This window comes from Oreochromis niloticus, linkage group LG2, assembly GCF_001858045.2.
Source record: "Oreochromis niloticus isolate F11D_XX linkage group LG2, O_niloticus_UMD_NMBU, whole genome shotgun sequence".
NCBI classification, from domain to species: domain Eukaryota; kingdom Metazoa; phylum Chordata; class Actinopteri; order Cichliformes; family Cichlidae; genus Oreochromis; species Oreochromis niloticus.
In genome coordinates, this window is record NC_031966.2 from 11,868,925 (window position 1) to 12,157,282 (window position 288,358).

A 288,358-nucleotide genomic window follows, 5' to 3' on the forward strand; every position below is an offset into this window, starting at 1 on the left:
GACACTGTTAGGTATTCAGAAAGTACCTAAGGTCACAGCTGCAAAGTGTTTTCATGTATAGACACGCTTTCTTCGGAGGCTCCTGCTCTCTCTGCAGACACAAGTCCACACTGATTCATTGCAAAAATGACTGGAAAGTTGATGCCCCACATCTCTGTGGGTATTTATTCATCCAAAGAGAAAATTACATTTGCTTTTCAATGCAGCTATACTATTGCTTTACAATGAATCTGCTGTTTCTTTACAACTTTGGATAGATTCCACAGCTCAACAGAAATGCCAGTGCAAAATAAGAAAATAGCACTATCCATATAACATTACTCCAACCAGAATAAAAATACATACATACAGTACGATGAATTGCAAATGAGAGAATTTAACATATTTAACATCCAATGATTTGAAGGGTTTTGATACAAAGAGCCTATGTGACAGTCATTCAATTATGTTTAGGTGTAGCATTATAAATTATAAATAGCAGTGCTGGCTGTTAGTGACAGGCCAGTAATTTGAGATAAATCACCTTATTTTAAGCATTTTACTTTTAAGTTTATGAAAGGATGATGTAATCTAATCTAGGAAAAAGTCTAGTTAAAGTTGGTAAACCAAAATATCCTTAAATTTAGTATACCAGACGGAGGGAAACAGGTACCCATGTGCAATGTAAACGATACACATACTTTGTGTATGGCAGATCTTTGAAGTCTAAAGTCTTTCCTGTAATCACTGTCACTGCCAGTGCCTGACTATCATAAATCAGGCATGCTCCATACTAGATGATCATCTCTACTGCAGGACGACGCTGTAAATAATAGCGAGGTGGTATTGCTCTTTCCACTGTGTGGTGTGGCTGTACAACTTAATTGTCAGTTATTTCTGTGAAATCTTTGCTCTGAGTCACATTATTTTAAAATGCAGTGTATGCATGCATATTGAGCCTTTATATTATGCTTAGAAAAATGATAGTCTAGTGTATACACATCATGCCTGTATTTAGTAAATCACATTAGTTATTATGATTTTTTTTAATTGCTTCATTTTTAAAGAAGTAATCATAATTTATGAGTCATTTTTGAAACAACAACAATAACAAAACATATGTTTAACAACTAAAAATATGTAACTCCAGCTACATGTACATTTTTTATACTGAACTGTGTCTAAATTGACTGTTTATTCGTCTATATCATGAATAATGTTGTAATTTAGCATATCCCGTGCAGCCAGATGGATGGTGATGTTTGTTTGGTCTAGAATGACCACAACAGCACACACTCATCAGTCTAACTTCACACTAACAGTGCCATTTTATGGCATTTATTTTAATTCCCTTCAGTTCTTTGTTATCTTGGCTCCACTGAGCCTAAAGCTTCTAAACTAAAAGCTCACTTGCACACATACAAAGGCATTCATATAAGCTTATAAGCCTGACTCACATACACACTGTGCCAGACCTCCTTTGTGTCAATAGTGCTGAAGTGTGTTTTGAATATTTTCAGCTTGACCAAGCCTTACATCACCTCAGCCAATCAGGAGTGGCTGCAGGCAGTCACACCACCTGTGAGCCCACACTTTCCAGGGTTCACTTACTGGGGAAAGATTTGGCTTTATATCCATTCACGTATGATGAAATTAATAGCAGGAACAGACCAATGTTAACATGTGTTTGGATTTTGTTAGAGGCCACCTGATAAAAACATCTTACTAGCTGTTTTCACATACTCATTTGTGCTAATTGGCGTCACTAAACATGTCTTTTTTAAATGGTGCTGGGGCTTTTAGAAGCATTTAAATGTAATGATATGACAAATAATCTGGCTTGGATTTCTTTTAACACAAAGTCTGAAATGAGGTTGTGTCAGTGAGTGAAATTCTAGTTCATAAAGATAAAACTTGCTAGCCAAGTTTTTTGTTAATAGCTGCTAACTTACTACTTCTGTTTCCAAATATCGTCACTTCTGGCATCATAAAGACAATATGTTGATGTGTACAAGGGTAAACTGAAGGCCCTAAAATTGTAGTCCACAAACCAATTGGTGACATCATGGAGGAAACATTTGTCTGATAATTATTTCTGTGTATTTGTGACTGCTTTCAAAATGAATTTCCGTGTTTAACTCACTGGAAATGAGGAGATCATTAGTGCAGCTTTAACAATGCCATTAAATACATGACTTATTGACTGTAAACAAAATAATGAATGCAGAGACCTACATAAATTTTTAAAGCTATGATGAGCTCATAAAGATAACGTTAAAATAAAATAGTACAAACAAATAAATCAATAATAAACAATAAAATTATATTTACAAGACATAATATGAAAACACATTGTCTTTAGCCCTATTCCTCGAAAATGCTCATCTTCATTTCCTGTAATCATTCCACCTGCACCACAGATACATAACTGAGATGCATGATGTGCTTCTGAAATAACACTGGCAAGAGGAATCACAGTGAAGAAAACATACCAAAAAATACATAAATAAATCAGTCGCGTTTATCCGAAGCTTTTATGCAAAGTGTGCCACAGCATCACAATAAATTGTGACCCCTGTTTGTTCACTGGCAGAGCTATAGAGATCAGTCCTGGAAAGCAATTCATTTGGTCTTTTCTTTGGATGCTTCACTATAAAGCAGAACTAGAACATGTGGCAGTTATGTGCTTTCTGAAAAGGGTCTGGGTTAAAGCAGACACATTGTTGGTCAGGAAAAAATAACTGCATATTGGAGTATAAAACAACTTAAGAGTAATTTTTGCAGCATTAGTCCCAGTATTATTTTTCATGGCTTGATTGCATTTAGAATGACAGTTGATGTCCATGTAAGACCCATTTCATTAGCTTTAAATACTGCATTTGGACTTTTTAAATCCAATTATTTCTTTGCAAAGCTGGCAGAAGAATACCTCTTAATTTAAAGTACCATTCTTCTGGCATTTTATTATTTTTAATAGAAACTGTTTAATTGAGCATCCATATTTCAAGCTGCTCAGCAGAATTTCAGTCTTGTTTTCAGCAGCTGTTGTTTTAAAGTCCTTCAAGGAAAGCTACTTCTTATATGTCTGTATTCACTACATTCCAGCAGTGACTTTGTGGCTGCTGTATAATTTATTTTTTTCTGCAGCCACACTGTTTTGGCCTGTCTGATCCACCAGCAACAGATTTCCTGCTAAGCTCAGAATGCAACCTGCTGAGAGTCTGAACTTGATGGATTTAACCTGTGGGCAAACCATTACGTTTCAGCAGGAGATGAAGACTAAGTGATCACAAAAGGCAGAGTCATTCCACTGTCTAAAATGGCAACATGTCTTCCAGCTCTGGCTGAAGAATGTTCTTTCTGGCTTTCACAGAACTGTGTATGATTGGAAAATATTAACAATGGAACTTTTGGGAATAGATTTATCTGGGATTCCTAGAACATAAACAGTCAGTGTGTATCTTTACAGAACTATTCCCCTTAAGTTTTATTTACTTTCTCCTAGTTTGTTGTTCATGGATTCTCAGTACCACTTTTTTCTGTCTTCTCTATGACATCACCTCCCAACCAAGTGTAGCAGATGGCTCCCTGTCCCTGAGCTTGGCCCAGCTGGAGGTTCATTACCACTTCCCACTGTCACCAAGTGCTTTCTCACACAGAACTATCAGGTCATCTGATTTTTCTCTAATATAGCAGAGGCTTTATCTTCCAGTGTGAAAAAGTTTTAGGTGATATATAAAATTATAATAAAATCAAGTTGGTTAAATTCAAACTGACGACCTGTCCAGGGTGTACCCTGTCTCTCACCCTCTGGCAGCTGGGATAGGCGCGATCAACTACAGTTTCCTTGTAGTACAACTTTAATTGTTCTGCAAGTTTTTATTTTAATAATTTTAACTGGTAACCTCTCCATTATCAAGTAAATCTTGACAGAAAAAGAAAGTAAATCAAATTACCCAGGAATGTACTTCATTAGTTAGTTTATACAGCTCATTAATACAGTAATATTAGAAATATTAGCTCATATTCCAGTACAGCTTTTCCGAAGCAAATAGTAAGATTTTTACAGTATGTACCAGTACGGTATGCAAACTTAATTCAAGCTAATGTAATTTCACAGAAATGATTATGAAAGTATGCGAACTTCTACTGATCATAAGTGCCAAAAATAATGCTAAAGTCTTCAGTTTAACCTGCAAAATATTATTTCTGTTTTATTTTGTCCATTTAGATACTGGTATCCCTTGATTATGCAAGATGAACAAATGAGGTTTCACACAGTGATTGTGGCTTCACAGGCCTCTCGTTGCCAAGGTATGCAGGCTGAGGTTTTCTAGAAATCACACTCCCTCTGGCTTAAATTGCTATGTCAATACCAGACATTCTCAAACATTTAACCTCCCATGAAAAGCCTACAGGCAAGACTGTGCACATTTGGGAGAGACAGAAAATGGGTTTGACATTATTTTACAGAGTATTTTTTTATTTAAGTAGGCATTTTATATTGAGAAGGAGAGGTAATTTCAATATGGCTATAATAGAAAAAAAATACCCAAGTGAAATTACAAGTTACAGGAAAAGAAATGAAAATCGAGAAACTAATATTCTACATTTTATCTCTGTCTCAATAGGCTTGAACGCTTACACAAGTTTCTCCAAAAGCGATAGAGCAAAAACTGTTCATTCAGTATGTTTTTGTTGAGTAGTAAGCATCTATATGAAGAATCTATGGGACAAGTATTTACTGTATGTGACTGCAGAAAATCTGAACTAATTCCAGTTTTTCTGTATCAGCAATCATAATCCTGCACCATAGTAAATAGAAATGTGCAAACACTTGACCAGGGGTTGTTGCAGAACTCCTCTGCTCTCTTCCTGTTATCAGCTTGACAGGATTTGACAGCTTTGACTGGAGAAGTTGGGGTATACAGTGGAGAAGTCTTCACCCTCTGTGTTACATTCAGTCTGAAATGAGCCTCTCTGGCAGCTCTTCTGCACATACCTGCCCTGACAAAAGCACTGCTGTCCTGGCAGAGACTGTTTAGCTTCTTCAGCTCCCTACCGATCTGCTTCCAGTAAAGTTTAACATTTGAGGCATACTCAGGACAAGCAGTTGGTCTGGCAGTATACTCGCAGCTGAAGCTCCTGTCCTCCTTTTTGCACGCGATGCTGAGAATGACGATATCGTCACCTGTTGCAACCCAGGCACATTCTAACTTGTCTCTGGTGACCACTTTGCCTCTCATGAGCTGTGCAGAGGCAGACTTTGTTTGGCGGCCCACTTTTGCTCCTGACCTATCCTTGTGCTGTCCTTTGTCCATGCCTCGTCCCCTCCGTCCACCGCTCTTCTGGCAGCTACCCAACATCACCTGATGGGAAATACAAGCCAGGACCAGGATGATAGTGACGTTTGTGAGGAGAGCCATGAAATCAGTAGAACACAACCTGCCAAAGGATTAAATCAGATTTAGATATTTGACCTTAAAACCCTTTCATTTCCCTTTGGAGAAAGACACATATTAATCCCCCGTTAAACCAACATTTCAAGTGGAAACTGAATGTTGTGGGAATAGTTTTGGATTTAGACAGCACACAACAGCATTTTTTGTACAGTACATTCAAGACAATTTCAAGTCAAAGAGGTATTTGGAAGGAAAAAAAAAAAGAGAAAAATGCAAAGATGCAATCTAAAAATTATTCCATAAACGAAATTTTGAAAAAACATGGAGCACATGCAACTTTTAATTTGACTATAAGAAAGGAAGAGGTTTAAAAATGGTTAAAAAGAGGCACAGATTTAAATACTGATTAAAAAATAAAAATGTAAATATTACAATTGTGATGGTGCAATTATCCCTTAATTATGCAGTTATGCAACTATATCACCTACAGTATAACTACAACAGTTATAAACAGAATACAGCCTAGTAAATATTGGAAATAGAGCTGAAGACAATGTGTTTAACAGGTATTTTATAAATATTGAACCTAGCCACAAGGATTTCACAGAATGCATTTTACAAAAACTTAACTGTGAGCACATTACATATATACTACACTGATGTAAGTAGCACACCCCAAATATTATTGCCAGATTAGGGTGCAGCTTAAGTTGTGGTGCTTTTCCTTACCTGAAGTTTTTAGAGAAACTTCGGTTTGCAGTCCTCACACATGAGAGTGTTGCCCTTACTTGCAGATTGCAATATGCTGCCACATAATCAGCCCTCCCCTTCAAATATATACACTTGCACTCACACGCTCACACTCACACACCCTCACACACACACAGCATGACTGAAGAGCTTATAAAGTTTATTGAGTTCTAGAATAGATTAGGGATACTTTGAACCTGGTACCTGTGTCATCAAACTAAACTGTGTGAGGGGGAAAAAGACGTTTAAAATTACATGGCTGATAGAAAATGAAATTACCCTCATACATAATAAAAACTTTTTATAAACACTGTCAATTTAGAACCAAAACTTCATCAACCCACAACTGATATAATTGTTAAACTTGTTTGCAGCTTCTATGGACCTGAATAATCATGAGCACTTGCAAGGCTTATGTTAAGCTCTCAAAACTAAAAGTTATCTGTTGTTCCAGATTTTCTGCTTCAAGTTCCACCTGCTTTAGAATGATCTAAGTTCATAATTTAAACAAATGCAAATAACCTTGAGTCTTAAAAGACCTTCACAAGGCCATCTGTAAGTACACCGTGCCAGAGATGAAATGGCTTTGAATATCTTGAAAGGAACCAGATGTTTCTGCAGGAGAAAACTGCTGATTGATTGAACTTGGTCTCAAAGCACCAAACACCTAATGGCCATATACGGAACAGCAGGCGAGTCTTATGGCTTAAAAATATTCAACTGCACACTACGATACCCTAGACAACCCAATAACCCAAATACTTCTGCTTGCAGTTTTATTATCTAATATTTTTAATCAGGAATGTTAATGAAATGAAATTAATCAGCACAAAGAGATTGAAAATGTTTATTTAATAAAACATTTTCACATTCGTTATACATTTTTTTGGGACAAATACACCAGCATGGAAAACCAGAGCAAAATAAGACTATCCCCGAACAATTCTGAAGGTAATATCGAGTGATGCAAACAGATAATATACAAGTAATAAACATAATAAACATACATTACATGTTAAAGCAGTATCATTCAGTACAGGCTGTTCATGCAAAACATTTGTAATTACATAGTCAAGTGAGACCTTTAAGTTCTTCCAGCTTGGCTCTTAATGGAGGCTGATAAATGTTGGTTTGAGTGAGAGAAGTACTTGAAAGTCACTGTAATACCACAGCTTGCCCTGAAGAGGGTGTTATAGTTCTACAACAGGCTAACAAACTCCTCGTTTGGAATTTTCCTCCAAGGGCTGCTTGAGCCAGACGTCAAGTTATCTTCATTAGAAGTTAAAAGCTGTGAATATAACACATAAGAACGTGCAAGGTGGAATATATATAAGCAATATAATAAAGAGTAGCAAAAAAAAAAAGAAAAAAGAAAAAAAAGAAAATGCTGTAATCTAACTTAATTTAATAGCCTCATTCTAGATTAGTTATAAATGAATATAAAAAAAAGTTTTTCATGTTAACAAACAGGCCCAATACTGCTGCTCACCTTTCTGGTTAATTACGAAACAAACCAATGAAGAACGAGCAGATGCCCTGCAGCGACCTCCAGCAATTCTGCCGAGCCATTCTTTTAGCGTTGCTCTCAACAGGTGTTGTTGTTGGTGGTGGTTGAGTACTAGTTTCCTGAGTGGTCTTTTCTTGTTGTGGCTCTTGAATGGATTTTGCGTCAGCTTGTCTTGTTGGTCTAGGCCGACGTTGAGGTCTTGCTACTTTCCTAGAAGAAGCCTCTGCTCGTGACTGGGAGAATGGCGATGATGAGAAGACCATCTGAGAGTCATCAGTTGCCTTCCTGCACATGTGAGGTTTAATCTGTTTTGGTGCCTGGCAGGCATTGTCCAGCTTTCTCAGGTTCCACATCATCTGCACGAAATAGTGTCGAGGATTTTTGTTGTAAGGGGTGCAGGTCTGAGGCTTGCCCATGTAGTCACACCAGTAAGAGCGCTTGTTCCTCTGGCATGCCAGTCTCAGCCTCGTGAATTCCCCTTGACCGGTGACAATCATGGTGCATGAGTCTTTAGCCTTGGTGTTGAATTTGATAGGTGGATCCCAGATGCTTTGACCCCTTTTAGTCTGAGCTTCAGCTGGCCAGAAGCAGCAGGCGAGCAGCAGAGCAGCGGTCTGGGCCCACATGGTTTCCAATGGGTGCTAAATGTGAAACTACTGGAAATGAGCGTCCCTCCTGCTTTTTATTGGCCAAGCAAAGAAGGAATTTGGGTTCCAAAAAAACCTCCAGTAGACTAAAAGAGGCCAGCTCCATGGGAGGAGGAGAGTGGCCTTACCAGTTACAGCTGCCAGAAAAAGGAAAGCGCTACGTGCAAAACGAGGTTGACACACGTAGGTGTTATGTTAAAAAAACAGTACATCCTCTCATGCATGTAACCACTTCTCAGTCATGTTAAATTTACCTCATGGAAAAACATCTTAGTTTCACTTGTTCTTATTAGTTCTTTGCAGAATGCAGACTTAAAATGTCTTGCTTGCTGTAGAAAACCGTAAGAGCTCTTAATGATGTAGTGGAACCTATTATTTCCCTAAAAGATCTAAAGTATAAAGAGAAATATGAGAAGCCACTCAAATATTGGTCATAAAGTGTATTATGAGTGACTTTAACAGGCTTTATTTTCAGGGTCCATCTGTATCTGCATTGAGAGTTTTGTCAGTGATAGAAGAACGAGACATGGTACTCAAAGAATCTATACAGGCAGTATAACTTCCAGGGTTTTAGTGTTTTGGGGCTAAGAAACAATATATCATTGATTTGCCTTTAGACCACAATTTTAGAATAGCTAAAAATTGTATTCAGTTGTGAATTTTCCATCAGTAATTTGTCTCAGTTTCTAGATGCACAATGAGTTGAAGCTCTTCAGCCTGCAGTGCCGGTTGGTGCCAAAGACAATATTAGCAGAGTTTCTTCTTAAAATATTCACTACCCTTCCCTGTGAATGTTTCCATTTCCCTGAAATATTACACACTTGTAAAAGCATAATATGTGGGCTGCCCACTGTGCATAATGAAAGTGATCAGAGCTCAATTTTGTCCTCTAAAGGCTAAAGTATGGTGGCCAGGGAGCTCACTACACTGTAAGAAAAAGGAAACATCATTATTTTTTTTCATTAATTGTGCAAAAAAACCAAAACATAACCAAATAAACAAAATCTATTTATTTAGGAAATGGAGTAACACCTGCAAATTACATGTGGCAGAGCGATACTCGTCAGTGGTGCTGCAAACAATGAAAAAATGCCTTTTGTGTTTCCTGAAAAATTTTCCATTGTGTTCTTTATAGTTGCGCTGTGTATATTTTAACACAATGTCTGAAGTATTCTGCCCGGCACAGCGTTTGATCTGATGTAAACACATTGAAGAGGGTTTCTCTGAGCTGCTGCTTCTGTTTTTATGTTGTTTTGTGCTCATCTCTCTCTACACAAGCCTTTTTAGAAGTAGGGCTGCTATGCGGTTGTAGTGGCGGTGGTTATTCATATACCGAACTATTTGATGTCTCAGAAAACCTCCAACCAGAGGAACAAACAAATGCTTATGGAAGATGATAACCTCCTATAGAAATAGCTGACCAGTAACATAACAGTGGCAGCACCACATAAGAATGTGCACTCCTGCGTTAAACTGTTTTCCTTTTTAAGTTTTTTTCTTTGTTTGTTAGAAAACCAAATAAAGAAAAAAAATGAAATTGTTGTGAACTATATTTGCCCATTTAAAACATGTTAAACCAAACTGTATGGCTCATTCAAAACACAGACCATAAAAGAAAAATGTCACTGAAATGCAAACTTTGGATTTTAAAACTTTATTCACAATTTATACACTTTCTTTCCATCACATCATATAAACCTACTCTTCAGTGGCTCCATCAGTGCCCAACTTTGGAGCATCACAGTTCAAACCAGTTACCGCTGTATCTGATCCATCCAGGGTTAGCATACAGGATATCTAGCGTAAGCACTTAGTAAATTCAAACATTTTTCTCTCACATCCAAACTTTCGCAGAAACCCAATGATAGTCCTGTGAGCACACGGATACTTCAAAAATGTCCATTTTAACAAGAAATGTGTCTCAAAATAAAAAAGAATATCAGTGACTCAGTAGAAGCCAGTCTGTGTTTAAAGTTCAATATAATTCAGAAACTTCATCTTGATGCTGGGAGTTTCCTACACTGCAAATATTCTATTACTACATCATAATTTAGGTTTATCTATACAGAGTATTTCTTTTCTCATCATCACTTAGCCCTGGTTTACAATGACAGAGCTATGGAAATAAAAATATTGAAATAAGATAAATAAACTGGATATTTCATTCCTATTTCTGACGCTAAATCATTGATGCCAATGTTAGAGACAAATATACTTATCATAATAACTTTTATTTACCCCTAAATTAGTGATTGTGTGGTACTTTAAAGAACAACTGTGCTATGTTAACAAAAATATATGTTTCAGTGTTAAGATGGACATTTTTTCCGCAGTGTGCATCAACACCATGCTGTGCAAAACATGAAGCATGCTTATTTTTCTACTCTTGATTGATAGCACTCACTATTCCCAATCATGGATTGTCTAATTTTTTTCGCCATCATTACTCTGCTAACAGCAGCTGCAAATCTAACCTGTAAACATAAGGGCAAAGAGAGTGGGACAACTGGATGTGTTTGCCCGTTGCGTTACACATAGATTTCAGCATATTTCTCAACTTCCATATCAAGCAATGTGAAATAAAAAGAAAATAGCTCTTGAATACATTCACTTTTTTCATAGCTTTTAAATGTATCCATAGCTACTGTGGGTTTATATAAAGCAGAGGAACAAAATAAGCACATAGTTGATAGACCCCTAAAGACCTGAGAGCTACAGTTTTTAAAAAAAAAGAAAGAAAGAAAGATTTGGCTTGAGAATTATTCTCCACTGTAAAAGTATCACCACTATGAAAAAACAAATCATAATAAAAATATTATGTTAGTGAACTCAACAAACCTTGTGACAAGGACTCAATCTGTCACACAGGGAACCTAAAAGCCAGACATTTGTCTGTTTGCGTTTTGAATTTAGTATATGATTTAAAGGGAAAATCCACCTAAAAAAAGCTTACACTGTTGAAAAAACTGGTGTGGTTTTGTTTTGTGGTGTTACAGGTCTGTCCACATCAGTAGCATGCTATTTGGGGGTGAGACTTCCTCAAGGTTCTTGTATACCTGAGATATCCAGAAATGATTATCAAAACAAGGGCTGAGGAGGTGGGGGGTTAGCCCCAACATTTCTGCCCCCATAGTACCATTAAAAACCAGCTTACCTAATCTATGAGGTTTCATTGACACATCAGGAAACATTTAAAACCTAAAAGATTAAAAATTGGAATCTAATAGTTTAAAATGTATTCAGAATTTGAACTGGAGCAATCTTATTCCCAGGGCATCAAATACAGTCATTTTGTGTGAGATGCACATTTTGAATGTAGGACGTTAGTACTGAGACGCACCGGCTAATAGTGAGACAAGTGTTGCTATATGGACTCTTAATTACAAGAGTTCAATTAATATCATTTTTCAAGTTGCAGCGTTGTTGAGGGGAATATTTGAATCAAAACAGCCATCTTTTCCTAAAAATAACCAGCTAGTTCTCGTGCATAAACCCGACCAAGCACCCAGTGAAGGTGAACGTAAAATGACAACAAAATGGACATGAAACACAAACACTGAAAAACCTGTACTTTACATCATCACCACCTTGCCTCCCACATAAGATTAATATCTTTGTCTCTCACTGTCAAATATTACAGTCAGTGCATCTCCATATTAACACCACAGAACACCTCGCACGGATCAAAGGGGCCAGCAGCCACAGACAGAATGTCTGTGTTTGACACCCTGGGATGATAATGCATGAGCAAAACATACTACGGACATCATCGTCACAGTAGAAAGCATTACAGAATCAATTTGTTACATTTCATTTCATCTCTTTGAAATAAAGTAATTTTACATCCCTACTGGATACAAATGACTTGTTTAAAAGGCATTCTGGAAAAATGTAGAGAATTGCCACCTGTAGATGTGGATGACACAGGGTAAGGGAAGATAGGTATTCTAGGAAAAAGAGCACAGTTTGGATCTTTACCACAAAAATAACTCCCAGATTGTTGATTTTCAGCAGTGTAAGATTAGCTGATGGCAGATTTCCTCTTTTAAAAAGTAGCAGCTCTCAAACTCCATACAAAGGCAACCAGTCTTTTGTAATGCGCATCAAACCAGCGAAGATAAACGTTCCTGTGATATTGTAAACATTTTAAAGAGACTATTTTTTTTGTAGAATACCCCCTAACCTCTATTTTACCACTTTACTCAAATTCTCAATCATGAAGATAACACAGATCCACCACTTCACACATGCTGCACTTAAAAAAGTATGTGTACTATTCAACACTTTTTAACAGGCTGTTGTGGTTAATTTGCATTCATCTCAGATGTAATGACACACTGCCACTAGTTTGAGTTGAAAGTGTCACATCCCTTTTTAAATGCAGGAAGCAGGAGAAGGAAAAATAAAGAGTCCTCTGCTTGCAGTTACCTTCGTCTGACCTTCCAGCTTTTGTTTTCGTAAGCACAAAGAAGCACATTAAAATGAACAAGCATCACAGTTAATGTCATGTCCTGTCACTGAATGTTTTTCTGCTTTGTTTCATATCTGAACAAATGTAAACGCAGACAAAGCAGTCCTTTACAAAAAATGCAGAACAAGCCTGGCTCAGATTGATGCTGAGGGGAGAAGAGTTTGATATCCTGCAGGCTGTAACCGTACTGAAGGCCGAGCAGGTTCGGTTCATCGCTGAAGATAACGCCTGCAGGACATGGGTTCTTTTGTTGTGAGGAAACCAGCTTTCACTGAGCCTCATCTGGTCCAAGGATTTAGGAAATTAAAAGCTTAAAAACAGAGGAGAAAAGAACATGCTCTAGTTAGTCAACCCCAAAAAACACCTGGTGGATGTGACGCTTGATAAAGTTAGTTCACAAAGCATGTAGACACAATCACGTTTTGCACATGTTACTATAATGTACTTTACTGTACTGAAACATGTTTAAGAAAGTATTTCAAAAGGTATTCAGACATACAGACACAGATCAGATCACAGGTATAAGCCTATTTTTAAATCTTTAAGTAGGGTTAAGATATATGCCCAAACTGTGTGAAAGAACAAGCAGTTCTCTGGTCAAGGAGATGACTGAAAATCACTCTAACAGAGCTTCAGTTGTCCTCTGCACAGATGGACGACACCTCAGATAAAAGTACAACCTCTTTTATTTATCAGGTTTTTATGGTAGGGCAGGTGTAAGAAAACTCCTTTGAGAGTGAGATCCTGGATTATCTGGGCAGAACTCCAAGGATGATATTAGTTGTAGGTGTCAGGGTCAAGGAGTTGACTGTTTGGTCAGAGTGGACTAGAAACTAATCAATACAATGTCAAAGAAGCTGCCAAATGCAACTTGCCTAACAACAAATTCTAAGAATATTGTGAGTACTGTAGTAGTGAGTACTGGCATTTGTCCAGATTTGGAGCTGAGCAAAGTGCTACCTTACAGAAAAACAGATCTGATGCAATATAGATTTTGTTCACATAATTCTGCAGAAACACCAAATTGGGTCTTTGTCTTTATCATTAAACGTCCATCCTCATTTATGTAGCCTAATGAGCAGGGTGGCTATCAACCTGCAGCTTTAGCGTCATTGTCAGGGTTTCCTTTAGAACAATTTGCAATCCCAGCAGTAGTAGTGCAATCTGATCAGACTGCTACCACTGCATTGCCAGCTCATTTTTGCTGCTTTCAAGACATCAACTTCAAGTACTAATAGTTCAGTTGATACCTAATATATCCCACCTTTTGACAGATGCCACTGTGATGATAAGTGGTTTAAATCTTACGGATGATTGGTGCACATTCTTCTCAACCACTGTCCTTTTTAAAATGATAATTCTTTTTAAAGTGTAAAGAAGCTACACAGATTCATTGCACCACATAGCACAAATCAACATTTTAAAAATAAATAAATAAATGAGATGTAAAAATTACCCAGGCCCAAAAGAATTTGTTATCTTGATAGTGGTGAGCTGCCAAGTTGCTATAACTACTCATTTTGCAAACTTTCCCACTTCCTTTGGGGAAGATTGGATTTGCAGAGTGTAAGCTGCTTGTTAAATTGTCACTTTAACAGCAACAGTACTGAACTATTTTATTACCAACTATTGATCCGGGAATCGAAACTCATTCTGCTGATAAAGCCGCTGTGGATTCAATTTAAAATGTAAAAAATGGTAAAAAGGCAAACCTACTATGACGTATTTCAGTTCCAGTTTTCGAGGGCACTGGGAAGACAAATGTTAGAGAAAAAAAATTAAGATTTTGGGGTTTTTTTTTAAAAAATGAAGTAAATTATTTAAAACATACTTCATTTCTTGAATGAGATTTATGGAGCTTTGGCTGCTTTGTGAAGCAAAAGACATAAGAAAACAGTCTGTCATACTCCTGAGAATATTTTTAAAGACTACACCGTGCCTTTTGTGGATACAATACTTGCATGAAACCTGCTTTCCACTGAGATTAAAGCATTTTCCCTGTTGTTGAATTTAGAATGATTCTGGAGAAAATTTGATATTTAATGAATTGCAACTAAACTGCAAGATATCATGATCATGCACCAAATTTAAAATGAGAATAAAAGCAGGTCCTTTTTAGTTCTGCAACTGTGAGAATAATATTTAAAAAAATAGGAATATTTATTTCAAAATAAAAAAAGCCTGCAACTGTTGAAAAAAAAGGTTTTTCTCAGAAATAAAATAAAACTGAATAAATTAAGAAAATAACAATTAATTGTGCAATTCATTACATCTAGGACTTTAACTGCCACAGTCTTACCAGCAGCTTATGGTCATGTTAGCCATTACCCAGCTGGCAGTTTACATCACTGTAAAAACTGCATCAGCTAGTTTTCAACTATTACAGCTTTTCTCTGTATTTGTTCTGCTTTTCCATGACACAAGTACTCAATTAGGACCAATTCAGTACAATACAGTCCAAAAAAACAACACTGCCATTACAAAGTGTGTAGATGTAACACTGTAAAAAAGTGCAGCTTGCAGCAGTGTGAGGTGATGATGGCATAGTAGAATGCACAGAATTTAAAAGTGCTCTTATTATTTTGTAAGTCCCATTAAGAAACCCAAGGAGACTAAAATATTTGGAGAAAAGCACATTATATCCACTAAAAACGCAACCTCTTTATCAGAGAAGTGCAGGTGTTACCACTGCTTTGTTGTATTCAAGCGTCTCAGTTTCAGGAACTTAAAAGCTAAGTGACTGAATTCACGGTTTGTAATTGTGACACATTTAACATTTTCTCTGAAATAGGCGTAAATGCAGCATTTGTCAAAAACAAAAAAGAATTTAGAAGCGACAGAGAACAAACACAGCACACTGACTAAGCAAGCAGTCACACTGAATAAAGACGTTAATGATTCCAAAATTAGTCATTCTCACCATGATGGTTCTTCAGTGAGCAGAAATGCACTAAAACAAGCTGTAAAGAGGTGTTACAGTAAGAGAATTAGGTCAGGGTACAAATACAAAAACATAAGACCAAAAACTGAGGAGAGAGCACGATGGCACAGTTACTGCAGACAGAACGTCAGGATAAGATGGCAGCTGTGAGAAGGAAAGATGTAAGACTGAAAAGAAGGAGGATTAATTAAAATCATGTTAGAGAAACAGATGTCTGATTCATTAGCTTTGCAGTACCTTTCAGGAGCCAGAACAAGAGGCGGCTCTGTCACCAGTCGATGTGCCTCGGAGGAGCCGAGGCCCGCGGGAACCTGTTCATAGTATCATAGGTAGGGATGCTACCAGCACAAGAACACACAACATGCACAAAAGGAGACAACGTTAACAGCTAAAATTCAACAAGTCCATCGTCGTTTTGTAAAGCCGCCGGTTTCTTCTCTTCATTTATTTGAAATGGAAGAGGAGAAAAGACGAGCGGCTCACGAGGCAGAGAGCAAAACAGCTGCATCGATATCCATTCAGTTAAACTGTACGGCCAATTAAAGAGGCATTAAGTACATTTATGACTGCCAATAAGAAATATAGTAGTATTTCATGAGGCTGTTGCCATTCACAGCAGAGAAAGGTCATCACAGGTTGTAGATTACTTACTGCCCCTTTATTTTTTAGAGAACTTTGGCTAGGTCTTGGACTTCTAACTGGATACATAAAGGAAAATGCAGGTTTCATTCCATCTCATATTTGTATTTAAAAGAAATATGAAACGCATCTCATATGAAATGTAGGACAGTGAGGAAAACTGCACAAGCAAAGACCATCTTGAGACTGGACTCATCTGTAATTTAGCTGTTTTGCTCTCTGCCTATAGCTCCTGTTAAGGTCGGCTGCTTGGCCAAACTCATCCCCGTCCAAATGCAACTTAAAAATACATAACATGCAATTAGATGTTTTGTTAGTTTAAGGGAAAACAAATAAAAGGAGCATTTCCAGCATCACACAAAAGCTTGACATGCTTGCCTCTCTCTGAACATAATGATCAGGTGTACATTCATCGGACTTTGGCTGACTCTAAACGAGAGGAAAGAGGAAGATTCTTCACTCCACAAGAACGTCCCAGTGTGCACAGAGAGCATGCCTAGTTAGTAACATATTCCTCAAAAAACACAAAGTAAAAAACTGGCAAAATGAGAAAGTGAAAAGCAATCGCAGCAGTTCCTAACTAAACATGTAACTAAAAACATTAAAGGTGGAGGAAGAAGAAAAACTACATCAACCAACCACAACACTTTAGTATCTTAATAAATAATACTATGTAAAGCACTTGAATACTCCTCCACCTCCACCTCTGGTTGTTTTGCATAATAGGTGAGCATTAGAGGTCCTGGTAATTTGATTTTTTTCACCTTACACAAAACCAGGCTATACATTTTCCTTTACTTCCAGCCTTTAAGGTAAACTAGTACCTCTTGCATTGCTCAGTGCTTGCACAGAAGTCATGGTGCTACCATCCTGGTCTCCTCTAATCCTACAGAATCTAGATACTGCAATAAATCACACAATTTGCTGATAATACTCTGCTGGCCTTTTTAAGTTTTTAAGTTTTTTGCCGCCATTACTTTTCAGCTTTCATATTATTTTAATTTTATGACCTCCAGATATTCAATATGTCTACACATGTACATGCAATGAATCAGCTCCCCTGCAGTCTTGCACTATGCCAGGCCAAGCTCCTCAGGCATGCTTCCACCTCCACCATCACATGCAGTTAACAGGATTAATGTAATGTTTACCTTGTCATCACAGGATTAGGAATACCTTGTAAGCGCTCACTATGATAACCATTATTACCAATTTCCATACTGAAAACAAAATATTGTAAAAACAAAACAAAAACAAAAAAAGAGCAATGAAAAATGTAATGTAATACGGCATGCTGTAATGCTTGCATACAAATGCTTTTTTTTTTTGAGAAGCTAAACTTTTCAAGGATGTTAGGAAGTACACATATTTGGAGTAGAAACCATGTTGTTGTTATTTACACCATAACTTACAAAAACAGGTGGACTTGTAAGGTAATGATTGCAAGAGCCCTTCATGAAAGGTAAGGGGCACTTTTAAAAAGGTAGCACACGACAAGAAGCCACACCATCCACCCATAAGAGCAATTCCAAGCTTAGAAATGCAAACCAGCACCAAGAATTTAGTAAACAGTTCTATGTACAAGAATCAGAGAAAAGCACAGAGTGAGAGACGTTGAAAAGGAGAGGGAGGTGGATAAAATGTCTTACGTTTTCATGGGAATTGTCTCAGTGCTATAAAGATACACACAAAAGAAAAAAAAAACAGCAGCATAACGTCATTAAGTTGGTAAAGGAAATGCACCAGATAGTTTCTTGTAATCAGTCAGATTGCAAGGTAAGAGACGCCATTGATCATCCGAGATGTTATAGAAAAAACTACTGTATGACTGCAGAGTCAAAGAACGTTAAAAAAAATGTGTGTAAAGAAGAAAAATAAACAAACAGATGTGCCAATGCTTCTTTTTAAAGTGCCAAGTGCTTGATAGAGAGTGATGGGAAAAAAATGAAAGTTTAAATAAGGGATGTGGGAAATGGAAATAGTAGAAATGGTTATCACAAAGTGAAATGCCAAGTCCCAGAAACAGAGGAACTACAGAGAGGAGAAAAGGGAGGAAAAGAAAATCAACTGTAAACTTGTAGAGCCAACGTGACAAACAAGACCCATAAAAAGTTCATTTGACTGCAACAAACCCCCAAAATTCAGCTAAAATATTAATATAAAAAATAAAAACTTGATTCCTTCATATGATTTGCAGCTCAACATGCACAAAGCAGACAGAAAAGACAGAATAGAAGTAACAGAAGGATGTCCTGCAACCATTATCAGAATGTGACATATCTCCTACAAAGATTATAAACTGTCTTACAGTATGTGGACATTCACAGGGCAGTGTATATGTTACTTAACTTTACAGTGACTAGATGTTTAATATGAAAACTATAAATACATTTAAGGAAAAAGTAGAAGAGCATGTACAAATACTCACTCATCGTAAACATCCTCTGTGTCCATCCTGCGGTAGTACTTGGCCAGTTTTACTGCTAGAATAATGCTCGGGAGCAGGAGGAGAGTGCTGCAGCCCAGGCCCATCCAGAAAGTGTTCTGTTGGAAAGGCAAGTACTTAGGGTGGAAATGATAACCCATCAGGATATGAATTCATAATTATTTTAGCCTTCTGTTATTATTGAGGAAAAATTTCATGCAAAAGTTCAGGCTATGCAAGTAATATAAAATATGTCTTGCCTCAGGACATTATATAAATCAAATGAATAATAGATTAAGCTAGACAGTAGTCGTTCCAGTTAGAGCCATTTAAAACTGTCACACTTTTGCTATGCCCATAAATTTCATATTTTATCATCATTTACTCCATCACAACAGTACTGGATGTGACTTTTACAGTGGGAGTCAAGGTTCTTTACCCAGTTATAAAGGTTTTTTTAACCCAAATAAAATCTGTTACAAGTCTGTTTAAACAGGGTCTGTCTTCCTGTATTTCTAATATTATTACCATAGAGTCAACCACGAAACTGCAAGCCATGATTTCTGCCGTGTCCACCACGTTGCTGAAGGGCTTGCACGGTGCAACCTCCATGGCCAGCTACAGAGGATATAAACAGGAAATGTCAACGCATAACAGATTCAGTAACACTGTACAATTACTCCGCACGTTAAAGTCTGTCCTGGAGATGTAAACGATTGCACAACGTCTCCCTGCAGTGTTCTTGGCAAACAAAAAGAGACTTCTGAGATCAACAGAAAAGCTTCATGATTCAAGCATCTTGTTTTTTTACTCTCATCTGAATTCCTTTAGTTAACTAAAGCAGAAACCAACATGCCACAGAGCAAATTCCTCAAATTTATAGAGGTCGTAACTGTTATATTTGACTTCTCTGTATACACTCCAAAACCTTTATGCAACATGCAAAGTTTTGCAATGCAATGCAACATTCGCTTCAGGCTAAATTAACACTGTGAAAAACAGAGCCACACTTTCAAAGTGTTAACAAATTATGATTCAGGGAGACAGAATGTTCACATTCCAGCAAGTGAAGTATGGTGTTATTGAGAATTATTCTTTAATTCCTTCTGAATTTTATTCTTTGTAGTTTGAAACATTTCACTGGAAGACTTGGAATCGATTCCTATAGAATCAATGTGAGTCGACAATATAAAGTCTAGATGATTCAAGTAAAAGTCAGATTTAAATCCGATTGGACTACTATAGAGTCTGAGACCTAGAATGTCCTGTGTGTCCAGCTCTCTAGTGTCGTAGTATTGAACTTTGCCTGGGAAAACCAAGATTTAACCTGAGCTTTACATCATTCCTGAAGCCAGACACAGAATGAGCCATGTATTAAATATCAGATATGATAAATTTGATAAATATCATATCCGTTGATGGACGTTTTCATTGTTTGTGGAACTGCCCCCATGTCCAGTAGTTTTGGATTTTTGAAGTGCAATCCAAATCTTGGTGCAGGGACTAAATGATGAGTAACAGGTTGATATTCGCTAAAAAACACAAACAAGCTTTTTTGCACATTTTGTGGCACAGTTAGAAATGTATCTTGGTCTGGTGGGTCACTGATAAAGCTCCTATTTAATCAGCAAGTCATTCAGTTTGAAGCCTTTTTCTATAGCTTCAAAGATAAACTCCATATTCTGCTAGATTCTTGATCAATTGGGCATCACTCAGTCTGATGGGCTTATGGATCTGGCCTATAAAGGATGCGGAGCCATAGCTTGATATCTCTACCTAAAATATGTGTTATGCTGTCTTCCTGGACTAATATAATTATTTTTTCATTTTATTTGCTTACTTTTTATTTACCTACCCCCCCCCCCAAAAAAAACCAGACCCAGTCAGGTTCATTTATTTTTTTTGTACTCTGTTGTTATTGCTGTGTTTTGTGTGGAAAATGTAATTTTGTTTCCCCTTCTTAGAAAAAACAACAAATTAGCACACCAACACTTACAGATGTTTTCACCCATTCAATGTATTGATGAAAGTAGCCAATAATGGTGGCGGTGTATTTTCTGGATTCCTGAGGAAGATTAGGACACAATGTAAGTACAACATTTTATACAAATCATGTATAAAAGCAAAGAAAAATAATTCAGCAGTTACCCGATTTATCAAATGCGTAGCGTTCTGCGAGATGAGGAACTGCGCAGCTTTGATGGCATCAAGAACAGCTAAGATTTTGTTCTACGGAGAAGAAACAATGGCTTTTGTTTAGATGATGATGATTAAATTATTTCTGACCTAAACTCAAGGACTATTTTACTTACAGGAAGATCAGAGGCTGTTCTCTCCAGGAACCTCATACTCTGGTTCAGCGCACTCTGTAGACCAAAAAAGTATAAAGGTCAAAGTTCAGAGGTTAATGATATCCGTTCAAAAATATGCCAGTGAAACAGAAATGGAGACCAGAATCGACTGACACTTGATGAATAACATCTTTGCATGCTAAAGAGTTCTGTTCCAAATAAATATCCACAATGAAAAGAAAAACATGATTCAGCTAGCTTCAAAGTCAAATTAATTGTAACATATGCAACAACTAACCAGTCTTTCCTTTGCTTCCACTAGTGTCTAAGTAGATAGAGTTGCTACACAACATTTCTTTTCTTTAAGTGGATATTTCTGACATTTTAGCACAAAACTCTTCACGTACAACACCAGAGCATAATGTAAATTTAATAAAAACACACAATGCAGCCTAAAATTGGAATATTTCCCCTCTTTTTAAAAAACAAAACAAAATCCCTCTAAATGATGTCAGTGTTTGTTAACGTTCCACATAACGAATGGGGACACTTATTACACAAGATGAACGCATTTCTGCTTACCCTTGCTCTAACATACTTCTTGAAGTTGAAAGAGGAAAAAGAACAACATAAAAAAAGCAGCTGTAAAAATCTGTGTTGAAGAATATCACTGCTCGTCTGAACTGCTTGTAGCTGTAAATAATTGCTGTTATTCAGAAGAATGGCATCGGCTTTGACAGGGGAAATAAAACTGAATATTTAATTTGTTTTTCACAGTCATGATGTCTTAGATGACACATGCCTGAGGTCAGAATTCCCCATTTAAATTATATTAAATGAATCATATAAATGTCTTATCTCTGTCAAGGTTTATGTAATTCTCTGAAATATATATTTGCAAATGTTAACAGAAAATACTCCTACTTGGTAGCTTTGAGTTTGGGACATCTAGCTGACATCTAGCACATATAATGATATTGTCATTTATAATAAAACAAATCCACAGGGCTCATGTCTTTTAGCTCTGTTGTGGTCTCTTCCAAATAAAATATGTGGCTTAACCAGCCACTAGTTGCTTATGTCTCTGTATTTGGCACCAGGCAAAGTGTTATGTTAGGCCTCAGTAACACAGGCCTAGAGACCAGTTGGCGATCCCCAGTTGGACTGAGTGGTCGTGGAGGTTACTGTATGAAATGGGTTGTAAAAAGGGTGCTGCAACAAAATCCTCCCTGTAAAAGGACTGATTCTTATATAGTGCTTTTCTACTCTCCTGGAGTACTCAAAGCGCTCTATACAACATTCACCCAATCACTGTCTTCTAAGTTTCTTAGTGCAAACATATCGGAGAGCAATTTGGGGTTAGTATCTTGCCCAAGGATACTTGGCATGCAGACTGGAGGAGCCAGGGATCGAACCACTAACCTTCTGATCAGTAGATGACCTGCTCTACCTCAGTGATAGGTTGTGATAGGTTTCATCACTAGCAGTCCATGGTACTTTGCATGGAGGACACTAAATGGTCCGCAGACACTCATGAGGCTAACCACTAAAAGGTAATGAAACTTGAAAAAGTGTGGCACAAATTGTAAATGTTGACTGTCTGCCTATCTTCGAAACCAAAATGTTTCAAAAGGCACGACTTTTACTTTGAAAGCAAATGGTCCCTGCTACCACTTTGCATGGCACTCTTCAGTTTCACTACTGCTTGGCAACTAGTTGATGAGTGTTTGCAGACAAGTTGGCATCTTCAATGAAAACTACTGGTGACTGTGGTAATATGCCAGTGACCAAGCCTATCACAAAGACCGTTTTGGTGCAGCACCATATACCTCTTCGTGACCCATTTCACCAAGCGACTGCCAGCGAACTCCAGCAACAATTCACCAACTGGCTGGGAAATCGACATTTTTTCTTACCGACCAGTAGTTACCAACCAGTATACAGTTGGTTGGGAACTACTAGGGCCTCAGGTTTAAAAAGCCTAAAATCAACTACCCGCTGAGGTGGGAAAAGTAAAGACAGTGGACCAAAAGATTTTGAATATTCTTTAGAGCTTAAGAGAACTGAATTTTTTGTTTATAATCATAAACTGTACATATCTATCTATCTATCTATCTATCTATCTATCTATCTATCTGTAAAGGATGTTGCCACCATAATGACACCCAGTTTTTTGTCAAGTCCCAATTTGAAACCTTGAGTTGAGCGTTTTTGCAGTTCCCTCATATGTTACCAACTTGCAAATCATAAGCCAGCTAAACATACAAATTGACCATTTTTGCTCTAAATGTGACCTGAAATATTAAAATGATGCAAAAATGTTTTATTTAGATCCAAAATTAAGTGAAAAGTAGTAATTTCCTCATGTTTTATTCAATAATTATTTTATAAAATATATTCTAGATTTTCTTTCTAAATCTGTCAAATCGGTCAAAGCTTAGATTCAGGAAATTCTAGCATCAAATAAAATCTTCAGAGTAGATGCCAGTGACCCTCAAAAAAGAAAACCCCAGTCTTGAACTCATTTTTTGTTGATTTTTAAAAAAAATATATCTTATTCCGCTTCTTTTCCCATCCTCTTAATTAATTCATTTTTCTTCATTTGTTTTAAGTTTGGCCACTGCTTAGTTAAAATGAAGATTAGCGTGTAATATTTACTAACTAAAACTAACTTAAATAAACACACACAAATAAATGCATCTAATACATACTTTTATCACTTCTATAATTCACCTGAAAGTCATATTAATCCCTGTCTGAAGGGAGGGGGAGACAAACAACCATGACAACTGAATACACCAAATTAATGCAAATTAAATCAGCCACCACTGGCACATAGTTTTGAAATGATGTAGGAAGAATCTTTCCTCAAAGAGAATAACTAAATGAATCTAACCTAAGCAGAAAACAGAAATAGCTATCTCAATAGTAAACAGAGAAACACAGTAGGGCATTACCATGGATTGCTCCATTGGGACGATCTGTTGCCTGTGGATCTGCCGCAGAGTGCCAACGTGGCCTTTCAGAGCAGACTGCAGACGACTTTTGGGCTGAAATGCACAAACAACCACACAATTTTGAAATATATTAAGATAAATATATCAAAGCACATATATTATACATTCTTAATTTTTTCCTTGCCTTTTATATAACAATACATTACAATATAGTTCTCTATCCCTTTCATCCAGTAGACAGTGGTGTCAGGAGAGGAATCAAATTATTGAATTTACGGAACAGCTGGGTTTACTTCAGAACAACAAACTTATGGGACCTTTAGATTAAAATCTCTTTAAAAGCCCCTTTCTCTAAAATCAACTAACTACAAACTCCATCTTTCTACAGGACCCTAATGGACTTAGAAATTGAAAGTGAATGAGCATGTTGTGCTGCCCTAAATGCAATGGACGGCAGTCACACATCATTGAGAGCTTTTATTTGTTCAGGCAGAGCCGTTGAGAGAGCGCTTAGAGAGCAAGAACACCCATATTTTCTTTTCATTTTTTGACATCAAGTGCTCCTGTGGCATTGTAAGTACATAAGCAAATTAAATCAGTGTGCACATAAGAGAAAACACTTTATACAACCACTACTGGGTGCTTGTATAAAAGCCAGAATCTTACCATCAGGTCTGTCTGGGCCTCCAGTTCTCTGGCAAATGAGAGTAGATCCACTACAGTGACCCCCTTATTCACCTAAAGATATCAAAGTAAAAGGGAACAAAATATAATAAAAAGTAAGGCTGTTGTCCTTTACAGTAGCAAAGTTAAATTTAAGATGTGTTTTTTTTGTTCACTCTTTTTATTTTTACTAAAAAGTAACATTTTTAAAGCTACATTTTCTCCTTCATACTGTAGTTTCTTCTGTAGCAGCTTTTCAACTGCACAGATTCCAGTCAATTAGACCACTAGAAAGCTATTTAATATAACTTTTTGTCACTTATATTATTTCCAACAGACAGCAGAGAGACATGCTGCACATAAAAATGTGTCATCTTGACTGCAGGGTGTGTGCGTTGAGTATCACTCAATCTTTAAAGCTTTTTTTTTTTATTTTCAGTCACTCTGGGGAAATAATTCTAAGTGAACCTGACGGGTTGTGTTAGACAAGACAGGAAATGCCAAGTCCCTGCCTGTTCCTACATCCTCTTTGCCTTGGCAGGATCACCTTTGGATAATTGAGCTGCAGTGGTCCTCGACGAAACCCACTGTTCTGTATCACACTGAAGCTCTTATCAGGCGAAGCATGGCTGCCTGTTGTATGTTAACTGACAGCAGTGGAGGTGCCTCTTAGACTGCGCCCACAGAAGTGAGCTATTTCTGGTAGCATACCATTAAAGCACAGCTGAAATATGTTTGTATGTAATTATGTAAGAATTCATGACAATTCATTATTATTTGACTCCCCACTCTTTCTCAGATAAACCGGTCCATCTACTGAACAATTCACAGTCTAGTTAATCACAAAGAAATACCTTGGTTGTGTAGCTGTTTTACACAAATATTGTGTGTGTCTCTCTTTCTGTGTATTGCTTCTTGTCTTTGTTGTGTATGCTGGCCTGTCCCTTGCAGGCACACAAAACCACGCTACTTCCTGCGTGGTTTTGTGTGCCTGATTATCCAATTATGCCCTTCCCCATTCATTCATGCATATTTTAAGGGATTTATTTGTGTTGCACTTTTTTTTTTCTTTCCCGCTGATGTGTTTGCTCATTCCAGTATGCTTGTGCTGATGTGTCACCTCCTCCAGGTAGTCGGCGTAGTTGATCTCTGACAGCCCTGCTTCAGAGAAATCCAGCAGGTTCTGCCTTCCCTCTGCCTCCAACAGGATTATGCTTCTCAGGTCGATCTTAAGACTGTCCAGCTGACTGACCACATCCTTTGTGAACTGTTAACACAAAGATATAAAATACTTTTTTAGTTTAGTTGTTCTAGAATGTATATATTAAATGTTGTTCATGCATATTTTATGTGTATACTCCAATGTTCTTGACATAACATCAGAAAAAAAGACAATCTGGTAATCTTGGGACTTTGAGTAAATTTCCAGTGTTGTGACTGTATAGACATGAAAATAATGAAAGGCTTCCAAAAACACAAAACAAATGCTGGCACACGAGCGACCCAAAATCTTAAAGATGTGGTTTGGATGGAAGTCTACATATGCCAGTGATGTTTTCTCTTGATTTTCTTTGTTTTACAGTCCCCAGTCATACATTTCTCTACATAATCCTTTCATTTAATAATAAATATCAAGAGTACCTTTGCTTGCACTGGACTGTATGCTTTAAGGACTGTTGTCCCAAAAAGCAAAGCCATAGCCGTACCGAGACATATCTTGGCAAGTGTGATTTTCATGAAGGATGTCGTGAATAGAAATATGTAATTTCACAACCAAAAAAGAAGTTGTTGTTTTGTGGCACTTTAAAGACAACCAAACCAAAAGTGCTGACAATAAAAGCTGTTCTCAGATGACATGGTTGTATGTTTATGTGTTTCCAATAACACTAGAAATGTCCTGCATGTGATGGGTTGCACAACTTTGATTTAATAAAGAAAATTCTACAAAGAGATGAGCTGCGCAACACTGCATACACTGATCCACTGACAGTATATACACACCCATTTATTGCCTGAAAATTTGTTTTAACCTTTTTTGTAATAAATTGTGAAATGTGAATACTTATGATCAATTCAAAGGTATATATCATAGACTATATAAATATAATAATATTTCATGTCACCGTTTGGTGTTAAAGTTGGCTAATGCACCCATGCTGCATACAACCTAGAGCCATGTGAGAAACTGTTGTGCATTTATACAGTGAGATAAATTAGCGTTACCATGGTGATAACAAGCATGTTAGCTTAAAAGAGGGAAGTTCTTTTGAGAATAGATGTATATTCACAATAAGGGGGGGAAACTTTTTAGATTTGCTGCTTATAGCTTGTATGATTGGTAAATTAACAGAATAAAAAGTGTCAGACTTTTAGAAAATTTTCAGGCTTTAATGAAGACAAATGAACAATATCCAGGAGCCGCATGGCACATATCATCTGCTGGCGACAATGAGTCAGGGCAATTGTGCCAACTGGCAGGAAAGTGCTGAATGTAGAAGTAGCTGGCTTACAGTCACAGGGAAATAGAAACTTAAATCAATATAATGTCACACAGGCATACACTGACTTAAGGGCTAAAGCATGCTGAAATTATCAGCTGTCAGCATCCCTTTTAGTTTGGGACCTAAGAACTTATAAGGTAATGCAAATGAAGCACTGCAGCCTTGACTGCAGATGTCTGGGACCTTACTCCCTGTAGAGCTACATATTCAAACTGCATATTGCGAGTGGGAGGAAAGAGAGAAAATGTTATACATGGATAAAGATTACCCTGACTTTACCCTGATATGTGAGCAAAATCAGAGTTATTCTTTTTCAGCTGATTAAAATTTGTCCTATTAAAGGTTAATATCATGTATCTTTATATGAACGGGTAATGTAAAGTGTATAACACTTTCGGAGAAAAAAGTAGTTATTTTAGTTACTTTTAGCTATTATAAGACAGCATCCTATCATAATAATAACTACAACAGAGTACGTAAAGGTTACTAACCACTGTGGTGTTCAGGTAAGAGGAGATATTGAAGACTTTGTCCAGACGCATGGCAGAGTAGATGCCTTGGTTCTTTTTGCAAGTACTAATGAAGACAAGTACATGAAAACAAATACACACAGAAACATTAGAAAGGGGAAAAAAGAAAGACAGAGAGAGAAATATCAATATATAACTTTCTGTCATAATAAAAATATTTGCTGCCACCAAGTGAAATTGACTGGAAGTACATGACTAATATGTCCATTTATGAGAGACAGTGTATTATTCACGAAAAGCTTAAAATGTTTGGAAATATATTAAAGCTAAAAATGCCTTGAAAACATTTAGGTAGCCACATACTTTAGACTTGCTTTATAGTGTGTGAAAACTTGAAAGCACATTCTGTTTGGAAATGGTGACGATGAATCTGCCATCCCAGTATACTGAGAATGTGCAGGAAGATGATGAAAGCTCGTGTAATCACTAAGAAAGAGGCTGCAGAAAAGCAGTGCAGATAGCGTGGAAAAAAACTATCCTAATTAGCCACGCCAGGTTTAATAGTAACCCTCTCCTTCTTTCTCATTTGCATCTCCATCAATGGAAACAAGATACTCAGTCACATGCTTGATGTCTGACCCTAAGCCAAATGAAAATCAGCATCATCCATTAATTCTGCAGACTACACCTAGATAAATGGGTTGTCTTGCTGAAAAAATCTTTCATATTGTTGTAAACTAGTGTATGCATGAAATATAGAGAAGACAGGTGGAGAAGGGTGTGAGAATAATGGCATGACACTGTCATCTAAATACACAAAAAATCATTTTCTTTGCCTGTATAAGCTCTCTGTTGTCAACTCCAGCTCAGAGTCGTTGTACATGTAGCCAGGGATGAAGTTCTTCCACTCTGGGTTGATCATATATGGAGTATCCACAACCTGGTGAATTAGAGAGCAGGAAACAGGATGTATGATCAATAAGTCCTATGGAGAAGCAAAATGAATCCATCAGTAAATTCATTAAAGTAAATTCAAATTAGAAATAAATGCACATCATCATCCACGATGCAGTTCGTCCTCACTGAGGCGGAAAGAAAGTTGAGAAGAGCAATCATGGAGGCACAGAAGAAAATGCTGAAAATGAATTTCATTTGCAGAAACTTCTATAAATTACTTAAGAGACCCTGCTCCAAATCTGACAAACTTCATTCTCTTTCATGAGTGCCGATGCACCATAAATTAAGAAAAATGGCAGAATATTCCAGCCTTTTTTTGCCCATTTCTTTATTTGTTTTTTAAACTTGAGGCAAAATTAGATCTTCTGAATTATGGATGGGTTGAGTGCAGATGCATTCAGACTTAATACACACAACAGCTTGCCCCTGACAACTGGCAGCAAATGCTATTCCAATGAGCCCACCTAAGGGACACCAAGTTTTATGTAGTGTGCTTATACTAACAATTATCTGTGCCAGTGGTTCCCAGACTGTGGGATCTCAGAATTATAACTCGGGGTGGAGTGAAGCTGAATGAAAATGACACATTGGTTCTGCACTGCTAACAATGCATGGACACGTTTTTGAAAGGATTGCCCAGTAAAGCTAAAGCAGATTAATCTACACCAAATGTCACAACCACCAAAACAAAAACTAAACACTATGACGAAGCACATGCCGGCCTCAGCTTCACCACAGTGGGTAATGAAGAGAGATCACAGTGTGCTGTGTCTGAAAATATTCACTTCTGAATGTATGAAGCTGAAGTGAGACTGTCACTTTGTTCACTATTTACTTTTTTAGTTGTATCACACACAGATACACACGTTGGATTTCTTTATGAATTACAGTCAGTTTTCAAAGAAAAGTATATAGAATGTTTCTTTTACTCTTCAAGTAGGACTTTTATTTAATAATATATATTAATCTTTAAAAGCAGGGCCCTTTGTATGCTTTATGTATGGGATCCACTTTTACACAATCAAAAAATACCCTGTTTACATTTTATCTCCCTTATCATTGCATGACTTGCCTTGAAAAGCTCTTTGGTGTGGAATGGTTCGCACACAAGTTTCTCCATGTTCCCTCCAGCCAGGAAGATGATGGTCACCACTCCCATCAGTACCCAGGAGAAGAGGAAGCTAAATCCAACTCCACTGTGGAGAAGAACAAATAGTCCCTGTGGTACAGCTGATGTGTACAATTCTAACACAGTGAACTGTAGCTTTATAGTGAAACAAGCTGTCTGTCATAGTACAGTTTTAATAACTGTAAAAACTACTAGAACTTGTACAGTTATACTACAGTTGTACTTGTAGGCGTTAAAATAGCATCATAAACCTGAGTTGTGGCAGCTTTTTACACTTTAGATCTTGAAACTAAATGAGCTTATCATGTGCATACTGGACTTACGCCATAAGCATCGTTCCTCCTGTATTGGAGATGCATCCCCGTGTTGTAGGTGAGGCATGTTTGTCATAGCCCAGCGTGCCGCACAGCAGGCCCAGGTAGTTGAAGGCCAGGACCAGGACCACCATGCAACAAAGAGCAATGCAGCCAATCCACCTGAAGGCAGCAGGCAAAGCCAAACTATTAGAGATCTCACAGAAGGTGGTTTACCAAAATATAAATAAGCACAGTTCCCACTGTGGTTTATATCAACAAACTGTCAAAGCATTCTCAAGAAAGAGAGCTTTGCTTCACTTGCTTATCCAGAAAAAAAGCACATAAGCATAAAAACTAGGGTGGGTACAATGAAAATAGAACACAAAGCTTACTAAAAAGGAAAAGAAAAAAAAACATACAGGAAGATAAATGTCAAACATCAGGCATATTGCATTAATACAGTTACCTTGTTTCAGCACATTTACATGATAGTTTCTATTTAACAAAAATATTTTTTTACTTTTACCCTTAGAGGTTTTCCTTTTATGCAAAGCACTTATAAATACACAGGTATGCTTTGTGAAGTGAAGAAGAATACCTGTAGAAGTCCATTTTGTCAATTTCTGGGTAGTAGTCTTCAATCCTGGCGTGCACATGGTTAACAAAGATGGTGAAGTTGGACAGGCAGCTCTGCACTGGCAATGCCTTGGAAAAGCTGCTGATGTTATTGCCAATGCTATCCACCAAATTTGTTACACCTGAGAGAAATTATTTTTTCAAAAAAGAAAAAAGATACTTGAAAAATAAATAAATCCATCAGTTTTACCATTTTTTAGAAAAATATTAACTCGGATGGAAATTTAACATTTAATTAGACTACTACATCAAGAAATGTTTACAGTAAAATCTGTGCAATTCAAACTTAAAGGCCCAATTCTTGCTACAAGAAACAAACTTACATAACAAATGAAACATAAAGAGAAACAGAGAGCGCAAGGAGAACACAAAAATCCATTCATTTATATAAGCACTTATTGTAATAACATATATCAAGAGTTATTAACGTTTGTGTTTGATTTCAGAAAAACATTGGTTCAAAAGCCACTTACTCTCAACAACACTTCTGGTCTGTTCAATCACCATATGCGGCGTGTCGTTTAAAGAGGAGAAGCCCTGTGAAAGAAGAAAAACAAGAAGGAACACCAAGTTGTTTGTCCATTTTGTGGTTTTGGTTGTATTTGAAAAAAAATAATCAGGAACTTAAGATGAACAAGTAAACAAGAAAACTGATAAATTACATCAGAAAATAGACTAGAAGACAAAAAAAACCAACCCAATCCATCTCATGTGTTTCATGCTCACCCTCTGAACGACAGCGCTGAGGTCTGTTTTCAATACATCGTTCATCTTTTCCAGCTGTGCATTCACATCGGGTAGCTAACAAGTGAAAAACACAGCTTTGATAAGTATTTGCAATAAGAAATTATCAAAATTTAACAATTCCTGATTGCTATTCAGAAATTCCTTTTTTCACTAGTTCCAAAAAATCCTTAAAAAATAACCTCAACCTTTCCATTGATGTATTTCATTGTGCAGCACACTGCATGAGAAAAAAAATTCAACAATAGGACAAAAGACTAATTTCTAATGCCTAATCTTTAGGGTCAATACAGAAAGGTAGATGATTACTTTAAGACAGACACAGAAAACGTTGAAGTTATCCATTAACTAAAAGTACCATACAGTACCATACAGTACCATACAGTATAAAACTTTGTATCGGAGTTTGCTTCACTCAGTTTTGTACCCGTGTGAAATTTGAGCTGATCTGCAGCTGGGACAGCGACTGGCGAATGTTGCGGCATAGCTGGGCTGTGGTAGCATCCGAGTCTTCATCATGGCAGCCAGGGTCATTTAGGGTGCGGTTGATGCTGGTCCGGACTTGGCCCAGGTTTAGGCTCAGTTTCCCTGTTCCATCCTGAAGCACCTCCAGAGATGCATTAACGCTCTCCAAGGCCTCCTTGGTTTCCCGCATGGCTGAAATAAATGAGACCACAAGCGACATGGCAAGTGAACTGGGTTTAATATAGGAGGGAAAAACCAATAAAGGAGAAATGCCCAAAGCAAAGTATCTAAAAAGTAAAAATGAAGAACAGTGGTTTTTGGGACTGTTCTCACTGCAGTCACATGTTCTTCCAAAATGTAAATAAAGTCAGCTGGATTGTCTTATATCCTCAGGAAATTAAAAATGAAGGTGTTTTTTTCACTAGTCATCTTGTATTTTGAGGCAAAATTTTAAAATAAAGGAGTTGTCATGTAGGGGTTTTCCATAAACTCTATTCCCATTGGATACTACTATGTGGTTTGGCTACAGATGACTCAAAGGATCATGAATACTTTATATGAATCTTTCAGTTCTCTTCTGGGAAATACTGTAACAGTAAATGTGTGATATTAGACAGCCTTTTATTTCACCAGTGAAGAGTAAGTACGGAGCTGTTTTTTTTTTTTCTTAAACAGTGTATTGGTAACACAAATCGGGTAACCAGAACAAAGCAGTGGAGGCCAGAGGAAATCAGAATGGTTGACCAGAAATAGCAGAAATACAGCTTAGAAACAGATATAGCATGATTTTTCATGCTTGTGTGCAACCCTGAACCCTGTTATGGATAGCATTATGCTTAAAGTGGGACTACATAGGAAAAGAAAATTGTTTCATATTAAATAACTGTTTTGCAAAATGGTAAAGGAACTATTTAGACCCTTTACCTAATTAAAATCACAATCCTACAATGTCAAAAGAACCCATTATACTACTTGAATCGTTGGATCATAATTATTGAACCATTAATGCGTATTTCATTTTAATGTTTCAGCTGGAGGTTATTTAAATTGCTTATATAATATTGGTATCTTTAGCTGTATTAATAAAGCATTATATATTAGTGACTTTATATAGTTAACATCTGCAAAATCTTAAGCATTTCAAGTGTTATGGTATGGTACAGAGTACAATGTACAATGTTTGCTTTGAAAATAAAATGTAGCTGAAGTAAAAGTCAGCAACAATGAAACATTTAAATAAAGCACAATTATATTAAAACTGTACTTTGTTTCCCTGGCACATACTAAGAAATCATTACTATCAGCCCAAACTCCACAATCGGTGTATCCCTAGTAAAGCCCAGGCCTGAGCCAAGTATATCTTTTGAGTTTCTCATCCAAGCTAATGGGGTTTGACATTTGGAGTGTGTCTGCAGTGTTCTCATATACTAGTGTGAATCTCTAGCATCTAAAATTACACTGTTAACTGCACTGCGTGCAACAGAATCGCTTTTGGCGAACATTAAGCAAACAGGAATGCTATGAATAATATGAGCCAGTATTAAAGATGTCGCTGTTCAGTAAATGATGCTTTTCCATGCATTTGGGTTCATCGTAAGACAGCAGCCAGTGTTAGTATAGAGTCTGTGAGCAGCCTGCAGAGGATGCTTAAAATTAAACAGGATAAAGAAAACAAAAACATTCACATCTTTGAACAGAGACATAAAAGGTGAATGAGGGGAAACGGTAAATGCACTCTCACATAGTGGCACGATTAGCAACACTGTGAAGCCATAGATGGACGCTTAAGCACCATCTTTAATTGTAGTGGTATATATCTCTTGGTTTAGTGTTCCTTTTTTATTTCTTGTTCGACCGTGCATTCTCAGTGAACAATAAAAAGCTTTGACGACTTGGCTCAACACCAACAGAAACCCAAAAGGATATGAATATTAAAAACACAAATTACAGTATAATTACTACCATGTCGATGGCCAGACATTTTACCAACTTTACTTTTTTCATGCTTACTGACAGATCTTTCATCTTTTGTTGCTGATGTGGTGCAAGCCTATATATTTGGGTCAAACATCCACACAGCATCTAGTTGTAATTCAGAATTTAAAAAACAAGGGAAAAAGAAAACCAGGTACTCTCATAGTTACATATTCAAATCTAAAAACATAATAATAAAAATAACATGGTTGGTTACACAAACACATTTTTTATGCTCACATCACACTGGGGTAACACAGTTACAGTAGAAAGGGTTTGGGGATTTTGTCAAAACACCATGAACTTCAAACTGCACTAGGCTGGATTTTTATGGAAGGAGAATCATATCCATTTATATTCATAAATGGAAAGAAAATTAAGAGATTTTCTTTATTTATTTGCCCATAAAGACAATTTACCTGGTGACAACAGAAGCAGACATTCATATAAAGGAATAAAGCATGAATCTAAAGTATGGATGCCCTAAGAAAGACAGTAAAAGGTGCTCTAAAGCTTTTTACTTTCTTCACTCTGTGGTCACCAAAGTAAGATATAGCATAGTGCAGTTTTTATATATTGACTGTTTATTGTTCATTAAAAACTCAAGAACTGTAACTCGGGGCTCAGGTAGGCATCACGGAAGAAAACAAAGGGGACGAATCACAGGAGCAACACTGGTGTCAAAATTCACAAAGTCAAGGGTCAAAGGACTGTGGGTCAGTTACTAAGTTATCATTACCTTTAATGGCCCTCTCGATTTTCACTTCATAAAAAAAGCATAAAATACAAAGATTAAGGATTAATGAAACTATTATTATATGGTGGAGGACTTATTACTTAGAGGAAAATGCTGAAACAAGACCTAAACCTGTATTTGCACCAAAAAAAGGTTATTCACACTTGCTTTAAATCCCACTATTAAGGGAAAAAACATTTTATTCATGACACAACTGGCAGTACTGCAGTGTTTGCAGTGAAGCTGTAGCTGGCATTTAGTAGCTTAGAACCTGCAATTTTGATCTTAGCTAGAGGAGGAAATTAAAAGTGAGCAGCTGTACCTCCAGCCATATTGAGGACTTGGTCCAAGGCAGGACGGACCTCCTTATCCAACTGATCATGTATTCTTCCACCCAATAATGGACCTATGTCTGTAGAAAACATCAGCAGAGACACGTTAGTCCAAATCACTCTTGTTCCCAATTTTGTTCTCTAGTAAACCATCTAAACTTGTGTTCTAATGGTTTGAGTATACAAGACATAACTTCTTCCTTTTTTTGTTTTTAATTTAAAAGTTCAAAATCCTGGCTCTGTTTTTGCAGGTCACAACTTCTAGGAAAGAACTGCCTCCAGAGGAAAGTAGCAGGAATACTCAAGAGATGTTCTTTAAAAGTTGCTACTTTGCCTATGGAGCTAGTTAAGTCACAGTTGTGAAAACAAGTAAAGCAGACACATTAAATACACATAATAAGCATGCTACACAACTGAGTGTATAAACTTAGTGACTTGTTTGTGTCTACCTAATTTACTATCGGAGAAAGAGAGAAGAGCTACTTACTATCTAGGTCATAGATGACTTTGTTCTTGGCTGTGGCATACTGGGATATTAGGTAATCAATTTGCTGCATAGAGGAAACACAGAGACAAGCAGAGATTTAGAAATAGCTGCACAAAAGTACTTTATTGGTCTAGACGCCAACAAACACTCTGTAGTAAATAACAACTTCAGTGCTACACCATTTCATTAAGCCACTTGAGAATCTGGTTGGAGTTTTCTTCAGCAAATACCACCCACAAGAGTGAGACTGATTGTTGGAGAAATTTCACTGTATGAGAACAATCTTTTCAAAAGCAACTTTGCAGGTGTTGCGTGCACAAAAGGTGAGAAAATTCTCTTTTCCCGTGTGAAAGGATTACACAAAGTCAGCATGACAAGAAACCCTAGTTTCAACAAAGGAAAAAGAAATGATATGCACACTGATTCACAAGTGTACCCTCAAGTCTGCCACCCTGAAATGTAAGGAAAATTCATAACTGAACCATCTATAATGCTTCACCCCAATTCTTTATGTAACATCGTGTTTCAAATGGAAACTTTCTGCCTCACCATCTGTGTGTCGTTAGCGAAAGTGTGCAGATCCCTCATGTTGCTGTTGACCAGTCTCCGTACGTTCTTCACCTGAGAGCTCAGGTTCTGGTTGGCGGCATACGCACACAGCACTCCAATCCTAATAAAACAGTTGAAACAAGAACACAAACATGTAATCTGCCTGCTATTGGACATGTCTGAGTGACCCTGCTGCCTCTGTGTCAGTCAAGAGTAAGGCAGGGGCGAGTCATGCAGAGCAGGGTGATGACAAGTCATCAGCAGTAGGGGTCAGTGTGCACCACCACATTCACTTTACCTTGTTTTTTCGACTTCCACTGAGTGCACCTGTAGAGTGTCATTCTTTGAAAGCCAGACTATTACATTGGACTATTCTTGTAATCAAGAAAATAAATTTACCTTAAACCCATTTTAATTAACTGTTACAAACAATTTCCATTAATTTAGTTTAAATGTTGACATGAAAACACAATTTCCTGTTCATCAACAATGTTTTTAATAGACTAGAATAAGGTAACATAACAGGCACAGAGGTCTTGTGTAAATGCATCTTTACAATACTGTATGTGTGTGTCATATACTGACATGTTCTGCAGTCTCAAGATCTAAACAACTATTATTTCCCCAAGTAATTTAGAAATAGACTCATAGCTAGAAATCCAGGTGTCTTATCTTTATAATCTAAGGTCCCTGGGTTGTAAGCATATTCAAATTGAATGTGAAAACACAGAATTGCATAGAGTAGACCATTAAAGTGAATCTCTTGCATACTTCAAACAGACCTGAGTAGCTTACTACAAGGCTTAATTAGCTTGAACAACATCAAGGGAAAGACAGCCCATAATATTAAGCGGTTTCCATGACTCACTCTCATCCCAGCTGAATTTTCTCCTTAGCACCTCACAGCTACTGCAGCACTAGAGTGTGTGCACGTATGTTCTTATTGCTACTGATGTGTGTAAGTGAGGTTTGCGCGTGAGCAGCTTAAGGAAAGACGGTCAAAAAGGAAAAAAAAAGCTTCTCTACAATTGACTCTAAGGATCAAAAACTCCTAAAGTAGAGTTGTATGACACAGTGAATCCCCCTTCATGGAAATGCTTCAGTGGAATAAGCAGCTTTATGAATGATGTAAGATGACTGGCAGAGAGGAGTAACAAAAGAACTGACTCAAAAGCTTCTGGGAAGGTTTAGATCAATGGTGCAGAATCGGGGTGCTGTGACTGACTCTATAAAAGAGGCAGGGGTCTTTATGTGTCACATACGTACAACCTGTTGTACGTATGTGACCACAGTGCACCCAGAGATGGGGTTTCTATTGTCTTACTGCTAATGCATGAAGACATTGCTGGGCGCCATTCTTCTTTACAGAGCAGTAAAGTGCAGCCACTGCTGTAGTCACAGTTTCCCTTTGTGGATATAATCTAATTTCTATCCTGGATTAAGCTGTGGACATTTTGCAACATTAAGCATTGCAGTGTGTTTGCACACTTAGTGTATGCATAAAATGTTTTCTACTTTCAAGAAATGCAGCGCATTGGAGCACATTTCCTTCCACTTTGTTAAACGTATGTATTTTTCTTAATTTCTGGCATGGAAATGCAGGGGAAAAAATGTCTTCAAATATTGTTACACTTTATTCTGTATGCAGACACATGCTTAAGTTTAAGCAGTCTAAGTCAGTACTTGTCAGATATCACAGCGTGTAGCCAGCTAAGAGTCAGCATGTTTATGATTTTCTTTGGAGTTTAAGTCGGAGGACTGAAGAGTCTTTCCAGAACTTTGCAGCTTGTGTTTCTTCATGTAGATCAGAGCGGATTGCTTTGTCTCCTTTGGATACCTGTCCTGTTGTAGAAGTCAGTCACTTTTCAGTTTCCAGAATTTGATGAATTTCCTTTTATTTGTGTTAGGTTTCCTGTATACTTTACTGCCTTCCAACCTCACAGCAGAGTAATCCCCATCCTTAGCAGCTGGCAAGGTCTTCTTGTCAAATGCTTTTCATCTTCAAATAGATCTCAGGTTATTGTAGCCAATTGCTCAATTTTAACTCCATTTGTTGATATATGCTGCTTTACATACTGATGAGGCTGCAGGTAAGGTTGACTTTTTTTTCCTGTTAGTGCATTAGTGATGCACAGTGGGACAGTCTGGGCGAACTAAACTTTCCTGCATGTCATACAAGGTCTTGCTTCGCCATTCTGCCTACGAGATATTCAGTTTTATCTGAAAAATTTCTTGGTCTTCCAGTGCTTGTCCTGTTCCCCTTACTTCTTAACGACATTTCAGAGGAAGCGCTTTGATATCTTCCCTTGCTTTTAGGCATCAGTTCATTTTCAGATCTTCAGTCAGCAGCTTAGAGGAGCCCATGGTTGTTTTGTAAAGAGTTAATGATTCAATAACAACCTAGTAAATTTTGAATATTTATAAGCAGGAGGGGCAGTTTTGCAAATGCCACAGATACTTTGAGTGGGCAAGTCAAACACCTTGGTTATTTTCTTTTTTAGACAGTTAGCTGTAGATTTGCTGGTGTTCTTGGCCCAAGAACACCTTTAGCTGTGGTTGAGACTGACTCTAAAATACTTTGGTATACACAGGAGTTCACGGTCAACTCAGTGAATGCAACAAGAGGAACCCAAATCATTATGTGGTATGAGGTATTTGTGCTGATATAATGTGCTTGGTTTTTGCCCAGCATGGCACTGTGTATTACATTCTTGTCAAAGTCTTGCCATTTGTTCAGATGCAACTTTGCAATCCTTTGCAATCCTCAAACTTGCTACCCTGTTCGCTTTAGAGAATAAAGGCTTTTACCTGACAATCCTTTTAAACAGCATTCCCTCGACATATATTTGGTTTGTTTCTAAATTAAAATGAATGTAAATATTCACTTGCTGGCATCTGAAAAAAATTCATAATGAACATCTTTCAAGATTAAAAAAAGAGCCTTCTAACAGCATTGTCATGGTCTTTAAAGAACAAATGTGTTATAGGATGTGCTGCCCTCGGGAGAGAAATTCGCTGATCTGCATGGCATCAAGCTGCACCATCTCTAGTGGATGTGTGATAATGTTTGCCATAAATAGTGAGTGTGCCAACAGAGTAAACACTGTCATCGTACAAGTGGCGACTTAATGAGAAACTAGGCCAAACAAGTAGGCTGGGACACAGTGAAGTGGAGCCATCCGTAACCAGGGGAAGATTCAAAATGGCCACTTTCACAACAAAAGCCTTTTGTCAAACACTTTCTCTGCCCTCCCTCTGTATCTTTCTCACTCACACTTCATACATTTGCTTTCCTCTTTCATACACAAATTCACAATCCCGCACTTTTCTTTTCTAAGCTTGCTTTTGGTTGTCTGCTTGTCTTTATTACTTATGAAGCCTGTATTTCACACCCTCGCTAAACTATTTCTTTCTCTACACCAGTATTTCTCCATATATCTCCCTTAATGAGGTATTTTTGTTTGACTATCCTTTCTTACTATATCCCAAAGTGATACGTAACTATCATTTTCCTACTCCACCCTTTCTCTTCTTTAATCTCCTCCTCGGTCTCCTATTTTGCCCTCAGTTACCTCTCTCTTTTCCCTCTTTCTCCCTCTCTCTCTCCCACTTCCCACCTCCTGTCCTTTCCTTTGTCTCTCACTCACTCCCTCTTGTAGCTGAACAAAGACTCTTTGAGGAAACAGCCTGGTGCTTTGCAACAAGCTGTGTTGTCTATGACTGTCCACCTTATTTTATGAGAATCATGTTTGAGTTTAGTTTGAGTTTGCTCACGTTCCAGTTTGGGTCTGTTATTTAAAAAGTGATTAAATTAAATGAGGGTCTAAAGCTGCAAGAAGACAAAAAGGCATACACACATTTGTATTTGAATACAAAATGATCAAACAACCATCAAACTTAAAATGACAAGCAAGGCTTGCTAACCCGCTTTCTCGCTTGCAGCGTCTGTATCCAGGAAACATGCCACTAAGGACTCAATCCCCCTGCAGTGTCATCTTCATTTCACCTTCTATTTAATGGTGTCTATTATATCACATGTGACAGAGAAATATTCCATGGCATTCAGCTGAAAAGGTTTTCATAAGCCAAACTATAAAATTCACTTATGAAAAAAAGATGTGAGCTTTGCATGACAACAAAGAGAAGACCTGAAATTCAAAGCAGATCAAACAGGCATCAGTTCATTATATATATCCCCGATTGAGCTTCTAGCATTTCTTCCTATCCTTTAGTCTGTTATCTAAAGTTTTTGTCCATATAAAAGGTTTTCAAAGTTATAAATGCCAGAGTCCTCTCTTATGTTACTTATCTACATCATCATATAAAAAGCCCTCAAACCAAGAATAAGCATTTGCCTCCGGGAGGAGCCACCAGCCTTTACCCAGAGCTGCTTTATTGCTGGTCAGTACAATTTTTGGTTTTGATGACCATGTCCTGTTTGCAAATCAGTTATAAGAACATGTGCCTGACATGGTTTAAAACGTTTACAGTTTCTCAGGAATCCTGGATTGATGTGAATGTTTAGTGTTAGCACTATGTTCACCTAATGCAAATAGACTGGCACTTATATAGCTACTTATATATATGTATGCTAACTGAGCACTCAAAGCCCTTTTTTTTCTACAAGCCCCTAATCACACACATGTACTTTATCTAAACACCTTTGATAACATTCGCACTAACACTCAATTCAGGGTTCAGTATCTTGCCCACACAGACTGGATGACTGTCCACAGCCACCCCAAGACATAGACTACTGTTCCATCTCTTTGCCTTTCTCCTAAGCTCAGTATTTTCATGCAGCCAAATTCAGAAAAAATAACTCCAAATTACAGTTTTTCCACTTCTTTTTTTTAGTCAACAGAACAAGTACGAAAGAATAGCAATAATGAAACTTATTCAAACTAATGTAAACTAGCTCTCACTTTGAAGACAGTCGTTGATTTGTTGCACTGCTAAAATCCTGATGAAATTCATCTTTCAAATCCACGATCTACTAATGTACCACCAACTGTTTTCTGTAAAGTACTTGGTGACTCCTGTCTATAAAAAGCATCAATATTGTTTTGAAATAGGAATATAACTATTGATTGCTTATTTGCATATGGAAACTTTAAAAACCTTTAAAAACTGTCTGGCTTGTAGCAGACTAGTATGACGGCTTTAAAATTGACACCCTGATAAAAAGAAATGTTGCATTTCAATGAAGCAGGTGGCCTTTAAAAATACCATTTGTCAACTCATCTGTGCACTTCAGCCATTGATCTTTTGTGCAGCATCATCACATTTCACTGCTATCAGCAACGTCTGAACTGCACAACCAACTCCAGCCATCAACTGTATGGCTGCTTTTTGACTACAGGGGACAATTCAAACACAGCAGGAGGCAGATTTACCTCTAACAAGCTTGAAAAAGGCATTTAATTCCTGCTTGAGCAAAAGCCAAATGACACACGAAACTCATCCTGGATGCCCTGCGACAGCAGACGAAGAAGAGCAACAAACTAGTGCAGTGCCCCAGAATCTAGGGCACTACTGGGGGCTGGGCAGCGAGTGTTCCATGGTCTGGTGGTTCCATAGCTTTTACAAACTTCAACAATGGCCCGCATTCAGTGTAACTGTAGTTGGGAGGCTGGGACAGCCCCCTTACAGCCCCTCCCTCCTTTAACACTGCCGAAAATGTCTCTTTATTGTCCGCCCTCAGTAACAAAATTATCATTCTAGTCACTGTAATAACTACAGTGATCATTTTAGTTCACACACATCGATAGACAATGGCAGCGTTATCAGCACATGTGCATAATTAAATATTCTGAGTGCAATATAAAACAGCTACTGTAACTGTCAATCAAAGCCTTATCCAGAATAATCACTATAAGAATAATAATTAATACAAATAATTTTTAAATTAAATAATTATTAAATCTTTATTTTTGTGCCAGTCTGACCTGAATGCAAACGCTAACGAGAAGTGATGCATTTTGGTGCATGTGGGACAACAGAGGTGTTGACTGAAAAAGCAGTTTGTCCTGTCATATACTGTAGGTTATGTAGCAAATCTTATGTAATCTGAAATAATTCATTAGACATTTTATTGTGCCAACAGGTCACTGCCACAGCCAGCAACTGCAACTTTTTCTCATTTTAGCCACTGCGTGATCTCATTACTCCACTTATATAAATGTATATAAATGTAATAACTGACTATTGCATTCATTTTAGCAACCATGTAAAGCCTTTGGTTTGCCTGTTTTCATTCCATTAAACTGCCCTTTCTCCTTCAAGTGGCTATTGTTATGTATTTGTATTTGCTGTGTTATTACTGTCCTAAGAGCTTGCCAAGTCACACTCTGAGCCCAACTTCCTATTGGAGCATTGTGTCCTGTGAAGAATTTAATCAGGCAATGAATGCTTAAGCTTCCTGGCTTCAAGGCCTTTGCTCCGAGCATGACAACCCAGTAAAGACAGTGCTATTAGTTCTCAGTTCTTTTTCCTACTCATAAGGATGCTGTGCAAGCTGCTGTCAGTTCCATGTGAGGACTGTCTGGACTAGGTTGATGGGAGACAACAGACCATTAATTTCACAGTAAACAGTCCAGGAATGATATGAATACCAAACTCTGAGCCAAACAGCCTCACGGGGTTGTGTAAATAACACAGAAGGTCACTGCAGCACAATAGGATTTTTTTGGAAAACTGTAGAAGGGCCAAAAGACAAAAAAAAAAACAATCTTCTGCAGTGCATGCATTTTTCTGATTAAATTGTCAAACAGTGTAACAATTGATTAATCATATTTCCGTCATAAAGCATAGCTTATACTAATATTTTTTTCCTTCAGTGACGGAGTTTGCTCAAATACGATGCAAATAACACATTGTTAAGGACACTACCTGATTACCTGGGCAAGGACTCTGGTTATCTGGATATCTTTGCTTTTAAAAGTTAAACAGTAAAGTTCTCTCAGAAGCAGACTTTCTATAATTTGTCTTCTTAAGGACATCCAAAACGCTTTAATACTCAAAGACATCTGTGTTGCTCAGTAAACCATCCCTGGATAGGCCAAGCTTAATTAACCCCCTTCAAGCAAACATTAGTGGTTTGATTTAAAAACAAATATCAGCTGTCCATAACTAAATAACTTGTGATAGCTAATGAAAAAATGATGAAATTCAAAGAGCAGATTATTTAATCAGCAAATGCTAATTTCATAACACATGAATGCACTTTATGAAGCATTAACCAGTCAAACCTAACCGTAATCAACTATTATTTGCATATAATTACTCCGCTTTGGAGAAGAAGATGAAGTTTAAAACTTTTACACCTTTTCAGAGGTCCTGGTTTTCTCTGAAGTTAGAGGTCAGCTGAAGCACACTGATCTGCCTTTATAGTGCCGTCCTCAGGTATTGAGTGAGTTCATCCCTGGTCAAATACTGTTAGTTTCAGAATCAGAATCAGAATACTTTATTGATCCTAGGGGAAATTATTTTGGTTACAGTGCTCCAGTATAAACATTAACAAAGACAGACAATACACTAAGTAAGAAATAGACACAATATATACAATATATACATGACTTATATACATATAAGTCACTTGTTGATAAATAGCTGAATAAGAGGAAGAGCGTGTGCAGAGCGTTTGAGGTTTAGTTTTAGTTTGAGGTTTAGCGTCCACTGAGTCTGAAAAGAATTCAAAGTCATTCAGTGTTTTCACACAAAATCATCATTAATCCTCTTTCAGATGAACTGCAGTGCAGTTTGTAAGAATTGGCAAAGAAATTTAAAGTATTGACAAACAAAATTACAACTCTAGTGTGTAAGCTTGAATACATTTTACTATTTGTACCTACTATCATATTTTGGCCAATATCAAATACAGGTGCAGGTAATTGTGTGGATATTATTGCTTTCATGCTACTGTTCTAATGCAACCACTCAGTGGCTCAGTGCTTAACAAAGCACACAGGTCTTGGTTTGAATCTGCGGCCAGTCGGGCCCTTCAGTGTGAAGTTTGTGTGTTCTCCTTCCATCTGTGTGGATTCTGGCTTCCTCTCACACTCCAATGATATGCATGCTAGGTTAACTGGTCAGTCTAACTTGGCTGGAGGTGTGCATGTGAGTGTGAATGTTTGTTTTTCCCTGTGTGTTAGCAACGGCATGACTCTTTTCCTATCCAGGCGGTGCTTAACCACTGGGATGAGCTCCAGCATTAAGGGATGGGATGAGTCTGTGCACTGCTAGTAAAGATGGCCGCTCGTACATATCCTGTCTTATCCTGTGAGTTTTTGTCTGTTTAAAAAAAATCAAAAATCAAATGGTTAATGTCCTGCTTATTACATTGATGACCTTTTGCTTGTTTTTCCTCCCAAGCTTCCAGTAATTTGACATTGTTAATATTGTTAAGCTGCTATCAGCAGAACCCTTGTTTCTGCACAGAAGGAAATTACAAAAAAACTACTAAAAAGCAGTTTATTCTATTTGCACTGTTTCTTCCTCACTCACCTTTCTTCACTTTCTATTATGAATCACTTTACATTTAATTATTAGTTACTATTAATAGGGGTCGTCTGATTGTTGGCATTTTCAATATATTATTGTAGGGTCTTTATCTTACAATATAGATGGCCTGGAGGTGACTGTTGTTGTGGTTTGATGCTATCAAAATAAAATAACATTGAATTGAATTGAAATATATCTGAGTAACACTCCTAATATAGCCCCCAAAATACTATTTGTTCTTTTATAACCACAAAGCTCTCATACAATGGCTCATTACTAGTAAGCCTGGTTAGTATAAAGTTGCTTGCCTTCATTTTGCTGGGGTACATGCTGATGACCACAAAGTGACACAAAGACATGAAAGACAGATCCATCTCCCAGAAATGCTGATATTTCTGGGTTATACCTCCTACTTGTAAAACAATCACAGAGCCCTGCAGCTTTGCCTTCTCCTATCTTTTCTCTCCTGTGTAACAATGTGCCATATCATCACTACTGTAACATAAATGTCTCCTATAAATTTGCAAGAAAACCCGGCCTAGCTAGGAAAGTCAGTTAGCTTCACAATATTGAATTCTTGTAAATCGTGTGTTGATTTGTAAGGTGCACACTACAAGAATCCACGACCATTAAGATCCCAGGGTGAGAGGAAAAAATGCAATTATTACAAAAATAAAGCGGATTTCAGCTATAAATGCAAAATGAGAGAAAATTAGAATGATTAGTATGAATGAGATCTCTCCAGGAGATGTGATAAATTATGGGATGCACTGCAAATTCTGAGAACAACCTCTCCAGTTAATTAGCTTGGCAGTGGCATGTATAAAGCTGCCATTGTTTGGTGCCTGTGTGCTGTGAACAAGAGATGAGAACTTTAGTTTATTAATAAAAAAAAACTTTAAAAAGTTACAATTCAAGAGAAAAAAAGGATAAGGCTTAAGGCCCAATCAATGTAAAAGAAGAGTGCAGATACATATTTATGAATCAGACACATAATTCTCAGTTGCAGCCTGAGAAATTACACAGACTGAAAAGCTGTATATACAAAAATAGCCAGAGGTAAGTGGTTAAAAGGTTTTTGATAACACAGTGATTTTTAATGGGTAGAGTTCAATGAAAATTAAAGCATTAGATGTCCAAAACAAATCAATTATTTACTTTTTTATTCATTTATTTACTTTTTTTTTTGATAAGTAACTGTTACACACTGCAATGTGTTAAAGTGAGATGTTTCACGCTGTTCACTTATGCACATTTTCCCCAACACATTAGGTAACCCACATTTCCATGAGTTATGTGTGATACCATTATAAGATGCAAAAATAAAAAAATGAAGAAAAAAAAATCAATGGAGACAGTTGGATAATGCACATAATGCATGTTAGTAAAGAGTAGAAATCCTATGCAGATCTCACTGATTACCTGCAAGCTTTTGTTCTCTTTCTAGTCTGTAGATCAGAGGGGTGTCCAACTCCAGTCCTCGAGAGCTACTGTCCTGCAGGTTTTAGATGCATCCCTACTCCAACACAGCTGAATCAAATGGTTGGATTACCTCTTCAGCATGCCATCAAGTTTGGCAAAGGCCTGATAACAAGCCATTAATTTGATTCAGGTGTGCTGGAACAACAATGCGTCTAAAAGCTGCAGGACAGTAGGTATGTCCCAATTCATAGGCCGCATCCTTCAGAGGCCGCAATTGAAAGCCGGTTACGTCACAGCCAGGCGACGAAGGCTGCTCCAAATGCGTCCTTCATTTCATTCAGCTCTCAAGGGCTGGAGCTGGACACACCTGCTGTAGATTATGACATGCCCACAGATTGCACTGAAGTTCACACGTCAGGTACATTTTTGTTCTCGTTGATGGTTTTAAATTCTCAGGATGTCTACCTTATTTTATTATCATTTTAGATTTTAGATTTTTGTTCGACTCAACACTAAATATAGAATGAAGTACAAGAAAAAGAACTGGAAGTCTAGCAAAAACCACCTGTAGGGCAGTTTTTCATCATTATCATCAACAACAAAACGACAGTGACAACTACTAATACTACTGCCTAATGTATAATACTATATGCTTTATACTGTAACTATACTCTCCAATATATATACAATAATAATCATGGCTATTGCTGGACAAAAACGGAGCATCAGGATAGGTTAGTTTCTTCATTCTGTGCATATAATCTCAGTCAATCATACTGAAATAATTACTTTGCTTTACTGTACTTTTCATTTTATTTTTAACATCAAAATGTGTTTTTTAAGATCTCCTTTCACACTAGAATCCTGTTACTACCCCAAATCCCCTACAGGCTTTTAAGTAAAATTTAATTTTATATTTTGCTGGCTGTAACCGCTCCGTAATGCCGCTCTGCACTGAAAATAAATTACCTCCCAGTAGCCTGACATTTAGTGAACAAGTGACATCTTCATAGTTGTAGCTTCTTTCATGACAGAGTTAATGCTCATCACACTATTAATGAGCCCCTAAAAATAGTCCTGCATGTGATTTCTCCCCAGGGAGGCTGTTAACTGAGCAATGTGTGGGTTACAGAAGGCGCAGGATGGAGGTAAAAGTGTACTTGGCGACTTGTGTTTATACGTGGCTAATTGTGTGCTTGTTTTTGTACGTGACAGAATGCAAGAATATGTTTGATGTGTTAGCAGCAAGTGAGTGATTTATAATAAATTCAATGAAAATACTTTTTGCAGGTAGATAGATGGATGGATACTGTTTTTTCTGTTTGATCAAAAGGACCTTATACAAGAACTCTTTACAACCATGTGCAATTATTTTGTACAGAACACAGCACATCTGTGAGAGAAACTTCAGGAGCTTTTGAAAATCTCACAATTTACCAAACCTCTCAAAGAAAAAACCCTGACAAATTCATTTTAATTTGTTGTGTTTATTTCTAGTATGTATATTGATCAATTTTTATTTTGTTTGCTATCCTATAGAGCTATTTTGCCTCATTTTATGAAGCCACTTTACCTTATTAAGCTATTTTGTTTTGTTATTGAATTTTTTTTTTTTAGCAATTTCTCATTATTGTAGTAAGCATTTACCTCTCAATATAAACCACATTGAGGTAACTATATATATAAAAACTGAATTCAATTCAATTAAACATTAGAATTCTCCAGTTTTTGGGATGAAAGTCACATCTCACAGATTCAATCAGTGATGGAACTTGGGGTCATTGGGTATTTCAGGCCCAGCAGGAACTGTTCATGGATCCATACTCTGGATCCAAAGCCACCCAGTAGCTTTCTCTGTGACTTCAGATGCTCCATTGCTAAATGATTGCCCTGCAAATCCTGTTCTCTTCTCATTGCAATTTTAATTTCAACATGATCAATTAGTTGGTGGATTTGAATACGATGATCATATCTGGCTGCATGATGGTGTTATTTGGGCTGTAAAATTCAGCTGCTTGCCAAGGGACCCATCCATATGCCAGCTGCTGGAGGCAGTGAGGAGGGCAGCTTTTGTTCAGCTTGTGGGTCAGGTTTCTCTCCAGCGCTAACCATGGCAATGGTCTTTGCCTGACGGTGGCCTCTGATGCCTTTAAAGGCCACGGTCCTCGATAAGGACTTAGTTATAGTGTCAGTGATAGAGCCCATGTCCAAAGGTTTTTGGGTAGTTATATCGGTCTATTTACTTGTAATGTAAAATTACAGTCAAGAAGGAGTAAAGAAGCGTTCTACAAAACAGGTTACATGTGTCAAAACAAATTAACTTACACAAAATGGACTGTGATTGCCAATGGTCAGTCTTTTAAATTTGTGCATTATATTATATTATATTATTATTTCACAAAACATCAGCCTTGTAGAAATGTTTAGCTGATTAAAACGTCGAAATTAGACTGCCATCTTCAGTTTTGTCTTTCAGCTGGTGTAGAAATGGATATAAACAAAGTAGTCATTGTGCACAACACTGTCAAAGATTGTATATGTATTAAAAGATGGATCACTCTGTAACAACACTGTAATAAACAGTTTCTGCAGGCCTTGAAAATGCACAAAAATTTTCTTACTGATCCAATCATGTCTGCAGTTAATCTCTCATTTAAACTTTCATTCACTTTTTTTTTTAATAAATAAAACTTTACAAAAGATCATCTTTAAGCTCCAATTCAGTACTTTCAGTACTCCGATCAAGTTACACATTGTTAGAAGATAAAATGTGCTAAAGGAAGCATACGCAATAAATTTCCATTCCATTTTAATGAGCTGTAAGAATTTCAGTGGGAGGAATTATATTTTACAAATAAATAAAGGAATATGCTGGTATACTGACAAGTTTTTACTTTTATTTCACACACTTTCCCCTCATTACGTGAGAGGAGATAATACTACGGTTGAAGTCTTTTGCTAGGACTGTCAAGGGTTTTAAGGGTTTAAAGCTCCGAAGTCAAAAAGTTAATCTTATGAGTTGCATTTCTAGATTAATGTATGTAGTATTGTAGAAGTAATTATTTTGACTGTGGCTGCTGAGCTCCTGGTGCTGTCCCTTCTGTGTGTTGTGCTCCAACAACTTAAGAATTAATTGGGTCACTTTATTAATAATTCAGCAGGATTCAGTGCTAATAACTCACACACAACATAAACAGAAGTGGAACTCGTATTCACTTTGTTTTAAACTAAACTAAACTGACCCATTAAAATAATAGTATCTACTTTTTGTGTTTAGCCTTGGTTATCAAAAAATAATCACTAGAACAGAGCCAAGCCAAACACAGAGACCAGTCTTTGCATTCCTTCTTTCCTACTTTTGGCAGAAAACTGTCTGACACACTGGAACTTGTATGAGCTTTGCTTTTTTTGTTTATGATTGCGGCGTGTATTATCATTCTGTGACACAACTAATCCATCTACCACTTAACAGGCAAAGCTGCAACAGTGAGAACAACAACATTCTGTTATATGGAAAAAGTAACAGAATCTGCACAAGCTTGGCCAGTAGCATAGCTGTCTGTGGACAAGCATGTGCTCAGAAATTTAAGTTTACTTACATGCATATATTTAGATGCATTTTGAGGAGAAAAGACTGCGCACTGAACACAGCCTAAACGCATTTAGACATCTGGTCCAACTTAAAGGCAGAAAGTCTTAGCCTGGTTAAAAAAAATAAAAATCAAATTTGAATTTGTGGAAAGGTGCACAATAAAAAAAAATGTTTTTCTTGTATTACTATAACGCAGCACCTAAAAATGTGTTGATCTGCTTCTTCCCTTTTTTGCCTTATGACTAAAATCATGAAATCCTAACTTAATTTGCGTACTGAATTGTGCAGTAGTTGGTTTTCATTCAAGCAGTGATTTCCCATGATATCCGAATATTTTACTCAGCACATCTAACATGGTTTTGCAAGGTCATTCGCTGACCTTTTCTTCCCTCATGACTGTAAAATGATGCACAAAAAGATTACCAGCCAAAACTGAGTCAGTACAAGATATATTGTAGATCACTTGGGAAGCATCAGATAGCTCATTTACAGACAAACCCTTCAAATCTAATCTGGGTGCCTGAGATTTAAAGTTCAGCTTGCTGAATGCTCAGTTCACTGTCGCCTGTATTATCATTAGACCCCATATAATAAGAGCCCATATAATGAGCATGGAGTACTAAGTCCATAATATTAGGACTTTTTGTGTTAATAGTACTGGACACCCAGCAACTGAAATAGACTGCTGAAGCCCATACTGGATAACAGCATGGAGCAAGGGTCTTCCACTTGGCCAGAACAGAAGGAAAGATCTTATGACTGTCATTTTCGTATTATAAATTCACGCGGGTGTTGTGCAGAATTAGAGCCGATTAGTAGAAACTGAAATAACTCCTGCTGTTCTTTTAATAATACAGAGTGGGAATATACAATTGCTGGCAGACATAACAAAACGTGCTGTTTAGCATACAGTACACATGTGAGCTACGATATATTAATGGCACAGTGCTGAATGGCTAATGTGCTGCAAAATTACCCCAGCAGTGGAAATCACATTCACAAAAGAAGCATGAGGACACAAACATTGGCAATTAGTCCTTTTCATTTAAGTAGGAGTTAAAGACTCATCTTACCAATTTGCTACTCACATGATAAAATCTCTCTTTATTTTAGGTTAGAGATATTATAAAATAAACACTAACCATAAAGAAGCAAACTCAAAGAGCCCAGATATCCCCAAAGGATAATAATCCAATCAAAATTAGAAAATATTCATCAAAAACACCACATACACAAAGGAATTATGTAATATAATCTCACAGTGATGCTAATTCAAACTCTGTAACACACCCTGATATTATTAAACAACTGATGTCCTTCCTTCCCCAAGTAAGTCTCCATTAAGGCATCCTTCCACTAAGATGACATTGCACCTTGACTGCAGGTTATTAAAAGAGGAAAGGTGAAATTTGTCCGCCCTTGGTTCACCCCAGATTGCCCTGAGCCCCAAGCAGTTGTGTATATATTCACAAGCTGATGGGGTGACTACATTAAAAAAAAATAATGATAATAATAATAACCAATTATCCAGACCTGCAAGTTTCCCAAAACCTTGCCAGGTAGAAATTTTGGACAGATGGACAAAAACCTGAATGATCAAACATAATATCTGTGTCAAAGGTATTAATGCATATTCATTTTTTCTACATGTTTAATCTCACTGTAAACTGAGTTGGATTCTAACATACTCACAGTGAGTTTTCCATGTTTCTTTTGTTTGCCTTGCTCGTGTCTTTTCCTGCTATGTACCCAGATTTAAAGTTCTGAGAAATCAGTTTAACGTGCTTACACGCCACAGTAATTGTCAATTTATTAAGGCCTGTTTAATACATCATTTTATGCTTAGTTAGATTTCAATATTCCTTCACCTAAATTAACCTGGTGAACATGTTAATAGTTCAGCTCCACTAATTGGCAAATTGCTGTAATATGTTTCTGATTAAATTATGAGTACACCCATAAATGTAATTAATCATTCTCATCATGTTTGTTCCCACAAAGCTGTTCCAATGTCTCTGCCTGTAAGATACAACATTAAAAGTCAATGATGAACATCTGCTTTGTGTTTGGCAGAGTTCAGCACACAATGACAACAAGGCTGCCTGCTTTTACTTGGGCAGTACATTTGTAGCCGGAGCAGAAGTGCATGCATTTTCAGCATGACTGGCATCCGTGTGAATCAAACCCCATAGCCCTACAGCGCTACTCTAACCCAGTGAACATTACTCATTCACGTTTACAACTGCAGCTCATTGGCAGCTCCTCTGGGATTTGACCCTACCACCTTCACAGTAGGAGGATGATATAAGAGTGAAATTTTCTCATCAGCTTTCTTGTTACAGATTTTTTTCCTCCCATTTCTACCTGGTTCACCGATTTGCTTTGTTTGTTTTGCTTTCTTTTTTGCCTCCTTTATTTGCCACAGTGGATCCAGGAATGCTCAGAGTCTGTCACACATATGCCAGAAACCTTGGGTCATTCAAATGGCTCCATATATACAATGCATTCATTCAGTAGGAAGTCTTCACCACACACTTCACTGGATACAACTGTTAAACTGCTTACTAACCCTCATCAGGCAACCATAGGAAAGTAAGCCAATGCATTTAGGGATGTACACATGGTGAGGTTCACACTGAAGATTAAACTGAGTATGGGAATGGGAAGAAAGGTGATTTAAGTGACTCTGAATGTGGCATGTTTGTTGGCGCCAGATGGCCAGGTCTGTTTTTTTCACAAACTGTTGATCTACTGGGATTTTCCCCATACAACCATCGCTGCCCTCCAAACGCCCTCCACAGACACCAGGTCTCTCTCTAATAGAGCACTTCTGAGAAGTGGTGAAACAGCACATTCAGTTCATGGATGGGCAGGGAACAAATCTCCAGCAACTGCAAAATGCCAAAAGCATTCAGATTCCTATTAATGTTTTTGGCATCTTGTGGAACTTGTGTTCTGCAACTGAACAATGTTCCAACAAGGAACACCTCATGAAGAGGCTGGTGTATGTATATATTGCACACCAATCACAATTACAAGTTAAAATATAGCACTTGTAGCTGATTTTATACCCAAAACCATAACTAGCTTTGCATGTCTACAGGTTGCCATAGTGATCTAGCCAGGTAAAATTAGAGCCGCCTGGCTTTTATCAGCCACCTGTTAATGTTTTCTTACTGCTCCCTTAGATGACTGTTGTTTCTTTTTAATGTATTCTTTTGTATAATTTTACTCCCAGGTTTTTATTTTATTCATTTTTGATAGTTTTTTTATATTATTATTATTAAATTTTTGCTTTCCTTTTCAGTGCATTCATGTTTCATGTGGGTTTTGTATTTATATTTTTAGGGACTTGAACTGTTAATATGTTTGCCTCAGCTGGAAAGCACTTCAGGGCAACTCCTGTTGTTTTTACATGTGCTAGATAAATAACAGTGACTTGACCTGACTACAGAGGCCCCACTGCACAACCTACAGGACCGAAATAATCAGCTGCCAACGTCCCAGTGCCAGACACCACAGGACACCCTTCTGTGTTTAGGCAGGTGGTGTACAATAGCAAAAACCTGACAGATACCAAATTCTCCTGACTCACTTTTTTACCATTCTGTTTTTATCTCTTAATTAAGGATGCCTTCACATTTGGCACGGCCATTATTTAGAGGCAACTATGACTGCTTTCCACTCTGCAATTAGGATAAGGGTATGGGATTTACCTTTTCACTAAGGGCAGGGTACATGTTATCTAAACTCAGGAAAGTGTAGTGTCTTCAGGCAACAGTCACAGGCTTGTTTGACATTTCCGGCAGAGTTGATAAGCCCTTAAGCCTATATGGCAAGCTGGATTGTGACAATGTTATCTGTGTGCTTGGGTGTATCTCCAGTAACAGCAGCTTGGTAGCCATCCCGACACTGAAATCCACTTTGCATCACTCGGATTTTATAAATAAAGATACAATCCTTCATAAGATCTTGTACAGGGAGTGCAGAATTATTAGGCAAGTTGTATTTTTGAGGAATAATTTTATTATTGAACAACAACCATGTTCTCAATGAACCCAAAAAACTCATTAATATCAAAGCTGAATGTTTTTGGAAGTAGTTTTTAGTTTGTTTTTAGTTTTAGCTATTTTAGGGGGATATCTGTGTGTGCAGGTGACTATTACTGTGCATAATTATTAGGCAACTTGACAAAAAACAAATATATACCCATTTCAATTATTTATTTTTACCAGTGAAACCAATATAACATCTCCACATTCACAAATATACATTTCTGACATTCAAAAACAAAACAAAAACAAATCAGCGACCAATATAGCCACCTTTCTTTGCAAGGACACTCAAAAGCCTGCCATCCATGGATTCTGTCAGTGTTTTGATCTGTTCACCATCAACATTGCGTGCAGCAGCAACCACAGCCTCCCAGACACTGTTCAGAGAGGTGTACTGTTTTCCCTCCTTGTAAATCTCACATTTGATGATGGACCACAGGTTCTCAATGGGGTTCAGATCAGGTGAACAAGGAGGCCATGTCATTAGTTTTTCTTCTTTTATACCCTTTCTTGCCAGCCACGCTGTGGAGTACTTGGACGCGTGTGATGGAGCATTGTCCTACATGAAAATCATGTTTTTCTTGAAGGATGCAGACTTCTTCCTGTACCACTGCTTGAAGAAGGTGTCTTCCAGAAACTGGCAGTAGGACTGGGAGTTGAGCTTGACTCCATCCTCAACCCGAAAAGGCCCCACAAGCTCATCTTTGATGATACCAGCCCAAACCAGTACTCCACCTCCACCTTGCTGGCGTCTGAGTCGGACTGGAGCTCTCTGCCCTTTACCAATCCAGCCACGGGCCCATCCATCTGGCCCATCAAGACTCACTCTCATTTCATCAGTCCATAAAACCTTAGAAAAATCAGTCTTGAGATATTTCTTGGCCCAGTCTTGACGTTTCAGCTTGTGTGTCTTGTTCAGTGGTGGTCGTCTTTCAGCCTTTCTTACCTTGGCCATGTCTCTGAGTATTGCACACCTTGTGCTTTTGGGCACTCCAGTGATGTTGCAGCTCTGAAATATGGCCAAACTGGTGGCAAGTGGCATCTTGGCAGCCGCACGCTTGACTTTTCTCAGTTCATGGGCAGTTATTTTGCGCCTTGGTTTTTCCACACGCTTCTTGCGACCCTGTTGACTATTTTGAATGAAACGCTTGATTGTTCGATGATCACGCTTCAGAAGCTTTGCAATTTTAAGACTGCTGCATCCCTCTGCAAGATATCTCACTATTTTTGACTTTTCTGAGCCTGTCAAGTCCTTCTTTTGACCCATTTTGCCAAAGGAAAGGAGGTTGCCTAATAATTATGCACACCTGATATAGGGTGTTGATGTCATTAGACCACACCCCTTCTCATTACAGAGATGCACATCACCTAATATGCTTAATTGGTAGTAGGCTTTCAAGCCTATACAGCTTGGAGTAAGACAACATGCATGAAGAGGATGATGTGGACAAAATACTCATTTGCCTAATAATTCTGCACTCCCTGTATATTAAGAGATCGAAACCCTGTTGAGTTAACTGACAGCAAAGCAAGGTAGTAACAGAATACATCTCTGTCTATACTACTTAGGTATGAAGGGATGACTGGAAAGTACTGTCAAAACTCCCCTACAATGACTGCTTAGCATCAAATATGAGTTGACATAATGCATAATAAAGAGTTACTTGCACTATATTATCTCACAGTGCAACAGAAGGTGATGCCCAGGTTTTGTAGCCATTGTTTAGCTGTGTTTATGTCTCATTTGTGGTCATTTCGATGTTCTCACCCTTACCTGGGAGTCTTTCCCCTCTCTTAATCCGATTTTAACACTTCTTGGAAAATAAATGTCACCCCTGCCACTTTTCTGTGCCTGGCTGTCAGCTTTTTAGTGGCAGTAAAAAGCAGTCCTGGCCTGGGCTTGGAACTCATCCCTCTCCAGCCTGTAATTGCTTCATTAGAGCCTCTGCTGCATCTCTGCCTGGTAGCTGGGGAGATTTAATAAGAGCTGCGAGGATGCTCTCAGACTCTTCTGTCTGTGCTGCTGGGATGTTGCTGGGGAATTTCATATAACTAGGCTTCGTTCCAATGAAGACTGAAAGTCGAGGAACATCAAACTAAGTACACTCCTGGATGCCTTCAGTCTAGCTCAACTGTTGTTTTCCCACATCTTTTGTAGTGTTGCTATATCCCCAGTGGCTATGCTTCGTGTGCTGCTGAGACTGTAAACCAGAGTGGAAGGAAGATTAGGTTTCTTGTGGTCCATTTTCTGACAGATGAGACTCATCAAGTTACAGGACAGGCTGATGGGCTCATAAAGAAGAAGTACAGGATGAATGTAAAGCTTTATTTCATTCCATTTTCAACTGAAGGCAGCCGAAAAGACTTTGTATTCCCCCTCATGCCATAGGTCTGAATGAGAGCATGAACTGTTGTCCGCCTCTGTGTTAACCCGGGAAAAGATTGCTGACCTGTCCAGTGTGTATCCTGCCTCTCGCCCTATGGACAGGCTCCAGCTTTCCTGGATTAGATATGCGGAAGAAAATGGATAGATGGAAATCTATATTTTTGCCAAAAATGTACCTGGTTACATTTTAATCAGTAGTGATTGGTGATGTCCATCAGTCACTGACTGAAAATGATTTTCATCCACATATTAAAAACAATCCCCACATTTAAAATTATACTAGCTTGTCTAGTTATGTTTTTAGCCTCTATAAAATAGGGTACTATGTAAATTGAAATACTTATAGACCTAACTGAATGTCCCACTTTATCTAACATGATTTTCATGTCAGGATTATGCTATTAATACACATAGAAAATGCTAGCTTACGACGAGGTTACTATCCTGCATGTACGCTTGGTGTAAGTACGACAACACAAAAGACAAAGAAAAACTGGAAAACAACAGCAGATAGCTACACTGGCAGATTACTGGCTATCAGATTAGTATTAGCACGATGAAGCAGCCAGATACACTCACATCCTATCATATATTTGTAAAAGCATGTGTTTACATTGAAATGCATGCTTATGTGGCATAACAAGCAGAACAATCACAGGTGCGATCAGCATTGCAGTAATGTGCAGTTCCATTTCCAGAGATTTGCACGTCACGTTGCAGTTGAAGCTAATGAGACTGTCAAAGAAAGGGCTATACTGTATATCTGAGGCCGATTGGTCAGTTTGGTTATGGGAAAAAAACGGAAAGTGCCGCTAAAGAGAACAGCTCATTCCAAATGAAAAACTAACACTTTAAACTTAGAAAAGTGAAAGAACTCATTAAATAACATCTTAAAGTTTTGTCACTTGAATTCGTTAAAGTTGAGCTAACAAATCCAATCTAACATTATCAAACTTGACACACTTTTAAAGCAGCAAACTAACTCATGTTAACCAAGAGTTCGACTTTAACCTATAGCTACCTTTTTTATACACTTCTTATATAAAACTTACATTTTCTATCACACCACAGCAAAAAGGGTCAGACTTCAGACAAACAGATGTGTTTCTGTGTGTGAATATGCAGGATCTGTGGGCAAAAAGGCAAGTTTTTTTGTTTTTGTTTTTTAAAATTGACCGGTCAAAGCAAGTGAACAATGGGGAAAGGAAAACAAAATATATTTTCTGAACTGAAATCTTGAAAATATCTGATGTTGTCTGATTTGAGTTATTGTTGTAATCTAGACATTAAGTCTGCTTCTAAACTCACCGCAGTCCTACTCGAGAAAGCCACAGCTTAAAATGTGCATATAAAAGACAAACAATGACGACTGTGCAGTAATGTGAAAAAAAACTTAAAGGTATTATATTCATTACAATGAATACCAAGGATTACAGGTCTAGGTGAAATTGTGTGTATTGTCAAAAGGTCAGAAGTGTTTACCAGAATTATTGCGGTCAAATTCCAAAGCATATTGTGGTTTTATCTTCGATTTGTAGTATTTTAGATGTGCACTGAGACATTGCCACAAGAGTAAATGAAAGCTTTCAGTCTGGATCCCCGGAAGGTTATAGTGACCAGAGCTTAGAATGAATAAAAGAATGAAGGGTGCTGCCACATGCAATCTACAGTAGGACTCAACTATATATAGCAAACAGCATGGGGGAGGAGGAAAACTGATGAGTGTGTGTGTGTGTGTGTGTGTGTGTGTGTGACTAACATGTGTACACATGTGAATGAGAGTATCGCCGTAAAAGACAGACATGAATCTTGTATATAACCCCAGTGTATGCATACATTCATGTCTGCATGCAGAATGTGCACGTCTGCTTCCGAGCTGATTTCCGCATATTTCACTTATGCGTGTCATTTGTGCATGTGTCATACTCACGTGATGACCAGTGAGGTGGAGAAGAGCAGCGTTCCCAGGAGGCCACGCCGGCAGTCTGCATTCTTCCTCTGCCGTTGGTGCATCTCACCACCACAGTTGTCACAGCAGCGGCACATGCAGAAGAAGAGCCCGACTATTGGCATCAGAATGGTAAAGAGCAGGCCCACTGCTGCACATACTAGGAAGCCTATCTCATAGTAGATGGCCTGGGGTCGGGGGGGAGGAGTGAAAGGGAAAAAAAGAATGAGACGCAGAATGATGGACAAATTATTTATGTATAATAACAACAAAGGGAGGTGGTTCATGTAAATGAAGAGATGAGGATTGGTTTGGTAGAAGAAGGAGGGGTGAATGTTTAGGAGTGAGGGAGAGAATGAGGAGAAAAGGATAAATTAATAGCAGAAAACACAAGAAGACGGAAGAATGCACACAAGGAATACAAGGATAAAATGATGAACAAATCTAAAAATATCTGGTAGAATCCCACCGCTGCGAGTTCTCTCTAGTTGTCCAAACAGGATTTGCAGATGAACAAAGACATTGCGTAACACTACTCACTGCAGGAGAATCCTCTCTTTGTTAAATACAGCAAGCTAATTCAATAATTCAACTTCCTGACTGCACAAATGCCAAGACTAAAAAAAAAAATGAGTAGGATGAAGGTTTTTGTCCCTGCACAGTACAGTGCAAACTGAAAGTGAAAGGGGAAAATGTGTTGAGACTGTTGCAGAAAGCAATTGTTGGAAATCGTTTTTTGCAAACATTTTAACCCAACAGCAAAATGCACTGGCAGGATAGTAACACATGAAGTATGATGGGAAAATACTGAAAGGAGCTTCCCCTGTACAGTAGCCCTGTGGTACAGTTCTTCCCACTATAACGAAGCAAAAAGACAGCATTTCTGATGAAAAACCTGCTTCAATAGGAATGGATTGCAACACAGTTAACACACTAAAGGGCTTCTTAGGAACGCCTTACTAATTTTTCTTCTTTCAAGAAAAATCACGCCCCAGAGTGAGATCATTATACCTGTTTCAGTGGAGCTCTGCATTCAATGAAAATAAGGTATATGTCTAAGACCGTTATAATTGATTTAAGTTGAGGGAGTCAAACCACGAAGCAGGTGAAATAATTTGTTGGCAGTGGATGATTTGTCTAACTTTTAGGATTCAGGAGAGGATTTTATTAAGTAATGGTGAGGTGAAGTTCTAAAACAAATAAAAAAAATAAAAAAAAACTTTAGTGGCTGAAACTAAAATTTTATTGTGAAAATTTGTAGCCAGTAATCAGAAAATGTAACCATTTTCTCCGCCTAGCTAAAACTTACAAATGTAATGTCTTGATGCATGCTCAATCATTCAGGTTAGTAAATCCCAAAAGGTTGATTCTGTTCATCTGAAAGTTGCGTTTTCAGTGGGAGAAACGATTTGTCACTCATCCAAGTGACTTCTTCAGTCTCATAAAACAACCTTACATCCAAACTTCATGAAGATTCTAACAAATGTGTCCATCTTTATCAGAATACTCCTCTTATGTTAACTTCATTAACTTCTTAGCATAAGACAAAACAACAAGTTTTAAGTTCTGCACCTAAAACACCTTAAATTTGTCTCTGCATTGCTCTGTTTGTGGTTCTCCTGCTACATTTGAATTGCTCCCAGGAAGTTCTGTTCTGACCACTTGCAGGTGCACATTTGAAATTTTATACCACAGAGGTCAAACTTGAGCTCTGTGGCAAAGCCTGTGGCCTCCAAGCACAACAAAGACATGTTTCATCAGTAGCATCATATCAAGAGTGCAAGCAGGAGCATGCAGATACTTTTTAAATATATTTTTAATATATTTATGGGTCTATATGTGGTGAATTCATCCCCTAGGGTCAGACTGTCAAAACTGTGAGAAGGCACATTCTCCTTCACCACTCAATATTTTCCCAAGTTCAGTTCCTGCAACTTTAAATGAAATGCATGTTAAAGGATCACTGTTGTGACACAGTGGAGGAGATTTTGCATTCGCTGTAGATGTGCACCTCCACAGCACAAGGGCAAGCCTGGAGACGGTGCTTTCTATTACTGTATTTACTGGAATTAGAATCTCTCAACATCACCTATGAAATCTGCACATCATTTGTCAATGACGGCCTAAATAATCCTTAACTTTCAATATTCAAGATGACAAGCTTTAGCAAATTCCTTCTGATATACTGAGAGAGTTAAAATGCTGCTGTTGGCAGCTTCTCACTTGCTCTTCTTGTCATGTGCCACAGTGCTCCTACTTAATCTGCCCCTACCTAAACTGCATGCAGCATAGGCTCTGGATATTGTCAAAATTAAATAGGGGATTGGTAATTCCCACACCATATGTAACTTGTCACAATGATGTTCAATAGCTTCTCGTTATGAAAGGATCAAAGCAGCACTGCTATCACTGCTTTGAATAGAGGAACTGCTCTCCCAGCTGATTTGTACTAATCTTAATCGCCCTCACAAGTCAGTGACCTGCCTCCTTCAGGGACTCCTTCTTTGGCTTTTGGTTAAAAGGTAGGGTAAAAAATAGATTCTGAATAAGACTGAAAGGAATAGTCCTCTGGTTCATTTTTAAATCTTTATGCAAACATGGAAAACTCGAGTAGAGATAATAACCCACAGTCCTGTCGCTAATGTTTGGAGGAGTGAAGGCTCCAGCTGCGTGACTACATTAATTTCTAAGAAATCAAAAAAGTCTCTTAATCACCTTCTTTCTGACCTTAAAAATATGGACTGCAGAGTCCAAAGAGAAAAAGGGAAATCAGAGATTCTGAAAATGCTGTGAGGCAAAAACTAAAGGAAAGGCTGTGTGTGTGCACATATGTGTATGTGTATCATCTAAAGGCACCAATGTCAGCACAGTTGTTGAGGACACTGTGCAAACTGTAGTGCTTGCATTGTCATTCTCCTTCTGGGCTCTGCTTGTTATTGGGTGAATCTTCAGCAAAAAAAAAAAAAAGGTCAAAAATGTGCTGTTTTTTTTTCCACCGCCACTCTTAAAGGGCCTCCAGCTCTTACTATTTTGGGACTATAGCTTTGTCTTGGCAAGTGCCCAAAAGAAGAAGGTGACCTTCCAATAAGAACAAACCGGATGATGGGTTGGCAGCATGTCTGAAGAGTGAAGATGGGAATTTCTTTAACATTAAACAGATTTAATGCCAGCAGTAGCCATGAGGCATGCTGAAGCGTCCTCAAGCAAGAAGCTGTTACCTTAATTCATTAACAGTTAACTTAATGCCTGATAAAAGCTCAGCCTTCTTCTCTGCTCTGATTTTTTGGGATTCCGTATGTTTATTATGAGAGTGGATAGATCTAATATGTCCATGTCAGGCCATATGAAGCCCCACTCACCTATTCAAATCAACACAAAGTTTAAGAAGAGCAGCCTATTATAAGAAAGCTTTGTTTAATAGAGGGGAACTGAAACATGTAAATACACACGCTCTCAAACACACGGTTGGACTATTTAAATCCACCGTAAGCAGACTTTGGTTAAAACTAAGATTACCGTACACACTGCCAGCTGTGATTTTGCATTAAATAGTCTTTTAAAGCCTGATGATTGATTTGCTTTGCATTTATCTGTTACATTCAGAGTGCTATGAAAAGTTGTTCTTAAAAAAATAAATATTAAAAAACAAAACAAAAACTGCAATGCATTGGGCCTGATGTGATAAGCAATTTCTCCAATGGATTTATTTGACAAAATGTTGAAGGTAGCAGGCATGACACTGGATGATATCATGGTGGGACAGAGTCTATTCTGCTTTGATTTTCCAATAAAAGTTTGAAATCACCACCTTTTAGAGGCAGGCTACAAGCACAAATTTAACCATTTAAAAGCTCTGCTGTAGAATCACAGTAAAAATCACTGTTACAGTTTGTTGACCTGTGAGGTAGTCTGGCCTGTTTATGCTAATATAGAAAAGATTCTCCCTTTTTAAATCAGGGGAAATGCTGCACTTAATGCATACTACAAGTCCAGGTCCAGGTAGCGTTTGAGGATGTGTAACAGTAGCACGAGTTCTGCCAGCATCAGGAGCCCGAACATAATGTATGTGTCTGTTTTACATGCTGTTGTTTTAAGTGGATGTCAAAGTAAATACAGCTGAGATGCAAACTGTCTGACTAGTAAATACAGAGCTATTCACCATGAACACTGTTTATGCACTGATATAATGAACATAAGCCTAATATCTTCGTTAATCATTATAATAATAAAAACTAAAGGAGGAGACTACTTTGCAGTTCAAAAAAGTCAAATTTGAGTGACGATGCTTGGATTGATATGGCAGTAAGTGTCCTGTTTTGTGCTACATATTAGCCTCACAGCAGGTCCTCACTGTAACACGACCCTGTAACACAAAGCTCAAACTAGAGGAAATTCAAAGTAGAACTCTGTGACACTTAGTGTTTTAAAGCATTTTTTCTATGTTTCTTTATCCAGTTATCGCTGTCACTTCCAAGAAGCTGAAAAAACTCTGCATGAGGACGTGCTTCAAAAAGAAAGAGGAGCTACGGTTAAGGCCAAGCTAAAGGGAAGGTTTCAAGGTGGTTGTGAGGTTGATGGGATGGCTGGGAGAAAGTTACAAGGCTGCAAGACTAATCCTGTATATTCCAATTATATGACAAAATAAACAAAATGTAGCTAACCAGTGTGGAATATATACAAGATTGTGCAGCCTTGATGATTTTCACAGTGGAGAATTATGGGAAGGGGGGGATCGGTTAGACTTTAAGTCCAGTGTGCAGACTTTACCTGAAGGGTCAGCACTATGTTCTCTGGCTGAAGGTGGCCAGATCAGATGAAGAGGGCATGCAGAAGACAAAGGCAATGCAGCATCAAAAAAAGAGCAAAGCCACAAAGCGAACACATGTGATGAAAGAGAACAACAAAAAGAGAAATTAAAGTCATGCATTTCCATACATAGCACACAAATAAGACCGCAAATTGCACTCTTTATTTAGCTCTCGGGCACAGTCAAAGAGCCTAAAAAAGCCTTTGGTTGTCATACCTGTTTGCTCCGATGAGCTCAAATGATTTATCTCTCTAAATTCATAGGTTGTGCCAGAAGCAATAACCATTTTTTTTCCCCGGTAAAAAGATGGCATTGCCTTGGCTAATGAAAGCTATTGACACCTTGTTTTAGAGAAGTCACAGACTACTGCGTTTCTCAGAGCTACATTTCTAACGTAATGTATTTCATGAGTTGCCGTTTCCAATCAGTAAAAACATGCAGCAAGGAGGATGAAAGGCACAGAAAAGCAATCATTTCACCACACACAAACAAGCACACACTCAGTTACCTTTTGATATTCCGTCTGAATGGCTCCAAACTTGTCCTTTGCCAGTTTGACAATAAGATCTGCAGCAGCATAAAGAAAGCAAACACATGAAGAGAACTTTGGTGTTTTTCTGTAATAAAAAAATGACATGCATGGAGGATTCTTTTATCCAGGAGATTATATCGCACTCTCATTAAATTGTATGAATTTCTAGCATCCGTGGCAGTTTTTAAATAGATCTGCCTCTGTTGTTACGATGTAGACATTTGATATTACCTACAGGATACTACACAAAAACGTAACATGTCCCAAATTAGTCCCAAATAAATACAAAAAGTGCTCCATACTCCATACTAGTCTTAATTGTTTTTTTCAGAGTGGTACACACACTTCTTTATAGCTCATGCGCTATATTACTCTTCAGCATATTGATTGACAGCTTGTTTATAACAGTCTTAGTATTGACACTTTACTTAGGTCGGAACTGGAGCAAACTGTAAACTCTGCACATTTTGAGAAATAATTTATGCCAGGCTGAAGAAGGAAGTTGACATTTTTGACAAGAATGTCAGGAAATCCAGAGCCACACTGTGACACTGCAGCCTCATCCCCAACTCTTGTGCTGACAGTGTGAGGAACTTGTATTTTATTTAGTTGTGGTCTGTCTGTATGTTTGGACTCTATTGTAGCTATTTGTATCCTAAATACTTAAAAAACTCTACCCGGTGTACCAGTATCACGATTTTGTTAATCAGCACCAAAATCAAAAACATGTCACATTCTTGATGTTAAATCAAGAGACATTTGGAATCAATCAAATTAAATGGGTTTTTTTTTTTCAACTAATTCTTAGCTAAAAATATGAGTGTGCAACACCTAGCTCACTTTCTATAATACTGCGTCTTTAAAAATGAACTATGTTAGCTATTGCTTTCGCACATGGAGCAGTGGAAACGGCAATAACATTCACAATATACAAGAATTAGACATGTGGATGATATAAAGTTAACTGAAATGGACTCATCTTTACCTCTGCTTTTAAGGTACAGCAGAGGTAAATATGAGTTTTCCTTTTACCTTTCCCCAAATAATCTGACTAACAAAATATCTCTGTACACAAATACTCGTGAGATGATCTTTTTGCTTGTTTGTTTTTTCTCTACTCAATGGGGAATTACAATGGTTTGTCACAAAACCATTGTAGTACCTACATAACTATAGTTCTATGGAAAGAAATGCTTCTTGGCAAGAAATCTATATTATTTCTTTATACATAGTGCCACATTTATAAGGGAAATATATCTGAGTTGTGCAGCATAGTTGAGTCAGTAGACAGTGCCCATGGAAAACTTGCTAAACCTTCTGTTTAAGTTACCTCTTTTATTTACAGTCTAATTCTGATGATTTTTGGTAAAAGCTTTAACTAAAGCTGTCCATATGTATATAGAGCAATATGAGCCATTTAGATTTTGGTAAGGTTTCTTAACAACATAATTAAATGGCCTGTATTTGTATAGCGCTTTACTTAGTCCCTAAGGACCCCATAGCGCTTTACACATTCAGTCATCCACCTATTCACACACTGGTGATGGCAAGCTACATTGTAGCCACAGCCACCCTGGGGCGCACTGATAGAGGCTGCCGGACACTGCTGCCACCGGGCCCTCTGACCACCACCAGTAGGCAACGGGTGAAGTGTCTTGCCCAAGGACACAACAACCGAGACTGTCGGAGCCGGGGCTCGAACCGGCAACCTTCCGATTACAAGGCGAACTGCCAACTCTTGAGCCACGATCGCCCCTAATTAGTTAGTATAGTGTGTATTATGTGTAATGTTTTGGGGGGGTTTTACACTTCAACTAATGAAAACAGAGACTGTAACAAGAAATTTACAAATTCATAACAGATACAACATGGAAATATATTCAGGACCAGAATTTCTGACCTCACTTTGCTCTGTTATACCTCTTTAAAGTTGTGATAGCAGTGTAAGTATGTACACATTTGTTTGTGTTTTTGTGTGTGTTTCTGTGTGTGGTACTGTTTATTTAGTTGGTAACTGCTCTGCTAGGCATTCGGTGAAGCCTAACAACTTACAGTCAGACAGAAATTAAACATGAAATCATCAAAGAGATGTAAAGAAGAACATGCTGTCCACCTACAGATTCTTAAAATTCTGAGGAAGGATATTTGTTATCTTCCAAAAGTAGCCAGGAAAGGAAATGAAAAGGCACAGTTTGTTACAAGAATGGAGATGGGGAGTTTCCCGATACAGCTGAGTAGCTAAGATAATTAGGTGTTTTCCCAGCAACAGTGATGCATCAGCATTAGTTTCAAGGTAGACAGATCACATAGCTCACTGTGTAAATGTTGACTAATCATTAACATTGCACCCTTCTTGGAAGAGTAAGAGTAGTAAAAAGCATATGCAGGGGGAAAACAAAACAAATTGCTTTGCATTTTGCCTCAGGCCCTTTCCACGCAAGATTTGTCTTTGCTGTCATCTGAAGAATAGCAGCTTGTGACACGCATCTAAAGATTCATGTCTTTAGATGTTGTTTTTGAGTTTTGCTCTTAAGAATCTTGAAGTCGCAAAATTAAACAATGGTAGACCTGTGCTGACCTTACCAAGTGATAAAATTTTCCTCGAGTGACCCTTTCCACTGTGGATGAAGCCAATTAAATACAGTACAGTTGTATTCAGTGTTAGAAAATGAATTTCATGGGTACATCCTAAACAATTATATCTCCTGTCAAACAGTGCATCTTGGTGTTATCTTTGTTATCTACACCTGGAGCTGGCTGTGACTCATCATGCAATGATGACAGAGACAGCAAGGGTTCTTGGAGGCAAAGGGTTTCCAAAAATAATGATGTCAAAGTCACAGCTTGAGTTTTCTTCTGCAATGCAGTGAATATAAAAAAAAAATCTTATGGAATTGTTGAGAATAATTATTTTTTATTCTAACAACAGATTGTTAGACGACATATGCTTGTGTCTTGTTCACAGCCAGATTGGTATTAATGGGAAGCTGCTTTAGAATAATCTTTAAACCATATATTATGGCTGTTAAGGAACAGGTTCTGTCCAATTGTTCAATTTACAATTAATTATGATGAACATGAATTTGACTAAGAGGCTTCCATGGGCTTCTTTTTCCACATTCATCTGTCTGGTATACCTACAGGCATCTGCTGGCTTTTGTATTTGATGCCTTGCAGCAGCAATTACTGTAACTACTGTAATTGATGAGCTGAGCTTTGTGATATACTTTGTCTGAATTTTTTTCCACCACATTTAAGAAACAAATTCTCCATTATAGGTGATCATGTCAGTGTTTCCAGCTTCCAGGGTAGTTCCTACACCCCTGAATGGCTGTTGCCAGTCACTATTGTGCGTTTTGAGCCGAGGTGTAAAATAATCCAGCCTTCTGGAGGAAAACAAGTACAGTGAGCCAAGCCCAGCTATTATCTTTCCTTGTGGTTATGCACATTTGAAAGAAGCTACTGACCTTTTTATAAGGCGTGTTCCCTTTTATTCAGAGAGGATGAAATATGTAACACTATCATTTCAGTTAATAAAAGATCTCCAAAACAAGTTTTGTGAGGCCAGTACAGTATGGTAAAATGTAACAGCACAAGAAGCGAAACTTCACTTGTGTTGACTTCAGTCAAAAAGTTGAAATTAAGAAAAAAAGTGTAAATTATAACAGCAATATTTCATTTTGACTTACATTTTATATCTTAGCATTTGTAAACAGTTAAACAGTTATTCAACTTAACAGCTGGAGACGGTCTTCTGATTAAATTAGGACTGCTACTACAGCCATAAATGTTTTTAGTTTCCTATTAAAAAGCGACAAAAAAAAAATATATTTAGTTCACAAGATTATCATCATGCTGCATTTGACAAGGCAAGAAACTATAAAATGAGTGTATACTCATCAGGAAAATATTTTCGGCAACTGTAGAGCAGATTTCAAATAGTTATCACAGTTGTTTAGTGTAGTATGATCATCTTTAACACTGAATACTGAAAAATACAATGAATAATACTGATCATCTCATTACAATGCAATATTCTGATGGCATTCAGGTGCACCATGCACCATCCACCTAAACATTGTTCTAAACCAATCCCTACTCACCAAAGGAAATGCTCAAGAAACACAACAAAAGAGGCAATGATCTATGCTTCAAAATCCTTTCCAATCTGACATTCACATGCTCAAGTCCCACCCCGCTACTCACAAGACTCAAAGGGCGTGCTGTATAAATCCAAGTGCCTGACATCACAGGACACACTTTAAGCTCCAGTGTTTTTACCCCTTTGGGTCAGAGCTGTTTAGGAAGCGTGAGGGAGACCTCCACAAGATTAGACAGATGTTGTGGCTGATTGGTGTATGAGTGTGACGAGCAAAATAAATGAATGAAAAGCAGATTCTGTTATTACTATTGCCAATAAATGAATTGATGACTGAAAATGCGAGCGATTTTCAACCATAAGGAGTAAAAGAATGTCTGGAGACTAGAGGAATAGAACACAAAGGAAGGAGAAAGATCAAAGACGGCAGGATCACAAAGGAGAGAAATAAGAGGTGAAAGAAAGAAAAGCAACAGGGAGAGAGCGCTGGACTGAATCCATCTTCGGCAGTGAGAGGCATCTAATCCTCCTCTGTGAACGAAAACCTCACTTCGTTCTAGTTTCAACTCACGTTCCCTCTCCTCTCAACCCTCCTGCTGGTACTTGTCATTTATTGAACACATACATATATTAGCCAGGATTCTTTGGCCTTTAACCCCACTAACCTCCTTGTCATACAAACTATAGCTTCAGCAATTTAAATGAATTGTTCATGGATTTTGAACTGCTTACCCTACAAAAATGTGTTACAGTAATGAATGCTATTAAAAAAAAGGTTATTCATGTGAAAGTAAATGCCAGCAGTTGAAGCTCCGTCAGTATCTTCTGAACTGAAAACAAAACTCAAAGTAGAGTTTTTCCAAAAGATGTAATGAGGCTTTGCAGGGAGCTCACGATAAGCAGAACCTGGCAAGATAAATTTTTCATCACTTTGACTAGAAGTGAGTCACCCGCCCAGAGGACTCCAGCAGGTCTCTATCTTGGTTCCTCTGCTCAGTCTTGAAATGGGAGAGGAAGAAGATTTCTGGACAGCAATGAACAGTGGGGTTTTTCAACCTACTGTGCTTGCTTGGACCGGAATTTTAATCTCACTAGGGTGGAAAAGTTAATTATTCAGCCAAAGTATATCCTCTGGCTTTCTGGCATCATATTATAAAATTGTTTTAAAGAGTATTCTTACCTTGTGAAGCATGGATATGTTTATTGAACAGCTCTCTGTGAGCTTGACAACAGGGAGTCAAAACAAATCTGATCGCAGCACATCTAACCTTAGTTCTTCTGGTCTTTAAGCCAGCATGAAATGCATAAAAAAAGGGTTCAGTGTTACCAGCTCAGATCCGCTTTACTTCAATTTGACATGTTTTATAATTTGCTTTTTTGTGCTTTATCATTTATCAACATGCTGCTCTTTGAACTAACTTAAAATAAAAATTCATCCATCCATCCATCATTTTAAAGGGTCAAAACAGACAATAAAACATCTTAAAATACACCATCCATCTGTTATTGGCCTACACTGTCAATAGTTTTGCCACAAAATTAAATGTTTGTTTTCAGAATTTGTGTTTTTTACAGTTGCATACATTTTACCACCAAAATGTACTGATTTAATCAATAAAAATAGGCTGGTTAATACATAATGAAAAGAGTGTTGTGACAGATGCCAAGCACAATACTTCCAACTGTAAACAATGCATCATTCATTGCTCTTTACTATAAGAGCTTGCATTTCATTGGTTAATTAGAGTAATACACAAGAAAAGCAAATTAGATGTGTGACTGGTAATCCTCTTAGGAACCTCTCCAGAGTTCCTGAGAAAAAAACAACAAGAAAAAAAAACCAAAAAGGCGATTAGACCCATGGATTAAATGATCTGACAGGAGTGTTCAAACCTACCTACACATTTAGTGACTGAATATAATAAACCCCAAGTTCTGCTGTGCATCAATTGTTTGTAGGGATTTAGGGCAGTTTCAGATTTAAGGCTCCAGCGTTGGTGAAAGGTTGGCGAATGGTATTAAGGCACACTCGTATTTTCACCACATGGTGCATTCCAGTTATGTAATAAAAAACACAAAAAGCAGTTATAAATGACTTGGGTTTAATTTAAAAACAGCTGAGCTTACAACACACACACACACACACACACACACACACACACACACACACACACACAGTTGCAAGAAGCCATTGAACACTTGGAACGCATTCCCTCAAGTTGCATTTCATGCCATCCAGAGGGCACATATGTACATTTAATAAAATAAGTACATTTAAATCTCTCCCTATGTATACAATGTCTGTGTGTGGTGAGAAGGTGGAATTCCTTGTACACTACGGAGCCACTCTGTGTTATGCTCTCACCCTCCCTGAAATTCCAGCCAACAGAGATAAAGAGATAATTTCACCATTCCCCTGTCCTGTATTGACGGACATAGTTGTGGGCAGGAGGGATTCCAGGTTTACTCTAAAACTTTGGGTGATTTTTCTACGATTTTACGATTCTCAATGATTATTCTATGATTTGTGTGACTAAAAATTCATGTACAGATATTAAAACTCTACAGGTGGTACAGATAAGCTTTGATAAGTGAAGTTCACTGAACAGAAAGTAAAATGCTGATTGATGATGGTTGATATGTTTTCAAAATGGCTAGATGTTTTCCCTTGTAGTAAAGGAGATACAGGTGCAGTAGCCAGAGTATTGCTGGAAGAAATCATCCCAAGGGTGGAACTTCCAGACTGAGATCTGATTAGAAATCTTCAGAGACTCAGCAGGAAGCAGGGACCATTGCTGGCATAGCTGACAGCCCAGGCAGTGGTTAAGATTGAGAGTCGTGCCATTTGGGGTCCTGCTGGTCATCACGAGAAGATTCCACAGCCACAGCAATAACCACAAAGGTTAAGAAAGATCCCTACGTTAGACGCTGAGGAAGACAACAAGGGTGTACGACATGCTCTGCCCTTTCATCCTATAGCTGCGTTGGAACGAGAGAGTGAGGGGTGAAAAAGCGCCCTCCTCCAACAAGGGTGTGCCAAGCTCCAACTTAGTGACGTGCAGAGTGAGACTGAGAGGAGGAGGGTGGGACCCCAGGGGACGCAAAAACACACACACACACACACACACACACAAAAATGTTGTAGCTGTCCTTCTTTGCCACAGTGATTAAAGTAGGGTGCCTGTATACACCACAAAAAGTCTGTTGTCTAAATCTTAACTAATGTCGTTATCCTTCTTCCAATTTGTTATCTGTGCAAGTTAAAATTGGGTGTTTTTGTGGCGGATTTATCCTATGAGGTCCATCATCAGTGATGACCCCAACCCTTCTTCTAACGTCAAGGTCAGGGGTGTCAAACTCCAGTCCTCGAGGGCCAGCATCCTGCTTGTTTTTGAGATATCCCTGCCCTACCTGCTGCTGATTACCTGGATCAGGTGTGCTTTGCCAATAAGAAGCTACAAAGGCAGGTTATTTGGAAAACAAGCAGGACAGCGGCCCTCGAGGCCTAGAGTTCGACACCTGTGGTCTAGGTAATCAGATTACTGTTCATTATTATATTATTATCTCAATTCTTGACAAACCTGGAATAAAAAAAATAATAATTGTAACTGAAACACAAGGGAAAAGAAAAGTTTACTTTTTACTTTTCTTCAGAATATGCAGTTAGCATAAATTAATGTTACACTTACCATTTATGATGGCTTGGACCTCAGAGGGTTAACTGTTGATACCAGGACAGTAAAATATCATACCATCCATGATAACATGGTATAAATTGATACATGATTAAAGAAAATGTTATCTTGCAGTATCAATGGTATGATGACACCACAAAATTTACAACCCTAGCACACAACACAACATCTGGTAATGATTTAGTGTCTAAATATTGCTGCTGTACTATAATATTGCTGCTGCTGGCACCTTTTGGCAATAGATTTACACTTCGAATTATGTAGTCTGTTAGCAATGATAGCAGCTAATTGGATAACAACATGGAAAATACCCTTCATTTCCTTACAGTCACAAATGCTGCTATTTGATCGAGATTCCCAAATATGAATTTATAAAATCTTTGTGTTTAGAATAAAAATCATATTCTTTGAAGGTCGCTTTATCTTCCTTCCAGCCTCCTATCAAATAAAATCTGCATTTATTAATTCAAGCTTCCTGTGAAACTTCATTTTCTATGTTGGTTGTGTCATGTGATGACAAACATTAAAAAACAAACAAACATTTATTTAACAAACAATAACTGTTTCATATAGGAGTATACATATTAATGGATATATGTCAGTGTTTTTTCCACCGACAGTAGTTTTTACAGTGTTATGGGAACAACCAGCCTTTCTGTTACGAGACTGTCTGTGTAACCAATAGGACATCCTGTGCCTGTTATTGAAGCAGAGCTGTTGAAATGACTGACCTTTGTAAACGCTGCGCTGAGGCTCAAACAGCATCAGCTATTCAGGACTATCATTTAACACAGTCTTTGAAAAACCCATAACCTTTTTCCTGTGGGGAACTGGAGCCTTTTTCCTCAAATAAAAGACACAAAACAGAGGTCCAATTGACCATGAAGCTGCCGGTTGGGGGTAGAGGCTATACAGGACTTTCCCGCTATAAAAATGAAAAGAAAATTCTGAATCCAGACTCGGTGTAAAATTTCACTAATTCAGTGCTAAATCATCACTCATTCATCAACTATGGCAATTCTGTTGTTTATTAATGATATAACCTTGTCAGTGTTGTAAATCTCAATCTGACGTCTTGTACTATGCACAAATCTTTAGTTACCGTTCATTTCTTTATTTCTTTATATTTTTTTAAATACATTTTTAAGTGATCTCGAATGATGATTCTTCAGCCTTTCTAAAAGTTTTTCAAAGTTTTGGTTTGGACTACTTTTTCACTCAGTGTCAGTTCAGTCCTTGGACCTGACCATTTTCAGAAGAGTCGTTTTTTTGCTAAGCCACTTAACACTGATCTATGAATCATTCAAGCATAAAAAGAGATCTAACATTTTAAGGCACTTAAGAGATAAACCAATGTTGTGTCTACATGTAACAGACAAAAAAGCAATTCTAAATTATATCATTAGGGACTTTGGTGTCTAATGGTAACTGTATGATAAATGATGACATTTTTGTAGTTTATTTCCCAATTATATATACTAAGAAATAATGAAAAAGGTTTTTCACAGATTTATCTGTCTAGAAATTGAAATCAAATGCAGAAACTGGACTTTAAATGGAGCAAATCTCAACAAATAAGACAAAAACCCTGGCACACACACATGTTCACTGCCTGTTCAATGCTGTTAATGCAGCTGGGTTTCAGAATTTAAGCTGATTTTACGTACTGACTTATTTTAAGTGGTTATGCAAAAGAGCATAAGCTGAACTGCTAAAATGCAAAAGCTGAAAGTGTGAAAGAAGAAGAGAAAGACATCTAAGTGTAACAAAAGGATCTGAAACAAACCAAGACAGATGGACAAAGAAAAACAGCAGAGCAAGAGAGTCAGAGGCAAGCAGAGAGAATACTAAAAGGAGCGGTGATGTAGCCGGATGAACATATCATGGAGAGATGGTAAAAATGCACGAGGTGGTAAGATGGGAAGAATTATAGTTTATCTAGATTGTAAAGTGTTACTGCGCTTGTCACTGCATATACAACAGAGTACAGAGTATTTACTGTTGGCGCAAAAGATGGCAGTATTTTTATAAACTACACACAAAAAAGGAAAAAAGAAAATTCCAATCAACTTGCTCCAAAAGCCACTAGCCGAATCAACAAAACTCTAATATTTCGCCCTGCTAAGCCCCGACAGTCGTGTGTGACAACATCCGTTGCTAACAGGCTTATTATAAAAAATAAATAAATAAATAAGTAAGCCTGGCCATGAGATACACTTCCACACCACAAAACTCCATTTAGCCCTGCTCTGCTTGTGAGGCGAAAGGAGCAACAAAAGCAGACAGCCAGTTGGGGATTTTTCCTGAACAGAGGGACGCTGTTGGCAACTACTTGGATTCATCCTCACAAAGTTATCTGAGGCCACATACATAAACAGGGAAGAGATTTGTGGTAAGGAATACATTCAACAGGAGTTGTAACACTTATGCAGAATGGAAACTGCATGGACCTCATTTTTTCCCCTCCTGCATAATAACTTCTGATATCTATCTACATACAAATAGAAGTATGTAAAGCTGCTATAATCAATACTTTTTGGATCAAGTGACAATGAGCATGTGCAAAAGGTCACATGAATGGATAAGTTATCACCTGACTGCAGTTTCCTCTCATCTTTAAGGGGATTTTATGGTTTGGGTTTTGCCACCTGAAACCTTTCATTGTATGGCTAATTCTGACAAAGTTTCATTTGGGGTTTATTTGGAACCAAGAAAGAGTCTAAGGGCTCTAATCTGTACAACTGTTATGTTGAAGTACCACAAAGCCAATTGAAATTCATGGAAATTTGACAGGAAGGAAAAGGCTGATGACTGCAGCCTTGACAGGAGTTGATTATAAGTTGATTCAAGAACTTGCCAGAGCTTCACAAGGAGCGGACTGAAACCTGTGTCAGCACATCAAGAGCCACCACACACACATACACATCTTCAGGAAAGCGGTACTACTGTTACATTCATATCAAGCCACTCCTGAACTCACTCCATTTGGAAATCAAGGTCCTAAAATTAAAAGAAAGAGTGCAAAAGCACAGAATCAAATGTGAAGTTTCATCAGTCTGTGATAATTCTGCCCCAAAGTCCCAAAGTGTTTAGCAGCAGGTCTTAGAGCAGTTCAGGGTTTATAAAGATGCTTATTTCATTTTAAAGCAGGGCGTTCCAAGACAACTACCAAATGGTTTGCTCACCATGTTAATACTGTACTAGGCTGGCCAACTTGCCTGAAGTGGACCCCATAGAGAATCTGTGGGATGTGGACAAGAAAAAGAAGAAAATTCCAGACCCAAAAACAAGCTGAACACTGCTATGAAAGTAGTCTGGGTGTCAGTAAAGCTGATCACCTCCATTCCATGTTGTACTCATTCATTGTAAAGGAGTGTATATAATGAGCATACCTTTTAATAAGTTGGACGTATCTACTTTTTTATAGTTGACATTTCTGTATTGTGAATCCTTTTTTGATTGATCTTAGGAAATGTTCTAATACTTTGAGATGCTGGACCCTACAACATATCTGAACAGATTTTCCTGCTTCAGATACAGAATTATCGACAATATAATATACGAAATATTTCTTAATCGTCATACCATTGTATTTTACATAATATGTTATGGTAGTATTGTATCATTAATTCTGATTCCCATCCTTAGAAGCAAGCCACATTTTTACAGCAACACCAAGTTATTGCTACAGGAAGGTCTATATATAATTTTGAGTATTGCCTTTAGAGCTTCTGCTAGAATTCATAGGATATCCAATTTGACAGCAAGAGTTGAGTTTCTACATAAGACCTGGCATCACACGTCTTCTCCATTTTTTTGTTTGTTTTCATGGGTCTAGTTGCACCCACTCATGACGCCAGTGGCATCATGAGTGGGTGCAGGCATCTGGTACTTCCTGTGAATCAATATTTTAGGTTCCAAACTGATCCGTTTTGAAATTCTGTGTTTGTGGTGTTGGGGCGTGAACTTTAAACCACAGAAAAACCACTTGAGTACATCTACTCACTTCATGATAAATGTACATTTCACTAGGTAAAATGTATACAAACCCATGTAAATATGAAACATTTGGACTGTACTAAAAATTATCAGCTAGAAACTAGAAACTTTAAAGTCAGATAGTTTATACAAAATGGGAGAGAACAGAACAGGACATATGATCTCATCAGGTGGACAGAAGAATAACTCTAATATCGACTTAGATACACTTGTTTATAGCTTGATTCTTCAGCCTACAAGTGAACAAAAAAAATATAAAAAATAATTTAAAAAAATCAGTCAGGTGAATAAATATAAGCCTCCATGGTTTACCTCTTCAATAACGTCATGTGTCTTTCAAATAGGTTTTCTCTACTGAGGCATGCTGCCACCCTCTCACACTTTCTGGAGGTGTCAGAACCTGACACTATAATCAGACATGAGGCTTTTCTCTGTTACGGAAAAATTCTAGTTTATCCTCACAGCTTCGGCACGGCTGAGTTAAGGGCCGGGGCGTGGACTGTCGCGCACGCTCCAAGGGTGGCCAAGGAGAGAACTCAATCTTTGACTCTATGGTGAAAACATATGGATTACAATGCATTAAATATGTTACTAAATGGCAGAAAGAAAATGGTTTTCCCGAAAAGGCATCTTTGAGTGTCAATCAGTTAAAGAAGGTTGAGGAACAGCTGAGGCAGAAGGTGCAATCAAGGTCAAAAGCCACCTGAAAACGGACAAAACACAGACCAAGACATATGTTTCACCTGTGGCCAGAATGGACACTGGAGAAAGGACTGCCCCCCAATCGGGGTCAGAACCAGGTCAGAACCAGGTTGGACAGTGCAGTGACCAGCAGCAGAGGTGGCTGCAAGCAGACAGAGGAGGAGGGTGGGACCCCAGGGGACGCAAAAACACACACACACACACACACACACACACACACACATACTGACTCAGTACGAAGTAATGCACACACAAACACAAACCTACACACACACACACACACACACACGCTGATACAGTGAGGAGTGATACAAGAGCCACACACAAACACGGACGTATACACACATGCTGACGCAATGAAGAATGCTTTGCTAACAAGTGCTCATGCTGATACAAAAAAGTGACACACACACACACACACACACACACACAGTTGCAAGAAGCCATTGAACACTTGGAACGCATTCCCTCAAGTTGCATTTCATGCCATCCAGAGGGCACATATGTACATTTAATAAAATAAGTACATTTAAATCTCTCCCTATGTATACAATGTCTGTGTGTGGTGAGAAGGTGGAATTCCTTGTACACTACGGAGCCACTCTGTGCTATGCTCTCACCCTCCCTGAAATTCCAGCCAACAGAGATAAAGAGATCATTTCACCATTCCCCTGTCCTGTATTGATGGACATAGTTGTGGGCAGGAGGGATTCCAGGTTTACTCTAAAACTTTGGGTGATTTTTCTACGATTTTACGATTCTCAATGATTATTCTATGATTTGTGTGACTAAAAATTCATGTACAGATATTAAAACTCTACAGGTGGTACAGATAAGCTTTGATAAGTGAAGTTCACTGAACAGAAAGTAAAATGCTGATTGATGATGGTTGATATGTTTTCAAAATGGCTAGATGTTTTCCCTTGTAGTAAAGGAGATACAGGTGCAGTAGCCAGAGTATTGCTGGAAGAAATCATCCCAAGGGTGGAACTTCCAGACTGAGATCTGATTAGAAATCTTCAGAGACTCAGCGGGAAGCAGGGACCATTGCTGGCATAGCTGACAGCCCAGGCAGTGGTTAAGATTGAGAGTCGTGCCATTTGGGGTCCTGCTGGTCATCACGAGAAGATTCCACAGCCACAGCAATAACCACAAAGGTTAAGAAAGATCCCTACGTTAGACGCTGAGGAAGACAACAAGGGTGTACGACATGCTCTACCCTTTCATCCTATAGCTGCGTTGGAACGAGAGAGTGAGGGGTGAAAAAGCGCCCTCCTCCAACAAGGGTGTGCCAAGCTCCAACTTAGTGACGTGCAGAGTGAGACTGTGTAAAAACAGTCAGACAGTTTTGCCTGAGAATTTCAGTGTGTTTTTTAGTTAAGGTGGTCATTGGTGTGACTTTTCTAATTGTTTCACAAATTGTGAAAGTTTGCATGGTTCTCCAAACATCACAAACACAGCAAAACTGTGTATTGCTGAGTTTCAAACTTTTCTCTAGTCTTGATCTGATTAAAAGTAACTAGTGTAACTAGAGTATGCAAACTTCTCAGCCATTTGGCTAACAATTCCTTGTGCACACTCTGCATGGCAGAAATACTGCTTGGTAGGGTGATGCCAGTTCCTGACATGTAAGAAAGCTGTGCATTAGATCCTAACTAACACGGTAAATATATCAACAACCGTTTTTTAAACAGTAAGCTCCTTTGACATGTCTAATTAGTCCTGAAATCGTCTAAATACGATTTTGGGGGTCATTATACTTTATTAAGGGATTTTACTAGGCCTGAAACATGCTTTGAGCATGAAGAGAATGGACTTGTTCTTTCAGAGCTAAATGTGACTGATTGTTTTGTTTTCCCCAATGGCATCACTGATGTGGGGACAGTAAAGATGATTAAAACATCCTAAAGGGATTTACAAACTGTTCTAAACAAACTGATTACCTTACAACAAAGATCCAAAGCACTGAATAGATAGAAAATGCTTATTTGATTTTTATTTAAATTATTGGATAAAGCTGCTTTGTTATATACACAATGCAAATGTGCTCATAATCGAGTTGGCGCTCTGTATTTTGAGAGTTAAGAGCTTCATTCAGCGTTGCTGACTAGATTGATATATTGCAGGATGACGTAGAGTGCAGAGGGTTGTTGTTTTTTTTTTGCAGCATGCTTACACGTACACATGATAATGGGTAGAGTAGACTCTGGGTCAAAAAGTCCAAACGACATGTCATGAACTAGCAGTAGGATAATACTACTGGGCTGTGTGGAAACACATGGCTACTCGTGGTGTTAGCTTAGACTGACTTTGATCACTGATATCAGTTAGATGTTCTTTGTATTTATCAACAGGTTGAATGGTATTCATTGTCCTTGATGGCAAACATCTGGACATGGCAAAATAGAACTGCACAATGGAGTGTGTGTGATGTTTGGTGATGCGTGTGCATCTTCATCTCCAATACTGATGATAATGATTCTTTTACAGAAACAATCACTAAATGGGAAACATTGCATGATGGGTTTTATGATGAGGTTTGATAAACATGTTTCACACCGAATGACTTATTTATCTTATAAACAGCTTCTTATGGACGAACAAATTGATTTAACTAAATTGTCAAAGCTCTCCTTTAGCGGACTCAGATGAAGAAGAGAGGATGGTGAGAGTAAGGATGACCACTAAGTGTAAAATTTCACCTCTAACACTGTGGAATGATGCACATAGCGAACCTTTCTGAGTATGCAATGCTGTTGATGCTGAATGGTGTAGAATTGGAAATTGTTCTTTTGGTGATTTTGTTTATGATTTTAGAAAATAATCAAAGGGTGGGATTTTATGGAAAAATTCTAGTTTATCCTCACATTTAGATTTATGTGTTTAGAATCTTACCGTATGATTTTTGTATAACCTTTCCCTGCTTAAGATGAAGCAAGTGTGTGTCAGTATGACCTGGTAAAGAACTGCTTAGCTAGGCCTAACGATGTTTCACTATGTTATCTGCTAACTGTTAGGGTGTGGAAGGATGAAACTCCCAAGATGACCGGTGCCAGACGCTTCCTGGGAAAAGATAGTGAGGGTTGCTCTCTGCCCAGCCATAGCCCGTGGAACAGAAACCTGTTGCAAGATACACAGGAGTTGTGTGTGGGGAGGAGGTATAGAAGAGGAGCGGAGACTTTCCAAGGGCAGAGCTGGCATGCCTGTGAACTGTAATGTTTCATGTGGGTGTTGGCTCTCCTGCACAGTAATAAATAGCTTGATCACAGCTCTTTCCATGTTGCAGACTTTATTTACAAAATTCCACGGCATCTCCAAGTGTTTCTGTAGATGGCTTGAGTAACACAAGGTGCTAAAAGCATACAAAGAGCATTTCGTCATCCTTCAACCTGTTGCTATGCAACAAAAATGTTTTTCAGCACTTTTAGAAAACGGCTTTCTCCTTTTTGTGTTTACTATCTAGTTCAAAGTGAAGGCAGACAAGATAGACTGAGAGAGAGAGAGGTCCCTAATTTCCCTCGGGATTAATAAAGTATATTGATTGATTGATTGATTGAAAGTTGGCCAGTGTAACCATCCTGCCACCAAAGAAAACCTCGAACTTCTGACAGTGTCATATTTTAGGATGATCCTCTTAAAATATCACCAGAGACGTTATAAAATCAAGGTGTGGCATTCAATAAGCCTAAACTGGAAATCTAAGTGAGAACACCAAAGAAAAGGGTTATTTCACACTGAATCTGGAAGATATTAGCCAATCCTATTACTGCCTTGACGTATGTCGAGATTACAGGTTTACTAAAGTTTCTGCTGTTGTTTTCCTTTATTAGTTATTGTTTTTATTTATTTTTTTAAAGACTTTCTTTGCTTATAGGTCTGGGTTTATAATGGATGAGCAGAAAAATGAATCGTATCAACACTGGATATTTGTGAGGAAAAAACCCTTTTTAAACCTTTTATTCTGGGTGAGAAACAGCATGAATTTCAAATCTGTTTTTTTGTTGTCGTTTCTCTACATGCAGTTTTTATGTCAAGGTGACCACAGAAATTAATGTTGAGGCTCTCTCATTATTCATTTAAAAAGAGGCTTCAAAACAGAACTAGTGGGCAATGGTAAATGCACTTTTCTACTCAATCTGAGCACTCAAACCGCTCAAAGAATCTTGTACGAATCCTGTGTAGCAGAATGCTCAATGACACATTTAAAAAGAAAAAAGAAAACAAACCTAAGAGAATAAAACCCACACCATGCTCCCCATAACCATCCCACACTGTGGCCTGAAGTAAACTCATTAGATTGCAAAGAATTTCACAGTTTGCGAGCATTTACCTGTCAGGTTTGCAAAATTCATTATTCAAAATTTTCATCTCCGAGCCTGGGTACACCTATTCAGTTCATCATCTATCTGAAACAAGTATTATAGCTCCTTTTCCTCTTGCAACTAGTGGTTGTGACATCTGTATGGTGGCCCTGAGAGGTCAAAAGGTGTTAAATTTGGCATACAACAGAAATCCTGACTTGCTTTTTCCCTTCACAGTCTCAAAACACTCCACGAGGTGTCACTTTTTGGTTGATCTGCTTACAACTAATACAATATATTGACTTAATGAGAAAACGATTTCACATGACATCACGTTGAAGCCGTGTGGTCATAAGGGTGCTACACACATGCATGATAACAAATTACCAATCTATAGAAAGGAGGCAGATGTAATACTTGGTTTGGGTTATTCTTCCAACACATTCTGTTTGGCATTAAAAACTTTGCTGACATTTAACTGAAAAGCTCCCAGTAAGGTAGAACAGGTGTATGTGTTTGTGAGTGTGTCCTGGGGGCTGACTGTTAGCATCAGAGCTGACTTCCCATGAGCTTCATGTTAAAAACACCGGATAAACACACTGTTACCATAGAACCTGTAACTATGGAGAGACAATCTGGCTTAACTTTACACAACTAAAAGGACGACAGTGGAGAAAACACACAGACACACTCATATGAGGTGGAGAGGCATTTAATTTAAAACTGCTAATCTTTTACTTCAATGCAACAATGTTACCACCCGTGACATATGGAGAATTAAAGTGATTGAGAGGTTGAGAGTGTGCGTCTTTTCTTATATGTAACTAATAAAAAAGGTATTAGTTGAGAATGATGACTTAACCTGCCATGAGAAAGTCATCTCACATTTCAATTAAACACAGAATACTCCACAGCCTTACGTTAGATCTTGATGTTAGTGCATGAAACACGATGGGGATGGATTTTTCTGTCTAGATACATAAAGTGAGTGTGTGGAGGACAGTTCTATGTGAACAGCTGAGGCTATTGGCTACATATACAGCTGGACTCCTACAGTTCTTATAATTGTACTCACCTCACACAGGGGCCAGATGAACCCATGACTAAAACATGTTAATACTAAAAATGTCTGTGAACCCATCAGCTACTCTGATGGTTTAGCCTTTGGGGTCAAAGAACACCTTTTTGGGGCTTCTCAAGTATCCAGAAGATACCTGGATCAAGATTTTTGCATTTTTGTCCACTGGATATGGTTTAGATTGTGGTAAAGATATATAGATTAAAACAAACATTTTTTCCTGTCATTTATGGCTATTTGACAAACAAAAATGTCTATTTATTTTAGCCTTCATTTCTTCAACAGGGCAGAATGGATGGCAGAGAGAGTAGCAGAAATGGCACGCAGGAAACAGAAACTCAACAGTGGCCCTTCTGCACATGGGTTGCACACTCACCCCAGCGAGCTATACCTATGCCCTAACATCACTTTGCTTCTTCTCTGAACTTCCCCAGGTAAAAACCCTGCTGTCTGAGATGTTTCAGTTGCCATTGAGTTAAGGAAGACACGCTTATAAGTTATTAGGAAGCCCACGAACAAGCATGATCATTTATTTCATGTGATAAAAAGAAAACTGTGATTTAAAACAATTTTTGGTTAGACAGCGTATTTCTTTTACTGCACCATGGTTTAAAGAGTCCTATACATTTGTGAAATCAACCAGTTAGTCTTACTCTCTTCTCATGTAAAACTGACAAATAGCATTTAAAAAGCCTCTGATACATTAAAATGTAAAGTTTGCTCAAGTTTCTTTCCATGGCTGAAAATGGCAAATTTTTCTCCTTGTCACTGTTCACATAGTAGTGCTAGCCCAGTAAACCAGACTGAAAGAGAAAATTTATATTTGGGTTCAGCTCAAGCTTTGAGTTTGAGCTGGTTTAGCAAATATAGACTTCTATTATGAGACCAGACCAGAGCACTTCCACCTCACCAGGACCATGTCCAGCAGTGGATGAGAGCATTTGCTGAATTAAATCTCAAAACAATGCTAAAATGCTAAAGTGTTGCAAAGCTATCTATTAAATAACTATTAAATAACTCACCACAGAAAGATTTATTTTTTAAATTGCTGCTTATGCATTAAAAAGACACAATATCACCGTATAAACTCACTCTTTAAATGCTAGTACTGCCCATGTTTTTAAAGTACATTATTCTGGAATTCAGATGTAAGAGAAAACAATCATAAGACTGTAAGGTTGAAATTAACTGCACTATATTATATTACTGCACTATATCAACCACTCTATATAAGTAAAAGCAAAAGTGTCCTAATGATGCATCTCCTCTGTTATCACAGAAATATGGATGAAAACATTCAGTCACACCAGAGAAAAAATAGAATGGGAACCTCGTTACGTTGGATGGCTGGATAGGTAGAGTTGTTGTGGTGACCAACTGGTCACCCACAGGTTGATAGTGCAACACTCTCAATCTCTGGATGACAACTTTTGATTGGAAGATGACTACACAGGTTGCGCAACCTGTGTAGTTCATTGCACATGGTTTCAATACTTTTTTCAATACTTTTGCCTCCAACCAGTGTTTTCCCTAGTTTGACATTAGCATTACCCAATCTGAGTGGGAGACTGACGCAGGCTACGAGCAGTAACTGTTAAGTGAGTGCCAACAGCAGCAGAGCCAAAGGATTGCATTATTATTTAAATCAGTAATGATAAGTACTGATTGAAATGGAATTTATGTGTAACAGCTCAGATAATTGGCCAGGCTTTTAAAATGTTGACTAATACTTAGACCAGCGTTGTCCAGATTTCAATCACAATCCAACCAGGTGACTCTCTTTGTTTCCTTCCCCTCTTTCGTTCTGTGTGCAGAGGTAGCAGACCAGATTTAAATCAAATGAACACAAAAGATGGTGAAATTGGCTGGTAGCTGTGTTAGTCTTTAAAAGAATTTAAAATCTTCTCTCAAGCTCTCTGTTTTCATTCTACACACAGCCGCCTCAGCCTCTTTATGAGGATAAACCTTATTGGATTGTCACAAATGCTTGAAGAAGGAACGTTGAAAAGGTGTGCACCATTATTCCCATTTGTAACATTCATTTTCATGACACTTAATACAAAGAGACTCATAAGATAAAAGAGCAAAAAGGTCAGAAAGGCAGTGTGATGCAGCCGGGAGAAGGTTATAATCATAAGCTTTTAGCTCTGATACTGTGTGACTTTTATATCTGACCACATATAAAATCTGCCTTTAGATGTAGTCAAAATTTCTACTTTCTTAAAAGCCCCATGTCTGAGCCAGTTTTTGTGGACATTTTGTATTGTAAAAGCAAATTACTATAGCACAATGTTACATGAATTAAAACTGTAACAGAAGTGATTTTGAGAGGAGAAAGAACCTCAGCTCTGTATATACTCACATATACACAGTGAGTCAGAATTAAGGTCTTCAGGCCATGAGCCTACTATTCTAACCTTTAGCCTAAGTAGTTAATTGAAAGTACCAAGGGACATGTAGTCTGTAGTGGAGTCTGGTCAGCATGTCTGCTGCCTGACAGCCAAGAGGATTGTCTCTGCAGTCTGGCCCAGGTAAACAACGACCCAGATTACCATCAGCTAATCAACGCTGAAGCAGTGCTGCAAAGGTGACAATGACAGACAGGACCAATGACCTGCAAAAGGTGAAGACTGACCAATCACAGGAGACAATCTAATGGCTGCCTGGTGACAGATAACAGGAGAAAGCACACCCACACACACGTACACACACAAACTTTCATTCTCATTCCAGTTGATGTAATTTTTCTGGACATTTTGCGCCGTTTGTCAGATATAAGCTCAGGTTCTTTATTTTTCTTTTTTTTTTCCTTTTTTTCTAATGCTTGATCCATTCCTGCTGATGGACACGCTTTTAAATTATGCCTACCGTCTGTCAGTTTCCCCACACGTAACCATAACTACACTTTGCACCTAATTTTTGTTGTGGATGTATTTAAATTCTGTCACGTTCTCTCTAGAGAAATAGCCACAGTGCTCCGAGTGCACTCTACTTGCCAACCTTATTATTGTCAACCCACATCACAAACAAAGCACGGTATTTGCAGCACATAAAATTATTTTATCCTATCTATTTTATAGAAAATTAAACAGTAAAGTCAACAAGCATGAGCAATACGGTTCTCGTTACAATGTCATAAAGTTCTCATTGTGATACAATTTTCACGCTTTGATAAGAGAGGAAGCCCTCAAGCTGTCACTGAATGTGCCTGCTGTTATAAAGTAATATACTGATATCATATTCCCAAAGGTTTGGAAAACATACAAACACAGTTAGCCTATCATTTCTAGATGATAGGGCATGTTGATTGTTGAGTTGTGATATACAAATTAAGTGCTTCCCACAAATTTGGATTCTATTTGTGGAAGATGAAGGAGGCATGTGCGCAGTGAAAAGCAGCACACAAACACACTTTCAGAAAGTGAGTTATTAAATAAGTCCCTTCAAAAGTTTCTGCTGTAAAAATATATTTGCTAAGTGCTTTGTGACAAATAAATGAGCAATAAATTAGTTTTGCATCTCATCCTGTGGATAGGCTCCAATGCCAGTAACTTGGACAGCAGTTGGCATTGGTAGTTTTTGTTCTACAGCCTCTTTCAGCTTGGTGTAGCTGCACATGAACCAAATCTCCACTTGCAGCAGTTTATGGTTTGAGTAGCAGCCAGCTTGGAGCAGCTCTCCAGAAAATACTAGGACTACTGTAGAGTGAGGTTTGAGATTCTATCTGGGGAAGCAGTTAAATGATACACTGTAGACTACCACAACAATGACCTAGCCAGCAAGCAAGCCGATCATTAAGATGGAGACAGGAAGGTCTTGGTGGTGCCAGTAAACTAGGGGTTTGTCGACTACTAAATCTGCGACAGATAGCGTCTTTCACTCAAATGAGGAAAAATAACCGTTATGCACTTAGGCGCCGTTAACTGGACAACAGAATACTGGAAAAACCTTTACGAGTCCGATGAGTCTGGCTTTATTCTGCAATTTTCAAATGTTAGGATCAGAATTTGATGTGAACAACGTGAAAGCAAGGATCAACCCTGGCTGATATCATCTACCTAGTTGCTGGCTGCTGGTGGTGGTAGTCTAACGATGTGGTTTATATACCCTGGAAAAATGTCAGGTGGGAAACACTGCAAAGTGCTGCTTAATCAGCTTACACTTGACTTTTTGCCATCCTTTATTGTAAATAGTAGCTGCATCGACATGGTGTTAATTAGTTTGGAGCCAACTCAAGCTCCAAGCTTTACTTTCAGTAAACATTTTATATAAACAAGTTGGACTCAGCAGTCCCCATACGGTAAGTTTGGAGCAAAGGAAAACACACACTTCAGCTGCACACCAAAAGTCTCTGAGTGTGGCATAGTCGTCTTACTGTGACACATCCCACTCAGTGAAACAGTCTCTGGAACGCTGAGTGAAGGGTGCAAGGATATTGTGAAGCGCTGTGACGAGCAGCGGCTAAACAAGGAAGAGCACCATTTAGAGTAGTCATCCTTGGAGTTGGCAGGTTGACCCTCTTTCGCCACACATCTGCAATTACAACTCACCATGTCCCCAGAGTCGACTCGTAGCAGGCCCCGTTGCACCCACCAATGAAGCGGAACAAAGGGACAGAGAATGCATGACTTGCCATCCATTCAGCAGGACTGAGCCGCTTGCTTCGTCTCGCCTCTCCTGCTTGGCTACCCAGGCCTGACCCAAATATGACGTTCCCGAATGTAACAGGGCTTTAGCAGCAGCTGGGGAACCGACAGCTCTTTCACCAGCAAACTCCCTGCATTTATTTCCTTTCAATTTTGCTTCTTTCTTTAAATAAGCCCATATCTCCACAGCCTTTCTTGCTACAACGATCTTTAGATTTTCTACCTGTGCTGTCCCCATGTCTGGCTTTGCCACATTTCTCACCTGCACTCTGTCAGATAGCTGGGAGCTTAAGCTGATGGTGGCATTATAATATTACCCTGAAATGTCTCAACTTATCTTAATGCCACAGCTCTTATCTCCCCTTACTTCATCTGCTAATATGCCAGCCGTTAGTGAAGCAAGCCTTCTAAATGAGATGCATCACTTTTCTCTCATAAACTCGCTGCCTGTTCAGTCTATTGAAGTACGCATTTCCCTTTAAACCGGATAGAAATCTTTCAACACTGAGACTGAAAGGTATACTGAATGGCTTTTCATTTCAAAAGGTACAAACCAACACTGTGATGTGCGGTGCTGCCAGAGTCCAACAGTTTCTTCGGTATTGGACAAAATGAACGAGTGCTGTTTCAGTGCTGCAGCTCTAATTATAAAAGCATTTGTTTGACGAGCTAGTAGTTCGAATGGTCTTAAAAGCAACAACTCATAACGATTCTCCTGTGTTGGAGTTACCACCAATAATGAGAACATATTGATGGAATTTGTTAGGCAATTTAAAGAATGTAAAGATCCTCATCTCTCTCTGCCCTCATTTTCTGTCTAATAAAGCCATGTAATTTTAATGATAATTATCCTTACTCAGGAAAACAATTTACAATTTTCCAATTATTGTTAGTTTTAACAAAATTGTCATTAGGAAATAGGAATACATTTACTCTTAATTCAAGGCAATTCATTGGGGGGTAAACACTGAATGACTGCACTAGCAGGCTGGTGGAAAGCCGAAAGCAAACTTGTCAGTCATGGTTCACACATTTAGTCCCGAAAATAGAAAAGTGTCAGTCAAAAAATCCCTCACATATTTTTCCCAAGCGAGACATCAGACTCTGTATCCACCAGCTGATGCTCTGACCTCAAGTAAGAGCAGGGTGAAGGTTAAAGATTGTTGCTAATGTAGACTCGCTGTAACGATCTCACCTCTGACAGTATGATTGCCTCAATATTAATCTAGCTACGTCTCATCATTTTACTCAAGTCAATTTATTAGAGCATAAAAAACTAACAATTCATCTCCCTTTAGTAGTAAAATTAATAATATCATGCCCATTTTATTTATTAAATGATTTTTCGCAGTCCCTCGGGTAAGCTTGGATTTGTTGGTGTTTAATAATTTGCTGTTAAAACATGTCTTGTCCTTTTTAAATGGCTGTATAATATATTTAGCATTGAGGCAATTCATTTAGAGCTGGCTACCTCACCTGCCTCGCTGAGCCTTCAGAAAGACTAATCCCAGATTTGTGGATCCATTTCAAGTGTAACAACACGTAGCTAAAGGCTATTTTGATATCTATTCACAGGGCGAGAGCTGCAGGCAGGGAATTAAAGTGCTTTACAATATTACTTTTTTGTTCTCATTATGCAGTGTGATCTTTTCTTACAAAGCTGGGGCAGCAGCAGCTTAAATGGAAGACATCCTGTTGTGTGACAAGAGCATTAGCAGTTTGTATACTCTACCTACTAGACATGTTTAAGATGGGAAGAAAAAGCATGTTTCTTTCATTGATCCTATCAACCTATCAGAATACTAAATACCACAACAAACACAGGATAAAGATATGTTCCTTCGGCATTAGGAGAAAAATCTTAGGTGACAGAAAACATAATTTATTGATTAAATTAAATAGTTAATTTATTACATATTCAAGAATGTCTTGATGTTTATAATAATATTGCTATACATGGCAAGCATTGTTGTCTATGCAATGACATTGATGCAACCTTGAAAATGTTAAATCCTGAAAAACTTTAATCTTGGGAATCCTGAGATACACCTATTCAGCTTTTCATGTCTAATCAGCCAATCAAATGACAGCAACACAGTGCATTTAGACATTAGACATGGCGAGGATGACCGGTGGCCAATCTGTTGGATGCTATCTTGACAGCACACACCAAAATCTCTGAGGAATGTTTCCAGCATTAAAATGAAAGCAGTTCTGAAGGCAAAAGCTGATTCAGCCTGGTCCTAGTAACATTTGCCAAACAAACTATACAGTGAACGTATATTACCCCACTCACAAGCTCCATTTTGAAGCCAATTTTAATATTACCTACAGCAGCTCTAATATGCTTTTGTTCTCAACCAACCATCTGGAGTGAAATTTCAGGAAATTCGATTACATTGTCCTGGTTCCAAATGTAAAGTATCAAAAATTGAGACTGGCATCAACTCTGCCGACTGCACCAAGTATACATAGAATAAAAGTAAGTCTGTGTAACCCATGACGAAATATCTGAAACAAGGAGATCTGTGTGGCCGAGTGTACATTTTCACCTGTGATAGCCTCTTTAGCACTGTGCTGCACACAGTGACACATCGCCTGTGGCAATCAGCTGCCATTATGCTACAGGCGACTAAGGCTGTCCCTGTTTGTGTCCTCAAGCATCCCAGCACTAACGACCATCACTGTCAGTGCAATGACACAACTGTGTGTGACAGCACAAAACCACAGCAGAAGAACCATACACATCACTTTCTGTCATCCAGATGCTCCAAGAGTATGACTGGGCCAGGGAATCATGCAGTGATGCTAAATTACACAGCAGTTTATTTATAGCCTGGCAGTTTAGTAAGATTGTTAAAAATGAACCAGATTTTGCAAACAAAAATGTATCTTTCTGTTACATTAAAGATTTGTGAAACATACAGATCAGTTGAATAGATGGTTAGATAATGAGATGATAATAAATCCACACACAGTCGTATCAGATCTTGTTTAGTAACAGATGGAAGCTATGAAAAGTTTAAAATACTGGAGGACATGAAAGTGTTCCTCACATGTTTGCATCGTGGGCCTCAGGGCAGTGGTTCTACAAAATAATGAAAAAGGCAGCAACGTGACCCTATTTCCTCTACATATGTGTTACCGAGACCTCGATAAACATGATGCAGTTGCCACAAATCTGTGTTTTTATAATATTTTAAACACTCTAGACACAGTAATTAAATATAAACTGAATACTGCACACATATCAGCTAATGTTGTACTATTTTAGCCTGTCTGCAGACAAAAACACAAAAATTCTTAGCAGATGATAAACCAAAAATGTAAGGAGGAACTGTAACCAAAATATGTAACACAAGGACTGCTAAGAAATTATCTCAGTGTTTTAATCAGACCATTTATGGCTTAAAATATGTTTATGAAGGATCTTTAAAGTAGACTCAATCTGCTATTTTTCCCTGCATGCATGATTCATAAGCTTTTTGGGGTTCTCCAAAATATTATGCAGTAGGGTTAATTTAATTAATACTGCAAAATGTTGATATTAATATCAACATGCCAAATAATATTTGCATTAAAATCTGCAATCACTCTAAAAAGATTCTCCCCCACATAAAAATGACCAGAGATTTGACACTTGAAATCCCAGTAGGATGTGCCGAAAACACCTCACCCAGGAGGTGTCCAGGAAGCAACCTAGCCAGATACCCAAACCATCTCAGCTGGCTCCTTTTGCTGAGGAGGAGCAGAAGCTGTACTCTGAGCCCCTCCAGAATGAGCTTTTATGTGCAATCTATTCTTTTGGTCACTATCCAGAGCTTGTAACCATAGGTGAGGGTAAGACCATATGTCGACAAGTACCACAGAAGACCAGTACGGCATCCACATCACTGCAGACATTGACAGAAGGATTGGCGCAATCTCCCACTCTGCTCTCACCTCTTGTGAGCAAGAGTTTAAGACATATACTTAAACTTCTTGACTTGGGACAACAACTCACCCCTAATCTGGAGTGAGCACTCCAGCTCACTTCAGATTTTCCAGCTGAGAACAACAGCTTCAGACTTAGAAGTGCTGATTTTTTTCCCAGCTGCTTCACAATCAGCTGAAAACTGTCCTTGTACATGCTGGAGGCCACTGTTTAATGAGGAGGAACCAGATAACAACATCATCTGCAAAGAGCAGAGACGTAATTTGGAGACCACCAAAGCCGAAGGTTTCTGTCACTTGGCTGCACCTAGAAATGTTATCCATAAAAGTTTTAAATAGTATCAGTGACAATCTGCCCGGGCAGAATCCAAATCTCGCTGGGAAGAGGTCCAACTTACTACCAGCAAAGGAACAAGCAGTAAGTTTAAGTCCCTATGCAATTGTACAGGGACTTAATTGCCAAAAACAGTTCCTCTATACTCCCAAAGCATTCCCCACAGATTGCTCCAAGGTACGCAGTCGAATAGCATCTCCAAGTCCCCAAAACACTCAATGCCAATTTCCATAAAACCAAACAAAAGAACAACTTTCCCATTCAGTCTATGCACAAATCACCATTATTCATAATTCTCTCTGTTGGCAGATAAAAGATTTATGAGGGAATTGGTATTCCTTTCTTGACTTTGTAAAACAGAAATAAAATATTTTGGGGGGGAATATTTTTTTTTACAATAAAGTGTACTTTTTTTTTTATTCCTGGAATAAACAGTCTCTTTCCTCTACACTCTCCATGCCTATGTTGTGCTCACAGATGCACAGCAGGTAGCAGCAGCTGCTTTCTTATTCTTATTACACATATGCTTAACAGTAGTATAACAATAGTAACAAAATTACCAATAACAATAGTAATAATGATTAACGAATTCTAACTCAAATATGTCTGAAGAATTTCATTCGTCTTTGTGACCACAAAAGTAAACTTTCTTAAAAGCCCCGGTAATGTTAGCATACCATCCAACCATTCACCCATACCACCCACTGGTGATCACTCACTCTTTGCGATTAAGGACCCACTTACCTCACACCAAGTCTCTCTCCCTACTGTTGGATAGACTCTGTTTGAACTACAGCTGGTAACAGAAGTTCATGTTCTTGCTCTTGAGATCTGCTACAAGCTCTAAGTAGAACATAAGGAGGTGGAGAGCTGGTGCTGCTACACAGAGCAGAACATGGACTACCATCTGCTGGTGCACTACCATCTTCGTCTCACAGCAAGAGGGGCCTGGGTTCCAATCCAGCAGCCAGATGGGGTCTTTCTGTGTGGAATTTGCACTGTCTCCTTGTGTCTGCTTGGGTTCGTTTTTTTGTAATTTTGTATTTTTCCCCAGAAAACAGTTCAGTTTCCCCAAGTTTAACATTGTATTTGTGAACAGGAGGTCGGCAGATTTTTTAAAAAGCTAATTAATGAATATTACCACTTAACTTTGTGACAATTTAACAGAGCAACAATCACTGCCTGTCCAGTAAGTTCTTTATTCTGTGGATGGCCTTGCATATCCCTGTTTTGGACTACAGCTGCAGATGGCAGTCCTTGTTCTAGTCTGTGTAGCAGCACCAGCTCTCCAAGTATGCTCTACTTGGAGCTTGAAGCAGATCTCGAGGGCAGAACAAGAACTTCTGTTACAAGCTGTAGTTCAAACAGAGCAATTAGAGCCTGTCCAACAGTAGGGAGAGAGACTTGATATAACTGAATGATACTGAGGACACTGAACAACCTGACCAGCCTGTCCCCAGGGAAACACTAGATAGTTAAGACCAGAGCTAGCTGGTTACCAGCAACTGAACTTAGACAATAAAACAGAGACTACTAAATCAAACACGTGAAAAACTGAATATAAAAAGCAGCTGTTTGTCAAAATGTGTCGTATCTACTGGACCTGCCAGTAATCATCAACAAGCTATCCTGAAACTGAGATCTGCACAGCAAAATTTAAGTACGGGTTGCATACATAGTTTATATTGGTTTCAGTCTAAACTTTTTACCAGGTACACCCTACTCAGCAAGACGTGTACACAGTAAAGATTTGAAATACTTGTTGAAATTGGTCTGGCAAGTAAGCCTTAGACATGTTAATTTATTTCACTGGATCTTTGTGTCTCGCAACAAAACTTGCAAAATAGGACACCAGCCCATCATTTTGGCACACATTGTTCTGGAAGTCATCTGTTTATCCGCTGACTTGTATTATGAATAGAGAACTGATTCAGATCTGCCAAACATCGTGATTGTAAATTTAAGCCCCTTTGAGCGAATCATCACAGCATCTAATAGTAATCTCCACAGATGTGCCTGCTGCTGAGAAAATCTCTAATTAGGAAAATGTTTAACTGGCTGGAAAAATGTTGAAAAAAATAACGATTCATGACTTAGTTTCCCATATTTTCTTCGTTACTGTGATCCCCCCAGTCACCCTCCTCAACAGAGACGATGGGGTCAGTAGCAGATACACTCAGTATCTTGCTCAAGGACACTTCAGCAAAACAGATGCTGGCTGTCAAGGGGCTCAAGCCACGACCTTCCAAATGAAGGACGCTCTCTTTAATCACTTTAGCGCTAGACTGTTGTCTGACAAGGCCTTTGGCATCACCCAGTCATTCTCATGTGCTATGAATGGCCCATGGGCATGTGCAATTCAATATCCAACACTGGCTTTTTGGTTGAGTCAAATTAAACCCTGAAGAGTGGACAGCCTCAGCTGCATTCAAGGACAAACATCAGAACTAACCTAAACCCTGCCAACCTCTCTCATCTGCATATGTCATCTTTTTCCCTTCATTTTTTTAATGTATCAAACAACCTCCGAAAGGCACACAGATTCCAAATATTACTTTAGTAAAGCCAGATATATTGGAGAGTAATGAGGATGTAGTGCCATAGTCAATTTCATGAGCAAATCAGTGTTTCGTCAGCAAATTCTCAGTATTTTTAAACCTAATAAAACATTCAGCTAAAAACACATAATGCCAAAAGGGTGTGTGTCTGCAGTCTAATCTAACTGCAATAATCTGTTATTCCTATCATTTTACCTTTTTTCATAAGCTATAATAATGTTAATCAGCTTCTGCAAAAAATTCAAGGCAAGAAATAATGTTCACATTAGTAGAACTCTCTTAATGTGACCAATAATAACTAGCTGCCTTGGTTTTTTAAAACGGCATATTTGCTGCTATGGTAAGAGAAAGTTACAAAAAACTATATGCGTTTACCAGCAGATCAATTCTTATGTCATAAGAAACCATGTTTGAATAAACAATTATTCAAACAGTATAAATACCCATCTTCTATCAGTCTAGTTCATTATACGCAGCAACAATCATGGCAAGACTGCTGATGTGACAGTTGTCCAGATGACCATAATCAACACCCTCTGCAATGAGGATAAGATACAGGAGGTCATTGCTGAAAAGGCTGGGTGGTCACAGAGTGCTGTGTGGAAGCATATAAATGGAGAGCTGAGTGAAAGAGAGAACTGTGATAGGAAAAGGCGAACAAGCAATAGGGATGACATGGACATGAGATGATTGTCAAGGTGATTCAAGATTGTGAGAATGTTTCACAAAGAGTGGAATGATACTGGTGTCAGTGTATCAAGAGACACCACACACGGATGTCTTCAGGAAAGGAGCGGCAACTGTCAGACTCCTAATATCAAGCAATCCCTGAACAAGAGACATCACGAGTGTCTTACCTGGACTAAGGAGAAAAAGAACAAGACCACTGCTCAGTGGTCCAGAGTCCTATTTTCAGATGAAAGTAAAAGTTTTGCATTTCATTTGGAAATCAAAGTCCTGGAGCCTGGAGTAAGAATGGAGAGGCACATAATCCAAGGTGTTTGAAACCCAGTGTGAAATGTCTGCAGTCTTTAGAATGTCATCTGCTGGTGTTGCAGGTGGTGGTCCACTGTGTTTTATCAGGTCCAAAATCAATACAGCAGTTTACCAGGAGATATTATGTTGACAAGCAATATGGAGATCCTGTGTTCCTTTTCCATCAGCACCTGTCCACAGTGCAAACTACTACCAAATGGTTTACTCACCATATTATTACTGTACTTGACTGGTCAGCCAACTTGCCTGACCAGAACCCCAAAGACAATAGCCCATTCTCTACGGGGTATTGTCTAGAGGAAGGTGAAAAACACTGGAGCCAAAAATACAGAGAACCTGAAGGCTGTAATCAGAGCTCAAGAATCACAAAATCTCAGCAGTGCCAATGATGCACTGATGTAGTAATTCATTGTAAAGGAGCCCCAACAAAGTAGTGAGTGTACAAATTAGCATTAGATATATACAAATCCAACAGAGAGGGATCTAAATCAGCCACTCAAGTAATCCGCGGTGGGGCAACCACAAGAAAGCTTGTAACAGTAAACATAATGGGACACTTAAATAACCCTCACCAAGGTAAACATATAATTTAAAGAAGATTAAAAAAAGTGGCTAAAGTTGAAGCTATTCGGAGTTCAGAGTGAGCCACTAGCCAGCAGCCACAATATGAGCAAAGCATCAAAGCAGTTAGACAAATGAGGAGATAAGTGAAAAACAGAACAAGGTTGCTATCCTGTTATCTGCTGAAACAAATGTAAGTAAATCACATTTGTTCTGTTATACCAGTCTTCTATGCCTGATTTTGGTTGGTAAACTAAAATGCATCAGGTAAAGGTGGGTGTACGTCAACAAATTTTCTGTTAATTATTTGTACCAGTATGAGAGCGCAATTTTCAGTTGTTTTTTTTATACACTTTTCCCCCAGAGTTTTAGTGTGTCCATTTTATTTCTGTAAACCAATGTGTTTTCATATCTAGTTTTAGTTTTTAGTTTAGATTTCGTTAACTATAAAAACCTTGATGTTACTGTAAGTCCCAGCAAATCTTGTAGCGCTCAAGAAAAGAGAGAGAACACTAACATCTTCTGAGTAAATCCTAGTTATTCCAACCTTTTACTTTCATTTAGCTGCTTAATTGAGATTTCTCATCATTTACCTTTAAACAAACTCTGCTATATTAAGATTTCTTCCAAAGAACATGAAAGAAAGAAAAAACACCTCAGAAATGCAGCTCACGATGCACTTCCTTGTCTTTGTCCTTGGTTAGAAATCTTTTGAAGTCTTCCTCTTCAGTTTCTTTCATGTCTACCTGTCCCTCACTGAACACTAAAGTCGCTTCATGCCTCTTTGCTGGAGAAAAAAAAACAAAAAAACACCCTGGGTTCCCTTCGAATGGGTGTTAAATAACAAACATTAGGTAAGACCATATACCCTGAGCTGCATAAATCTACATAACCCCACAGTACTTTTCATGAGCATGATGATGCAGTAAGATACACAAGCCAGCGAGGTGAAGCAAATCACACAGGCCATGATCACTGGTGATGGGTTTCCCTGGCAACTGTTAGGTTCTTTGAAAAACGGCCTCTGTGGTCTGAATTCCACCTAAACATGGTTTCTTTAGAAGAGGAAACACTAATGAGGAAACACTTTCCAACAGGGATCTGCTGCACGATAATGGCTGGCACTGGCTTCCCAGCTGCGCTCACCCACAGGCATGAAATGGTACATTTCAAAACCGCAGACGCAACTTAATGCACAGCTATTCTCAAGCGATGGCTGACTTACACCAGGATTAATTAGCAGACATGAAAACCTAAATAGATGCAACTATTATGTCACGTTTACATTTTTACTAATTCGGGAAGAGGGATTGATTGAATGCTTTCTGATACTGTTGATATCAATATTGTCAACCTACATTCATGTTTTCTACTGAAATGCTTTTGAGCAAAGCATGTCAGTGCTACTTAATCACTCCTGACAGGCAAACTGGATGAGAGTAAAAGGAAAAAGAAAAAGGCAAAGTTTCTAAATTAGCTTGCAATATTAGGATGAGTGCGGGCACTATGAGGACACTATCTGAAATCTACTAGAGTACTGGCTCTTATTTTGAAAGTTCAGACACTGCCTAGAAGAAAGCACAGTCCTTTCCTTTTCCTTGCGATTTCCCTACCAGCTGGCTTTTAAGCCAGTTTGCTGCATTGGTCTTGAGATCATTCACCTTTGCTTTAACAAACACAGATGATTCAGTGTCCTGCTCAAGCACCCTTGTGCATTTGAGGGAGTAGGGCTCAAACCTCTAACACTGCAAACTTTTCAATTCACAACAGTGATACTACTCCTTCCCCTGCATCTGGTGTCAGAGTTTACACAGGACCCTGGGCTCTTTCGGAAAGTATCCATTCACATTTGATGAAACAAAGTCAACATCCTAATGAAAAGAATTCATCACAAAGCCAGGACTGCTGTGAAATTGCTGTGTAAAAAGGGTTTGTGATCCTGTACATCAGCTTGAGTATTGGATTGTAGCATCTGTGTGTCGGTGAAAGTGGGGGTAAGTGTGAGGGAGGTGTCAACAGCTCCTGGAGGCTTCCACACTGCAGCTGTTGGAAACAAAAAAGTTAGAGAATATGTCGCTGTTTGTTCGATTTGTGTGGGTGCTGATGAAAGACATTTGTTGCTTCTTTTCTAATCAAACCTCCTACGAGCTCGGAGCCGCATGCCGCACATACAACGTGATGAACACATCAGCTGACTAAATCGAGCATTCATGAGATTATAAAGACATTGCACAATGTAATGTGCTATGCACTGATAGTAGGAGATGTGATGATGGAGCGTCGCTAATTACTCATCAACACAATGTTCATCTCACACTTGTTTATAGGGTTAGCCTAACTGGCTGTTGACTGTATTGGATAAAAATCCACAGGGGTCGAACAAGTCTCTGGGCTACAGCACATGTATGAAACCTTTGATATTGGAGCTATAATTTAAAAAAAGAAAACAGTTTCATTAACTGACAACTAACATGAAACACAAGCACTGTGCTGTCTATTCAAAATTCTGAAAATATGACGATAATTGTGTTTTCTGTGCTACCCAAAGCAATGTTCAGGTAGATGTTGTAGGTACTGAATAAATGAGAAAAGTAAGACCTATATACCCAAATGCCTGCATGTTAATGTAAAGCAGGGGTGGGGAACTCCAGGCCTCAAGGGCCAGTATCCTGCAGGTTTTAGATATCACCCTGGGTCAACACAACTAATCCAATGATTTGTTCATTACCACGTCTCTGGAGAACTTCAAGACATGTTGAGGAGGTAATTTAGCCATTTAACTTAGCTGTGTTGGATCAAGGACACATCTAAAATCTGCAGGACACCAGCCCTTGAGGCCTGGAGGTCCCCACCCCTGATTTAAAGGATGGTATGCTATCCTTTTCTGTAGCTCAACCTTCTCCTTTTTCCATCAACAAAAGTACTGCACCAACTACACATTACTCCTGCAGTGCTCATCCATGGAAACCAATGCCATGATGCTCATGACACATAGTTTCGGTGCTGATGTTATTGCCAGAGGAGGTTTGGAATTCTGCATTTATTCAGTCAGCAGAACGTTGTTGACTTTTACCATTTGCACTGTGCACCTCAGCACTCAGTGACCCTGTTCTGTAACTTTTTATGGTGTGTCGTGGTCTAGAATAAAGGGCTATTCTATTCTATTCTAGATGGGAAGAAATATCATGAACTGACTTGCTGCAATGGTGGCTTTCTATTACAGTACCTCACTCAAATTCAGTAAGGCCATTCTTTTACAATTGTCTTTAAAGGCAGACTACAAGGAAAGGTGCTTGATTTTATAGACCTGAATTCAAAGGTTAAAGGTGTGGCCCGATACTTTTACCCATATAGTGCTTGTCAATCAACTGTAAATTAATTACAAAAATATTCAAAATGACTCATTCTCTGCTAATGTTCTGAGTATGGTTTTGCTTTAAATTATGGGTTTGAGAAACCCTTGAAACAAACACCTGGTCCAGATGTTGGGGAAGGAATGAGTGGCTGACGCTGCTCATCTGCATTGGGATATGAATAACAAGATTTGTCATGGTCTAAATGTATCCACAAAAATAAATACATAATTGAAGTCACATCCACAGAAGTAGTGTGTGTGTTTGTGTGTATATATAGCAAGATGTTCATTTTCACATTTTCTAATATTTACATTTTCTAACAGAAAATAAAAAAATAATAAAAGATTTATTGTAGCCATCATCATCTCAAACAAATGTCCAACAAATGAATGGTAGTTAGTTGTGAGATCTTATGTCACTCCAAAAGAGAAGATGTTGTTTTGTTAGGGAGTGAACTGTCCTTTTAAAAATGATGTGATTAGGAAACAGATGAACAGAATTTAAGAGCCTTTTTTGTTACAGGATTCAGTGATTCATTCTTTAAAAGCCTGCTGTAACAACGTTAACACTGTATCTTATCACAGGCTGAAGAGAAAAGACACCCAGGTCGACCCAGCCTAAACAGTGCTCCACTCTGACATCTGCGCCACTTCAAGTCACAAACCACTGGAGTGGAAACCGAGTGCAGATCTTTCTTCTGGCTCATCTTATAGATTTTAACATAACTCCAAGTTATGTAATGGCACAGTGCAAGAGATGTAGTTGACAAGCCGTGAAAGGCCAGTGGTTTCCTGCAAACCAGCTTGTAGCCTTATAATCAAAGCGGCCCTGACAGAATTGGATTTAAATATGCAAACATGCACAGGTTCTATTAATAACCAATGACCTTTATTTACAAAATTTTCTTTCATGCCCCCCCCCAACAAAAAAAAAAACCTCTGCGTGAACTTTCTAATCAAAGAAATTAAACATATATGTCTCTGGACTGTCGTTTATCATCCTATCCCACTGTTTCCACATGACTTCCACCCTCTCCCTTGGATTATTTAGTGTGTGCACCCATGAATGAACTAACAGCTTCACTGCGCAGTGGTCTGTCTGCTCCATAGGATTAGGCCATGAGCCCCCAACTGCCGGTGACAAACTGAAAACTAAAAACGCCAACAGCATATGGCGCAGGGACTTATGGGATTACTCAATTAACAAGGTGACTCAGAGAGCTACTAATCTGCAAAATGTTTCTTCGACTGTGATGCATGCAGTGGAGTAGCATCTTTTGAGCACCCAATACCCAATTAAACACGCACAGAGACACCTCCGTGTGTGGGGGTGTGGTTAAGCAGTCAGGTATAATTGTATTAAATGTAAAGCCATTCGCGTTCAAGCTCTCCGGGTGCTCATACCAACAAACTACCCAACGACGTTCATTCACAGAGGCAAAAACAGCGTGCACCGCTGTTGTCAGCGGGAGGCTCATTAATTGTAATTATCCTGACACAAAGTGCGCCGCAGGCAGAAACACCACCTTCAAGTGCGTGCTGTGAGCGCTAAACGGGGCGCATGACGCACAACTGGACCAATCCGCAAGTGGACACCTTTTTCACGCAGTGACACTGAAGAAGCGCTATAAAATTCAAAGTTTTGATTCATAACCCAATATCCACAAAACTAGAATAAATATTTATGTGCCTAATTCATAAAAACGTTTAGAAAAGTCCATTTGTAATCCAGTATAATAACCTACAGTTTCTCTCTTGTTCGTGTCCCTGTTGGCGTCCCACAGGACAACCAAGCGGGAACAACACTCATAGATTCTCATAACTTATTCCCCCATGACTTCCATATAAATTTCAGACACGTTAAACAGGGATCGGTCTGCATTTGTTGTGCTGTAGCCACCGTGAGCTCGATTGGGGATGCTTACCGTGTGGAAAAGCGTTGGGTTGCACCGCATACAGGAAAGCATGGACCATGTGGAACAGAATCCCTATCGGTCCAGGTTCGTAATGGGCCAGCGTCTCGTAAACTCCCGCTGGCACATAGCCGAAATTCAACTTTCCTGGGGGTGGGAGTCTCCGCGGCTCCGTCTCTTGCTGGAGTTCGCCGGATGCCAGCCACAGCAACAGCAGGAGGAGGGTTCCCGACTTCCACATCGTGTCCAAACGAAACACCGACCTGTCCTGAAACTGGCTCTAAATTCTCAGAGATCGAGAAAACTGGACGGCGACTGCCCGGAATCTTGATTATTGTCGGAGTGGGGGATAAGGAAAGGGGAAAGAGAGAGTAAAGATAAAAGTGTTCCGCAGCTTTTTAAGTCCTGCTTCCCACCGAGCGACTTGCTCCGAGCATCGTTCCCCGCGGTCTGGAGCTCTTAGACGGACGCAAACCGGACGATCTTCTCCCACGTCCCCTGTGTTCGATGCGTTTGGATGAGCGCGCCTGTCGCTTCCACTCCGGCATCTGTGCAGCACGGGGATGCGCTGCGTCACGGGAGCGGGCGATGGTGCGCGCCGCCGTTTGCACAGAGAGGACGGGTCCACGGGGAGGTGCTCCTCCTGCCGGGGAGAGGAAGTAGAATCTTAAAGATCTAACCTACTAACGTTTTGATTGGAGAGATTAGTTTGGGGCAGAACAAGTTAAAACCACCTTTAGACAGTTTACATATATTGAAGTGCCGTTTTGAGGCACTTTTCCCTCGGGTCTGCTGGAAATCATTTGATTTTATATTAGAAAATCATGCTTATCCAGCAATATTTGTCTTTAGTATCACTTAAACAGGTTTAAAATTAATTCCTCACCTTCTGATAGCATTGTATTGTGTTTATAAGATCCATCTACACAATCTACATTAAGCTTGACATACAAGTTATTTTTAAAAAATGCTGAGATGTGAGCTTGAAAAAAGACAAAGAATGTGTTTTTTCACAACAGGAAATCTAGTTGTGATAATAATCACATCTTAGCTATAATAAATATGCAGTGTTGCTGACACAAATAGGCTTACCGAGTAATTAGATTTTTTTTTCCTTTCTTTTTTTTTTCTCATTTTCAGTTTGTTGTTTGATTCTTGGTTAAATATTGAGAGGCACAGAAGACTCGGTCACACAAAAAACACTGATGTTTGCAGTAGGCCTGTAAAAATCAATCAAAGAAAGCTGAGTAATTTTCAAATAAATACTTTAAACAGTTACAACTTTCACTTTCTTATATGACATTTGCAGCTAGCTTTCACCCACTGGTTAGTTTTAAGGACTAAAAACAATTTTTTAGGGGGACACGATTGTGGCTGTGGGTTAAAATACACTGCTCCACAGAGGTAACCCTTCAAGTTGAAACATGCCAAGTTGGGAGGAAAAGTGATGTCTAATGCCAACTTTATGGTTTATGCACTAGGACACCTTGTTCCCTATAGGACAATAGATTTGTTAAAATCAGATTATTTTATTCCTCGGAAATGAAAATGACCGATTACATGTACATTTTCAGACCAGGTATGGTAATTAAGCAGTATAAAGTCCATGTCGAATGTAATATGTGGTGCTCCAGTGGGTCAGGCAGAAGGCTTTTATCTGGGAGAGTGGGGTTAGGGTCCTGTGTGAAGCCAAAAGCAGCACCGAATTACATTTGCCAAGTATCAAACACCTGAGTATCCATGCACTGAAGGAAAAAGAGGAAAATGGCTTTTTTTCTCACCTTTTCTGCTCACTGCAGCTTTAAATTGTCAGTTGTGGGGGGATATTATCATTATATCCACCACAGAAGTATAATTACTCTTATTTAAGTTAGAATCAAAGTTAATGAGCTGATTACAGCCTTAGATGCTCATGTGGGGCCACTCTGGCTGTTCCCAGGCTGAGGTTTAAATCTGAAGGTTGTTGTGTTTTCGCCATCTTAGATTCTGACTCCGGAACAACCTTCCTGAGGAGATGAGGTTTGTGGAATGACTGACTTCCTTTAAATATCTTTTCAAAGCAGAGTTTTATTTACTTGCCTTTTTTTCATTTCAGAAATTAGAAATGTAATTGTTATGCTCTTCAACATGTTCTTGAAATGTGAAAAATACAATATCTTACATAATTTTTAATGTAAAAATGTTTTCTTGTATCAGCTATTCCCTAGTCAGCTTTCTCTTCTTCCCACTATCAGGCTCTTCACCTTCCTGACCTTTGACCTTTTTCCCCAGAGGGCAGACAGAGGATACCTGCGTGCAGCTCATAGGATTGATTTCGTTGGCAGAGAAGCAAACAGGTGGGTTTTGCTTCTGTCTCTTTACACAGTAACATCCTTGTCCTCTTTCTGGAGTGCATGGGGCCCCAGCTCCTGGTGACAGAGGGGCCTCCTGTTTGGAAACCTTTGATCGCTGATTGTGAGCACATTTCTTCAGTGACAACACACACTCATTAGACCTGCAGAGGACCAGATGAGACTTTCAGTTTTACAGACACATGATATGCTAGACCGAGGCAGTAGAATTAATTAGTAGATTCATTAAGAACAGTTTTTAGTGTATCTACAACTAAATGATCTCATTAAAAATATAAATGCAAGATTACATTCTGTCCTCCTTTTTCATACTGCTCTAGAAAGACGATAAATTTAACACTTCCTGCATCATGACTAGATTATTTTTCTCTTCTTTCAGCTGCTGATAGTCTTCCCTATATTGGTTTTAATAATCTTATCAAGTAAGATGTTTCAGAAATTGGAATTTAAATGACCACCATATCTTGCGTGTGGATGTGGACTTTGTCCAAGTATCACTATCATTCCCGTCAACCTTTCTCAAGACAAATTCCTGGTAGATCTGACAGAGCTGAAGCTCGTCTCAGTTCTCAGCAGTGTAAGGAGCTTAGCCCTCTAAGAATGTCTGTTGCAGATTTACTCTGCCTGTCCTTCACTTCTGAACAGGTACTCAGGTAATGTGCAGCCCAGTATCAGGTCAGGCCGGGTTCATGGATAAAGCTTACAGGAAGTTTGACGGGGGGGAAAAGAAGCACCTCGATGCTTCCTGTCATCAACAAAAACGAAATCCTAATCTGACTTTGTACTCTGAAAGCTAAAGCCACTGATGACTGGTTCCTTAAATGCCTAAATTAAAAACATTCACTCAGCCACATCAGTTTTTCTTCTCCACTAAACATATTTCTGGAAGCACTGTAGGCCTGCATCTTTCTGGAGCCTGCATCCTTATCACACCACTGGTATCCGTCAGCAAAAAGTTTGCTCAACTGTCCTGCAAGCAAAGCAGTTTCTATGATTTCCTTCATAGAGCTGTAAGAACCTTTTACCGATTAATGTTCAGTCTTGACCTTATGTCAATGGAAAATTGTACTTAGTAGTCAGTATAAGCTTTTAATGATATATGTTTGCATATGATAGAATACTGTATGTTGACCTTTTGATGACTTAGACTGTTGTCCACTACAAGACTGTTTTATAAATTCTTTCTCACAGCGATAATAGCTGAACAAGCAGGAAGAGGACAGCTGGATACTTTTATCTGCGCTCCCTAACAAGAAGAAGGGCTGCGTCCTTCTGAATCTCACAACACACACACATACACCTCAACCACTCTTATCTTCACTCCCTACGCACTAACATTCCGGAACGGAATGTTCCAGTAAGATAGCCACATACTGTTATATAGTCATTTTTCTGAGAAGAGCAAAAATACGCCGCCCTGTTGTGTGGGCACCAGTGACTATAAATGCACGAATAAAGAAGTACACTGTGTGACTCTCTCTCGAGACGTTCACCCATGTACATGTGATTTATTACGCTGTCTCATTGTGTTCTGTTTATATTTGCAGTTTGCCATTTGGGATTTTCCCTTAACACCTTACAAAAATCCCAACTCAAGATCCAGTTCCCAATGTTCATCCAGAGTTCGAGTGTATCACAGAGAGCGAGTGATACAGGTCACAATCATCTGCAATGATGGATCATTAGATAACAAGCATTATCATATAATTTAATACAAAACTTTTGGTAAGATGCTGGATTTGGGTAAGTAAAACAAGCTTGCGCATACTCACAGTGAACTTTAAAACATAGTTTCAGACTTGAAGTTGAATAATTCTGATTCTCAGTCATGAACTTGAGTTAAACAACAAATAATTTGAGGTTTGAAAGTGAACTTTTTCCAAATAAATTTGACTTTGAAATCATAAATATGAGAATACCCTCAAAAACAACCCAGAATGCTTTAGCTCTGCATGTAGTTACAATAAAACAGCACACATAAGAAACAAACTTTATTACTCAAAATGGGCAAGTTCATACAATATCAAGGTAGGAATTAAATATGGAACCAAACTGAGGAAACAAAGCAGGCAGTGTACTGGACCATCGCAGCTTGCATAAGAGCACTTCTACAGTGCTTCTATATCCATTAACCCAGTTAAGCTCAGGTGTGCTTAGCTGGGCCTAGTTGAGGTTCGGTCAGATCTCCACTGCACACCTGGAACATCAGCACCAACTCAGTGTACAGTGAAGACTGAACCAGCTCCATCAGGCAGCTCCAAAAATAGATCGTCCTTATTACAATAAAGAAATGTTTCTCCAAAATACAATCAAACAGATGCTGATACATGTAAACACTATATACACCTTCTGTTTAAAAAAAAAGGAAAAAAAAAGATTTCTTTGCCAAAATAACATTAAATATATCACTGTTAAGTATTTTACAACCAAAAAAGTACTTGTTTTTACATCCCCAAATAAAAGAAGTGATGGGCAGAGTGCGTCAGAAAGTGGAACGTGAACACAAGTGACCTGAGTTTTTAATCTGATGATTATAAAATAATTAGTGTGAGTGAAGGGTTTGTCTAACTCTGCCATTTTTGATTAGCTGCTGTGAAATACCTCAATCAAAATGCTAAGATCAACTTTGTAAACATGGAGGAAACAAGAAAGTGCTCAGTGATATATCGCCGTAATTTTACAATTCAGATCAGATGAAACAAAAGTGACTGAAAGATTTGGCACGAATTTGAATCATAAACTTCTAATAAAGTTACAAAAATTGTATTATGTTTAAAGTAAATTACACAAATGGGTGTCAAATGAAAACTTGATGACATTCCTGGTCTCTTTAAGGTGTTTCTCCTTTTAGATTATTCACACAATTTACAAAAAAAAAAAAAAAAAAAAAAAGAATCATAGCGAACAACTCTGCAAGGTCAGTCAACAAAATACGTCTTAAAACACACATGCAAAAAAGGCATTTTGTTGTGTAAATATTGCTTCTATTATCCTAAGATGTAAACATTAGAGCATCACTAGAGTTGAATGAGAAACATGACCGTATTTAAAGGGAATACGGCCCATCAGTGCATTCAAAAGTAACTAAAGATTAAATACCATTCATCAAAAAAAGTATGCTCTAATTTGAGGCGCCCCACCAAATGATAACTCTTCCCATTGATTATGTCCATTTAACAGATAGCTGCATGTAAACTGGATTAAACTAAGTGATTGGAAAATCAAGATTATAATGGGCTATGACATACAAATGCACTTTTTCCATAATTTTAAATGGACTTCTGCTCTATGACTGGCTATGTAAGTAGGTGGTAGATGCAGCAGATTTAGAGTCAGCAGTCATTAACTGCTTTGGCTAATACTGTATGCTGACTGGGTCATTTAATGAAAGGCTGTTGAGTTGGCAAAGGCGCAAATGAATTTTTTAAGGCTCTAATCTAAAAAAATAATCACTGTTTTTAGTTGTGTTTGTAACACCTGTAATTCATACTGGATTGAAAAATTTGAACCAGCTTCACTGAGGTATGGACTTTAATCAACAGATCTCCAATATCAACAGTGTGTGACCATTCAGAGCCATGTTTCCTAACCTTAAATCAAAACAATGTCTGATTAAAAACCCTTCATTATTCAGTTTTGACTACAGTTTTTTCTGCTCTGCTTTTTAAATTCATCTGAATATTTTCTAGACAACCACAATGTAAAAAAGAGATAAGAATTTTGCGATCTTTGGGTTGCAAACTGCCACATAATAACAGAGCTACATTTCTTAGCTCAGATGTTTTAAATAACCTCTGTTTTTGTTTTCTTGCAAAATTTTATATGCTGAATGTTTAGTACTTAGTACTTAAAATAAACCCCAACACTTGTTTTCTGGTGGAAAAAAGCAAATTCTCATCATTCAAGTGTCACTTTTGATGTCAGAGTTTGGAAGTTTTTTCTGGCTGCTGAGCGAACTGAGAAACTTCTCTCCTTCTGGTCCCACTGCTGCTCATACAGGAAGTGCTAGAGTGCCTTCACACTTACACATATGCTCACTCGCACACACTCTCGCACCCCAACCCTGATCCTAAATCACGCGCACACACGCGCTCTGACATATGCCAGTTCATCCTGACGACTCGGCTGCAACACTCTCACTTTCTGTCTCCTTCTGTTTTATCAGCCAGGTGAAGTTTTCCCTGTGAAACTTCTCGACTTCAGCTTTCAACAACAGCAGGATTGTCTGACTTTTTTTTTTTTTTTTTTTTTTTTTTTTACAATAATTTACTGTAACGTCACTGACTTTTATAAGTACTCAGCTTTCTGCTGCTGTTGGCCAGGAGAGCCAGGCTGGGAGGCCATTGGTCTCTGTCTTTCCTGAGTGATTAGTCGCTACATCAGTGGCTGCTTGGAGGCTGATCAGTCAATGCGGTTTCCACAGATTGTGAATCGGTCAATCTCAAGGAGGTCTTTTTTGGAGGTCTTGTGCTTTGTTTCAGAGGGCAGCTGTGCCTCCTCCTCCTCTTCCTCATCCTCGTCATCTTCCTTTAAGAGCATGGATGGAAGTTGTTCAGCATCAGCATCAGCATCAGGTGGTGGACTAGGTGGACGGCTAGCTGGTTTAGCAGGTGAGGCATAGGTAAATGGTGGAGGAAACAAATCAGTCCTAGGGACAGGCTGAGTGGTCACAGATGAGATGGGAGAGGATGTTGGGCTGCAGGGAGTGGCAGGGATCTGCACCACCTTAGATTCACCTGTGGGGAACAAATTTAAAAACACATTTAATGACAAAACAATCACCATGTAGATGGGTTCATTTTATGCATAGGTAATTTGCCACTAAGTCTGGCTTTAACAAAGAGCCGACCCAGCAGCTTCAATCCCATATCCATGTCTGTGTGAGAGCTCAGGAACAGTGCTCTGTGCAGTCCAATCACTGTAGGAAGTTGAGTAAAACACAAGTAAACAAGTTTTCACACCCACAGTGCAGGCAAAATGCAAGCTGTACAGAATAGACAGCTAGATTTACTCAAGCATGTCCCTTTCATCAAACAAGTGTGAGGCAATTGAAAACTGACCAATGTCTGTGTAGACAAGCTTAACATTTATAAGACGTAATTCGACTGGCTTGTCCATTTATTAAGATTAATCCCACCGTCATATCCGTGCAGATGCAGTCAACCTCCACCCGCCTACCAGTTCAGTTTCAGAATCACAATACTTTATTAATTCTGATTCTAAAATTGAACAGGTAGGAGGGTGGAGGTTGACTGCATCTGCACAGACCTGACGGTGGGATTAATCTTAACAACTGGACAAACCAGTTTCAACACAGCGGGAGAGAAAACATCCAGAAAAAGATGCTGATGTAAAACATACACCAGCACAGCTGGACCTCATCACAATTCACTTCATTATGTTTAGAGAAACACTGCAAAGGCTTTTCACTTTGAGAGCAGAGCACAGTTACTTTAGGAAAATCAATTAAACAGAATAATTCATCATATCAGAGAGAATTGAGCAAGAAGACTGTCCACAGAGACGACTGCCTCGCCCCGGGCTATCTGACTACAGCAAACTTTCAGTTCTTTCTGTAGACAGAGATGAATAGACATTTAACTGGAGAGAAAACTACAACACACTGAGCAAATGGACTGTGTACACTACATGTGTGTGTCTGAGCTATGAAAGAAAAAAAAAAATCAACCATGATAGAAGCCATGAGAAAAAAAAAAACCCCCAAAACAAAACAAAAGACAGCAAATGTTTTAGGCAAACAGAATATAGGAAAATTCCACATTCGGTTCTACCTAAATAATTTAGCATTAAATCAGTGAAGAATATAAAATGAGGCATACCTGTCAATGCTGTGCACACCCTTTCTAACCTTCACCATTTCATTTATTCTGATGGGGTCAGGCTTCACAGTACTGCTGTTTTGTTAGGTGGTGAATATCACATATTTGAGAGTCTTAAATTCTTCCCATGACAGAAAAGGTGGACTCTGACCAATCAAAGCTCCTCATTTTCACAACTTATCTATTGTGTGGCAGTTCAAATTTTTTTAAAAAGAAAAAAGAAGTCATTTTCTACTGAGACCTGACAGCATCAATGATATTTTTTGATTTGAACTGAGGAAAAAAAATTATATATTTAAACTGTAATGAATGAAACAGTCAGCATTTGTATAATCACAGCTGTTATAAGAGAAACATGACACTCAAAGAATCCTGAACTGAAACCTAGGAAAAGCAAAGCAAACTATTTTATCAGACAGGCAATAAAAACTATAAATGTATAAAAAAAGGCCAACTGATTGTTCAAATGGATTACTTTTAGAAGCATTTTCTTATTAGCAAAATATTTATAAACCGATCAGGCAGAGTCTTCTACCTCAAAACATGATGTAGTGAATGCTCTGCTGCTATAGTTGTACACTCAGTTATTCTTGTTTTCCTCATTAACACAAAACTTGCCAATGATGCTGAGGAAATATGTAAAAGCAGTTTAGATTCTACACTGAAGATGGAAAAATCGAAACTATCAGTTACCCTGATGCCAAAAATCACTCAGTAGCAATAGCAAAGTACAGCATCAGTTGATAGCCATCCTCCCATCTCTTTAACCACTTCACTTATCCAACTTATGGTCACAGGTGGGCTGGGGTTTATAATAGAAACTGGTTGATAGGAGGCTACAGTCTGGACAGGTCATCAGTCACACTAATAGCCTCAACTCCTTATAATCAATGGCACAGAGCAGGAACAAAATCATAGCATGCTAGCCTTAAGCGGTCTTCCACTATAAAGCACCCAGGCCAGATGCTCATGTCAATTTTGTCAATGTCATTTAGCTGCTAAGGAACCAGATATCTGTTTCACTAGCTTTTACATTACAAGGATATGTAACAAAAAAAATCAAGCGCTAAATTAGCGCTTCTCGTGAATTGTGTACAGACAGACAGATCATGTCTGTTGTTATTAAATATCCCATTATCTAATTTTTATATTAACTTCCTAACTAATTTTTCCAGGTATAGTCAAAGGGGCTACATTCCCTTCAACCCTAGAAAAAAATATATATATCTATAGATCTGTTATTTGAGTCACACATTGCAGCTTTCTCCACTTCTCTGGAGATATGTGAGCTTTAATAAAAGTTAACCACCATCTGGCTTGAAATGGCTACTGTGAAACCGCTCATTACACATTTCTCCCCTTTGGACAAAAACATGCAGTATAGACAGATGGCAGATCTTTGTATTATTTGAAGGCAGAGCATTGCAAAGACAAAGACATGGAAATGAACAGAAGTGCAGTGAATCCAGTTGAGCAGCAGGTAAAGCTTGAGGCGCACACCAAAGTAGTTTAATGTCAGAAAAGTGAGCATGGTATTTACGGTCGAAGGTTCAAATCCCAAAAGCTAAATATGAAGAAAGCATAAAGAGACTTGCATTAGCTTCCCACAACCTCAAAGCATTTATTATTATACTCTACATGCTGGAGCGTGAAGCTGTAAGCCATGTTGCTGGAGCTCTGTGAGAAACCAGATTCATTTGAAACATGAGCGCTTTTGATGTTCGATGACATGATGCACCATCAGGATCTTTGTCATTTTAAAGCTCCTGCCTCGGCACAGCAGGCGGGTCTGAGGCACACACGGGAGAAAAGATCTGCAGGGATTTGGATGAGGATGACAGGGAGATAGTGTCACCTCCAAATCTGTTTCATCAAACGTAGGTGCGGGAAACTCTGTCAGGCTATGAACTAAACTGTTTTGAGGAAATTCATGTGTAAATATCAGAATACAGAGAAGGGTTTGTTGTGTATTTTTTTGTTGAGTAGTCCTTTTCTTAGAATATGACATAAGATGAAGATCCAGTACAAAGTGCTATGACAGAACACTGCAACGTTGTAAGTTTTACTACATCAAGTGTAGTGCTGGATCTACAAACTACTTTTACTGTCACTTAGTATGTCTGTATAATTTACCAGAGAATACTGTGCCCACCTATGTCCATTCTATCAAATATAGAAGACAAATGAAGAATTTGTTCAATAACAAAACACATTTGATAAATTTATGTTTTTGAGCGCAGACAAATTAAATTCATCACCTAATCAAAAGGTCAAAGTTCTATACTGTAACAAATCAAATGTTGCATTAGTAGTTATTAATTGCTTGACAAAAACATCTCCAGGCATAACAGATTCATTTTGTAATTAACAGCATAAAGTACCAGGTTACACAATAACCAATATCCATTCATTGCAGCCCTGGAAATAAGCATCAAGGAAAGAAAAGGAAGTAGATAAAACATTATGTATACTGTTTGATGCTTCGTTATGCCCCGCAAAATAGTTTAGGGATCACAGAGTTGGTTTTTTTGTGTTTTTTTTTTTTTAAACTACTGAGGGAATTAATCAAGGGCTAACCTGTAATCTTGAAAAGACTTACCTGACCCAAAAAAATCAAATCAAATCATAGGTTTCAAGGATCCCCACTTTCTGCATGTTTCCATTAAATGCCTGAAGCTGAGCTGAGGCTTTACCTGTTGCCACATTTGTCTGGACCTAAATGTCAGCTAAATGTCCAACATTTCCATTTAAGTGCCAACTAGATACCTAAAAAGATCAACGTAACATGATTCTTCTGTTAGGTGGGGGGCCCATTTGGTAAGACTTTAGAAATTGCATGAGACTGAAAGCAATATCTAGCATCACTTCAACAAATATGTAAATTGCTATTCTGAATGGTAGTCTGAGACATAAAGAGTAATAAAACATTGTTTTCTTTTGAAAATTGTTTTTTAAGATGATTATAGGTTACTATTGCTAGAAAGAAAGAAAGAAAGAAAGAAAGAAAGGAAGGAAGAAAGAAAGAAAGAAAGAAAGAGAACAACTGTGTAGGAGAAAAAGCAATACGAAACATTCATCAACAAAATTAAATCCCAGGACGTCTCATTTACAAGATATCTATTCCTGCCAGCCAAACAACACCCTCTCAGGTCGCAGCATTTTTCATATCTCTAAAATAAGATTCAGACTTCAAAATACCACAAAAGTTTCAACCAAAAGTTTTTTGTTCAAAGGTGGTGTGTATGTAATTCCAAATAAATACTTATGATATATTTGTACCGTAGCTATTTAGATATTAATAATTTATCTCAGTGCTTCATTTTCTGCATGTACTTGACTGTTGGAGACCTGATAGATACAGTGTGATTCGTATAACTGAGTATAATCAAGCTGAGGTGAATGTATAATTATGTAAAATGACTGGTAGCACTGACCATTAGACAAGGTCAAACTCTGGTTTTCTTTGCTCTGAATGTTTGATTATAATTTATTACGGACTGGTTAAGCTACTGGTGACATGCTCTACGCTTGAGGTCACAGCTGATGTCATCTTGTTTAGTAAGCATCGCATCTATAGATATAAAATGTAATTGCTTTTATGTGTAATTTACGATTAACTATTAAATTCATCTTTAAAAAGAACCACTCACACAAAAACAGTTTTCTGTTTGACTTTTCACATTTCTCTGGCATGCAAATGTTTCATGAGTCATGCTGAATCCCTTCAAGAGATAATTAGTGTTGTAGTCATGAATGCCATGGGGACTGAAACCTATGGATCCTTGTGGGTGTAAATAATAGCATTTACAAAATATTAATCCATAACATATCTGGGATTTTTATTATAACCAAGGTTTTTTTCTCATGTTAATCTTTTGAGGGGGTTCTTTTTTCTTTACCTGAAGGTGAGCGGCACCTGGCTGGGTCAGCTTTGCTAGGGCTCTTGGCAGAGGAGGATGGTGCAGTCGAGGGCCTCTCAAACAGTTTGTCCTCCATTTTGGCTCTCTTGACATAGACACATGATTTCCCCAGGAGTACAATACTGTTCAACACTTTCAGTGTTACCAGTCTACAAAGGGAAAGGGGAGGGAAAGGGGATATTTGATTAGAAAAAGACTACATTTTTTTCCTGTTCTTCAGGTTTAAATGTACCATCCAGCTAGTCTGGACAGATGAAAGTCTATTTAAAAAAGACTTACTCTAACTTAAAGTGATGCCATAATTTAAAATCAGCTTTAATTTCAAACATTTTTCAGCTTTGTAGTTTTTTCCAGTCTGCGGGCTAAATTAAATAATAAATACATTAGGTGTCTAAATTTTGATCAAAACACAGCCTTCTAATGCAAATTACCATTCATATAATAGCTTTTTGAATCTTTCTTTGTTTTATTTAGTGCTGAAATTTTATCACAGTGCTATCTTGAACTAGGGCACAGCTATAATGAATCTCTTACCATCTGGCTTCAATCGCCAGTGTTCACATCTCACCACTTATGCCAGGATGTTAGTGTGCACTGTCTTTCTGTGTTTGTGGGCTTTGCTATAAGGCCGAGAGTCTGATACTGTGATGAGTGAGAGACAGACACATTTGGGTCTGTGGACCACTGCTTGCTGTGACAGGGTGTTTCAGATGGAGAGCGTGTCAGCGCAGCTGAATCTTTGCCAAGGCACAGCGGTCTGTTCAAGCTAGGGCTATTTTTAAATCGGAGGATAGGGGAGGCCAGAGATGGCACTAGAGATGACAACATTGTATTCTTCACCCTAAGGGAAACTCTTCAATGGTACATGCCCCGATGGGATCCGGCAAATGAGAATGAGCAAGACTATCAGCAACTCAGCACAGGGTGGATGTGAGAGCACAATGTTAATGCTTATGTAACTGTGTGTGTCTCTGAATATGAATGTGTGTTTATGACAGTGCCTGCATGGGTGAGTGTGCATCCATGAGACAACGCAACCATGTTTTTACCTTCACCATGTGATGATGTTTGTGAGGTTCTCTGTATATATAGCACACTATAAGTACATTAAAGTATCCCAATATTTTAGTGTTTACTGACTTTAAAAAAATGTCATGTTAAGTGGGTTAAGCATGTAGTTTACTAAACAGAAGGGGGTATCACAAAGACCAGTTTCAGTCATCAATCTTTCCTAAAGATGCTTTTCATGGTCAGATTAAATTACAGTCGAGCCCTGGTATTCGCAGGGGTTAGGGACCACAACAGCCTGCGAATAGCTCAAATCTGCGAAAACTTGAGACCCCATCTAATGCTTATAACTGCCTATATTTTAATTTTCCGGAAGTTTTGTATTTGAAATTTGCATACTGTTTGGAGAACGTTTTTTTAAGAAAACAAATACATTTGATTGATATTTTGCTGTGTTTACGCCTACAGAAAAAGGTGAATAGGTGAAACCATGATTACTGAACTGTGAATAGCTGGGGTTCAACTGTACTTGGATGTATTTAAAAAAAAAAAAAAAAAAAAAGATCTTCAGTGAGGTTAAATGGCATAATAAGGATTAAAAGCTCACTCATTTTGCTGGATGTATTAAAAAAAAAAAAATCAATACAGCACAACTCTAAAAACTTACCCAAGATAAAAGAGGAGTACACAGGTGTATGATAGTGCTCCCTGCAACCTCACTGAACTCATCACCACTCTGATGAGCTGTTAAAAAAAACAAAAAAAACACCAGTATTAATGGATTTATTTATTCATTTTGAAAACAAAATGGAAACATTTCATTTTAGCAATAATAAGAACCATTAAACACATTTAGAACTTTGTGGAGTTTTGAAACTTCTGTCTCATGCTTGTGTGCCAACGACCAACTCTATTCTGGTATTTAGTTCCTGAATAGCAACAACAGACTGCATTCTCTCTTACCAGAACAGCCAATGGCAGGGGGATGAAGCCCATCCTCCGGGCCACTGAGTCACTGTAGTCAGTACAAGCCTACACAGTGACAGACGAGCATAAATTACAGCACTTGACAAAACTGAATTGATTAGCTGCGTGGGCTCCACGCTGTTTATGTAAGTATAATGATGGCAATGTGAAAAAACGAGGCAGTTGCTTACATTCTTCTGCCGACTGCTGACGAGATCAAAAGCCAAACTGGCTCTATATTCACTGTACACCTAGAAAATGGACAAGAAAATAATACAGTACAGGAAAAGGAAAAAGGCAAGGTATCCCATATAGTATCATACATGTTCTCATGCAAAGTCATGGTGATGACTGAAAGAAAGAACAGCAGGTTTCGTTCTTACATCTGCAGTGATGTCATTGAATTTTGTGATAAAGGCATGTTTGATGACATCAACTGCAACTTCAGAGGTGACAACCATAAAAACGTCAGGGAACAACACCCAAAGGTGATCTGAGAGGGGAAAAAAAAAGTTAATTATTTTAGCCAAAATTTTTGGAAGAATCAAATAATCCGTCAATATTTGTATATGTATACATTTCTCCTTGTTTTGGTTGTGTTTTATTATTTTCTATGTTAATACGCTACACCATTAGCCAAATTATTTAAGTCATCTTCTAATTGTATCTGTTTCTCTAGTGGCTGCCCAAAGAAAATTTACAGTAGTGCAAACCTTCACTGAATATACTGGACTTGCAGCACTGCAAGTTTTCTTTGGGCAGCCAATGGAGCAACTACAAAAATAAGTTAATTAATTCAGTTAATGGTATAGGGTATAGGGTGTTAAACAGAAAATACTAAAACATAACCAAAACAAAAGGAACATTTTCCACTGTGTTTGATTCATATTGATACAAAAATACCAAAACAGCAAATCCTCATATTAAATAAGATGATGTCCACCTTAATATTTTTACTGTTTCACTAAACCACATTAGTTTTGCATCATCAACAGGTCAAAATAATCTTTGTCTTATACTCATAGTCAGTCTGTCCTAAACAAGGCATTCTAACAACTCCGTTTTTAAGACCAGACTCTTCCTTTAAGGCAACTTGCTCTGTTTGACACTCCCATATAAACACAACGAAGCAGGAAAAACAAGGGAAGCAAGTGTGAAACTGAGTATTTAAAGCAATATTAAGCCTGAGCTTGTCACTCAAAGAGAAAAGCATAAAGGATTTAAGAAACTTGAATCAATAAGATTAGTCATTTTTCACTATTACAATTTTGTAAACCAGTTTATTACATTACATAACCACACACTTTATATGCACACATACATAAAAAGATGTAAGAGACTGTGCTCTACTTACTTTTAGAATTTATGCAAGTAGAAACATTAATGATTTTTTAAAGGTGTTCACTTAATGACATTTCCATTTAATGTACAAAACAGCTAAGCTTTATCCATTAGGGCTCAGTAAATATTGTGCTGTTGTACTGAGAAAAGCTCAGCTCATTCTGAGCCAAACCTGACAAATTATATGTTGTTTGAAAGTTTTTGTGATTTATATACCTCTTTAGCAACAGTAGCTCTGCTGGTATTAGTAAATCAGTGTTATGATTTCAGCTGACAAGCCACATCTGTCATCTACTGTGTGTCTGACTTTGAGACTGGCAGGAGGAGCTGACTATTCAGAGAGCTGTCATAGAGAAATATCCCAGCCCTCACTCCTCACTTTGCTCCGTCTCATTGACTGAGGTTTACTGGAGAAAACTCCCCAAGGTGCTGCAATGGATCAGCTGAAACAGCAAGAAAGGAGCTGCTCAGGATTTTTGTAAACATTTTTACCATGGCAAGCACTGACCCCAGTCTGTTTTTTTCCTGTTGTTGTTGGGTTTTTTTTGTTTCTGTTTTTTAACTTTTAAAGACATTTATGATAAAAAAAAAAAACAACAACTTACTTTTCTAGTAATATAAAAATGCGCATAAAAGTATAGTTTAAAGGAGGGAAACATGATTACCGGGGTTCCAGGAGAACTGCTCCATATTCCTGAGACAAACGATGAGTAGAAGGACATAGCTGGTGAACCGTTCTTTGATATCTGTGGGATAAAATTGTTATTATAGTCTCCCATCTATGGAGAAACCTGTGTAAGAATATTAGATAGATAAGCATCTCCATTTTAGCTGAACACATGGTCTTCAGTCTACTGTAGTTCAATATCTAAACAGTTTGAGTCAACAAGACAGATCTGTGAATTTTGAAAAAGCATTTCACGTTAGAGTGGATTTTGCTACAGCATTACATCCTATAAGCATCACTGTATTATAATTTTAATAATGTGGCTACAAAGGTTTGGCTATTATCCATACAAATGATCTCATGGTAACAAGAGCCCAGCTCCATGACCAGCCATTGTACTGGGATGGAGTAACCAGAGAGGCAAATGGCAGATGATTAAGGGTTGTTGTGTTCCCCTCTCATCTGATTACAATAAGAATGATCAAGATAAAAAACACAGTGCCTTTGGGAATACAAAAAGAGAACCAAAGTTTTTAATCAAATACACGGGCTGTACTGTTCTTTCAAAATGCAAAATGAATTAACTTTCCCAATGAAGCAAGATTAATTAAATTCTGTAACTTAAATCCATCCATCAGTTTTTTAAAGATATCCAATAGAAATGTCATGAATCTAGCCATCAAACTACAGTATTTTTTTAAGAGAAAAAAATGTTATTGTCGTGATTTTGCTGTGAACAATAACCTTTATTATCAGCTAAAGTCTGTCTGTCTGTCTGTCTGTTTCCACCATTCTGACTTTGGTACAAGTATTTCCAAGGGATAATTCAGTTTTAAAGAAGCTTCAGAGAACTCCGAAGTATATAATTTAGTGTGGATTCTAAACTTTTCCTGTTACTACGAACAAATCATTCTTACCGGTGATTATTTTTGTAGTGTAATTGTTGACAGTGACAAAGCGGATGTGAAATTCAATAAAATACATGTTTTATGTATTTTTAGACCAGTACTTTTCTAAAATAGTACTAATAATGTACTGCATTTTTGATAAGGTGTTGGATAGCTCACCACTGTTGGACATTTGGAATAAATTGTTCTTCTCAAATTTCTTGAACACACTTCCTTTGATTTCCACAAACTATGTTTGAGAGAAAAGAAAAAAAAGACTGTAGTCAGCACTTTTATGACAAAAAATAAAAACAAAAGACAAAGTATAACGGTCATGTTGCAGGTACAACATTTCATCACTAATATACCAGCTTTAATGTTTCTGGATACACCATCATGCAAATACTTTTTTTCTGTTTGTATAAGTGTTTCATTGCAATTCAAAAGAAACACTTCAGGTGTACACTATTGTGTTTTATACAACACTCTATGTGTGTGTGTGTGTGTGTGTGTGTGTGTGTGTGTGTGTGTATGTGTGTGTGGTGTGTGTGTACTAACATTGTTGGACATCATGATGGTGAGCAGGGACTTGTTGTGAGAATTAAAAGCGACATTCAGGGTAGAGGCTTGGACCATGATGAGGATAGCATGAAGGACTGAGGAAATGATAATCAGGAAAACAACATCGGAATCAACCTAAACCAAACAATATGATCACTGAACTCAGTCACATTAAAAATGAATTAAAAGCAATGTAAGCTAGTGCTTCAACAGACCAACCCTGAACTGAAACAAGACATTCAACACTTAACTCGGCATCTTGCAACTATAACTAGCAGTCATTCTTTTGAGATATTCTTGAACAGCATTACGTCAAGTCCTTTCACTGAAGGCTATTTAGTAAATAATAAATACAAATCTCAGCATATGAAAACTTACATCAAGCAACAGATGTATTAAATGTAACAGTTATAAACTTAAGGAAACTATAGCTAAAATTATATTATGCTAAGGCTTTGTCTACACCCTTGCTTCAGTCTTCCTTTAGACTACAGCTAAAATTAATCTTTGTTGCCTTTCAGTACCAGTCTGTCATTCAAGCCAAAAGAAACTCAAAACAAAATTTCACTCTAGTGGCTGTCAGCTAAATCATGCAGCACTTGGACATGAAGAGTTCACAATGAAAAATAAAAACTACAAGTATTATGTGAGACTATAACTGCATATCATCTGTCAAAAATAAAACTGAAGCTAAAAAAAGAGACTAGAAGATGCCGCCCTTAAAATCCAATTTGGTGTACTTTACTGATTACTTTAAAACTTGCCTCAAAACTCTCATAACGCTGCTATGAAGCTTTAACAGGAAGGATACAGACATAAAAGACGGCCATGAAAAAGTGAGGGATGACTCCAATATTATCTCTTTTCCGTTCTTTGGGTTCTGTGGCTGTCCAGTACAGAGCATCCAGGATGTCTTGCCCAAAAGAAGAGAAGAGACGGTCTGCAACCTAACAGTGGAGGGAAGGATGAAATCACAAGTTAACTTAATATAACAATAGTTACATTAGTAATGTCTAATATAATATATCAATATCTTATCTGTATGAACAGGTATTGTTTATGTATTGGCCTAATGATTTTAGCAACAATTTCACTGACGTAACACAATATCTTATATTAAAACTTTAGGATTAAAGCTGTTAGAGGAGTTTTTCAATCAGAATAATTACACTTCCCCCAAAAAGTAGAACATTGTAATATAACAGATACACAAATTCATCAGATGTTCACTATGACACAAATCAGATCAACATTTTTGCAGTTCTGTCCTTATGCTTCATATGGTTGTCTGTCATTACCATCATTAAAATATTTTTTGGTCTAGTATGGTCTTATAAAACCACATAAAGCTCATGATCCACAGAGAAGTGCTAAGCTTTATTATGTATGCCGGTGTTTCCCTGAGGTTGACAAGCAGTCAACCTCAGGGAAACACTGTGCTAAAATGAAATGAGGGCACACAAATTAAGTAAAAAATAACAATTTTGTTTTAATGTTTTTATGTATTTATATCCCCTTTGGCTTCTTTTTGGGGTAGAGGGTTATTTTGTAGGGGGATGGGCTGCCCTTAAATTAAAATGGTAACACTGGATATCATAAGAAGTAGACCACCACTTGCTGTACACACTGTTTAAGTTCTAACAATGAGTAATAAAATGTATCACGTAACATGACCATCACTCTTTAGTGTAGTAATCCTTGGGTACTTCCCTAAACTGGCAGTGTGTTAATACACAGGCTGCATAAACAAACTGACTATTCGTATAAAACAGAGGGAAAGTAAAATTTGTTGTAAGGAGGGCAAAACAAGGAAAGTAGAAGTAAGATGTAAACAAAGACAAAATATGTCTATACAGTTTGTATTTAATAAGTAAATGTTTTAATAATTGAAACATGTATTCACACTAAACTATAAAAACTAACTTTAAAATTCTATTTTGTCTCAGATGTAATGTCTTTGCAGGAGCAACAGCTGCATCCTTGCATATAAGCATGTGATCAAAGTATAAATTGACATCAGTTTTTAGACAGCAGTGTGTGAAGTGTGGGTTACCTCGAGCATGTTGTAGATGATGTAGAGTTTGATGACGGACTGTCCTCTGATCAGGTGGTACATCATGGAGTAATCCACATAATGCATCATGGAGAAGCAGAGCACCAGGATCAGGCCTCTCAGCATGTCACACACCTGCGCTGGCTGCAGAAGCCGCGACCCACTGACCACACCCACACACACACACACACACACACACACACACACACAGACACAAAGTATTGGCATTAATACTGAGAGACAAGAGTGCACTGCTTTGACCATTCCTGTGTATGTAAATGCACTGTGGCATGCTAAGATAATATCAACATGCACACATGAAAAAGGTTAAATGTGTTATTACACCTTATAACACCATGCCAAAAGGTACAAATGCTTACAAATACAAACACATTTTTACCAGGGGAAAAGTGTGAACATGAAGACATACAAGCATTTAAAGCATCAACACATAAAAACACCCTTTTGTAATCTTGCCATCAGTAAGAGCTTTTCTAGCAAATAGCATGGTCAAAGAAGCTGAGTGAAGACCAAGTACACAGACAGCTGATTTAATCCACTACCAGGACGAGCTCTTTTTTCTTTCTTTTTTAAAAAAAATCTCACACGAGGAAACATTAGAACAACACAGGCAGGGAACAAGAATTCATTTCTGTTCAAAATGAGATAAACCTTACAAAGGAAAAGGAAAGCGGGAGTGATAACACACAGAGTACATGATGAAATATTAAAGATAGTATCTCCTTTATACTAAAGTTATCTTATTCATAAGATTTATCTCTTTTTAATATGGTTCTGTTTTTGTTCAGTCTTGTCTTTGAAGATCTGTCTTTATGGACAAATTAGTGCAGCATTTTGAACAGAAATGTTTAAAATAGTGAACAAGTAAATGAAAGGTGAAAAAAAACAAAACACAGGCTTCAACGTCACATACTGCAGTGATAGTAGTGTGTCTTTTATGACTGCATGTGTCAGAGTTGCATTTTTTTAATACTAAACAGCTATGGCTGGCAGTGGCAGCGTGTTAAGAGGAGGGCTTACAAATCCAGAGGATCATTTGGTATTTATTATGTGGCTGGGAAGAGCGGCCGAGAGCTTCATTCTAACACATCCTGCATATTTTCCATGTAAACTGTGACTGGTCTGTATGTGCAAAACTCCCCCTGACTACTGCAGTAAAAATACATTGCATTCATATTCTCACCACACAGGCTGCTTACTGTCCATAAATCCCGACTTCACTATTCCAAAGCATTAAGATCTTTTTCACAAAGGGAAGTAGTTTCCATAGACGGACACTGATGTGCTGACTTTTGAAATACGATGAAGCCCAATAGTTAAACCGATCTTAATTACGAGACTTTCTTGTAATGAAGTTATTTTGTTGTTATTGGAATACAGGTTACTGTACAAATACTATTTAATGGTCTTCAACTAAACTACTATAACCTACACTAAGAAATTCACAAGACATGGCAGTACAACAGTTAACTCTAACACCCATCATTACCTTCAGTTAGTTTAGCTGAAGCTGATTAATTTAAAAAAAAAAAAAAAAAAAAAATCCCACGTGAACAGAACATGTTTTAAAATAGCAGTACTGGAGACACTGAAAGTTGTAAAAATATGAATTATTCTGGGAGCTGACTACAAAATGAGTGTTAAAAAAAAAAAAAGAGCTGAGCTTGTGAAGATGTGATGTGAACCAGTTTTATCATGACTCCCTCTCTTTTTTTAAAATCACTGCACAGCTGAGCACAAAGCTAAGAAAATAAGATAAAGAGCTGTGGTTTTTATCTGTTTAGCAAAAACTACAATGGTTGTCCCAACAGTGAAGAACTTGGGTGTTTACACACAAAAAAAGATATTCAAACGTATTATTTGTTGTGGAAACAACTGTGCAAAACCAGAGATTAACTTATGGCACTGATGAGTTCTTTTTTCACCCCCTTCTCTGATGCAATAGCGCCATCAAGTGGTCACACTAAAGTCATTCATTAAAAGATGTGTGAGTAGAAACAAAAGCGTAAAAGATCCTGAATTCTTCATTATGAATAGTTTTACTGTTGTCCACCAGGACAAAAATGTGCTGCCAAAAAGATAAAGCTGAGTGATGACGCAGTTGCTTAGAGATATAGTAAGTGTGTAAGGTGAGTGTAAGAGTAAACACACATAAAGTTTATGATAATTTTATAATTTTTCCACTTACTGGATAATTGGCTTTGTCTGCAAAAGACAAAGTGAGTTACTAAAGGAAATGACTCCAAATCTTGTTTTGTCTACAAAATACCTAAAAACACTCAGGCATTAATTTATAATTATATAAAATAATAAAAGCAACACAATCTCACACTTAAAAAGTTAATTTAAAAGACAATTTATCCTGTCTTGTTTGGCACATTACTTTTGCATTTAATAAATTATTGAAGACTTTATTCCAATCCAAAACAGTTGTACCCTGCTCTCTAAAACATGATTAAAGTGCTAGCAGAAAAGAAACCCCCTTACCTCACATACTCCTCTTATTCTAAACATACTTTCTGGATACAAAGCTGCTTCAGACAGCTGGTAAAGCACACTGCGCAAAGCAGTTGTCATAGTCTTTATTCTACAAGCATTATCTCCACAACACACATGATTATTATGTTTTATAGTTAGCTATGTGCTGCATTTAAAATAGCCATCACTTTGTGCCAATACAAGATATCAGCCTAAAACAGTCATTCAAAAGCACAGACCAGAAATGAAGAGCGCTATGACAGAACCTTGCTAAAAAAGCTGACTTTTTTCCTACCAAAAATAACAACTGAAAGATGCCACAAGCAAAGAAAATAAGCCCCAAACTGCTCCAAACAGGCAGCCTTCCAGTTTGAGCTAGTGTAGTCACGGTCACGCAATACTGTGACAAGAAAACAGTCTCACAACAGTTTGTGAAAAAGTCACAACCTGTAATCTACTCATTCATGTTTCTGGACATGAATTTTAATATTCTTTCATTTTGTGTCCCTAAACATGACTTTTTCAATGGTCTCATATGTACACAAACTTTATATTGACCATTTTTAAAAGGTTAAAAAGTTAAAATGTAAAAAGTCCACCTTTGAATGGTGGTGGATTTGGTGGTGGAGTGAATAATTTTAACACCCACACACAGGACATATTTTTGGCTATGCTTTTCACTTCATGTATCTTTGGTAAAATGCCTTGGTTATGTTTCAGCATTACAAAACAAACAAAAAAAACCCCCAAACTGCTCATATTTAGAAAAGATTGGGGTTAAATAACAATGGTCGCCACTTCTTTTAAAACCTTGTGGTGTCATATCTATGATGGAAGAGTTTGGACAACAGTGCAACAGACACAAATATCATTCTTATTAAAACACATTAGTTTTGCCCAAGTTGTGCCAACTGCCACGAAAAAAAAAGAAGAAAAAAGTGACAAGTCATATCCATGAACACAAACACATAGCTTTTTTGTGACTATTTCACATTTTGTTATGAGACGGGGCTGGATAAGACTACCATGCACACTTATTCTTTGGATCAGTGTTTGGGGGGAAAAAAAGAAAAGAAAAAAAAATATAAGAGACCAACATGGAAGCTTTGCCTTGGAGACTGGGACATGATTTGCGGTGGCAAGCTGTATATTAACAAACATGATGGACATGAAAAACCCATGAATGGATGTTGGGGGACAATGATAATGTTTATGAATCCTTAATGCCCTTGTGGGAGCGTACCTGCTTCTTCTGCAGTAGGGGCATGTGCGTGCCCTGCATGGGGAGGAAGGCAAGGGGAGACAATATACTATCAAGTACTACATCACAACAATGTGACAGCTGGCTTAAAGCTACACGGAGCACTGGCACAAACCAGTAATTTCTATTTTGTTGTGGTGAAACCATTATCAAATAAACTAATTGCTAACTACAAAATCTGTAAATAAAAAAAGAAAAAATGTTTTAAATAAGGCAGGTCTACCTCCAATAAAACAAACCTTGGGAGTTAAATTGCAGAACTTACACCACAAGATGTCTGGAAGACCTATTTTTGCTCCATGTGACAAAGGAAAATTAAGTTATTGTGTTGTGTACAAAATACACAAGTATATACAATTAATCTTCAGTGGATACTGAAGACACAAATTTCTGAAAGTTTCTGAAAATACTGAAAATTGGTGGGTAGAATGGTAAAATCAGGTGTTAGGTGTTTCTGTTAATAAAGTAATATGACCTACAGACTGTATATGGAAGACTGATAGAGATTAGTGACATTCTGGGCATTTTGGCATTTTGATCTGACAGAGAAATCATATGCCATTTCCCACTTATAGGGTATAAACTCATTACAAGGTAGCCCATCTTAAAGTACACTGTGCTTTACCTTTCTTCTTCTTTTTTTGTTTTAATCACATTTAACATCATGTTGTACTTAGAGGTATTTGAAAACAGCAATGACCTTTCCTTGTCTGAGATCACAAAAAACAGGAGAGCTCAAGGGATGTTTTCTCATGCACTTTTCTACAACTCAACTTCTTTCAGCAAATCAGAAAGGTCGGGAAAGAAAGCAGGTTTAACCCTCTCAGGGCAGGCGTTGCAGATTTGCAACAGTTAAAAAACTAAAAAACCGGATTACCCCACATACATATTTTATGAGTTTGTTTTACTCAGAAGTACCACTGCAGGACTTGGTTGTGCATTAGCAACTAAAACTTAATTTGAGCCTGAGAGGGTTAAGGCACTTCTGCTTTACTTTTCACACTCAGGCACCAACTCCATCTTTAATATACAGTCTGTAATATGTTGATGCTAAAAGAAAGGAAATACAAACACACTGTCAAAACCTGTACTTGAAGTTCAGGTCAGTATTATAAAAGACTATGTGATTAGATCCATAATAATATCAAGGTAAAGATCAAAGATAACTCATCAAAGAAGGATCTGTTCAAGATCAAGAATCATTAGAAGCAAACACCAGGACAAAGTATGAACTTACATTTAACAGAACAAAACCATCCAGAATGCCACTTATCTTATTAACAGTGAGTCAGCAATATTACCAAATGACAAAAGAAAGAGCCTAAAACTGTGGCTCACTCTCTAAACAGCCTAGGAAAGGGGGCAAATTATTCATCTGAATTAGTTTGCCACACTTTGTAGTTAATAAAAATATTCACAGCTTAATTTTTAGTTTTTTAAGCAAAAGCAAAATTTGGACAAATTACTATATCCGAGTCATATCATATATACTTATTTCAGCTACAAAATACAACAAAGACGGCCAGATACTCCTAGAAGTGTTAACGCTAAGAAGCCAAAACAAAACTTATAGTTTGAAGTTTACAAAGATGCCCAGAAATGGAAATAATTAATGTGGGGTGGTTATATCTTATATTGTGCTCCATCTTTTGTGTCATTTTATCTTATTAAGCTTTTTTTGTACTGTATAGCTTATAGCTCATTTTAAATGATCTGGTTTCTGTAAGACAGTAGTTTCCCAACTTTGGGATAAATAAAGTACTTCTTGTCACATCTCATCTTATTCATTTAGTAAGCAGATATAAGCAATGTATTTTACCTGAAGCCACAGCAAGGCAGAGTGAAGAGCCGGAGAAGGGCCAGCAGCACCCTGAGGGGCAGTAGGGTGAAGACGTACAGAAAGGCATCCACACACAGGAAGAAGCCGAAGATCATCAGCTGGAAAAGTCACACACAACACCACCACAAATCAAACTACGAGTCTGTAGGGTACATAGTGATCGATCATCATAAGGAAAGAAAGATGAATGAGAGTATGTACACAAAGGACATCAATTAATTACAATAACGTGATGAACAAAAAAAAGTACGATTTTATCTATTTTTTTCTTTTAACAAGTGAAAGAAATTGTACAGAGGCACTATAACCACCATATGTGACAAAAAAAAGTACAATTAACCTTTTTATTATGCAACAGGCACATACCTTTACAGTTTCCAATATGTGAACAGCCATTACCTCATCATATTCAAAGGAATGTTTTACAAGAAATGCATTGAAATGCATCTGACCTCTTATTCCTACTTCTAGCAGGGAAAACAGCAAGGCAACAACTACTGGTAGAATCTGGTGGGAGGGTCTGTTTGTCACTGGTGGATCCTGTCTGACCTGGGGCCTCCTGAGGTACCCTGAAGGTAGTAAGCCTGTTTCACATAGTGCAGTCACTGAGGCAGTTTGTGGCTACACACATTCCTCTCCCTTCAACAGGAAAGCCAAGCCAGTAACAGATATGTTAGTCTGGGATTCTAAGGACACACAGCAGCTGACAAAGCATCATCTCAACTCTGAAATAAAAACAAATAATAAAGACCTTTACAGATGAGGGGGAACTCAATAGACTGTGTGTAACTGTGTAGGCATCACATTAATTTAAACTTTAGTTGTGACCAGGTTAGATGACATTTATATTGAAGAAATACACATTCATAAGAGATGTCATTAAAAATGTATGATTCCTTGAAAGTCAATATAATGTCCAGCCTGTGTGTCAGAAGAAATCAGTCTTTAAGTTCAACACTGCCATCTGGTGACTACTGAGAGGAACAACAAAAACCAAAAAACTACTAAGGTCAGTAAGGCATATTGTAAACAAACAACATAATTTTCTGACATTTCCATGTCTACCTAATATCTATATTAATTATTAATATATTTTCCAACATTGAAAGTATGTTATAATGTTTTCTCTTGATATCTGTGTAGGTTTCAGTGAGGGTAGTCTAAGGACCTTGTCTCAGAATGGAACAGGGAAGAAGACCTTGGGGAAAAAAGTGAGTGGAATTCATTTAAGTTTCATGAAGGCGTTTTACCTCTCATGCAAGAGGATTTTTCAGCTCTAAACCCAAATGATGGAGAGTTCTAGGTAGGACCCACTATTGATCATGTGCCTTATCACCTTGGCTTTTCCACAATAACTTTTATATGATTAATTCATTAATTTTAGTCCTTGTAACTTCATAAAAGGGCTAACACGGCTTAAATGTCTTTTTTAGCCTTGTAAGGGTTATGTGGCTAGCTCTTGTACATACAAAGTTATAAGGTCTCAAAAAGAAATAAAATAAAACAATGTAAAAACCATCAAAGCTAAATGAGCTCACTGTGAGGGGTTCAGGTGAGATGTACTTATCGATAATTTGGCAACCTAAGAATAAGTTCAGGAGCAATGCAAAACTGACTGAGGATTCAGAATTGTAGCAAAGTCTGGAGCCAGAAGAAGAAGAAGTGTCTCCACATAAAGCAGGCTTACAGGCTGACTGTAAAATAATCGTATGCTTTCTGTGTACTGACGGAAATGACAGCAGACAGATGGAGATAGCCGCAGAGAAATCAGGGCAGATAAGTTCAGGGCTGTTAATATACACTACCTTCTCGAGTTCCTTGGGAATACGCATGCATGTGTAAACTCTCTCCCTTCGTTCAGTGTACTTTGCCTCATTGTGCTCCAGGAAGTAACCTCTGGTGAGCTCGGTGCAAATGAAGCGCGTCAACGATGGATCTGGAACAACGTGAGAGCAACAGTGTTATGACTAAACCATTGTCCACAACAATTACAGCTGTCAACACAATGAGAACTCCAACAGTGACTCTGTAAAGTGAAAGAGGAGGAAACATGTCTGTATGATGAAAACTAAAAAGTGAAGGTTTAATGGCCTTTTTAAGTGTTGTTTCAATGTTTGACTTAATGCAACCTAAGCACAGGGTTGGAAAGCTGATATACAGTGTCTGTGGCCTCCCTCTCTTTAAAGAATAACTTTTAAAAAATCAACCATCTGCCTATAGCATAATGAGTCTTGTGCTCCAACTACAGTTCCATCATTACCAAAGAAAATATTCAATAGTTTACTTACAACCTTTTGTAACTGAGCAATTAGATGAAATAGCAGTTCAACTACAATTATGGTTTCCAATTGTTATAAGAACAATTATTTTTATGAGTTCTTTTTGGCAGTGGTGCTCTTGTTTTCTTTTAGTTGTCATGCTTTATGTTTACAAAGTTAATCAATCAAAAACTTTCTTTTGCTTAACCAATTGGTCTATGATTATATGAAAACTGAAAAATGTCCACCATGATTTCTGTCAGGCTATCACAATAAAAATCTGGAGGGTTTTTTTGTAGAAAACAAAATATTGGACAAAAGAATTTTTAAAAATAGTTTCAGTCAGATTTATACTCTAAATGCCACTACCTGTGAGAACATGTCTGGCATGTCACGCTTCATAAATTGCAAACAATGATGATTTATACATTTGGGTCTCTTTTCACCTACAGTTTTTGTTATAAATAATGTTAACAGTCACATTGCAAATGTATCAGTGTCCACTTTATCTAAGCCACGGTGTATGTATTCAACTGTGTTTGCCTAATTAGACACACACTTGTAGTTAAAAGAGATAAATTCATAATGTTCAAGTAAAATAAATACGACATGTGAATGTGCCAGACCTATTAATTATGCTGCATATTTTATTTTGGAAAAAAAAAAATCTATACTGATGGCTCCTCCCATTTAACCACCTAAGACTGTTTTCAGCTGTGGGGTTTACTTTTATAAAGGACACTTACAACACTGCTAACACTGCTAACAGTGCCAGAACAGAAACCACCAGCCATTCACATAATTTATTTTCATTGATGACGAAAATACTGCTGCTGCCAAAGCAACTGAATATTGTCCTATTATGTATGGGGTCAGGTGTTTCCTATTACAGCTCTTAAAATCCCCTCTACGTACTAAAGTTTAAAGCTTCCCAATTGCGGCAAAGATATCTATATATAACATCTGTTTTCATCAACTCTGGTTAACTTTAATTTCAACATTAATTAAGCAGCAAAGGAGACATGTGATCTGAACTAAACCGGCCACAGCCTTACAGGGAGCCATTGTCAGACATAATCTTGTTTTAATAATTGTTGTAAGCCAAAGGTAGTAGGTTACAGGTTACAGAACCTGATCTTTGACAGTTCATGGAATAGGTGGTGTGAAATAACGTATAGAGAAACTTAGAGCAGATACAGAGGAAGGTTATGAAGCCATGCAAACTCACTAAACAGATAGTTGCACTGCCAAGATAATACGAGAGATGTTATTTTCTCTTGTTTCAGTTGATGTGCAACAAACGCTAGCACTGACTGTAAACAAGCTTCGACAAAGCTTTAACAAACTACAGTCGTTACGGACGAAGGTTCACTCACATTAAACACTACTCTTTTGTTTAAAACGTCGTATTCACGAAGCTGCAACATTATCAGAGTTAATGCCCACAGCCCCCCCCCCCCCCCCCCCAAAATAAGTTGGAAACATTTAAGACGTCTAACGGTTATTAGCAGTGCGACCCGACAGTCACCTGCTGACAGCTCCCGTTGCTCCCTCCTGACAGCGCTTATGTCGTAAAATCCCAGGGTTTCTGGCAGTTCCGGGGTTATGCCGATTTTACCCGACTTGTGCAAGCCCTCCCATGGTCTTTTTTGCCTTTTCTTCAGCTCAATTTCGGCTTCTTTCTCCTCTGACAGCTCGGTCCCCGACTGGTCCGCCATCTTTACTTTGCCCGCCGTGTCGCCCTGCGCAACGTCATCGCGGTGTAGCTAACAATGTGCGACGTCACGGTGATAAAGGTAGTTTCAACATTTTTTTAAAAACATATTTTTGAATTTTTTTTTTATTGGCATTAATATTTAAATATTTACTTTTCCGGTGATTCTCCGTTTAATTTAATCTAAAATGTACACAAATCTGCCATTTGTTTCCTTATTTGTTCTTTACAAAATACGATTTTAAAAATAAAGTTTTTGGAAACACCTTGATTACCTGGTTGGGAAAATGGTTTCCCAATATGTTTCTGTGGACCAACTAGTCACACTGATCTAATGGGGCTTTTTATTTTATTTCAACAACAAGATAAGAAGAAAAAACGAGCTTAATAATAATAATAATAATAATAATAATAATGATAATAATAATAATAATAATAAATTAACTCTTTATATAAAGAACGTAAATGTATTCGCTTGTTGTATACATACACATAGTGGTATTTTTAAAAAATATTTTAAAATATATTTTTCCCGGCATCACAACTTTTTCTTAAATAAACGCATATGCTGTTAGGAAATAAACAAAATGAAATATTGTTAAAGACTTTCCAGTGAAAGAGGAAAAATATTGTGTTATATTATCTTATACTATGTACTTTCTACAGTAATGTCGTATAGAGAACGATAATAAAGAAAAGTTAATTGAGTATTTTGCAGTACCCAATATCCTCCACTTGGTGTCCCCAAAGTTCCATGAAATCTTCTTGAATTTAAAGTCTACCCAACAACAGTACTGAGGCGTCTTCCCGCTGATTTATATATACAAGTTTCGTACGTATATCGACAGGTTATAGTTCAGGTTTGAGGTCGTTCTGAGTATATTCAGGTATATTTTGTTGACGTTACTCAGGTGCGGTCATCTACATTTTAATATTTTAATAAAACCTAAAAGGATATCCCAGAATAAATAGACTAAATCTCCAGTGTTTAAAATGCTGCTATACATAACGCCTACGTTCATGCACTTCTTGAACATATACCTGACATTTAGCTGCTGATCCAGCAAGTAAAGAATGTCCATGTCCTTGTGGTCTTTGTGCACTCAATTTACCTTAACGGCAGTTATAATTAAAGAACAACTCTATACTATATACCTAGAGATACCTCGTCCTTAGTTATTATTCATGTACTTACATTTCCCAGAATGCATTTTAAGAGGAAGTAGTGTATGAACATGTAGTTAAGGGTCTTAATATTAACAAGGGTATGTATGAATGTATGAGGCATATGCATTTAAGTTGACCCCTCTAATGATTTGACATCTATGATCATGGTTCAACCTTAATATTTAAAATTATGCTGCACTGAATTCTGAACTTCTGCAGCAGACATCTCCCAGTATGCTCATTAAAGGTCATCAGAAAATCCATGAAGAAGGTGTTTTTGGTAGATGACAGTCATTTTCTGCTATTATATCCTATTATGGATACAGGGAATATGAAGAAGTGTGCCTTGCTTTGGGTAGTAATGAACAATAATAACAAAAACAGAGCATAAAATAATGATTATGCCGCCAAATTATGATTTCCTTTCATTTAAATGTGTAGCTGAGAATTTAACTCTACCCTCATCTTGCTGTTTTTGTCCCAAAAAAAAATTGTTTTGTGAAAAGCCCTTGAAAAAAAAAAAAGAACCTGCAATGATAATTTATCAGCTTGATCTGCTGAGTTCCTCCAATAACATATAAATACATCTTTTTAATAATTTAGACTGATAAAGTAAGAATTCGACCCCTAAAAAAATCAGACTGGAAAAGTCTGGCTCCATGCACACATCAAGCATAATCAAACCAAATTCAACTACTTTGTAAGCACGGTTTATTGGCACACATAATGGTAAAGCATACATACCAGACATCAGATATGACACTGAACACCTCTGCTATATAATGTACAAATGGTGTCTAATAATACTAGGCGCAAACATATTTAGAAACGTGTTAGCTTCCTTACAAATGCACAAATAAATACCCATAAGATCCAATTGTATAAAGACATCCATCATTGTCTTCTTGCCCATTTTCAAACAAAAATCCAACAAAAGAGATCAGGGATATACTGTAGTATCAATTCAATTAATGATTAAAGAACAAGTGTGAACACAAACACAGGGATCTCAAAGTGTTTCTGTCGGGTGGATGGGATTTGATCTTGTCTTTAAAATGTTAAGGTTGCCATTTTTCGGGGGGAGGGTTTCCTACAATATGTCACAGAGTACACAACGAATATGATCATGTGACTGTGTGGCTGTTATTAACATTGTGGCTTTGGTTCTCCACTAGCTAGAGAGGACATTAAGAGTTTGGTTCTGACAGAGGCAAACAGGCATCCATCCAAACCACCCAACAGAAATCTGAACCTCCTGTACAAAACAAAACAGCTGCCATGTCCAAACTGCTTTCAGTGGCTGATTTACAGTGGACAAAATAGATTCCACCTCTATTTACAGAGCTACAAACCTTGTAACAGTGTTCCCAAACTGATGAACCCAAAAGGAAAATCCAACGGATGAGTTTTATAAAGCACATAGATCAAACAAAAAAATAAAATTCCTATAAAATCATGCAGGAAAAGGCTTTAGTATCAGTTTGGGAGTAGGTCGTTAAAGGGAAAGAAGTCCAATTTTCCAGGAAGAAAAAAAGAAAAGAAATCAACAATAACGCATCAACGCGTGTCGGCAAAGTTCACATACTGATCTGCAAAATTACAATGTGATTGCAAAAGGATTCTGAGAGAAGCGAAATACCAATAGACTACAAACACAATCAAACTGGTTTGCATGAAATCACAATCTGTGACGACCGCGGTAATGTGGAAAAACAATCGTAGGACACGAGTTTCCCTTGTTTCAAAAGAGTCCATAGCGGTAGAGAACTTTTATTTCCCCTTAATTGGAAATGGAAATAAACAGCAACAGCAGAAACAAACCAACAGCCGACTGAATTTCCAATAAAAATGCAATTGCCTCAAACAATATTTCATTTGTCTCCAATGTGGTTAGATGCTTCCAATGGCTCTGGTGGCCGTTAAAAAACACTTTGCCTTCTTGAGCTTGCTTATTTTTTTGAAGACATTTTGTTCGTTGTTTTTACTCTTCTTCTTTTCTCCCCACTGTCTACCATCAGCAGGATGACTTGTGACCTGGAGGTCAACCAATCACATCTGTGATATTCCACTAGATGAGAGGTTTGTAGCTGAGGGTCCAAAGAGGAGAATTTGATCCACAATTTTCCACTGCATTCTTGGAAAAAAGGAAAAAAAAAAGAAAAAGAAGAAATCCCACGCCTTGTTATTTTTACATTATAGTTGCATACAACCTGTATGCATTTCTTGTCTGTGGATATTGCTGTGCAATGCTGCCAGTTCTCAGTGTTCTCCTAGATGTTACAGTGATTCAGAAAAGAAAAAAATATCCGGGACGGACATACAGTATTTTGGCTGGACATGCCGGTGGTGAGTTTGCAGACGGGGGGGTTCTGATTCAGTACAATGTTATGAGGCATAGAAGTACTGCCCTCAGGGGAAGGGGGGAGGTTAAAAAGTCCAGTCCACATGAAGTCAAGGATCTGTTGGGCTTTTTTTCCCTCTTCTTTTGTTTTACTGCGAGGGTTGTGGCGCCGTGCTCTCGGGCTTGCTATCCTGGGCGGCGGGGGCTTTGCTGCTCCAAGGGGCGTTGTTGCCCAGAGCTGGGGAGCTATTAAAGTCGTCTTCGTCATCCAGGCCGTTGGTGGCATCGTACTGTGTGTTCTCCAGACGGGTGATCAAACGCTCATCCTCGTCCCCAAACTCGCCGCCCATCAGGGTCGGCTCGCCCACCACCATCACGTCCTTAAGAAAGAGAGAGAAGAGAGGAAGGTATATGATATTTTTTATTCTGAAAACAGAAAAACACATAACTGGTCTTTTTTTCCCCCTGGCTTTTCCAAAGGTAACAACATATTTAAACTATCCACACAGCTGGGTCACTTTATCAGTCACTTTTTAATTCTGTGCTTCCTTTCACGCCCTGAATATTCACATTACCACACAATGGGTTCACTGCTTTATATAAGCAGGGGTGCATTTTGGCTAGACCACTGTAAAATCTGTAGCTTATCCAATTGGAGTTTAAACAGGTTTATCACAGAGATAAGAGATGCATGCGTACAAATATAAAGCAACCCCTAAATACACTTACAGTACATGCAAATATTATTGCAAAAAGCCACAAAATTCACTGCATCATCCTTTCGTCAACTGTTTTATTTTTTTTATTATTGCGGTTTGTAATTTTTGTCCTCTTTTTGTTCTTCTTCTTTTTTCTTTTTATTAACTAACTCATCCATTTGTTAATTTCACTCATTTACATTCTTTAAAGCAGTCACTAACTAGTTTTGAAGTCTGGCATACAAATATAATTAACTTTTACACAGGGAGCCGTGGAATGTTTTTGGTTTTGTGCAGGACCGGCTGTATTTAGCCTTGGGGTGATTCAGAATTAATATGCTAAAGTGAGTGAGAAATCACCAGAGAAGAAATTAATGCATATCTGTTTCATCTAATTCTCAGACCAAAGCACCATCTGAATATCAAATGAACGCAGATCCACCCGAAAAGACCTTATAATAACATTTTCATTACTTCAAATAAATGATTATGTATGTTGTCTGTTTCCCATAATTAGAATTTAATCAATGACATTTTAAAACAGAGGGTTAAAAAAAAGCAAGAGGTCATAAAAATAAACAGTTAGTTGTACTCTAGACCAGACTTTATCATTGTTTTTGTTTGAAGAAGGTATGCCTGGTTGCTCTATGATGGCAGAGGTAGAGTATGTGTTTTTCTGCTTCAATTATCATCCCTTTCTTCCGATCTAAAGACAGTACATGTGTGCTCTTCTGTGTTTTTTTTTGGGACAGACGCTGGCATATCCAGTGATCCAGTTTCTCTAAGCACCCAATGCAAAGGAAACATTCCCATCCAGATAGCAGATTCCTCCAGTGCCTAAGCATCTGTACCCATCCCAATCAATACTCATCATGTAAGACATATTTCACAGAGATGGCCCTCTCACGGGGGGTCAAGAAATTAAAGGAGAAAGATTTATCTATTATCCACTGATATCGGTGACTGTTGTGATGTGAAGGAGTCCTGATGGAGAGGGATGTCCCATGTGTGAGCTTGCGTTTTGTCATGTTACTAAGTTCCTCCTCACTTTGACTAAACACAATCACTGGAGTGGAATCTGTGAATCACTGTGAATACTGATCAGTAGGTTCTGAATCAATCACAGGTTTATTTATTTGTGCATCTTTCTAAGTCTTTGTGTCTCGCTTTGGCTGCCTAAGCATCCCCTGACTGGCGAGCCCCAACAACACCCATCGTAACCTGGGAAAAAGCTGTACAGTTAAATGGAGCACATGCTTCACTGGTCATGTGTGTCAACGTTGCCCTGCTTAAGAGATCTCGCTCTCCTCAGCCATCTCCTCTGCAGCACACATACAAAGGACAAACAGTACACTGGCACACAAACCTAGATAAGCTTACTGTACAATCGCACACCTGAACATAAACACAGTCAGTCGGATGCAGATTAGTCCTGTATGTGAAGTACACAACACACACAAGCCTCTGGCTATAGACCCAAATCACACAGAGCAGAGAGCAAACACACGATCACACTCAGCACTCATTGATGTAAACATACAAATAAAACTAGACAACTTAGCACACCCTACAACTACCCACGTAAAACACACGCAATCTTTGATGGGAAGCACCAATGAGGAGAGGCAGTTTATTTATCCAAGCCATCCCCAAAACCCCCCCAGCGACCACTTCTACACCCCACTATGCCTTAATCAGGCTAATTAATTTAGGTGAGCTTTTCAACTAAATGACAATATCCACACTGATTTGTCAATTTGCATAGCTAATTAAGTCATTAGCTAAAAACGTGCTGATTGCCAACAAGCCTTGCATTCACCATCTGTTCCTGTGAGGAGGCCTGTCAACCTACCTCTGGCCAATTTTGGGCACCCCCCCCTCAAAAAAAAGAAAAAAATCCCTCCGATGATAACAGCTGGTGGCTAGTCTGAGACTGGGGAGCACTAATTGTGAGCTAATTAATAGTGTCTACTTGTCTACTCATCTCGTTAAGAGTTAGCTTTCGCAGTAGCTAAGCGGTGAGGCTTTGAATAGGCCGACTCAGGGATGAACGCCTCCCTGCTCCCTTCATTCACTGAGCAGTGTCATTACCATATTTTTACAGAGATTAGCTGTGTGGAGCGTAGAGAACATATTTGCTCCACAGGCCTCCGAAACAACAAGTGTGATTTAGATGGGATAGTGATGCCAACAACAGGATAAGAAGACACAAGTGTCCCTTAAAGCAACAAGGATAAGAACACAGCATGAAGTAAGACAATAATGTTACCCCATCCCTATTCCTTCTCTATTTAAATATAACGTGCGCTTCATGACTATATTTATTTTACCTGATGCTACATAAAAAAAGGGGGAAAAAGACCAAAGCCTTTAATTCCCTCTCAAGACTTAAGATCATTTATTATTATTAAAAACATGCATGACATAAATAAGTCACAAATATATTTTTATGTAAAAACAAACCCTTAAGTTTTTGGTTTATTATTATTATTTTCTGTGTTGGATAAATACACATTGGGTCAGTGCATGAATATAAGAAGTATTTATTATAATTAAATAGGGTCGGCCCAAGCTTTGGATTCATAGATACTTCATAGATACTTTTGAATGGCTCAGTTCACTGTGTACAAAAAGTGGAACTTATTAAACAACATGCCCAACTTCCAAATTATCAGTAAAGATACGTATAAAACACTCATCAGAGTTACTTCTGTTATGTCTCACGTCTGTGGCACTTCAAATTCCTTTCTCATTGCAGAACCTTGAATGTTATGCTCAAATTCTCTTCAGTTCCAGCTCTGTTGTTTATATACATTGGACAGACTTCACATTAAGGCTTTACAGTATTTCTTCTACAATATGCTCCCTATGTGACAATCTTACAATGAGAACTAACTGGGGATTGCTGTTTGAGAGGCCTGCTGGGCAAAGAAGGAACATGTGCGCAAAACTTAATTTAAACCACTAGAGGTCAGTGTTGCTCATTCCATGAACACACCACACCAACACGCCACCACCTTCCTTCCCCCACACCTCCTCTTCTCCAGCCGCTGGTAACCCCCCCTTCCCCTTGTGAGGGTCCACTCCTTATTGTTATTGGGCTCACGTAGGCTTGTGTTCAGCCACAAACGAACAACTTCTCAGACAAAGACAGCAGGCGCGCAACATATGTAACCAGCATGTTACCAGCCACGCTGCCAGTCTTTAAGAGGCGTGTGAATGCACGACACGAGTGGTACGGATGGTGTATGTGTGTGTGCGTCTGTGTGTGTTTATGTGTGTACGTGTGGGTGGGAAGGAGGTGGTGGGGGCAGTAGTGATGGAGTAGAGAGTGTGCATGAGAGGGAGGATGGGGTTGGGGGGGTGGAGGGTGTATACAGATATCGGTAATAATGAGAGTTGGCACAGAGCCACGCTGCCTTCTAGAGAGAAAACAATTTGCGCGTGCTTTGTGTATATGTGTGTGAGTTGTACATTATGTATGTGTGAGATGGAGGGAAGGAGGTAAAAGAGGAGAGCGAGGGCAACAAAACTAAAAAGACGGCTAACCACAGGACAGAAAATAGAGGGTCAATACAGTGTGAGTGTGTGTAGAGGTGACCCAGAGTTTGTTCCTTATACAAGAGTAAAATTAGAATAACAAGAAAAATAAGAAAAGCAGCATTAAAAAACAACAACAACCCCTGCATAAACTGAGAGGCAGCCAGTCGATCCGGCATTGAAATCATTCAACCTAATGGGATGTAAAGTTTCTACAAGTTCTATAATGTCCCTTTATTCAACCCTGTATCCTAGAAATGACTTGCATTTACTTCAAATAGTTTTTAATTAGTGAATTTGCCATTATGCAAAGCATGTTTATTGAGGACCTTTCATTTGCTTTTTTTCCTTTACAATATGCAACCGAGGAATAATACATGTCTCTACTTGTAGTTTGAAAGAACCCTTGAACTTTTTGTGGTTATATTTTGCCGACTTAAAGGTCTCGGTAAAAGTCGGAAAAAGATTACGATCTTTGTCAAATATTGAAAAAGCCAAAAGAAACACCACGTTTACTGCATGTTTACTTTATTAAAATTACACTGAAACGATTTTATTTCTGAAGTGTTTTTGTTGCTTAAACTTAACCACAGACACTCTCCAGTGTCCTGCACTTTATACACCACTTTGTGTGTAGTGCTTACATGCATGAGTTTCCGACACTGCAAAAAAACATCCCTAAGAAGCATAATAAAGATTTTTATGGTTTCTTTGGAAGCAAGCAGCAGTATATAAACATCTTTTCTGGGAGATCTGGTTGTTGTTCCGCACACGCTGTATAGAAAGGCATTAGAACCCTCAAATTTCCCATTAAGCAGTATTAGTCCTACGTACAAGACAGCCACACATTAATGCTAACCGGCGACACTTTAATGTCAATAAATTCCTTTTATGTTTGGAATTGGCGCACTCTCAACGGCACTGAAATGTGTGTTGAAAAACAATGTAGTGTGGCTACAGAACAGTAAATTGGATGCTGTAGTATAAATATAATACAGTGTGTGCATAATGAGCAGTGTATGGAATGACAGTACAGCCTCTGCAGACTCTCACAATGGCATCGAATCCTCGAGGGGAGTGCCAAGCATGTGGTGTGATACTCAGCTGTTTAAGAGGCTATTTAACCTCTAACTGTGTCAAGTGGCCTTTTATGGAAACCTGTAGCTAAATCAGGCATTCATACACAATTGTAATTAGTTTCACATAGAGTAAAGGTGTTCAAAGTTGATCTGAATGCTGTTTTCTTTTTAGGTTTTGGACATAAGTTTTATACTTACAGTGTAAAAACTATTAATTATGTGGATAGATTAAATGTATATGTAATGTAATGTGTTAATAACACATATTTGAATATGCAGCATGTTTGTAATCGGTTACATTGTTTCTTTTCATTTTAGATGCTTCTTGTTTTAACTGTATTAATTTAATTTGCAATGGCTTATCAATATTTCTGTTATTTTCCAATTACTGGTGCTTAAAGTTTATTGTTTAACAAAAAGGTGAAAAAGTTAGTAAGTCAAGTGTATGTAAAAAATAACATTGTTCTTATTGCACCTACAGTATAGTTCTATAGTATATGGATGTTGGCATCAGCTTCAGTAATCCCACATCTGCTGGACTTCAGGGATTTAAACAAGAAACCTCATTCAAAGGAGAGCAATCAGCATCCTCAAGTTTTTTCTTGGTCTGTGTTTGTTTATGTCTTCGTTACATTTATGTGAGAACAAGTGCAGCTAGCCACCAGTCCTCTGGACAGTTGTGAGTTCAGGTTCTTGCTCAAGGGCATTTCAAGCGTGGTGGCTGAGAGAGGGCAAAGTGTCACTTACCCCACCCACATTTTCCCATTTGGTCCTCATATTCAAACCTTTTTTTTTTTTCTTTTTTAAACCTCCAGGCTGCAGCCACTTGGTTGAGCAACGGGGTCAGCTGGGTCTTTTCGAACATGCGTATTCTGACATGAATAAAGTTTGCTCTGAGATACTGAATACTCGAGGAAAATTAAGTATGCAGCTACAAAACATGATACAACCCACGGCAAAAAAAAAAGAAGCAGCAGAAGAGTTTCATTCACCTTTTTTACTTGTTTTTCATAAACCTGCTCTTGTACTGTATTTTATGTATTTTCTCTTTATCTTTTGGGGCCACATGTTTTCATTCACGTCCCACAGGGTTTCTTTGTCTCAGAACCGAGACTTTAGTTCCTTTGTTACCCTCATTTGCGCAAATAATCTAAGCCTAATAGCTGCACTAGCATTCGGAATTTCCTGTTTGTAACCCTCTAAACTTGCATGTGGAGACTTAGCAAAAAAGAAAAAAAAAAAAAAAGAGGAGGGAAAGTGGAGCTGATGCTTACAGGTACCTGACTGGAGAGGCTGAAGTTGGTGGCGGGGCTGCGTTTCTTGCTTGCAGTGGTGCCCACACTGCTATTGGCGCTGCTGGCTGAGTTCTTCCGTTTCCTCCTCTTCGTGGTTGTCTGTCGGGCAGGCTCAGCTTTGGCGCGACCAGCAAAGAGAAACAGAGGCCATGCCAAGAACATAATGCATACAGACGGAGACAAGGTGTAGGGGTGTGCGCAGTATGCAGTGTGCATGTATATATGTGTGTGGGGTCAAACAGTAGACGCTTTGACTGTCAAAGTTGCATGCAGATGCAGAAAAACATGGACAGAAATGTTCAAAAGGCCTGAGTACATGCACGCATGCAGAAAGAACACACTCAAATTCTACAGAACCCATGCTTTGTTTTCTTCCGAGGTGAAACCACACGAGTGTTAACATCTCCCAAGACATGCACTAGTAAGAAAGAACCCCTTGTTTATTTGCATAAATGCTCAACAATGGACCCTGATGCTCATCGTAATGTAAATTTGTTAATGATTTCGGCACAGCACCGACTGTGGTGTTCCTCAATAGCACGAACCAGATTAAAACTGCTCTAGTGAGGCAGAAAGCCCATCTGTGTTTGTCTCACTAAATATGCTTTTATGTATGCATTCTTGCACATTCATCTGAATTGCTGAGCACGAGTGTGTATAGTTTTAATCACTCTGTTTTAGAATGGTTTAACATGCATCATCTAACCTGTATCTTTTTTTTTTATCATTCAGTACAGGTATGAGGACTATTTTATTGGCATGCAGTTGAGCATCCATGAAAAACTTGCACACAAAAATGTATTTCAGTGCATCCCGGTGAGCACCAGGGTGCTGCTTTCTTGTAAGGCTGCAGACAATTGACAATGTAAGAGAGAAGATACCTTTTTTGTGATTTGTGGGAAATATTTCCGTTTTGAAGTTCTGTGGGTGTCCAGCTGAAACCGGAGCCAAAATCAGTTTTATTTTACTCAGAAAGTTGGATAATTTCTTAAACAACTGAAGACAAAAGAAGACCAGACCAGAGACGACGACACAGAAAAGGGAGAGAAATAACTGAACATTCAATGCTACACAGATGCTATTGAACACCACTGTGCAAACTAAATGAAATATATTATTCTACTAATGAGCCATACATGAGTCCTGAAAGTGCAATTAAATTATTAAACTGTTATTATTAAAAAAGATATAAAGCACTGGCACAGGTTAAATAGAGATCTTAGTGTTTCTAGTATTAACAAAATAATTTATGTAGTGCATAATTTATGAATACAAGATTTTGCAAATCCTGCCAACATTTGTTAGAAAACATTATTCCTTTTAATCTCAAGAGAGAGAAGAAAACACTGCTATGATCTTCAAACAGATGTCTGAAAATGAAATACATTTTTTGAGGTTCTTACTAATCACACCAAGGGAGATGCTTTCATATTCAGTTATAACAACCAGCGACTCATGATACAAACAAAACTGAAACTATAAATCAGAGGCAAAACAAGAGGAATTTTTATCAGTCTGTCTTCTCTTTTGATTCCTGACTTTGACAGACGTGTGTGCAAAAAAAAGAAAAGAAAAGCGGGCCCATTGTCAGAGACAATCATTTCTGTTATCCGACTGGTTTCCTCCGATGCTGAACCAGTGACGCACTAAAATCGCTTCCATTTCCACCAAAAGGACTTATCAGAGCATAAATGCGCCTGTGGCTTCCTTCCTGGCTAAATCCCAACCAGTTTCCAAGCTGGAGAAGAATTGCAGGAAAAGGAGAATAACATGCAACCAATAAGGAAAACCCCAATTCCAGCTAAACTGCAAAGATCAGGCAACTGTGATGTCAAAATAAAGACAGATGGTGAAACGGACTGAGAGGAGCCCTGACCTCAAGGAAGAATCAGACTTAATTTTTACACGGCGGTTCAGAGCCAGCACTCCCACGTAAATGCTACCAAACCAAATAACACAATAAACATACATAAATAAATCTATTTATTATATGATGAATCTTTAGCAGCCACGGGGGATTTCATATTAAGCTGTATTTTTATACCATGAGCACAATTAACTATCAATACAGGAGTCTGTTTTTTTCCCCTAAGACTTTATATTCATAAACTGCCCTGTTTTTTTTTTCCCTCTCTGGTTTTTTCTTTTCTTTGAAGAACGTCGTCGACGCTGGGGAGCCGCTGGCCAGGGAGCTGGATCTACTAGTTTGATTACACCCAGCACTCTTAATTAAAGTTACACAGGTCTGAGTCAAAGGCTTTTTGACTGGTGTTGGTTTTTAAAGACATCTCGTCACGCCTCGCTAAGCATTGCTGTAATTTGCAGCCACTCCGATGTGTCCAAAAAAAAAAAAAAAAAAAAAAACCTCGGCTTACTCCTTCTCTCCAGCTTAAGAACCACACAGCCAATTTAAGCCTGGTACTTTTCAGAAACCACCCTGCAAACATCAATCATAGAAAGCTAAGAGGCTCGTTAAGATTGGCAAGGCTGAGATTCAAGAGGCAACCCTGAATTCTGATTAATTTCATATACCTGACAGGCAAAACATATTTAAGGGATTAAGACATATAATGGCAAATTTGGGAACATAAATGATGCAATGAAAACACATTCTGAGTGAAAATATTCATATTCCAACACAGAGAGTGACGGGCTGGAATTAAAAGCTGTTAAAAGGATAGCAAGAATCTTAAAAGCTCAGTAGAGGAAACAATTAGATCTTGGGCCTGGATCTGAACATTTAAGAAGATGTTGTCATTATCCAATCTAGTTAATGCCACTTGGAACATCAAATGTTCACTTTCAATTAATTATTATTACATGAACTGCAAAGTAAAACAGCTTTAACTGAAAACACATTCTTCTAAATCTGTGTATAAAGTAATGGGTAGTTACCTGGTGGGGCTACCATTCTCTGCCATTTTTGGAATAGGCATGTCTTGAGACAGTCCCGGGGGCTGAGGTTGTAGGTCTTGTGCCTTGACATGAGCTCCTGCATGGGCTCCAGGATGACACACAACTGCAAACACAATAGCACAAGCCACACACTTCGTTAAAGGAGACAGACACTGTCATCTTAATGCCGCTGCTGCTCTTATTAAGGTAAAAAAAAAACCATAAAAATGATGAGTTTGTTGTCTAATTAATCATGCACATACAGATTGTGAGCTATTCATTAGGCAGTAAATCTAGGTTTTATGGACACTATTAATATAGTACCTTTAGAAAACAGGTTACTATTAGAAAGTGTTTCACAGAGAAACAGAATGATGTGCAGGGTAACACTTTTTAATATAAGCAGCCTTTGTTGAGCTGTTTACAATTCATAGAAAATTCAAATTCATGCACACAAACTTGGACATGTGTTTGTCTGAGTGTTTCTGCTTTAGACACAGCCAACTCACAGACTGGCCTCATCGTTCCCACACTGTCCTCCAACAATATTCTGCTCTTAAGGAGACTTTAAGTACAGTATTCATCTAGGGGAAAACTGTAAATCTCTGGTGATATGCTGTAGGAGGAACCAGGGGTCATCTTGTCATTTTAAATACATCAGGATAAGCTTATCCAGATAACATCTGGATAGCATTACAAGTTGGTCAGCCCAACTTGTTCAGCAGCAGTAACCATCCAGATGCTTGTTGGTGTAGCTGGAGGACAGCCATTGGCCAGTCGCAGGCCTGCCTGCATTAAACCAATCACAGGAAAATACTAGGATCAAACTCCAGGCAGCTAGCCTGGTTCATATCCTCTAACTGAATAAAACAGTTCTGTTTTTCTGACTCACTTTTGTCTGTCTAGGAAAAATTGAGCATTAAACGTTCTGCAACATCCATCCATCTATTTTTTTAAACTGCTTATCAAACTTGGGGTCACAGGGAGGCTGAAAAGCAGGTAAACCCTGGTAAGGTCACCAGTCAATCACAGGGCTAACAAAGAGAGATAGAGAGCCATTCAAGCTCACGTTCACACTGACGGCCAAATTAAAATTACCAGTTAATCTAACAAACTAGTCAAAATGTTAAAGCTGGTTAATTTCTACATGGAATATTTTTGTTCTTTACTTCTCAGCACTAGCTGACTCTGGAGGTTGCACATGCAGGTGCTGTGTGGAATAGATTCCCTCTGGTGGTGTTGCAATTTGCAGCCACATGTTACAGAGTGCACTGCTTATAAGAACTTGAAATTGTCTTACAAAGTGAAATAGATGTTCTCCTGACACAGGCTACAATTAGATTCTGACCTTATATTACATTCTGGTCTGAAAAATCTACCCCGCAGAACAACTTGAGGCTGATTCAAAAACAAAATACCTATTTGCCATCTTTAACACGTTCACATAAGCATTTTCTGATCAACGCCTGCATCAACACAGTGTCACAATTTGCTTTTGAAAACTGATAAATTCAAAGCATTTCTGTCACTCCTAGGGAAAAAAGGTTTTGTTTGAGTTAGGGCATCACAAAGTTTGACTACAATAACTACAATAACTTTTTGGTTAAAGTTAGAGAACAATGATGAACATGGTTAACAAAAAACAGAGTAAGCAGGAAATAGAAAATACATTAAAAGTGAGCGACATGGCAATAAAAGTTTTATAAATGAAAAAAAAAAAATCTGTTTTCTGTGCCAGTTGTGTTGTTGGTGGAACACAGAAAAAAAAAACCCAATCACAATTACAGTGCTTTGGTAATTGGGTAGACCAATTTGGAGACAAAGCTAGAGAGGTGAGGCTGAGGTGGAGTGGACATGTGTAGAGGAGAGATAGTGGCTATATTTGGGAAAGGATGTTGAAGACAGATGCCATGCAGAAAAGAGAGAAGGCTGGTAGATATAGTGAAAAGCAGAGGGTGGTGTGACTGACAAGGATGCTAGGGATAGGATGAGATGGAGACAGATCATGAAAGAAGGGAAAAAAGATCATATTTTGGTTAATATTATAATCTTGATCGCTCATATTATTCTCGACAAACGTGTGTTTACTGGACATTGAAAAATGGGTGATTTTACATGGTACTTTCATAAACAACTTTAAATGTAAGAGATAAATGAAAAAAAGAAAAAAAAGAGGTGGATGTGGTGGGGTACACAAGGGTTTCACTGGGATTTAGGAGCAGACAAGGGGGTGTTTTTGAGCTTAAAACCTGTCTTGTAAGCTGGCCTGCAGCCTTCACCATGGAGACAGACCGCGGCTAGACAAAAGCAGAATACTTAATAAACAAGTAACATAATATTTACTCATATGCTTTGATATCAATGTGTTTCATGCCTTACTTCCACGTATGGTTTGACTTATACACATTCATATTTTCAGACATGTGTTTTTAAAATGCAGGGAATTCAGTTCTGAGCATAATGAAGTCCTTGCCAAAGAGACAGGATGTACAGAGCTGTCAGCGCAGTAGTCACAAGTAGAGCTGAAGTAACAACCAACCAAAAGTGGACTAAGTGAGAGACCCCAAATGAACTTTTTCAAGATATTTCTTGTTGATCAAAAGCTCATGTTGGCTTAAGGGAGGGTTGAAAGTGCACCAGTGAAAAGGAACAGTGTATGCTTGATTTAAAAAAAAAAACTAAGTAAAATGAGAGCATCATAGGAAAATGTTTTATGTCTTTTTTATCTCGTTTATTTTGTTTTCAACATCACAATCAAACATCCAAATTATATATTAGAGCCAATTAATTGCTCAGCTATAACTGATGCAGTAGAGAATGAACTCACACCAGCTACCACGCAGGTAGCCAATGTATCCACTTCTTACTTTAACAAAGATGTAAATAAAATGTATCCATTTTCTTGGTTCACTGTAGTATGAATTGGCATTTTTTTCAATCACAATGATCAGTTGGCACTCTGAACTCTTTTAATGAAACTATGCTAAAGTTAAAACTGAAACATAAAACCATAACTTGCATGGATTCAAGCTTTTAAAAATTATTTTGTGGAAAGTTACCAAACTTTAAAGCATTTTTAAATCAGATTTTACTGTTGATTCTACAAGTGTTTTTATGTCCTGAAGACCGATGAAGTGCCCATCTCCCAATTTATTTAGATAGCAACTTTATAGTAATTGCCCACATAACTGCTTAGAGGTGTTACCAAGATGGCTATGAGGTGGCGAAAACTCTAGCCTCTAGGAGGACTCTACTGCTGGAGTTATATACCATAAAATTGCTTCTACAGGTTCTAATTCCTATCAATGTTCATAGCTAAAACTAGATGGTTTTATCTATATAACACAATCATATGCTGCCACTGGACATTTACTGAAACAACTGCTGCTAGCTTTTGTTCCAAGATGCATTTAGGAAGACTGAAGTAACAAATTTCACAACATGCTAGAATCATACAACAAATAATGTCTTCAGTCTGGTGTCAGTCATTTGGGCCACTGCAGCTTCATAACTATTGTTGTTTCAACTGTATCCCAATAAGATTCTGATACAAGGTGAAAACTGCTGCAGTGAAAGTAGGCGTGGCCTAGTAGGTTGCTCAAGGGCACTCTAACAGTCATTACTGAGAGAAAGGAGACTGTTAATCATTCACTGCATGCTCAAATGATCTCATGTGACCTTCAGCATCACACCATTCGTGCTATTCTGATGTCAATTCTAATCAACATGCTCATCCCATCTTCAGCTGTACTGTACAGCAACATAGAGATAAAAACAGAAAAACTAAGAAAAGTTTAAAGTTTGAAGGAGATTTTTATCACGGACTGCTCCTTTGATTGCAATAGCTTTGGAGGCTTTTATTCAAGTCGACAGCAATACCAGGAATCATGTTTTACTTGATGGATATTCAAACCACTGACCAGACAGGGGCTTTAAACTTAGTCATTCTAACAACCATAGACTCAGCTGCTAACGCCAAATTATCCTAGACAAACATAACCACGTCTGTTGCTTTTCCCTCTGTTAGGACGGCAGTGTTTTGATGCCATGCCGCTCGAGGTAAAGTGAACATCCCTGTAGCAGACTAATCCCATGTTCTCCTCTGATAGTTCCCTTCTGACACAGTAATATCCCTCCCCAGCTCAGCCAACAAGCCCTGGCTCTCAGCCTGAAAACAAGGGCTATTTTCAGGCTGAATAGTAGGAAGCCGGCAGCTCCAATACATGGAAAGGCTTAAATACTCCAAATGAAAAAAAAAAGAAAGTGTGTGTGTGTGTGCCTCTGTGAGTAAGAGAAAGGCCGGTTGTAACCCCTAAGCCAGGAAACTGTCAGTCTCTTTTGGAGGGACTGATAAACACTGGGAAAGGTCTTTTCCAGACACACATTATTGCTAGTTTAATGTGAGGAAAGGGTGTATTTTACCTTGACACCTTCAGATAACAGTAAGGGGAAAATATCATTTGCAAAGTGAAAAATAGTGACTACACAGCAGTGATTCCCAACCTGAATATCAGGACTGCTACAAGAGGTCAGACAATGAATCTAAAGGGATCGTAAGACGGTTAATTGGGTGTTGGAAAGAAAGGAAATCAGTTGGCAGTTGTTCTTGTGAAAAATAAGAAATGAAACTGTCTAATAAGAGCAATCTAAAATCACATTTATCAACTGAAATGGGATCATAAATCTATGCACCTATAGAAAAAATTGACAGATTCACCGCTACAGGATAAATGAGTCTTCAGCCTTCCTGACGCCCCTTTAAACTGGAAATTTCTCGCAAACATTACTATTAAACATACAAAATAGTCTGCGGCTTGTTTTCATTATTATTGAAATTCAATTAAACCTCAAAACAACGCTAAATCATTTGTTGTGTTTCATATTTTCTGTTCCATTTGAAATAAAACCACATTGTATTCTGGAATATATCTGAGGTTCAGAGAGCTGACACAGTTCGAGTCAAGCTGGGACTGTTTAGACACAAACAGCTTAACCTCTTCCATGAAATGCATGGTGTCAGCAAACAGAAAGCAAGACACAATCGTTGTTTCATTTGCCAAGCACTGACCGAATGAATCAACAAAACAGAGAAAGACCAGAAACTAAACCTTTAGCAACTAATTACAGATACTTGATTTTTTTCTTTTTCAGCCACATTGTAGCTACTTTCTGTGTAGACGATCATTGTTATAGAAAAACAAAAACAGTCACCCTGCTCCCTCTCACCCCCTCTGTGTGTCTTTCTTCACTCAGTTATAATAAGCAGCGGAGGTGCCGTTCCCTGATTCGCGCGCCATTTCACAATTATGAGTCTCAACAGGGAGCGTTCATTAACGTTATGCTAATTTTCTGTATCCAATTAATTCTTCCCTCTCCCCATCTCTCTCCCGCTCGCTCTTGTTCTCCCATTTGGAAATCGTAGCTGTCAGTCAACTGTGGCGTCGAAAAACACAAACAGAGCGCTGTGAAATAATCACTAATGTATTCAGTCGGCTTATACTTCCTATTTCCGTAAATTATATTGCTGCGGTCAGGTACAAAAACATGTATATGCAGACAGTAAAGAATAAATAAGTACTTCTTTTTGTTTTGATGCCATGCACTTTTGAAATTATACACTTAAGTTTCACTGTGTTCAGCACATAAATAACAGTAGCAGCTAGTAAAAAAAAGAGAAAATAGGTACATTTGCACTAACAGTATAACTGAGGAGTGAAAACAATGTCTAGAAATGATTTTCAAGTCAAACTTATATATTCAAACAGTCAATATATCTGCCAATGGAAAAGATTAATCGTAGCCCGTATAATGTAATAGTGCCAAAAGATCACATTAACGATGACAAAACATGAATACATAAGTTTATTCAGTCTAGGCATAGAAATTATGAGAAACATGAATTACTGTGTTTAAATATGGACAAGAATTGCTCCTCAGTGTGCATCAAGTGTAACAAGATGAGAAGAAAAACAAAAAGCAGAATGACAGTCATAGACATTGTCAGACACACACCCAAGCACACACACACACACACACACACAGTACTTACCCTGAGGTAGTTGAGGGTGAAGTTGGTCAAACCCATGCGAGTGATGTTTTTGGACAGTTGTTCCAGCACCTGAGGGTCTTGTGCCTAAAGTTAGCAGCAGAGAAATGAAAAGTAAAAATAAGTTATATAAAGTATAGTTTTACTATATATCTATACACACGCACAAACACACACACACTTAATTTTTATGTTTGTAATCCACAAAACTAATTATCTACAACCAATTAGGCTAATTGGCATTCACTGGTTATGCACAATCGACACCCTCCAGTCATAAATGCACCTACTTAACACTATTACTACAGTTGTGCCCTGAACCTGAATAGCAGCTTTTTTTGGATTTCATTTCACACTCTTGTCAATTTGTGAGCTAATTAATCAGTATTACTTTGTCATTTCATTATAATTTCGACACTGTTCCATTTTATTTTATCTTGAGTGAGTTTGATGATGTTCCTCGACGTATGTATAACGGTCCGGCCTGGAGAGAACATTTAAAAAATAATGAGAACTGTCTGAAAGCTATAGCCAAAATCTGCAGATGCAATCCATAATTGCGCTTTATACTTTTATGAACTGCGTATATGTACAGAGTGATCAAGATGTCAATACATGCACAAAAGATTAAGGACTGACCCCATACAAATCATTAGAAAAACTGAAAAACAGCTATAATGTTACAGTATGAGTAGGAGGGAAGAAAACATCTTAAATGAGAAGAAAGTTAAAAACAAAAAGCCAAATAGCAATTATATGTCTAAAAACACATGATTATTTGCTAAGCTTGTTTGCCACTCCACGAATGAGCATTCAAATCATAAAAAGCTGAAGGTATCGACAGAGCAAAATATAGCCCAGCCTGAGCAGAAGCAGTGAGCATAGTTGCATTCGGTGCCTCATGAAAAATGCATAATTCTATCTCCAGTCACATCTCTGTGTGGAGAAAGTCAAGAGGGAAGCGAGGGAGTCCTTTTGTACCATCAGCAGACCAACATGAGTGACAGGGGGACTGAACTAGTGTGCATTATTGGCAGCCAGCGGATCGCCATCTGAATTACTTTACTCATCAAGCAGAATTAGGCTGAGTGTACTGTATACGAGTTTGTCTTGGCAGCTCTGGTGCAGAGATGTTTCAACAATTTGTGTGGTAGCTAAATACTGGCACATATGGTGCAGGGATGACAGAGGCACTCAGTTCAAGAGGCCACACAAACAACAGAGTACAAATTCGGAGCCACATACTCAGAATTTAAGATGCGTGGCAGTGGTCCAAATATAAAAGTTTAAACAATGAAGACAATGTCAGTGGGTATGTGCAGCAAACTTAAAGTGAGAGGACACAGGATGCTGCTCAGCAGTGGGGAAACCTAATCTACTGAAGCACTTAAAATGCTAAAATACTCCTTGTAGATTAAGACAAATGATGACCTCATAAAATATCACACAACCAGGCCATGTGTGCTGTGCTTAAATCTATCTTTGATGCAACTTCCACAATTATTATGATGCTTCACTGTACTACAATTTGTGTTATTTTGTCTTTTAATGAACTGTTTGTGTTCTTCCTATCGTGTATATGTACCAGGTTTTAAAGGCATATCTAGGAAAGGCCATTGCAAATAGACTTCTATATTCTCTAAATAACACAACAATAAATAACAAACAGTAAAAAAGACAAAGTGTGTGCACACTGAAGCAAGATCTTTTAGGTAACAGCCCAAATTTGTTTAAAGAAAAAGGAAAAAGAAGAAAAAGAAAATCATAATATGTATTGAAAGACGGGAAACTCTTCACAGTATTTGGTTCCAATTTAAGACAGGTATGTGTGCCTGAAGAAAATCCGACTGATTAAGACGTTGCCTTTGTAGGAATGCTTTAAGAATTAAAATGATTAAATAGGAGCCAAATGGTGTGCAAACGGTTTTTTCCCTTTTGAAACCAGGGATGGACTAAAGGGGGGACCTGGGGTGACAGTGTCCCACTATTTAATCTTAAATAATATTACATGCAGTGAAAGCTTATTAGTTACCTGCAGGATGGATTCCCCCCATGCACATCACAGTGGGTTAGTCCACTGCTTGACATGTTCGCAAACCGTCAACAAAGGATATTTACTTTTACTAAAATTACAATTCTTTACTTTTGTAACCAAGAATATATTTAATTAGTTCATTCTTTTCAACTAGTTTCCAGGTGTTTTTGTTTGGTTTTTATTTCTAGCAAAAATTTCAAATGTACAAAAGCCCTCCCAGAAACACCCCTGCTTGTAATGTCACAGTGTAATTGTGGATTCTGACAATGCATTGCTAGTCTTACTTAAGATCCAAATACTTTTTCTACCACCGCTGCTCTCTCCAGTTGCAGAAGATATTAGGGCTGTCTCTATTAATTTTACTCAAACAATGCACTGTATCAAAACACAGTGCATATGGTATATGTCTCCTTATGCACTATAGATTCTGCAATAGCCATTTACTGGGAGTTACTGTGCATTTATGAGTTGTCCCCACAATATTTGCGTCATTGTATATTTTTCATACTCCCACAACATGGACATTTACTTTCCACCAGTGGTCCAAGTCCATTTATTCATTGATTGTAATTAGTTATGAGTTGCCTTTATTTTAAAAGAACATTTCAATTTTTTATTGTCCATTATTTCTTCAGCAAAAAAACATTTATTAGACAAATATTTGCTGATTTCACTGATAAAATTGCAAGCTACTGTAGATTAATGTATTACAATTAAAGATCAATTCAAAAAAGTTGATGCAAATTATTATAATAGAACTCAAAAGTTTCCAGATGTAGTTTTAAACACAGCGGCCATACATAAATCTGTCCTTGACTAGGCATAGCAACAAAATGATGTTTTGATTACTAATAGCACTGCACTGTTTATAGGGTCCGCTTGGTATGATGGGTACAATTACTCCTAACTCTGTATGAATATGTGTCTGTCCCGAGTATTTCAACAGTGGTGGTGGAACATATTGAAAACTAAATGATCAGGATACGACGGTGCTTTTTAAAACATACATTTCAATCTAAACTAGAAACAAACAACTTCATCAACCAGTTTCTGAAGATTTAGTTTCACTGCTGGCAGTCACGATGGCGGAACAAGACCTGAATAATAAGCTGATACACCTGTCACTCAACTAAATGAGTGCCCTCTGTAATGGCACTCCTAAAAGCCATCATTAAAACAAACACAGGAATAAAAGTACAAGTAAAATTTAGGCAAGAAGAAGCAGAAAAAAGAGACAGGTTTGCTTCTGATAGCTTCTGCATTGAGTGGACTTTGCAGGAACTTTAAAATACAGCTTTAAAGATTTTGCAGAAGAATTGAGGTGAATTTTGTTGGCTTCATTATTATCATCTTTCTGAACTGCATGCACGAAAACTGAGACACACCTGGGTCCCAGTGATTACTGGTGTACCCACCTTTATCCTGCTAAATTCTAGCAAACTATTAATTCAGGTTTTAAAAATCTTTAATGCACTTCTTTGTCCTTGTTTGCATCAGAAACACACCTTTTCCTTCATTTTCGATGTTGCTGAATTTGATCTTATTTCTACTTAAAAACATTTTTGATATTTGATTTGATCAGTCGGTGGGGAATGGTTAATATTAATTGCCGGCCAACTTCTAAAAATTACGCTAAGAACAAACTTTATTTCTTTTCCAAATTCTTCCTCACGAGAAATGAGAGAAAAAAGCAGCAGTAGTTCAGCTCACTTCAAAACATGGTCCTTTACACTACATCTGTACTAGAATCTACAGTTTCAGCTTTCCGATTCTGACTCCCATGTGCCTGTATCTGCTTTCATTAGTCCAGGCAGTGATCAAAAGAGCGAACTCACACTCACACACAAATCACCAAAGATCTGGCCAGAACCCACAATACCCCACAATATCCCACTCTCCAGGAATTAAAGTGAATACCCAGAGGGGCCAATTTATTGGTGAGTGAAATTCATATGAAGATTTCGCCCAAAAAAAAAAAAGAAGAGTTTGCCTCTTACGTACACCTTTAGCTCCAATGTGTAAAAAGAGAATGTTAAAGGAATGAATCCCATTTTACTTATCAAACAAATGGGAGATGGCCAGTGTATCACAAATGTAAATATCACTGATGAAAAGGAAAATCCACAAATACCCACTATAACTTTTGCTTTAATTATAATTTTCTTTAAGATGAAACACGAAACCTTTAAACACCCCTGACTTCATCCATTAATGGTGGCTTTTGTCATTAAGACATTGCTCCTTACAACCTTTTTTCAGACATGACATTAACAGAAAGAGCAACATGCGTGTGTGATATTTAGTATTTCATATGCGTGTGGAGGCGGCATCACTGATGTTAAGACAGCGGAGATTGAAAACTTTAATGATCTGAAGGGAAAACAGTGCACTCTGTTCCCTCACAGCTAGATTTTAAAACTTGTTTTGCCACTGAAGATGTCATTAATGACCACAGTGGGTGCAATGGATGCTCGGCTCACAATTCTCTCATCAATTAGGTGGAAAACTATGCTGTCTGTTGTTAAGTCCAGAATGAAAATGGCTTTTTTTTTCCTTAGCGAAAGTAAGAAAAAATCAAGGGACTCTGTAAGGTTTTACCAACCCTCTTTTTAAGATTAAAGTCATAAACTTTCTAGAAAACACTTGCAAGTTTACAAGAAAGCAAAGGGAAATTTATGAGGGAAAAGGGAAATTTTGTATCTGTTTATGGTTAATGTGGAAAGAAATTCCTAGCTCTAGAAACTCATAAGAAAGAGAAAAAAATATGAAAAGAAAAGCACAGAGAAATTATACACACACACACACACACACATATATATATATATTCAGATTTTTTTTTCTATGACTTTTTTCCGCTTTTTGCCCAATTTTTTTTTTTCTTTTGTGGCTCTAATACACAGTTGTCAGTCTGAAATGCATTTTCTTCACCTTTTTTCCCTGCTTTCAAAATGCAGGAAAAAACACAGACTTATCTAATGTTATAAGCATAAGATGGCATAAAAGATGGAACACATTATGACACTGACCTTTAATTCCTCTTTGAATGTTTAACCTTGCCCTGCTGTGTTCAAATTAAACATGTGGAGCGTTTTCGTTAATGTTACTTTGTAAGATTTCTATTATAACTCTGACCTGAAATTGACCAGGCGGGTTTTCATATGGAGATAGACATGTAGAATCCCATTCATGTAAAGATGAGCATGTCTGGGAGGTGCTTAAGAGAGCTTTACAAATCTTGGGCCCTTAAAACATATAAAAGCCTCATTGTATAGCATTGAAGCTAGTATTCGGGTGTACATCATTTGGCTTTGTTTATTTGTGAAATCTCTTGTTTTTACGCTGCTTAGTACAATTTCAGTTCAAATTCATTTGGCAACAGAAGACCTTCTGCTCGCTCCAGCTATACTCCACAGCTCCAGTTACTAAATGTGTGTTACACTTAGTGGAATTAAGCAGATTATTCATTCGACCTTGTTTTTTTTCCCCTCTCTCTCTCTCTCTCTCTCCTTTTTCAGACAAGGGCCCTTTTTTATCCTTGGTGGCCTTTGATGTCTGCAAATAAATTGGTTTGCAAAAATCCTTCCAAACTGCTTTGTTGGCGTTTAAATTTCATATGCTCATGAACAGCTTCTAAAAAGTGTCTCAGCAGAGTGCAGGGACCCTCGTTAGTATTCAAAAAGTGACACCTAAAACGGGCACATGTGGGGGGTTTTGTCGCGTGTTAATGATGTCAAACTCACGTGCATGGCCAGGATACTGCGGGGGATGAGTTCTCGGTACTGCCGGATGGTAAAGTGCCACGTCTTGATCCTCATCAGATCATCAAAGGCAAACTCCAGTATCAAGCGACCCTCTGTACAAACCTGGAAAAAGATCACATAGTTAGTGTTACTTTATATTTTTCCTCAGCCTGATATCTCTTTCAATAATCTTGAACAGGCTGGCAGGCAACAACCAGCCGATTTGGACACGAATGAAAAACAGGAATCGATGTTTATTGGCCAGGAATGATTTTGATTTAAAAAAAAATAAAAATAATAAAATAAAATGCTGGAAGTGTTTTGTCTCATTTTTGGAATTCGTTCAAGGACTTTGTAGTATGTTGCGAGCTATTATGCTCCCAATATTTACTCTGCTCGCTTCCCTCATTCACAGCATCTGTCCTTGGGCCTCTCAACCATCCAGCTATTTCTAAAATGTGAAAATAAATGTAATCTGGAGAGGGGTGTGTTTACGCCAGAGACAAAAGAACTTCAGGTCAGAGAGAGTTGCCAATTAGGAGGAGACAGAGAGAGAGCGAGAGAGAGAGCGGGGGAAAAAAACATTTTTTCGCCCCTTTAGCTGAATTCAGCGCTTGCCGGGGCCCTTGCGCTTCTCCCGTATTTTGTTGCTGTGACAACCAGGCAAAGAGAGGAGAGAGAGAGAGAAATGGAGAGACAGACAGAGCGAGGGGGGGGAAAAAAAATCAGCTGATTAGTTGGCATGGCAACAGCAAAGATGTAATCCCACCAGACACACTCTAATCAATGCCCCCAGCACAGATGGTCTCCTGAGGATCAACAAGAAAGAGGCTAGCGGCCATACTGCACCCCCACCCCTTCACCCCACCACTACCACCACCACAACCTTCCCTTCCAGTTCCCACCCACCCACCTCTGCTGGTCACGTGCCAACACACTCAGTTAAAAAAAGAATAAATAGAAGCTCAATTGCACAAAAAACAATAAGAAAAACCCCTGAATGCAGAGCTGCTTCTCTGCTGTCTTTACTAAACACGTGGATAATGCATAATGTGCAACCAACCCAACCAAAGGGGATTACAATATTCCAGTTTAGAAAAAGTTTCATTTTAGAATGAAATACCCATAATACATGTGTGATGGGAATAAATGAAAAATATGTACAACATACACAACTTCTGAATATGGAAAAAAAAAACTCCACACTTTTGTCCTGGATTATAAATTTCTGGTATTCTTTCATTTCTGACACTGTACAATAATATGCATGTTGAACTACAGTTTTTTTTCATATTTGGCTTGACCCCTTACTTTTAAAAAAATACCTTTTCCCCCTAACTTTATAATCTTTTTCTCCAATTTTATATAAGCATAAGAGCATAAACAACTGACAGAAACAAGCTTTTAGATTCTCATGCAGACTTTGGTTTGTGGATAGTTTGCACTTCAATCCACTTTTCAAGGGGCACGGTGCATGAAGTCAGACCTGCCAAGGTTAGTGTGTACTCAGGGAATAACTAAAATAAAGTATTTACTGGATTGTAAATATTCTTATATTTACACTTATTGGTCGCTGAAGCTGCAATACTGGATTTGTTGATGTGTCTTCTTCTGCATAGTAATGAAATTATTTATTTATTTATTTCATTTTAAAATTTGGTTTTAATTTACTTTACTCAAATCAAACCAAACTCTTGGTCTGTGTCTATGCTCCAAATTGGTCTTCCAAGTCTTAAACTTTATATAGTGAATGAAAAACTTGTGATTTTTAAGAAAAAAACACTTTCTTTCAGTGACTGACACAATTGTCACAAAAGTGCTGATACATGGTTTTATGTGTAAACGCGTTTAAGGGATCTGTGTGGTCTGATAATGGGCTTGTCTGGGCTAGATAAGAGTGGATTTGACTACAGCAATGTTTGGAAATAATCTGTGGTGTTTAATGGACAGTGACAACTCTCTTTATTTATTTAAGTTTTTTAATTTAGTTTAATTCCAACAGCAGTTTATCCAGTGGCTGACCTTAGAGTTGAAAGGGAAAGCAGGGACACATCACAGACTGAAATGAAAATAGCTTCAAACAGAAGTAAAATTATGTATTTGCAAATTTAGTGATTATACTTACATTTTAGGATAAACTGATATCTTGTATAAAGATTTAAAATAGATCGATTTAAAAAACTTTCTTGATTACCTAAAAATGCAGTTATGTGACTAACTTTCCTAACTCATTTAACTTTTGACATATACTGTATCACATTATATCTTACTTTAAAACTACAGACATTTAATAAGTGTTAAAAAAGTATATCTGAAAAATTAAATGTATTAAACATCTGCACTTAGAAATAGTTTACACTTCCTACCACATAAGTCCAAAGTAATTAATCACTGACCTCTAGGTACCCAGACCATTTTGGATTATGAGTACGACAGTTGTAAACTGCCTCTTTAAACTGCTGCTGAATGTTAAAAAAAAGAAGAAAAAACAAAAACAAAAAAAGCCCTCATAAACTTTACCTTTGGTGTTTTCTTTCTTTTCTTCCTTTCAAATAAAATGCATCATTGTCACTCTGTAGCATATAGGTTTTTTACCCCCTGGGCTTATGAAACCTATTAAAAGCCCAAATATTATATATAATAGGCCCATATGAGGGAAACGAGTAACTCTTTACATCATTCCTGGAAGTGTGCTTTTAGTAGATTTGTGTTATTTACCCACCAGCAGTTAAATAACTTGAATTGTGTTTACTAGTGAGCTGGTATCTTGTGATGCGTTCCAGGTGCTGTAGCCTACAGTGAAATAACAATGCACTATTGATTCCTTTTTCCATAGTGCCAACAGTGTCCTTAGCACTGCATCTACTATTGCTCCTATTTCTCTCTGCAAGCTTTCTGCCTCCCTGAAACTGATAAATAAATTGGTAAGCTGCCTAAATCAGAACCAGAATAGGAATCCCGTTAATTGCCAAGCGCAATAAATGTGCAGGAATTTGTCTTAGTGGCACTGGTGCAGAGACGCTATATTAACCACAAATGCAGCCATGGAAGGCTTTCTTTTTTTCCCACAGATTCCAGAATAGATTCAATCATACAAAGCTATTTATTTCACCATAGTGAAAGTCAATCGGTTAAAATCTAATATTTCTCAGCATGGTTGTAACCATTTATTTTTAGCCAAAAAGTGTTCCCTTATGAAAACTAAAAGAAGGAAAATCCCCTTAAATTAAAAAGTGGTCCATTAAATGGTACGGCCCCTCACAGAGAGTCCCCATTGATTTAAGAGCAGAGTCATAAATCTTCCACACAACGGGGCTGAGATCAGGGGATCTCCAGCTCAAAAGAGCAAGAAAGAATAACAACGTCCTGCTGCCGAGACAATATTCAATACTGTACCCTAACCTGGCAATCATTAATAACAGAGGAGCTGAAGGTCATTAAATCGATTAATATAAGACCTGATAACTACTTCTGGTGAATATGAACAAGATCAGAGCTGACTAAAGTGAAATATATTTTAGCAACAAACTGCTGACATTGGTTATAGTACTCTAACGCAACATGATTAGTAACTACTGAGAAGTCTGTAGAAATGCTGTTAGCAATAATGTACACGTGAATAAAGTGTGTTATATTAGATATATGTTAAGTCTCCATAAGAAATGAATCAGTCACTCAGAAACTGCCTCCTATGTAAATATCTACTGGGATTATTAATTTTCTACTACAGCTACTACAACATTTAGTCATTTTGTTGACATTTTAAAGACCACGTGATTGATCAATTAATCGATAACGAAAATGATCAGCAATTACAGCCTTAAAGCAAAACATACATATATTCTAGTGTTGCCCCAGGATATTTTATTATATTCTCCATGAAAATTATAATCACCTTCCAACTGGGGGCCTAATTTAATAGCTGAAATTAACTTTTAAATCAACAAACACATTTTATTTATGATAATTATGATGTGTGTGCTGCAGATTATATTTTAAACTTAAGAACAGCATTTCATTGGGATCTCTCAGTGGCTTTGCTATTAAGAGGCAACTGCAGTACTGTCAGTTTGACTGCTGGCTAGTTGTGATATCCCCTCCTTTTCTATCCCCATGTTCCCTGACTGCCTATTCTGGCTTCCAATAGAGGTTGAAATGTATATAATCTCATGGACCCTGGTGAAAGAAGTACAGAGGTGAATAAAATGTAATGGAAAAAAAAACTTGCAAATGTATTATAGTAATTGTCATGAAAATAAAACTTTAGATGTTAAATAATGTAAATGTAAAATCGCAGTTAAAGATGGCAGAAGGTGCAAAAAATACCAAGCAGTGCAAAAAAAGACTCTAAACCAACACTAAAAAGGTAAAGACACAGCTGGTTTAGGAAATGGAAGATAGTTAAAGAAAAGATTATCCATCAAGCTATAATGAGCAACATCCATTAGTGTGCATTATTGTACATGCCACTGGTAATATGAACACTTGGAAAGGCACCATTAAGACTCAGTGGTATACAATACATACATTCACAAATACATGCTGTCCCACAGAAAACATTTTTTTTTCCAGGAAAGTCCTTGCTTATTATAGCAAACCACATTCTACATATAACCTGCATAAAATCGACTTATAGGATTAATTCTGATGTTCCATAAAAAGGTTAGTAGGTGGCACTACAACAAGCTAGTGTTTATGAACTTGAGTCTGTTGTTTGAGTTCATGGCTGACGACATAAAGTTGAGTTTTACTCATTTGCTTGTTGGGATAGAAGGATGCTTTTTGTTTTGATGCTGATGTACTTTTTTTTTGGATTATCAATGAATTTCCAGTGAATTAACTAACTGAGTTAGCACAGAAAGCTAACCATTAGCAGAGTGTAATTTTGTGTGGTTTCTTTATGTTGCTGTACTATTTTGTCTTATTTTTCTTTACTTGTGAGTATCACAAATCAATCGGAGATGTTTGTCTTAAACTGTAGAAACTAGTTTTTGAGTTTTATTTTCTGTCCTACTATAAGTGGTCTTTGGGTAAGTAGCATCACAAAACACTTTGTATTTTCCCTCTTTTAGCAATGAGATGCGTTCTAACATTTCAGTGAGAACTGGATTATTGTGGCTATTGTTCACAAAAGTATATTATTTGCCTATGGATATTATTCTTAGTCCAGTTCACTGAATTCATTATAAACTGAATTACGTTGTTGCATATGAAGAGTAAGAGAAACATGGTCACTAATGGTGATGAAGTTGCTGTACAATACCAATACAATACAGGATATATTCACTCCCTTGTTCAGGTTTTTTTTTTAAAAAATGGAGTCTGAAATTGTTTCTAAGTGACGAGTTTATCCAATTGTGGCGAGCCAGGATTCAACATCCCCAGCCATGATGCACCCAGCTTATTTGATAGCGACAGCTGCGTTGCCTCTGGACAAATAAGCTTATGAGATCTTAACACAACACACTACCCATGTAGTACTAACCACAACATAACTGTCTACATACACACACCACACACTTGAACTGAAGAAACTGATGATAACGCTGAACCTTAGTAACTTGAGTATATGACTCTTGAACACCTTTAGTGTTATAGTGTATACAGTGTCACATATGTATATTTCTGCAGCACACATCCATAATAGTGCATTCATTTGAAGCATTAAGTTGGAAATCCCAAGTTCCAATTTAGAATTTTTTTCCCGTTGAATTCAGAGTTAGCACTCACAAAGTTGGAGCATCCGTACCAAACCTGACTTTAAAGTCTACGATAGCAGCAGAACACATAAACTGTAAATAACTGTTGCATATTCATGACTTGCAAACCTGACCTCCCTCTCCCAAGTCACTTTCTCTAGCTCTTCCAAGGGGGAACACTGAGGGATTCCCAAGCCAGGAGGTCTCCTGGGTCAGCTCCAGGGTCTTTCTGGTACAACATACCCGAAACACCTCGACTAGATGTGCCTAGGAGGTACCTAGGAGGCATCCTAATCAGATACCTGAACCATCTCAATTGGTTCCCTTTGATGTGGAAGAGTAGAGTTTTGTGACTGGCTAGGATCCACACCCTATCTTTAAGGGAGACCCCAGCAACCCTTTGGAGGAAGCTGTTCCTTCCACTTGAACACATGGCCATAGGTATAGATAAGAAAGTAGATTATTGTGTAAACAGACAATTTTACTTTTACTATACTCATCCATCCAGTTTATTATTAGCACACAACTCAAAGCCAACATTAATGATGATATGGGGCTGCATAAGCGTACATGTCACTGGTAATAGGAACATTTGTGAAGGCACCAATAATGCTCTGTATACACAGTACGTATATAAGATTTGGAACAACATGCTGACACACAGAACATATTTTTTTCAGCTATGTTCTTGTCTACTTTATCAAAACTACATTCTGCATATATTTCAGCAGCACAAAGCCACAATAATTCAATAATCAATTTGAAGTGAGAGGTCCTAAATCCTCAATCTGCTCAATCACAATTTTCAACTGGGATGCTCCCATAAGTCAGACATACCACTCGGAAAGTCGTAGGAACTCCGACTTTGCAAACCATCTTGTCTGCGGGTAGAGACAAATTCAAGCCAACATTAAATAATCACGGAAAAGCGTCTGAAGAGGCATTACTAACACATTTACATGTAAATACATGTAGATGTATTTATTTAGCTCAGATGTTGAGCTGAAAATCTTTATCAAGTAAGAATGAACAAAACAAACCCTCATCAGTTCCCAAACCCTTACGTACTCCAGTATAGTTAAAAGAAGAGGTAATGTGACACAGGGGTACACAAACTCTATTAACCCTATCTAAACTATTTTAGGTAGGTTGCTGGAGTCGCATTAAAATGATTTATTTTTTACATGCAGTTGCTTACTGTTTTTATTTATGATTTACAAAATGTCTAACTTTTTTTGGGACATATTTGCAGAACTATAGTAACCATCAGTAATCATTAACTCTTCATTCTGTTGTTTAACAACAACCATTATTAAATAAAGACGTGTAACACAGATATCGATAAATGGATATTGATAGATATGCACAATTAATACATACAATTATAAGAAACGTGCGGTAGACACTGCTGGCCACATTCAAAGCAAAGCATATATCAGGAATAACACATCAGCTAGTCAATTTCTCACCAAGAGAAAAAAAATCCACTCAGGGAATTAAATTTACTTCAGCTGAGATCACTGTGTCACGAACTCGCCTTCTCGCCTTTTGCTCTTTGCTCACCTCCCAGCATGCACAAACCCCCAGCTGGGCACCGGTAACAAGGGCCGTGCCCTCGGAGCTAACACAGACTGGTCAGGGAAAGCGAGGCCTGCCGAGAGTGAATAGAGGTGCTGGGATACCTGGGGTGGCTCGGAGGTTGGGAGTTCTTGGTCAAATTGGCACCCTGTGTCACCTTGTCAACACCTCGCTGCTTTGTGAGCCTGCCACAGAGTGTCCACCAGCCCCTAGAGAAAGCCACCCACTCTAGTGTCCTGCTAGCCCAACCCGTTCGTTAGTCTGTAGCACCCCACGAGATCAGCACTAACACAAAGGTAAAGGAAAAAAAGAACACATGAATTCATTAAACTGTACTAAGCTTGTTCAAATACTGCTGCCTGCTCTTTTTTTCTTCAAAGATTGTTCACATTATGCTCAAATGTAATCATTAAACAATAAGTAGTGAGTGTAACTGGTTATTTATTGCTCCCAAAATAAGTAATTTATATAATATTTCAAAACAATGTGTTAAACTAAATACTACATTTAGGTTTTCACATAAATCCACTTGTAGGTTATACACAGTGGGTTATGTCTCAGTTGATATCAGTGGTTTGACAGCTCACAGTCACACTAATACTCTATGGGTCATGTTGATGCAAAACAGTCACAAAAGTACTGGAGCGAACAATCAACAGTGTCTGAAACAAAATACAAACCATCTATGTGAACAGATTCCCATTTAGGAGCCGTGCATTTTAACCATCTTACCTGCGGGTAAAGCCAAATTTAGAACACATAAAATCCTGGAAATGCTGCATGCACCTTAAGAATGAAGGAAAATGCAATTCAACCTGAGAAGCCTGTGTGCAACCTCACTTCATAATTTTAATATTTAGGTTTTTAATAACAATAGGCATTAAACAGACCTGGAAGTTTATTTAATACAGTAACTGTCGGATTCACTGGGGCACAACAGAAACCCCAGGAGGCTAACCATGGACCACTACATCACTAGTTTTTGTTCAGCAAAGGATATTTGGTTTGTTCTTGTTTTTTTTTTTTATCTCATTTTCTGTTATCTATCTACTATTTAGTCTACAATGAAAAGAACGAAATGCCCCTGAAAGCATTCATTCTGATCATCGTACTCTTTCATTTTAGTGACTACTCATCAATTATATTTGTAACTACAGTGTTTTTATTTCTGTTTGGCAAAATGACTGAAACTATGAAAACAAGAACATTTTAATAAAGCGGAATTATTCTTTCATTGTGCTCAAAATTAGAAATTTTGAAAGACAGAGAGAGGTAGCAGCAGGAAAGGAAAGAGACAGATATAGGCAGAAAGAGCGAGAGGGAGAGCAAGAGAGCGAGTTGGGAGCTGGGGATGATTTCTCTAGGGATGAGGGGTGTGTGTGTGTGTGTGTGTGTGTGTGTCTTTGTATGTGCGTGTGGGTTGAGGGTGCAGGGGTAGGGGGGTGGTGGGTGAGTGAGAGAGAGAGAGAGATGTGGAGTAGAGAGCAAAGGGAGAATGAGCGAGCCAGCAAGCCAGGGAGGAGGATGAGAGACGGGGGGAGGAGGAGGAGAGTGGTGGTGGAGAGGGATGGTGGGGAGGAGGGTGGTGGTGGTAGAGGAAAGCGAGGCGAGGCAGAGCTGATTGAGATTCGGGCCTCCAGAGCTGCAGGCTCGCTGCTGCTGCTGCTGGGAGCTCAGGGAGAACACGCTCAGTTATTGGAATTTTTTTTCTAATGAATTAATTCTTCTCATCCAATTTAGGTGAAGATGAAAAGAGAGCAGCGCTGCAAGCATCAAATTTAGCTTTTTGTTGACCGGGCCGGGGCAGTTCTGTTCTCGTTCTGTATGGTTAATATTGGACACTTGTAATATATTAGGGGTTTTTTTTTGGGGGGGGGAGGGTTTGTTGGTGTTATTCTTTTTGAAAAGACTTGTTTACAGAACCGCAGAAAAACATTAAAAGATATTTCCTGTATGCGTTACTGGGATTGTTTCATACTCATTTACTAATATGATAACACAAAGAGACCCCCTCAACCTAGACCCAACCTCCACTCAACCACTAACCACTACATGAATACAAAATTGACTGAAACACTGGGCTCATGTGCCCCCTCGCTACAAACTTAAATGCAGGCAGTCTTGCATGTTAATGTACTCCAACATAACACACAAGCAATTAAACCAGGTTTCTTCATGGAATGTTTATACACTCTACCTATGCAAAGATAACTTTTTTATAAATAGGACTTACAAAATATATATCCTTCTATGGGATATACAGTATTTTAGGAGTTTTTTTGCGCCCTTTCTTCCTGCAAAACACTAGTATGCTTAATAACTTGATCTATCATTAAAGTTTCACTTAAAAAATGATGTGCTGTAGATGTGAGTAGCTGTCAGCAATGAAACTATCCACGCTTTTTTAAATGATTGCTTTTTGTGGCGCAATGGCTGCTGGTTTACTTTACTTGAGGTATATGTTGAAGCGCAGGTAGAGCCAGTACTGGTGGGACTGCGATGGCCTCAGTGAAACAGGTGTAATCAAAAAATGAGGCATGCCTTGGTTACATCAAACTACATCTGCCAGCGACACCCCACAAGAGTCTTTCTGCAAGATGGTGGAGTGATGTGAAAGTCAAGTGAATTCTGATTTGTCAGTTCAGAGTGAGGTCGCACTGCAAAAAAAAAAGAAGAAGAAAGATTGTATCTGATTTTGGTGCGTACAGACTGTGGGGTTGGAGCAATCTTGTCAGTTCACTGCAAACCGCACAGTGCAACATGGATCTACTCGTGCAGGACGTCAAGTTTGATGTATGCAGACTCTATGATGATAATAAGTACTGAATGATAGCCAACACGCGCATCTGTTATTTCTCGGCTATTTGTTTCCAGGCTACATCCTTATTGTTGCAGTCACGATAACAGCTGGAGAACACATCATACAAACAAGGCTGCTGCTGCCACAACTCAAATAGACTTTCTTCTTTGTTCGAGTCCAAACATTTTATTTTCTCCATTTTACTGCCATTTATTCAATTTGGGTTTGTTCTGTTTTTTTTTTCTTTTCTTTTTTTCTTGGGAAGTTGGCCAGTGCATCATATCCATATCGTACTAGATTCTTCCTGGTTGGTTAGTAGACGCAGGACTTGGCAGCAGTCACGCTATGAGGTGTTCATTTCTGGCACTGTCAGAGTTTAGGATGTTTCTAGTCACAAGACTGTTAAAACAGCCAACTTTGAACTTCTTTCTCTCCGTGATGCAGGAGCATTGCTTTGGAGACACTACCAAAGATATAATCATGATTCTTTCACATCCATCATCTTTCGACTGAGCCAGCCCAAAATTGTAGTGTACACCTGGCTTAAGGATCGCATATGAAAGTGGGCCAAATCAAAACATCACATTCTATATAATTTGTGTTATTTGCACTGTCAGAAAAAACAGATCTGAGTCAAAATGAGCCAAGAAAATCAGCTTTTAGGCCACAACTGTCAGCAGTCTGAATATAGACCAAGATATGTCTGATGGCTTATTGGAAAAATACATCATTTATCCAATCTCATGTGATTCGGGGCTGCTAGCTAACCAGCTGTTTGTTAGTGAAGAACCTTAGTAGTTCAGTGATATGAAAATCTGTATATTCGCTAATGTTTAATAATTTCTCTTTACAGGTGAGAAAGGGAAGGTGGAAGTGGATGCTAGTAAAACTAAAAGCAGTTCAATCAACTTTAAAAAAATGTTGCTAACAGAGCATTCACTGTTATTAAATGTTTTTGTGTTAACAATATCATAATGTAGAATCATAAATTTGATCATATTAGTTTATTCCTGACTCTCAGTCAACCTTCAGAGAGCCCTGGCAAATTATCTTGCTCAATCAAACCAACAGGATACTATGAAAGCAGTTTCTATAGGTTATACATTTATGTAAAAGTTGAAACTACTTGAAATTGAAATGACATGATACTATTGTATGTCACTTAGCATTAAAGAAAATCCATGTCAAACTATTTGAAGGGTTTTCTCAATTCAACTTAACAAATAAATGCAAAACATCAAAAGACAAATCAATGCCTTATTATTAGGAAAAAATTACCCAAAGCCAATAAAGTCTCTGAAATTGTGAAGTCTACTTGTTCTTAAAGCTAAAAAAAATCTGTGCCCATTGGCAGATTATGTTTATTTCTTTTTAGAAAATAATTTGCTTAATTCACCCTTTAGCCTAACAGCCTCTGGCAGATCACAAAGCTTAATTTTGCACTCTGCACAATACACACACTGACACACACACCCACGAGTGAGTGTATGCTGTCAAGTCCTGAAAACAAGAGGGCGTATAGCTGTTTAATGTCAGAACAATCCGGTCTGGTGCTTCAGCTCAGGGTTCATGGTACAGGGAACATGGAATCCCTTTAGCTCGGCTGCTCTGCGCTGACAAGGTATCTGGCCTCAGATTCATTTAGACAGTCAGCAGAAGAACACTAAGAGTCAGCGAGCCATCTGGATCAGACTGTGGTGAAGCAGATATTCACTCCAGCTCACAGGGGATTTCTCTCCCACAAGACAAAAGCAGATGAGCTCATCTTTAGTGCTTTCAGAAGACCTTGGTGTCAGGTTGGGATTATTTCACCTGTGCAATTTGTGTTTCCTGTTACTGCGAAGTAAACCTTACTCTTCAAAAGTCTTATTCGTGTCCCCCTAGCAATATCTTTGGAGCATCTGGAGGATTAGGAATCCATCATTAATATGAGGAATACCAGTAGATTTTGAGGTCTAGAAGAAGTGAAGAGAGTAAATATGAGCATATTTGATATTTAGCTTGCAGATATCTGGGCTAAGAAAATACATGTAAGGTGCATGTTTAGACAGGTATAAAATAGATCATATTATTAAAGCTGAAGTTTTGAGTAATAAAATTGTAAGATTTAATGTTCACATTTAAATACATATCCACTAAAACAGGACACAACTGCAGGATTCCTCTAAAAAAATTAAAGAAAAAGAAAAAAAACTACGAATCGACTGACTGATAGTGAAAATAATTTGCTGACTCACTCAGACTGGCCCTTAGTGGGGCTCTGCTCACCCACCATCTAAAAAAAGCTGTTTTAATTCGTCTCCTTTTAAGGCCACCTTTCTTTTAGACCAAATTTCCTCAGTTGCACCTCACAAGCAAAACATATGAACAGCAGATATGTCTGCCCGAGATGACCACATTAGGATATCCGCTTTTCTTGTCATTGTATGAAAACAAGAGTAGATATAAACTGTTGATATCTTTAGAGTATTGGAGTGTTTAGAGCAGTTTCTACCTCACAGAATTGATGGTACCTGCACATATAATTACTTCATGATTTGACACTTTTATCATGTTGACTTTGGGCATCAACCATCCTGCCAGTTGTCATATGACAGAAAATAAGGACAAGCATATTAAGTTACTGCAATTTCAAGTTACTGTAACTAAAATGTCACACAATCTTTAATATTTTTCCCACAGATATCAGAGATGAACACTTAAAATGTATGCAAACTAAGTGGATAACCCATAAATTCATTATATAATTAATTCCACAGCATAAACAGTAAAGCCCCCAGATGTGACTTCAAAACCCAGGTACAACATGAAAGTGGAAAAAGGGGGGAAAAAAGACTCAAAGGGTGTAAATGAATTTGATCTTTAACCAGTTAAATGGCTCGCCTGGGCCATTATCATAGCCTGTGATCAATTATTCATGTTGGGAGAAGCTCAGGGGTCAGGTGTTACCTTTGTAAACATTGGCTTCCCGTGCTGGGTGACCATGGTGCACTGATCACAGTCCAGGGTGATGCAGGAGTTGTGGAACGACTCCTTGGAGTGTTTAAGGATGTAGTGGAGCTCAGTGACCCCTCCCTCAAAGACTGTGCTGAAATAACGGGGGATCAACGTCCGGCCGATTGCTGCGAGGAAACAAAAGAGAGGACAGAGCTGAAAAATACAGTCAGGGCCCAAATATGAAATGCCGAGTGGTGGAGATAGGGAAAAATATACGGCTATTACTGTAGACTATAATGCTATTGCTACCATCACTCTGTCTATACTTGCAACTGCATAATTTATAGACTCCTACTCTTATACTGTATGCAGCATATAATGTATATATGACTTTTCTGCTACTAGTTTCAATGTATATGCATTATACAACAGCTTCTGTATAGATACTACCAGAACCACTCCATTTTCTAAAAAGGAATAATTAGCTTGTTTGTTTCTTGCCATGAGGTAGATGAGAAGATTGATGCTACTCTTAAGTCTGTCAGTTACTGAGCTGGAGCAGTGAGACAATTAGCTTAACTTAGCATAAATACTTGAACCAGCAGGAAGCAAGAATCCTGGCTGTGTGCAAAGTTCAAAAGCTCTTAAACCACAAATTAGGTTACCGTTTTATCTACACACTTGTGTTTGCATACAGATTAAACAAATCAGATACAGTCTATCAATTAAAAAACTTTAGATGGGCATTAAGCATTGGTTTTGGGGACATCTTTGCTTTTACTTTGGCAGCAAAACTGGGGATGGAGACAAGAAATGTAGGAGAGAGTGCAGGAAAAGGACATGCAGCACATGGTGGCAGACTGACAGTCAAACTGGATCCAGTGCTCAGAGCATATGGAGGGTTGCTGTATACACCCCAACCACTCGGCAGTCGGGTCACTCCACCAGGCACTATGTTCGAACTTTGAACAGAGCCAGCTTGGATGGTTTGCTTTTCTTCAAACCTCACAATAAGGTAATCTAATCAACCCCTGGCTGAGCACATGTACAGAAATTACAGCGGTATCAATTTTCTTAACTCATTTTCAGAGAGAAAGTGGGAAAACTGACAACTGTTCTTTTAATTTGATGACTATGAGCATGGATTCCTTCAAAACTGTTTTATAATTTCACAAAAGAACGCAAACCTCTTGGATATCACATGCATAAACCCAAGCAACCACCCAAAACCTTTGCTTTGTTGCTTTGTTTTAATTAGATACTATCTGATCTCACTGCTCCGAATAGGATAAATACTCATGCACCAGTAAAGAAGGTGTGATCAGACTGTGAGATAACTTTACTTATTAACAATATGAGTGTATTTTTGTGGGACCAAGCTTAAGGTTTAAGCTACTAAAGATATATGTTTGTACTTATTTAAAGATACATATAAGGTACAGATAAAAGACACCGGCTACATTACTTGTTACTGGGCTGAAATGTGATAAAGAAATTTTCTTTATCACAAAGTTCTGTGCAAAACTACGGACAACCTTACAGCTTCCGTAGGAATTAGTAGCAAACAGGTGCTGCTAATTAACACGATTAATTGATTATCAGGAATTGTGACCAGCTCTGTAAAAGCAGAATTATCCTAAACCTTCTCAGATTAATTTTGTCTTTGATAAGAAGAAAGAATTTATTTATATTATATATTTAAATTTCTTATTGGTAGATGGTTTGGTGTTATTTTTTTTATCTAGTTCATAAAATCTCCACTATGAGATTTTTTTTCCCCAAATAATACTTTCTGTCTTTTGACATAAAAAGGACATACGTTCATTAAACATGCATTAAAAATGCATCCAAACAGAGCATGCATTCGTTTATATGCAGTCTCGCTGTAGCCGAACGGCACTTGAACAATAATCCTACACAAATGATTTTCAATATTTTAGCAGTTCTGTAGTGCATGCACTCTTAAATATATTCTATTGAGCATCAGCCAGGAATCGAGATAGGACATATAGTATATAGTTTAACACAAACTATTGATTGTCCTGAGATGTAACGATTCACTGCCTCTGGACTGGACAGACTTCTATTCTCCTTCGAAGCAATATCAGAATCCTTCACTCCTCGATGGAGCCTGATTGATTGATCGACTCTGATCTTTCCTTTAAGCAAGTGTCAAATAAATCTTCCAGTGCATTGTGGTCAGTTCAATACTTCCAGCAATCCGAACACTGAAGACTATCTTCAAACAGCAGACAACATCATAAATTTTCAGTTCACCTCTTCCGAGTACAGTACTTTATATAATACACTGAGTTTTGAATATTCCTCATATGAGTGATACTGCTCAAGAGTTTCACAGACTTTTCAGAATAATAAGCTTCCATGACTTAGTTTGGTATTAAACTGAATTATTAAGATGGACAACTTCTGCGGTGCAAACTTTCCACAGAAGCCTAAAGAGACAATGAACAGGCTGCATGATGAAAACTGGAGGAGGAGTCACGGAGGGAGAAAGTGTCTTCAGTGTTTTATAGCCCTCAGGCTTTGTCTGGTTTCTATCTCCTCTGTGTTAGCTGGCTTCAAGGAGAAGACTGGATAATACAGTGCATGAGGCTTCTTACATTTCCCATTGCATTACTGATGCACTGTGAAAACATGCAAGATACAGATTCTTCAATACTTGGATGAATTTTATAGTTTGGAATCATGCAATGAAAAGCAATTACTTCTATGTTTTTAACTCTTGATTGTGGAAATATTACCTGTAATTTGTTAATTGCATAATCTTGGTTTATTTGAATGTAATAAAATCAAATTTCACAGGAGCATCTTTGGCAAAACAAACCATTCTTATCAGAAACACATTCACACCAAAACTTCAGCTCTGCAGCTTAGACGTTCTTTTGTGTCAGAGCTTCTACCTCTGCAACATCAGGAAAAATCCCCCTCCACCTCCCCACTAAGAAATAAAATCCTGCTACAGGTCCGTTTCCATCAAAATGCACTGCAATAAGTCAGAGTTTTAAAAAATGGGCTCTCCTTCTGGTATCAGTGTTTAATAATTATGAGAAAGCCTTGACTCAACATTCAAAACAATCTTCACAATTTCACCAATTCAAAATCTCCATTTCAAAAATGGCAAACTCAAAGGCATCAATTTTACCATCACAGAAAATCAAAGTAGTTAATATTTACAATTTGACAAAGTAGAGCAACTTAATAATGTGGGAATTCTGCATCAAAACCAAAAAAGATTAATTAAAATTGTTGTTGATCCAGTAATCTTTAATAAACTAGTCTTTTACTTCTAAGAAAAGCACAGTTACAGTCTTTCTTAGGATGGATACTTTGCAGGACGTGGAAACAGCTTTATTTTAGCACTTGGAAGAAATAATCTCAGTGAAAAAAGAGATATTATTAAATGGAATTTACTAAAAACATAAAGCAAGACTGTCTTTAGTGAACAACTTGATATGTAGATCAGATATTCGGCACACCACCAGCAAAGAACAGCTGCATCTAACAGCCTTTACTTTCACTTGGGACAAAAATTACAGCCTCGTCTTGTAACTGCAGAGCTCAATATTGCAGTTTCAGTTACTTCTTGAGCAGCTGTGTAGACGCAATCTGCTGAACGACTCACACCATCTTCAAAACCACATCTTGGCAACACATTCCCTCTTAAAGAGCCTGCTTTTCTTTCTCTTATTTTTCTACTTATAGATTTTCTGTTGAACACTGCTACTTAGTTTCAGCACTGCCCTCCTTCAAACTTATGTACACATACACACCTGAGAGCTGCTCTGCAACCACTGGCTCCATCCAAACATCGCCATGCAGTTCCACTTGAGCAACTTGACTTGCTCAAGGGCACGGCCAGTAGTTACTGGAGGGGAAAGTGATTCTCATCCACTCAAATGCACAGGGAATCTGAACCAGCAACCAGTCCTGAACTGACAACTGAACTTGAGGTGCTTTGTCCAAATATTCAGGTCCCCTTTGGATTTTCTTTTCCTTAATATTTTGGTGAATTTTTCTTCATGTGCCGCTTGTACTGTAGCCCATCAGGTAAAGGCTAAATAGTTATACTGTTTAGAGTACAATACAGTTTCCCCTCATGGACAAAGACAGCTATGGCATATACTGAAGACAACGTAGTTTTAGTGGGCTTCTGAAAACAGCCCTGATAGAAAAAATTACACATGCTAGTAAGACAATAAAATAACATCCCAGAGATCCAGTTTGCATGTTTTAATATCAGTCACGTTAACTTCCATCAGACTTTCAACAAATAAGATAACATTTACTAAAAGCTGTTGCAGATGTTGTGCTTGCTAAATGTTCAAATATAGAAAATAAAGCCCAACAAAAGAAATTATGAAAAATACATTACTGGTTTCTAACTTAAGAATTTGTCAGAGGATATTATTTCCACTGTAGTTTTTTTTGACAATAATCACCAGATTAACAGTAGAAATATGGCATTCACTTTACAATCTGCAAGTAATCTAATCTGCCCCTGCAACATCTTGCTAAATGGTGCTGCACTTTATTCAGCTGAATTTGAAACAACTTCCACTTCCACGGCTTCACTGGACAACTATTGTTATTTTGCTGGAGCCTTCTGTACTTGCATCCCACTGCGTCATTGGAATGGCCTCATTGAAATGAATGATGGGGCCATGTTGTTTAAAGTAGGGCTGTATGTTGGCCTGAATGCTGCCTAAATCAGTGATTCCCAACCAGGAGTACTTGTACCCAGGGGACCACTTTTGGAGTTACCAGGGGGTACATGGAAAGATTGCAGAGAAGGGAGGCTAATTTGAAAAAATGAGCATGATTTGGTTGTGGAAAAATACACCCACATATTGTATTTGCGTTCAAGAGGATGCAGAGGATGCAGCGAGGCTGATCTTAAGTGAGATTACTTTAACAAGTCCTAATAAAGTACCAACTGTTAATGTATTTTCCAAAAGCAGGGAGAAGTCCACTCTTTCTAGCTTAAAGTAATGGATAAATGACTGAAACATCCCAACTTCTTGCACTCCTAAATTGTAGTTTTGAGATGGGCATGTCATATATAACATATAGATGTAAATCTGTGCAAATAATCAGCTGCATTTAAGGGTGCATAGGTTCTTCTGATGAGATATGTTAGATTAAAAAAATAAATCAGACCTTAATGCATAAATCCATACTCTTTTATTTTTATTTTTTTTTTCTAGCATCATTGGTTTCAGCTCTCTAATCCTGGGAAGTGTTAGTGACCTGCTCTACCCGCTAAGCTATGCGGGACTGTTAAATAACAAAAAAAATCCAAAGCACGCATAAATCCTGACTTTGGGATTATAAAAGCAGGCATGTTGGGATTTTCTTCAGCCTCTCGTTCCTTGCCTAGTGGAACAAGTCTCTCTGTTCCTCTGCATTTTCCTGCCCGTCAAATCTCCATCATTAGAACACTGGAGGAAAAAAAAAATCGGGACAGCCACATTATCCAGCAGCACATGGCCTCTGATTTCAAGCAGAAATAATCCATCTTAGAGTCAACACTCTGTTGGCTAGAATTATGCTCTTTCTCCCCTTCCCCCAGGGCGGGTGGGTGGTCAGGAGGAGGTGGGAGTGTGGGGGAGGAGGAGGGGAAGTGAAGCCTGGGAATAAAACTTCATTTAGAAGTGAAATGTCCCTAAAGACAGTGGCTCAAGAGGCTCTTGAGGTCAGACCTGGATGGTGGAGTCTAAAACGAGAGACGGAGAAAAAGAGGGAGATGGGGATGATGTCGGCGGTTGGGTGTGTGTGTGTGGAGGGGGTGCAGAAGGGGGGAGGAGACAGGGAGGGTGTACCCGTGACTGGCATGTTTTTCAAATTCAATAAAGTCAGGCATGACTAAATAACACATAAAATGTTTGGCATCGTGAGCAGTGGCTGAGGGAAGAGGAGGGAGGGAGAGCGAGCTGCCGGGTCCGCTCGGCGTGGATGACTGTGTAAATGATGCTCTCTCGCTCTCTCTCTTTCTATCACTCGCACTGCACCCTCTCTCACTTCTCTCTCTCTCTCTCTCTCCCTGTATCTCGCTCGCTCCCTCGCTCGGTCTCTACCACGGTTGAAAAACAAAGTACGTCTAGGAGTGGAGCTGACTGCTAATGCGGAGGAGCTCTGAGGAGACGAGGGGGAGAAGGGTAGAGGGGTGTGGAGGTGGGGTGGGAGGGGTGCGTTGGGTAGAAGGATTGGGACAGAAAAATGAGCAAGGGATGAAAGAGAGAGAGAGAGAGAGTGAGAGAGAGAGCGAGAGGGAGAAGAAACTAGGAGGGAAGATGAAAAAATAAGTGCTTGTCAATGAGGAAAAGAAGACCCACTGAGGGGTAATAGGAAGGATAGACAGCAAGACGGGGTGAGACAGAGAAATAGAGGGAGACAGAGGGCTGGGGGAGTTGGGGGGTGGGGAGAGGTGCTCAGGTGATACGCAGATCTGCTTCTTGCACACCCCACCAAACCATGCAGGAGTTTTGGTTGCGTCTTCTCAACCAAAACTGTCCTAATAAAAACCAGTGTGCATAGCCTGGAGTGACAGAGTGATAGATAAGCATGTAATGGTAGCCATGCTAGCAAGTCTTGGATCATTTCAAGCACAACAGTCTTGTGTTTCTCCTCAGACAGGTTCTAGACTGAGGCTCAAATATTTTCTAGCCTCCCTTACTCAATATTTACATTGTAGGCAAACACTTTAGCCGAGCTGCTGTACGTCAGCAGGTCTAATTGTTGAGCTTGAGGGTGCTTTCAAGGACATCGTGAAAGGACATGTCAGGTGAATCCTTTTTGTAGTTTAAAGAGTTTCCTTTAATCTACTATGTTTTTATGTACTTTTGTTGTTCTCCATCTCAAACACAAGTTTGGTAACAGGCATGAAATCAGATGTAATGTTCATTTATGCCTTTTTACTCACTTTTTTTCCATTAAGTAATCAAACATCTTGCTGCTCTCCACCACTGTCCCTGTGTAGTCCTGCTACATTTGGATAGGCCCCTGGAAGCTCTATTCTGACCACTTGTATATTCAGATTTGTGATTTCACTGCAAACCTCAAATGTGCACATAGAGGAAACACCGAATTCTGCATCAAACGGATCCAACTTTGATGTTCCCTTCAATGGCTACGACCGCAGTGGTGAAGCCCGAAGTTTAGGTGTAAGACGAGTTCTAGAATACTATGTGAGCACTGTAAATTCATACTCTAGGGGGACTGAATTCTGGGATAGGACAACCAATGAGCAATCTAAGCACTGCAGAGAGACTGGAAGTGGTGCAGCAATTCACAAAGAGATGACCTTGAAGAGGAGACTGGTCAAATAAGCAGGTTCCCTTTTTTTAGTATTTTACTGCATATCAAATATATATTCAATAAATATCCACCAAACTATAAACTGCCAGAATTTTCTTGGATTTTCTTAGACTGTTACCTTAAAGAAACCACCATGAGCTTTGAGATATTTTGATAGGCATTTTTAACTTTTTAATAAAAAATTTAAAAAGAATTATATTTAACAAAGAAAGGTATAGCATCACCAAAGTTCAAGGCAATTTCTTTATCCAACACTCTTACATTATGCAAAGTTACAAAAGAAATAACATTAAAATTTGAATTATATAGATAAGAAAAAAAAATCTTTGAAAAACTGGACCCCATAGATATTGGTTTGTTTCACATAATAAACACAAAAGGTCACAGCTAAAGAATCTGCACGAGCTTTGCTAAAACACAACCTGTAGAGGAGAAATTCATAAATAAAAAATCCATTAAGAAAAAAAAAACAATTAAAATATGTTAGTCAGAGGATGAAGGGAAAAGCCCACGGGGACACGAATGATAAAACTGTGAGCTCCAACATTCACTGCTAGCCTCATGTTCTAACCCCCTGTTGAAAACTCTAATATTTATCTTTTAACAGGCAGTCACCAACAGAGCACAAGCTTTACAAACTTCAAATAACAGCAAAAGACAAGAAAAACTTTCATGGAGCCCAGATGAGATGAAATACATTTGCCAATCTTATTTATTTTCCCTTCCTCTTCACCTCTCCCTCTCTATTTCTCTCTCGCCTTCTCCTTCATGTGTTTCCTTTTTCCTGCACTGTGCTGATTGGCCCGTCTTCAGTCGCAGGGCACTCCAGAGATACAGATTAGCTGGCGCTTGTTTGGGCGAACACGAAAAGCAGCATATGTCTCTCAAGTAATGTGTACCCAAACATGCAATTTACAAATAATTAACGTGGTGTTAATTAGTCACATTAATTCATGCCACTTTGTTGGGATTGTTTCCCCCCGTTGGTCCCCAGGACTCCTGCCAGCACCATCAGCCAGCGAGCGCGAGTTCTCTGCTCCAAAGCGAGAGCGGGGCGTCAGAAGAAAGATCCACTGGCTCGAGTACACACACCGGCAAACGCATTCACACATCAACAGCACAAGAGGGCACCTGCACATTCAGAATCACACTCAACAATGAATAAAACTCTGACAAATTAAAAGAAAACAGCGAGGGGAACTGGTGACTTGGTTCTGCTGTAAGGGGCACTTTTTTTTAAGTTGATCTGGATCTACTTAGAGGGAAGGCTAACTGAAAATCACACCGAGCTGTTGGCACAAAGGGCTCACTGAATGAGTATGAAAATGATGTGAATCATATACTAAAGCTTTCACAATCATCAGACCTCAACCAAACCTAACACCTGTGGTAGATTTCGGCCCACTGTGTTAAAGAGGGCTCTCCACCACTATCATCAACACATCTTTTGCAGTCAAGCTCTTGTTCTGGGGTACCTTTAATTTGTTACTTGTCTAATTTTGCAACCTAATATTCATCCTTTTTTAAGAGACATGTGATGACTAATGAACCCACACAATGTGTGTGTTTTCTATAATTTTATAAAATAGATTTTGTTATATACATATATTTCTATATATTTCTATAATTCCTAATTGCTGCTTGAGAGAGCATTTCCAGCAGAGGGAAGGTGTACATATGACTGACTAGAAATTGTGTTTCTGTTAATGGTTAGTGACAGAGCACATCATCCACTGCAACAGTGTGGCTCAGCAATGTGTTTTTTAACAGTTTTTTGGACAACACTGGGGCTCTGTGGCACAGACAAATGAGATAGATCAGGCTTTGGACACTGATGATATTTGCTATTATAGGTTTTCTTTTTGTGAGAGTTGTTGACAAAAAGAATCAAGAGTATCTATACCCCTTAAAATCTCTTAAGGCCAGGATTTTAACACCATTTCCAATTCAGCAGTTTCAGCACAGACAGCAAAACGATTTTGGTTTTTTTGATAGATTGCTGTGTCAAAAAATCTCTTTTTATTAAGTAATTGCATTTTGAGATCGTGACCTAAATAAATCTGACACCGTGAAAAAAAAAGTGGAATTATTTTAACATAGAAAAGTAGAGCCTGAATGTGGTTGTGTGAACTTTTACTACAGTTTTTTTTGTTAGTTTTTACTGGATTTAAGTTGATCTTTAAACAAAAGAACTTTCTCGCGTGCCCTTTGGTCCATATCTGAGAAATGAAAAGTATCACATCTTGCAGAAAATTCCTTTTTGTATGAAATTTTACATGTTTAATTAATAAGAACAAAATACACCTAACATCCATTTATTGTAAGTCACTTAAGGCTGGAATAAGCTCCATGTAAAATGTCCCAAATATTAAATCAATAAAGTTAACTCATGCTAAGAGATAGAGCTCTCTGTGTGAGATGGGAAAGAGCAAATATTGTCAATTTTGAGTCAAAGCAGCCCCAGAATTTCATGCAGAACCAATCAACAAGTATCAGTCCCATTTTTTCATCAAGTTGAGAGTAAAATGCAGGAACCGTGGTGGGCTGAAATAGTAATAACTACAAAAGAGAATGTGACAGACTGTCACTAAACACCCATCATGTGGCAGCGAACACAAGAGGAGTTCTCCTCTAAAAGAAAGTCATTACCTGGATGTCATTACCTAAAGTTCATTGTTCACTATCTGCAAAATACAGACAATCTACTGTTTTAGAGTGTGATCATTCATAGGATTTGAGCTACTTCTAACCTTTGAAAAGTACAATCATTTTGTGTCTAATTTTGTGCTATCAATCATTTTTGCCAGAGGGGACGTCACTTTTTTCAGCGGCATTATACCCAGACCACTCAGACACGGCAGAGTTGTTTGTCCAACCTGTCCACTCTAGATGATGACTAAACGGGATGTTGGTGGAGTACTGCTCACAGAATGAAGCCAAATTAAGAAATGGGGGAGGAGAAAGACAAGAAAGTCGGGAGTACTCAGTGGGCGATTATGCAGCAAACGCAGCTCTCCGCAGTGCAGAAAAGAATGGAAATGAGAAGGAGAGAGCAGGGAGAAATTGTGGATGATCTATAATGTCTGTATCTTGCAAATATTCATCAGACAACCGCTTCCTTGTTTGAGTTGTGCTCAACGGGCAGAGAAAGGCTCTTTATGGAATCAGAGGTTAGGGTTCAATTCTCTGTGTGGCTCAGTGGAGAGAGGACTCAAACACTTACAGGGTGAAAAGTTCAGTTCCCCGTGTGACTTCATGCAAAGGCCAAAGGAATTAATACGGCAGAGATTTAGCCACTTTAAATAATCATTTCTTTGTGCTACAGATATTATCTGTAATAACGAGAGGAAACGTCATATTAAACAGTATTACAATATTTATAGTATTTCATATATAGTACAAGTTTCTGATGGAAATCCACTGCATCACTGCAAAATATTCTATGGACTGAGACATTTTTATTCATTCCATTTATTTAATTAGTTAAACTTTCTAATCCATCTGTTATCACTTCTCTTGTACTGATGCCCCGTACATCAGGGTAGCAAACTTAAGTACCTGAAAATGTGACATGAAAAGGTGATGTCCATTAATAGTATTTTATAAGCTACAGGTGAAAATGTGTTGTTTAAAAAGTCTACTTTATTTACCTAGCATGCATTGTGTCATATTTTTTGCAGTTTATTTATTTTTACTTTATTTTACTGTTACCACAGGTATATGTCCAACACATTTTTATTTTGTCCTTTACACACATTCAAATTACACTGGGAGTATTTCAGAAATAGGCTGTTTAATCTGCACAGGGGCTTTTATTGTGAAAACTGACTGGAAAATAATGGTTCTCCTGTGTCTGACTTCCTCATCTGCTCTCAGCAGCTTTTTCTTTTCTTTTTTTTAAGCTGTCCAATGCTATTTTTTTGCGGTCTGCTCATTAGGGAAAAATTGCAAGAATCAACAATCTGAATTAAAGTATCCAAAAGGGAAAAAAGAAAACAAGATGCTGGACAAAGCCATGTATACAGCCTTCCAGGTGCCTTATATAAGACTGGAAGAGAAAAAAATGAAACAAAATGATACAAAATGTAGCCAGTATGCAAATATTCAATAAAACAGTATAGCATAAAAGACCCCACTGGCTATAAACATTTATGAACATGTAGCACAAACATAAGCCGACATTAGGGATCACAGGCAGACGATAATTTATTGAAAGCACTGTACTGTTTGAAGCATGTGTTTTCCCAGTGGACTATCTTTACACTTCAGCTGCACATTTTTACATTTTAAAACACACTCTCTCCTGACTGATTCCAATCCCAAGTGGTTAAAATGACATGGATTTAATGTCTCTCTTGATAATCTCTGGCCTTTCAGTTACTCAATGATCTCGGTAACCTCGGCCAGACACATACCTCATAACCCATACATAAGGTTAAGCTAAAGCAAACAGATTATGGGACCTGAAAAACAGAGTAGATCAGCAGACTCACGTATCGATTTTCTTCAGCCTGTGACGTGTGTACAAACCAGCGCTTGCTTAGACCTAAGGTATGTGCTGTAATCAATAAGCTAAGCTAAAAATACTATTAAAATCGATTATTGCCCCTCAGTGTAAGCTACTGTTGATGATTGGTGAGGGAAAAAGATGCATGGATGAAAACCAAGCTGACATATTGATCCGTGAGCTTAATCGATGGTTGAGGAGAGCCTACGCTACTTGCCAAACAAACGTCTGTCTTCATTGACTCATATTTCTATCTAAATGCCCATCATGAGCTACCATTACTGAGTCAACAAGGAGGGGTATTAGATCATTGGCAAACTGATTAAGTCAACTCAAGTTAACTGTATGTCAAACCTCTGACAAACAGCATTCTTGCAGAGTGCTTCACAAAGGACAGGAACAGGGAGAAAAAGTGATAACATGCACAGTTGTTTAATACTCACATGCTGATAATACAGAGAAGTGACATTCATAACCAATGTTCTATCTGTAATGGGGGTTTTTCACTCCACTGTGAAAGATGCACAGAACAATCCTTGTTTGCTGCATCCTAAAGTTTAGCTCCAGAGACTGACAAACAGCTCCTCGAGAAAGTTGAGCTACAGCTTTCAGTTTGTTTTGAGGGCATCAAATCCCCTAGTGAGACAGGTCTCATATCCAGCTTGTCACATGCGGACACTTGGAATGACATTTAAATCCACTGGTTCAGCTTATTTTTTAGTATGCAGGGTTAAAGTTGTGTTTTTTTTCCCTAAACCTAACTAAATAGTTGGTATTACATAAACTTAGGCAGATGGTGAAAGGAAAGACTTCCTGGCTTACCAGCATGCGAGTTACTCTCCCTTCTACTGATCACTGCTCAGGCAAACTGTGACATGAGCACAGCCCATAAGCACTATTCTCCTAAGTGATAGCTGCAACAACTCTGACAAAATTCAAGCATCATAAGTGGTGGTATACAAATAGAAGAAATCAAAACAGTTGCGTAGGTTCTCCGTCATCTAGGTCATGGTAGAAGGTAAAAGAAGGCAACTGGAGCCAACAGAAAAAAAGCAATTGTCGGCATTTCCAAGTTTGCTCCAGAACTATTGTAACAATCTCGGTCTGAATTATCTGAGAATGTTGGTGCTTCTGCATTGGGTGAAAAATGCCCATAATGAACAGTTAGCTTATGCACTCATGTCTCTGCCGCTACAGCGAGTTACAAACCTGGAGAGGTGCATGATATGCCAAATCAATACCAAAGCATAATGCATGTAAACATTGCAATAAGCATACATTGCCAGTAATGCAGACAGTAGATCTTTAAAACCGGACTCTCCTCTCTGTGCATCCAATATTGCAGTATATGAATTCTACCTTGTGTGTATCTCTGCAACAGCAGCAGCCTCTGACACAGGAGCAATATTTGACGCCCTGGAATGACAACACTGAAATCCCAAGACTATTGGTCAATAAGGGCTGCTGAGGTTTTCTCCAGCAACACTTCAGTGAGATTCCAGATACTATAGAGAGCTTATAATGTATGTATCTTCTTGCATCTTGCAAAGTCAAAAATTTCCAGAGCCTTCAGATTACCATGAATGCCACTTTCAATTATGGTCTCCAACTTCAGATGGACACTTCTACCATTCCTTTGTATCGTAAGAAAATTAAAGGAAAATAGTTCCTTTGCACTGGGAAGATAATTCAATGTAACCTGATCATGTGTGATACATATGTATCAGCCCCTATAGCAAATATAAGACCAGATTTAGCCAAATTAGCAATTTCTATCAAAGTTACTGATGTTTCCCTCTCTGTGTGCTCAGTTAATGTTATCTTAACAGTTAGATACATCTTGATCCTTCAACTAAACCATGGTGTGAAATAAACTATGTGACTCTTTTTGAAATTACATTATAGCAGGAGTTTTTTTAACCTTAAAGAGCATATGACTCCACCTTGAAGGTTGCAGAAGGACACCTTTTGATTTAAATTTACTCACTGTGTGGTTAGAGATAGACACCAGAACATCTCTGTTAGTATTATTTGGGTGTATCTGGGTTCAAATACAACATTTCATCATATTAAACCCAACTTTCTACCAAATTCTAACCCATCTTAAGGTGTAGACACCAGCACACATTCTGTATTCATTTATTCAGACAGACACCAGACATTGATTAACTTAAGTGTGACTAAAGGTAATAAAAACAGCTTGCTCAACCATTATATACATATCCATATATCTTGGATCCTGAGAAAGGACAGTCTCATCTTGGCAGTTATGCACAGTGAAAAAACAGTTTATAGCACCAGAAAAAACTGTCATTGCTAAATATTCCCACTTACTCTTCTAACTCAGACCAAACCTTCTTTTAGCTTTGGCGCAAAGATTTTTCTTTCCTATCTCAGTCTTGTGAACCAAACAATTACTTTTAGAAGTCTGTGTCTGTCTGTTTATTACTACATATTTATGCTCCAAGGACCAAAACTTTTACAGCTTGAGCTTCACCCATAACATTTTGCCAGTAAACAAGTTGTTATTTATCAAATATAGTACACTTCCAATGTTAGCCTTGAAAAATGGGCAGACACTGCTCAAATTCTATTCACAATTACAATTTTAAATCTCAGCACATTTTTGCCGCATCCCCAGAATCTGTGCACACATGGACTGACCAGTACATTTGGACACTCCCATTGACTGTAAATCCAAATCTCTGATTAATTTTTCCAGTAATAAAGTTTTTAATTTCTTGTTTACTGAACAAAAAGGAAAAGAAAAGAAAAAGCTTTGCTGATTTTAAAGCTGACTTTAATATTAAGTTAACTTTTTAATGAATATGTTTCACTTTTCTTTTTATTTTATTTTATTTATTTTATCCCTCAGACTAAGTTAGCTAAGTCTTTTCTGACTGACAGTATGCAGCACTTGACTGCTGTAAATAAAGACAAATACTGTTGTCTTTTGTCTTCTGTCTTTGTTTTCTCTTGTGTACCAAAAGTACCGAACCGTGACTCACAAGGCTTATACTGAAGTTGGTGTATTGTTAGACCCTTCAATTACATACTTGCAAGAATAAAAGCAAAAATTCACTATGTTCTAAATGCAGTAGAGAAAGGGTTAAAACACCCAGCATATATTTGAGAGGAATACAGACACATACACATACTCGGGAGTGCACACGTAAAGTGCACGAACACACACACACACACTCGTGCGCACACACACCAGAATGTGGGAATCACTGCCCAGAACATGAAATATTCATCAGTCATAAAACTTTAATTCTCTCCCTCTCTCTCTTTCTCTCTCTCTCTCTCTCTCTCTCATCATTTTGGGGGCTGGTGTATTCTATTTTGTGAGGTAAACACTCACTCGGCTGCTACAGAAAAAATAAATTAAAAAATAAAAATAATAATCATAATAATAGATTTCATTAAAATTGCCCAAATGCACAAGCCAAAGCACATCATTAAGACACCGCTACATTTCAGATGCAGGAAACCACTGTTCACGCGGTTCAAAATTACATTTCAAAAGGGAAAGCTGCTGGGTGGCAAAGCAAGGAGCGGTCCTCGTTTAATACTGTGATGCTGAGTTTTAGAGGTCCCCTGTTATCAAAGATATTGTCACTCAAACCAAGCTTCTCAAAAACAGATAAAGGGAAGTCCAACTTTACCAGTCCCTCAGTAACATTTATGAAAAGAAAAGAAAATCAGTAGAATATATGTCACATTTTCACACTTCAGCATCGGCTTTAGTTTTACTTTCAAGATCGTAGATATTTAACAACAAAGAGGCAGAACCACCAGGTGTCAAATTTTGATTTGATTGAGAAATATATGGGCTAATAAGAAAACTCCTGCATGTATTTCACATGCTTTTCACCAATACTGCAGGTCCATCACAGCAGACAGTGCAATCCAGTGCCTGTGTCTTTGCAATATTTGCATATTTTACCTTTTTTCTTATTATGTGCAGCCTGAAATCAAAAAAAGCATGACAATCAGTCCGATCCAACTGAAATTTGGCTACAATGTCATTTATAAGAGCAACAGATTCGACCAGGGTCCAAACCCCTCCAGATGCATAGAGCTCTGAAGCCCAAGGGTTTGAGAGGACAACAGAAAATCAGTCGTTAGTGTCCTGCTCTTTTAAAAGCAGAGATGACGTCAGTTTATCTAAAATCTATGTGAAGTGTTGCATTAACTATTTAACAAAGCTAAGACACCTAAAAATGCCTTATTATCTTTGCATCCTCAAGTTAAATCAAACCTTTCCACAGCAACAACATTTAAGTATTAAACACTTACCATGTTAACATGGCCAGCACACATGTTCGCTGCTTAAATATAAGCAATTATAAGGTAGACACAAGTCCAGCTTTGGATAATTTGGAGGGTTGTGTTGCAAAATTTTTGCCAAATCAAACATGTGGATCTATCCCCTGTAGTGGAAATAAGAGAGCAAGCAAAAGTACCTTTATGCAACAACTTACTGTTAAGTTGTCATTAAGGTACCGGTTAGCAGCTATTGCTAATAATAAAAGGATAAGTTTGATGTTGGAGCTAGGAACAAAATGTTATCGGTCCTGCCAGTCTGTGTATTTTTATAATGCTTGAAATTCTAGCATTGTCACAAACTCTGTTTACTACAACAACTCTCAGCCTAAGCACCACTAAAGCTTGAGCATATTCCTTTGACCAAAACAGGTCAAACTTCAACACTTTGCTGTGTTTATCAATGAAACATCTCAGACATAAAGCTCTTGGCATACCCACCTGCAGTTTAACCCATCTATTTGCAAGAGGCAGCCAATCAGAAGAAAGTTGGCTTACAATGAGGGTGGACTAAAAGAGAAAGGAGCTTAAACAGCTTGTTTCTGATAGAGGATGAACTAAGCAGCCCCACCAGCCCAGTATAAGATAAAAAAATTATTACTTTGAACTGTAAATTATGCAAAGCTACTCCGGTGGTGTTCAAGAATAAAAATATAGAGTTGGAAGTGAGCAAAACAGATCCACACTAATATTTCTTTCATTCTGAATTAGCAAATAGCTTCAAATATTCAGTTGTTCATTAGTGCATAAACAGTATTTAAACAACAAAAAAAGAGCAACAAAAAAACCTGTAACTTGTATATAAACTCATTTGTTAGAAGACAAGGTTGCTTCAAAGATCCCAAAAGATACAAGGACACGTTGAGTGACAGATTGACATGCTGTGTCAATACTATAATTGTGACTTTTACTAGCTAAAAAAACCCCCCAAACTTTCAACCATCTGCACTTAAAATGCTATACAACCGGGATAAGGTGGAACCATCTTTTTTTCCTTTGCTCTTGTTGTAGCTAACAAGCAAAGGGCTGAGTGCCCTTCTGAAAAAAAATCATCAACAGTAAACAGTCTCCTCTGTGCAGTTAACATTGCTGGAAAATGTCACAAATGTTATTATGTAACTTCAATGTCACAGTTGCAGCTTTCAAAGTTGGGAAGCAACTTCACGCTGACTGTATCGTGAAGTTCACCTACAGTATGTGATAAAAAAAACTGACAACCAAATGACAACGAAACCATAAAATATTCAAATTGAGCCATCTGAGAAAGACATAAACAATAATGGATGATGAATGTAACATATTAACCAAAACTGACATTATGATATCCGGATTTTTAGAGGAAGAACGAGTAAAACAATAGCCATGAGAAGCTGTTTCACCAGCAGTTGAATACTGCTGGTAATTTATAGTGGAGGAAAATCAAGATACTCTATGTCTTTGTCTCATTTTCTCAACATCTGCAGACCATTTTCGGCTGAATGGACCTCTATCATTTTGACTTTACCAGCTGAAATCTGGGAGGGAGAGGAAGAGCGAGATAAGGACGAAAGTGTAACAAGAGAGAAAAAAAAAACGGCAAAGCAGAAAGACAGAAAGAGAGCGCGAGACACATCTCCAGTCACCCTCATCCAACCTCACGCCACGCGTGGATAGCCACTGTTTGGGCAGAGAGGAAAGCAGAGGGAAAGAGAGGGTGGGGGAGGGATGGGGGACAGTCGGAAGTGTTAGGGATGGAGGGGGGTATGTACCCTCGAGGCCAGCCCTCATCCCCTCTTCACCTCCATCCATAATTCAACAGGGTCCAAACCCCCCCAGCTGCACAGAGCCCCAGGGCACAGCACCGCAGGAAGGACACAACACGCAGAGGAGGGAGAGACAAAGACACCCCGCTACAACCACCCAAAACACCTCACACACCACAAACAGTGGGACAGAAAATGCCAGGAGTTAATAGTGAGATGCATTATTCTTCCCCCACCTTAAGTTAAGTCAAACTCCAATCACGCATATTCTGAAGGAACAAAATATCATCCTTAACTTGACACTATACACATGATCACAGGATCCTCATATTGTACATTAAATACACACAAACCTATACAGACTTACACACATTTCATAAGTAACGTAAGTATTCCTGGTTGGCCCGACTCAATTGAAATGAGTGTTGCTTTGTGTTATTTGGCCTCTAACAATCAAGTTCTGATCAAAACAAGAAAAAAAAGCACATAATGGTAGATGGTAGACTCTGAGCAACTCATTTAGAGATGGGTCAAGATCAGAGGTGGTTCAAGGTTGAGGGGTGGGGGCTCCTTACAGTTAAAAAGAAAAAAATGGTTCTATGTAACACTTTGTGGTATTTCCAGGTGATGCATATGGCAGTAGGTAAAGCAGAGAGAATGTTTCTTTAAGCCTCTGAAAAAATAGACTGAGAAGAACTATAAGCTACTCAGTGAAATAATCCATCTGGTAAATTCCATAAAATAATCTTGACCCTGTCCTAAAGCATTGAAACTTTTCCGTATTCAACATACTTTATAAATGAATCTGTTCTAGCTCATGAGATGCAAGAAACAATTGCAATAACCAACAAGTGCAATTATTCTTCTGGTGCAAAAAAATATTGTACAGATTTTTTTTTAATCAGAATACTTACTTATATGTTTATGGCAAATAAATATATAAGCAAAATTTGTCACTGAAAATGTTTTGCATTTTATTTCTCTTCTATATCTACCTGTGGCAATTAAAGCTTCATAATAAGCTTTCGACACATTGTAACTGTAGTAGTCTGAGAGGCAACTACACCTTCTCTAGGCTCCATTTTCTGTGTGGCCAACCACTGGTCTTTTTTTTAAGAGATGAAGTATTACAAATAACAAAAAAGTTCATGCATTTGTTAAACCATGGCAGTGCAAATGCACGTTGACTCAAAACTCAGTCTTCACTGACTTTTAGCATGTATAAAGAAGCGTTATGAAGGTAACTGATCACAGTGCTGGTTTCCATAAGCGCCAACATTGAGCCCGAAGATGTGATTAAAAGAATCAAAGAAGAAAATATGTATTACCTTCTTGCTTTTTTTTTCTGGAAAATTACCTTCCAGGGCCTTCACCTTTTGAATGTAACAAATGAAATGTGTGACGCAAACTGACCTTGTACTGAAGATAAGGGTTTTAAATAGGAAACACTTAATTTTAAGTAGTACTTTAACAAGATACAAAGGTTCAGGACAACTACACTTTGAAACATCACAGAACTTTCTGTAAGTTACTCACCATTCACTATTTACTGCATGGACTGCATTTATAAGCAGTAGTTGGTTTGTTCAAAGCAATTTCCGTCTCATTCGCAAAAACACACATCATACAATGTAACGGCCTTCAAGAGCAACTTTCATCTTTCCATTCACTTTCCCGCTGAAGGACATTTGAGCATGTTGATAGGAGGAACTGGGGATTAAAATGCCAATGCCGCGATCACCGAACAACTTGCTCTACCTGCTGGGGATCAGCCGCCCTGTCAGCTGTATGAGAACAGAATTCATTGTTACAGTGTCTGCAGCTTGAGATACACCTGAGAATTGGTAACACAAGCAAATGTCCTGGAAACTTTGTGCCACTTCTTGTCAAAAAGACATACACCAAAGACTGAGTCATCAGGATGAATATATCATTTTGAACTGGTGAATTTCTGCCAATATGAGTGTGTGTATACATGAGTGTGTGTGTGTGTGTAAAGAAGAGTTATTGAGGGATGAAAAAAGCGCCACATAAACATTTAATACCTTAAGTAAAGCAGTGCAGGCCCCTTTCACAGACTATGGAGACTGATGGGCCTCCACCACACTGTATTATATATAAATATGGATTTCTCCATGTGTCAATAACTCTGCACCGCTGACGTGCACAGGCACAACTGTTTGTGCGTGTGTGTGTTTATGATGTCTGTGTGTGTATTTTCTGTACAGATGCCAACACTTTTTTCCACTGTCTTTGAATCTAAGACCAGATGTGCCCTCTGTCTGTGACTGCGTATGTGTGTGTGTTATACTGTGCATACACTGCATGTTTTCCAGGTGGGGTTCTTCTTCTACTCTCCCGTGTGCAGATGGAAATTCTATTTATTATTAATAAATCTTCTCTTTCATTCTCTCTCGCAGCTCATCTTGTTGACCTTTCAGGAATGTTCTACTTTTAAAAGCTCATGTTGCATTTTACTCTTCACTTTTTCATGAGCTACACGTCTGTCGTCATTACTTGTAGCAAACATTCGCAAATTCCACTTTAGCAAAACAAATCGCAGAAGTGTAAAGTAAAAAGACCCCATGGGAAACTTTCCCAGGATCCTTGTAAATGTAATTTCATGTTTAATTCATATATTACAAAATGTAGGTTCAAAGTGATATGGAAACTAAATGCAGGGAGAGAGTGAATGCTGCAATTTAAAATTCTGACGACGCCGAAGTAGATCTTACTCTTTTAACAGAGTGATTCAAATTTTTCCCCCAAAAAACATTTTATCCTACAAAACATTCAGACTCTTTATATGTTTATGTTCTTTCTGCCAAATATTTTTTTTACCAAATTTAAAAAAGATATGTTATAAGTTCCAGCTGTTACCCGCCCACAACTCACTGTATTTTTCAATATATATATATTTTTTTACAATAACTGTATGTTTAAAACATGCACAGTAAATCGTAAAATGCATTCTGTATAGACACACACAGCTTAAATTAAAATGTATGCAAGACCAACATTAAATACAGAACTAGGGAGGAAGAAGAGGTAAAAAGAAGGTGTGAATGAAGCAGAGCAAAAAGATGGCAAAAATCAGAAGAGTAAAGAAAATGTGGAGGAAAAAGACAGAAAAGAGTAAGAGGGAGGAAGCAGAGTAAAATAAAGGATGGAAACAAGCAGGAGGAAAAGAACAGATGAGAATGTGAGCTGAAGGAGAGCAGGAGATGATAAAGGAGAAGGACAATGCAGCAGAAAAACAGGCAGATGATAAGATGGAGAAAGAACAAGGAAGACGGAAAAGAGGGCGAGAGGAGGACAGAAGCAGATGAGGGCTGTGTATGTGTGACATGTATTGTTTCTCAAACTGGAAGGGGAAGCTGGTTTTGTTTTGCTCCAGGGCGCACAGAGTGTTGAGAAACAGGAAGCCAAGGGACCTGCCCATCCTCGCGGACAGCTGGTGCCCTCCGATAGCTGTTCCCCCTTCCTGTTAGCTTCATATAATGGTTCCCACCCTGGTCCAGACCATCTGGAAACCAAGATGACTGACCACTCTCTAAGCAGTATATGAAGGTTTTCAAACTAGAAATAGTGGCATACTGTAAAACTGTTTTGTTTTGGGGGCTTTTTTCTCATTAGAGCCTTCACAGCAAACCGATGTGCCAACTTCACCATATCAAAGAATATTTTATCAGTGATTAAAGTGATTCCAAGTAAACAATTGATAATATTATTTTCATCTCTGTTTTTCACTGTAAACACAGTAGGTCTATGCTTCCTGGAGCTCATTTTTATAGCAACCAGCATAAATTCCCTGCAATCATAGAGAAAGAAAGATTCATTCAGTCTCTCCTGCCTAATTGCTCTCTGTGCATGTGCCAAAATCAAGAAAAAAAGTCACTGGAAGCCCTACAATAACTAGGGTGCACCACAGCCCTACTGCCCAAAGACCTTGGCAAAGATGTCTGCAAATTAGCAGACTTATGCAAAAAATAAATAAATAAACATTTTAACTCCAAAATGAAGAATTATTACTGCCTCCATAGCCACATACTGCTCCTGTATATGGGGAAAAAAGCAAAGCAAATGAACTGTAAACCTTCCCGGGAAATATCCAGAATAAAAAAACTGAACTTATGAAAGTGTAATACATGCTTTTTTCTAAAATTAAAATAAATGTAACAGACATTATCTGGAAGGCACAACAGACCAGAATGCCCAGCTGGCACGGTTTATTCTGATGATAGACAAACAGTGGAGTCACCGATGTTTTTAGAACATGGATCGCTGGTAATGACAACACTAGAAATATAGAAACACAGCTTGGTACTTGGCAACATAACCTATGCCCCATTGTTTGTAGAACACATGTAGTGAATATGCAATTTTACAGTTATACAAAAGCTTTTTCTGTGTGGTGAAGTTCAAACTGAGCATCAGAATGGGAATGAAAGGTGATTTAAGTGACTTTGAATGCGGCAGCAGAAGATCACACCAGGCGCCACTTCTGTCAGCTAAGAAGAGGAAATTCAAGCTAGAAGAAAAAACCACAGTCTGCTTTGATGAGTCACGATTTCTTCTGCAACATCGGATGGTATGGTTAGAATTTGGCATAGATAACATGAAAGCATGGATCCATCCTGCCTTGTATAAATGGTATAGGCTGGTAGTGCTACCAATTTAAACACCACAGCCCGCCTGAGCATTGTTGTTGACCACGTCCATCCCACTTTATCCTTGATAAAGTTTCATATAAGAAATATCAGATAATCTCAAACTGGTTTCATGAACATGATGATGAGTTCACTGTACTGGAATGGCCTAAACAATCACCATATCTCAATACAATTGAACACCTTTGGGATGTGCCACCACAGAAGATTTGCATCATGGATGAGAAGCCAGCAAATTTGCAGCAGCTGCGTGAAGCCATCATGTCAATATGAACCAAAATCTCTGAGGAATGTTTCCAGCACCTTCTCGATTCTGTGCCATGAAGAAGTAAGGCAATTCTAAAGGCAAAAAAGGATCCAACCCAATAAGATGTAACTCAGGTGTATACATTACCAATTAGTCACATAAAAGCAATATAATACAGAATCTTTACAATTCCGACTGCTTGTATTTGTCATTCCTCACTCGCAATATGCCAGTTTTGAGAATGTGCTCAATTAAATAAAAGGCTGGCTTTGGAAATCGAGTTTCACTTTTAGAAAGTCTAAAAGTCTGATGACTAGTTGCAGTTTGTGATTGTAATCCAGGAGCTATGCCATGTGTTAGTGTGAAGAGAAGCTTTATCTATGCATGAACTGCTGAAAAAAAGGAAATTTTTTCTCACATATAAATGCTATGGAAACAGTCACTTTAAGTCCTTACAGAATAAACTTGAAAATAAAACTTGAAAATTGGGAAAAAAATACAAACTTAATACATTCGCCTTTCCCCCCCTCCAAAAAAAATTAGAGTAATTGCTTATTTTAATGAACATGCAAACAAACGTAGGTGTTACTGCTAAAAAAAAACAGTTTCTAAAGTCTGTCGCTTTTATTGTTTTATTTGTCCTTCAAGTCCTTTGGTGTTTGTAGTCTGCTGTCAATAAACAACAATGACCAAGTGCAAGCAGACAGAAAAGAGTAATGGCACACAATAATATTTCTAAGTCTTATGTGTTGTTTTGCTAAAAAAAAAAAAAAAAAAAAGTAAAATGAACTGCAGGTGCCTCCTAATGTGCTTTACTTTCATGCCAGCGGGCTTTTTGTGTGAGAGTAGGCGTCAATTATTTTAGATATTGGATATTGTTTTAGAATGAAAAGGCTACAATTCCCAGCAGCCTCAGAAGAACCACATTATGTCTTTACAAAGGCTCGTCTCTTTCTTGTCTGGTCAAACATCGCAACAAAATCCACTGCTCACATCTGCTGCTGTATATTTTCATCCGGCTCTCACATAAAGTGAACACTGTGCAAACACCCACGGATTCTCACATACTGCATTAAAAAATCGCCTATCAGAAATCAAAACCGGAATCACATCAATTCAGGCGGTTTTATTTTTTTGTGTTTTTTTATTGATTGGTTTTACTGCAAAAGGTTGATTAAGAGCAGCGAACAATCAGGATTATAGAGTTTCACTTCTGTATCATTTTGTCTTTGTCTCCGGCTTTGTCTGAGTTCACTTTGACTGCGTTTTAATTGCAGCAGTTTTTCAGTTACAATGGCAATTTGAAGTTAAAGTTAAATTATATCAGCGCGCTCTGACTCGGGCTCTGGTGTGCTTTCATAAACTCTGCATGCATAAATGGAATTGACTCATTTAAAATATTTATTTTCATAAAATGTGTAATGTACTGCACAACAAATTAAACCATGAAATAAATTTAATTATTGATGATGAATGCACTTAAAACAATTCCATAAATCTATTCTATGAAACTTCCAAATTAAAGTATGTTGCCGTAGTGTTCTTAACTGGATATAGCTATTTCATTTAAAAAAAATTTTATGCAAGATCAAAGGGAGGCATGAAAAAAAACACATAAGTCAAAGGGAAATTTACATAACAGGGGCATGTCTTTTTCCACATATCTTGCCAATATATTAATGGCATCTGATAAGGGGTTGTCAGCTACAGACAGACAAGGTGCTACTGCCTCTTGTCATGGAAATCGAGTGACTGTTTCTGATAATTGCCTGTGCCTTCGAAATGTGCCAGCTTGATCCACCGCAGTCAAAATGTGGCTGAATTATCATTTTCCGCTCAAAGAAACTTGCTTCCCTGCTACTGTACAATAAACTTTCTTTCATTTCTTTGCTTTAGAATGTGAAGTAGCCACCACCATTTTCACCTCACTCAACTCTAACCCAGAATGCAGGCTGGCTGATCTGATTGGCTGCACAAACCACACACAGAAAGGGGAGATGGCCAGTTGCCAGAGAGGGACGGATAACAGGCCTGTGGTGAATGAAAAAATAAACACTAAAACTCTTTCTGTTCTGCCAACTAAACAATCAGCTATGTCTTAATTGCCATCGGGCAGCCACTGGGAATAAAAATGAAAATACAACCTGCAATTAGACTTTGAAATTGATTCCATTAATAATTATTTTGCAACAGAAATTTTCTAGCTGTTATAAGGGTGTTAACAGACAATTTAGGCAAAATTCCAGAAAGAAGATTTTTAATAGGACTGGAATTGAGAAGGCCTTGCTATACCTAACATAAACAGATGAATTTATACAGGCAGAGCATACCAGCAGCAGTGAGTGCATGAAGATACAAGATGGTAGATAGACCTTTTTTTCATTAATGAATATGTAGCTGCCTATACAGTATGAACACTTAAAGATTTCCTGTTCATACCTGACATTTCTGCAAGGAAAAAAAATTAACAAAACAATAGTTTTTATGAGTGTTTTTGACAGCTTGATCCACTTTAAGCTCACAGAAGAGAATAACGGATCCCTCAGGAGCTTCGGGGCTCATCAGATTCCTTTATGAATCAGAGTCAGATTGTGAGCGTACTAGCCTGTAGACAAAACTCCTGATCCCAACTGCCTGCAGAGTCTGCAGAGACTTGCTGCTAGAGTTTGGTGAAGTTACAAAACTTTTACAGCTTCTTTATTCAAACACTCATTTTACGTTTTGATTCAAATATGCCTTATATTTTAAAGTTTTGTTGAGTGGGACAAGGTGGTTTTAAGCATTTATTTGACTGTAGCAGTGGAGAAAGAGAGGAATAGATAAAGAGGCCAAGGGAACGGCACGCAGCAGTGTATCTGACCGGGAATTAAACCAACTCGGGGTTTAGTTGCTCAGGGCAAACACATCTATGTGGTACCTTACATGCTATTTCGTTGCCTCTTTATTGAAGCAATTCATGTAAAAAATTAATCTTCATGTAGTGTACATTTATTTAAAAGATTTATTTTTATTTCTTTTTAAATTTCCACTTGACACTGAGGGGAAAAGAAAAAAAAAGTGTTCCTCAAAAGTGTTTTAGAAAACGATCTTTCTTTGAAAAGAAGCAATGAACACAGCTAGGAAAGCCTATTTCAGTGCACACATGGGCACCTGGCTGTTGCTCAAGACAGACTCGACCAAACCTGTCATGCGTGTTTTATCCTCATTTTATTTTCACGTGTTTAATGTGTGGCTGAATTTATAGTTTACATCTTCCACCGATTTTGTCTTGGCTTGAATCGAAAACAGACAGAGCTGGTGTTTCTGATGGAGAAAGTGTGGCTCAAGTGCAATCAGAAAACAGACTGCAAAGGGGAAAAGATGTGGCACACACCAAATAAAAGCTTTCTCTTAGAGCCATCATTAGATTCAATAAAGAGTTGAAATAAGGTGATAACATCGGACAAAAAGGCATATGATGATTTTCAGAAATGTGAAGCTACTTCCATCAAAACTGTACCTTAAAATAAAACATGTTAAAGGATTAATTACTAATTACTGTAATTTATCCTATTGGTTAGACTTAGCTTCTATGAGTAAGTTATGTTATTCGTATTTTCACTTAATCAAGATCTCTTTCACTCTAATAGGTTTGATTTTCGTATATCATTTGCAAATGTACTAATGCAATACTTTTTGGGTTATTTGAATCTAATAGAATCTGCAGGCTAGGCGCAAGGAAATAGTCACATTTCTTTCCTGTACACTGATATCTAATAAAGTAATGTTTCATTTCAATTCTTTTTTGCTTTTTGGGGGTTTTGAATCATTAATGCTAACTTGCATGTCCTTTAAAATGCCAGCCTGTTGACTGTGAAACAACATAAGGCATCAGCGAAGCAAGATCCATAGCGCCACATTTAAAGGAAAGGTCCACTCTCAATGTACGTATTCTGCAAGTGTCTTTTTAAAACAAGTGAGTAACAGTAACAGCTTTTCTTTAGATTGTGAAAATCTGTCTGAGCCACATGCATCCCATTTTCTTTATGGGGCAGGGCACACAGGCTTTCAGAAGATCGTCTGGCTGCAGGTGCAGGCAGCAGAGGGATTGTGGATCTGCTGGAGTGGGAGGTAATGGTCAGAAAATACGGCAGAAGCAAAGAGACGCTGGACCTCCAGGTCAAAACTTACTAACGGAGAGAGACAAGGGTGTTTTTGTTTCACAGCTGAATAAAATGACCACTGCATACCATTACGTGTGCTTATCAAAATTATGCACTGTAAGCTTCACAAAGCTGGCATCTGCAGATCAACTGCCATTCAGAAATGGGCCATCTCCAAGGCCATAGCACGAAGTCTAATAATGCAGGGCTAGAGACGTCAAATTTAGATCAGCAAGCAAAGGAAAAATGTAATTAACTTGTTTAAAAGAACATGAACACAAGCATCAAGTCAATGCTTTGTACAGCCTTAGCAATCAGTATCTCTAAACTGTTTTGAGATTCCTCCACATTAAAGGTCTTTCTTAAAAAAAAGGGCCGCAATTATAACTGCATACACTTTGGAAATTGAATGAGAGTATTTTAACAAAGTTTGAGGGCTTGCTATAATAATTTGATTGATAAGTCGATTAAGACAAAATCAGCTACAATTATTTTGATGAGTGTTTAATTAGGTTAGTTACTTATCGAGCAAACTGCCAAACATTCATCAGTTTTGGGATCTCAATTTCTGAGCACGCCCCATTATCTCAGCTTTTTTTGCAATTACAAATTACATATTTGGGAGTTTGGGGCTGCTGGTTAGAAAAAAACACAAGTAACTTCAACCTTATTTTCTGACATTTAATATACCAAAAAAACCACAAAAATCGATTAATGAAAATAAAACATTCTCTGCAGCCTTAGGCTAAAGCTGTTGTCAAGGACAAAAGTTGTCCTCTCTACATTATATTTTTTATTCGGATATATAAGGGCCCCTTATATTACTTTGCCTCTTCATGTCGACTGCACTGCACATAGACACACAGATGCACATTTAGCACAATGTCAGCTGTCAGAAATATCATGAAAATGCCATCAGCATAGTTTACAATAGATGGCAGTGTCGAACTATCCAGGAACAGAATATACAGCAAAATGTTAAGGGTACATTTTTTATGTTTAAATCTATCTTTTCTCTCTCTCCTCTCTTGCACTTTCTCCCTCCGTCTTTCTTTGTGGCCAATCCAGCGCTGTGGTTCCCAGGCTCAGCTCGACTGTCAATCAGCAGCAGCCTACATCTCAGCGCTGCAGCTGAGCCAGGGCCGCATCATCCCGCCTGCCAATCACCGCTCTACACCTTCAATCCATCCTATCCATCTCTCTGTAAAGCAGATTCGCACACCGTCCCCCGTCCCCCCCACCACCACCATCCCCGCACCACCACCATCTCCCCCTCCTCCTTTCAAAACAACTGCCACCACAGAAGAATTGAGATCCCTTTAACTCTCAAACCAGCACATTCACGCACAAACATTTACCGTCGCTTGAACGGGGAAAACACACAAAAAGATACATGGGGGGAGATACAGGCATGAACACATGCACAAACAGAGGAAAAGGCCAACACTGGACAAAGAAATGATTTATGTTATATAATTAAACACAAAGGACACAGTGAACACCAATGACATTATAGTTTCTTGCAAGCAGAATATAAATTTGGCATTCTTGAAGACAAGATAGAGTCTGGCTTCTGAATTGGGGGTCCTGATGCATTAATGCAAACACATGTTACATTGTAGCATTCGGTTTTTTTATGACTATACGTTGTGTAAGCGGTTATTTGTACTGATGAAACTACAGAGAATTTTCATGCAGCTCGGCAGCTCGATGCAGCTGTTACCCTCTTTCACTATTTTCATTTGACGGCACATTTACTCTATGGTTCAGTCCATCCTGTTTCCAGCAGTCGCAGGCAGGCAGCTGTTTTTACCTAACAAGTTCTCATAAACCCACTGTATTCTACTTGGCTGGTAGCAAACAGAAGACAGGCAAAGTCAGTAATAACTTGCTTAACATAGTGGAGCTTTTAGTGGTTAAACAGCATTTGAAGGATAATTAAACAGAGCTAAAAGGGGACTGAATACTGGACTTATTGTTGCAGCAGTGGCAGGTGAGCAGTGGATTTCCAGGAGTGATAAGGTGGTGCAAGCTGAGCAGCTGTTGGTTCCTGTAGGATTTTATATAAAATCTTTAAGTCTAAGGTCCACAGTTAGGACAGTGGGGTAACTAGTGTTACAGCTTTTATGGCTTTTTTGACCACGAGCATGTGTCAGACTTTGTTTTGCTTGTTTATTTGTTCATTTTTTAAACTTTTCTTTTGATGGAAAACATGCTGGAGGTTGTTTTTTTGGTTTGTTTGTTTTAAATAAAAACCTTATAAATTATTCTTTTTTTTTTGTTTAATGGTTTCAAATTTACATCTGTTGCTAAAGTTGTATAGCTTTCAGCTTTATCAAGATTGTGACGAAGAAACCATTTAATAGTAGCTACGTACAGGGAAATGGTCATTACTGCCGAGTAAACCTGTGGTACATTATGAAGTTTGCTGAGGCAGAGACAAAAATGAAACTCTTACTTCACTGTATAAAACAAATGTTTTATTTTATGTTTAACTCAGACATTTTAACCAATACAACGACACTGGCCTTATATGGCTAAAAACGCTCATTATGGTCCTGTTGCCAAATGCAAGACTGGCCCAAGAAAAGATCTGATCATTATCACATTTCCAACCGTACGCAATCTGGTTATTGATTAAAATTTTGCCACTTTTAATTCATAGCACCAAGTGAGCTCCTTGTTAAGCTTACTTCACGGCAGAGGCAGAGTATTAAAACAGTTTCCCCGTGTTTTCTTCCTCCTCATTATGTCCTCATGCTTGCTTAAAGATTATTAGCTGTGGTCATTTTATCGCTGCAATTATTGCGTGCTGCAATGCAAGAATAACTAGATGAATTGTAAATGCGTTGTGAATCACTTTTGCAGTTTGCCTTGAACCAACCCACTAAACATGCAGACTTTTCCCTCTCTTGTTTGAACTACTTCTAAAATGAGCCTTGCTCTTTGATTGCATCATGGAGTGCAGCTTTCATCAGATGCCTCATAGATTGCAGAGCCAGACAAGGTACTGGGGCGAATGTTAAGGCCACGGCAATTGAGGGTATAATTAGATAGAGGTTCTGAATATTCGGTGTACTGTAGAAAACAGTAATTGGCCTGCACCGGTTGAGAATTGTTTTACACACATACAAGGGGGCACAAATGTGCACCAAAACGCTCAGTCCAAAGATAAAATATGACGCCAAGAAGAACATATTAAAAATATTAACTTATATCAAAAGCAATATGCTGTCATGGCAATACAAGATGTTGTTAAGTTTTATGTCCAAACTATAAACTATAATGGCATATCTGAGGCTGCAAATTCTCACTCCTCACATTTAGTGCTCTTCAGATCTTTGCAAGAACAAGGCGAGGCAAGAAATAATGCAATCTGTCTGGATAAGCTGCTTATGTTGTCGTCTGTCATGCTTATTGTTCCTGATACATGTAGATCACAATTAGAAGCAACACACAATCTTGTTTGCTTTTCGTTAATGACACAAAGTGGGGAATTATTTTTAAGAAAACAGCCACATATCATGACTTTAAATTCTCCACCATTTCACCAGGAAGCAAACCTTTACTTTAAGGTTTTCTAGGTCAGTCTCTAGATATGGTTTGGTTACAAAACTACTAGTTAAATCTGGGAATTGACCAGCCAACCAGCTGGTTAAATGAACATTCATTGACTTGCAGCTGATTTAACCTGTTGATCTGCTGCTGATGCTACCACGCTGGATCCTATTTTTTTCTCTTTTTTTGGTTACAGCTTGGGGGAAAAATGTGGGGGATGGCTGAAAAAGCTTGCGAGCCACTGCTCAAAAGTGTCAAAAAATAGTCAAAAACGCATCTTCAAATTGCTTGCTTGAATTGCTGACTGTTGTTAGTAATAAAGGCATTCAATTCACAATGAAATCCAACGGGGAAAAAACAAGTCCTCAAAACACTTCAGTGAAAACCCAATCAAAGAGCAGCAATGACAATGGAAAGCACCATAAAGGTGTAAAAAAATCTATAAGAGATATATTAGCAGGCAAAATAGCGCTGGATGTTCTGTAATGTTTAAATAACACATGCTTAACATAGACTGAGGCTACTTTTTTTCTTTAGTGATAGATTCAGTCTAAGATGGTGTGTGACCTTTTAGGCAGAAATGTGGAGAAAGCTGTGAAAAATGCCCTTCACAAGTTCCTACAAACTCCAAAGGGAAAAACTGTAAATGTTTGGAATTTCTGGATCATAGTTTCAACTGCTGATTACTTTTTTTGTTTTTTTTATTAATCCCTAAAATATGTTTATATTTCTGCTTTGTCCTATCATCTGTCCCAAACTACCCAAAATTTATATGTTTACAAAGATAATTAACAGAAAAGCACATTAAGAAGCAGGGAGGTGCAAATGTTTTGTTTTGTTTTTTATAAATGACTAATTAATTAACAAAACTGACAAAGTTGAAGATTAATTTTCTTTAGATTGAGTACTTAATCAATAACTAATTGTTTCAATTCCAGTTAAAGGTCAGAACTGATTTTGGAGCATCGCATAGAGCAGAGAGGGCTCAAGGAGGATACAAATCTATTACCGTTTGTCCTCCAACAATTAACACGGAAGCACATCCAATATGAGCTATTTCCTCTGAGAAGCCACAATGAACACCAGCTGGAGACGAGTTACAAAACACCTGAACGCAGGTCCATGCAATAATAAAAAACAGATTAGGTAAATTAGCTTTTCTAATTTTTCCTCCGCTGAACATTATGAAATTAGAGCACCCCAGAATGGAGTGAAATGATTGTTTCCTTGTAATTATCGCATAAGCTATTGTATGACTCAAACAAATATGATTCCATTTCAACGAGGACGGGAGTTTTTGTGTTTATACCTCCATACGTTACGCAGAAAATGAAAAATAAACATATCGGGACTGTTTTAATGGAATAATACATAAACAGTTTAATGAACGTCATCTCAAACATAAGCATGTGTGCTTTACAAGCAGAAGCTGTTTAATAAAACACAAATGTCAAGACTTGTCCTTTTCATTTGCTTAACATGTTTAATCTTTATAGGTCCATATATTCTGGTTTCACTGTATAAATGTCATGAGGGGAAAAAAAAGATAAGATCTTTAGCCTTATGATTTAAATCTATCAAAGATAATGCTGAGAACTTGGCTTAAAACATTTTGTTCTACTCAGAATATTTCTGTCAGAGGAGATGCTGTTAAACTGTTAAATGTTATAACCTTTTGTGTCTCTCTCACTCTTGCAACATGTATGCATGGCCCCTTTAACCACCGCTAACCGTTCTCCACTTCCTACACACTCGCATCTCCACTGGTCAGTGTTGTTCTGACCTGCGTGACAATAACACCATATATCAGCGCTTTCTCACATTGCTGGAAGCTGGGAGAGGATTTCAGAGTAAGGCCACTGGGGGTCACATTTACATTTTATATGTTAGGCAGTTAGCTGACGCGTTTGTGCTGAATGACTAACAATGAGCCCAACAGCACGTTGAGCTTCAATTTCTGAGATGCCAACAGTACAATCTAAAAGCAAAAGGATGGAGGATGTAGCTGTACTGGCAGCTAAAAGATAATGGTACCGGTTCAGAGACACAGAAAGTCGGCAGCACAAAGTTAGAGCGGCAGTAGTGGCATTGTACGTTTTTCAGGCAGTAGACTGAGGTTAATGTCCCATTGGGTCCTTTTTTTCACTTGCAGATGTGTTTGATTTTCACTTGGTTTCATTTTAACCCACTTTCACAGGTTTTCGCACCAAAATCCACTTGGTTACAGTAAGGAAATGGTTGTAGTTTTCGGGTTAAATATGATCCTTCATAGTAGTAATCCCTTGCACTGAAAACAGATAAGGTGGGAGTACGATCTCAATCATGCCACAACCTGGTGCATCAAGCTACAGACACCAAAGAACACTTTGCATATAAACGAGCCACGCCGGCGGCTTTGACAAAATGGGTGAGTCACCCAGCTAAGCAATATCAGTCACTGGTTCCCACTGTCTGAAACAGCCCATTGAAGGTTTCCTGAAAAGAAGTAGGTGGCATAAACTGACCTTATTTTAGACCTGATTTTTGTGTGGGACCATTTCAAAGTTCCTCTTTCACTACCTAATTTTGTTTTCACTTGAATGTTTGGATAGATTTAAGCATCAAAACTACTTGGTTTGTGTCAAGAAAAGATCACAGTTTAGGTTAAAATATAGCTTTTCACAAAGTTGAATGCAAATGGTGACCCGGTGAGAAAAGTGTCTGTCAGCTGCAAAGAAAAATCTAGGACAGCAGCTTAATGATGCTGGTGGAGAAAAAAAAAAAACAAGGGTGCTTTAAGTGTGAAACAGACAGCTAGCTTGAAGTTTAGCTAGCCAAAAGCTGTCAACCCATGAAGGAGATGCTATGCACAGAGACACCAATATGCACAAAAAATTGCAAATTTGTAAAAGTTTTTGGTAATGCAAAATGGAAACAGTGTAACAGTGTAACTTTTAAACAGCAGTCATTATATAAAGTAACAAGTTACTGCTGTTTTTATGTTATCCAACAGAAACTTCTCCCTAAACAAATATTTAAGTTGCCTTAAGCAAGGCACTTCCGTCCTCCTACCTGCTGAGTCATTGTAAGCAGTTCAAGAGCTGTTGCTAAAAATAACTACAGTACTGAGCAGTGGACAAAATAGCTAACTGGAATATATATGACTACAAGTATTGCTATATGATACATTATGCTGTGTTTTTATGTATACAATGCATAGGTGCCAGTGCAAGGCTGAGCGAGACAGCCACATCTCTTTCAGATTCATTGTTATTCTTTAGAATCGGATCTGTTGCTTGGTACGTGTAAGGCTGGTGGATTGTTCCTCGATGATGTGTTTCGCTGTGTGTAACTTAGCGCACCTGAATGTGAATCGAGGAAGGCTTGCAACTGACGGTGAGTCATCATCGCCATGGTGTTAAGCCTCCCGTTCCCGGGGGAACAAGGTTACCGTCTCTACACCAATGGGGATTTTTATTTTTACATTTGAAAAGCAAACCAGGGCCCAGCTCACAACAATCCTCCATTGCCCGTCTCTCCTCTCCCCCTCCTCCTCTTCCATAACTGAGCTGCATCACACACACAAACCCAGCAGACGCTACACACACATCGCCTCATTTTAGAGCACCACGTCCTTATCTATGTCTGTGTGATATTCAATATGTTTCACATATCAAAATACAAACCTATGCAGATGAGATGGAGGGGACAATATCACAAACTCAGTAAAAGCCTGTGCTCTGTCATTTGCTGCAGAAAACCACATACTACAGCAGCGGTCTATTTTCTGGAGTTGAAAGCGTACAATACAGTACCAACTATTTAGAAACCCAAAGCCCTGCAAACCTTAAAGCAGCAGTTGGGGAATGCACTAACTGGCCTTCTTTACAAAAGGGGAGATGACTGATATCACACTCCTGTCTTTATTGTCTGTGCGAGTTTAAACTTGGCTCAGCTATGCAAAAGTGTAAGCAAAATGTGTAATTAAACACGTTATTTGCTTGTACAACCCAGAGTAAAAAAATATTTCCATTAGAAATCAATCCTCCCATCAAATTTTCAATTACCAGATTAATTAAAATGTTTAAAAAATGCCCCAAAATTGTCATGAGTACTATTTATAACTTCTCACTAACAGGGTCCTTATTCGTTGAGTTCTGCCTTCGTCAAAAGTCAAAAATATTCATATTTTTTCTCAAAGGATTACTAAAATTATTATTTAAATCTTTAATTATCAAAATAGTGCGCACCTGAGATTTCCTTTTTGTTGATCAACTAATCACTGCAGCTCTTTCTGTTTCTCTGGATGAATAACTACAGAAGGGATGCTACCGAGACAGTCTTGGCACTGACTTACAAAAAAGAAATGAAAAACAGGGGGAAGCAGCAAGGCTGGCTCTCTCTTAAGTTATGAAATATTCCTCCCAGCACCTCTACAGCTCAGTCTTTAGCCATTTTTTAACTCATTTGCTAAACTACATCTTGAGAAACAGTTTTAACCAACCATAACTTCTATGCGGCACCTCCACTAGCTGGCAATTTGTTCATTCTAATAGCCGCTCCTAAAATGGCAATTTCTTCATTTCGTTTTGTGTGTGGATTAAACAAACTAGATTCAACATGTTGCTAACTTTGCTTTAGAGTCAATCTAGCCGTTCCATATTAGATAATACCCTCTGGCCTCCATCTTCATACTAAATGCCCGTGAGATTGGTATTGCTCTTTCCATCTACCTCTCAGGGCGAATGTGTATGTCTGCATTTGTTAAACTCTTCTTTGAAACCTGATTGATTTCCCTTACAGGAATAATATGTAATCAACTCAATGAGCAGCCTACAGCATGCAAACAGCTCTAGGACTATAAGGTATCAAAGTGGTGCCAAAGGTATTTTTTTCTCTGTGTTAATTCATAAGTTTTCTTTAAAAGATGTCCTCAGTGTTCTTTTAATAAAGAAACAAGGGATTCTCCTTGATATTCTGAGGACAGCTGTAATTATGTTTTCAAGAAATCCTGTTTTATTCTGGTATAGTGGTCGACTCTATGCATAGCAACACCTACTGGCTTCCAGCAGCCATGGCTTCAGAGAAGAAGCAAATCAGAGGGGTAATTTGTCAAATTAACAGCTGATTTGTACTGCTTACCATGTTTCTATTTAGGGCAAACCTTTAGTTTAAGCTCGCTGTCAGTAAGGCAAAAAATTGAAATTTAAACTCCACGACTGGATTTTTTTTTTTTTTATCTTCTTATGTTTTTTCCCCCTTAAGCACCAAATATTTTCCAGAGAGATGTGTGTCCACCGAAACCTTGAAGTGCACAAACTACTGGTCTAACACTGCAGTAAATGAACAAGACTTTTTCTATCTGAAAACCAATATGACTCCTTCAACTTCTCAAACCTATTGGAAGTAAAGCAGACATGGTATCATTTTCTTCTGCATTCTTCTAGGTAAAAAGCACCAAGCTGTCACAAAGGCCCCACGATTATGATCTTATACAAAAGCAGCTGTTTTGGGTCTTCACAAGACAGACATAACCATTATTTGTCTATTTTCGAGACTGTGGTTTATGCTTGCATCTTTATTTAAAAAGTGCAACCCACAACACAGGCCTGTGATGAAACTTTCAGAAAGAGGTTACCAGTAGTTACGTGTGATGTTGCACCAATGTTCGGCAATCACATGCAGAGAAAAACCTATTGTTAGAAGAAGAAGAGATACCAATTTTCTTGCTGGCAGTGCCTCGGTGTAGCCGAATGCAGAAATGGTTGACTCGGTGGTTACAAAGCTTTACTGGAAATGTCTGACTCGCTAACTGAAGAAGTTCACACATTTTTTTTTTTCCTAAGAGGTGTTATGAAGGCATTTTGGGAAATTCGGGAAATCAATAACTTAACTGAAAGAAGATGTAGTGGGTTAAAGCAAAGTGGAAGTAGTCTGCAACTTTTTTTTTTCCCATTTGAGCACAAAGTCAGTCCCAGAAATGATGAACAATGTCTGAGTATGTGTCTGAGTATGTGTAGGTGGAAGTTTTCAATAAAAAACAGAAGAAAGAAAAAAAAAAGAAATGGTGAGTTGTGTTTCTCAGCCACTTACAAACATGCCTTGAGTCTTACTGTGCCACCAACATCCCCAAAAGAGGACACAGAGTGGTGGTTTAAGACCCTTGAAAACAGGTTGTTTTAAGAGAATGCCCCTTATGACTTGAAAAGTTCCAGCTATAAATATTAACTTAGGCTTCTTCAGCAGCACATACTAGCCACCATAACTATGAATAACACATTTCATATCATATGACTTTTAAAAAAAAAATTTTCTATATGTTTTTTTACTTTAAACGTTTTATTCTGATTTCAATTACATGTTACTGCAGTGCCGTCAAGGACCACTAGAGGGCTGTGGCCTGCATTTTTGGCATCATTGTTTTAGGGCAGCGGTCCCTAACCTTTTTTGCGCCACGGTTTAATGTCAGACAATATTTTCACGGACCGGCCTTTAAGGTGTCGCAGATAAATACAACAAATGATATGACTAAGAAAAAAACTGTGGTATTTTGTCACGAATTCACTGTGTAATTGTGTAACTTTATTAGCAGCGTCCTCCTGAAACGCACCAACAACATTGAGAGTAACATCCTCCTCTTTGCCCCTTACTACTCTCTGGTCACTGTGGTAACACGTAACTATTTCAAAATAAGACACACAACTACAACACGGGAAAAGACCCAGGGAAACCGAGTTAATGATAAAAGCCTTAAAAACCATAAATTTCACACCCGAGCCTCAACCCTCGCGGCCAGGTACCAAACTATTCACGGACCCATACCGGTCCGTGGCCCGGGGGTTGGGGATTGCTGTTTTAGGGCATGACTATGTTGTGACATGATGTGAATCTTTCTGTATAACCAAGGAGGGACCTTGGTTTCTTATTCAGATCCACTCCTCGGTTGTGATGTCCAGTTAAAAAAAAAAAATCCACAGCACCAACGTGGTTATGAAAAAAAAGAGTTCAACTTCAAAACTCAATTCCACAAAATCACTGATGATGGGTGATGTCACGGTAGCTACCATACATTCAGTTTATGGGTTTTCCCAAAGAACACTGCCTATTATTTCTTTTATTCCATGAACGTGTTTATATCCAGATTTGTAGTCAGAAAACGTGACAAAATTATGATTTTTAAGTGTCATAAATGTCATTTTACCATAATAGACTACAGAGTTGCTCAGAGAATAGTGAGTGATTTCAGAAAAAGGCTGTTCACTCAAAAATGACCTGACAATTAAAAAAAACAATGTGCAGACAGAACTGTCACAAATAAATGCTTCTTACTTAAAATACAACATAATTAAAATATTCAGTTGACACGTACTATATGAGGTATGTGGATAATCATTGGTTATTAACAAAGGAGTGTGTGTGTTCTTACTGTATCTCTTTGGTCCATCTTCGAGGCAGAAGGAAAGCGTGAGAGTGGCATCCTCTTCAAAAAACTCTGTCGCAAAGGCATCCCACCACAAACTGTCGCTTTCCTGTTAGGGAACAAACAAAGTCAAAGGTCAAAAAGACAGGTATACCACTTCCTGCCCATTTAAAAATACTGTTTAACAGTTTTTAACAATAGCCACAGATTTAAGATCATCACCATCTAATGTACTGTGTGAAATCTTGTGTTCTCAATGGCCCACGGGTTGCTTCAGTTGGGTATGAAATTCTTCATTTTCTTCTACTATTTAATAACCCAGTGAATTTCCTTTATCCCGGTTGTTGTGCTTGTGCTATTGCATTTTTTTACATAAATTCAATATTGATTTATTCTGATAAGACAAAGATATTGTGACCATGCGGGCTTTTCCATGAGACAAGATAAACACGAACATAGTTTGTTTTTATCACATGTGAATTCATGAGTGTTCCCTTTACTGTATTCATTCAAATGAAACTCAGAAGCTTTATGAAAGTTTACAGTTTGGGCTGTAAAATGGTTTAAATACAACACATTACAGTGTGGATCAAGAATGGAAAAGAATTAAAAATTAAAAATATGTCAATAAGATAGTAGTCAGGAATGCTTTTTTACTAAAAAAAGAGAATTCTAAAAGATGAGATGTGATGGCCTGAGAATTTAACACAAGTTGATGTGAAGCCAAAATATGGTAACACTCTTTACTTTTCTTAAGCAAAGACTTTGGGAGAGCCCTGCCTGAGGCTTCTACAAGACTGAATTACAAGCTAAAGTGTAACAGCTTTAAGATTGACTTCTCTTTTTAACTTTCACAGCAGGTCACGATAAGTTGGCCATAAGAGCACTGCTGACAATAATAATGCTTTATGTGGATTTTTTAATTACTTTTTAAAACATATAAATAAACAAATGTAAGAGATTTACTTAAAACTGTTAACCTCTTAGTATTGAGTAACATTAACAGTAATGGATACAGTAGCAGCAGGCCAACAGTCATAATAACAGTATCACTAGTAATTACAACCACATAATAAATGCAAAAAAAGTACTATTAGTAGTAGCTTAAGCAGTGATGCTTTTTTTTAAAGCATTAATACTAATATACTAATAAAAGCATTTAAAGGTGCAACTGGAGTTTCCAAATTCTTGAATGTCAATATTTTTTATGACCATCTGTATTTGTCAACACAGCCTAATTCTTTTAGGCAGGTTTTCTTGTAATTTTTTTTAAGGTATTCCTTAGGGACAGTTTTCCAGGCTTCTTGAACATCCCAAAGCTTTTCTTTGATGTCGGCTGCTTTTTGTTCTATTTCCTATCAACGTGATGCCACACTGCTTCAATAATGTTGAGGTCCAGGCTCTGGGGAGGATAATCCATGACTGATAGTGCTCCATTTTATATTTTTAATCAGGTATGTTTTTACTGCACTTGCAGTGTGTTTGGGATCATTGTCATATTGAAAAATGAAGCCAGCGCCAGTCAAATGCTTTCTAAATCATATTCAAAATCTTCTCCGTGTTTATAGTTCCATCCGTCTTGACAAGATCCCCAACAGCACTGGCTGAAACCATGATAAAGCCTCCACCATGCTATACACTCAGTGTTGTACTTTTGTCTTGACCTGATCTGTGCATACTGACGACAATTAGAACAAAAAATTTCACATTTGAATTCCTCGCTCCCTAAGATCTGTTCCCACTGATTTTCAGCACAGTTCTTGTGAAATATGCCATACCTCAGTCTTTTCTCCCTGTTTCCTTCCTTAGGAATGCTTTCTTGACAGCCACCCTTCCACCATTGTTTGCTGGATTTTTTTCCTATTTCCTGTGATTTTTAGATACTGTTCATCTGTTGTGACACTAGAGTTCTCCTATTTCCTTAGAGGGCACACTGCACACCATGCTGATGTATGTCAGTTTTTCCAACTGATAACTTTAGTTAGCTAGTGCAAAAATACTATTTTACGTCTATCAGACTGTGCTTTCTTATGGATTTTTCAATATCGATTTTCAACTTAAGAAATTGGAACAAAATTAATATAAACCTTCAGAAGGTCTGGAGAACTATTGCTGAAGACCACGTTAAAAAAGTACAATAAAGTCAGGCTCATTGGAAGCAAAATATAAAAAGACTTATGCTTAGTAGTGTACTTGTATTAGACTTAGAATAAGTATTAGTGTTAGTATTAATATTACAATTATTAGTAACAGTAGTAGTGTTATCCATTTCTGTTGTAACTGCAATAGAATTTATTTTCCCACAGTGAATCTGTGAAGAAACACAATCATGCAAATCTCTTTGCCCTGAAATTACTCCTCTAACAGCCATTTGCCCTCTTCCCCCTCCTCACAAAAAGCCCTGATAATGTCGGCGGGGCATCCTCCACCCCTGTCCCCCTCCCTCTTCCACATGCCGACGTCCAATTGATGCTAATTTCCTCTGACACGTTATGACAGATCACCACGTTTCATTCTGCGCCGGGCTGAGGGATGGCAAGCACTTCCCAGATGTTGACAATTAGCGTTGTCACCATCGAGCAGTGTCAAGCCCAATAAGAGGTGACTGGAGCGCCCCACAGGTCAGCGCTACTCATACGCAGTGAATCTGACGCAAAGAGAGAGACATGTGGTGTGGAGGACCTGAAGCTAACCCTCATGCAGCAGGTCAATCAATAGGTGATCATGAGTTTGTGGGGAGGTCTTTTGGATGGCAAACCAATCAGCTGGGCTGGCTACAGGCTGAACTGAGACTACACAATAAAATACTTTCAGTGGAGTGGAGTACTAACACTTATGAGCCATGCATTTCGGAACACTAAGACTTACCACTTATCAAAGGTTAAGAAAAGGTGAACTCTTAAGTAGTAGGTTTGAAAGGAAATATTTTTTAATAAATTATTGCAAAATTATATCCTAGTGAACCTGATTTATACACGAAAAAAGACCTAGCATTACTGTAATAATTAAGTCTTCTTTGTATGCTATCATATGCTTTCCCTAGACCCACTAAGACAGTGCAACTCATCCTGACCTTCTCTATACTTCTCCATCAACACTCTCAAAGCAAAAATCGCATCTGTAGTGTTCTTTCTCTGCATGAAGCCATGCTGCTCGCTGATCATCACCTCTCTCCTTAACGTAGCTTCAACAACTCTTTCCCATATCTTCATGGCGTAGCTCATCAACTTTATCCTTCTATAGTTTTACTACAGCTCTGCACATCACTCTTGTGCTGGAAATTTTTGCACTAACGCGCTTCTTCTCCATTTCTCAGGCGTCCTCTCAGTCTCATAGACTGTGTTAAACAAAACCACTGCTCTTACTCCTGGACATCTTCATATCTCCATCTGGACCAATCGCCTTTCCACTCTTCATCTTCTTCTATAATTCAACAGTTTTTCAAACAGAAGCCTCCCTTTTGTTCAAATAACAACATCGCTAACAGATATTGGTGGAAACACTGATAAGATATCATTAATCCTTAATGATCTTAAATCACTGAATATTTGTTCCATAAAAAAGAGTGAATTAACAATCCCAGTTTCTCAGAGTCCACAATTAAGTCTTCAAAATGTATTCATCTATACAACAGTCCAAGACTGTGTGAATGTAGACTGGGTTTAAACATTATAGGGAACACAACAAGTGAAGTTTCTTAAAAGCAAATGCAAAAATCAGGCACCAGGTGACACCTAAAAGAAAACTGAATGTACAGTGATCCTGTAAAGCATTCCACATTCTTCTGGAATATTTACTCCTTTAGATCATTTTTGCTGTGCTGAATCAACAGACATGGCTTACTTTTCATGTCCTGTTGTGTGTGTTTATTTTAGAAATATTATCTTTAATTCCACAAATGGCATCTACTTACCTTAATAAAATATCTATTAATTTGACTTATTAACCCTATTACGAGTGAGCTTGAAGTTAACGATGTAGCAAACACCACCACAACCAACCACTTCTTTACTGAGAATACTTTAGAGAATGAGAGTCCGAGTGCTGAACCTCCTTTTCCCTTATGACTCCTACTGTCTTTCTTTCATATATTTTCAGAGGTGTTTAAAGCTCCACTGCTGCAGAATAAAGATCTGCCCCTGTTGGAGGCATCATAATGTTTCAGGGTAACATCATAACCACAAATAAAAGTCCTCTACTTTTGTCATGCATTATTCCCCCAAATCTGAATCTATGCAAGACCCAATTGTCTTACATTATACCGAAAAGCTGGAGGCTGCAAATATTTAGCCTTTTTTAATAATTAGAAAAAAAATTAATTGAATTATTTAAAAAATGAAAGGAACATTTTAATGCAAATTTTACAAACTGGGCACAGCAGTTCAGGACCTCTCAACATTGATACAAATGTACTACATGGTAGTGCTGCAGGTTTCATTAAAAACTGCATCAGCTGTGCCAGAACCATCAACTTTGACAGGAATCCGTTGACTTGTAATTACAGCTCTCCCATTGGGTCAATCAGAGTAATTGTTTGCACTCGGCCAGTGCTAAAATACATCAGTCACTTTCAACGTAAAACTGTAAGACAAAGTGATATAAGAATAAATTACAAGATTTTTCCTGAGTGCATCCCTGGGATAGAATGTGTTGCATGGAAGCCAATGTGTGTATTTCACATTGGCGAGAATTAGCAGACAGCACTGAGTCTTCTCTTTAAAAAAAAACCCTTCTTCTTGAAAATCTTTGCTTGAACTGGAAGATATGGTGGTCAAACACGCACCGCTGACTAGCCACTGGGAATGAAGTGCATGAGCTGTCGTGTGCATCTGTGTGTGTGTCTGACTGACTGTGTCATACTGTGCGAATCAGCAGGTGTGAACAGCCGGCATGTGTGTGGTGTCATGTGAATACATCTATTTCAGAGGGCCAGACGGAGAAGAGCGACACACACCAGGCAGAAAAAGACAAAGAGAGAAGGAGACCGCCTTTCGTGCTACTCAGCATTCAGATTGAGTTCAACCCATAATCCAGTACCATGAGGGGGCGGGCACTCCTGGGATTGACAGTCAAGTGAAGGGTGAACAATATGCTCACCCTCTACACTTGCTCACCACTTCTCAAAGATCCTGCTCTGCATATTCATTTTTTACACTTTTACAAAAAATTTTAAAAAATGATCATGTTATTCAATCTGGCACTGTGCCAGATATACAACAGCTATATGTAGTTTTAAAGCATAACGATGCATTCACTTTTGTTATATCCGAGTTAAAATAGAGTGCACTATTTTTTTTTTTATGTTTTGTAATTTACTGGGCAAAAATTTGACTAAATTTAGTTCAGTTCAATGTTATTTAGGCACTTTAATATTGAGAGTTCCCCCAACAATCACACAGTCCCCTATGAACAACCACTTGGCAAAAGCGGGGAGGAAAAACCCACTTTTATTGGGAAGAGCCCTCTGCCCCTTTGTGGGGAAAAAACCCATCCTAAATATGCACGCTTATGAAACTAACTAAAACAAACTGTAAATGTTGAAGAAATATCTTTAGTTTTTCTCTGAGGCAATGTGGTCAGATTATTTAAAACAAGCAACATAAGGGTGCATATGTGTTTTGACACTGAATTAACTGGCTCCACATACCCCTATATCTTACTATAACAAGGTATAGCAACTCTGTCTGTCTGTGTCTTTGTGTGTTTATTTGTTTCTTTGTCCACAAACTCCTCCTAGACCATTAGGTGTTGAGCAACCAAACTTTGTTTACAGGTACATGTAAGGCCCCTGAAAATCCTTAACTATATCATATATCATGATGTCATTTTATTGCATAGCAATCTCCTAGCAACAAGGTAAAATTGATCATTCTTTTAGCATTTATGCACATATAATAACTTATAAAAGCATTACATCATTGTTTTTTCACAACTGTAACATTACTTTATATCCACAGAAGTTTAATTATATTATGATGCCCTCATGTTGTCTTGCACCCACCCAGCAGCTGGCTAAAATTACCTGTTTTTAGCCTTTATGTATCTAAAACAACTTATGAAAGCCTGTCTCGCAATGGTTTACATTTTTATGTATATATGTATTTTATGTATATATTTTATAGTTTATAAAATCTTAGAAGCCCAGAGTGATTCTTTTCTGAAGCTGTAAGCCATGAGCTCAAGGGCTATACTGTACACTGTTTTTAAGAACTTAGCTTAAAGACATGCTAGATATGAGAAGCTCTAGTAAAATACCATAAAAGCAAAAATTAAATAGTTTTTGGGGCTCAATATATATTCAAACAACAAAGGACACATCATTGCAGCATTTTAAAAAGATGACAGTCTCATTCATTACAATTCTGAGACACAGGGTTGTTTAGTAATCACTTGAAAATAAATAGCAGCACAACTAAGGGATGCTTCAGGGTCACCTGATTCTCTTATCCTGTTCTAACCTCTCTATTCTGTCAGTTTAGCAATATTAAATATTTAAATAGTGAAACAAATGTCAGTGATATATAGCTCAATTTCTTAAAAACAATATTAATAAACAGCTAAACAGAATTTACGTAAACATTATCAAATCAATAATCCCCTTTTATGTGTGGAACGCAGCAGGAAGGTATATTTAAGAGTGACAAAAAAATAAACTAAAGAGGCCTGTGTTCATCATAATAAAGGAAATGTCAGCCAGTGCAGTGGTGTGTCTCATGTATATTAAGGCACTGCTGCCTGAATGATGGTCTAACTCTTTTAAGTGATGGTTCACAAAAGCCTTAGTGATGAATAAAACACGACGCATGTGTAACTCAATGAGCATAAACTTACCATAATATCTGAGACTCAAAGATCTCACATCAGTCAGCAAGTCAGCATTTAAGAAGCTAGGACCATAAAATGTTTGGGGCTTTTACTTTGAAAATGATGTATTAATGGCTAGCTATTCATTTTCTGTTACCTGACTTTTGAATAATGAAATCTTAAATAAATTGATATAATGTAGCATAGTTTATTAAGAATGAAGGTAGCGAAATGTTTAAAATTATATAAAATGTAGCTTTAGCCAATTTTTAAGCACAAATTACCAGTATGCTATGCAGCTACTTTAATAAATGTATATGTATCATCAAATGCAGAGTTTTTTTTAAATAAAACTTAACGCTAAATAAAAAACCTTTATCCAAATGAATAAAACAATAAAGAAATGTGTGATGTCACTCACCTGACAGGGAATACTGATAACTTTCCATATTAGCCTGGTACCAAGCAAATACAGTATGCCATTTTTTAAACATGCTATTCCATTTCATCCTGCTGTTTACCTGTGCATGTCAAAATAAAAACTTCAAACACTGCTCATATTTCCTTAATAACTTGCTGGTAACGTGATTGTAATCAATAAACTTATCCAAAACACAGTTGGAACAAAACAGCAGAAAGAAAATTAATCAGCAGCTATCCTGATAATTCTGATAATAATAATAATAATAAGTTTTTTCATGCGAAAAAAGTTTTTAATATCCGCTTCTCAGATGTGAAGTTTTGTTACTTTTTTCTTTTAATAACTGTTCATTTGGGGAAGTTGGATTAATTGTTAAACAAAACAGTCTGACATTCTGAATTTTAACTGAGTGAAAAATCATCATTATTATTGTAAAAAATAATCACTAGCTGCACTCCACTACAAAAACAAATATGATAAATCACAGAACTATAACATTAAAAAGATAAAAATATAACAAATAATACTATTTTAGTGGCAGGAGCCATCCTAAGTTTTCTTTCAATATATATTTTTTAATATATAGAAGTTAGAGACTTCTATAGTTTAGCTAAATTAATTTTTTTTGTTTTTGTATTATAAGAGTTGGCATTTTTAGAAGGTAAATGTAGCAGTATTAATAACATTGCTTTCAGTGTCACTATAACAGGGTGCTGGTCTTACACTTTTACATTAGTATTACATCATTTGCACCATAAAGCAGATGTTCGAAAACAACCAAATTTGAATTGTAAGGATATTACGGTTGGTACTTTACAACATTTTAGCTATAAATACATTGTCAATTCAGATTTTACACAGAGCAGACAAACAGCTTCCAAAATACCGTGCACCGTTAAAGTAACCAGAAGTGTAAAATTTTTTCAAAATGATCTCACCTTAAAACCAAATACAGCATTAAAATAGAACTTACAAAACATTGCATCAGTGCCTTCTACTGCCTGCAGAGTAATTTACTTAAGTACTTTTGGTACTGGAGTGTTGGAATGGAGTATTTAAAGTCTTTCACACCACTGTCAGTGGCACAGATGATCAAGCTTTAAGCCAAATTTATTGCTGATTTTGGTTCGCATTATGAAAAAATGGGGAACATCATAAGCCTTACCCTTTAATTTCCACAAATTAATGTTTTCTAGTGGCAGACAATAAGCAGCATTGTATCTGAACAGACTCTGTTGAACTTTGAACTGTTGAACCACAGCTAAAAGAGGATTTTAATATAAAAGCATGATCCCCATTTTGACATAAACTGCCTGGATTTAGTGTTGGAGATAATTTTTCGAGTGTTGTCATCCTGAGGGCTCCCATCACTCTGTGTTAGAGACTCGATATTCATTAAGCCTCCTCTCACTGTTTTAATGAAGAGTGTTTCACTTAAGCTCCCCCTGTTTTACAGAATGTCTTTCTTAAAATCCCCCTTACACAGGTTTGCAAAGGAAGGTTAGTTCACCTCTCTTTCTGAGTTAAAACTGCGTTTCACTCACAATGACTTAAATTTTGCGTTTCACAATGGTGGACTCACTTTTACTTTTAATATTTTCAAATGATTCCCTTGCCATCCTGTTTTCAAGATTTCCCTCAAACCGAACCTTTTTAAAAAATAATATTTTCTGCTCTAACTCAATATAGTTCATTTTGGCAGTCGACTGATATTTGGCTCAGCCCTGCAACCACACTAAAAAAAGAGCATTTATTTCACAAAGAGCAGAGTTGACAGCGGTGTGTCTATTGTCTTGTCTCCATTAGCTCTGCTCGGCCCAGCAGGGTTCAGCCATAGATGATATGGTTTAGCTTGTGTCTCTGTTGAAAAGCCTCCCACCCAGACAACAGAGGAATCTGAAAATAACAAGCATATTTCATGTGCATGAACAGCATTTAGTTTCGGAATTCACAACAATACAACCGATGGGACTTGGCAGTTTCATTGCTCTTCCCCAAATCACTTATTTTCTAAATTAAATACACTTTTAGTAGTGCTAGCTAATAAAGCTAAATGTAGCTCAAAACTTTTCCATTATATCCATGAGAAGTTCTATTTAGACTCAGTAACCATTAATCCTCCAAACTGGAGCTTTTGGGCAGCTTTTGGCCAGTGCACTGCCAAATTGTGAAACGTGGCTGGCTAAGCTGTGGACCGTCCAGGTTTGGCTCGGATCTAAAGACAGAGGAGAAGTTGGACCGGAGCCAGGCAGGCTGGAGAACAGCTAAAGCCTGGCCAGTGGACACAAACCATATGAATCCTCTGGCTCAAGCTAAACCGTACACAGAGGAGCTTTTCAGTGTTGTACAGCAAGAAATGTCAGGAGCTTTTCTTTTTAGGCTGTGATTGGTAGCAGGTTATAAAATTGTAAATGACACATATTTACTATGAAAAAAGAAGCCCGCACTGTTCCGTCTTGTAATATCCTATCAGTCTTTTTTTATTATCTCCGCCAGTTTCTTTCATATCCACCTCCCTCTCACTGTCTGTCTCCTGTCTGATGCGGTTTGCTGACAGACGGCGTCCTGCCTTCATTTACGCCCGTGGACTCTCTGACAAACCACGTGGCGTGACGATGTTTGTTGTCAAATGGTACAAATCAGGCCCACTCCGAGGGACCCGAGGTGAACTGACACGGATGCGGCCGTGACGGCCGTCAACCGATAAGGCTCTATTGATTCAAACGGATCGCACCTCATCTGCGGGGGATTTATCAATGTGTCAATTGCCCACTAGCCAACCACAAATCACCAGCGCTGGGCAGACCTCGGGGATTTGTGGGATATCCAGAGGATTGGAGGGACAGCATAGGGAGGATCCTCAGTAAATAGCAACAGAGCTGTGGGTTAAGTGCTCGCATAAAGAAATGTCCATACAGCATTGATAGGCAGATGACACCAAGTTTTACTGTTTGTGGAAACACTCAACAATACGCCGATAAGTATGAGTATACAAAAAGCTGCTCACTGATATACAAACTCCCGAATATATTTATAACATGCCCATGTTTGTTTACTATAAAGTATATAGAGATTTACACACATGACAAGACCTCATTTTCTTTCCCTCTGTATCGTTCGGTCCACACACCCCTAACGTCTGTTAGTTTAACATGAACCGTTCTCCCAGGAAGCTTTTGTTAGTCTCTATTTCTTCATTGTTGCTTCCAGCCTCTTGTGACAGAAAAGCCTCCAAGAGTGTAGGCGTGTCTGGGTCCTGACCTTGGAGAATTGCCGATGTCTAAAACCCCATTCAGCTCCTGAATACCACGTAGCGCAGCTGACTGGTGGGCCAAGAAAGTTTGTTGTGAAAGACTCAAACAGCTTCAAGTTATTGAGGAGCATAACAACATAAGAGAAGTAAAAACTCACTGGGTGTCTGAGAATGATCTTTAGCAAGGTAGTGTTTGTTTTCATTGTACGGTGAAGGCCACTGACAAGTAACACATGTCAAAGTCTAATAAAAAAAATGCTTCTGGTGAATGATTGTCATTTTCACGAGTTCTGAGGCAATTCCTTGACTGAAAATATCCATATAAATTTAGCTTCCTCCTGAAATGTCCATACTAGAATCCAACTAAGTAATAATCTGGTAGATAATTTAATCACAAGGTTGATTGATCATCTAAGTTATTTAACAAGCGTGCTGGAATAACTTGCAAAAAGTGAGGATTTCCTACTTCTAATCCCATTTTATTTAACAGTAAACTGGAAATTTGGGGGGTTGGTCGGATGGAAAAAAAAAGGAACCTAATGACGCCGATACAGACTTGAGAATATTTTGATGATTTCTATATTCTTTCATCAGCAAATCAAATAAACTGTAACCTAAATGCATTTCTACATTAAAAAAAAAAAAATCAGACTTCAAGAGCCTAAAGTGCAATAAAATTAAATATAAAATTTAATTTCCTGGCTTTGCAAATCATCACCATTTTGATTTGATATACCTTTATTAGTCCCACAAGGGGACATTTGAACTGAATGCACAACAAAACCAAAGTCACAGCTTCCACGAAGCACAGGGGCTGTATCTTTTAGGGAGTCCTCAGTGTGACGACGGAGAAACTCTCTTTTAGATTGCATAAACAACACCACTTTAATCATGTCAAGAGTGTCATCACACACCGATGTTTGATATCAATGCAGGGTCACCCTCCCGGGTTCTAAGTGTTTTTATATAATGCAGACCTAACATGTTGCTGCATTTGGCCACCGTACAGCCACCAGCAGAGCATTATGCAAATTAAGAGAAATGAGTGCAGTGGGAGAGAAGTCATTGCCCTTGAACAGCCGGCGCACATTCCCGAGGAATGACCTTTCTACCCATATATGAAATCAGCAAAAATATTCCCATGTTGGGTTGCATGTCTGCCACTTTACTTAGGTATCTTTTCTAGTCTTCATTTTTCAGCGTTAGACATCACAGGCAGCAGTCAGAGGCATAGCTCAGATACCACTTATTGTGTTAAAGTGTCAGTTTAAGGTCAGGGTTAATACACAGAAGTTATTTGTCTGCTGTTTTAAAGCAGGAAACATGAATGAATCAGAATTACTTCAACGCTTCTGGCTTTCACCCCAAAGGTGAAGGTGCAGGACTGATCCCCACAGCAGCAGTAATACAACTCTCCTGCTCAACCCTCCTGTTACCTCCTCCTCCTGAGACCTGCTAAAGACATTGGCAAAATCTTTAAAAATGAAGTTCAACACAACTGTGCTTTCAAAATGCCAAACAGACAGAGTTTAAATGAGTAAAAGCACTGTGATCAAATAATTTGATTAATGACTCAGTTACACTAGCGTAAAACCAAGACAGCAACCTCCATGCAACTACCAAAAATTGGTCATTGTCCAAAGATTGTATTGATTTCGATTGCAAGTGTGTTTGATTGTAAGTTTGATTGCAAGACTGAATGTGTAGCAATAGTTGTATTCTGGTTGCTTTCCCATATAACAGCAAAATTGTTGAACACCTATGTCATTTGCAGTTAAATTGCCATGCTGTAACAACTACATCACTATTCGCGGAGGAATTTCTGACACTCTGTTTCAGATCTATGAGGTTCTGGCTGGACTCTGGATCTAAGACATTTATGTAAATTTGTTGGATTTATCAGTTAACCACCATATTATCACAAACACAGGGCATGCAACTGACTTCATCTTATTGCCGTTTTATTGCTGTCTTAACACACTATTAACTGTTAACAGCAGCTGTGTCTGAATGGTTCAAGCACCGGTCCCTGTCTTTGAAGGAACCATTTCAAAGGCAGCAAGATTTTAAGTTCATTGCGCACAGTGGCAATATTTCTCCTACTACTGTTTTCCCTGGTGTCACTGTACAATGACAAACAGATACAAAAAGATCCAATGGTCCTTTCACGGGTTGCTTGTATCAGAAGTATTGGTCCCCTTCTTTTTAGAAGACAGAAAATAAACTTCACTTATCATCTTGTGTATCTGCCATGGGGATTTAAGACCTTTACAAGAAATAAGTAGAAGCAGACATAAGCTGAAAAATATGTCCCAACTTGGCAATTATACAGTGACACGTCAGATTTACCTTGTGATCCCCACGGGGGGTCTCAAACTCCAGTTTCGAAAATACTAAATTAAAGGATTTGCTTAACTCTGGTTTTATTAGTTATAAGCATCTTGGATGTTCATATCTTTGGATTAGTGATTATTAAAAAACACATGCTAATTAAAGATATTACTTTGGATTCCTTGAATTTGTCATATAAAATGAATAAACAAATATTCACAATCATTAGCTGTAGGTTTGCACATAAAAAATGCTGAAATGTGCTCGTAAAACCTGCACAGCTGCCATGTTTAGTGACAACAAACATTAATATGGATGGAAAATGTTAAAACAACAAGATGCATGAATAAATGAGAAAGCACAAAAGAAAATGATTCTTTACAACCATAAGAAATTAAAAATAAACAAGAAAGTGAGGTTCCAGGTTCTGGTTTGGACGCACCAACACGGAGCTACCCGTGCAGCCTTTATTTCTCTCAATTGTGCTAATTAGACTAATAAACAAACAACAGGGAATAGTTCCTCAACACTGTGGAGCGAGACGCTTGATCGATACTGGATTTCATCAAATCCACTGGTATTGTTAAGTTTGTGCGTGTGCCCTGCTGCTGTTGTTAGTGCTCGCTTTGCAATCTCACCTGTTGCTCGTTTGGCTGATGAAACGAGAAATGACTGAGATGCTGCACTTGAAACAGGAACTTAGAGAACATAAGTTTTTACAGGTCTTCACAAAATATATTAAGCTTTAATTCGCTTAAATGTAATTAAAAGAAAAGCCATGTGAAATGAGCAAGGGAACGCTAAATAGGCTAAATGATAGACTAAAATGAACTGAGTTAAGTTAATTGTAGCAGTAAACTATAGGGATAGCGCAAAGTTTTATATTTGCTGTTATTTTCTTAATCACCTTTTCATAGACACACTTATAAATTTATCAAAAGAGATCTCAGGAAAATTTCTAAACGAAAAATGATAAAACACACAAATGTTTTAAGCACAAATTTCAATTTAAACTGGCTATACAGTGCACATATTCATAACACCGTCCTTATTGTGTTAAAGCCTGAGCTCTGAGTCACATTTCAAGCTAGATCGACAGTGAATGCGACTTCATTGGATTAGAAATGAGTCTGATGTTCTATGACTGAGAGCATAATCTGTAATAATCACTCAAAACCAACATTTTGTGTGTGCCAGCATAAGAAGGACGATGATGAATTTCTTGAAAATCAAATCTTCCTTTTGCGAGATCAGAGACCAGGGGCAGCGGCGGTGTAATACTCTTAGAGGCATATACATTCAGTGTTTTGCTTAGTGACACTTCCGTAGGGCTGGGGCTTGTTTACATGCAATGTGTGAGCTTTAGTATCTGAAGGATGTTATTTCATATTCATGCCTGGGAGATATAGAAGCTGAAGAAAAGGCACGCATGCACAGGCATGTTCTCTGACTAAATGAGCATATAAAAAATATATAAATGAAAACAGTATGCAATCCAGAATAAGTCAGTAAATTCATCTCAAAGGAAAAAGTACATCAGAGCGAACAGCTGATCAGCAAAATGACGAAACGCCCAGAAACCGGCGCAGAGCAGAGCCGGGCAGCTGGTGTAACAAAGCTGAAGTACAGTGTGCCTCCCTGAGTTCACTGTATCTACTGTTGAACTTTCTTCAGTGGAGCCACTCAAACATTATGCAGCTAGAATTGCACTGCTTTCAATAACACAATACTGCAAACCAGTGTTAAAGGACTAAGGAGCTCTCCCTTGAACAGCACATTATTAGGTTTCAGTGTAAATAAAGACAGTGAATAATATTCTTATCAGCTTGTTTAATCAGTAATTAGTATTCGTTTTTATATACTTCTGTAATTTTGTATATATTTCATTTGTAAACCTGTAGCTTATACAGCAAATTTAAATATCCTTACATTATCAAGATTCTGCTGACATTAGCTAAATCAAATTTAACATTAAACTTTAACACTGAAATGTAACTACTTGGACATGGTCTTAAAAAAAGAAAAAAGAAAAGTACTTCAAAACAACCCACATTTTCATTCATTTCATTCTTTCTCAGGAAACATGACTAATTTTAAAAAGTCCAAACAATCCTCAGGAAAGGTTTCACTATCTTAATCTAAGGCCCGTCAACTGAAAGTTATTCAAGTGCAAAATTTCAACCTGTGACCTTTCCGTTTCAGGACAGCCTGCCTAACTACATCAGGGAGACAGAACAACAGGACACGAACAGACTACAGACCCGTCTGTCTTCCCTGTTATCTGAGCAACACTGCAGCCTGGAAGGAACCATGGGAAAGGGCCAGGAAAAAGGTGGGTCTATTGTCTCAGCATCCTGCTGGATGTGACTGACGCTTGCGATTTGACCAGAGGTCTTTTTTTTGCTTTATATGATTTTCTGGAAACATCCTCTGAGAGCATCCCATTTGCAGTATGGCATTACTCATACACACACATCATATCCAAATTTGTCTACTTTATACACTTACATAAAAAAAATTATGTTAAAATCAACATGTAAACAAACATGCAAATATATGTAAAAATGAAATGAGGAGTCACAGGAAGTACTTTATCATTAATTCAGTGATATGTTTGATTTTAAGGCAGATAACCTTATGAAATGTCAGCTGCATCAGCAATAGTACTTTTTCCATAACCCACAAATCTAACCCCACTGCTTTACCTCAAAAGAAAAGAGGGAGATTATAACAAATATGAATGTCAAATTTTAAATAAATACAATATTTTCCTCTTGTTCAAAGTTCAGCTTGACTTATGATTCAGTAGAAATATTTTTCAAGCAGGACCAAAGGGAGAGTTCAACCCATAGTTCAGTCTTGGTGATTTAGTGGTCTAAAAAGTTTGATGAGTGAATATCATGGTGTTCTTAAATGTGATTTGTGCTTTTTATATATTAAAGTCCATATCTCTTACTTTAAAAGCACTTCACTTTCGTGGTTTAAATTCTTATGTTCATTTGAGTGGGTTTCAGTTTTCTTCTAGAGCCCAAAGTCATGTTTAAGTGGTGATTCTAAGGTGGCTGTGTGTGTGTGTATGACTGTTTCTACTGTTAGACCTACGAATGAGTATCAACCCCTTCGGGAGTACCCCCATCTCGACCTGTGTCAGGAATGATAGGCTTCAGACCCCATGGGTAACACACATTTGGCTAAACTATTAATAAAATGGATGGACGTATTAAACTTGAAAGGACTGGATTTGTTATTGTTGTTGTTGTTTTGAGCAGTGTGTCAGTTGAAACAGACTGTGACATACAGACAGGTGATAAATTAAAGAAAAACTTGATCCGGTGGCTCTGTTATGCTGTCAGGAGCATTGTGCTCTCATGTTTTGAGTCCACTTGTCCCCTTGGAGAGAGGAACCACTGCAAATCAATACTAAGACGTTCTGAGTTATCTCCCTTAGCTTATGATGAAACATTCCTGATGGGAGTGGTCTCTTCGAGAAAAAATAATACCACCATCCACAGGGCCCAAGGAGTCATTGATGACGTGTGAAAATAATAATAATAATGTGAGTCATAAGCTATGACCTTTGCAGTCACCAGATTACAACCCAATTTGACATCTATGGGAGACTTTGGACCAACATATTGAGAGCACTCTTCACCATCATCACACAAATGCCAAATCAGGGAATTTAATGGATTTACAGATGTGGAGATTTGTAGACTCAGTTTCAAGTCAGTATATGTTTAGGGTTTTTTGGGTTGTTGTTTTTTTGGGGGTTTTTTTACATTTTCCACTGGTCTTTACTCTCTGCTTAGCATTTCTGTCTGCTACTTGGTGCTGAGCAGGTGCAGTGGTTTGGTGGATATTGCCAAAAACTGCATTATGAGAACAGAAGAGTTGCAGGCCAGATAACTAAACAATGAGCCGGATCTCACCATAAAAAGTCTCTAAAGCCACGGGGACCTAGAAACCCAATCCAATAATTCCCTAGAGGTTGATCACTGAGACTAAACCATTGACATGTACTGTAATACGTTCTTAGCATAAAAATCTTGATAATTCCCATTTTTATAGATATTATTTAAAGGTAGGAGAAATCATGAAGACTTAAGATGCAGTAGTTTGTATGTTGTTGAGTTACTACAGTTACTTTGGCGTTATGCATTGTCTCCTGTGATCTTGCGTCAATTTCATTATTAATAAAAAGTTTCTCCTCCAGGGATTCATAAATGTATCTTAATATCTAATATAAACAATGTCACGATTGGATTTAATAATTAATGTGTTTTTACACTGCAGGCTGTATAAAAAAAAACACAATAATTACACTCATCCTTAACTTTGTATAAAAGTGGACAGTGGACATCTCAAGAAAGTCCTTTTGTGTCTCTATTCAATGTTTTCACACCAGACAGCAGCTTTCTAAGGAATGAAATAATAAACAGGCAAATGGTATTCAGCAATGACCACAGTTTTCTGAGGAAGATGTTACCATTTCTTTTCAAAACTATCAGCCTGGCCGCTCACCTTTTAGCAGTATTATTCTTTAATTAACCTAAGGGGATGTTAGCGGGGCGTTAACTAAGGGAAGCAGAAGCTAATGTGATTCAGTCCTTTCAGTGACTGGAAACATTATGAAAATCCAAAATGTTTTTGTTTTTAATGTTAAGAGCTCTGCAGCGTTTTACGAATCCACAAAAGCAGATGTCTGTTCGTTGTCAATAAGGCATTGAATCACAATAACAACACATATTAGAGATTCGGTTGATAGAGGAATAAATAATAATGCTGTTTATTCCAAGTAAATAACAAATGGTGCACACTTATTTGAGCTATTTAGCTTTTTCTCCTTTGTTTTCCTTTTTCATGTGTAGGAGGAAGCATAAATGCAGCATAATGTGTTTATCTAGCTAAAAATGATCTTTAATTTGCCATGTATTTGATAATTGAATCATTAAAATCAACACTGTCAATCAGTACTTTACATCTCATTAACTGAGATGCGACGCTTCACTGAGGGTGGTTTCAGCTGCAAAAGAGAATAAACATCTAAACATTTACAATGTAAGAAGAAGACGCAGAGTTCACCAAACAAAACGACCAGATGTGGAACTAATTTCTAACAATTGATTTTACAGACTGTCCAGCAGTTTAAATCATTTAAAAAAGTGATTAAAACTCAGCTGTGTCACATTTAAAGTCTTGAAGTGACACTGGCTTGTTTTTCCCGATGGTAGATAAATCCAGCAGTAATGGTTCAGATAAGGGCAACACGACGTTCGACACTTCTCTGGTAATTACCGTCTGCTGGTTTCACACACATGCACTGCAAAAATGTTACCAAGTATTTATCGCTTCATTTTCTTTTAAAGAACCATGAATACTTCTTTTTGTCTCCAAAAGTGACCATCATTTACAAAAATAAACATAATGTTTTATTGTCTATGATTTTAAACAGACAGAGCCCATTAAGTCATCACAAAAGTGTTAAGCGAGGGCATGCAGGAAGAGCTGTTTTCCCATAGACTTCGGTACAACAGAAAGACTTTTTGCAAGCAGAAGAATCTCCCCCTGCTGGTCATTAGAAAGAATTCAGGTTTAATTCCTTCTCATTAATTCTATCTTTCATTAAATTTTTTTTGTGAGGTTAGAAACTGCTTAGCAACCCTCTAATATCCCAACAAAGAAAGAGAAAAGAAACGGGGCATTTTCACAATTACCAACCTGGACTACTTAAAGTTGGACAAAGTTTTTAATACTGTAATAACGTGGATGATTAATGAATGAAGGTTGGATGATTTTCAGCTGTCAGTGGATTAAAGCTTTCTGCTGTTGGGAAGGGGTTATGTATATTTTTGTGGATCTATCAATAACACTAAAAGAAAAGAAGGGGCAGTCAACTCTGGTGTTCAGTTATTGATTTAAGCTGACTAATTCTTGCCTTATGTTATTGTTAATGATCAATAAAGCTTGAAAATACATTTCAAGATGACTTAAAGACAATGTAAACAGCTGAATGAGATTATTGGGAAACTGCATTGTAGAAACAAAGTGTGGTTTGGCCCAAAATTGCCAAATCTATTTGATTCTGCTCCTCAAATATGATGACTCGCTACTTTGGCCTAAATTATAATACATTAAATATCAGTGGAAGACCTGGATGAATAAATAAATTGAAGGTCTTACCTTGTCCATTTTCACAAATTTCTGATATTTTTGTTTACCAAATGGTCGTATAAGGAGCGCGACCTGTGCTGAAAACGATCATTATATGCAATTTATGTCTTTTTTCTGTGAAAGCAACATGTGAAAGCCAATTTTCACTAAAAGAAATCATCAAGTGTGTTCTTGGTGGCTCATCTTTAATCCTTCTATGTGAACCTTACAGCTCAGTGCCAACTTGACCTCTACATCATAAACCTATTCATGTCAATCTGACACGTGGAGCTGATGGGAACAGATCCACTTTGCTCCTGACAGGAACAAGGGATTTGGCCATAATGAACACTCCAGTTCCTCCAGTTCCAAAGTCGAGCCAATGAGTCAGGTCTGTGGGGCCATTTGAATAATGAGAATGAGACTAACTATGTGCAATAGACACAAGAACCCAATGAATGGCCTGCCAATCACTGTTACTGATTGCTTGTCTATGTGCTGAGGAAGATTGTGACCAACAGAGCCAATGTCAGCAGCAGCGGCAGCAGCAGAGAGGTTTCTGTACGCAGCCCTGTAGCTACTATTATCGCACCTCCATTAAAATGCTTTTGTTTTCCTTCTGTTTCACTCTCTGTGTTGTAGTTTTACTTACAGTGTTATTTTGTGTCTCCGCTCTCCGCCGCTGAATATTAATGTCCTCTATGCTAATGGCCTTACAGCAGCTGAGGTCGACCAAGCTCCTCCTCTGAATGTTAATCCGCTGCCTCATTTGCATACGCTTAAGTGTCAAATTCCCCCACAAATCACTGCAGCTGCCTCCGTACGACGAGGTCTGCGGCCCCCCCGAGCGACAGCACAGAAACAATGTGGTCACACCGTATGCATAGCATCAAATCCACATCAAAGACTGTTTAGATTGCCAGGTCACAGCGGGTTCACATTGTGTAAAATGAAGGTAATGGGATAGCAGTCAGCCCCGTGCAGAAATACAGCCAGGCAGGTAATAAGTATGAATGGAGCAGGTAATAAGGTTGGGATAGAAGCAGACCCCGAGTCATCTGAGCAGCAGGACTGTTTTAGCTGCAGCACAGTTATCAGTTCAAAGGTGAGCGCTAATCCCAGACAAACACACAGGACAGGTTGTGTCGTTAGCTTTTATTCCTCCTTATTTCCATGTGTGCCTCTGAGTGCATGGCAGGTGAAACGGCTGCTACTGAGAGAGGGGATAAAAAAGTTCCTCAGGATTACAAAGATAAAAGTATTTGCTTTGTTAACAAGCCTAATGCTGACAACATGACATATCTGTTATCAGCGTTCATGTTACAAATCAGAATTCACGGGGAACTGTTTTGAAAATCAATCATTTTCCACATTCTTAATTCAGCTTTGATGCTTTTGTTCAAACTTAACTTAATTCAACTGCTTTTTTTCTTCTTATTTAAAAAAAAATCGATTTAAACAGATTACCTTTGTTGCAAATTTCCCCTTTCGGTGTTTTCAGACAATTTATCAACTAGAAATCATCATTAATTAATCAAAGAGAACAGTTTGCATTGCCAGTTGCAGGTCTGACATTATCATCACTGTAGTACAGCTGAAAAGATTAGTTTAATGATCTGTGATTTTCAAAAATGAATCCAGCAAATATTCTGATAATAGATGAATTTTTAGCTTTCAAATCAGGGGCGACATGCTGCTTTTCTTTAAATATGTGACGATAAACAGAACAGTGTTTGGTTCTGAAGCGCTGTTTGAATAAAAAAAAAAGTGATTTATGTCAAACGATTTTAGTAGAGATTCATTATTTAAACTTAAAATATTCTCCAGTATAATAGTTACTGGCACTACATCCATGATCACTACAGCAAAGATGAAAGGATTAGCTCAGTATTGAAAAACTTCTACATAGTATTTAGTTACTACTTAGCTAATTAATTATTCATTTTTAAAGCAAACTGAAGCTGAAACAATACACCGATGGGACGATTTCCTTTTCTGAATTACAGTAAACTAAAGAAAAGACATTGGATGGAAATTTTTCAAATCAACTGACTGAATAATTGAGAAAGAAAACAAATGATATGCATATATATCTGTGTGTGTGTTCTCTACCTAAAAGTGCACCTTGAAGCCAAACTAAACAAATCCATGCATATGGTTTCATTTAAGGGGTTGCAGGTAACAAACCCATAAATATGGAAATGTGTACAGCCTAAAGTAAACTACAAAACAGAAGAAGAGAAACTAATAACAAACACTCTAATGCACTAAACACAACCAAAGCTGATAAAAGACGCTGCTGTACCTTTGCAGTCCATAAGGCAATACTGCATGCAAGACAGTAATCCCAAGGAATAAAAATAGTCCGTGTAATTTTGTCAATTTGCTTTTCTTCCCTTGCATGAAGGTTTTTTCTATAGATTTCACTAAGTCATACAGACTTCCTCTCAAGGTAAGTAAGTCTCCTCTAAGTGTCAAGTCCTTGAGTCCTGCGCCTGCCAGTGGGAGCTGCAGTTGCACCACGAGCCAAGCAAATTCAAACGCACACTCATGAATAAGACAACTGGAAGTATTTCTGACAGAAGACTAACTTCAGACGAATCCTTCAACACTTTTTAAAGGTGATGCCACACTGAGGCTTAGTCAGCTCCCCCATTAAAACCCTACTTAAAACGGCAGGAATGCAAACTATAGTGAGTCATTTTGGCTCGACAGTCTGCCAGCAAGCGCAATATTAAGTACGCTCGGAGCTATTCTTATTCTTAACAATGGCAGTTCTTTCACGATATTAAGCATCTTTACTCGGGTGATAATTCTGACAAGACTGCTGTTTGCAAGCTTGAAATCGTTTTGACAGGATCAACAAAATATAGCTGCAGCCCCAGTCAAATAATGTCACTACATACTAAAATCCAGCAGAAGTAGCCAACATCGTATGTTCTTTTGGGTGATTTTAAATGTTTGGTGTCATATGCTATACATCAAAACAACAACAATAAACCCCTCCTACTTCTCACAACAGGCTAAAAAGGGTTTCCATCCTGGAGACAGTGGCCACAGACAAAAAATGCAAATATGCAGTGCATAAACTGACACGTTACATCTGTTCAAATCTCTCTAAGAGGTTAAAAACAAGAGATTTCATGTATACTCTATATCAGTGATCAGTTGTTAAAAAGTCTAACAACTGATCCCATACAAATAATGTAAAAAACCGGGAAGACACGTTGTGCATTTCTTTGCCTGTGATGACTTTTTGGCAGCAAAATAATGACATATTTCTGTTCATGCATGGCTCATATAACACATGAATATTTCTTTAATTGGTGTAGTAGGATTCCCTTATGCAAAGGGAACAGTTCATTCTTTTTTTTATAGTTTTAATAAGGTCAGAAGAAGACAAAGACGCATATTTAAAGGAAGAAATAACACATTTTTGGCAATTATTCTTAGAGTAGTGTCATCTGTGGGCTTCCAACCAATAAATTTTCAAAACTAAAAAACTGCCTCCATAAAACAGCAGTTAACTATTCGCAGTTTGGCTATTAAACTCTGAAGGACATGGATCCGCAACATCTGCTAGCAGCAAAATCTCGATAAAATATTCTGTAAACTATCCAGCAGGACAATTTGGCTGTATTCTTTTAATGGAATTCCCTTTTCTTTTTCTTTTTTTTGAGAGGGAGAGCGACATCCCAAACTTCCTGTTTTGTAACAACACCAGCATGACCCTGCACTGATTCTGCTCTTGTTTCTAAATGTGCTCTGACTTTTAAAGTTGTCTTGGAGGAGATGGACTGAGTAGCAAGCAGCCCAGTGATAAAACAAGCAATAGAATGACCCTTCAGGCACGCATCATCATCATTAGGACACCAGCACCGGCTAACCGCGCTTTACAGGAAGTAAAAGGCTCCAGTGAGTCTGCTTGATGAGGAATGTATAATATTTTGCACAAGTTTCCACTCTCGGTCTTAGTTAAGACAAAATAGACATTATGCTGTATATGTAGATTTGTAGAGGGAGATCTCTTTTACAACCTTTTTCCTTTACCACGTATACAATAAGTTTTTTTTTCTTCTTAAATGACAGCGGCTACTTTGCATTCATAAGGATAATTACTATATAATTTTGTTAAAAGCCTGAGCTGAGCTGCGTTGCACATCTGGATGCAAACAAATTGCAAAACTCGAAGCATTTATTTCACTACTATAAGACACTACTCCTTCCTTATTACATTCACCACCTGCATTTTAATCGAACAATAAGCACGTTGCAAAAGAGAAGACATATGATACACCCTCACCATGGAGTAAAGTGAGAAAAAAGATGAAGTAGGACGCGAACATACAATGAACACCGACAGAAAAAAAACAACTAATTATGTTATCATGCAATTATATAATTTAGTCTGAGGAGAGGTAATGGTGTAAATTGCTATGTGCCTGTACAGTGTGTCTATATTCTCAATGCCATGTTTGTCCGGGCTGTATACGAGTCCGGCGTTGCATTAAAACAAATGTCTTGTAATGTCTGTGTATGAATCTGAGATTGCTCATGTGTAAGTGTGTGTGCTGTTTGGTGCGTGTGCATATGTGTGGTACAGGAGTTGAGGTCCACTGGGGTTTGGACCACTCCGTATGAATAATGCATCAGACTGGGCCATTGCATCTCAGCAACATTGCCTTGGTCTGCTTAAAGTTGCAAGTTCCTCTTTAGGAAAGTCAGCGCCATTCTGCAAGCTGCTGCAGTAACTCAGCCGGCTTTGAAGGTTTTTCTAAAATAACAGTAAAAACATCACATGAAATAATTTAATGGGCATGTTTCTCAGTTTAAAATGTCTCATGGGATTCGAATTCTAGCCTAAAAGCTTCAAAGGGCAACAAGAAGTCAAATTATTTAAAACAGTACATATTTAGAGCTAAAACTATTAGCTGCTTAGCTGACAAATAGCAATTAATTACTTTAAATATCTTCCAGCTTCTCAAATGTGGTTATGTTCTGTTTTTTTCTTAACATTTTGTGATAGTAAACTGAAGATCTTTGGGGTATTAGACTGTGGGTCAAAAAAACAAGGCATTTTTAAGAGGTTACGTTGAGCTCTGGGGAATCGTAATGAGAATTTTTTCTAAATTCAAACATACCACTGATAGAATTATTCAGTCAACTGAAAAGTACTGGTAATATATATATATATATATATACACACATATATATATATACACATATATATATATACACACACATATATATATATATATATATATATATATATATATATATATATATATATATTATTTTTTTTGTTAGAGCCATAATATTTATATTCATAAATGTGCAGCCAGTCTATTAAAAGATGGTATTTATTGTATTTTGCTTATTTGTTCCTCTAATGATTGTTTGCGAGGAGAACTTGACATGTTGGATGAACTTTTTATCTGCAGATTTACACATTTGTGATTACAGAACAGATGCTGAAGACAGCTGCTCCCAATACAGTACAACTCAGAGTGAGATCACCAAAGGTTCAGTCTGAATGACACTGTATGCCACACACGCTTAGCACCCAATGAGATGAAGCATCAGCAGACTGACATGAAATGAATTCACCCCATGCAATCATAAATGCGCAATCAGGGCCACTTTCATTCACAAAATCTAATCCGCAGTGATGAATCTGTGTCCTGAACAGGCAGACCAGAAACTCTTCACTTCAGTGGACAAACTCTACTCTACTCCACATGGAAGAAACATATGCAAATATGCAAACACCAGGCAAAATGCAAATGTATGCAAATTAATTTAATCCAATGAAAAGGCTACTTTGCCTCAGTCTGCATAGCCTATTTGAATAGTCTTTGTGGACTTCTTAGATTTGCTGGGATTTTTTTCAAACTTTGTTATGATTAGCCTTTACGTAACTTTCTCTTAGAAATGTGCCACATTTTAGAACCACAATCATAGCCGTGATTTAGCTTGGTGCCTTGATTAAAAGATTTAAACTGGAGACCTCAAATGTTTAAAGTCTACTTTTACTGATTTTCTTACTTTTATTATTACAGCTCATTCCAACCTCAGGTGACTCACTTGGGTGACAGTAAAGCCGCGAATTTTTAACAGGTTAATTGGCCACGTGAAAGCAAAAGGACCTCCTCCACAAATCAGCATTTCCCAACTTCAAATTAAAATTTTAGGACAAGCACAAATTACTTCTGAGGACGCCTATTTCTTGTAACGTAGACTACAGACAGAGCCTGTTTACTTTCACCTTAGGAATGTTTGGTACTTTGGCATTACATCCGTATCTCCTGACTGACGGACCTTCTCGGCTCATCTTTCTCTCCCGGACCGGCATCTCGTCCCTCCTCTCCAACCCGCCACCCTCTTACCGGTACCTCGAACTAAACGGGACCGTGTAGCGGTTACGTCCGGCCGGCTCACCTCTGTGCGCGCCTGCAGCCGCTTGTTCATCTCGTAGATCCGATACTCGGGCTGGACCATGTAGGGCGAGTGTCTCCTGTAAAAGGGTCCGAAGGGAGAAGAGTAGAACGGGTCGTGGGTTGGGTTGGACATGGTGGCTCCTGGCGAGGCGCACGGCGCGATTTCAACATCCAGCGGGCACAGCAGCGCACATGGGAGTGCGATGCTCTCCGAAGACCCCCAGTTGGAAGCAGCCGCTGTCGAGGCTGAGCTGCACTCTGCAAGTTGGCCTGCCTAGTTCGCTGCTATAGCGTGGTGCTGGAGGAGGGAGGGAGGGAGGAAGGGGAGCAGGAGAGGAGGGGGAGGAACGGTGGGTAGGAGGGGGGGCAGAATTGAAGGGGGAGGAGGGAAGTCGTTTCCTGTTCCCTCAAGACCTACACTCAGTTTTGCACTCTTGCAAAGTTCAAGTAAGATCTCTATGTTTATGCGTGTATGTGTTTCTTTATTTCCTCTCGTAAGTAATTCTGCGCATGTTATTAACAAAAAAGCTCTATTCTTTACCTAATATTAAAATATTTCTTCAAAGTATTTCCCAACGTATTAGATTTTAAGTATGCCTGCCAACACTGACTGATTAAAGCCTAGTGCTGGTAGGGTTCAGATGCATGAAGCAATGCATGGGCATCAGTTGCAACAGCAGTGCAAAGGCAGGGTATTTAAAGCATGCTTCACACACAGAGGTAGATCCTATGTCCTGTAAAGAGAAATTTAAAGAATGTAAGACACTGAATTTAAAGCAAAAACGAGCGAAATTTAGAGTTAAAACACCAATGCCTGCTCTTTCACATATAATATATTGACTAGAATAACAATGCTGTCTGTTGACAGAGGTGCAATATCGATTGCAAATATAGCTCTTGGTCATGTTTTGACTGAAAAAGAGGTGAGAGTCTGTTGCAGCATAGGGTCAAGCATCTTCATTTTTAACAGTATCATCTCATATTATATTCTTGCAGCAAGCTGCCTTTTGCAGTAAAAGCCGCAGATTTTTAAAAAATACAGTTAACTCCTGTTTTAAGCATTCATTTCATTTTCATTTATGTAGAGCCAGTTCAAAACTACAGATCTCTCCAGGTACGTTATTGTGCGATAAAGACCCTACAATATTAGGTAAAAGGCTACAATATCCCTACAGAAAATGTGTGAAGGGATTATATTTAAATCAGCCAGTTTTATGTCTGAAATTAAAAATAAATTTTATATTGACCTTGGCTGGAACTAAAATGTATTTTTAAAAAAATCCTAAGCCATAATTTGTCTGAGCTCCAAGAACTGAAGGTGTGAAGCCTCACGGTAATTGATGACAGCATACAAATGCTGATGAGGCTGCACACTAAACAGTCCATTTTATGTGTAGCATGATTTCATAACATTGTATTGACTGTGTTGCCTCTGGCCAGTGCTACTAATGACAGAATCTCCCTGACTAGTTATGTACCAAGTGGCATCATTTGTGATTAAAGGAAAGTAGGGAAGTGTTTTCTTTTTTTCCTGCTGCTTCAATGTCCCTCCAATTCTTAATGAAGCAAAAGCTGAACTTATGAACATGTCAGGATTGTCTTTCATTCAGTAACTATGTGAACAGTGGCTTGTTAATCCATCTGATTTAAAGACACAGTGTGTAGGATATTTGGATGAATGAAATTTCCAGTTTGATAGATTTCAGTGTTTGTACTGTGACAGACAGCTAATGTGAGTAATTAGAATATGAGTATAGACTATGATTTTTTTTTTATCAATTAACTTCACACAATGTGCAGAAAATAGAAAAATCTAAATCAAATGAATATTTGACATGACCAGCCGTTGGCTTTAAACTGGCAGTAGTACAAAACAGCACAGTTTGGAGAACTTGCCAAAGTGATGATGGGGCTGGATTTAGGCTACAGACAAAAGACAAAGAGAAACAAGAGATGGCCCCGGTGTCTTCTATATCTTCATCTAATCCCAATCTGAATCCATAATGTTGAGATCGGAACTCTGTGGGGGTCAGACCATCTGCTCCAGCACATCTTGTTCTACTTGTGGCTGAAGCTAGCTTCTTGTGATTTCAGAGTTCCTCATTTAGCTAGGAAATGGATTTGGGAGTAATCAGACAACTTCTTTTTTTGCATAAAGAAGCTACGCTCTTAAAACAGGGATTTGTACACACTTGCCACCATAACCATGATTTATATATAACCCATCCAAGTTCCCATTAAATTCACCAAAGCCAGTTGGTTTATGCTAAATTAATACTTGCGTGATTATTTTAGGAATTTGCACGTTATGAACACTATTATAAGATTTTTACACAGCATTAGCTGATAATGAGGAACTTGCTTTACTTGAAGTTTAGTGGTTTAGTGGTGCAAATATGCAGTTGCTTGCTTAGCTTTTATAGTCCCACCTTATTTCACTGCTTATGCCTTGACATCAAAAAGCAAATTCTGCACAAGTAGTTTGTGTTTTATGTTTTTAGTAAAGCACATCCAGAATAAATGGCACTGTTGTTAGATGTTATGTTGTGTTTTCAATATGTAGTTTCAATGCAAAGATTCCAGCTGATTCATGCAACGAAGGAGTTAAAAACATTTGAACTTTAATCAACACTTTTTCTTGACTCTGTGTTCAAAAGCCCGTCAGCTGTCTGTCCTCTATAGACGGTGGATTCCCCTTAAAAACGTTATTAAAAGATCTTCTAAAAAGCTTTCTAACACAAGACTGACTACAAAATCATCAGTTATTTTGGGCGTGTGTGTGTGTGTGTGTGTGTGTGTGTGTGTGTTCACAACCACTTTTGCCTGTCTTGTCATGTACACTTCATTTCTCTGAGTTGGTGACTTCTAAAATATCCCAGACGAAGGTAGTATAAGAATTGGTTACATCTCTGCTGGTTTGAATTGGCATGGAACTGTATAATTCCAATTATGCATTGTCTATCTTATATATTTATGATTCAGTGAATACAACTACAGTTTACTGGTGATGCCTATATGCAAAGGATCTATTTATAATTCACATCATAACTAGTTAGCAAATTATGACACAGGGATGGTCAATATCATATGGCAATGAGCACTATATGCAAACAGCAAAACACAGATGGGCTCTAATTTATTTCAACATTTTCACAGTACAATCCATGCAACACATTTCAATAATATCATTTACTGTGACAGTATGTGTTACTAACATGTTGAATTTCCAAACCAGGCACACCAGTGCTTTGACAATCTTTTCTTGGCACACTGATTAAGATTTCCTCCGTGTTCGCCTGCGTGACAGATTAGGCCTGGGCTGCAAAGTAGCCACAAGAATCTAAAAATAAACAGACACTCAGGCCAGACATAACGTTGCAACCAAATCTCAAATTAACTGCCCACACTGGGAATTAATGAACAGCATTTATGAAGTCTGACTTTTAATCCAAAATGGCTGAATGGGGAGAGGCAGTCTGAATCGAGTGAGATAAAAGTTGTAATCCAAATGCCTCAGGCATCCGGTTGGGTAATTAAAAAAAAAGTTTGAAAAATCTATTAATAAACCTTTAATTAAAAACTACATTTTTAATATCTCAAGACCTTTTCAATTGACATTTCTAACAGGATTTGGTTGCCCGCCTAAAGCGCTTACCACTCGAGTGTGGCTGCAATACAGTACATTGAAGTGAACAGTTCATTTAACATATTTCAGTATTAATTTGGTTGTATAGTACAGATGATAGTAAACACAACCTACACCAGTGGTGGTGTAGTGAGCAAAAGAGTATTCATCTACTGAAAAAAATATTAAACAGAATGAAAAGAACATTTTTGCTCTGACCTTTTTTTTTTTTTGAAAATCCACAAGAACATCATAAAAAATAATTCAGTAAATTTAAATGACCTAATTCACCATAAAGGTCTTTGGAAACAGTGCCATCAAGCAGCAGCTGGATGAAATGATCCATTTACATTTTTATTAATAGATAAATATTGAGATTTCATCAGATTTCATTAAAAGCCATAAAACAATAACAATGCTATCCTATCAGGCTAAAATCAGGAAAAAGCAAATGAATGACATGACAAGTGTTATTACTACTTTTTTGTGTTTATTTTATTTATTGTTTTTCATTTTGTGCTATAACCATCTCTCAGGCCCTATCATGAAATCTAAACTTTTTTGAGTGCATGTGGCTAACATCCATGTTGGCCATTAAAACAAAAGATCAAACAGGCAACTTGAGCCTACAAATGATCTAAAACACATTTGCGATTTGTGTTCACTAGCTCAACTTATTCCAAATAAGGAAGCGCAGTGTTTCCCAGCACACATCAGCTGATGGCTCAGCTGATACCACATATCTAGATAGCATGTGCTATTTAAGCTGCCTTAGCCTACCCACAGCAGCTACAAGCAGCTTTGCAACCCACTTTCAGCTGAGATCCTGCTTTCATGTTGTGTCTAACTTAATCAGTGTAATAGTTATTATCATTGCTGCCTGTTTTGTTATGTGCTGGGTCCTTCCATACATCCACATAGTAGAAAGCAACACAGCTAGGAAGGAAATAACAGAAAATAACAATCATTAAATAACAATCATCATTCAAAATGGTTTATATTTCTATTTTTTACAGTATCTCAGCATGCGTGCTATAACTTATTTTGCATTAGTTGCATGCCATATTGTAGTAAATATCTGTGTTGTGTGTATAGATCCCAACAGAAATGTAAACAACTTGGGACTACAGAGTCACAGAGAGGGAAAGTAAAATGGAAAGTGTGACTTAACACATTGCACTGATGCTGACTCAGAGCCTTCATTTTACGCCTGGAATTTAAATGTCATCTGTATTTGGATATTTTACTTGGATAAGGTGAAATGCCTGTTAATGCAACATGTAAATAAACTCAGAATTAGTATCAAAATGTGATCACACTGGACAAACTACATTCGAAGGTGGTTAAGCTAGCACTGTGATTCGATCTCAGAAATGCAGTCAGTATAGTTTGACCACATTCAAAAGAAAAACTTGAGGTCATCTTTCTGCCCCCACTTCGGACTCAAGCTACAGGTAGAGGTGTTGAAGATGTTCAGATACTATTTTCAAACATTGATCACATGGTTACACCAAGTGTATTGGAGTTTTGAATCCATTATTTCTAAACAAGCTCAGTGTAAATGAGCTGACGGCATATTTCTGTGACTGTATCTGTTATTTAATTGTATTTACAGCGTATAACACTAAGAATCTTAACCAACTTTCAAAGATAAATACTGTTTTATGTGTAATCACTGACGACCTTTGACTCAACACAGAAGGATGACTGTTCAAAGGTGGGAATGTTTGAATGTTTGACCTTAATCTCTACAGTTTCTTTGTTCTCCAGAAGGTTTAGTTCAAAATTAATCATGAGGGACTCTTCTATTTTCCAGCTATTAATTAACACAAGTGATGTATGTGTTGTCTTTGCGGAGGAGGACATATTTTAGTGCTGGTCAGTGAATTAAAACATTGTTAATACTGTATTTGACTTCTGTATCCTGTACTTTGTTTCACATACTTTTGTGTATTAACTTTTAATCCTATTCATGCCAGGTTTTTTTCACCTTCAGGGATATAACAAAGTTGAATTGAATTAAATTGAACTTCACTGAAAGGAAACCGAATGTACCTTGAAAGTTTGTTGAATGTTTCAAGCCTCGGCCATTTGTTAAGTACAGCAGATGCATCAAGGATGAAGAAGGAGAGATGCTTTTAGTTGTGAAACAGCAAGTGAGGGAGACAAAACACTTGTGGATGAGAATGGAAATGGGTCAGGACACATATAGACACTGTGCTTCTGCTGGGTTCCCTCTTGGTGTTACTATGGTAACTCACCCTATCTCCCTACCTACCTACCTGCCTTTAACTCACAAACTACACACCTTCGCAGCCGTGCTACAGGTTTTGCACCTGAACGCACCGATGCTGCTCCTGTTCGGAAGAACCCAGCATCACGTCTTATCCTGTTTCACAGCGAAGCGTGAAAATGTAAAGTTGTAGCTGTGTTTGATGAAGCTTCTGCTGGTGTAAACAGTCACACTCGTTTGAAACGTGAAACATGTGCCAACACGCACAATGTTTGGGAGTAATTTGAAGCCTGGAGGAAGAGTCTGATTGTGGTATTAATAAAAGGAGCTCACTAGTGATTGACAAGGCGTGATGAGACAAAAGACTTGATAAAAATAGAGCAGAATTTCACAGTGAAACACACAAATAAACTACCGTAACCAGCTAAGTAACACCACCTGAGGAAAATGCTTCTCCTATCTAACTCTGACCAGATTGAAGCTGCTCTTGGACCCCACTGAAAGTAAAACTCACAAACTCAACTGTGAACACTAGGAAGTGTGTCCCCTATTTTGAGCACACAACTGTTTTCCAAATATGGATGAAATATACCCCGGATGCCGGAGCAGCAACTTCTATGGTGGAATCTCATTAGCATCGTAATAGCTTCCAGGCTCATTTGCATTTTGCCGTGAGTGATTTTTTTTTTCCCCCCTCGCTCTCTTTCCTCTTCGCTGCTGGATGGAATAATAATAAAAAAAAAGAAGTAAAACTTTAAAGCACCATATTTTATTTCATTATTTAAGTTAAACAAATTGTAATTGAAAAGCACTTTTCAATTATGCTATTTCCTCATACTGGTGACAAATGAGTCTTACAGTTGTGTCAAGCAATTATAGGAAGACACACAAATCTACAAACTAATATTTGCATACAGGGATGACAAATTAGTGTAAATAGATTAATACATGAAGTAAATGGTTTTAGTTCTATTTCAGAAGAAGCCAATATGTGCATAGGTGCAGGGTAGAAATATGTTTGCAGTAGCATCCTGAGCTACGGTGCTGAAGTGGCATGACAGGAAAGTGAAGTCTGTTGCCACCAAAAACTGAAAAAATACTGAAGAAAACATGCTTAGCTGATAAAATGATATACTTTCCAGGTCAGAAAATGTCAAACTACATATTTAAAGTGATTAAATAGGTTTTTGTGATGCCCACAGCCTTATTTAACAAGGCGGTAACATGTCCTTGTGCTGAATACAAGGATACAAACACATAGTGCAGCTTGTTAGACATCCACACTCTTCTTCTCTCGTGCTGAATTTTTGCAGCGAAGCAGCTCAGCGAGCAAAGAGTTAAAATTTTCAACCAGTTCTGCCTCTGCCTCTGACACACACACACACACACACACACACACACACATGCACGCTCGTATCCCCACAGCCCATCACCCCTGATCACACTCAGACGCACGCACACTCCCACGCGCACACACAAGCACACACAAACCCATAATTCCCAACACCACCTCCCCCTCTCCCTCCTCACCCACCGCCTCCTCCACCTCCTACCTCCCTGGGCTCCCCCGCTCCCCCCACAACCTCCTCCTCCATTCTCCATCTCTGCCCCCCCCCACCACAACTCCCCACTCACTCCCTCCCTCCTCCACCACCGCCCCCCTCAGGTCAGTTAATAAGCGAGCCTGAGCCTGTGCCTCAGCTTGGCTGTCTGGAGGACATGCAGAGCAGTGTCTCCTGGGAATTGGCTCATGCAGAATGCTGCTCCACCGAGAGAATGGAATTTTACCCTCGCTAGGGCTCCCAGCCGCGCCGCGCAGCAGGAAACCTGACAGACACACACACACACACACACACAAACACACACACGCAGAGCTACACTGGTGCACGTGCATGCACGCCAACACGTGCTGCAAATCAACACACATCCTACATCCTCACACACATAGTGGTCCCAAGAGTGCATTTCTTGAGACATCTCCCCATCCCTTAAAATAAAGTGACCACTACCTAAGAAAAACACTTATTTTCCCCCTGAATCATCAAGAAGCCATCATTAAGTTAATTGCGACACAGTCTTTGGGGACACACAGTGATAGTCTGTGATGCACAAAAGCCTCCCTTTCACTCCAGCTAATGTAAACACACACGGTTATGAATACAGGGACATCAGTGGGGACAGTGCTGCTAATGAGTTGTCCCGTAGATTTAGAAACAGTGGTTCTTCCACACTTCTGTCTCAACTTCAAATGTTGCGAAAGTCAACCCCCTCCCTTCCTTCTCTACCTCCCCTTCTTTCTTTCATTCCACCTCAAACCCACAGCTCCATCTATCGGTGTCCCAGTGTTACACGAAAGAGTATGCAGGCAAACACTGAACCACTGGAATGGATTCAGTTGGATACCATCATCACTTTTCCAGCAAGCAGGGAACTATTTCATGTTTAATGCAAATTAAATAGAGTGGCTGCAAACAAGTTTTGCAGTAAATGAACAAAGTGAGTGAAAATAGATGAATAAGCAGACATAATGGCACTGGAGCAAAATGAACTAAATATTTTCTCTCAGTGACCTTTAACCTGTATTTTTTTTTCCTTTTCTTGTCATTTAGAATGTCTGTAGATGTGACTGTGTTTCAGGACAAAATGACAGAGGTCTGATGAATCATGTTGCCCAGCAATACTGCGTATGATTCATGCCTCCAACAGGGTTGTATTTACTCAGGAAAAACAACACTCACTGCTCTGAGCCTGCACATACATGTAGACAAGCTTGAGAAAGAATGTAGAAACATGTTTCTTATCATATGTTTTTGTATTTTTTATCAATATAAAGGAAGGTAAAGAGAGCGCTCAGCATTAGTGATTATGATATTTTTCTCTTTGTGATGAGATTTAGCTGATTAAAGGCTCAATCCCATTTTCTATGGTTCCAGGATGTAAATAGAATCTAGACCGGATCTCCAGAGAGAGATCTAACTGCCTTTATGTGTAGATTACAGACGGGATTAGCAGTTACACAGATTGTTAACCAGTGTCACTCAGGAATGAATTGTCCACAGACAAGACCCAGTCCTGTTGCTTGGAACTAAATGTGGAAGAGCTTGGCTTGTCAGGCAACCTTTAAGGCAATTATTGCCTTTGTTCAGTGTGGTTTGGACCTAATCATAAACATGACTGTTTGTATTTGTTGGCTCCCTCCTTCCTCCCTCAACTAGGAAATTATCCACAAAAATTATATTGGTAAAGGCGGTGATATGAGGTGTAATGTGAAAACACACCCCCTAATTGCAAATGAGATTTTTTTCAAACTAAATGTTATCCTCCACCCCCAACCACACCATGACAGTGGTGGAAAATTTGTGGAAATGGTGGACTTAAAAAAAAAAAAGAAAGAAAAGGAAAGAAAGCCATGCAGACACATACAACCTTCACCGAGCGCCTCTCCATGAAATGCTGAAGCCAAGGTAACATTTACACCATGAAAATGCTCCAAATAATAACACTGACACTTTACATATAAAATATTCCTGCACTTTTTTGCATTGGAAATATTTTCCATCTGCAACATTTGTCAGGTGTAGCATACAGAGGTTATCATTATAATTATTTTTCTTCTCTCTCATGGAGCACCTCCAGTGAAAAAGCCCAGCCCGTCTCAGCTCTGGCTGTTTGTAGTGCAGCAAGCCGAGGCAGCAGCGCTCTCTTTGGGATTTAGCCTTTCAAAAGTCCTCGTCAGATTTGCAGCGCAGACGTACTTCTGCTGCCTGCCGCCCCCACATCTCTGCCCCCCCCACACCCCAACACCACCACCACCACCACCACATCTCCCCATCCCTCTAACCACCATCCCTCCCCTTCCTCCCCCATCAACCTCCTTCCCCTCTCCTCTCTCTGCTCACTCTGCTGCAGATGTTTTGGGTATGTTTTCTTAGTGAGGAAGCTGCGCCAACTGCCAAGTGTCGACAAAATGCCCCTCAGTCGATTGCTGCAGTCGCTGGTGTGGCAGTGGTGAAGCTGGCCAACGGCTGGTGAGCTAGAAGTTAGCATGAATGGCAGCCAACATTCCAGAGACACAGAGAGGTCATGTAGAGGTTAGAGCCAGTGGTTGCCAAAGTGCACAATGTGCAGGATCCTAATTATCCAACCTGCAACACAGGAGTATCTTTATGAGAGTAAAGTGAAAGTTACTGCATAAATAAACACGCATGAATCTATCTCTGTGATGGTTTGCTGTGTTCGGACACTGGGCTCCAGTGTTTTGCACCACAATGTGGCAAACATTTACTGAAGGGATTTCAGGTTCAGTTTGACTGGAACAGTGTGCTCATTAACTTGCTTGTTGTATGGCATCACAACACAACAAGTCAGGTGGAAAACTTTTCTTACACAACAAATAAATCAAACTGCTGTGCACATAATAGGGGATGCCTTATCCCGTGTCCCCTGTCCACACAGGAAATTTCCCAGTTTTTACAAGTGTTGATTATTCAGTGGATGTTATCCCGAGTGTTGATTATGCACTCAGAGTGGATATGGCTTGGAGGCTGTTCAAAACTGTCTGAAAGTGTTAAATTAACTCTGATGGGGACGGAATTACCTAAACACTGGTACGGTGATGAGTGTTAACACCGGCAATGTTGCAGGTTTCATGTATTAATTTCAACGCTGTCAGCAGGTGAGGAGATTCCAGTCAGTGTTTCTTCACTTATTGGCATCAAAATAGTGTTCACAGGTTTACTGTTTTGCACCACTCTTATTAATGCCAATTTTTCCAATCCAGCTCATTTTTCAGAGCCAATCACCATGTAGTATCTGTACAAATAACCATCAAAAAGCTTAGGATTGTCAGCAGCTGCCTAAACACTAGTTAGAATCCAAAAAGTCTTGGTTTCATTTACTGGCATCAAAATAATTGTTTACTACTTTGTCATGTATGTATGTCATGTAATCAGAACCAATTACCTTATAGTGTGCAACAATGTAGTTGTTGTTTGGGAGATGTTACTGACCCAACCCTTGCAGTAAGAGCAAGGGTTGGGTCAGATTACTTTGGAATGTAGTCAGTTACCATCTAGAAATACTAATTACTAAGCAATTACTTATTAGTAGTAAGTAATTATTAATGTTCTGTTTATATTTTGACAAGCATGTTATGTAATATGATATATTTGGATTGCTTCAAAATTAAATAAAATAATAGAAAATTTAACATTTTTCCATCAAAAAACATTTTTAACCAAAATCAGATTGTGCTTCAAACAGAATCAGAACTATATCTGATGCAAGCCACGATGCTTTAAGTCATATGAATTAACAGCAATGCTCTATAACTTTATAACTGACATTTTAAAGAAGCAATCCAAATATAATTTAGTCATATTTGACAGTGGAACCGTTATCTACTAATACATGAATAAGATATCTTTTCATTTTTTGTAAGCCCAATTACACGTAGTCTATTACTACCAACCCTGATAAGAACATACAAAAGTATGCAGTTTAATATTTTCAATGTGCAAAAGTAATCTGTGTCCTAAAATCCATAGTTCCTGTATTTATACATCCACATTCTGCTTTTCAATAATTAAACATCTGTAGCTTTCATGCAGAAGATAATCAACAACTTTTCCCAATAAAACCTGACTGTAGCATATTGTGATGAAAAAACTGCAGCATATTGTATCTTCTAGTAAGTTAGTCCACATCCATATAACTATCTATTATTAGTAACATCTATGCGCCACATTTTGGTCAATCAACACATATGATTTTTTCGTGGATCAATCAACACCTGTACTAAGTTACTCAATAATTATGTAGATAACGTTGCGGCTTATCAGTAGTTGTCTGTACCACATCTTCTACCAACAAGCATTTTCTGTAGAGGGTGAGGCTGATGGGAGACCAAACTTGATGTTCAGGAGAGAAAGAAAGAAAAATAGCTGGCTGTGCTGCTACCATCCCCCATCTCGTAGGCATGGCAGCAGCCTCGCACACATGCGCCTGCACACACTCACACACAAACACACACACACACACGCTTGCTCCTCGACACACACACACACACACACACACACACACACACACACACACACAAATACACATGCATACAAAGCACACATACATAAACGCGCGCACACACATACACGCACAGCCCATCTCTCTCTGCTACCTGATGTGAGGCAGAGAGAATATTCCAGAAACCAAACACAATGAATGTTCCTCTACTATTCATACAAAACAGAAAATCTCACTGCAACGGTCCTAATTCAGATTAAACCCGTGCGTGCATTTAAAAGCTGCTCTCAACACTCTTAAGAATCAAATTTAAAGTGGGAGAGAATAAAATATTAGGGTAGAGGAGAAAAAGTTTATGGTATAGCTCCAGTGCTGGATAAATAAAGTGTTTTAAGAGGCAGCGTTTGAAGGAGAAGAGCAGCTGTGATGATCTGTAGCGTTCCTGCTGACCTTCCTGCACCTTCATAATACAACACTCAGAGCGGCTCAGGGCTGATTCGCTTCAGCTGTACAAGGTTATTTCTTGGAAATTTGATGAGATTTTTAATTTCAAAGATGTTTTAAGCATTTGAACACTAATTCATGCAGTTACAGTTCCTTTCAATGTCACAGGAAGATTGAATTGAAGTCTTGTGAGGGAGTTTAAGTAGGAAGGGTTTTGACAATTTGTTATAAGTATGGCCAGGTCTTCAAAAAGAGAAGTGGATTGCCTTTGAACTGATAATCAGTTCAAAGGCAATCCACTTACCTGATTATTTATCATCAATATTATATACTAAATATGATTATATACTAGATTTTAACTTGCCTTTAAGGTAATTTATAAATATGATGCAGCTTTCCATTTATATATTTGTTAATGCAGTTAAAAGTAGAGTTAAAATACACCATAACTGGGTTTAAAGTAAGAAAATGGTTGTAAATCAGGCATGTGATCATGACATGATGAAATCCAATACATGTGAATTTAAACTTTCAAATTAACATACTTCAATTTTGTGTGGTCAAAGAGTTAAAAAGAGTTAGTTGGACCTTTAAAAGAGGTTCCTACTTGCTGCTACAAATATAAGCACTTAAACTACATATAAAATTAACCCCTTACTGGTCTTGGTTGTTCTATTGGTGCTGGAGTGCTATTCCTAATGCAGTTTTTATTAGTGCAACTTCTAAAGTATTGAAAAGGCTGTCAATTATTTCTAGTTCTGCTACCTCTGCTATTGCTACTCATGCAAAGCACTGTATACTTGTTTGTTATTATACAGTCATTATGTGCTGTATATTTCTAGAACTGCAGCCTCTGTTGGTAGGAACAAAAACACATCATGAATTCATTAGGATATCAGAGAAAACTGTGTTCACTTGTGCTTTAGAGAAACTTGCACAGCAAATGCAAAGGTCTCTGTATTACTGAGCTCATTTAATGCAGATCATGGGGGTGAGGAGTTGGGGGGTATGATAGGACTGGTCTATAACAGGGCTATCTACTGATGTAGCCTGTATTATTTAATTTGACTGCATCAAAAATATGACATAAAAATACTAAGACACTAAGAGAGACATACCTGTACTTTTACTCAACTAAATTTGTTGTAAAATATGATTCCTTCCTTCACAATAAACTTTCCAGTTGTAGATAAGTATATATGTAGCTGACAGCAATAAGAAACCTGTTGCAAGAAGGTAACATATCCTTCACGACTTCAAATGAATGTTGGAGATATCATATAGACAATTATATACATAAATATATTTGTATAATAATTTTAAATATAAAGAGTAAGTGGCTAAACAAGATGTAAAAAGTCAGAATAAACTGCAGACTGCTCCTGAGCTGGTTGTGTCCTCATCGCCGTCTGTTAGAGAGGTAAAAGTCCGCTGTGGTTTACTGTCATTATCCTCCAGACTTTTTAACTAACAGCCAACTGGACACAAACATCACAGTTCACTGCTTAATTTATCCCCAGTGTTTACCTTGCCAGACTCTGCCAGTGTCCTTGTATCATCTGCAATCCCCCACAATGCCTTTTTTTCTCTCAGCCTTTGTGTAATCGGCATCATCCCAATGGCGATCAATAGCGCTTCAAAATTACAGCGCTGGACTGGGTGCTATCTCCAGTCCTGCTGATTATTGGACTTTGCATAGTGTTGAGTCGGTTTTTCTGGGCTCTGGTCTTACCAGCAGCCAGGTGTAACATGGGAATGGATATCTGTTTGAATAAAAGCCCAAAGCTTCTGGCAGCTCCAGTCCAAATCAATGTTCAGGCCAGGGCACCAGATACATTCGTTTCCCTTCAGAAAGGAGCCATTCTTTCTTATCTCTCAAGTTTTCCTGACTTCGATCCTCACACATAGCCCCCCCCCCGAAATAAAATCAGCTCGAAAAATGTGTAGAACCAGGAGTCTGACTCTTTTTTCTTTTCTTTTTTCTCTCTCTCTCTCTTTTTTTTTTTACAAGATTGTGGGAGGTAAGGGGGCTTGGGGGAAAGGTTGAAGAGGGGTGTTCCCTAATGAGCTTTATAGAAAGGGTGCAGCCACGTTAAAATGAGAGGAAACAGACCTCCCACCAAATATGAATACCAGAAAGATGCAAATGCACTCAGCAGTGAATTTATTATTCTGAATATGTTCGGAAACAAAAGGCTCTGGAAAACAGAGGGAGTGAAAGTGAACTGCTTCCCTCTGCTCCTCACTGCCTAAAAAATAATAATAAAAAAAATAACAGGGTGGAAAGGGAGAGGATGGGAGAGAGAGAGAAAGATGGAAAGGGAGGGGTATGAAAAAACAGGCAGAGAGAGAGGGGGAGAGAGAGAGAGAGAGAGAGAGAGAGGAAAAATCCTGGGCCCTGTTTCTTCTATTTTTTTAAGCAATGGCATCCTGTGTTCTTGGATGTGTCGTTGCCATGGCAACTGTAACTTGGTGACCTCGTTATTTCTACCTAATCCCGCTCTGAAATTATGGTTGCTCCACCCTTTTGCCTGGCTGCCCTGATAACATAATCATTGCAAATGAGGCAGGGGAATGAAGAAGAAGAAGAAGAAGAAGAAGTAGAAGAAGAAGGAGAAGAAGAAGAAGAAACATATATGGCAGAGCTTTTTTCTTTCAAACCAGATCACCAATAGCTGTAATCACATACATTCACCAAAATACACGCACTGCTGCTCTTTGTGTTCTGCAGTCCTTTTGCAACAGCTGTTGATGGGGTTGAGTAATTAAAATATGCACTTACCAATAATCGGCATTGAGTGGTTGATAAACTGTATTGATTCCAGATCAGACGGGAGTTTATTACAGTGGAAACTGTGCCAAATTAACAATAAAGCTGCCACTTGCAAAGTTTGGAAATTCTCAAACTGAAGACCAGATGAAACTAAATCTACTGTACAACACACACACACACACACACACACAGATACATGCACACAGCAGCACATAAACACCTGAATTATTGATTTCAGTGTTTGATTAGATTTACTTATTGGATGGGGCAGAAGAGGCACTCTGAAAAATTGATGGATTTTTAGAGATAAACATGCAAACTAATAAGAAATCCACAGTCATGCCTATTCAATAATTCACCAAATTTACATATTATTATTGGCATATCTCATTACTCCAGACCAAGACACACTTATATATTCCAAAATTTTATTAGTTGGGTATTCCGTTGCATAAATTAACATGAATAATGAAGCATGAGAGATACTTTAAAGTCATAATTCAAAGAAATTCCTCATTTAGGAACATAAGAGAAAATGGCTTTGTGTGGTCAAATAGGCCACACCATCCTTAGTAACTGAATTGTTTAGAAGCACTTACTATAGCTCTGATTAAAAATATACTCAGTCAATATCATTTGACATGTTTTGTGTTTACATGGAAATTCTACAACATTATTCTTTAGCTAAAATACTTAAAATGAAACACTTTTATCCACCCAAAAATCTGAATTTAGTTTCTTAATTTTACAATACTTTAATGTAATATTTTATAGGAGGGTATGACCTCATATGGGAGACCATATGCATATATGTTGGCTCCATCTTTGTTACATTTTGAGACATGCAGAGACAGACAACTTCATTTAGAGCTTTAAACATTTGATAATATCATCATCAATACATCAATAATTGACTTTGAATTACGTTCAGCACCTAAACAACAATCGCAGTTTCTCACATGGCCCATTGGGAAAATTAATTCCCCACCCCTGATCTATAGCATTCTTTAACATGATCAAAAACAACAATATTTAAATTTTATAAATTGCTTATGCACCTTGGATTGTTATTCCTTTATACAGCACACTAACCATCTATTAACAATCAAAAACACACCAGTAATTTGTGGTTGGTGTATTATTTTATTACCATAAGTCTGTCTAAGTTTTATTTTGAGTCAGTCTCATACATGCTATCTTGCTATCAAGATGTATTTTGCTTCATACACTATATTACCAACTGATGTATAATTCCACAGCTGGAAATGGTCCCCTGCAAATGCATTTCCCTTTTCTGATTTAGCCTTGTAAGTATGAAATTATGATTTTAAGAATTATAATGTCAATGAGCAGGAACCTACTTATAACATTTATGTTAGTTTTGTTATTCTAAATACATAGTTTGAATGTTTACATGTACACTGTATTACCTCTAAACAAATATCAATACCAGAAATCCTATATAACTATATGACGTAGTCTTTTACATATCAGTATATGAGTTCTGGTAGGTACAACAGTGTAGGTTAACCAAATATTAATGACTCCACAAATTTAATATATTTTTATTAATGTTTGATGAAGTTACATTGTAATGAAAAAAGTACAAGAATTTGTTATTATGTTTATATTACACATACATACAAATTATTAAAGGGATTTCTTCCTTAATAGCATTACAGGGATAATTCCGACTTTCTCTTGACTTGTTAGTTGTCACATGTAAATACATGCTGGCAGCTGTTTAAATATGGAAAACAAACAAACAAAACAAAACTCCGTTGAACTATTATTTTCTAGTCTAAAGTTTTAAAATTGTCAGTGGTTTTCTTCTGTGTTTTTTCCTTGATTTTTACAGTCATTGTTGCAGTGAAAAACAATAATAATGTCTGAATTGCAGGCTCAGAGTACATTGCAGCAGCTTGCATCACAGTCAGGTCATACACCACTAATTTTTTGTAGACTGTAACTGTGTGTTACATATCAGATGATGGCCTTTTAACTAAATTTCATCCCCTCTCCTCGTTTGTGAAGATGGCAAATGAAAAAATATTTTGTCGTTGCAAATAAATAAAAGATTTTATTGTGTATATGTTGACATGTAATTATCTAGTCACAAACAGTATAATGTTGACTCTAAATGACCATACACTTATTTATATCTTCCAATAAATGGAATTAGAGCCCAGCTGAAACTTTTTATATTTTGTAAGTTTGATAACAATAATGATACAGCCTGTAATGTTTTAAAATATAGTTTGATATATGTTTCTTTAACTCTGCACCTCTGACTAGAATGAAAATAAAAAAAGCTGCACCAGGAACTTGGGACATCCGAAACATTATAAAAGCATTAGGAATTACATAGCTACAAATTTCTAGTGCTATTTGTTTATATAGGAAAATGTTAACAGAAAGTACATTATGGATTTTTTAAAGTATTACTTAAAATATTAAGTCCCACAAAATTCTGTATGTAGTTTCAGACCTGTTAGTGCCATCATTGTTACTTTTTAAGCCACTCAAAGACAATTTTACAGACATTTTCAAGCTAATGATTTAGGCTAATGTTGGGAAAATTAAAATCAATTACACCGTTGGGGCACTGGGAGTTCATTAAAATGGGCTAATAATTGTAACTGTAAGAAGCTCATCCACTGTCTTGTCCTTTTAGTTTATATAGGCTAATGTTAGCGGAAGTTACATTGTGGCTTAAGCTATATTGGTCAAAAACATCAGTCATTATCAAGTTATAATGTATAAATGAAACCATATTAGGTAGCTAAACAGGTTTATGATATTAAAACAAAGAGGGAGAAAATCTTTTTGCCTGAAACTGGTACCTTTAGCAGCGCTACTCATTTATTTACTGCATGTCCTATGCACCTATGAATATTTAAAAATTACCTTTAATGGAGCTCCCATTTTAGAATGAATGAGACGAACACTTAAAACCTTAGCTATAGTGTTTTCCATCATCAAACTAACAAATCAGCTCACTAGTTAAAGACAGCTAGCAACGACAGCTAGCAACTGTAAACATGTGGTTCAAAAGGTTATAAAAAGTAATTTAGTGTTTCCTTGAATCTAAGACATCAATTTAACCAGAAAAACCTTGCATCAAATTCAAAATGATCTGATATTTTTCAACAAATAATAAAATGTCTTACTGATATGTTATGTTTTTGATGTTCTGTTCTTATTCTTTTTCTTTCTTTCTTTCTTTCTTTCTTTCTTTTTTTTTTACATTTTACATTTTACACAACAACCTAACGTTTTTGGAACTGGGATTGCAACCTTTTAAGGTCAATCTGTATCATTTCCAATTCAAAAAAACTCTAAAAAACCACGAAAAGGTCATTAAGGGATGGCGGCTGGTGGGATTGGGGCTTAAGCAATTTTCAATATGATTTTAATTGAATATTAAAAATATTACTTGAATATTTTTTTATTGTAACCATGATTGGTCATAACTAAAATTGAGACATCTTAAAATTGAGTTACAGCTAGAGGTGTAGTTTATTGTTCAGTAATTACTTGAAAATGTCACAGTTTCACACTGCAGATGTGTAATTATTTTGTCAACAAAGGTCTAATATTAGCTGTCACTTTTAAAAGGCACGCTTATTTGTTGTAAATCTCAGTAGGTGTCAGTGTTTTTAAAATTTAGAAGTTAGAAAGACTTTACTTATATTAAGAAGAAAAGCTACATGCGGGAGACTTGGATATTTCTTGCCCGCTCACCTTCTAACAACCCCCCCACCCCACTTCCATCCAAGATGTAAATGAGAAACAGATGTTCAGGAGGTTGGGGGGCATAGAGGAGAATGCGCTTTCATGAAGACCTTAGGCTTAGAAGAACCAGAAAATCCCAAACTTGGATCATTTTTGGCTGGCTTCTCTGCACTAGGCGCCATCCAGGGAAGTCAATGGAGATAGAAACGGGTAAACCAACAGACAGGCATATGGACAGATGTGTACAGTAGACGGAGAGGGAAGTGTGCACATAATCCACCCTGAGAGAGAGGATCGCTCAACTCCCAAGAGGCTTATCTTGGTCAGATCCTGTTGCTTGTATGGAAACTCTGATTTCGGTCACAAAGTTCGGCCAGTGTTTTAGTACCACCTCCACCCCACCCCCCTCACTCATACTGACACACACACGCACCCTCCCACCCCCAATGACCTGGATTTGACTGGCTGCTGCCTGCAGTATCCGCCCACACTGACTTCGATGGGCCTACAGTACTGGCTGTTGGATGCTGTAACTGACAGGGAAATGGGTCTTTCACTTATATTCTTTTGTAACTTTTTTTTTTGTAACCGGATGAACAAAATAATTAGTAGCAGCATTTGTAAAATAGAGCCTGCAAGTTGCATAAGCAGTAATACCATTTGGAGTACCTCAAATCACCTAAGAAGTAATAGCAGTCGCAATGGTAACGGGTAATTTAGTAGTAATAACACCTTAGGCTAACAGTATGATGACAGTAATATTATGTGAGCTTCAACTAAGTTGTACCAACAGCTGGTAGCAGTACCAGTGGAGAAGCCAAACCAGTTTGAGAGTTGAGGCCAGGTAGATACTATTACTTAGGGTAGGTATGGCATGAACCTGTGGCAAAGACGTTTTTAATAAATAACAAAAAACAAAGTTTAGCTAGAAAAATTGGAGGCAGCATAGTGACATGGTGGTTAGAGCACGGTAACCTCTGCAAGATGGTCCTGTGTTCAAACCCACTGGTCTTTATATGAGGACTTTGCATGTTCTCCCTGTGTCTCTAAGTACTCCAGCTTCCTTAAGCAGTCTGAAAACATCCATGTTATTTAATTGGTTATTCTGAAGTTTGCTGCAGGTATGAATGAATGGTTGTCTGTCTCTCTGTGTTAGTCCTGCGCACCCTGCCTCTTGACCAGTGACAGCTGGAACAGGCTTCAGCCCAACCATGAGCCTGAACTGGATAAGCAAAAAAAAGGATGGCTAGAAAAAAAATAGCAGTTGCTGGATGTAACCCCAGTTCAATGAGTAATGATGACAGGGTTTCATGGCAGTGAGAACTGTGGCCACCACTTGGCTCTGCTCTGAGTATTGTTCATAGGAAAAATAATATGAGCTAATAAGAACTGATCTGATGTGTTGCAAACACATGTCATTTTGTTGTGTCTCATGCTCCTTATCACTAGAATGGGTTTGCTGGGAAATTTAGTGAATTTCTTTTTTCTTATATGTCTTCTATAAACATGTATGCAGTTTTGCAGCTGCTTTGCAAATGTATAATGGGTTAAGTTTAGATTATTACATCAAAGTAGTTTGTAACTTTCCTTCACCTCCAACCAGTCGTGCCAGATGGCTGCCTTTCCCTGAGCCTGGTTCTGCTGGAGATTTCCCTTCCCACTGCTGCCTAGTGCTTGCTCATAGGGGATCATCTGATTGTTTGGGATTTTCTCTCTAATACTGTGGGGTCTTTACCTTACAGTATGAAGCACCCTGAGGCGGCTGCTGTTGTTGATTTGGCAGTACATAATTAAAACTGAATTGAATTGAATATATTTATACAATTCTGTTGCCAAACTTATTTAAACTTTAAAAAATGTATTTTTTTTAGATCTGTTCTGATCCCAAATCACAAAAATAGTTCTTATTGAAAGTCGAAATCTTATTAATAATGGTCTCAACAGCAGTACCCAAGTGGTTTTAGCTATTACCTAACCATACCTGACACTGAATGTATGCATAATTTTGCAGATAATGGTTTCAGCACTAACATCATATAATCTTTTTGCTTTCTCTATTTGGCACATCGGCATTATTTTATTATTGAACATAAGCATAAATAACCTTTTTAACTTGGATTGTGTCTGTGGTAGGATGGAGGGATTGCTTGTTGAACGCAGGAAAGATTCTTTTAAACAGCCATTTAACTCTTTGTACACATGTATCATTTCCCATAGGATCATGTCACAAAGACCTGTGGTGATCCTTTTTTTTTAAAAAACAAATGCTCCACTTGCTTTCTAACAGTGTCAGAGCTATTAGGAACAAGAACCTATCAGGTATTCCTGGTCCCAGAAGTGACAGCTGTGATTAGATGGATCATATGTGATGCCAGGCCTCCTTAGCTTCACCCCATCATTGCTGCAGGCCTAATAATGAGGTTATTGCCTGTAATGGTAGCCTGCCTTTGTCCCCTCTGTTTGTTATCACTTTAGCTGTGTCTGGCCAGGGGCATTTACATTTTGGGTGTTATCCAAAGACACTCCAACAAAGTGCAACAGTACAAGAAACCTCCATTACTAGATCATCAACAATGCAAGCAACCAACTCAGAATACAGAAGGTCCCAGCATCAGTAGCTCAAATGTGTGACAAAGGAAACCTTGTTTGGCAATAACAGCTGCAGAAGAAAACAGAGAGCTGGTGTTAGCTCAGATACCCCGAGGCCCTGATTCCCAGACTCTGGACCTGCTCCTCCTTCATCTCCCTGAGTAACACATGGGGTCAAAGTGTTAGAGGGGAGGGGATGTGTGTGCTAGAGGACATATGTACCAAATGGTTCATTCATTCACGGGTTTGACCTTTTCTTTTCTTTTTTTTATTAATTATGTGTCAGTTTTAATTAAGAGCACCGGGTGACATATTCATGTTATCTGATTTACAGGCAATAATAAAAATAAAGCTATTTAACTTACATGCATATATAATAGATAATTAGTGTGGGGCTGATGTTTAGTATGAATATTGTCAAAACAACCAATAACAACCACTGATGGTAACTCAACACCCACCACTGATGGTGGTCCTGAAAGCAAGCAGAGAAGGCAGAATAGGCAGCTCAGGCAATAAATGCTTAAAAATGCTTGACATTTTTAAGCATTTATTGCATTTATCACAAGGTAGTATGAATTCAAATGTGACTAAACTCTACCGAAAAAAGCGACTCAGTCTTATAGACATGTAACTGTTATTAAGAACATTGGTGGTGTTTATTCATTGTGAAGCACCAGTTTAGGTCATATAGTATCCAGTTTTTAAACAATTAACCAATAATCAAATCTTTCCTTTTTTCTCTATTGTTGTACAATGATGCACAAACTGTAACACCATCTGAGGAAAAGTCATTGTTTTTGGATATGTATATATAAGAAATAGTCCACACTTTATTAGGTACACCTGCTTACAACCACATGTAAGCAACTCCGTGCATTTAGGCATGTAGAACTAAGCATCAAAGAAGAAGGGTAATTTAAGTGACTATGAGTATGAGGCATGTTCTTGGTCTCAGTATTTCAGAATTTCTGTATTTCTGAATATATATTTAGGATTTATAGAGATGGACTGAAAAAGAAAGAAAAAAATCCAACCAGCAGCTCTCTGGCTGGAAATGCCTTGTTGACACGGGGTATGAGAACAATGGCTAGACTGCTTTGTGCTGATAGGAAGGCAACAGTAATTTAAATACCCACTCATTACAACCAAGGTATGCAGAAGAGCACCTCTGAGTGCACAACGCCATATCACGTACCACTCCTGTCAGCTAGAACAGGAAAATGTGGTCAGACAGGCTCACCAAAATTGCACAACAGAAGATGGAAAAATGTTGCCAGGTCTGACGAGACTTGATATCTGCTGTGGCATTTTGATGATAAGGTCTGAATTTGCCGTAAATAACATGAAAGCACAGACCAATTCAGCACCAGTGGTGAGAACCTTTGGGATGTGGTGGAACGGGAGATTCACTTCATGGATGTGCAGCCAACAAATCTGCAGCAACTTTGTGATGCGATCATATCACTATGGTCCAAAATCCCCAAAATAATACTTCTAGCACCTTGTAGAATATATGACATGAATAATAAAGTCAGTTCTTGAAGAATTAAAGGAGTGTCCACCCTGGTACTACCAAGGTACAGGCTATCTAATAAAACGAGCAGTAAGTATACTTAAGCTGAACACTGCATACTGAATAAATTTTAGTTTAGAAAATAGTTTCAAGATTATATAAAACTTGCTTTGTTAATATGACACCCACGTAGATGAATTGTAAAAAGGAGAAAAAAAGCAGCAGGGTGGTGTGTATGTAGGAGCTAGATAACAGCAACATGTGTGAACAGAAAACTATAAAACACAAGAAAACTAAGACAACAAGTAATGGCTTGTAGCGTATGTACAGATTTAGCAGCAGGTTTTACTTTCCTCGGTTCCATATGTCTCCAAAAATATCGCCTCCGAATCCTGATCATTCTGCTCTTGTAAATACAGATTCCCTAACATACAGTAGCCCTCCGAAAAGAAAGTAGGATACATTTTGTCAAATACTGTCAGGAAATATTCAGAGACAGAAAACAGTAGTATAATATGAAGTAGAGGTTTGACAGAAAGTATGTGCAAAGCAAGCCATCCCTGTCAGCCTGTCATTCCTACGAAAGTGACATCGCTGACAGGCCAGGAAAACATGTTCCCACATAACTTCAGAGTAATCACAAATCAAAGCTTCTGTTGTTCCTGTCTGTGTGTTTGTTTGTGTGCGCGCGTGTGTGATTACTTCAGCTTTTATGTTGAGTAATTCAGAGATTTCATTATTGTGTGCATCGAAAGAATATCTGGAGCAGGTCTTCATTCAGCCCATCATTTATTCATTGACATGGATTTTTCAAGCAGTGGCTCACCTCTCACTGAGCAGATGTTGAGTACCATCTCGAGCTGCCTTGATCTTAAAAGACAGGGGACCTGATGTTGAAAAATAAATTCTCTATCCACGTCGACCCTGTGCTGTGAGTTACTGGCTTGAGGGGCATTTAATTAAATCAAAAACTTATCACTCACGTTTTAATTATGCTGCCATACATCTCAGGTTCACTTATGACTTAGTGCCATCTAGAGGCTAAGCTGGGTGAAACTATAACACTGATTTTAGAAGAGCAAGCAGTATTAGTCTTCAGTACGTACCACACAGCTTTTTAAGACTGAATATATCGGATGATTGTAAATTTCTTTATGCAGTAACACAAAAAGACTGACAGCTTAAAAACCAAGTGAAGAATATTGAGAGAAAACACTGACTTTCATTCTTACCTTATTTTTTCACAAGGTGTGGGTACTGCTCACTGTATGAACATTTATGTTATGGCATATCATTGTTTAAATATGAACGCCAATGTATAGCTTATGCAGAAGTCAATATTTTTACTAAAGTAACTATTTTCAGGTCTCATTCTACTTAAAAAATATGGCCAAGTATGATAAGATGCATTTGTGGGATATTTATTGGGGTAATTAAATGTTGGAGTGGGAAAGCCATGCCAGAAACTGATCACTGTATTTAAGTTTTCTGCTATGTTTTCCTTATTCTGTACTCATTTTATTCACCTTAGTGCGTTTTTATCTTACTCTGATTTTTAAAGACTGGTCTTTGCATATGCAGTATGCACAGTGTCCTGAACTGCCACAACATCAAAACCAGGTGAAGCGAAAACTGCTGCAAATCCCTGTTCTACAGGGAATCACTGTGTCTTGGCATTCATGTGGATGCTCCTTTAACGCTCACCCTTACTGCAGACCAAGCAGATCCCTGATCTCCCAGACAGTAGCCCCCCCCTCCTCCCACGAATAGGACAATATGCCCATCTACGCTGCAAAAACTGCCCTGGAATAGCTTAAGGACCAGCCCTAGGCTTTGACCTGGCCTCCAGACTCCCAAGATCCCAATCCAATCAAGGATCCATGGGATGTGGCAGAACAAGCCCGATGTATGGATGCCTTGACCCCATAAACCCAAAGGACTCAAATGTGAGCCAATGACACCACTAGGACACCCCCAGAGGTCCTGTGTCCCACTGTGGTGGCTCAGATCTGTGCACGAGAGAGACCTACTCAGCAGTGGGCACGTGGTTGTAATAATGTAGCTGATCGGTATATGAATACCTTTGTTGAAAATGTGGGGAAAAAAACAAACAAATAAATAATGAAATAAGAAATAACAACATAAAAACAAGCATACAAAAAACCCATTTAAATGTATTGTGACATATATGACTATGTTACAATGTGAATACTCACAAATTTCATATACGTCTATATGATATGTTATTATGCTAGTCATTATTATTATTGCATTGTCAGTGAAATGTAGCAGTAGTAACACAAATGCATCTAAACGATACTTCTTTCCAGAACCTGCGAAACAGACAATTTGGTGTGGTTCTACTTTGTAGTGTTCTCTTTACTATTGCATGTATTTTATTAAAGATGACTCTCATATCATGGGTTAATGCAGGTATACTGTATGCAGGATAAAAACATGAATCAGACTGTTAATAACATTGCCATCAGACCTCTAGATCCTCCCTGATCCTGTCTCTGAACTGTTTCTGTCTGATCCCATTTCTAGTTTGTTGTTTTAGATCCTCAGTTAAAAAAACATCCCCGGACTGCTGAGAACAGGCGGTCAGGAAGCTGCGAGGCGGTTTCCTGGTTTTTGGGTGACTTATTCTCACGCAACACATGTGGCGGCTGGTCCTCGTGAGGCAGAGGGGTCCTCCCCTGCAGGTCAGGTTACCCAGAGCAGCCAAGGACTAACCACTACCATCTGGCCTTACCTTCCATGTTCACTGCCGCTCCAGCTCTCAATGGCTTCCACATGGCGCCCCGTCATCTCAGACATAACCTCTACAACAAGCAAACACACAGAAATACACATTTATATAACCAGTGCACATAAAAACACACAAACCCAGGCACATATGGTACAGCGACATGTACACATACGAACACATAAAAACCCCCACAGTGCCTTACAGAAAGTAGAAGCAACACGCATGGCATTTTTATTTAAAAATACACTAATAAGTTGACAATAAAGACAAATATGCATGAATTTAGCCTTATAAATCCATGCATACACTATGCAAACACGCATATGCACACACTACACTGTGTGTAATTCTTTGGCATGTATCCAAAAAGTGCATACACAGACATGTTATGTCACATGCACTACCCACAGACACACGCAGACATGTGCACATAACCCACATACAGTACATGGAGGTGTGCACGCTTGCAGAGGCACAAAAACGCTCAGATAGGCTCACACGACTGCAGGGGTTTGGGGGAGGGGGATGGGTAGTGAGGGGCTTTAATCAGGAAATTCACCTCGAGGGGTTTCATCTAAGCAGGACTGGACGCTGCTCTTCTCCCTGCTTCAACACAATGAATTGAATCACCGAGACAGCCAGTGCTTGAAAGCCTCAATCCGCTGTCAATAACGCTAATGCTATCACAGGTTTTCTGTGAGCACTGTAATCTATTATATGGTTTCATATGCAGCATGTGGACCCGAATTCAGCCGCATATGAGACAGACACAACCATTATTCCCTGTTTGAATGAATCAAAGCATGCAGTCATTTAGAGTTTTTAGAGGCACTTTGTTGGAATTAAAAGATTCTATGTTAGATTTAATGAGAAGCAAGTTTTAATTCACACACAGGAAATATAAACACTCAAAATTTCGGCCTAGTATTGACAATTATGTGTTTTAACTGGTAATAAATTGTGTGTCTGTTTGGATCACATAATAGAACAAAGTAATAAACTTTACAAATGAAACCAGTAAGTATTTAATTCTTGTAGTAGTAATAAATCCACAATGCTATGTAATTATTAGTGCTTATTTATTTCTTTGTTTGAGACACAGACATAACATTATGTTAAAATTATCTAATCCAAATGAACTGAATATTTCTCTTTGTAATTAAAATACATAACCATAACAAAAATTCATATTAGACCAGAAGATGTCACTTCAGTCACTAATGTCACTCGCTGATTGGACAAATTATGCCCACTTTCCTTTCATTTCACGCCAAACTTCCTGATATCAAACCTTGCTTCACACTTTCTGCTTACGTAACAGGATTTTTGTTTGTGATCATTAAAACATCAGTGTTTTTGTAATACACTTTAGGAAACTCTTCAGCTGACACATTTCTATTTGACCATATAGTTGGTAGTTTGGTTTCTGGATTTTTTTCTTTGTCCGTTCAAATACGGAGGGTGTCTCTGCTCATGTTACAAATACCGGTTCCATTTTAGTCATGGCGATTAAAGCTTCTCAGTGTTCAGTTTCCACACTACACACTACAGCCATTGTGGTCTCAAGAAACTGCACCTGGTTTCCTCCCGGTGAACAGAAACTCTCCCTCTTTTAATATCACATAAGTGTAGCATTAAGCACGGTGGACAGTGAGTGGTAATAGAGACATTCATAATTAAGGAGGAAAAATACTGCCTCTGAGTACTTTGGCGGCTGATTTTATGGCTGTCTGTGGACTTCGTTTGTCAGTGAATTAGTTTCACAACAACGCATATGCCGTCACAAAACTTAGCAGGTGTAAAGTTGAGGTCAAAATGAAGGTTGGTTTCAAAGACGGGCGTGTGAGGCTGGTGTGATCCCATTGCCAAATGATGTCTATAGTTATATTAACCCAGAATAATTGCCATTGATGTTTAAAAACTTGATTTGTGACAGGAGGATATGGGCAAGAGTGAAAAGGAAGGCTTATAAGATGGTAGTGAGACCAGCTTTGATGTATGATTTAGAAACTGTGGCACTGACAGGAGAGAAAAGACAGGAGGCTGAGCTGAAGATGTTAAGATTTTCATTGGCAGTGATTGGGATGGACAGGATTAGAAATTAGTGTATTGGAGAACAGCTGAGGTTTAGAGTTTTGGAGAGAAAGCTAGAGAGGCGAAACTGTGATGGTTTGGATGTGTGCAGAGGGATAGTGGTTATGTTGGGACAAAGGCTGATGAATATTGAGCTGCCAGGCAGGAAGAAAAGAAGACCACAAAGAAGATTCATAGATGTAGTGAAGAATGATATGAAGAGGGTTGGCTTGACAGATGAGGTTGCGAGGGACAGGGTGACATGGAGGCAGATGATCTGCTGTGGCAACCCCTAAAGCAGAAGCAACAGAAGAAGATGATGATATAGTGCATTCTTCTACAACATCGAAACCATCTTCCTAATGTCATGTAGGTCCCTCACGTGTTGCAGATTAGGGGTGTTCAGGGACGCTCAGTCTGATTGGGCTCTGAGGAGTTTGGAAACTGGATCAATGCCTTGGGCTCTTTGTTTTCCTGAGCAGCTTTTAGCCTGCTGGGAGAGGTCGCTGCTGTTGGAGAGCGTTGTTGCCATGAAGGGGTGTGCTGGGTTCCCAACAATAGGTCAAAGTATCACCCACATGAATGTGAGGATCAAAGATTTGCCAGCGCAACACTGGATTGTAATGGCACGTTATTTACTTCACCTGTCAGTTGAATTGTTGTATACTGATAGTAAAAAGTGATGGAAGATGCATATTTCCATTTCACTACGTTGCTTTGCCCCATTCCACTGTATGGTCATGCTGACCTTATTAGAATTTGTTTGCTGTTTATGTGAACAAGACCTTTCTTAAATCACATTGGTCAACCTACATTTACACGCGCTATCAGATCGGATGTGAAAAGCGTGCCGCCGCAGCTTAAAGGAAGAGCACCGCGGATAAATTCGCTTTAGAGCACCGCTGCACCTGTGACATACAAATAATTTGCTTCTCAGAGGTTTACACTGCACAAAACAATAGCACCTGTAGCGCTGGGTGACAACTTATCTGCCCCAGCTGAAACAGGAACAACATGCTCTGTCTCAGCGGTAATCTTTGATCAGCTGAAACGCTTTCTGTGATAAACATTGACTCGATCCCCATGGGCAATCACTCTATAGTACTGGCATCATGGGAGGTAATGTATGCATAGACGTGTTGAATTCGCCTTGGGCCCCTCGCACAAACACTCACACACACACGCACGCACACACACCGTGCACAGTGAGATGAATTGCTACGCCACCTAGAATAAATACATATCAGCTACAGTGAGCTGGGGCGCTTTGCTCTTTCCTATTAATCCTCAGCATGGTGATTTATTGCAGTGTGCTTGTCAACAGCCATATAGTCCCCTGGAACTGTGGCCATCCGGGAGAAATAGTAGAGTTTAAGACTAAGGCCCAGCAGCTGCCCCGTAGTCTATTTATGTGCATTTTGGTCCACGCTGAGGGTGAATATATGGGTTGGTTGAACAACAACATTTTGCGCTAAGAGGAATGGGGCTGTAAAATAATCTATTCGCCATAATCCAAGTTTTAAATTGATGCCTTCCCAGATGTCACTGCTGTAGAGATTTGCATTTGCCAAGGTGAAAGGCCTGGATGCTCAGAAATCAGTTGTGCGCAGGAGAGTGAATGCTAAAGGGTCCTTCTGTAAGTTATTTTTATACTGTGTATGCATGGCACTGCATATTCAGCTCTGGGTGTTAACTCATCCGTTTGATTAATATGACTGCCACTGAAAAACACAGAGTGGCAATAAAGCAGTGGGACTCTTTATTTAACAGCACCATCTAGTGGGCACCACTGTGGCAAAATTTCTGAGTGTCATAATTCAAATGACAAATGAGAAATCTAAAACTGCGAAATGATCCTGACACTGATCAGACTTTACACATCGATCAATTTTAGGTTCACTTATTTATTTGAAGACAAGAGTCCTGCATGTAAAAGGAGAGCAAGAATTGTCCTCATATAAGCATGAGATTTGGTTTCTGCCTTAGAATTTTAGTGAACAGGGTAGTGAAGGACTTATAATCCCACTTTTAAGATGTATATGAATAATAATAAGAAGGAATCCACCTTGGAAGTTGGTACAGTGCTTAGCAAATGTATTAGACCACATGTCCCAGTGAAATGTTCACGCAACAGTTGCTCTAACTTAAAAGCACTGGAAATAAAGTCAGTTTTTCTGTTTCTGTAATTGTTACTCCACCAATATGCAAAAGCTCTTTAATGGAAATGACACTTTTTCATGCTAAAATATAATTGGTGTTATCAATCATTATCACAAAGCACCTTGAGGCGACTATTGTTGTGATTTGGCACTGTATAAATAAAATTGAATTGAATCAATGAATTTACTTTTATAAAAAGGCAAAAAACAATAAAGATTATTACTTTTTGATTAATTTCCAAATTGCAGTTATTTTCTTACTTCCTGAAAAGAAAAATAAATTTTAGTGGTTGAACGTTAACCTTGATTAATTTTTGACTTCTCAGAGAAGTTCAGTGTGCTGGCTCAAATTTGAAATGAATAAAGTTTGTGGTTTATGACATAATACATATTAATATAACTGTGAGTTTCAAACAAGTTTTTGGCAGATTTCTACAATATTTGTGTTTTGTTTTTGTTACATTTTAATAAATTTGTTAACCACTGTGTTGTTGTGTTTGCACACCTCAAAGAAGGCCTGATACACTTTTTATGGCTTTTTATTACTTTTCTAAACCTACCATGAAAGCCTTAGATTTATTTAGTGGAAGGTTTGAGCATAGTTTTTAATTTTCTTTGCTACAATTATTCCCCATTCATGAGTGCCAGTGGTTTGAGGGACACCGGTAACACTCCTTTTATTTATTTTTTTAAAGTTCCCCACTAATTAAAAGCCAAACAATTTATTTTACACTTTTATCACTAAGGAGTTTCCCCAAATCTGGGAAAAGTGGCGTATATCTTACCTTATCTTATCAAATGTCACTTAAAAAAATAATCCACAGCTACTTGAGGGAAAGAAATCAAATCAACTAAATAAATTTTTTACTCTAACTTGTCTCTTTTAAGCCAGATATGTTAGACTCAAATATGACTGTAGGGCAGGATGTGAAAGTCTATATATCTGTAACTGATAACACAAAGAACCAGAGAAACTACTGTGAAACTACTCGAGCGGACCTCACATCTGAAAATACAGTATCAACTGTAATTATTGCAACATGAGCTTTATTGTGTGTCTCACTGGATTTTTTAAAAACAAATATAATTTTACAAACACCAAAGTATCTTAAACTTCAACTGCTGTTTTCAAACAGGATGACAGATCTTTTTTTTTGGATTGATTTAATGTGAATATTGACACAGTTACAATACATGACTCAGAAAACCCACAACAGGAACAGAGCACCTTTTTCATACTCCAGACAGCAAGGACACTTTGACTTGATACAAAAACAACATAAGGCCACTCCACTTTAAAGCGTTTTTGTCCGTTTGAGAGAAGACAGCGGCTTTCTTTGACCGAGTTTCCGCAGTGGTAGAGGACCTTCAGAGACTAAACAGTGGAAACTAAAAGGTCTACGGATCTCACACATTTCACTGGTCACTGTCACGTGTTACATTTTAGAGGGAACTGCTATGGCTAATGTAGGTGATTATGAAGTTTCCAATGTGCTTTTCAAAGGAATGAACTTTAAAATGTGGTAAAAATCACAGGGTAAATAAGCCACTGCTCATTAATTTTCAGCAATTACCTGTATTAAAAATGTTATGCCAATGAAATGGAAGGACATCACTTTAGTTTGAGTTTGAAGCTACATTAGTATATTTTATTACCTCTTGTTTGCATCTGATGAAATAAGCCTCAAATATTTATAACACTGTTTACTCTGAATGCTTCTCAATTACCACAATTTCACATCACTGCTCAGTGAAATCAAATCAAATACGCTAGGTAAGCCTTGATAGTCCATCCACGAAGAATAGTTCAGTTACTAGAGATTGAACACAGTTTGATTGGCTGTTACAGTCAGATAGTTACAATGATTGACAGCCAGATGGCGCTGTGAGGCAGTATTTGCAAAGAAAGCCCCCCTCCTCCAAAACAAACCCATCTGGTCATCTCTGCTCCACCTACCCATTTTATTTAGCTCCTCTCTGTCTCCATCTCTCTTCTTCACCTCTACATCTCATCACTCCTTCCATCTCTCTCTCACCCTTCTCTCCTCAAGCCTCTGTATCCGTTTCCATCCATCTTTATCGCTTCCTCCCTACTAACCCCAACCCCCACCTCCACAGCTGCTCTGTCCTCTACTGAGCAGCAACAGCCTGGGTTTCACCTCCGGAGGTCACCAGCTCCATGAGGCTTCCTGAAGATGGTCGGTTCACCCCGGTGGCCCAGCTGAAGAACATTCTGAGGAGGAAAAAAAAAAAGTGGAAGAACTTTTTGAGCAGTTGAATAAAATCTCCAACCCCTTTTCATGTTAATTCTTATATACTATATGTGTACAATGTGCTGAACCTCCCCGTTGTGGTTCTTAGTAAGTGTGTCTGCTTTTTCCTGTTCATTTGTTGGAGTCAAGGAGGCAGAGATGTGTCTGGAAGATGAGCCACACCTCAATCATATTCCCCTGATTGTTTTATAAGATGCTGGCAGCGTCGGTTCACTCTCGCCTTCCCTCTGGTGGGCTGGTTTTTTTCCCTGGGCGACATCCTGCTCTACGACTGCAAATTCACAGCCTAAATTGGTACTTTTAACTGTAGTTAAATACAACTACAGTGGTCACGGAGGCGTTCATTACATGTGCATCTTATGTTGAAAACAATCAGCTTAGAGCTTCATGACAGGATATCGCTATTCAGTGGTCAATGCTGCAGCTACATTTATCTTTAATATACTGTCTGTAGTTGTAACTTTATTCTTTGCATATATTTACAACTCTTTCCATTCATCCCCGTTACACAACAAATAACTGATCAGCATATTTTATACTAAATTTGTGTGGTTTCTTTAGTTAACCGATAACTCATCCAGTCATGTATTTAGCATAGATCATGAATCTAAAATCTAACAAGCCTAGCACCAAAGATGCATTCAAATACCACGTGAGCTAGTCTGTTAACTTAAAACAGTGACATAAAATCTAAGTAAAAATAGCTTATACTTGAAATCAGTTCGGTTTAATAGATGAACACTGACCAGAAAGGTAAGCACAGAATAACAATAGGTGCTAAAACAAACTAACCGCCACCTTCATTAATTTCCGGTCACATAGACTGTTTCTATTTCTGTCTCTAGACCCTCATCTGCTTCCTAAGGGATTATCAAAGTGGATCAAATCCCATCTAATCTTCACTGGCCAACACAGACATAAACGTAGCCAAAACAAAACTTCTATCTAAACCCAAAGCGTCCATTCAGTTGTACACCAAGGATTAAAAAAAAAAAATGTATCAAAGCTTTAAGTAAAGGTAGAGTGGCTCATGTAGCTCAAAGTTCTAATTGTCTCACTGCTGTTTAAAAAAAAAAAAAGAAGTCTATCTTGCCATCTTGTGGTGCAACGCTACATTTTAAATTTTATTTCTTTTTAAGTTAATAATATCCATATGCAGCCAAACCTTCAGATCCTCAAAAGAAACCCATTCCAGTTCATGAAGATGTCATAACACATAATATAAATATAAGCAAAACAAATCTGTCCTAACAGATTTTTTCAGCAGCTACTTGCAAAACACTTTGTATTCTGTGTTCATGCCTCCTCATTCTTGTGCATAATTAAGACATCGTCAGGTATTTCCAGTCACTTTAATGTAGTTTGATGGCTGGAAATGTTTCTGTGATCCAAGCATCAAAGGTAAATGTGACGATTACGGTGTCAGTCCCTGAGAATCAAAGAGCTTCTTAGTCCAATGCTGAACAATCAGAAAGAAATTCTGTTTCTTTGCCCACATTCTCTTAATAAGAGTGTGAACAATTGAGAGTCAGCAGGGGGGCCGTTGTGAAGAGAAACACGCAGAAGAGCTGTACAGCAGTTGAACGATATCAAAGCATTTAAAATGTGAATACCCTAATAGAGTCCAGTTGGAATTTTGCATAATAGGGCAGCTATAAAACTGAACATCTTGAACATTTCACCATTTGAAAATTGATAAAAACATATATACACACCCCCAATCTAAATAAAAATAAAAAAGAGAAAAAGACTGCTTTGGCACTCACTCTGCAATATACTCCAGCGGTGTCCAGGTACTGAAATCTGCTTTAGGCATGAACTTCCTGTTCATCGGCGTATCCAAGGTAACGCTGCCAAATGAAGCCAGATGACAATCAGGGTGAGTAGCTGCGTCTGAGCAGCACAGAGGAAGCAGAGCGTGCAGACTGCAGCATCTCCACATATAATATATGTCACATGCAGTTCCTGAGGGGCTGAAGTCATTTTATAAGCATACTAAAACTGTATTTACAGGAAAATTGATTATTTCATATAAGTTAGACATCAACATTCAGCTTAACAAAGAAAAAAAAATGTTTAGGAATTATGGGAAAAGGCACAGGAGGCTTATTTTAAACTTAAAACAGCCATCGCTCAGACAATCAGGCTTGCAGTTTATGTGCTTGAGTGAGGACATTTGTATTGGGCGTGTTATCATCTGCCAGGGCAATCCTGTATTGTCAGACTGTGTATTCCTGCAAAAGCCATACAATGGGTAAACAGCATTTTCATTCTATACTGTGCTTTGCAGAAATATTTGGGTTACTATATGGTGGTGCGACAGCATCAGAGACCTGCATGCAGCAGAAATGCAAGTCATGGGCCTAATGTTAAACAGATGTGACAGAATGCTGGAGAGGCAGCCTGGCCCCATGTTGGAGGAAAATGCAGCCAAACAGAGCGCGAGGGGTGGATACACCCCCTAAAAAGACATTTCTTTCTTCTCATGATGACAGTGTAAAAGATGGTTTTATATCCAATAACTAAAGAGAGAGCGCAATGATGCAAATACAGCTGTGTGTCATTTATCTAAAGCATTCATGTGCAGATCCACTGCGTGGAACGGGCACCCCTATTCATCTTTTATTCCTGCATCTTATCCTCACCTCGTACTTATCTATCCGACATAACAAAGAGTACGTGGCACAGCTAATTTTATAGCTTTCATCTTCAGTCCTTTCACCGACTGCTTGCCGTGCTGGTGTATTTAAAGCAGCTCTATACATGACTTTTATGTTATGGTGAATACAGAACACATTTTAAACCTGCGTCTGTAGCACAAAAAAACCAGACTTGAATTCATCCTACCGGTTTCTCAGTCCTGTTTTATTAATAAAAGTCTGCTGCTGGATATGGATTAGAGACAAATCTGTTCCCTAAAAATATTAAAAACACACTAGAAGAAACAATACACAGTATTACCCTGCAAGCAGTACACCAGCACACTACCCAGGGGGGGGGGAAAGAAATCTTTTTGTCATAAAGCATGAGCTCTTACATGCTGTTGCTAATACAGGCAATCTAGGGGTTTCTGTGTTACCATAAAATCAACTGTTTTTACCCCATAAAAACAATTCAGGTGGGTTCTGAAAGTAGACACCAAGGTTAGTCCATGTTAGGACGAACAGGAGTGCAGAGGCACCTGCAGACAATTCCTTGGTGAAAATTGCAAAACCCAGTGTGGAAAAACATGTAGACACATGTATTAAAAAGAATATTTCACGCAAGTGTAAGATTTATTTCTGAGTTAAAACCAGGGAGCCATGTTTCCCTTTTCATTTCCATTTAAATTCTAATTACAAACTCACCGCACACAGTAATGACAGTAACTGTATGATATAATTAAAGCCACTTGTTTTCTCATAATAAAAAGGGCAACTTATGTTTTGAGGAAAGCACATTTACGTGAATTGTACAGTAAAAAAAATAAAAAAATTAAAAAAAAAATATTAAAAAGTATTTTAGCTTCTTATTCTAAAAGGTTAATAAAATCATGTTAGACCATATCAAGCTATTAAATTCTATTAGCTGCAGTTTGTTGCTTTTTGCTAGCAGGGATAAACCAGAGATTTTACACATAAAGTGTGCTCAGGATCATCTCGACTAAGTTTTAAAATCTTTGAAAAACAGACTGGGGATGAAAGTCTGTAAGGACTGCTTTTAATTATTCATTACTGATAACTTTTTTTCCCTGTAAGTCTGGCTCTCCAGTTGTATCTGCTGTGAATACAAACGAATCTAATCTGAGGCTGAGAAGAGAGCAATAGACTTTTCTAGTTTTAATCTAGCAGAGAAGACTTTTTGTTAATTATTCTTTTAAGGACAACACATGCTACAGCTGCCTTTTGTACACCTTGATTGTGTTTTCAGTACTCACGGTAGTATAGCGACAGCAGCAGCATCGGCAGGCATCCCGCTGTTTTTTGCTGCGAGACTCTGACACAGCTGGTGGATGGCTGCTTTGGCCATGCCATATCCTATCATGCCTGGGGGTTGCAGTGGAAACATTATTATGTTGGATCCTGGAGAAAATTAAGCTTGCAAAAGGCAACGTACACCACAATATAATCGTTACACAGAAAGTGGACAATACTGATTTGCTGAGAGGGGTCAAGTGGACAGACCAGACGTCTGTGAATCTATGTGAGGAATATCTTGAGACTTTCAAATGCTTCCCTGTCTTTTACATGGTTGTAAATGTTAATGTTGACTTAAGGCTTGATAGTCTGCTTACTTGCATACTGAATTTGTACATGAACCCTGCCTGAGAGAAGGAATTTTCTGACTCTTCAGCATCTGGAAACAGTAAGCGTCTCTTCCCCCTAAATGATCTTATGAGAGGCTTATAAATCCCCGACCAATAGAAACGAGGGGTGGTGGCATGACTTTGCTCTCAAGCTTTTGTTTTTCCTGCAAGAGCAAACACTAGTAAGGAATACCAGTCTTGCAAATGCATCCACTCACTGTATATTGACCAGATTAGAATGCAAATTTAGACAACCAGACATGTCCAGCCCATCATTAAAAAACATAAATCTGATTTCTGTCTCTGTTGCATGAATACACATACATTCACCTGAAAACATTTTGGAAAGGAAGGAAGGAAAAACCAGAATTTACACTATGCAGACTCTCATTATTATCTGCAATATAATAGTTACAAAACATGTTGTGAATTTGCAAATTTAAGTTGTTATAGTTTGCATTAGAAATGTGATAACCGCTGCGCCCGCATGCTGATCACCTACCTCATCTGCTTTATTCTTCAATAACTAAGCTTTATTATTTGGTCTTGTAACAGACGCACTCAATAGTTACCAAATGATTATGATGAACTCCACATCTCATGCTGATAATTTAGTGATTCTATATAACAGCAGCTGCAACTGGTTGCAGTAAAACAAATGCAATAGGTGCCAACAAAGGTTTTTCCAAGTTATACTTGTGACTCTAGGATTACCACTGCATCCACTGGAAGTCTCTTCATAGCCTCTTCTTCTCTGTTCTGTATGAGAGACTGGTTTGACTACTGACTTATCATCTAGTGAATGTTAAATAAGGCCAGGATGGAGTTCTCCAAGGAATTTAACAGGCTACAAGTTGCATATCTGGGAGGATAATCACAAACCATGAAAATTTCACGAGGCCAAGCAAAGAGCTCGGCATTCCTTCTGAACTGTCTGGGGTTCAAACTCTGCTCTTAAGCTTAACTCTGGGGTCAAATTCTCAAAAAGGGCAGTCATAAAATTTCCAACCTTTTCTTCACCTGCTGGGTTTTTGTTTTTTCTTTCAGATTTCTAATAAATTGGGTTTGCTCCTCAGAGAAAGAAGCTAAGAAACAAAGAAACAAGGAAACAAGACTGATGTGCTACTGGGGTATGTTGAGCCTAAACCCAACCTTGGTAACTTATGCTGAACACATAACCAAGTCGTGAGCAGGTTTTTTTATAGAGTTTTGGGTTGAAATTGGCTGAAAGTGCCACATTTTTAGTTTCTTTTCACAACTTGCCCCAAATGCAGTATATATTCTTTACTGAAGGAAAACACTTTACACATGTTGGGCCACACCTTACTAACACCACCAAAATGAAGCTCTAAAGTAAAGTTACAGAAATGCAAACTACACAAACTGGAAATGTACAAAAAGGGAATTTTCATGTAGATGATGCAGAAAATGCACATTTTTTTTGTAGTCCCTTTTATGAGAGTCATGCCCGTTATCTCCAACTGGGTTTTAGGTTTTGTCAAGACAGCAAACACAAAGAAAGCCTGGGTTTGTAAAATCTGCTGCATCGTAAATCCCTCTGAAAGACAACGAGTATGAGAAAAACTTTTAACTACTTTAAACATTTGGTCAACCCAAAATCAACGTACATTTTCAGTGTATTAAGCGATACCCTTCAATTGGTTTGTTATCTCACACACCTGCAGCATTTAACAGTCTTTTCATCCATTAAACTTTGATGAACAACAACAAAGTCAAAGTCAGTACAATTAGTCATCCTAATATCCTTTCCTGTTTCCTCTTCACAGATGATCTGGATTTGGCTCATTAACTCAGCACTCATCTTGTCTGATCAAAGCACTCAAAAAAAAAGAAAAAAGGATGAGGCGTAGGTGTCTCTTAACCCCGTTTGTTACATTTCTTAACATTTGGTACTTGTTATTGCCTTGTGTTTAATTAGAATTTGAAGATTTTTTCCCCCACACGTTTACTATGCAGAGCTCTACCTAAATGCTCGCACTGCAGAGAACAACTAAAATGCTTTAGTCTGATAAGTTAAAACACTGCATGGGGACATTGTGTGAGGACCAACAACTGCTGACTCACTGTCTTCCTAAGCCGGCAGCCAATGAGCTCTTTGGCTCTGTGTGGGCTGCTGAGCCAGGGCTTTGTGTAGCTGTAGAATTGGATCATAGCCCATCACATGGCCAGCTTGGTCACAGGAGGGGTTTTACAAATCACATGGCCCTGGATTTAAGCCTTTATGGACACTACATGAGCTGAAGAGCTGGACCAGTATCACATGGTAACAAGGCTGCAACTAACAAAGTATTTGACTATACCAACTAATCATAGATGTAGACTTTCATTAAGTTGAATAAAGTGATTTCTTTGGACTCGGTGTCTTAATTGGTTGTTTAAATGGCTGAGTATTAAACAACCCCATGGACGGCCTGTTCTAGTATGTAAATAACACTTGGGCATAAAATCGTTGTTAATTTTAGGTACTTTGTTCCTAGCACCCTGTTGCAAAAAACAAACTTAATTTGTTCTAATTTCATTAATTTAATATACAAAAACAAAACCAAAGGTATCACAGTTTCACAGATATAAAATATGATTTTGGACCAATAAGATGAATGCTGAAGAACTATTAACCAAAACACAGGAGCGGTAGACCTTAAATACTACCTACAGCATCTGAACAGTGTCTGACAGTCATGTACTTAAGAAGCAGGAAAAAAAAATCCCTGAAAAACCTGACACGGGAACTGAGGAATGCATCTAGCCCTTCAATGAATCCATCTACTCCTCACGGAAGCCTCATGAGAAATTGTTTCAGCAGAAGACTGGATGTCAAGAAGATATTATTCTTGAAGGAAGGCAAATGGCGAGAAAGCAGCCAAGGTTTGCCAGATTACAAAAAGAACTGAAGTGAAAACATGTTGTACGGAGTGATTAATCCAAATTTGCACATTTCAATAAATCGCTACACCCATTTCCCAATTTTTTTGGAAAAACATAAAGTGGAGGGTGGCTCAAGACTTTTGTGCAGTACTGTATGCATTAATCCTTATGTAATATATAACTTATGGTTCTTAGCATAAATTTTCCTTTAGTGTTCTGTTATTCTTCTAATTTATCTACTTTCATTAACCTTATTTTTTATTTATTCACTCTTGCCCCGGATATCTTAAAACGATTAAGCAGGTTGGTTGAGTCAATTGCTCAACAACACAGGGGAAGGTTTGTGGTGGACAAACATGCTGTTTTGGCAATCAAACCAATTACTTTTTGTTTGTGAAACAGACTCACTAACCAGTGAGCACCACTGCTGCCGCAGAGCTCATCAGCGATTCTGTCTCTTTTCCCTTCTGTTTTGCTTCTTGGATCAATGTTATCGACACATTTCGCCCCCAATCGCGCACACTGCTGTGAGCAGGTGCGCCTCTGATCAGTGTGTCAATTACCCTGGTCAAAGTCTGTAACCCTGAGGAGCAGGCTATCAGTTCGCTATGATGAGAACAGTAAACACGCAACAAAAACTGTGTGCCTCACCTCCAGTGCCTGACTGGGCTGCTTTAGCTCCAGCCAGAGTCAGCAGTCCACCTGTTTTTAGGTGCAAGGCAGCAAGGTGGCTGGAGATGGTTGAAGTCCACACGCTCTGTTTCCACATCAAATCGGCATTTTTGTACAAGTCTGTAGGAGATTACAGAGAACAACATCTTAGCCTGGCTCTTCAAAGCAGTGCCGAAAGCTGCGAGTGCCTCTAAAAGGTTTGTTTGATCTGTACAAAAGCTTGAGTAAAAAAGATCAAATTGCCATTTTTACAGGGTTTCTGTGTCAGATTATTTCTTGGCTTGGACCAGAAACTTCCTGAAGCCTTACCAGACTGCCTGACAACCGTTCATTGCCAGGAATCATTGCTGGCACGTACCTCATCTATTAAATGGTGAATTGCTGTTTATAAACACTGGTATTTGTAAAGATTTAATACACTAACTTGTTAATCTGAGCCTGCCATGTAGACCAGCTGTTTTGAGTAGCTTCATTCATGCCAGTCTTTTCATCTTTGCCAGAAAGTGAGTGCCTTTTCCTCCAAATGTTTGAAATGGCTGAATTTTCGGCAACCACAAACTTCTTATTAGCTGCACAGTGCACATCAATTCTGGCACTTCAAGAGAACTGCTGCTTTCCCTTTGCTGCCAGGTACAGCTATGGAATAAATACCAAAAAGCTAACTGGCAGAACAAAAATCTGGCAAGCTTTTGGCCCCGCAGAACAAGATTTGAACACTTCTAAGTAAACGAGATTCAAGAAAAAGTCTCATCACAAATATCCCTTAGACTTTATTTAATTACACAGCAAATTGTTTTCAAGTTCACAATTATGCATGGGAGGCTGCAGGAAAGCTGGCTGATTATTAACATCAAAACAAATAAAAAAAAAAAAGGTTGAACTCTGACCTTTGGAACTACAGTTTCCTCCCGCCCATCCTCCCGCCACGCACAAGATGGCATCCACTTTCTGTTCCCCTAGCAACTGGGCCACATCTGCCGTCACCTGCACAAAATGAGAGCTAACTGCTAACACAGTGACATAAAGCTTGGGGGCTGACGCACAAGCTGAATGGCATTTAAATGTCAACTAAGCATCAGCTGGAGAGTGTTTGTTCTGGTAAACAAACAAAGGAGGATAGCTGTAGAAATTATCCTCACTCAGTAGGTGCACTGTTAGATTTCTAAAAACACACTTTTTATTTTATAAAGTGCATAAAATATCTTACCAAAAGCAATTATACAGAGAGAAGGGATGCTACCAATTTTTATCAAAGTCAGATAAAATGAGCAAAAAGAGATGCATCAAATGATAAATATATTTCTGTGTGTCAAATAAGACCATTTAAGATCAGCTTTAATAGTGTTACTTACCTTGGCTTTTTATACTCTCTCTACCCTTAGATGCTCTCAATGAATAGATTTGAGCTATAAAAGCTATTAAGATGTTCAAGAAAAAGAAGTATAGTTTAGATAACCATTAATGCTGCCTAAACAAATAAGAAAAAAAATCATCACAGTAATGTGACTCTATCATAACCTCTCTACTATAAAAACCGAAATCCCCACTTTCTCAGTGTGACCTGAACGCAGCATTAGCTTACACACATTTTAGCAACTCTACTATTACTGAACAATGCAAATAGTTGTAATAATAATAATAATTTTAACAATAATAAAATAACAAACAAATGTCATTGGAGTTATACTTCAGTCACATGAAAAGTCTGACTTTAGCTGTCGCAGTAACAGCCCTACTCCTGTCTGTTAGCGCTTCAGTTTTTGCACTGATGAGTAAGAAAGACCTGCAGAGCACCTGTCCTGCTTGCTCGGTGAAAGACTCCGTCATCTTCACGACCACGTTTTCATTAGCCTCTTCATTTGCACCTATGTCGATGCTGGCGACCCACTATTTAGTGCACAGAGAAAGAGAAATATAGTTAGCTCACCGTTTATCAGTGCTAGCATGCTAGCGTTAGCTGTCACCACTCACCCATCCTTTAGATTTGAAATACTCGACACACTTTGAGCCCAGAGCGCCTCTCCCACCGTAAACGATCACCCGGTTAGCAGCCATGTTCACGCTCCGGTTACCCGTCAGGAGTGAGAGCGAGAGAGCTGCAGGGATTGAGTTTAGGAGAGCAGGAGGAGGAATAGGAGGCGTTTCTCTGAATGAGCAACAAGTTGGTTGAACTAATGCTGCGTTCAACGACTGTCAGAAATCACCCACTCCAAAGTGAATCCAGAAGCGAAGCAAGCTGAGAACTGAAACCAAAAACTGCAGTTCTTGAAATAGGCATTTGAGGCTGGTCCCAAAAGCGAGTCAATCCCCCATAGCCAAACTTTACAGCAATTAAAAGAACATGGTCAATGCTCGTACCCTGAAAAGGAGTGTAGACAATTAAATAGTATTTAATAATAATTTAAAAAAAATAAATAAAATGCTTGTGTTACAGGAAAAAGTTTGTCCTCCAAGCATAGGAAGCTGTAGCTGGTAACGCTCTGCTAATTTGAGTCACTGAACAGAACAGTGGCGTGTCTAGAAAATTTTTGTTGGGGGGGCCAGGTAGGGGCACAGATTTGGAGAAGGGTGGCAGATGTAATTGGCAGATAATGTTAAAAAAATTCTACCAACAGTTAACCATCATTCAATAACCCTGTAAACCTAATAACTGAATTTGCTTTTGACTCTTATTAGAACAAGGTTTTAACCACTATGGTGCAGCAATATTTGCATAGTATTTTTACTGACATATAGTGCACGTATGTTTTGGGCAAAAACATTTTTAAATATTAAAATACGAACATTTTTAACATACAATTGGCAAATTAGCCAATGCAAAACTTTATCTGCCTATTAAAAAAAGAAGATAATCTTCTTACAAACTGGTGTTTGATTTTGAAACAGGAAAAAAGTGGGGAAACAAATGAAAAGACTAACATTTGAATAAAACCTGAAAGCAAGTAAATACTTTCTATGCTGCCTTATGGTAAACTTTGGTAATATTGATGTATAAAGAACAACACTGGCTGATGATAAAATACAGTCAGCTGGCATGGTGACACTGCCAGTATTAACCTGCAGGCTGGACTGGAACGAAAAATCAGGCATTTTGACCAGAGACCGGCCCGCCAGGTATTAAAGCCATAAAGCCTTTGAATGAAAACAAACGCTGTTGTGACAGTGATGTACACTGTCGTGTTGGTATATGTATGATTTCTATCAATTTTACGTCAGATAAAAACTTTGTTCGCAAGATTCAGATATTTATTTAATAAAAGCTAAATATTTTAAATGAGAATAAGAAAGAAAAGTATTTCTTTGTGCCCCCCTTTCCCTGTTGGCCCCCTGGCATAACTTTGCTAGATCCGCCCCTGCACAGTTACCAGCTGTCAGCTACATAGAAAAGGATCCTGGTGTTATTTGTCTCTCAGAAACAGTTCATAACTTCAACTCATTCATGTCACCTACAAGGTAAACCTGTTTCTCCATCACCTGTTCAGCTCTGATGATTCAGTAAGGACATCTCCTGGTTTCATCTGCATGTTTCCCTCTCACCACATATCCAAACCGACATCATGACCAGCAGCTTTACAGCTGTGGCTCCAGCAAACATCAGCTGATACTAGAAATTAATATTAAATAAATTCTAACAACAGCTGATCAAGCTTAAACGTGCTGCTGTTGTTTAGCGCGACATCCGCTAGTTTCCTCTTTCTGGTGCAAAGTGGGTGATAAACAAACGAGAGAAAAGCCGATCAGCTGATCATTGATCAGTTTCATGATTGAAGTAGCAACAGGAGAGGGAGGGGGAGAGAATGAGAGAAGAAGAGGCAGCTGTGCAGCAAAGACACAGAATAACTCCAGCTTTGTGTCTTTTTTCCATTCTAGCTGAAGTCCGGGACAAACTGCGTCTCTTCTCAGCTCAATACGAAACCTGTAATATTTTCTCTGAATGAGGGACCATTCCATTTTTTAAGGAGCGGTTGGAAACTCTACTAACTAAACTTATGAATAAAATAAAGTTCACTATCAGTAACATCACAGCACCCACCCAGCTGTATAGAAACTATGTCATGCTAGCTAGCACGCAGTATGAGTTATTGTAACTGACTGTAAAAAGTCAGCATAACAAAAATAAACTCCACCTAAACTTGGTTTATATCTGACCCAGATAGACTGCAGGTCATAACTTCTTACCTGAAGTTCAGTTCACCTGACACTGGGACCGGCGGCCGCCTCGGGTCTCTCCTCCTGCCTCCCCTTCACGCATCCACCTGCTAGCCGCTGTGGAAGCTCCGCCATGCTCGATGGCCAGTCCAGCTAAACTGTTAATCTTTCGCCGAAAAACTTTTTTCTGCGGTGCCTCTTTCTTGCTTGGCTCTCCTACCTTTGCTAACACGATGCTCATAGCTCAGAAGCCGATGCTGCATTCACTTACACTCGGATATCTGAGCTTCACTGTGAAAACATAATCGTACATTTGATTTTTCATTGGATTTTATTGTTTTGGCTTCGGGGTGGCACCTGGGGTGGCCAGTCTGGTTGGGGGGGTGGCCTGTGCCCCCCCAGGCCACCCCGCTGGACACGCCACAGGAACAGAACCTCTCTATCTGCTGATGGTGCATTTTTTGTGAGCAAAAATCTTTTAAAAATGTTATTATTATTATAAAAGATGGATTTAAATTTGGGTCTCAAAAGTGAATTCAACGTAGAAGTGCCTTAAACTTGAGCTGTTTTAACGGCTAACGACAGGTGAAAGCACAAGGGGTACATGCATCTTTCATATGACTTTTTCACTTGGCAATAATTAGCAAGTGTGTCTCTAACCACTGAACCCAGAGACTCGGGATAAAACTATATAGTTTTTGGATGCAGCTTGCTAAATCTCCCTGTCATTCAAATGTGGTTCCTTTTTACGGACAAAAAGTTAACACTGAGAGTTGAAAATGGTAGTCCAGAAGCCAGCAGGTGACGTTCTAGAGGACAGATGTCAAACACAAGGCCAGAGGGTCATAAATGGCCCAGTAAACACATCTGGCCCAATGAAGTGCATAAATTTTGATCTTTTAACTGCATTTCCGTGTCAAAAAAAAGACAAAAAGATGCACAACGTTGATGCTAAAAAACAAATTCTTCTTGTTCCTTCTATACATACATGTACATAGAAACAGTGTCTGAGAATCTTTACCATGGAATGAGTTTTTTTCAGACGTTCTGTTTTCAGTAACCAAAAACCATTTACATGTGCATGGCAAGCCATAAAAGGTAGGACAGAGTAGCCATTTTTCTTGACATCGCAAATAAAACATGTTTTTGTTTAAACAAGGGTGAAAACATACAGACTTGTGTTTTTTACTATACAGGCACATGTAGCGTTATTTCCCCACACCCTCTAGCACAGAGGTTCCCAAAGTGTGGGGCCCGCCCCCTGGGGGGGGCGCAGAGCCATTGCAGGGGGTGCGCGGTATGAAAAGAAAAAAAAAAAAAAGAGCGCTTGGACACTGTGGACAGGTTTTTGACGGGGCTCCCACACAAACGCAAAGCAGGAGATGAAGCATCGCCAAATATGTTTCCAAACCAACTTCCTTCCAAGCCAAAGACAGGAAAATATGGTGAAGCATATCTTCCCTTTGGCTTCACCTGCACAAGTGCCGAGGTAGGTCTCCCCTGCAAAATTAGTTTCCCTGCGTCGGGAGCACGCGCTGTGCTCTCCAAATCACGGACAAACAGTATCTCACATTCTTGATTTTTAGTTCACAAACACTTCTTGTAATAACTAACTACTCCTGACATTTGTTAGTTATTACAAGAAGTGTTTGTGAACTAAAAATCAAGAGCTAACATGATGTTAGCTCTTTATGCAGTAAAGTTACAGTGGGATACAAATAATATCAGGCTGATCCTGCCGTAATTTGTTCCCCCTGTTCAAATCATGGACAAACAGTATCCCACAGCTGTTTATGTGTTTAAACCCATTTTGCACAGAGAGGCATTTTTTGAAAAATGTATTGATAGCAATGTTGAATATTATTACACAGGAAAAAAAACAACTACAGGTAAAATAATTACACCATGACGCCTCTGCCTTTCTAAATGGAGGGACAGTAACTGCGTGTGTATATGTAAGCGTGTAAAACCTGAAGATAGTCAGATTAACAGTAACTATGAGGGGCCGTACAAGCCAAAATTCATTCTTTCACTCTCACACACATACATTCTTCTCTCACACACATATATTTTCACTCTCACATACATATATTTTCACTCTCACATACATATATTTTCATTCTTTCACTCTCACACACATACATTCTTCTTTCACACACATATATATTTTCACTCTCACATACATACATTTTCACTCTCACATACATACATTTTCATTTATGCATTCCTACATTTTGCTCTCATTTACATGCATTCAATATGCATTTAATCTCACAAATAATATATGTATGTAAGCAGAGAATGCATACATGTCAGAAGAAAATATATGTATGTGAATGAAAGAGTATAGTGGAAACGGAAGGAGTTTAATGGAAACGGAAGGCTGGGTGTCTGTACCGCTGTGATTGGCTGAGAAGCACGCGCGGGTCACTTTCAAGTGTCTGACAGCATGGAGGGGGGAGAAGAAACTCGAGTTCTTCAGCAAGCTATCGGGGTGTTAAGAAATATTTTATCATCTCCTGAAACGGTCACATCGTTGTCCTCGTCACTTGATCGAGATGGGACGGGCTCAACTTTTTTTTTTACGTGCGCTCAGAATAGTGGCACAAAAATAACGCCACAGTAACCCAGAAAGAGTAATATTTCAAACTCCGCCACTCTGTGCTTCTCTGCCACTGCCTCGTTTGAGTTTTGGACGAAATGGATTCTGAGATATTGCATTTCGTCATTTCGAGCTGATTGGAGACCAGAACAGCCAATCAGATATTTTTGCATCCAAGTCTGTGATTGGCTGGTTTTGTGGCACAAAAATAACGCCATAGGTCACAAAATAAACTTTTAAGATATTTTCATGCGAGAATGGTGCTGTGTAAACTTCAAATATCTGCTTGATTCATCAAGACATCACATATTTCCATAAGTGCTCTAACATTTTCGGAGATGCCTTTTACCTATGGCCTTATTTTTGTCCCACTATTCTGAGCGCACCTAAAAAAAATTTGAGCGCACGTAAAAAAAAAAGTTGAGCCCGTCCCATCTCGATCAAGTGACGAGGACAACGATGTGACCGTTTCAGGAGATGATAAAATATTTCTTAAAACCCCGATAGCTTGCTGAAGAACTCGAGTTTCTTCTCCCCCCTCCATACTGTCAGACACTTGAAAGTGACCCGCGCGTGCTTCTCAGCCAATCACAGCGGTACAGACACCCAGCCTTCCGTTTCCATTAAACTCCTTCCGTTTCCACTATACTCTTTCATTCACATACATTATTCTCTTGCATACATATATTTTCTTCTGACATGTATGCATTCTCTTCTTACATACATATATTATTTGTGAGATTAAATGCATATTGAATGCATGTAAATGAGAGCAAAATGTAGGAATGCATAAATGAAAATGTATGTATGTGAGAGTGAAAATATATGTATGTGAGAGTGAAAATATATATGTGTGTGAAAGAAGAATGTATGTGTGTGAGAGTGAAAATATATGTGTGTGAGAGTGAAAATATATGTATGTGAGAGTGAAAATATATGTGTGTGAAAGAAGAATGTATGTGTGTGAGAGTGAAAGAATGAATTTTGGCTTGTACGGCCCCTCATACAAGCGCGCTCATGCTCACAGGTGTACACACGGGTGCTCACACAAACAAACTACACCCTTTTTGGCTCCTACCTCAAAGCACACTGTGCGCTGTCAATCTTACGTGCTGCACAATAATATTCAATATTTAGTATTTACTGTTATATTCACATAGATCATTGCGATGATGTTGTTTATTATATGGCTCTCTTTTTTTGCTTGTTTTCTCTTTTTTCTTTCTCAACAGGTGATCCAGGTGATCGATATATGTAATTTTTGTCTGTTTGTTTTGTTTGTTTTTGTTTTTTTGCCCTTTATCACCCTTCCTCTTCCCCGCAGTTTTTATTTCCCTCTTTCTTTCTCCCTTTTCTTTTCCCCAGTCAAGTCTGTGACTTTTGTTCTTTGGTTCCATTCTCTGTCAAGAGAAAATAAAATAAAATAAACAATAAAAGCAAAGGTGAATCAAATAGACCAATACGGCAAGGCTGGGATGGTCCATTTTGTAAAGTAAATCCGTTGGGCATCTTTCTTTGCCTTTAGACAATAATTCTGATGGCAAAAGAACCAAACGGGACAGGCGGGGGAAAAAAAAGTCTTTTCTATACAGTTTGTCCATCACAGAAGGTTAAAAGTGAATATGTTGTCAGATGGTTTGGATTATTTGCAAAAAAAAAGAAAAAAGAAAAGAAACAAAAAATAGACATCTTAATCTTTATCTTCATAGCAAAATCTTAGTTGGACAGAGAGTGATTCATCTTGTCTGAAGCTTGGAAATGTCAGTGCCCAAAAGCTATAATGGACACAAATATGTTTTTAAATGACAAGTGCTTAAGTAATCTAATAGCCCAGGCTGTTCTGAGAATAGGTTTTCATTAAGGAAAAGGTACGTGTCTACTGAGCTTTATCATACATATCATACATTACAGGCAAGCCTAGTGTGCAGTAATGCAGTTCTGTGTGAATACACCTATAATACTAAATTTTTGGTAATTTCCATCTTCTGTATAAAATTCATGCAGTAATTTCAGATACGTTACAATTGGGAGAAACAATTAGAGGCTGATGTTTTTTTTATTTCGCATTTGAAAAAAAAATAGCACCATTTTCACTAAATTGTATAATAGAAAAAAAACTTGCAAATGTTGCAGATCTCCTAAACCATTTAATTTTATACAGTGAGCACTAGGTGCTGCTATAAGGCTGTGAGGTTGACAACATAGCACTGAGCTCCGTCTTCCCATTAGTTGCTGCTGTGCTACCTGTGCTGAGCCAAAGCAGCATGCCAACGAGACATCCCCGGCTCTCATGAATTATACAAACAAGATGGCCTTGGCTTCCTTGTCACTGTAGTGAAGCCCCGATCTGTCACCTCACCTGGATATGACACACACCTCTGCTACTGGGAATAAGTGCTTGGTTTGTCTAGTCTGACATAGGTGTGCGTGAGGACACACACACACACACACACACACACACACACAGAGGAAAAAGAGGGTTAGAGAAACAAATACACACCTTTCCAGTGTTGCAAACAAAGGAATTACACCTAGCTTTCCTGCCTGTCTTCCTATCTCCAGAGAAAATGTATTAAAACAAACATGCACACCCACACATTTCCTTTAGAATGTGAGATGAGGAGGAACTGTGTGGGTGATGGGAGTCAGTGAGGCTGACCAAGCTCAAGAGCTGGCTGATACAAAAGAACACATAATAATCATAACCCAGTATCTGGTTAGTTCAGACCTGAAAAAGAAATCATGCAGGTTCCCAACATTGGACAAACAAACAGAATTAGAGCTGCATCAAAGGAACCTGTGCCAGGTTGAGTATTTGTCAGCAGCTTGGTATCTCATGGCATGAAGTGGACACAGTAATGACTACAGCATCAACTGCTGTTGCAGAATGGGGTTTATTGGGGCAGTGGTGGTGCTTGTCCAGAGAGGAGAGATGATAACTGATAGGTTGCTAGTTTCAGAGCAAGAACAGGAGTTGGGGAAAAACTACGGCACTGGGAAGACAAATAAGACCAGAACTCTTGTGCCTTGAGGCGACTGTTGTTGTGATTTGGCGCTGTATAAATAAAACTGACTAAGAATTGAACTCCAAAATGAATGAAATGGCAACTTTGTTTTACACAGTTTAATGATGTGTGTCCTTGGACCTGGACTGCTAAGCAAGTTTAATATATCCACAGTGTCTTTTATGTTATCTGCCTTAACTTTACAACTACCAGGCAATTACAACACAGTAGGTCAAACACAGGTTAACATTTAAAGTCCTGTGTTAGCAACATATGGTGATTTGCCAAAGCTGGCAACAGTGTGTAAGTATCATAATCTTTAATCCTTTACCTTTTGATTCTTTTCCAGTGCCTGTATGGATGCTGATTAAGCATCCACAGTATTGTTCTTCTACTTTTCATCTTGCGTACGTTTTTTTGTACGCTATCTCCTTCAACACCGTTCAACTTAGAAAAACCATTCAACCACCATTAGATTCATCTTCTTTTGGACATGTGTGCTTGTATTTTTTCTCTTTTTAACTTTTATATTTTTTAAATTATTCAACTTTATTCAACAAAAATTTACAATGTATTTCAATGGGAGAATCTTCAAATTCTCATTCAGCTTGCTCCTCTTTCAACTCTAACTACTTCCACATACGTTGACCTAGAGACACCATTCAAACCTTAAAATGAAGCCAAGACAATGAACTATTCAACTTGTATTTATCTTTTCAATATCTGTTATACTTTTTCTTCAGTTTAAGTTTCATGCTTTTTTTCACCTAATAAACTCCACAGGCATGAAAACTGAGAATTCTGTAGACTGGACATGTGTCAGTGTGCCATATGATTGCATTAGCAATAAATTTAATAATGCTCTATATTAACAGTTACACACTATGTAGAACAACTTTATAGAATTATATTTGTTCGCAGATGTTGGCAGCTATCAGCGAATAGTTATCAGCTATTTTGAAACAAACAAACAAAAAGACACTTTTTATTCATAACAAGAACTCCATAACAGCAAATGAACTGTACAACAGAAAATGCAAATGCTATTTATGGTCTCCTCACAACAATGATAAGAAAAATACACTGGGCCAATATGGCATGTTTGTTAACACAGGGATACACATGTTAATGTGATCTCTGGTCTCCCACTCAGAGACACAGGTCTCCGAGTGTCCAGCATTCAGACGGCTACCTGAGGACACCGTTTGTGTGAGAGAAAATCTGCTCACACAGATATGTAGAGCCAAATGCTGTCAATAATGCCTCTGCAATGTTCTGAAGACAGTTAAACTTGTCAGGTAGTGATGTCCAGCAGGTGAAAATGCAAACTCCATGAACACACACAGCTATGGATTCCAGCTGCGTTCGTAGTTCTGCAAACTTTGACCCCCACAGAGTCGAGCTTTTCAGTTCAATCAGCTGCATTTTGATGTCCTCTGTGTCCAGCCAGTTAATGCAAGTCAAATCCAGCTGCTCATTAACGCTTTCTGGTTTGATTAGAAAAGAAAACATTGGTTCATACACCTGAAAGTCCCGAAGACTTTGTTATTTGTCTCTGAGAAACAGTTCATAACTTTCCTTCAACTCATTCATGTCACCTAAAAGGTAAACCTGTTTCTCCATCACCTGTTCAGCTCTAATGATTCAGTAAGGACATCTGGTTTCATCTTCATGTTTCCCTCTCACCACATATCCAAACCGATATCATGACTAGCAGCTTTTACAGCTGTGGCTCCAGCACACATCAGCTGATACTAGAAAGTAATATTAAATAAATTCTAACAACAGCTGATCAAGCTTAAACGTGCTGCTGTTGTTTAGCGCGACATCCGCTGGTTTCCTCTTTCTGGTGCAAAGTGGGTGATAAACAAACAAGAGACTGGACTTGCATCAGAAATACCAATCAGTTGATCATTGATCAGTTTCATGATTGAAGTAGGAACAGGAGAGGCAGGGGGAGAGAATGAGAGAAGAAGAGGCAGCTGACAGTGTAAAGACGCAGAATAACTCCAGCTTTGTGTCTTTTTCCATCTTAGCTGAAGTACGGGACAAACCGCGTTCCTTTTTGGCTCAATATGAAACGCGTAATATTTTATCTGAATATGAGACAATTATGTTTTTTACGGGACGGTTGGCAACTCTAATAATTAACCTTATGAATAAAATAAAGTTCACTATCAGTAACATCATAGCACCCGCCCAGCAGTATATAAACTCCATCGTGGTAGCTAGTACGCAGTACGAGTTCGCCAGTCCAGCTATGGTCGTGCCATCAGTTAACCCTTCGCGTGCCAGCTGTGGCACGCGTGCCCAGGGTTGCCGACCCCTGCTCTACAGCCATCATTTTACCCTCAAAACGTAGCCATCCTTGTTCTCTTTCTAGTGATGCGTCTGTCAAAACAAACATACAAACTTTCTAAACTTTTAATATTCTTTCAGATGTTTTCTGGCTCTAAATTTTCTTTTGTCATCATTCAGCTTTTTCTAATTTACATTTTAAACATGTTCAGCTACTTCTCAACTTCTTCCACTTTCAACAGTTCTACACTTTTTTTTTCAGGTGAAAAATTCTGTATTTTTCACCTGATTCAACATTTCACCATCAGCTCAAAACATTCAGCTATCAGCATTCACACTGCAGTTTCTTCAGAAAATGCATTTTCTAGATTGTAATGGAAGTGCGTACCACAATTCAGGAGCTCAGAGAGGAAGTGTGGGGCAAGACCTTTTAATGCTTTAAAAACAAAAAAAGAATTTTAAAATGAACAATGAAGAGCTCAGCTGAGCTCCTGAGTGTAGTTTCCAATGCCAATTTACATGGTCAAAGGCATGCACCCTCCAAAAATGATCACTTTTTAACTCCCGTAGTCACAACTAGAGAATCTACTTCAGCTAACCCCCCCCCAAAAAACTATCTATTTATTCACACATACCTGCAAAGCTGTTATACCTTGCACAATAACTGCATTGTAATGATCAAAAGCATGTTACTGTGATCAGAGATTCTTGCGCCAACTAATTCACACCTGTTAAATGTCACCATAAAAAGTTACGACACAATGTGTGCAAGATAACACAGGTATGATTTTGCCCTCAAAACGTAGCCATCGCTGTCCTCTTTCATCCAATGTTATTATTATTGTAGTATATGTTATGGTTCTTTCATAAATGTCACCAATGCACAACCTCCTACATCGAATTCTTCCATAGAGTCCAATGTTAAAACGGCTCCCAAAATTCGTCTAAAAATCAGAAGTACAGGCTGTCTTTACAATGTCACCACCTCCATATAATAAACTGCACATGCATGAAAACTGAGAATTGTGTAGACTGGACATTGCTGACGCTCACGGTGAAAGAATTTTGTCAATACAACTTGTAGTTTTGTCTTGGGAAGCATTTGTTTGAGAGTTACTTTTCTGTTTTGGTGCCACTGGCTGGAGTCACTATACCAACCAGGCTCACACCTGCATCCTTAAATGAGCTCTGTCTGTCACTCTGCCAAGGTTAATCTTAAAAACTTCTGTTTTAACTGCTGCTGTGTCACAGCCATCATTTTACCCTAAAAATGTAGCCACTGTTGTTCTCTTTCCAACAGCATGTCTTCCAAAGCCCAGAGATGCAAACTTTTTAAACTGTGTGGATCCAAATAGAGGGATCGCATTTCAGTCATTCAGTGATTAAAAGAATATGAACTTTTAATATTCATTCAGATGTTTTCTGACTCTAAATTTTCTTTTGTGATTACTTAGCTTTTTCTAATTTATATTTTAAACATGTTCAGCTACTTTTCAACTTCTTCTTCTGTGTGAAGGTCAGTTTTCAACAGTTCTGCAGTTTTGTTTTCAGGTGATAAATTCTGCATTTCTCATCTCATTCAAAATTTTTAACTTAACATTCAGCAATTATTACATTTCAGCTCAAAACATTCAGCTATCAGCATTCACACAGCAGTTTCTTCAGAAAATGCATTTTCTATTTATATTTTATTATGATCTATTCTGTACGTTTTTCGCGGACTATCTCCTTCAACACCGTTCAACTTAGAACAACCATTCAACCACCATTCGATCCCTCTTCTTTTGGACATTACTGCTTCTATTTTTCTCACTTTGAACTTTTATATTTTTTAAATTATTCAACTTTATTCAACAAAAAATTATAACGTATTTCAATGGGAAGACCCTTCAAATTCTCATTGAACTTACTCCTCTTCCAACTCTATCTACTTTGACATACGTTGACCTAGAGCCAACGCTCAGAGATTTGAACTTTTTGAATTGTGTGGCTCAAAGTAGAGGGATAACCTTCTAACTGACCCATAGAAACACATTGTATTTTTAGTCAGGAGTTTGTCTCAACAGCAGGAAAGACCCCACTTTTTAAATTGCTTCTGTCATCACATTTTTGACACCACAAGGATAAAAGAGACACTGTTGTGTAGAACAATTCCTTGGGATCCTCATAGTTCAAAAGCTGTTTTGATGGGAGTTAGGGTCTTGGATTTAGATGCAGTTTTTCAACAGGTGCACCAAGGCAGATTTGACAGGGTTTTGCCACAGAATAATAGTATGCCAGTAGTTAGTGCAGGCCAACTAACTCCTTGGTGTTCATATTTATATTAATAGTTTTCTATGACAAAAAAGTACACGTGTTCATTTAAGTAAATAAACAGAGCAGTAAGAGATGTTTTTCAATTTTTTTTTCTTTATTTTGATTTGCCGATTTTGTAGTGCTCCCTACAATGTGAACCTCTCACCTGAATTTTTAAAATTTTGTTCAATCCAATTAAATTAAATTAAATTAAATTCAAGCCCAACAATCAAATGATCCCCTATGAGAGCAAGCACTAGGCAACAGTGGAAAGGAAAAACTTCCTTTTAACAGGAAGAAACCTTTGACAGAACCAGGCTCAGAAAGGGGCAGCCATCTGTCATGACTGGTTGGGGGGTGAGAGGCAAAAGAAAAGAAAAATGAGAGCACAATTTAGCTATGTGTTGCTCACATTACCTAAAATGAACAACATATGGTTTCCTGGACTGTGAAGGAAATCTCTCAAGTCAGTTTTCTGTGAGGTGACTGAAGACTTTGCTGGATGGCCGAGCGGATGCTTTTCAGAAACAGTGCATTTCCTTTCTTGTTTAAATGAACTCCGTCGGGTAAAAAAATTGAGTTGTTGAAAAACCTCAAGCATGGGTGTTCAATAATCACTCCAGCAAAGCGGTTGACAGCCTTTCTAATGGTGGCGTTCACGATGTTCCTGTCCTTATTGATTTTGCCTGGATTTCCATATCTCCACACCTGACGCTCGTTGATGGATGAATATACAATTGTCATTGAGGGGAACTCTGTGTGCAGTTGCATCAGTTCCTTCTCAATGACAGAAGAAAGCTGATAAGCAGACATGAGTCCCAAATCATTGCCCCCAGCATGGATCACCAATATGTCAGGTGGGCTCTGTGTGGATAGCTCCTCATAAAAACGAGGAAGGACTCCACTCCAGCGCATCCCTCCTTTGCCAAACCACTGGACTTTGGCATTAAGTCCGAAATTTTCTCCGAATATCTCATTTGCGTCACTCTCGCCTCGTCTGATGTAGCTTGACCCAATGATCCAGACTTTTGTTTCTCCCTTCTGGAGATTGATTCTGTGTGGTCTCTCAATGGCAATACATGGGAACCTGTTAGAGAGGCCAGGGTTGAAAAAGGGATGCCGGAGAACCTCCGAGGGTGTTATGCGCTGGTGTGCATCTAAGGCCAACATCTTTTTAATCAGGCTGACAAATAAGCTTTGGCCATCTTCTGGTCCTCGTCTAACCTTCATTATTTGTTCGAGGTCATCGAGACATTTAAGTTTTATGTATCGAGTCTCCAGGGATGGATATCCTGTCTCGTACTGAAATTGTTGGTCAGTCTTAAATGTCCAGCGCTGTTGCTTGCAGTTGTCTTCAATGAAATAGTCATCAGTGTACACGCCAGAGTCTAGAACATGATCTGGTGGCTGACCCTGAGTCTCTATGATGAATTTCAGATAATCATACTCATTCTCCGCAGGGTAGAGGGGCACCCCTGTAGCAAGCTCCACAGCTACCAGACCCAGAGACCACATGTCACTTGCTTCATTATAAGGAAGGCCAAGCACAACCTCAGGTGCACTATAACCAACCGTCCCCACGCAGTCACTAGGATTCACTGCAGACGCAGGACATGCGAGGCCAAAGTCTATGAGTCTGACTTTGACTGGAGTCTCATGGCGGTTTACAACCATGATGTTTCCAGGTTTGAGGTCAGCGTGCACTATTCCCACAGAACCCAGGTGGGACAGAGCATTTGTGAGTTGACCTAAAATTGGCCTGAATTCACTTATGGGGAGACCCTGTTTATTCCGGTCCCGTATGTAGTCCCACAGGCATTGATCAAGGAGTTCAAACTTTAGGCAAACCCGCTCTCCGTCTTGGAAAAAGCCGTTCCATTTAACAATGTTGGCGGCATCTGGATCCAACTTTCGCAGCTGCTCCAGGATGAAAATTTCCAGTTTTGCCTCTTGCTGAACATCAGGGCGGCTCTTGTTGACTTTAATGGCAATAGCTTGGTTGGTTTTTGTGTCGCGACATTTGGCTACAATACCAAAGCCCCTTCTCCAAGTAAAGCCTCTACCTTGTAGTGGTTTCCCAAAATGCTCCCTTCAACTATTTCAAGCTCATCTGAGTTGAAGGATGGGCTGGCTGACGTGTTGATGTGCACTTGTTGAGAAAATTCAACAGAGTTTTGGAAACTGCAGTTGATTTTCTGTGATCTCTTACTTTTCAAGTTTGAAGGCTGCTGAAAGACCACAGGGTTTTGTCCCCTTGTGCTACTTGCGTCAATGCACAGGGAACTCTTAGGGTCGAAAAAGGGATGCCGGAGAACCTCCGAAGGTGTTATGCGCTGGTTTGCATCCAAGGCCAACATCTGTTTAATTAAGCTGACAAACAAACGTTGGCCATTTTCAGGTCCTCGTCTAACCTTCATTACTTGTTCAAGGTCATCAAGGCATTTAAGTTTTATGTATCGAGTCTCCAGGGATTCATATCCTGTCTCGTACTGAAATTGTTGGTCAGTCTTAAAGGTCCAGCGCTGTTGCTTGTAGTTGTCTTCAATGAAATAGTCTTCAGTGTACACGCCAGAATCTAGAACATGATCTGGTGGCTGACCCTGAGTCTCTATGATGAATTTCAAAACATCATAATCTTCATTTCCAGGGTAGAGTGGCAACCCTGTACCAAGCTCCACAGCTACCAGACCCAGAGACCACATGTCACTTGCTTCATTAAAAGGAAGGCCAAGCATAACCTCAGGTGCACTATAACCAACCGTCCCCACACGGTCACCAGGCATTACTGCAGACGCAGGACATGCGAGGCCAAAGTCTATGAGTTTGACTTTGATGGGAGACTCATGGCGATTTACAACCATGATGTTTCTAGATTTGAGGTCAGCGTGCACTATTCCCACAGAACCCAGGTGGGACAGAGCATTTGTGAGTTGACCTAAAATTGGCCCGACTTCACTTATGGGGAGACCCTCGTTATTCCGGTCCCGTATATAGTCCCACAGGCATTGATCAAGGAGTTCAAAGTTTAAGCAAACCCGCTCTCCGTCGTGGAAAAAGCCGTCCCATTTAACAATGTTGGCAGCATCTGGATCCAACCTTCGCACCTGCTCCAGGATGAAAATTTCCAGTTTTGCCTGTTGCAGAATATCAGGGCGGCTCTTGTTGACTTTAATAGCCACAGCTCGGTTGGTCCTGGTATCACGACATTTGGCTACAATACCAAAGCCCCCTTCTCCGAGGAAGGCCTCTACCTTGTAGTGGTTTCCCAAAATGCTCCCTTCAACTATTTCAAGCTCATCTGAGCTGAAGGATGGGTTAGCTGACATGATGAAATGTGTCGGCTTGGTCGGTGAATTGCTGAGAAATGCTTGGTCGGTGAATTGCTGAGAAATGTGAAATTCTCTCAAAACTCTCCAAAAGGGCTGTGGCTGCTGTCAGGTCTACGTCCGTTAAGCAGTGAAGTTTAACAGAGCAAAGCCTCTATTTATGGGTTTTGCCTCTCAGCAAGATGATGACATATCAAAGGATCAAAGGCATTCTATTTTGGATAAAAGGCATTCTATTTTTTCAGTTGAAACACTGAAAAAAAAAGTGTTTCAACAGGGCAGGCTGGCGTCCTGTGGGAGGCAGAGGTGATTGGGTAAGGATGCAGAGGATAAAATCCAAGAAAAGATTTACTTATCGGTCAGCTCATCAGCGAGCAGCCGTAGAATCACAGGTGCAGCTTGGCAGGCGATGGACTCAGGGTGAAGACACAAAATCAACAATGACAACAATGTTATTCTTTATTCAAATGTTTATTAGCATCCACACTAATAAACTGGATCCTGATTAAGCATCCACAGTATTGTTCTTCGAATCTTTATTATTATTATTCCGGTTTATTCCGTTCAACACCGTTCAACTTAGAAAAACCATTCAACCACCATTCGATTCCTCCTTTTTTGGACATTACTGCTTCTATTTTTCTCACTTTTAACTTTTATATTTTTTAAATTATTCAACTTTATTCAACAAAAATTTATAATATATTTCAATGGGGAGACCCTTCAAATCTTCATTCAACTTACTCCTCTTTCAACTGTATCTACTTCCACATACGTTGACCTAGAGCCACCATTCAAACTCTAAAACGAAGCCAAGCCATTCAACTATTCAACTTGTATTTATCTTTTCAATATCTATTATAATTTTTCTTCAGTTCCAGTTTAAGTTTCATGCTTTTTTTCACCCGTTTCAGAGTTTATAATGAGTGTGTATGGGACGGAATGTT

At 38.3% G+C, this 288,358-nt stretch overlaps 7 protein-coding genes and 2 long non-coding RNA genes across 31 annotated transcripts in view; 2 read left to right on the forward strand and 7 right to left on the reverse strand.

The window, feature by feature from the left end:
* Positions 1 to 4,759: 4,759 nt before the first annotated feature.
* Positions 4,760 to 6,571, reverse strand: fgfbp1a (fibroblast growth factor binding protein 1a). The gene is made up of 2 exons (XM_003443349.4): positions 6,111 to 6,571; positions 4,760 to 5,424 (listed from the first exon to the last, which is right to left on the reverse strand). The coding sequence occupies exon 2, from the start codon at positions 5,403 to 5,405 to the stop codon at positions 4,770 to 4,772; it is 636 nt and encodes a 211-aa protein (XP_003443397.1). The 5' UTR covers positions 5,406 to 5,424; positions 6,111 to 6,571; the 3' UTR covers positions 4,760 to 4,769.
* Positions 6,572 to 6,978: 407 nt separating this feature from the next.
* On the reverse strand, positions 6,979 to 8,462 carry fgfbp2a (fibroblast growth factor binding protein 2a). The gene is made up of 2 exons (XM_005467239.4): positions 7,621 to 8,462; positions 6,979 to 7,419 (listed from the first exon to the last, which is right to left on the reverse strand). The coding sequence occupies exon 1, from the start codon at positions 8,262 to 8,264 to the stop codon at positions 7,629 to 7,631; it is 636 nt and encodes a 211-aa protein (XP_005467296.1). The 5' UTR covers positions 8,265 to 8,462; the 3' UTR covers positions 6,979 to 7,419; positions 7,621 to 7,628.
* A 1,461-nt stretch (positions 8,463 to 9,923) lies between these two features.
* Positions 9,924 to 99,928, reverse strand: prom1a (prominin 1a). 16 transcript variants are annotated; one of them, XR_003221482.1, is made up of 30 exons: positions 99,375 to 99,928; positions 63,169 to 63,227; positions 62,621 to 62,647; positions 57,836 to 58,041; positions 35,949 to 36,069; positions 35,400 to 35,463; positions 34,903 to 34,992; positions 31,833 to 32,062; positions 31,388 to 31,462; positions 31,135 to 31,198; positions 30,624 to 30,783; positions 30,053 to 30,205; positions 29,673 to 29,796; positions 28,480 to 28,583; positions 27,665 to 27,749; positions 25,793 to 25,939; positions 24,676 to 24,747; positions 24,010 to 24,102; positions 21,635 to 21,652; positions 21,074 to 21,127; positions 20,910 to 20,990; positions 20,758 to 20,826; positions 19,290 to 19,379; positions 18,765 to 18,880; positions 17,986 to 18,009; positions 17,488 to 17,556; positions 15,935 to 16,035; positions 15,677 to 15,716; positions 14,473 to 14,505; positions 9,924 to 13,066 (listed from the first exon to the last, which is right to left on the reverse strand). XR_003221482.1 is itself a non-coding variant. In XM_025910048.1 (28 exons), exons 1-27 carry the CDS (start codon positions 99,601 to 99,603, stop codon positions 15,966 to 15,968), a joined length of 2,694 nt encoding a protein of 897 aa, XP_025765833.1. In that variant the 5' UTR covers positions 99,604 to 99,928; the 3' UTR covers positions 9,924 to 13,066; positions 15,935 to 15,965. The 16 variants fall into 16 exon arrangements, 4 of the variants coding, with proteins under 4 accessions (XP_025765833.1, XP_025765839.1, XP_025765840.1 ...); XR_003221488.1 differs by lacking the exon at positions 17,986 to 18,009; XR_003221490.1 differs by lacking the exon at positions 17,488 to 17,556.
* Positions 46,056 to 49,136, forward strand: LOC109203904 (uncharacterized). Its single transcript, XR_002063572.2, has 3 exons — positions 46,056 to 46,290; positions 46,971 to 47,020; positions 47,163 to 49,136. It is a non-coding gene; the product is annotated as an uncharacterized LOC109203904 (long non-coding RNA).
* Positions 99,929 to 100,154: 226 nt separating the features above from the next.
* Positions 100,155 to 104,417, forward strand: LOC102077652 (uncharacterized). The gene is made up of 2 exons (XR_002063573.2): positions 100,155 to 101,381; positions 101,634 to 104,417. It is a non-coding gene; the product is annotated as an uncharacterized LOC102077652 (long non-coding RNA).
* On the reverse strand, positions 104,110 to 128,569 carry tapt1a (transmembrane anterior posterior transformation 1a). 2 transcript variants are annotated; one of them, XM_025910061.1, is made up of 15 exons: positions 128,343 to 128,569; positions 126,362 to 126,492; positions 124,536 to 124,654; positions 122,699 to 122,731; positions 118,957 to 119,119; positions 117,715 to 117,850; positions 116,901 to 116,998; positions 116,523 to 116,592; positions 115,454 to 115,534; positions 113,831 to 113,940; positions 113,639 to 113,698; positions 113,445 to 113,513; positions 113,149 to 113,225; positions 111,453 to 111,622; positions 104,110 to 106,449 (listed from the first exon to the last, which is right to left on the reverse strand). In XM_025910061.1, the coding sequence occupies exons 1-15, from the start codon at positions 128,530 to 128,532 to the stop codon at positions 106,115 to 106,117; spliced, it is 1,842 nt and encodes a 613-aa protein (XP_025765846.1). In that variant the 5' UTR covers positions 128,533 to 128,569; the 3' UTR covers positions 104,110 to 106,114. The 2 variants fall into 2 exon arrangements, with proteins under 2 accessions (XP_025765846.1, XP_005467301.1); XM_005467244.4 differs by lacking the exon at positions 122,699 to 122,731.
* Positions 128,570 to 130,389: 1,820 nt separating this feature from the next.
* On the reverse strand, positions 130,390 to 230,007 carry ldb2a (LIM domain binding 2a). 6 transcript variants are annotated; one of them, XM_003443346.5, is made up of 9 exons: positions 229,705 to 230,007; positions 204,314 to 204,416; positions 166,391 to 166,563; positions 153,365 to 153,487; positions 147,593 to 147,676; positions 141,544 to 141,667; positions 139,530 to 139,583; positions 138,634 to 138,764; positions 130,390 to 132,416 (listed from the first exon to the last, which is right to left on the reverse strand). In XM_003443346.5, exons 1-9 carry the CDS (start codon positions 229,834 to 229,836, stop codon positions 132,186 to 132,188), a joined length of 1,155 nt encoding a protein of 384 aa, XP_003443394.1. In that variant the 5' UTR covers positions 229,837 to 230,007; the 3' UTR covers positions 130,390 to 132,185. The 6 variants fall into 6 exon arrangements, with proteins under 6 accessions (XP_003443394.1, XP_005467302.1, XP_019219502.1 ...); XM_005467245.4 differs by having other exon boundaries at positions 138,628 to 138,764; XM_019363957.2 differs by having other exon boundaries at positions 138,634 to 138,779.
* Positions 230,008 to 260,923: 30,916 nt separating this feature from the next.
* Positions 260,924 to 271,925, reverse strand: qdpra (quinoid dihydropteridine reductase a). The gene is made up of 7 exons (XM_003443413.5): positions 271,708 to 271,925; positions 271,531 to 271,623; positions 270,624 to 270,720; positions 269,716 to 269,856; positions 265,810 to 265,918; positions 263,660 to 263,743; positions 260,924 to 261,853 (listed from the first exon to the last, which is right to left on the reverse strand). Exons 1-7 carry the CDS (start codon positions 271,789 to 271,791, stop codon positions 261,751 to 261,753), a joined length of 711 nt encoding a protein of 236 aa, XP_003443461.1. The 5' UTR covers positions 271,792 to 271,925; the 3' UTR covers positions 260,924 to 261,750.
* A 14,172-nt stretch (positions 271,926 to 286,097) lies between these two features.
* LOC109203905 (homeodomain-interacting protein kinase 2-like) overlaps positions 286,098 to 288,358 on the reverse strand; it is a 17,673-nt gene continuing 15,412 nt past the window's right edge. For both annotated transcript variants that reach the window (XM_019363974.2, XM_019363971.2), the window contains exon 2: positions 286,098 to 287,419. In XM_019363974.2, coding sequence (XP_019219519.1) covers positions 286,110 to 287,411 — 1,302 coding nt within the window. In that variant the 5' untranslated portion in view covers positions 287,412 to 287,419 and the 3' untranslated portion in view covers positions 286,098 to 286,109. The remainder of the gene's footprint in view (positions 287,420 to 288,358) is intronic.

What these genes read in the sequence shown, in the direction of transcription:
- fgfbp1a (XM_003443349.4), bottom strand. Translation starts at nt 5,405, where the DNA reads ATGGCTCTCCTCACAAACGTCACTATCATCCTGGTCCTGGCTTGTATT.
- fgfbp2a (XM_005467239.4), bottom strand. Translation starts at nt 8,264, where the DNA reads ATGTGGGCCCAGACCGCTGCTCTGCTGCTCGCCTGCTGCTTCTGGCCA.
- prom1a (XM_025910048.1), bottom strand. Translation starts at nt 99,603, where the DNA reads ATGTGGAAGTCGGGAACCCTCCTCCTGCTGTTGCTGTGGCTGGCATCC. An exon ending in TCAGCGCTGTCGTTCAGAGG is followed by an intron (nt 31,199 to 31,387) that starts GTGAGCATGAAA and finishes CTTCTTTCACAG; the next exon opens with GGCTTCTCCTCTTTAAACGA. An exon ending in ACGCCGACTACCTGGAGGAG is followed by an intron (nt 24,748 to 25,792) that starts GTGACACATCAG and finishes TGATATCTTTAG; the next exon opens with GTGAATAAGGGGGTCACTGT.
- tapt1a (XM_025910061.1), bottom strand. Translation starts at nt 128,532, where the DNA reads ATGGCGGACCAGTCGGGGACCGAGCTGTCAGAGGAGAAAGAAGCCGAA. An exon ending in CCCTACTGCAGAAGAAGCAG is followed by an intron (nt 119,120 to 122,698) that starts GTACGCTCCCAC and finishes GGGTGTGGTCAG; the next exon opens with TGGGTCGCGGCTTCTGCAGC. An exon ending in CATGGCCGTCTTTTATGTCT is followed by an intron (nt 116,999 to 117,714) that starts GTATCCTTCCTG and finishes TCATTTCCTCAG; the next exon opens with TCCTTCATGCTATCCTCATC.
- ldb2a (XM_019363952.2), bottom strand. Translation starts at nt 229,836, where the DNA reads ATGTCCAACCCAACCCACGACCCGTTCTACTCTTCTCCCTTCGGACCC. An exon ending in GAGAATGGTAGCCCCACCAG is followed by an intron (nt 139,584 to 141,543) that starts GTAACTACCCAT and finishes CTCCGGTTTCAG; the next exon opens with CTGGACACCCACAGAACTTC. An exon ending in GCCTCTCCAGTCAGGTACCT is followed by an intron (nt 132,417 to 138,627) that starts GTAAGCATCAGC and finishes CTCTTTCTTAAG; the next exon opens with GACGTGATGGTGGTGGGCGA.
- qdpra (XM_003443413.5), bottom strand. Translation starts at nt 271,791, where the DNA reads ATGGCTGCTAACCGGGTGATCGTTTACGGTGGGAGAGGCGCTCTGGGC. An exon ending in AGGAAACTGTAGTTCCAAAG is followed by an intron (nt 269,857 to 270,623) that starts GTCAGAGTTCAA and finishes AATCTCCTACAG; the next exon opens with ACTTGTACAAAAATGCCGAT. An exon ending in AGCCCAGTCAGGCACTGGAG is followed by an intron (nt 265,919 to 269,715) that starts GTGAGGCACACA and finishes TGCAACCCCCAG; the next exon opens with GCATGATAGGATATGGCATG.